This window comes from Dreissena polymorpha, chromosome 14 (assembly GCF_020536995.1).
Source record: "Dreissena polymorpha isolate Duluth1 chromosome 14, UMN_Dpol_1.0, whole genome shotgun sequence".
In the NCBI taxonomy this organism is placed as follows: Eukaryota; Metazoa; Mollusca; class Bivalvia; order Myida; family Dreissenidae; genus Dreissena; species Dreissena polymorpha.
The window spans coordinates 28,527,414-28,766,733 of NC_068368.1; the positions used below are offsets into that span (position 1 = coordinate 28,527,414).

Here is a 239,320-nt window from a genome sequence, read left to right on the forward strand (position 1 = left end):
GAACAAATCTTCTGAGCAATTTTCATGACGATTGGAAAATAATGTAGCCTCTAGAGTGTTAACAAATCCCTATATATAGAAGGATAAGAAACTCGTTTTGCCTATCACGTTTTCTATACTGCTCCCAGCAGACGTGATTCCGCGAGAGTCAGGTGCGCGTAGTTTGGAGATGCCGGAAAGGAATTAAATCCGCCGTTATCGCCATTTTGTTAATCGAGTGCATCATTCTCCATCGTATTTTTCTTACATTAGCTAGATAACGTAAAAAGTTGGTATAAGGCGCACTTTTTTACCCCAAAATTTCATTTTAAAAACTTGATGCGCGTTATGCACAACTACAGCCATGCAAGGAATTTTTTCCCTGTCAGTTACCCAGTAGCGGTAATTCGCATCATCTGGTTTCCGGTGTTTAAACTGGTAACTATGTTAATAATAGTGTTATTGACAATCTGAATAAGATGGACAAACATTATAAAGTTAACATAACATTTTCTATCTTTTTCAGGTACGTACAGAGCATTGAAATCAAATAAATTTGAAGAAGAAAATGAAAAATAAGGAAGCCATTTTTATTTAAATGTTATTGTTTTCGCACAATATTATACCCTACTGTACTAGGGTTACACAATTTATTTGGGGGCACTTGTTGATTTACAATAGTATGTCGGCAAGGTATTTCCCGATATATTTATGATTATTTTTCTTGCTTTTCAAATGTGTAATAAAATTGATGCTGTGTTGTTTGCACGTTTTCATACGTCTTGTCAGATTGAGATGTGATTATCGAGCCAATTTGCGTCACCTGTCAAGTTTTGTGTAGCTGGGCTATTATCAAAACATGCAAACCGGCAAACGGCTTCACACCTCCATTGTTTGTTTATCGCCGGTAATGTCGTAATGGTGTTGAGAAGTTTGAGTCGTTAAAGTCTCCTGTCAATTATAGACACTCGAAAAGAACGCATGATATCGGCATTGAAAATAAAACGCGCGGTTGTGAATTAGTCATGCACGAATAAGCACGTGACAATACCAATCAATAATGTCAGTTTCTTAGTTATAACTAATCCATCCGTTATGTGTACTCCACGATAAAATCGTGGACAGTGACTTCGGAGACATATGATGAAAACCTTGATGGTATCCTCGTGGAAAGTGTGCATTTCATGCAAAATTCATTTAAATCCAAACATTTATTATTACGCATAATATGATTTAAAAAAAACACAAACTAGTTGTATTGTTATCGTCTTTAAAAAAATTGAAGCAATAAAAGAACACGTAAGATCGGCAATGTAAATATAACGATTTTCAGTTAGGCTGCGGTACGGAATTTTCCCCCCCGATTTTTTGCTTCAAAAACTTTTTTTTCCCGATGTTTTAGCTTAAAAAAGTAGATGCGCGTTATACATAAATGCGCGTTATACACAACGTTTTACGGTATATATTCTCCTGACTTGAATTGGTAAGTATTTGACACATTCTTGTTGATATTTATAATTTCAATGTCTTATTTGCTATTTTTCGCGACCGATTAGACTAACTCTGAGCTGATTTAGAATTAGTTCAATTGCAGTTAAGTTTTCCATTGTTTTGATTTCAATTTTTGTCGGTTTCTGGTAAGTCGCCTGTTATGTAAGAATACAAAGGAAGCAAGAAAGGACATTATTTAGGGTTTTTGCGACATAAATACTAAAGTGTACGATTTGCAAACGCTTTCAATCACGGATGTTTTAAGTCGACGATGTTGTTGTTTTTTTTTAGGAATAATTTCGTCATTCGAAAAATTTGTAAGCAAAGGTATTTTTTGTTAGGAGCAGTTTATTTATTGCTCTGATAGTATTATCCATTTAGCTTACCGATATGGTTCATTTCAATACTGTGCACTTTGACAATTGGCAACAAACCTTATAAATTATTTTTTTTCTGTGTCATCTGACATTGTGAGTTTTTTTTTAAGAGTTACTTGTATCAAATGATGAGGTTTCAGAGGTGAGTCGTTTCTGCTATGTGAAAATTTTAACCACTGTTATAAGCTCAATACATGTCTGGTACAGACCGCATTAATGATAAATTTAATCACATTAAATGAATTTAGCAGATATATTGCATGGTGAAAACATATCGTCCAGCAGATGAATTTCTATTTTATTTTAAAGCCGTCATTATCTGCGTTTTTTTTATAACTTTTTTGTTTCATATATAAAGTATATGAAGCTACATTTTTTCTACTAAGGCAGCTGATAAGTTAGTGCTACAACAGAATTAAGTTTGAAAAAACTTATTTCTTGTTAAGTTCTCAGGCCTTCATGACATAGCAAAGGTTCTTTTTGTAAACAAAACTTTTTTGTTAGTCATGCATATTGAATGAAGTATAAATTATCTTCTAGTAGAGATGGCAAAGTAGTGTTAAAAAAGAAAAATAATAGAAAAAAAATGCATTTTTAAGGATTTGAGCTTGATCCAAGATGTTGCACGTCGAAAATTTCAACTGATGAATTTTTCTCTAAATTTTAAGGCCACTATTACATGGCTTTGGTTCTTTTTGTAAAGCTTTTTTGTTTGTCATGCAAATTGTATGAAGTAAAGTTTTTCTGCTAGGAGAGATGTTAGGCTAGTGTTATAACAGAAAAAAATGTTTGAAAAAATGCATTTTTAAGGATTTCAAGCTAAATATATTATATGCATGTTGAACATATTCAACGGATGAATTTCTTTCTAAATTCTAAGGCCGTCATGACATGGCATTGGCTTTTTTTGTAAAACATTTTTGTTTCTCATGTAAATTGCATAAAGTAAAGTTTTTCTGCTAGGAGAGATGTTACACTATTGCTATAACAGAAAAAGTGTTGAAAAAATTGCATTTTTTAAGGATTTTAAGCTTAATATATTATATGCATGTTGAGCATATTCAACGGATGAATTTCTTTCTAAATTCAAAGGCCGTCATGACATGGCATTGGCTTTTTTTGTAAAACTTTTTTGTTTCTCATGCAAATTGCATTAAGTAACGTTTTTCTGCTAGGGGAGATGTTAGGCTAGTGTTATAACAGAAAAAATGTTTAAAAATGCATTTTTAAGGATTTTAAGCTTAATATATTATATGCATGTTGAGCATATTCAACGGATGAATTTCTTTCTAAATTCAAAGGCCGTCATGACATGGCATTGGCTTTTTTTTGTAAAACTTTTTTGTTTCTCAAGCAAATTGCATTAAGTAAAGTTTTTCTGCTAGGGGAGATGTAAGGCTAGTGTTATAACAGAAAAAATGTTTGAAAAAATGCATTTTTTAAGGATTTCAAGCTAATTATATTACATGCATGTTGAACATATTCAACGGATGAATTTCTTTCTAAATTCTAAGGCTGTCATGACATGGCGTTGGCTTTTTTTGTAAAACTTTTTTGTTTCTTATGCAACTTGCATAAAGTAAAGTTTTTCTGCAAGGGGAGATGTTAGGCTAGTGTTATAACAGAAAAAATGTTTTAAAAAATGCATTTTTAAGGATTTCAAGCTAAATATATTATATGCATGTTGAACATAAAAAATGTTTGAAAAAATGCATTTTTAAGGATTTCAAGCTAATTATATTATATGCATGTAGTGAACATATTCAACGGATGAATTTCTTTCTAAATTCTAAGGCTGTCATGCCATGGCGTTGGCTTTTTTTGTAAAACTTTTTTGTTTCTTATGCAACTTGCATGAAGTAAAGTTTTTCTGCTAGGGGAGATGTTAAGCTAGTGTTATAACATAAAAAATGCATTTTTAAAGATTTTTAGCATAATAAAATAAATGGTGCATGTTGAATATTTTACACTGATGAATTTCTTTTTAAATTTGAAGGCTGTCATTACATGGCCTTGTTTCTTTATATGTAAAACTTTTTTGTTTGTCATGCAAATTGTATGAAATAAAGTTTTTTCTGCTAGGGGATATGAAAAGCTAGTGTTATAACTTATAACAGAAAAATGTTTAAAAAAAACATGCATTTAAAGTATTTTTGCTTTATGCATAATGTTGCATGTCAAAAACTTCAATGGATGAATTTCTTTCTAAATTTTGAGGCTGTCATGACATGGCATAGTCACCAGAAAGAAAACAAATCTTTTAGGCCAAAGAAAACAACATAACAATTTAAATGTACATTTTTATTTTGTATTAATTCACTTATGAAGCTTGTAACATTTGTACGAAAATCATTATGGTAATTAAACAGCACTGTAAATGACTGTAAAAAGTCACAAGTTCAAACAAAGAACTAAATGGATGCAATTTTGTTCAACTCTTACTTTCATTTTCCATCTCTAATGACTCAGCTTTATGCTTTACTCATATATACAATGCATGCTTGTTTGATTAAGCCTCTCTTCACACATGCAGACACAGTATGGTTCATGAAAATGTTTTATTTATTTTTCAGGGAAGGAGACTATGGAGCTGTGACATCTGAGGGTACACGTTATTCGTCAACTATCAGGTCATCATCGTGTGAATTGTTAACACCAAGAAAACTAAATTGCATCAAATGCAAAAATTACAGTTATGCACTTGCGAAAAGGAAAAAGCGCTTGGATGATAGAATAATTCATCCTAGGAAATTCAGCCATTCCAGCTTTAAACACTCAGATATGACCCGGGATGAATTGTGCCTTAAACTAAAGGAGCAAAAAGGAGAAATTAGTGACTTAACAAATACTGTATGGAAATTAAAAAGACAATGTGAGAATTCGATAAGGAAGGAGGGTGTTTCCGTTAAGGAGCATGAAAGTTTGGAATTAAGCTCGTTAATGGATTCCTGTAGTGAACAATTTAAGTGTGGCTTCCCAGATAGTAACAAACGCAGCAAATGCCAAAAACGTCCGTACTCTAAAACAACGTAATGCAAAATTTTTATTACATTAGTGAAATGTGAAAAATATGTAATGACTTTATGCGAGTCAAACATGTGATAAGTAGAATTATTATGTTGTAATCTGATTTTATAAAATATTATGTATAGAATTACTATGTTTTTCTCTAAATGTTGATTTTATGTATATAGTATTCTATATGTAGTTTGCATTGCATGTAGAATAGTATCTATAGTTTATATGTGTCACGTTCTGAGAAAACTGTGCATAATACCTGTGTGTAAAGCGTTATCCCAGATTAGCATGTGCAGTCCTCACAGGCTAATCAGGGACGACACTGTACGCCTTGTTAAGATTTTTGGTAAGAAGGGACTTTTTTTAACAAAAAATACCATAAAAGCTGAAGTGTCGTCCCTGATTAGCCTGTGCGGACTGCAAAGGCTAATCTGGGATGACACTTTACGCACATGCATTAAGCCCAGTTTTCTCAGAACAAGGCTCATTTCTATCTCGTACAAATTTATTACTGTTCATACTCATGATAATATGAAAGAAAATTAAAATTATGTTCTCCTGACTACTGTGTTGTTCACTTTAAAGTATTATACTGAAGACAGCACTAATACTTAATAGCTAAATGGACCTTTTGAAACTAGCAAAGTTTTCTTATTACTATTGTAGGCGAAAGACATACATCCATTATTTAAATTAAACACAGCAAAGAACATATATTTCAAGAAATTATTTTTCATTACATACCTTTCAAGTTTTTATCATGTTTCTTTGTAACATGACCACAGAACCCTGCGACAGTCTTGTATTCACGTGAACACTCTGGACAAACATAAATGTCAGAACATTTCTCAACACTTGAACTAGACTTAGAGACACTAGATATATTAACATTCTCTTCATCGTTTGTATAATCACCTAAAAGATTGTCAAGATCAATATCACTCTCCCATGATAAAAAGTTCGGATCTTTTTTTACGTGACATAATTACAGCTCACAAAATTTAATTTAATTTAAATCCAAACAACAACTTTTATAACTGATTTCAGTTAGACAAGAACAACAAATGGAAGGCGTATGTAAAATATCATACTAAATATAATGTTATGATTTACGAATGTAGAGTTGTACCTATTGAGACCAATTACAAACAGCGGTGATTAATTGCGCGAGAATCTTTAATATGTATTAATTGAAATTTAAATAATTAAAATGTAATCTGCTTGATGTTGCAGTTATGAAAAACAACACAACAAAACATGCGTGAATTGTTTGTAACAAGTAAAAAGTCTCATCAAAGACATAATATGAGCGGCTGAATCGGCAAATTTTAGCCGATAAATAACACTTGTTTACACACACACACACAACAAATACACAAAGCATCTTAAACATTTTATTTGTAACAAACAATCTCAACTTCAAACAATTAACAACACAACATGATAATCGCCTGAAAATAATTCTTTAAGTAATTTATTTAACCAACATCGGCGAAGCGAGATCGGTTTCCATACACGCGCGGCCATTTTGAAAGGTACGCGCTTGTAGCTAACCACGTGACCCCGCCGCAAGATTATTGCGAGAAAGCGCATGGTTTCCTATCCTGAGTATTATAGGTCTTTGGTGTTAACAAGGTTTTACTATAGCCATATAAGGAAAAATGCCACACCCCCTGGCTGCCATGTTTTTTAACCAACCAGCATCATTTTCGAAATTATCCAAGATATTAAAATGATGGTTCTTCTGACCAAGTTTCATGAAGATCAGAAAATAAATGTGGCCTCTAGAGTGTTAACAAGATTTTACTTTAGCCGTATATAGCCATATAAGGAAAAATGCCACGCCCCTTTGCAGCCATGTTTTTCAAGGAAATGTTACCATTTTCGAACTCATCCAAGATATCATTGAGACCAATCTTCTGACCAAATTTCATGAAGATTGGAAATAAATGTGGCCTCTAGAGAGTTAACAAGGCAAATGTTGACGCCGCACAACGCATGACGGACAAAAAGTGATCACAAAAGCTCACCATGAGCACGTTGTGCTAAGGTGAGCTAAAAATGTATACATGTAATTGGATAACATCAATAATTAAAATTCTGTCCTGGATCAGTGTTTCAGATTGGATCGACCCATAAAATTTGAAATTGACAGAAGAAATTAATGAAAGTGCGCCGATCAGGCTGTCAAATAAACCGTTTGTCAGACAATTCCACCAGTACATTTTTGTAGCAATAAGTCAAGTCTTTGGACGATCAAATCTCAGAGTATTATGTTTTTTGTCTACAATACAGGCCCTTTAATAACAAACCATGCTTCCAATTCATAAAAAAGGCTTGGGAAATAATGTTCTGAATACTTTGCCTTTTATGGAATACAGTCATTCATGTCATGTGGTTGCTTGCCTAAGAAATAGTTTTCATTCATTTGGCTATTGGAAGCTAAATTTTTAAGGGATTTCAAAGGGATTACAGTAATACGGACATATACACTATGCGACCCGTGATTTTTGCCGCGATTCTCGCATCACCGCAATCGATGCAACGGGACAAATTGCGATGATTCCGAGCGACAAGAAAATTTGGGTGATGTCTCGGCATCCGTCGCGCGATGTATCTCGCTGTTACGCAATCAGCACGAATCACCGCAAATTACCGCGAACCGCCGTGGTTCACCTTTTTAAGAGATTTACAATCTACATTAAGGGTTACACTACATTACATGTACATGTAACATATATGTATACACTTACATTATACATTGCAATAATAAAGCTTTTGTTGTTGTTGTATGCAATGGGCGTATTAGCTAAAATACTCCCGTTCCGACATGAACGTGATGAAGTAATGTCGGAAGCTTTAACGGCTCCAAATTAATATAACAGCGCAGAAGAATGATCATGCAATAATTATTTAACATAACATGTAAACATTATTTAACTAATTGCATTAGAAGAATGTTTATTAAAACTTACAATCAATTATATTCCAGGCCCGAATACACTACCACTGTTCAAATTCCATATTGTTGCAATATACATGTAGCGTAGCACTGTGTAAATTGAAAGTGGCATAGTGTTTCGTCATTGGTCGGTTATAAATACCTTGTTTTTCTACAAGGTATTTGATTTCTACGAATATAATAATTTGGTAATTTACGAGAAATATGATACAAGTTTTCCATTTAAACTTTGATCTTACCGTGTGTGTTTATTGACGTTATTAATTATGTTAATACTTATTTTTGCATTTCATTAAGAATTATAACGTGTACCCTTTTGTTAACAGTGTTTAGCAAAATATTTGCGCCTTAAGACACGGAAAATTGTTTAAGTAACACTTTCATTTAAAGGTTAAATGTAATCGGTAGATTACATCTAATTATTTGGACTAAAATATGCTTTACTTATTTATTTTCTATTTCAGGCTCCAATGCGGATAACTCGTGTTACTCGCGTTACTTTCCGAGCGTTGTACATACATTCACAATGCTTAATAAGCCGGAAATCGGAATTACATTACTGTTCTATTTTTAAGTACATGTTATTATGACATCGTGGTATATAATTTGTTGTTATTACATCATTGCCTATATATTAAAGCCGTTAAACATTGTGTTTGTTTTGCTGAAAAAAAAACACGAGTATATCAACGTAGCACTTAGCGTTCGCAGAGTTCAATAAATTTATGATGATGTATAATGTACATGCATTTCTCGGGGTTTTCACGCCAAAAACAAAAAACCCTCAACATTTGATTATTTAGTGTGTACTGTCCAGCGGGTGATAGTGTTTGTTTAAGTGTCTAATTGACACTCTTTGTACATGTTCAAACTGTGAAAAGATGTGACAATCACAGAAACAACAGGATGGCGCTGCCAATTAAGTGCGATAATGAATCAAAGGGAATTGACAAAAAATAACAGTTTGGATATATTTTTCGGCGTTTACTCAGATGGTCTCTCACAACAAAAAAACTATACAAGTCAAGGTATTATGTTTTACTTCTATCAGTAACGATACGGATACGGCGTGTTTGATTTGAATTGACTTTAAAAGAAATATCAAATTGTTGGCGATATAACTGTTTAAAAAATACCAAAGAAACATTTAACCGAAATCAACAGAATTCAATGTTCTCTGCGCTACGCAGTTTGTATAAAAAAATCAAAACTTGCACACTCGTATACCTTGACCTTGTACATTGCCGCATAATTTTCGCGCTCTTTTGTCGGGAAATATACATGATGACTATATTGAAAGCATTTGTAAACGTCGTGTTAACATTAAAACATCGGAAGTGTGTTGCGGATTATAAATTTTAATTCTCATTTGGGAATTTAACGAAACATTTATACTTAAGGTATATTTGTTTTGAATTGTATATTAATTTGTTACAACGCTTTACGTGAGAAAAAAATGTTTTGATAATATTATGCATTATTAGCACAATTTCCAGGAGGAAAACGTTTTTTACATGAAGGCGTATGACGCAATAAAACGTTTTTTTGTAAGATCGTATTGTATCAATCTAAGTTTAAATACGCTCGTCCAATGAAAGCTGTGTCCCACATTATGCGCTGTACTCTTTACACTTCTGAAAAATGGCGTAGTCATATGGTTGTTTTAATGAAATTCTTAAACATATTTACCGACATAAATGTTCAAGATTATATTTTTGATGTTGGATTATCGGATAATTGTGAACATTAGAAGCGTTATGTACATGTATAAAGTTATCGATACGATTCGGTTTCTATGCATGAATTGGCAAGTCATCGTTGTCACTGCAATCACGGCGAATTGCGGCAAATCGCAGCGAATCACCACAACATTGAGGGGATTTAGCGCGAAGATAATTTTGCTCTCGCGCGACGTCGGAGTGACGAGTCACGTGAAATCGCGGTGATTTTCCACCCAAAAAGCAAAATGCCCGCCTTGACTTCGCAAATTAGGCAAAAATCACGGGTCGCGTAGTGTATGACTTTACGTTGCAATGTGTCACTTAAATCATTTTAACAAGATGGCAGACAATATAGAAAAGAAATTTTGACTCTCAGAAATTATGACAAATAACAATCAAATTAATGATGGACATGAGGGCTCCCGCTGCCGTTCGCCAGATTCGCCAATGGCGAAAATTTAGCAAATTCGGCAAATATAATAATTGTTTGGCGAAAACGTCCGGCGAACGATTTTTGTCAGGAAAAAATCGTTCGCCGGACGTTTTCGCCAAACGATTATTTTCTTGACAAATGCCATCCCAGATAGTAAATACTTTCAGCTGTAGACTGTGCTTTAATACATCGCCATGTTATTGACCCGCAAAATTGCTACGCAGTCTGCATTAACACCTGTCAGAACCGGATATAGAGACAAAGGAAACTAACTGGTGTGAAAACAAAACATTTGTGTAACCGTTGATCTTATCGGCTTAAATAAACAATTACATCTGATTAAAGATTGCTGCCGATTGCAATCAATTTGAGTAAAAGCCGTTAGCGAATTATCAACCTAGTCACACAATGAACGTTCGTAAAGAAGTTGATAATTGATTTTATTTCGAGAAGTTCGTAATGTTTGTAATGATTAAAGGCTAATTGCGTTACAATTGTGAATGACAATAGATAAAGGGGTATAAAATCCTTGACATTTACGGCGAAAGTGTCGGAAATTGTGATTGCCATAATGGTGACCATAGGCAATAAGCGTCCTTTGGACTCTGACCCGGTCTAAAAAAAAATTCAAATCTGATAATAGATCATTCAAAGATGTTTGGCTTTCGGAATTCATGTGGTTAGATTATAATGCAAAATCAAAAACGATGTATTGCAAAATATGCATACAGTTTCAAAAATCTAATTCATTCCCATCTGGGTGTAGTATGTTGAAAAAAGACAACATTTCAAAACACAAAAAATCAAAAGTTAATACAAAAGAATGACAATCATTAATATTAAAATGTATACACATGAACATTTTTTATATTATTAATAATATATTTAAAATAACAATAATAATTTATGTTCATAATAAATATATATTGACATTTCAAAATGAGCTTTTTGTTTTGAAATTTAGCATATTTGATTTTGTTTATTTCAGGTCACAAAGAGGCCTCACAAGCCTCGATCTAGTCTGAAAACATCCATGACAAATGCGCAGGCTGCAGCAATATCCAAAAGTGAAGCAGTTGTAGTGTCGGCTATGTCTTCTTTCGGCCATGAGGGAACAAAACAGGAATTGAAAACTTTCAAAATTCTGCAGGGCCAGTTTTTTTTAGTGGCAACAAGTCTGTAAAGGACATTACAACTGCATGCAATTTGGCCATCAGAAACAAAGAAACCTATCCAGGCAGTGCTGAATTAGCCTGCAGACTACTGTTAGCTCCTGTGGCAACAGCTGACTGTGAGAGGGGGTTAAGTAAACAAAATCTAATAAAAACATCTCTCAGAAATTCTATTAAAATTGAAAACCTGGAGAACTTGTTGATTTTGTCCATAGACAGCCCACCAATGGAAAAGTTTGATTTCAAAGATTTGGGCTGGATTGAAGTCGAGGCGGATTATGGCCTTTTGCTAAAATGTATGTTCAGGATATCATGTGCTCATGTAATGTGAATTTATCATGTGCTTATTTTATGAACATGTGCTTGAGTTATGTGTGTATATCTATAAATGGTTTGTTGTAAACTGTTGATTTATTGTTATGCACACATGATGATTATAGTAATAAACATATTAAAGCTTCTTTTTTTAGTTTCTTCTTTTACACTACTGTAGCCTAAACTTACAACAGGCAGTTCCGAATGCTTTGCTAAAACTTTGGCTACAGTTTCTAAAATTTGGCTACAAAAAAATCCATTTGGCTAAAATGTTGGCTACAGAAATTTTTTGGCCAGGGGGAGCCCTGGACATTATGAAGTTAATAGGGATTAATCAAATGCCAGTGATAATTTACAATGCATAAATCGTTTAAGATACAAACAACATATTTATTAATAATCTACACAGTTGATATATGTCGCGGAAACGAGTATTTGCAAATAGGCTTCATCACTCGCAAAGTTATAACATCTAACAAGATTATCATTAGAAAATGAGATAAGACGATGCATAAATCGTTTTAGATACAAACATATTTATTAATAATCTACACAGTTGATGTATGTCGCGGAAACGAGTGTTTGCAAATAGGCTTCATCACTCGCAAAGTTATAACATCTAACAAGATTATCATTAGAAAATGAGATAAGACAAACATGGTTTCATTTATATGTTAGTGGATCGATGTATAATCAGATTCATATGCATATATTGCTTTATTATGTTTGTCATGCTGTACAGTTTACTGGCACAGCATGGAACTTGAATGGAAGACATTGGTAAATATATTTATATAAATTAAAGTAAGTCAAATAAATTAGAAACAAGAGATGTGTTTGTCAGAAACACAATGCCCCCTAATGCGCCGCTTTGAAGCCATATATTTAACCTTTGACCTTGAAGGATGACCTTGACCTTTCACCACTCAATGTGCAGCTCCATGAGATACACATGCATGCCAAGTATCAAGTTGCTATCTTCAATATTGCAAAAGTTATCGCAAAACTTTAACCAAGGTTATAGTTTTAGGTTAAGTTTTGGGACAGAATGACAGACAGACAGGCCAAAAACAATATACCCCTGATCATTGGATCCTGGGGCATAACAAGTTTATTTATATATTTTTATACTTGAATCATTTCTTTATGAATTGAGAGCATAAATACTTATGACTAAGTGATGATTCAACAGAAAAAAAATTCACGACTACATCTAGTCCCTTCCAGTTCTGCAGTTCCCAGTGGACCGGCCATAACTAACTTCCCAGTGGACCGGCCATAACTAAGTTCCCAGTGGACCGGCCATAACTGAAGTTCCCAGTGGACCGGCCATAACTGAAGTTCCCAGTGGACCGGCCATAACTGAAGTTCCCAGTGGACCGGCCATAACTGAAGTTCCCAGTGGATCTGCCATAACTGCAGTTCCCAGTGTATCGAAGAAACGCTATAAATCTTCATATGGTAATACAAGTGTTTTTTGTTTAAATTGCCATTTCACTTGCGCCTTTCTTATTTCATTGAATTCCATTACCTTTTGAAATAAAACATGCGCTCATTTGTTCAATAACGAAATATGCATCATTACTAGAAGGTTGGGCTCACCGGCTGGAGATTGCTGCAGAGTTTTTTTCAGAGCAATAAATAAAGATTGGGTCAGTGGTTTTATAAATAAGTAATTAATTGATTATGAATTACCTGACCATTACGGCCATTTGATTGTAAGAAAAAAATCTTCAAACTAATGCTAATTTAACAAAAGCAAACCCAGTTCTCTAAAGAAGCATATACAAACAAGAGATGTGTTTGTCGGAAACACAATGCCCCCTACTGTGACGCTTTGAAATATTTATTTTTTTAAATAATATCCCTTTAAAAAATATTACTTCTCTTGTGAAAATGATCTGTACCTGCCAAATGATATAAAATAGAAATTATCTCCATTAAAAGCTTGTTACTACCCTTTGATTTAGTTTTTTGACCTGTGACCTTGAAGGATGACCTTGATATTGAAAATAGATACTGATACCACCACACACAGTGTTCTTTTTTGACCCGACCTGGTTAGCAATCTGTTACCAGAACAGAATAAATAACGTATTCTGATGAAAATATATCCCTCTCTCATGATGCCTTAAAGGTTGTGTGTTATCTTTTTAGTTTGGCATATTTGCGTGTAGCAAAGTCTGGTTGTATTACTATTTGATTGTTTACATTGTCATATATAAACTGAGTGACGATATTAAAATCGAGTAAGTTTCCTATTAAAATTTAATTATGTACAATAAAGCATCTTATCCCTTTCCAGCAAACAAGTCAGGACGGAAGGAGTTGAAAGAAATTCTAGACGGACCAGGGTTTCGACCACTTGTGCAGCAAATTATGCTTGAAAGACAGAGTACGCATGTGTCAAACGCAACTACTATAACTCCTGCTGTGTTGGGTCCACCTGTGGAAGAAGACAATTCCTCCAACATTCCAACATCCAGAAAGAAAAAAAGTAATGCGGCTGCCATAAAGTACGTGATCCGAGTCCAGGCAGAAAGAGAAAAACTGGTCAGGTTAGAACACTTGAGATTCATAATGTCTATTTATTTATTATATACCAGCACTGCTTTATTTATTTTTTTATCCCTGTAGTAAGAACATTCAAGTAATACAATTCTGATATATCTGTATCTAATATAAACTGGAAAAGTGGCTCCTTTTCACCAGACCCATTGAAATTTCACCAGACATTTCAAACCGCTTTCGGGACCGCTGTTGAATTGTATTCCTGATCCCCGTATTTTCTTACATATCTTAGGTTAGTTAAGCTATTGTGGATTGGTTTACGGTATTGTTTACTGTATTAAAGTTACTCGTGATGTCTTTCATTACAAGTCTCTATAAAAAGGGAAAGCACCTATTTATTAAGTTTTATACTGTATGAAATTTGATTATATATTTCATTTAGGCGAAAAATGACAGGAATGTAAGAAAGATAAACAAGAGTTGGAGCGTGCAGCAAATGAGTTAGAGCTGACAGAGCTCCAGGCAACTTTGATCCAGTCTGAGCCCCACAGCCCAGAATCGGGAAATCGGCCTGACGAACATGAAAATGTGGATTTTTCAACTAAATCTCAGGACAGGTTAGAATAGTCTTCATAGCTGATACATCATGCATTATTTCCATCATTATATCACTTATTAAAAGGTAGGTCAATGCCATTTGATTTACTGGGAGTCAATCAGGTCATATAATATATGACTTTGCCTAATGACAGAATACGTAAAAAATACTACATTGGATTATTCTATAGAACCCTTAAATTTATAAATGTTGTGTAATATTGTTTTAAGTAAACTTTGGCATAAAATGGATTTTAGTGTACTTGGAAATTCTCTGCATGCTGATTGCTAAGATTGGTCCATCATACTCTCTGTAGGTTGAACAATGAACAAGTACTGATACTTGTTTGCATAGATCTACCAGTTTCATACATGTACCCTTATTTTTGTTTTAGTGGATTACTACCTTTAGAGTCGACTGTAAGGCAGTCGTTAGATGTACTACATTGCAATGAATCAGTCGAGAAGGGTATGAACTTAAAATACTTAAAAAAAAATTAATTAATAATATAAGCCATTATATAAATAGTCAAACTGTGACAAAATATTAAATCAGGTTGCCAGTGTGAGATTATCACTTGGCTAACACTTCTAAGTTTGAGCATCACACCGTCTTTCAAGTGAGGAAGCTTTCTGACTGGATTATGGAAGGTCGATAGTTTCTACTAAGGTTAAATAATGCTTATTAGGTAGCAATCGATGGTCACAATTTTCAGTCACGCCAAATCCTTTAAAGTAAAAGGTTTGCAGCTTCATTATTAACTTGTTCTTTTGATGATTCTTCTGACTTGTTCATGTATCGAACAAACTATTGATGAGAGCTCATATATGCATGCTAGTTATGATAATTAAATCACCAGTGCTTGCATAATTAAGTGAGTTATAGAGAATACTAGGTTAGCGTTGAATACAGAGAAGTTTATGTTGCGAGGCTAAGAACGCCGGAAGCGCGAGCCTTGGCGAGCGCTTTCGGTGTTCGAGCCGAGCAACATAAACTTCTCTGTATTCAACGCTAATCCTAGTATTCTATTTATCCCATTTGATTTTTTCAACGTGACATTTAACATAAATAGATCTAATAACCTTAACAATAATTTTAATTCAGTCATAAAAGCGCTTAAAATCTAACAAATGTAACCATGCGTAGTGATATACATGTATTTGCTCTGGTACGCAAAATAGTCTTTAAAAAATTCACACAAACTGTAAAACAAATAAAAATATCACCGTATGCCTACATTCAATTTTACGCAGTATGCGAATTTTAACACATTACGACCGCGAAAAGAAGATTTTACTTTACTATAATTCATTTTATTTTCGAAAGAAAATGATCAAAATCCAATATGGCGGCGATTGCTCCTGACAAAATGCTGTCGATGTCAACATACATGTACACCATCGACGACCTAGTTCTGGCTACCATAACTTTAAATGTTGCTTTCAATGATTTTTGACTGGCGCGACTTTGTACAGGTCTGTCAATACTAAATAAACTGTACGCTGAAGTTTCTTTAGCTATCGAAGACCTTGACAATTTTGAAGAGTAAACAGACAATTGCAGCGACTGACACTTTATTTGACAAAATAGGCTATAATACAGGGCAATACATTTTCCGACTTCGGACGACGAATTTAAGGACGCGCAGAACGTGTTTTTTATATAATGTTATGGGTATGCCGTGTGTGATCCGATGCATCAATGGCGCCCATGTTAAAATCATTTCCCCGAGAACAGGGAACGACAAAAGATGAAAAGTACAAACAAAAATCAAAACACGTAAGAACTAGTATCTTACCTTTAATTATCCTTTAAAATCCATTTAATAATCCATTTAACTCAATAATTGACGATTTTGCATCTAGGGTCTTTAATAATTATTTTAGCTTAGCTAAATAAAGACCCTTATGCCATTCTATCACTTTATTCAAATGAGTTTCTGAACCCGATAAACTTTCTTCTTCGTCACACGCTACGTCATGTACTCTACATTACTACTGTTCAAATGAACCGGAGCAGTTTATCTAATAATAGCCGTTGGTAAACTCGGTTGCATTTGCAGATTTCTGCATACAAACATAATTATGTTTAAACTTGCACAATGTTTTATTTATCTATGGTAAATGCCCGTATTGTACGAGAAAATAATTTAATATATAAATACACAAAGAATGGAAAACATTCCAGTACACAACAGATAAATGAGTAGAAAATACCTGTGTACAAAATGGGACGTTCCCAATTCCAGTGTGGTGCTATTTTTACCATCTTATACTTTACACAGCTCTATGCCTAACGTGAATTAAATAGGAAAGCAAACATAGCAGAGTATTCATGAACTGTGCGATATGTGTATGGCTTGTTGTACATTCTTAATATTTAAGTTAAATGTCAAAAGTATATGCTTTGGTTATAAACAATGCACATTACACGAAATATGGAAAATGTGATCAATTGACAATTCAGATATGTCGACATACAGTACATGTAGAAAACATGTGAAATAAGTCTCGTTTATAATAAATCGTCCAAAAAATGGGGAAAATGAAGCAATAAGTATGTCATTTTATGACGCCATCAATCAGCTGATTCATTATACGGATGGCGAAAAATTATGTCATATGACTAGATTTAAAGGTTGAAGGTCGTATAATTTTGAAGCTTAAGTTTTATCGACTTTGTTTCTTATGAAAAATCTTTCAGTGGTAAAGTAAATATAAATAAAAAAATAACAAAACAAAAATCGTGTAATTTTATATTTTATTTCAACATTTCTTTTGGTGAATATGTCATATATATATTTTTCTGCAAAATATGCACATTTTCTTCTAATGGATGACCTTATAATTCGATCAATGAACCAAACAATATCGACATAATTTTAGCGCATATCGCATGACGTCATTTAAAAAGTAGTCCGTGCACGCGACAGGTATATTCCACAGTGTTGAATACAAGCAAGTATATTTCACAACTTGTTATACCGTCAATGTCGCGGTGAAAATGTCCCCTCATCCAAGCTTTAGTGAGGGATGAAGGGGCATTATTGGAGTATAGCCGGAGGCTGAGCATGTATAAATTAGCATATCGTTCTAGCGACTCGCTCTTTACAGAACCGGTTTAACCGATTGAAAATCATTTAATTGAGCGAACCCTATGACGTCAACAACCACATTTCTCATAAGTTTAAAGCTAGGCGTTTTTTGTGAATACCCGTATCATGGGAGGGAATCCAATACATATGGGATTAAAAAACAATCTTCATAAAATATGTAAAAGGGTTGGGTTTATACATGCTCAGCCTCCGGCTATACTCCAATAATGCCCCTTCATCCCTCACTAAAGCTTGGATGAGGGGACATTATTTTCGTATAGCCTTCAGCTTCACATGTATAAATTAGCATCTTTAAAGACAAAAAACGCCTGCATAAATAACAATTAGAACATATACTCAGTTTAAAAAAGAACAAATCAAAACCAACACTGAGCAATACCATATGCAAGAAAAATACATTTATTTTCCCAAATTTCATTGAATATCAAATTTGTAGGATACATGTAAATATCAACAAATTCAATAAGAAAATGAACATATGTAGCCTAACAACCACAATTATTGACATTACTGTAACAATGTCATAATGATGAAGTATTCATAAACAGAGAAAAATCCCGTCCTAATATTTAATTAAACGTTACTTTGAAAACACGCTGTTTACAAAACTTTTTGAATCAACAGACTCCCTCAAATAGAACTTTTTAAAATTCTTATCTGATGTCCAATCAGCTGTACTTAAGATGTCTTTAAGTCTACAACCTTTTGCATATGCAGCTGATGTAGAGGCACTTCGAAATGAATGTGCTTTAAAATAATCAGTGTTTATACCTGAAAGGTCCAACACACTCTTTAGCCATCTAGCAATAGTACTTGATGTAACTGCTTTATAAGTCACATAAGAAATGAACAATTTTGAAGATTTCCTAAGTGGTTTCGTAACTCTAATATAAAACAACAAAGAATGCAAAATGCATAATTTTTCATCCTTAAAATGTTCAATCTTCATAACATAAGGTCTACCTAACTTGGTAGTTTTCAATAAATTAGGAAACACACAAATAAGCACAGCCCCTTCTTTTTTCATACAAGACAAATCCATAGAAATCAAAGTTTGAGCTCTAGGTGCATTTCCTAATGCCAAAAGTGCAACCACTTTAAATGTTAACATTTTTAATGATAAATTACACAATGGATTCAAAGACTTTAAAAAATTCAATACAAGAGTAACATCCCACACAAACTGGTATCTAGGTACTGGAGGACGAGAATGAAAAACTCCCTTCATAAATTTCTGAATTAAAAAACAGTCTTTACACCACTTATTTCCAAAAAAGGGTAATGTTTGCATTAACATTGATTTATGAGTGTTCAACACAGAGTATGACTTGTTAATAGACCTTAAATGCTCCAAGTATTGAAGTACAGTTACTTCAGATGAGTTAAAGGGAGAAGTTTCCCTGCACATACACCAAGACATCCACTTCCGCCATGCAGAATCATACTGTTTGAGAGTTCCTCTTCTCCAGGCAGCCAAGATGATGGTTGTAGTCTCTGATGAAAGTCCTCTACAACGGAGGGCCTCCCCGATACAACTGCCGCGACCAAGTCGAGTCTCTTTGACAACGGGTGAACTTGTCCATTGTGTGGTAATGTCAGGATGTCTCGATGTCTTGGAAGTCTGACCGGAAAATCAGAAATAATTTCCATTAAACAAGGAAACCAAGGTTGTGTCCGCCATAAAGGAAATATAACAATTGCTCTGTCCACAGCATCTTCTTTAATTTTGCAGATTACCTTCCCTACTAATGAAAACGGTGGAAAAATATATGGTTTAGTATCATGCCATGACATATGAAAAGCATTAGCAAATATTGCACCTGGCTCTTGAAACCATGACACAAATAGCTCGGTTTGCTTGTTTAACCTTGATGCAAATAGATCAATCAACGGTGTAAAAAACTGACAGCAAATTCTTTCAAAAACCTGTTTCTTTAACATCCATTCTGATGAATCAGAAAAATTTCTGGAATAAAAATCAGCTTCAACATTTTTGACACCTGGTATGTGAACGGCTGTAATAAATATGTCCCTTTTAATACACCAATACCATACATCCCTGGCTATAGAGTCCATAACACTGCATGTCATTCCACCCATATCATTAATATACTTGATGGCGGTTACATTATCTGATTGGATTTCAATATGTTCATTACAATAGTCTGAATAAAGGGATTGCAAGACATTAAAAATTGCCATCAGTTCCAAAATATTTATGGATAATTGCATTTCATTTGTCGTCCATCTGCCATTAGCATATTTATTATTTTGGGTATTCACACCACCCCATCCTTGAAGAGAAGCATCAGTCTTGCAATGACAAGAAATGAGTTTTGGTTTTATGCTTTTACCATTTTTGTCTCGCACATTGTTAAGCCACCAGATAATGTCATTTCTGGATGATATTGACAACTGAATACTATTGTCAAAGTTTGAGTCTGAACACAAGCCAGTAAGCTTGTCTCTTTCTAAAGATCTATAATGTAAAGGCGCTTCTAACACTGCATTAAATGCATTAACTAACAACCCAATAAAAGACGCTAAATGTCTTACAACAACTAATTTTGTTTTTAACAACTTTTCAGCTTGTTTACGTATTTTCTCCAACTTTTCTTCTGTTAAAAATACTCTGAAAAGTACAGTGTCAATTACAAACCCAAAAAACACTATTCTTTGTGTGGGAACTAAAACAGATTTCTTGTCATTGATAGAAAATCCCAGTGATGTAAGAATATGGACAACTGTATCAGTATTGTTTTTGCAAGTCTCTTTGTCTTTATTCATTGTTAAAGAGTCATCAATATAGTACGAACAGCGTATCCCAATCTGACGAAAATATGAAAAGACTGGTTTCAACACTTTAGTAAACACATATGGTGCCGATGCTAAACCAAAACACAAACACACAAATTTATATAAATGGCCATTCCAATAAAATTTCAAAAACTTTTGACTTTCCGCATGTATTGGTATATGAAAATAAGCTTGCTCCATATCAACAGAAGTCAAAAAAATCATCTTTTTGCAATAAATCAAGAACCACCTTAAAGGTTTCTTGTTTAAAATGATTGTATTGAACAAACTCATTTAAAAACTTTAAATTTATAACAGGTCGATATTTCCCGTTCGGTTTTGGAACAATAAACAGTGTTGAAATAAACTCGTTTGGTTCGTGTATAGTTTCAACAATGGCACCTATGTCTATCAAGGTCTTAATTTCTTCCTCCACAATCTTACCCTGTTCACTTATAAAGGGAATTTCCAAAGGCACTCTTTTTTGAATAGGTTGTTTATCAAAAACAATCCTGTAACCACTGACAGTATCTAAAACCCATTTATCTGAGGTTAATCTTCTCCATGAATCAATAAAGAACTGTGTCTTACCTACCATCGATCTATTTTCCACTTGGGGATTGGCCGTATCCACCTCGTCCTCGAAAACTGCCACCTGAGAGACCCCTTCGAAAAGGTCGCCCGCCTCTCTGTGGGTATGGTTGGAAACGGCCTACACCAGCGCCACCATAATTTGAATAATTGGAACTGCCTCTGTATGGCCTGTGAGTTGGACGTAGAGTCTTTGACTTCCACCATGGTTTTCCTGATCCTATATTAAACATTGAGTCACAGGCTTTCAGGTCTTTTGTAACATCATCTCCAAACAACTTGGTAGTGATTGGCATACTAACATTGCATAGTGATGCATACTTTTTATTCAGGTGTGGCCTAATACCATATCTGCGTTTAACAGAAATATTGTATTGCACTTGACCCATTAGAGTAAGGGCATCTGCAATATATTCCTTGCATTGAACTTTAACATTTGACTTTTTAACTGTTTCTGCCAGCTTGATAATGGGAACCATAGCAGCAGTCAAAATTGCCTGCACATCTTGCAGCCCCTTATCTGAGGCATGGCCTTTTCTATCCATTATACGCCACACCTCGGCATTAACAATAGGAGGGCAGGCTTTGTCAAGGTTCCCAGGAATTTTATATTTAGAAACAATTCCCTCAATGTCACAAGGTGTACTACAAGCTAAATTAATCATATTAGCAAGGGAATCAGCAATATGTTGACCCTTCTCCATTGCTTTGGTTTTGGGAGGCGACCATTCCTCGTCAGAATCACTATTGGAAAAAAGTTCATTACAAATTTTCCTTGCCACACTAGAGCCATGTTCATTGTCCGAAATGTGTTCATTATCCGAAATATGTTCATTGTCCGAAATGTCATCTCTATCAATTGAGACTTGAATATTGGGTCTGTCATAAAATGGTCTTCTGTCAGATTGCTCGGCAACTAAACCAAGCTTTTGTTTCAATACCAAAAGGTCTTCAGAAGACAAATTATTTAAGTCCATAGTTTGTTTTTTACTTTTCGAACATGAAGGCTTTTGCGAATCCGGTTTAGGTTTCTTTTTACTTTCAGGTTTGGATTTTTTAGAGGATTTTACAATCTTTTTCCCTTTCACCGGACTTTTATGTCGTTTTTCGGTACAGACATCGTCTGTACAAACATCAATTGTTTGAGCAACGTATGGCGTGTCGACAATGTCGAAACCAGAAAATTCAGTATCCGACGAGTCGGATAGTCTGAGGACATCGTCCCCACGAGTGCTGGTCATTTCAATTCCCAAAACCAAAGCTCTGGACAGCGTCCTAAAGCGCACTCAATATAAAATAAAAATCACCAAGTAAGACTTACCAACCGAACACGTGGTCCAAAAGAAGAATAGAATTAACGTGCACGATGTTGTCGCTTCGAGCGCTAAAACGATTATGAGAAATGTGGTTGTTGACGTCATAGGGTTCGCTCAATTAAATGATTTTCAATCGGTTAAACCGGTTCTGTAAAGAGCGAGTCGCTAGAACGATATGCTAATTTATACATGTGAAGCTGAAGGCTATATGAAAATAATGGGATAAAATAGTAACACATTTATATTATCAATATACATATTATTGTTTTATTACTTGTTCTCCATCTGCAGCATATAAAGATCCTATCAGACCCCACCCTGTTCATGTAACAGCAGTGAACTATGAGCACCAAATAGGCATTCTACGAATCAAGCCAACAGTAGGATAGCACACCTGGAATCTAGTTACACTTGGTTGTGGAATTATGTCCAGCAGGTATTTAATAAGTACATGTGATTGAGAGCTTTTTAAAAGTTTTAGGCATATTAAATAGCTGTAAAAATTTTCTGTAAAACATTCCAGTCATGTCTGTGAAGTTTTGATTTACAAACACGAAACTTCATGCAAACAAATATGTACAGATTAAAATGATTTTAATACAGACTAAAAGTTATAGTAAAACAAATCAGTAAGTTAGAATTGATACAGTTTAGTTAGGATGTACTAATTGATACAGTTTAGTTAGGATGTACTAATTGATACAGTTTAGTTAGGATGTACTAATTGATACAGTTTAGTTAGGATGTACTAATTGATACAGTTTAGTTAGGATGTACTAATTGATACAGTTTAGTTAGGATGTACTAATTGATACAGTTTAGTTAGGATGTACTAATTGATACAGTTTAGTTAGGATGTACTAATTGATACAGTTTAGTTAGGATGTACTAATTGATACAGTTTAGTTAGGATGTACTAATTGATACAGTTTAGTTAGGATGTACTATAGGATGTACTAATTGATACAGTTTAGTTAGGATGTACTAATTGATACAGTTTAGTTAGGATGTACTAATTGATACAGTTTAGTTAGGATGTACTAATTGATACAGTTTAGTTAGGATGTACTAATTGATACAGTTTAGTTAGGATGTACTAATTGATACAGTTTAGTTAGGATGTACTAATTGATACAGTTTAGTTAGGATGTACTAATTGATACAGTTTAGTTAGGATGTACTAATTGATACAGTTTAGTTAGGATGTACTAATTGATACAGTTTAGTTAGGATGTACTAATTGTTTGGAAAGATTCTCATGACCATTCATAATTGAAAATAACATGGTCCTCTAAAGCCAGGGCTTATCATAATTAAAATAAAGTTTTTAAGCCAGGGCTAATTGTACTTAAAATAGAGTTTCAATTCATTTAATTTCAGATTCCGTATAATGCTAAATCAGAGTCACAGTCACAGTTTGGTCTACAAAGCACAGGACATGACGAGATGTCAGCTGGTTGTAGGAGGCAGCCTGAAGTCAATTTCAGCAGCCAGGCGGTCCAAGTGAGTACTACTTAATTGTTCTGTTATGATAATGGTACATTCCTGAATTAAATGTGTGAAATTTTTCATAAGCCCCAAAGGTCATTCTGCAGCCTTACAACGGTGAACCCGTCATTTGAATATCTTAAGATGCAAGCTACTTAATCAACAGTATGGACAGGAGTAGTTTTCTACGAGCGTCATGTCGCGTTCTTTGAAATAGCCTGTACATACTGTGCAAGTTTTTAAAACTAAAGTAATTTTCAACATTTCTTGAAGTGATCGTTTGAAACAGCTAGTATGGTTACACTATGCCACATTTTTCTTGCTGCCAATTGTAACAGTGCTCTGTGGTTTCACCACCTATATATGAAACTGTTGTGATACAAGACGTTGAAGCTACTTTTATCACATATATGTTAAAAATGTGTGTGCATGATCACAGAAAGTGTTATAATTTGCATAATGATTTCAATATTTCCAGAAATCCTCACAGATTCCAGACACTTCTGCAAACTCTGATTCAACTGTTGCTGAACCTATGATTGGAGGTTTTACCATGGTATGTTTATCCTTAATATTCATAATTGAAGGTATTTTTAGCTTGACTGTTTTCTGTGATAACCTAATGGTATTATCATAGCTAGCTCGCTGTCCGCCATATGATGGTCTAAAATATAAAATTGGCTCTAAAATCAAAGTGCTTCCCCTACAATTTTGAAACTTCATATGTACAACACAAAAGGCAAAGGTCTGACTGTGACCTCTTGGGCTCTAATAGAAAACTTTAATACCATGGTTTTAAAATCAAAGTGCTTCCATCTACAATTTTACACTTTTATGTAGATGCAGCTTGATTGATGCAGGTCACCAGGTTGAAGGTCAACTATGCCTGTAATATTTTTTTTCACATTGGCTCTTAAATGAAAGTACTTACACTTGTAACCATCAAAATTAATATGTAGATTTATCTCTGATGACATTAATTTTATACATCTCGCTTACTTTTGGGTTACTAGGTCAGAGGTCAAGGTCTCCTGATTGCATTGGCACATGCTAGGCAGTGCTCTTGTTAGCACTTTTTAATACCTAAGAGACTTGGACTACAATTAAAAGGCAAAAAAATTACTCCATTCTGTTACTATACATATATAGTAACATAAATAATGAATTGATAGGAAGTATTGCTTTAGTTATAAATTGCACATCTCAAAACAACATCTTTTGTAGAGTTTTTCCATTGTGAATTTCCCTTGTAAGTTACTATTAAAATAATGATGATAACCATATTTACAGGACCAGCTTGAGAGCAAGGTCGGTGGTATAACCAGTTTCAGCAAGATGGCAATCCTTCTCTTCAGATTCCTCTTCAAAGAAGAGGAATATGCTGGAAAGTCCCTAACTGGAGGGGTCTCTAAATCTGGAGAAAAACGTAGACCAGGAAAAACTGAGAGGAATATACCGTAAGTTAAATTACAGTGTTTTTGAATTTAAACAAATTTACTTAGTTGCTAAACCATCTTAAAAAAACACACTGTTGTAACATTTAGCTGTCCGTCATTGCAATTTGCGAGCTTTTTGTTTGTCTTTGCCCATGTCAGCTGTCTTTGAAGAAAGCCTAAGGTCTTTTCATAGCCTGTTTGTCATGTGCCATTGTGAAAACTTCTACATTTATGTTTACTCCAAAATGCATATGTTACAACTGTTAAAATTCATGTGTAGTCTATTTATATACCTCAAGAAGTTTTACACTCTTTTGGATCACAGCACCAGGTCTTATGGCCGAGTAGTTAACAATGTCACTGACGTGAGGTCACTTTACTCTCACTACTATGGATTCAATCATCGCTCTCGGTGATGAATCTTTAAAGTGAGAAGTCATGCAGCTGTTATGTAACAGTTATACTACTGTTCTACCAAGGTGCTTGCTTAAAATTCAAGTTACTTGCAAACACAAGTTGCAAGTAATTTGAATTTTGACCTGTAATTGACGGGTTACTTTTTTGGTACAATGAAACTGCACTGGAATTGCAAGTCTGTTCCATGATTATTTATGGAGACCATATGGGGTTCTGAAAAAAACTCACTAATTATAAAAAAACAAAAACATGTCTGTATCCTTACATTTAAAACAATGTATATTTAAGTTTGATATTTTCCTTAACAGGTGTTGTCGCCAAAGCTTTCCTGCATGTAACACCGGTAATGATCCGGGAAAAACTAAGGGATGTGGTAAAGCCGTCCAGAGCCAACAAAAAAACTTGAATTTACGCGTAACTGAAATGTATACATTAAATATTTAGGATGAATTTATATATAGTCTTTTTATATATATATATATATTTTTTATCTTATTTTTAGAGTAGAGTTACTTTTGTCATGATATTGTCAGTTGCGAATAATTGCCATTCTTTTTTTAGTCAGTCTATTTTGAGAAGGACGGGGTCAAGGGCGGGCAGAATTAATAAACAACATTTTTCGAGAATCAAGACGCCCACACCCAGACAGTTCCCGATGATGTCCATGGACAGCATGGACTTTGTCCATCGGCAGGGTGGACATTGTCCATGGACATCATGGACAATGACCATAGACAGCATGGACAATGACCATGGACAGCATGGACAATGTCCATTGACAGCATGGACCATGACCATGGACAGCATGGACAATGACCATGGACAGCATGGGCAATGACCATGGACAGCATGGACAATTGCTATCAGTTTGCATCATGGACATTGTCCATGGATATAATATTCCATCCATGGACAAGTGTTTCAATACTCCATGGACAATGTCCATGCTAAAATCCATGGAAATCCGTGGACAATCTGTAGCCGGGTGGGTTCAGAAGAAATAATGTTGTCAAAACTGATCTGAGAAATAGCATGAATGTGAACATTTGAAAAGTCTAATGACAATCTAAATTTAAGGAAAGTACTGTAAAGATGTGGACTTTATTTGCAATGTATGTGGTGATTAACATATGCTCATATTAAACATATGTTGGTAAAATGTGTTCTTTGAAAATTGTTGAAGTGCTAGAAAATGTTGTGTTTCCATGTAAATGATGTTTTGTAAATTTACAAAATCCATTGTAATTATTTAATATATTGAAACAGTATTATGATATGTGCTTGTTTTTATTAAATGAAATATAAAACACTTAATAGTTAATATTATTTGATTTCCAGTTTTTTGGAAACATACAAGCGAAAACTGGTTTGACACAAGAAGTTTTGGTCAAGCACAAGCCCTGAACAAGGTCCCTTCTGTTCTCTCATACAACCTGTAGATGGACTCTCATAAACAACAAGAGATGTGTTTGTCAGAAACACAATGACCCCTACTGCACCGCTTTGAAGCCATATATTTGCCCTTTGACCTTGAAGGATGACCTTGACCTTTCCCCCCTCAAAAAGTGCAGCTCCATGAGATACACATGCATGCCAAATATCAATCTGCTATCTTTAATATTGCAAAAGTTATGACCAAGGTTAAAGTTTAATGACAGACACAACTAAAGCTTTGTCACTAGAGCTGCAACGATTCACCAACAGCTCGATTTTTCGATTCAATTCATCTTCAAACCTAGTTTTATCATATATTCACTCTTATGCCTCAAAATTAATATTTCTGTTCAAATGTGATTTCAATAAAACACATAAAAAATAATAGCAAATTAGGACTTCATTTTAATATAAAAACTTCTGACTATACTTTTATACTTTTATCCAAAACCGCTATAAGCATGTCTACCATTGTGCCATGACAGCATCACCTGTTACTTGTAGGACAAATCACATTCTCTAATAAACTTAACAAAACTCCAACAGAAATATAACTTCTTTTCTGGCTGGCGACTTGAGTAGTTGCACTTGTGCAACCTCTTAGTCTTAGTCTTGCTAAATCTACGTTACGTTTGCTTTTGACATATTGCATTAGATTAGCGGTTGAGCCGGACTTAGCGTACGCCACATCCGTGAAGCACAGTTTACACTTTGCTTTATCGGTAGGGCTTCCATCCCGAAACCCAAAATACTGCCACACTTTTGATTTTAGCTTCTTAGGCGCATCTGATAATTTCAATTTGTCGGCAACAACTTGTTCAGCCATTTTGACGCTTTTTCCGAAAGTAGACCGTAACGGGCTTATTGATTGGATGACTAAAGTAATAAGCAACCAATCGCGCGCGTCATAATTACAGGTAAAGATAAAACCTACACCTTCCTGTATCAATATGCAGAATACAGCGCGCTGTATATATATGTATATATGTTAAAGAATCGAATTTGGTAGGTTTGGATCGAATCGTTGCAGCTCTATTTGTCACAGACATGAAGAATACCCCCACATGCCGCATTGACACAGAATATTTTGCATGTTGTCTTCACAAAAAATAGCGCACACCATGCTCAATGTTTAAAACGCACTAAGTGAACCCGTGACCTGGTTTTTGACCCTGCATGGCCCATGTTCGAAATTGATCTACATATCATCTAGATACAACTTCTGACAAAGTGTGGTGAAGATCGGATGAAAACTACTTGAATTGGAGAGCAGACACCATGCTGAATGTGTAAAACGTACTAAGTGACCCAGTGACCTAGTTTTTGAACCGGCATGACCCATATTCGAACTTTACCTAGACATCATCTAGATACAACTTCTGACCAAGTTTGGTGAAGATCGGATGAAAACTACTTGAATAAGAGAGCGGACACCATGCTCAATGTTTAAAACGCACTAAGTGACCCCGTGACCTAGTTTTAGACCTGCCATGATCCATGTTTGAACTTGGCCTCGACATCGTCTAGATATAACTTCTGACCAAGTTTGGTGAAGCTCTGAAGAAAACTACTTGAATTAGAGAGCGGACAACATGCTGAATGTTTAAAACGCACTAAGTGACCCTGTGACCTAGTTTTTGACCCGGCAAGGCCAATGTTCGAACTTGGCCTAGACATCATCTAGATACAACTTCTGACCAAGTTTGGTAAAGATCAGATGAAAACTACTTGAATAAGAGAGCGGACACGGACCGACCGACAGACAAGCTCACTCCTATATACCCCCCTAAACTTTGTTTAGTGGGGGTATAATGACAAACAGGCCAAAAATAATAAACCCCCGATCATTCAATCTGGGGGCATAAAAGGTAAACTCTTACCTGCTTTCAAGATGAGGTGAAGACATGCTACATTACCAGGGTACATGTACCTTCATTCACAGAGTACAATAATCAAGTATCACGATGACGAATGGCTCCAAATCTCATTTCAACCTGATGTGAACATAAAGGACCCCACAACCTGATCTGAAAATAAAACAATGTTACCAATCAAACATACTAGATGTACTTATGGCCTTTTTTTTCCTTCTTTGAGACTGGCATTGGACAGACATTTCACAGTTTTGACAGTGACAATTCACAAACCTATCATGGCTGCATTTTTTTTTATACAAAAATGGCTGTTTTAAACTGTAGAAAACTGACTTTTTGTGCTCAAAACTGTCAAAAACCGCCAGTTTTAACATGTTTCGTTCCTCAACCTGTACGAAATAATGGGGCGGATTACGGACGTAATCGGGGCGGAATTGGCACGTAATGTTGGAATTACACCGTACAACTGGCGTAATTCAACTCTTTTTTACAAGCGTAACACAAATCAGAATTTCATACTTGAATATTTTAGAAGCCGCAAGATGGAATTTTGAACTTAGTGGGTTTTACAGAGCCTTATACATGTATGTGTTGGACAAATTTCCATGAAGCTTAATAATATATAACTACATTTAATTCAACAGATAGTACAGTATACAGTATATTACATGGCTGACAGGGTGACAGCAAATTTGTCAACTTTAGGAAATACTGTCAACCAAGGCGAAGCCGAGGTTGACAATATTTTTCCAAAAGTTGACAAATTTACTGTCACCCTGTCAGACATGTAATATTTATTTTATTATACAGAAAAAACTATTCAATCATTAACAGTTTATATGCAGTGAAGTAACGTCATTCCGCACAGGCTAAGGTAGCGTGCGACAGTATTTTTTGGACAGTAAATTTTTTCCCTCTTGGTCTGACAGTATTTCTATGTCACGATGGCCTATGCGACTATTTAGTCACAGTATAATTTATTCAGCACAAAGCTTTGATCTAATTATGTTTATGTCCAGATTCTAAAACATATTCGAGAGTATTTTTATACTCAATTTGTGATAAACTGAAAGGAGATAGTGAACTTATCATTACCATGAATTAGTCTCTAAGGTTTTGCATTTTTTGTCTTTGCTGTTAAAAAAATCAAAATTAAGGAGATAACAAAAACATATTTTAATTTTAAATATATTTTATCTATTGCTGTCTTTCACACTTTCCACTTACTTATAACCTTTGTCTGACAGCTCTTTTGTATGAAAAATGGTGGCATACGTTTATTTTTATATACATGTAGTAGGAAATTAACATTTAACATAATTTTAAGTCTGAGGGATGTCAATGCTTTGCAAATCTTTTTGCAGTTATTTTTTTAATTCAGTCCTTGAATTATTATTATAATTTGCAAATGTTGCTCCTTTTTCATCATTATATAATTCATAATTACATTAATGACTGTAAGGTTTGATAAATAACAATATCTCTGATTGTTTTCATCATTTTGAAGGTTTCCTTTAATAATACACACATCACTATTTTAATACAATATATATTTATTTTATGCTTTCCGGTGGTTTATAGAGAAATATCAGTTAAGTAAAACTGATAATTTCACTGTTTCAAACAATGAAAATTATCAGTGAAAATTCACTGTTTACTGTGAAATGACGTCATTTTTTCACGAAATGATGTCATTATCCCAGCGAAATTCTTTAGTTTACTCTTTAACAATGTATATAAACTGTGAAAAAAAGCATAAAATAAAAAGAAAATTTGTTGGATTCAGTGGATTATCAATTTTGATTCACTCGTGATCATAGAAAAAATATATTTTCTATGATCACTTGTGAATTAAAATCGATAATCCACCGAATCCAACAAATATCTTCTATATAATATAATCAAGTTTCTCTGCATGCTTAACTTAAACAGAAATGTATAGCAATTGAAATTTCTGAAACACATTTCCCTTGAGTCTTCATCTTCATGAAATTGAACATCTGATAAACCCTGATTGACAACCAGCTGACCTGGTCTTGAGGTAGTGAACATTTGCACGGCTTTTCCTTTGAGTCAATAATGCAGCAAATTCTGAATCAACAAAGGCTGTTTGTAAAACATGCATGTCCCCCATATAGGCTGTCAGTTGTAGTGGCAGCCATTGTGTGAATACATTTTTTGTCACTGTGACCTTGACCTTTGACCTAGTAACCTGAAAATCAAAAGGGGTCATCTGCCAGTCATGATCAATGTACCTATGAAGTTTCATGATCCTAGGCCTAATTATTCTTGAATTATCATCAGGAAACCATTTTACAGTTTCGAGTCACTGTGACCTTTATCTTTGACCTAGTGTCCTGAAAATCAATAGGGGTCATCTGCCCGTCATGATCAATGTACCTATGAAGTTTCATGATCCTAGGCTTAAGCGTTCTTGAGTTATCATCCTGAAACAATTTTACTGTTTCGAGTCACTGTGACCTTGACCTAGTGACCTGAAAATCAATAGGGGTCATTTGCCAGTCATGATCAATGTACCTATGAAGTTTCATGATCCTAGGCTTAAGCATTCTTGAGTTATCATCCGGAAGCTATTTTATTACATTTGGAAACCATTTTACTATTTCAAGTCATTGTGACCTTGACCCCTGACCTGAAAATCAATAGGGGTCATCTGCCAGTCATGATCAATGTACCTATGAAGTTTCATGATCCTAGGAGTAATCATTCTTGAGTTATCATCCGGAAACCATTTTACTATTTCAGGGGTTCCACTGGCCCAAAAAAAGTTGTCGCCACTTTTTCGCGGTGTGAATACTGTCGGTTATTCCACCTTATTAATAATAACAATCATTTTAAGAAACCTTACTACATTAATGTCATTGACTATATTATCACTTTAAAAAGTATGTTATTTCATTAAAAAAAACAATAAGTACCGTCATAAGTCATACCTTCATAAGTCTTAATAAGCTTCATTTGTATATAAATAAATTTTTTTTCAACTTGATAAACAACACAGATAACCAAAATAATATAATAATGTTAACATCAATGTATTAAACAGTATTCTGCATAAATATTTCGAAATTAATTATTTAAACATAAAATCACACCAATATTCATCATTTGAAAGGGAATCAGAAAATAAAGCATCTCACTTCAAATTGTTTAACAGTTATATTTGGTCATTTGGACATGATATACATCAGCTTCTGTTGTTGACAAGTTTTCTGTTAGTGGTGGATGATTTCCAGGTTCAATTAAAGGACTGTTGTTCACGCCTTTTTCCTGACAGAAAGGCCCAGATAATTGCCACAATCCATTCTAGTTGCCTGAAATAACATAAAACATATTTTTACAAACTATCAACATCAAACCAACACATAAATGTCCCTATCTTTAAATGTCCGAATTTAACATATCCGAAATATAGTACATCGAGTGAATGTTTTATATTTAATTCAGAAATTGTTTTTATCTTAATCAATTTATATCCTTCCCAGAACATTACAATAATGAATCTGTTAAACAGAAATGCTCACAAATACCTGTTGAAACAAGTTTTTATTTGTTGATGTGGAGAAATTAAATGCTTTTGCCAGCCCCATGGTTTTGTTTTTAACAAAGAAATATCGGCCCTAATAATCATTATAATTATTGATCGTCGTGACAATTTGTCCCCGTGTTACTTAACTTATTGCTCAATATCATAAAGGGTTTACTCCCGATTGTCCCACATTTTTATTTTAAGAGTAAAATATGGATAACGGAAAATACAGGTAAGTCGCATATCTGGGGCTCGAAAAGGGGTATTTATTTCGTGTATTTATTTGATTAAATTAACAAAACATAAACACAAAAGTGTTTCTCGATAAATATTTTATTTTTATTTTCTTCCAATAGAGGGAATATAGACACACTTTATTAACATTTTATATTTAATCACCAATCGATTTAATACCTATAAAAATGAAATATGAATGTATTAAAAAATCAAACAATCTCAGATAATTTGTTTATTTAACAATCTCCATTTAATCTTAATATTTCGATTCAAAGCATCAATCATTCAATCCGTTATTTAATCTCCCCTCTGAATAAAGATTCTGTATACTTTAATTCGAATGGCATACTAACACTACTTAGTTATAAGTAACACTGTTATAAGATCAATGAGTATACAAGTATACATATTAAAATACAAATCTGAATCCGTCAAGCAAAATGCTCATCCCTTCGTGTTTATTAGTAAATAAATAACGTGGAATTTTGAAAAAAGTGAAGTTAGGTTAATTTATTGATAACGCATGGATATATATTAATGCATGTTTGAGATGTTCAACTGTTATTTAATTATATAAAATAACAGTTTTTATTTATCTTATTTTTTTTAAATTTAAATTGTATTTATGTTACAGCAGACAAACAATAGATAATTATCGTTTTATACTTTGATCGTAGTTAATCATAATAAATCCTAGACATGATATTTTTTACACTTGTATTACCCATCTTACGCCTCTTCACACCTATTTGTACGGTGTATTGAATTTCTAAATGTGGGACAATCGGGACGACACCAAATGGAGCCGTTAATCCGATAATAACCCCCATAAAACTTGACAATAGCAGTAAAAACACAGTTGGTAACACTTACACGCTTCGGTGATTTCTAATGCACTCTGCACTGTAGGTCGCTTACATCGTCGTAAATCAATATTTACAACTGACAGACGCTGGCCGCTTATGCTCGGTCGCGTGCTTTCGACTCGCAGTACATTTTCGGATAAGATTTTACCGATTTTTTGAAATTTGCCACTTTTAAAAAATTGGAGCCACATTTAAAAATTTAGCGCCATTTGGCGCCAATGGCGATCGACAGCGGAACCCCTTTATTTCCAGTCACTGTGACCTTGACCTTTGACCTAGTGACCTGAAAATCAATAGGGGTCATCTGCCAGTCATGATCAATGTACCTATGAAGTTTCATGATCCGTGGCCTAAGTGTTCTTGAGTTATCATCCGGAAACCATCTGGCGGACGGACCGACAAACCGACATGTGCAAAACAATATACCCCCTCTTCTTCGAAGGGGGGCATAACAATTTTAATCATTTTATCAGGATGACACACATTTTAAGGTAAATTTACTGATTTCGGGTCGCGTTTTGCGTAATGGAAATTGGATGACAAACTCCATTCGCTTTCACCACATGAGGCATTTTTAATCCCTAACAAGTCATTTCCTTGTTGATATACAAAATTTTATATAAAACAATTTCTTCTATATACTGTTATTATATATTCTACAAGTCGTTTAAGTTTTGCAGTTAAACTCTTAACTACATTATTTTTTAGGCCTGAATATGAATTGTAAATTCCTAGTGGTTTTAATATCCATCAACCCGCATTTTTCTTAATTGGTTCCAATAGATTTTGATCAAAATACGTAACAAATGATTCACTCCATTGCTGCTTGATACTAAAATACTTTTGTTCAAATGTTTCGACCGATTCGGAATGTAGTAATTCATGAATTTGCATATCGTTAACACGTTTGTCATCGGTTTTACCGTCATGCTTATTAACCCAAAATGTTATGTCGTTCAAAATATGGTTCCAACAAATAAGTATATTGCAATTCTTGATTTGCTGTTTGAAGGTATTAATTTTTCCTGTTTCGCAGTCAGTTATGACAGTTACAGCCCGTTGTCCTAGTTGAGGAATTTTCTCATGCAAAATGGAACTAAATTGCTAATGAAATGTTTGCAATTTTCTATCATGAAGCATGAACGCTATAGGCAATGTTGGTTTATTTGTAAACATTGGATGCTGAATCTCTAAGGTCGAAACATAAAAATCTCCTAGATTAAAGGTAGTATTGTAGAAGAATTCTTCATTAATGTCTCGCAAGTTAAGTAATCGGTTAAGTTCGTCAAATGTTTCAGCGTTGCCTATTACGACTTCTAAATTTGGAGTAGTTTTTATGCTTAGAGTGTAATTTTCTAGCTGCAAGGTCAACAAACAAAATATAAAGAGAATCATGAAATAATTTAGCTTCTTTGCGAAGTTTAGATTGTATGTTATGAATTTGCTTGTCAATTCTCAGGATGCTTACACCTATTAAATTAGATTCTAGTGAGTTTTTATCATGTTATTTAAATGCTTTGGTTTGTCAGTTAAACCACATTATCGCATTTCCTTCAAAACGGAGGGTCTTGTATGTTTGTGTTGGCAGTTATTTTGTTTCTGGTTTCTGTGCGGTAGTCCCAAATAAGCTTCGCTCTGGCCGTTAAACATAATTACCGTCTTATTATAATAGTCATTGCTTGCCAACCTATAACATATTTAATAAATCTGTAATAAATAGGGATTAATAGAATATTCGAATATTTGATAGAATGGTCAGTATTCGAATAACAGAATTGATATTCGCATATTCAATTTTTTATCCCAAATTTTATTTATTTATTTTTTCTCTTTAAGTCTCTTCCAATATAATACAATTTTCACAATGTTCAATGTAAATTAAAATCATAATCAAACGTTATTTCCCTAATATTTAATGATCTGCGAGTCGCTTACTAATTGGCACCTGAAATCACTTGTGATTAACATGTTTGATGTGACATTCTTTGTGTCAAACTGATAATGCGGCCCGCCTCAGCATTGATTGCGCAATGCAATATACACACTCTAAGAAAGGCCCCGAACTGATGTTTGTCAATGGGGTGCCAATTAAAGGCTTCAATTGACTGGCGAATAATAATTAAGTTTCTGTGATCACAGTATAAACAACCATTAAAATGTGTGAATTACTCAAATTGCGAAATGCAATAATACACACTCTAAGAAAGGGCCAGACCTGTTGTTTGTCATTTAGGTGCCAAGGACATAATTTTGTATCTGACTTACTTTGCATGCCTAATTGATACGTTTCTTTTTATAAATTTACATGAAATAGTAATTTTAAATTTCAAATAAAAATAAAATTCTATGACATGATGTTTTTCCTTCTATGTGTGCCCGATTACAGTATTGGTCATAGTATTAGCTGAAAGCGATACAATTATTCGATAGCAACATTAATAAACAGCCTCGTGTTCAGCAAACGGATATAACTTACAAAACAATGAAAGTTAACACAACAAGTTTCACTCTTTTCTGATATATTTCACCTAAATGGGCTTTTTCAAGTTTGTTTTTACAATTAAGCTACATTTTCTTCCTATTTCTCAACACAAGAATTGTATATTCAATAGTATTTCTGTGTCAATTTATATTTAATATCCCTAATGGATACGAACTTGAGTAATAGAAGATAAATCAATCCAGCCATTGTAAGCAAATATTCAATTGAATGGATTTGCAAATATTCGAATACCGATATAGGTATTCGATGCCATCCCTAGTAATAAACAATAATAAATCATATTTAATAAACGTTCTTGTTGGATATTTAAACAAGAGGGCCATGGTGGCCCTGGTTCGCTCACCTGTGTAGTACTAACGTTATGCAAGGGTTGTTAACTTTGTTTTGTGAAAAGAAAAGGTTTGCTGTTTCGGCAAATACACATATATGCGTTATAAGTAGTTTTGTGTGTGTGTGTTTAAGTTTTTTTAAAATAGACAAGTGTTACCTGTTGCGACAAAGCTATATTTTGAATAAAAGTAATATGAGGACAGTAATTTAATAATGAGCATCAGCAAAAGAAAATGGAAGATCATTTTTCCACAAATTGTTGTCCAGCTTTGAGATCACGAGATAAGCATCTCAGCATCTTATAGCGGATGACTGTTACAACCTGTTAAGCAAGAACACTTTTAGATACCAAAAACAACTGTATTTGTTCAAGAGATTGTGTGTTTATAAAATATTTGTAATTTAAAGGTGCCTTTTCACGTTTGGATAAATTGACAAAATTGAAAAAAATTGTTTCAGATTCGCAAATTTTCGTTTTAGTTATGATATTTGTGAGGAAACAGTAATACTGAACATATACCATGCTCTAAAAAAGCCATTATATGCATCTTTTGCCAATTTAAAAACCCGAAAATTATAAAGCGTTGCAACGCGAAACGAATTAATAATTTAGAGAGTTCTGTTGTTGTCGTAACATTTTGGGCAACTATGAAGATTGCTATATTAAGTATAAAATAAGTCTGTAATTGCATCCGGAAGGATGATCGAGTGGTCTAAGTAGTAGACCTTTTACTCCAAGACACCAGGGGTCAGTGGTTCGAGTCCTGCTGAGGGTTACCTTTTTTTAAATTGTATTCTTGATTTTTTACTGGAGCTTTTTATATCAAATGTTTCTATTTATCAATATAAAGCATTTAATGGCACACTTCTAAACATGCCAAAATCTGTGAAAAGGCCCCTTTAAATGCACAAAAAAATCTGTATTTACAATATAATAATATAATACATTATTTTTGCAAAAACAACTGCAAATCGACTTTTCTTTTTAACCAAACAGTTGTTTGTGCTTCTTAAAAGATGTGAGAAGTTGTTGTTTTTTTACTTCCTAATTGTTCACATTTTCGACAAAGTGTTTTTAAACAACTGGAACAATTTTAGGACTCACCTTGCATTGATATTTCCAATTGAAACAACAATAAAACCTGCTAAAATCACAACTATTTCATATTCAAACAAGAGCACCGCCTTGCGGGTGCAGACCGCTCATCTATTTTCTTTTTAAAGGTGAAGGGACTCTCATTTTCAATCACAAAGGAGGGAGGGTTGGAGTGAAGAGGGGTGTATAGTGTGGGGGTGTGGACATTTTTAACATTATTTTCCAAGAATGCGAAAAAAAATGCAAAAAAAAAAAGAAAAAAAAATTGGGAGGGGATTCTTGGGTACGATGGTTGGACGGTATTTCAAACATAAAATAATAAAAATAAATATTTGTGTTTTTTAACCGTTTCAAAAAAAAAAAAATGGGGGGGGTGGTGTGGGGTGGGGTGGGTATAGTGTGAGGGTGTGGTGGTCATTTGTGAGATGATCTTAAAAAAAAAAAAAAAAAATAAAATAAAAATTAGGGGGGGGGTTCGGGTGGGGGGAGGGGGGGTGGGGGGGATTCTTGGGTGCGATGGTTGGACGGTATTTCTAACATAAAATAATAAAAATAAATATTTGTGGGTTTTTTTACAGTTTAAAAAAAAAATTGGGGGGTGGGGAGGGGGGGGGTAAAGTGTGAGGGTGTGGTGGTCATTTGTGAGATGATCTTAAAAAAAAAAAAAAAAAAAAAAATTAGGGGGGGGGTGGAGATTTTCGGGGGGGGGGGGGGGGGGGAATCCGGGGGGGGGGGGGGGGGGGGGGGGGAGGGCACGGGGGATGGTTTGGGTGGAGTCTATTGTGGTATGTCAGGTAAGAGTAGTTTTGTCAAAGTATCAATCAAATCTAATCATAAATAAAGAAGTTATGGCAATTTTAGCCAAATTTAATAATTTGACCTTGAGAGTCAAGGTCATTCAAAGGTCAAGGTAACATTCAACTTGCCAGGTACAGTAACCTCATGATAGCATGAAAGTATTTGAAGTTTGAAAGCAATAGCCTTGATACTTAAGAAGTAAAGTGGATCGAAACACAAAATTTAACCATATATTCAAAGTTACTAAGTCAAAAATAGGCCATAATTCCGTAAAAATGACAACCAGAGTTATGCAACTTGTCCTCTTACTGTACCCTTATGATAGTTTGCGAGTGTTCCAAGTATGAAAGCAATATCTATGATACTTTAGGGGTAAAGTGGACCAAAACACAAAACTAAACCAAATTTTCAATTTCTTAGGAAAAAAAGGGCGCATAATTCCGTCCAAATGCCAGTCAGAGTTACATAACTTTGCCTGCACAGTCCCCTTATGATAGTTAATAAGTGTTGCAAGTATGAAAGCAATAGCTTTGATACTGTAGGAATAAAGTGGACCTAAACACAAAACTTAACCAAATTTTCAATTTTCTAAGTATGAAAAGGGCACATAATTCTGTCAAAATGCCAGTCAGAGTTACATTACTTTGCCTGCACAGTCCCCTTATGATAGTTAGTAAGTGTTGCAAGTATGAAAGCAATAGCTTTGATACTTATGGAATAAAATGGACCTAAACGCAAAACTTAACCAAAACTTTCAATTTTCTAAGTATAAAAAGGGCACATAATTCTGTCAAAATGCACGCCAGAATTATCTTACTTTGCCTGCCCAGTCCCCTCATGATAGTAAGTAAGTGTACCAAGTTTGAATGCAATAGCATTGATACTTTCTGAGAAAAGTGGACCTAAACGCAAAACTTAACCAAAATTTTCAATTTTCTAAGTATAAAAAGGGCACATAATTCTGTCAAATTGCACACCAGAGTTATCTAACTTTGCCTGCCCAGTCCTCTCATGATAGTAAGTAAGTGTACCAAGTTTGAATGCAATAGCATTGATACTTTCTGAGAAAAGTGGACCTAAACGCAAAACTTAACCGGACGCCGACGCCGACGCTGACGCCGACGCCAAGGTGATGACAATAGCTCATAATTTTTTTTCAAAAAATAGATGAGCTAATAATCAAACTACTGACTAACCAGTCTTCGAATTAGCCTATAAGCCCGTAGTCCGAGTCGATTCTTGGGACGGTCGGTCGATCATAAATGCATATTAAATAGCCCGACCGGTCGATTGAATATATTAGCGTAAAATAATAAACAAAGTGAACAAAATACATGAACACCGGTCAGCCACTTTGGGTTAAAGACATAATCAATGGAAGTAGTCGGTACAAGTCATTAGCCAATCAACACGTCTGAGTTCCACTCTTACGGAGACTCCGGAGATGGACTATTTTATTATTGATTTTGATTGGTTAGCGGATAGAAAAACAATTGACGAAAAATCTTCGCTACTTTCCGAAAATCGTACAAGTCAGCAAACGTTGCAAATGAAAATGTTTGAGTGATCGATTAGCAAAATAAAGCACTGCAATAGCATATATTTAAGCAACATGTTAACAAAATTATATATTTATTACGTATTTGCTAGGTAACTGGTTTTAATTTTTCTTGAATCATACGATATGCCCATTTGATTTCATGTGCAAAACACTTTCATATTCTCGGACTGCTATTTTCGGATACAGTTTTGTTTTTGTCGATTTAAATTTATTTTCGACATTCTTTATGAAAATGTCTATAGAATGATGAATACGCATGCAGTGATACGGATGTTATGATTTATAATATTTCGCATTGTTTTCACCAGAAATTGCAACTAGAAAGACTAAAAAAGTACAATAGGTTAGTGCTCAGGGCGCTAACAAAACTGTATGAAAATTGTTTCATGATTTAGGACAATGTCCTGCAAAAAACTGACCATTTAGCCATTTGAGGAAACCTGTCCTGAGGAAATTGGGGCCAATCTGAAACACTGAGATATGGAGATGTCCGGAGAGCATGCCTTTGCTGTTGTTATCAAAAATAAATAAAACAGTCTGTTGAAAATGGGACAGGATAATGTTTTTACTCATTAGAAGTTATTTCTGATTGGAAATGAATATTTTTGTTGCTCCGGGCCAAAAAAGTCATAAAATGTATGTTAACCTTTTCGGGCTATTGAAACTGTCTTCGGGCTATTAAAAATTCGATCTGATTAGCCCAAAGGGCTATTGGTCTAAAATATTTAGCGTGAAGACTGTGACTAACTGAAAATTGTAGGGGTAAAAGATTTCAAGTTGTAATGACTAATCTATCTTATGAATGGTTTCCAGCTGACATCAACACAAAGGTCTTTGATGAAAGTGCCTAGTTAATTGGGGTCAATTTCCAGGAATGTTACACAATCACCACCTGGCAACAATGCAAACACAGGTATAAATTAGTTTTATAGAGAGTAGCCTTCATGTAAGATAAGTGAATGAAAAGTCAAATAAGATTAATATGTAACACTTCTTGTTGTTTTATTGGTTTTACCACTATGTTGAATTTCTGCAAAGATATAGATAACAATCCAGCGATTTTTTTTGTCCAATTGGGAAAAGTACCCGTACCGGTCCAATTGGGAAAAATTGAGTCATGAAAGCCTGAAAATTGGGAAAATCGAGTTGTGAAACCCTCAAATTGGGAAAATGGTGTATTTGATTTTATGCTCCCAATTTAAAATTGATAACTAAGTGTTTTCAAGCTGTCAATATTATATTTACCTAGGTTCAAACCATAGAGCTGCATAGGTAAACTAACAAAATGTTGCATTTTTTTTACCTTAAATTGGGAATTTTTTGGACAGCAATTGGGAAATTTTTAGTTTTTTCGTAATTGGGAAAGTGCCGTTTACCGGTACTTTATAAAGAAGGAAAACAATCGCTGCAATCTGAAGTAATGGCAATAATTAATTTGAGTAATGCAATAGACCGTTCCAGAATCGATAAATTGACCGCTGCCATATTGTCAGTCACATGACTGTCCGCCATTACACTACTGCCAACTTCTTCTAGTCAGCGATTCCAAAAGCCAAAGACGTAGCGAATACCCGCTTCGCCGATGTCGGATAAATTAATTACTTAGTGGATTAATTTCAGACGATTATCACATTTTTTGTTGTTAAATTGATTGTTTGAAGTTGAGATTGATTGTTACAAAATAAAAAAATTAAAATGCTCTTGTGTGTTTGTTTTTTGTGTGTGTGTAAACAAGTGGTAATCATCGGCGAAAATTTGCCGGTTCAGTCGCTCATATTATTTTGATTAGACATTTTACTTATTGTAACTTGTTACAAACAATTCACGCATGTATTGTTGTGTTGATTTTAAGAGCCGCAACATCAAGCAGATTATACTTATTAAAGATTCTCGCGCAATTAATTAACGTTAATTGTTTGAAATCGGTAAAACTCTATACTCTAAAATCATAACATATTGTATTAAGTATGGTATTTTTGATACGCCTTCCATTATTTCTTTTGTTCTAACTGAAATCAGATATAAACAAAATGTTGTTAGGATTTAAATTAAATTTTGTGAGCTGGAATTATGTCTCGTACAAAAACCTGAACTTTTGGAAGAGTGATATTGATCTTGACGATCTTTTAGGAGATTATATGGAAGATGAAGAGAAAGTGAATATATCTAGTTGAGTAGATTTTCATCTTTGGAATCATTTAACAGCTATAAAGCTAAAATCTTAAAAAATGTATTTTATAGGTTTTTGCAGTAACGCAAAACATATGGATAACGACGCTTGTTTAGTCAATTAATCGAAACGAAACTCCGAAAAAAACACCTAAATAATATTTCAAAAATATATTATTAAGTGCCAAAAGAATTTATTAATACATTTATTGGCATCTTAAAAAAACGCGTCATTAGCAACAAAGTAAAGATTATTTGAAGACTGAAAGGCCAACAATTTGACACAACAAAGAGCTCTATGCATAAGCCGTATTATTTTTTGCAGAAAAGCTTCAATAAATTACAATAGTAATACATCAAATTATAAAAATATAATTATGAATGGCATGAGTACGTTAGAGTGATAAACACGTGAGTGATAGAAAGTGTAAGAGGTGCATTGAAAATAAACGTACAACAAAGCCCTATTAAAGGCGAAGTGCATGACAGTATTTACATGTAATTTTAATTTGATGGGTTTTGTACGGAGAATGACGCTATTGAGGAATATTAACATACAACTGAAAAACACAACTTTACATGATGCAAATTGAACTGTGTATTCATGTATATTGAAAACTCGTTACTAGTGAGTATGAGTGGCAAATATCTAACATTTTAACACACATATATCTATATACATATTTTTTTTTTAAACATTATTTACCCCCGTTGGTGTCAAATGTAATTTCTTGTTTTTATGATGTCGTTCGTGCATTGTCTTAACATTAAATCTTCATACGAAATGACGTAGTTTTAATTAACCGATACCCGCTAAATACGTTAAATGTTATGTTTTTAGGTAAATTTTATAATTATCAAATACAATTTTTCATAAATTAAACCAGGGATTAAACGGGCTAGTATCTTAACGGTGTACAATTTCTGATATTCTATATTGGACATAACTTTTTATTTGTACAATATGTAACATATCTAATGTACGCAACTGTTAAGTATGTCGGAGGTAAAATATTAAACCAAAATGACTGCTTAATACTACCAGAAAGAGAAGACATGGTGGCATCATCAATTGTGTTTAATGACCAGACTGTCATCTGCAGTGGTTTATGACACCCCGGGATGACACCATGTTGTTAGTTAAGTCTGGATAATATCTGATCAAAACGAGATAATCGGATTATGCAGAACAAACGGGCAATTCAACACTGGAATGCAAAGGATTACGCGATTTTAAGATTGATGCATATAATCAAATGATAAATATTGCATTTAATTTAATTAAATGGTTTTTTTAATGTGTCAACGTGTTTATTTTCCTAGACAAATACCTAAAAAATGCACGTTTTTCAAACATTTTTCTGTTATAACACTAGCTTAACATCTCCTCTAGCAGAAAAACTTTATTTCATACAATTTGCATGACAAACAAAAAAGTTTTACATGAAGAAAGAAATTCACCCGTTGAATAATCGGCGCTCTCTTATATATGTTACCGGTTGTTAGGCAGGAGTGTAATGGCGGACGCGGAGAGTCTTCAGGGGAGATAATTGGGTAATTACTAAATTCTGGAACGGTCTATAATTATAATTTGATATTTGGGTGGTGGTTAATGTTTCTCAATCCATTACCAGTATCATCATCATCATCATCATCATCATCATCATCATCATCATCATCATCATTGTGCACCAACATCAGCATTACAACTAGAGTGTTAACATGGTTTTAATATAGTCATATTATGAAAACTGCCGCTACCCTGGCGGCCATGTTTTTAAACGAACTGTAACCATTTTTGAACTCAGCCAAGCTATCATTAGAACAAATCTTCGGACCAAGTTCCATGAAGATTGGACTATAAATGTTACTTCTAGAGTGTTAACAAGGTTTCACTATAGCCATATAAGCAAAGCTGCCCCGCCCCCTGGCGGCCATATTTTTCAACAAACCGGAACCATTTTCAAACTCAGCCTAGCTATCATAAGAACACATGTTCTGACCAATTTTCATGAAGATTGGACTAAAAATGTGACTCCTAGAGTGTTAACAAAGTTAAACTATAGCCATATAAGCAAAACTGCTCCCCCCCTGGTGGCCATGTTTTTTTACCGAGCCAAACCATCTTTAAACTCAACCGTCATATCCCACGGCCCTCAATCTATCAAATCTGCCGCCCTTATTTCGGCGGCAGTCCCCCACCTGAAAAGTATACTTTTTTCCCCTTTTGGGGGGAAAAATGCCCCCTAAATGTTTTTTTTGTTTTTTTTTTGTTTTTTTTTAATAGGAAGATGTGTCTCATGATTATTATATCTCAATTCTATTTCATTTTAATCTTTTCAAACATACTAAATGATGAAAAATGCAATGAATATAGTGCAAACATCATAATACAAATGAAATCATGAGTAAGTAAGTAAAAAAATCCCTCAAAATGGGAAACGCCGCGAAAATTTCCCCTTCCTAAGGGCTGCGGACCCCTTCCCCCAAAGTAGTGTGAGGGCCCTGTATCCAGGAAACAAAAGTTCTGACCAAATTTCATGAAGATTAAACCAAAAATGTGACTTCTAGAGTGTTCACATGTTTTCACTATACACATATAGATAAAACTGCCCCGCCCCCTGGCGGCCATGTTTTTTCACTGATCTGGACCATTTTCGAACTCGTCAGAGATATCAATAAAACCAACATTTTGACCAAGTTTCATGATGATTGGGCAAAAATTGTGACTTCTAGAGTGTTCACAAGGTTTCTCTATAGCTATATTAGGAATACTGCCCTGCCTCCTGGCAGCCATGTTTTTAAACGGACCAAAACCATTTTTGAATTCCACCAACATATTATTAAGACAAACATTTTGACAAAGTGACATGACGATTGGGCATCAAATGTGACTTAAGAGTGTTCACATGTTTTCACTATATACATATACTGTAGAGAAAACTGCCCTGCCCCCTGGCGGCCATGTTTTTTCACCGATCTGGACCATTTTCGAACTCGTCCGAGATATCAATAAAACCAACGTTTTGACCAAGTTTCATGATGATTGGGCAAAAATTGTGACTTCTAGAGTATTCACAGGGTTTCTCTATAGCCATATAATGAATACTGCCCCGCCCACTGGCGGCCATGTTTTTAAACGGACCAGAACCATTTTTGAATTCAACCAACATATCATTAAGACAAACATTTTGACAAAGTAACATGACGATTGGGCATCAAATGTGACTTCTACAGTGTTCACAAGGTTTTTCTTTTTTTTAACCTTGTGACCTAGTTTTTGACCCAACATGACCCAGTTTCAAAATCAGTCGAGGTATCAATGGGACAAATGTTCTGACCAAGTTTCATGAAGATCAGACAATAAATGTTGCCTCTAGAGTGGTAACAAGGCAAAATGTTGAAGACGGACGACGCACGACGGACAAAAAGCGATCACAAAAGCTCACCTGTGCTCAGGTGAGCTAAAAACACTGACTTAAATAATGATGTCGGTGGCAGTTATCTCTTATATATTTCTTATGGCTTGCTGATACTATATAGTGGCAAGTGCAAGACCATATGATTCACTGAAATAATGATGTAATTGTCTGAAAATATGATGTTTGTGATGGTTGCAGCAATTTTTTTAGAGGGAAAAGTACCGGTTCCAGTCCATTTGGGAAAATTGAGCACGAAAAAAACATGAAATTGGGAAAATTCATGTTGTGAAGTCTTCATATTGGGAACTTGGTGTATTTGTTTTTTTGCTCCCAAATATAATTTATTGTGTCAAGTTATCAATATTATTTTTAGAGCTGCATTATAGGGAAACTAACAAAATATTTTTTTTTTTTTTTTTTTTTAGAAACCTTCAATTGGGATTTTTTAACAGCAATTTTGAAATACCGTAAAACGCTGTGTATAACACGCATTTATGTATAACGCGCATCTACTTTTTTAAGCTAAAAAATCGGGAAAAAAAGTTTTTGAAGGAAAAAAAAACGGGGGAAAAATTCCGTACATCAGGCTAACTGAAAATCGTTATATTTACATTGCTGATCTTCCGTGTTCTTTCATTGCTTCAATTATTAATTATTTTAAAGACAATAACGATACAACTAGTTTGTGTGTTTTTTTTAAATCATATTATGCGTAAAAATAAATGTTTGGATTTAAATGAATTATGCATGAAATGCACACTTTCCATGAGGATACCATCAAAGTTTTCATCATATGTCTCAGAAGTAACTGTCCATAATTTTATTGTGGAGGAGTACACATAACGGATGGATTAGTTATAACTAAGAAACTGACATTATCGATTGGTATTGTCACGTGGTTATTCATGCATGACTTATTCACAACCGCGCGTTTATTTACATTCCTGATATCATGCGTTCTTTTCGAGTGTCTATAATTGACAGGAGACTTTAACGACTCAAACTTCTCAACACCATTACGACATTACCGGCGATAAACAAACAATGGAGGTGTGAAGCCGTTTTCCGGTTCACATGTTTTGATAATAGCCCAGCTACACAAAACTTGACAGGTGACGCAAATTGCTCGATAACCACATCCTCAATCTTGACAAGACGTATGAAAACGTGTAAACAAACACAACATCAATTTTATTAACACATTTGAAAAGCAAGAAAAATAATCATAAATATATCGGGAAAGACCTTGCCGACATACTATTGTAAATCCACAAGTGCCTCCAAATAAATTGTGCAACCAGTGCCCCAGATAAGCTGCGTATCTGCGTCTTTCACCCTATTAAAATGTTTAAAAAGGCAAAGAAATACAATATCATGCGTATTGAAAACGCAACCAATTTGACTTTTACGCAAATTCGTCAAATTTGATGCGTACGATGCAATAGCTTCGATCGAAAATGCTTTGCTCGTTTCGGAATTTTCTCTTAACTTTGGAATTATTATCATAACACGGCGACGCTTTCATTCAGCAAGCGCACGGATAACGGAGCAGTCAAAATTATTAAAACGCTCTGCGGACTAGATTTCACAGTAAAATAAAGCGTCTGACCAAATAATTGACGAAGACATACATGCGTTATCAATCTGACATAATTCGTCGCTCATTTTGCATGTATTTGTAAAGCGTCTGTACGTTCAGTTTCTATTAGGATGCGAAATCAAAATATTTAAGATAGGTTGAAAGACGTCCGCGATTGTTGCGCCAAAATATCAGTCGATTGCAAACTTTTTCGAACCAGGAAAGCAAGAGCCAATAAGTGCAGAATAATTCGTGTTATCGATTTTTTTTAAGTTTAAAGTTTATATGAAGGACAGTTTCAAGGATTAAAGATGCTATGAAACTTCAGTTTATTAAAGTTAATTATGATAGTTTACAGTTTTATTGAATCAATACAAGTGTGCAGCTTCAACAAAAGTAAAGCAGCAATGGTTTTAAGGTATGCATTTTTATAAATCATTTCACCCTATTTCAAGTATGAAATCACCCTATTTTTCAAAATCGATGGGTGAAAACCCTATTTCCCAAATAATTTTCTGGGGCATTGTGCAACCCTAGTACAGTAGGGTATAATATTTTCGGAAAACAATAACATTTAAATAAAAATGGCTTCCTTGTTTTTTATTCTCTTCTTCAAATTTTTTTATTTCAATGCTCTGTACATACCTGAAAAAGATAAAAAATATTTATGTTAACTTTATAATGTTTGTCCATCTTATTCAGGGATCTTTACAAGGGAGAATATTCTTGTTATCTTGCAGTGTTCTCCTGAAGCACCGGCGGCCGGCGTTTCGCCGGCTACTGACAGTCTAGGCGCCGGCTACTTTCCCAAAAAATATCAATTGGAAACGGCGCAAAAAACGCCCGTTTTAATTCCAGTTGTGACGCAATTTTTCAATTTCGTCTTTCTATTAACTAACCGGATGTTTCTATTCTAATGCGCGTTAATTTTGCGCCGAACAGGAAGAAGCACGGATAAAACTGATCGATACAGTACACTCCATGCGTTTTCCCCAATTTCTCTCGCTTCTCCGCGGGCAGTGACCTGGAGGGAGATTAAGAAAATCCCGCATTACGCGGCGTTTGCATGATTTTGGACGCGGCGGTTAACGATCGGCAAAATTGATAAGCTGACGCGGCGGCCCTCGGCGTTGGCAACGCGGGGGAAACTCCGCGTTTAACGAGATAACGATCAATTTAACGTTGTTTGACTTCCTGATTTTCAAATAAAATAACATTTATTACAAGTACATACATGTAGTATAATATATACAATTAAAAAAAAAACAACCAAGATAGATCGATCCCGACGTGGTTGTAGAAGTAGTTGTTGTTGTATAGAAAACTCGTTGATTTACGACAAACAAAGCGTCGTCTTTTAACTGATACTTACCAATTAATATAATCACAGTTTGCAACATTGTTTTTATTTTGATAATTTAATCCAAAGTTTTCATGTTAGCAGGTGTTTTTTCTATACTGAACATGTAGACAAATGACCGAGGACCCTATTAAAAGTCTCGCAAAAATTCCCAATATGTGTGAATTGACAGTTTGACGTCATGAAAGAAAAACCGCTTCCTGTCTGAAGGCATGAAAACACACTGTTCTCGCCGACAAAATTGGCTTCCTTTGTTTGGCAATCAACACGCTAAACCAATGGGGTGTTTATAACTCAATACACGCCGGGTATGCGAATACTTCGTTGACGGATGGCACTTCACTAACAGAGAACAACAAACGCCACGCGCGAGAGGTAAGTTCCTCTGTTTTATTTAAGTGAGTTTTATCTTCTACCTTTAATGCATTTATTTATATTACGGCTATTCATACGAAACATTTTGAAAATATAATTTTCAAAAATCACATTACTATTAATTTATACTATGTTTATTATAATTGCAATTTTCAAATAAGATAATATTTATTATTAAATAAATGTGTACATAATGAACTTGTTTTTTATTGGTAACTTGAGATTCAGAGAAATAAAAATACAACGGATAATGCGGACCAACACAATCGTGTTTAATTTTACTTAAAGCAGGGCTCTAGATAACGGTAGTGAAGGGGTCTTGATGAGGCAAATACACATTTGTTCTTCATAAAATCCTTTGTCGGTTGTGCTTATTTGAATCGCATCATCAAGACGATACCTATGCGTAGCAACAAAATTAAAAAGAGAATGGTAAAACTCCATTCATTTTGAGCCCTGCTTATAGGGAGCACTTCCCTTTACGCAACGCTAACGTTTGCTCGAAGTGCGATTCACCCGACCCTAAATCACTGTATTGGTTGAGTTTAAAGAAACACGGGTAAAATTAAATCGTAAAAAACAACTGATTTTGGAAAAAAGGAATGCGTACATAAAATGTTTAAATGTCATATTATGGAGTCAGTACTTAGTATACCCCCACAAACGAAGTTTAGGGTGCTATATAGGATAGAACTTGTCTGCCTGTCGGTCTGTCTGTCGGTCCGTATTGGTCATGACGGGTCAAAAACTAGGTCACGGGGTCACTTAGTGCGTTTTAAACATTCAGCATGGTGTCCGCTCTCTAATTCAAGTAGTGTTCATCCAATATTTGCCAAACTTGGTAAGAAGTTGTATTAAGATGGTGTCTAGGCCAAGTTTGAACATGGGCCATGCCGGGCCAGCTCCGATTCACTCATCCTGTAATAAATAATTGTGTCACTAATATGCAACTTCATATGCAGCATGTGTTGTGTTTATATTAAAAACAAAGACGGGTATGCATAACTTTTTACAACACTGTCGTGTGATTAAATCGACCCCGCCCGTTCTTTTATTGCTATTTTCGTTTACTGGCATTGAGCCAAAAAGTTCCAATAGAATTTTGGACCTCCATCGCTGCTGATATTAATCTCTGAGAGGCAGTTTAAGCAGAGTGATTATTCATGACATGCTATCTAATATATAAGTAAATCGCCTTAGTACCTTCATTTGGACATAAAGATAAATGCTTTAAATCAACCGTTTAGAACGTAATTTAAAATATATGGTCATATAGATTTTACTCATTAGACATATCCAATTTGTTTAACATGTATCTTTCACATTTGTACCAAATCATAATCATATTTTAAAGGGATAAGAACATGCTTCGGTAATTCGTTTTTTATTTGCGTACTAAGTACATATATTTTTATTTATTGCCTGCTTACTTTAACAGTATTCCACAGCGAATTCTGCATTTTTGATTCACAAAAAACGAGTGTGTTATATCTGTAAAAAAGTGTCTAGATGTCGGGAAACGAAGTGCCATTGTTTTTTAGATGATCGGTAAACGAAGTGCAGATGAAAAATGTCCATGCGACTCTTAAAACATTTGAATTTTCTCAAATACATTAGTAAACTAAAATGTAACATGTTGTAACATTACTGGATATATTGATCTTTTATTTCGAATAGTAAGCACGTTCTTGATTTATTTGCAAGTATGTTTATTTTGTTAAAATATGTACTGATTATTCAATTCATGCTGATTATCGATGGAATTTTATCGTTTTTTTTAATAATTCACCGTTTTTCCGCGAATTTCTTTCTTCGCAATACGAAGTGCTAAACCATTAATCACCCAAACAATGTTCTGTGTCTAAAAACCAAATAAACAGAACATAAATACAAAAAAGCTCACCTCTCGCGCGTGGCTTTTGTTGTTCTCTGTTAGTGAAGTGCCATCCGTCACGAAGGATTCGCATACCCGGCGTGCAATAGCAACTGTCGAAATATGTAACTGCACGTGCTTAGCTCCGCCTTTCGAATCTTTTACAGGAAACAAAGGGTGGAGTTTAACAGTTAATTGAACACGTGTTTTACGAAAAGTTGAGTCCTGAATGGCCGAAATTACTTGGTCTAAGCTTTGACACAACAAATAAATCTATCTCAGATTTTCCGACAAAGGCCATTTTCCCAACTTTTTGTACAGTTACTAATAATGGCGTCCGCGTGTTTACGAAATTCGAAACACATTCATCTTAAATAACGGTGTCTTGTTGGATAATTACTGGATTTTATTATATTTTTTGGTATGCCCAGTAGCACACTGCTAACGCGGTGTTGCGCGGCGGTCACTGATAAGAACGGAAATCGTCTGCATTTACCGACTTGGCTAAAGTAATACACGCCGCGGGAATTAGCGAACGCGGCGTAACGCAGAGCGTTTTATCGAGTTCACCTCGCTTTCCAACGCCCCGTGAACACTCGCTAGCAGAAAAAAACCCGCGAAGGGAGCGCTTTTTTTTGGGAAAACGCGTGGAGTGTACTGTAGTTCGTACAGAGATGCCACCACTGGGACAATCCCTGGAAGAGGAGGACCTGAAAAAGCTACAGAACGACCTTAACCAGTTTGTCCAAGTGCAGCCTGAGCCAGCCCCACAGTTTGGAGAAGCAGAATACCAAGATGCCCTCCACGCCCTTGGCATGGATGACCAAGGATCTGGGCTAGATTCTGACTATGGATCTTCAGATTCAGATTATTAAAAAACAGTTGTTGCAATTTCATGTTTCTTTTTTCAAAGTTTGTGAGAGAGTTAATCAATAAATTTCAAATAAATATTTTATTTTCTATGAAAAATGCTAGGTCACTTCAATCTAAGAAAAACTCCCTAGAATGCACCAGATTGCACCATTTCACTCATGTACTTTTAAAAAAATCCTGGGGGAGACCCCCCATACCCCCCTGAGAGGAGGGGACACCCCTCCCGCACCTACCCCACTCGCCACTTCGCCGCTTGTGCACGCGACAAGCCGCGTACTTAGTCACTGGCTACTTTAAAAATATTTCTGGCTACTTTAGCTTTTAAGGAGAACACTGATCTTGGCGAAGAAAAATGTTAAGGGTTGCTTCCCTTGTGAACAGTACGGTGTAGTGTCACATGGAACTATCGGAATATCTCGCGCTTTGTCATTTAAACATAAACAAAATATAATCGAAAAAGTTTTGTGGTAACTCCACAGTAATAACTGATTTAAGGGCATTTTTTCTAAGTTATTTAATAATAATGACCACTTGTCCCGTCGGACTAGCAGATTTTTTATTTACTTGTCCGGACTGACAATTTGGTTGTCCCGGACAGTCGGACTACTGTAAATGTCGAGCCCTGAATTGGGAAAAATGGTTGCATCGGGAATGGTGCCGATTTACGGTACTAATTTAGAGGAAAAACACTGTGAAATAATAGTGGTGGTGGTTGTGTTTGATACTTATTGGCGGTGAGAAGTGCATGAACAATCATTTATCTGCAGAGCTCCAGATTAGGGCCATACGGCCGTAAATACGCTTTTTAGTGAAGGTTTACGCAATTATTTTTATAAACTGAACGTACCATTACCACGTTAACTTTTTCTTTTAAGCATTTACAAAAATATATCTGGCCGCACCACTACGTCCGCGTCAGCGCAGCGTGATTTGTTAGTCTCTAACCTAACGGCGATTATTGTTAATTTATATTACCGAAAAGTTGTAGACTGGGTTCTGGTATTATTGTCTATTCTGTCGTCTTATTTCCGATTACTCGTAAACCCGTCAAAAACAATATGTCTGTGCGCATGAGAGGCCAGCTAAACCCAAAATCGGTTAAAAAAACACACACTTTTTTGTCTTATAATGGCTACATACAGTCGTCTTAACCATCCTGACATTCAATCTGTAAACCCAGAACAAGACATTGTCGCGCCGATATTAAATGATTTGATTGCATCGGTTGCTAAAAACGTAAGAAAACAAAACAGGAAACACAGGAAACGGATCCAAACAAAAACTGTGGAAGATTGGAAAACAAAATATGATTTGACAGTTAACTGCTAAAGCAATTATTCTTTTGAGACGAAACAGTGACATTAGTATTCATTTACTTAGCTTACTAGTTGGCTGGTATTTTTTGTCAAGAAAATAAAAGAAAATGTATTAAGTCATGAGCTTTAATGATCATAATTCAGAATGGAAAACCTTATAAAGTAATTTTTTAAGAAGCTAAATATAGTTATTAAAATTGATGCAAATGTTTCTGTAAAGTCAGTTATACACCTTTCAATATCCAAGAACACGGGTAGTACAGTACTACCTCTATTTTGGATATGGTAGTACAGGTACTAATTGATTTCCAGCATTACTCCTTTTCTTTCTGTCAGTGGCAGTACCGTTACTAGTTTCACAAATCCTTATCTGGAGCTCTGATCTGAAATAAAGATATTGATGGTGGTTGTGTCCAAGATATGGCATAACCAGCTGATACTAACAAAATGTTTAAATGCATTTTAAGGGTTAAATTCTGAATGACTTTTGCAAATCCTTGTCTACTGACAGTTGCAAACCTTGTTCTATATTCCATCCAAATACAAATTCCATTCCCCTTACATTCAATGTAGTTCTTCTTGAATGCTCTGAGCTTTTATGGGTACATACATCGTTCTTCTTGATTAGACCAAATTCAATGTCAAAGTAGTAAGTATCAAGTTGGTCTATAAATTCAATTTCAATCAACCTAAAACAGCGTTACGAACACAATACCTGTTACCATCCATATAAATTTGCGTGTTGTTTGTGGATAAATGCTCAAAACTATTTTTTTTATAAAAACTGTTATCAAACCGAAAGTTGAAGTTTTGAATTGATGATTTGATCTATCTTGTGGAAATTTCCGTAGAAAGTCAGTTTATAACGATTGGTTGGTTAGACACGACAGGGGTGGCAAAATCTCAAAAAACTATACTAGTCCACGAACAACCATTTAGGAAATGTAACTTGTCCGTTGCTGAACTACACTTGTCCGTTAATGTTTATATAAATTATAAATGCATTTATTGATTAATGTAAAACAATGTGGAATATACCAAAATGAGTATGATTTGCTAGTTTTGTTTATAGTTGTATTTCAATAGTACATTCATTATAGCAGTATATTATTAACAATATAAAGACTTTCTAAAACTTTTAATCTTGCAAAGCTAGTGTTAAAACATGTGTTGAACATAAGTACATCGTAATCTTAACAAATTAAACTAGTCCAATATGTCGACCTCATCAGACTGAGGCCCTGCGCCGCTACTGGTAGCAATTTGATTATCATCAACTGGTAACCATTGAAAATCTGTGAGCCAAGTTTCTTGAAAAGTTCTGGTGCGTTTATTTAGACCATATTTTTTATCATAATCTTTCTTAGTTTTTTTGGGAGGTGGATTGCTCAAAGCTTCGGGTTTCTGCTCCGTTGTTGAAGATTTAAAAAAGCTAAATGTTCCATTTTTACCATTAAAGTTGTCTAAAATAACAAGGTAGACCGTTTTTTGATTATCTTACTGTGATACTTTTTCTTTCCGTCTGATTGTAAAATAAAGAAACCAGTCTGTACAATGTCTAACAGTCGGGCCGAATGTTTAAAATGCGGCATGCTACCTGGTCTCTTATAGAATAAGGGAGATCACTGCGCAGGAGAGTGCCCGTATTTTAGCTTGATTGCTCCGCAAATAGCACTGACAATGTAATCGCATGTCAACATCCGGTTTTGTAAAACTTAATTACGGCTTTAATACAATGTATTTTTTTGTATACCTGGACCCGACTTTTAAAAAACGTGTTGTCCACGGACAACTTAATTGAAAAAAATCAGTTGCCCAGACAAGCAAATTTACGACTCGGGTAACTCGGACATTTGATTTCGCCACCCCTGCACGAGATCTCTCTGGCGGAGGATTCCGGAGATAATTGATAGCATATTTTCGAATTTGGAATTTTCAGAATACTCGACTTGTTCCATTTCAAAAACTTACACATTTTCATGAACCATCATTTACATGTTTGAAACTTTGGATTAATATCATTATTATTTGAGCACACCACATCACATATCGTGTAAGTACCTGTTATCGAACAGCACCTATTATTTGACGTTTTGTTTTGGTTCTGTATGCACATGCGCAAAAGTGCGCATGACGTCACATTGATAAACAAATTGTCGTACATGAAGTCCATGACCTACTTGCCTAGGTAGCTTGAAACAAATGCGCCGAAAACTGGTTAAAGGAATGCATTTATTGTTATTTACACAGTTTTGTTTGTTTTTTTGCTATTACTTTTTGAATGCATTTATCAAAATGTGCATTTACACACCAAAAAGCATATTTCCGTTTGCAATTTTGATTGCAGCAGACGCAGATTTTTTCGCCAAGTCCGGGTCACGTGATAGTCATGTGACTTTGTATATACTGGAGTAGTATTTATAAAGTGTCGGGTAATAGGTCATGTTTACATCCGCCGCCATTTTGTTTTGTCTGCTAGAGGTGACAATAATCAGGGAATCATTGTTATGAATTCTTGAAGGTTTGCTGGAAAACTTTACAGATAAATCATTCAATGTATGAACTGTTAGTCATTTGTTTAAACAATATGTTTTTGTCATTTCATGTGTTTCAATTTTAAGGTAATTCAACTGAATTTCTTAGGTGTTCGATAACTGGTTCGTCTACCATAAGTTGTTTTAATTTGTACATTAGGGATATATATGAATGATCTGTTTGTGTTTATTTAAGCTAGAAAATAGATTATTTTGCTAATATTACCGATTAAACTACCGCACAGATTTCGGGCGGGAGACTTGACATGGAATATTCAATAATCAATTGCAACTCCCAGCGACCTGGAGGGTCAATAGCTGGGAGTTGGATTATTGCAACTCACAATCAATGTAGCGTTATACTCAAACCCAGTTAACTCGCGGGTCGGGTTGACTCTCGGTATTTTATTTGCGCCGTCTAGATTTTGTTTATAAACAAACCTGCTTGACCTACTGTCAAATCTGAAAGAAAATATCTCTCGATACAGGTTGGAATCGAATTTCGGTAATTGAATGTCGTAAAACTCAGACTTTAACTATATTTGACTTTGTATAGTTCAGTTAATTGTCGTAACGAAAAAATATGACAGTGCATGAAAATAACTGAGCTATTTATTTTATTTGATGTCTGAAATTCCATATATTTAAATTGTTATAGACGTTATTGATTGTTACTTTGAATGATATGTGATTGTCATACGGGCAAAAGCCCGCGAAGCGAGCGTTGACCGTTCATACATATGGGAATTTAGACATAAAATTACATAAGAATACCACATATGGATACGTCTCAAAAAAATTTGCCACGCGACATGTATTTTCGCGATGCTATTTATGACCTTGAACAAATCAAAAACACTTTGACATATGCTAAATCACATGTAAATACATACCTCAGGAAAAGTTATATCAATGACATCATAATTGTGTAGCGAATCGCACTAAATATTCTCGCATTATTTGTTTTTCTTCGCAACCGTTCCAGAATTAAGTCATTACTCAATTATCTCCCCTAAATGCTCTTCTTCAGTGGGTATAAGCCGAAGACTGGTTCACTACATATAGTGACAGTCTTTACCAAACACAATTTAGGTGAACATAACCGGTCTTTAATATATTGCCGAATATATTCTCAGATTTCTGTCGAATTTATTTGCTTTGATCTTTTCGATATCTTATTGTTATTATTATCCTGACAAATCACAAACGCTTGTTAAAAAAATTATTTGTTTTAAACATTATAGTTGGCATCTCTATTCTTCCAGTATTCTCGCGGTATTTCAATAACGACACCCTACTGTTTATTTGTCAGAATATGTGACGCATTTTCCATTCGCTCTCAGAAAGCATTCTATACATTGATGGTGACGTCATTTCGTAATTGTCAGTAAGACCGGTGTGTACACAATGTCTCAGAAAGAAGTTTTACGTGTGATCATGAGCAATATTCTGGTAAGTTGTCGTTGTTATCCACCAGGAACACATTTATTCACAAAATTTAAAGATATTCCGATCTAACTTTTTAGTCTTTTAGCTTTTACTTTAACGTATTTACACTTCGTCTGCTCGCACTTTACCGATATCATGAAAGGTTACATATCACTATAATTAGTTTAGGCCTAAAACCACAAAATCCGAAAGTTGGATTTTTGTATACTGTTCATCTGTTGAGTCGCGGTACTTAATCTTATTCTCGGAAATAAAACATCAAAACACAACTTACCAAACAAATGAAATAGTTTTCATTTAAACCAATCATGGTGTTTATCAGAAATGATAAAAATAGTATAAAATTAACAAAGAAAACGAAACAACGCTGAAAAATACGAATGCCTATCGGCCATTTTAGTCCTAGTTTATAACATCACTTGAGTCACGGTAATTAGGTCAAACATGTTTACCATCATCATAATTGAGGTTATTTTACACTAAATTTTCAAATTCATTACCATATTCATTGCAAAGGGATCTCAATGTTTAAATGTTATTGTTTTTCAAGTTTATTCATACATTTTATTTTTTTATTTGATTAAACAGTGTTTGTCATTCATTCTTCAGCAGAACAACAGTGAATGCACAACAATGTGCTGTCTCTTCTCAGGACCCTTCATCACAGTGTCTGCCCTTTGCAGATTATTTCTGTCATATGGCTTCTTTTCTCTGAATTGTTTCATTTTCTGAAAATAATCAAAAAGATCTGGTTAATTATCTTTCATTGATTGTCATTGTTAACATTGTCAATACTTTTGTATTCACAAGTTTAAATGAAAGTGTTGAGCCTGACCTATTAACAAAACTGATAGAATTACTTTTTGTTAACCGTTTTATAAAGTGTGTTGTCTGACCTAATTGATAGGCGGACGAACTTGTAAACATAGATGAAAAGGTTGACAAATACCGAATTTTTTCTTTTTTTTTTACTAGATTTCATTTAAAAACATATACATAACGAAGAAAATGAACAAACTTACCAGTATTCCACTCATTTTCACCCAGAAAATAGTATTTCAATGAAAAACGAAAGTAAGTCTGCTTGTTGACAATGTAAACATCGGCTAGGTGGCGCACAACGAAATACCGCGAGATAAGTGATACCGCGAGTCAAGTGATGTTGAGTATACCACAATCTTACGTAAAAAATCTTCCAGATTCGAAATCAACAAAAAACAAGACATTTATAAATTGTCTGCATTATTGATCAAATTTTAAGATATTTGTTGGTTTTCCGTTTTTAGAAGCTGTTCTGCGAAGGCAAGAGCTGGGCATCATACAAGCCATTCTATCCAGCAAAACTGACAGTTTTGGTTTACAGAAATCAACAAAGGAGGGATTCATGAACTATCAAATTTCCAAGCTATACACACAGTTATTATCTGTGGTGATCTTTATTGGTTCTGTTTGTTTACTTGGATGGAACATGTGTGAACTTTTATAGAACTTTGAAAAGTCTATATATGTTTATCTATAAACAAAAATCAGCTATTGTATAATAAGATCAGATGTGCAAACAATGTCAAAGGGTTGTTAAATTAACAATTTGAAGGCAATTATGCTGAAAAAATATGAAAGTTCCCATGCAAATTTTGTCTGTATATCGAAAAGTGTCTGCCGATAATTGTCAAACTAGTAATACAAAACTTACCACAAGTATGTCAAAGCACTAAGTACCTGTGATCATTTTTAGTAAGATAGTGTAATTCTAAACAGTAGCAAATAGCTTGTTTAGTAAATGCATAATGCAATTAATATGATTTCCGTTCTATTGTGTAATTAATAAATTGGTTGTTACTTGTTAATCCATGATAAATGTTTTATGGCTAGTACAAAACCAGCAATGTTAATTTTGTAAAAGGTAATACAATAACACCACTTTGTAATTTCATATACGTAAATATTCTTGAAATGTAGGTTGATGACAGTGTTTTAGTTTTACTTATTTTGTAACTATTATTTTATGTGCAAATAAATGATGTGAAGTGTTTTGTATCTCCACACAATACCACATACCGGTTTATATATGTTCTGTGTTATGTGTTATTTGAATGTTTAAATAAAAAAATATGGATGATATAACATGATGCATTCTAATATTTGTATTCAAATTGTAACTATAGAGTTAAGTGTATGCAGTTTAGACTGTGATTTTAGAATTGCTAAAAAATGGCTAGTTTTTTAGTGGCGACAAAATTTAAACTATTCAACAATAGTTTGCGAAAGAAAATTAGAAACCTGCAAGCAGTGATTTTTTTTGCTTTTTTTTCTTACAGCCTGTGCCTTTTGGATTGGGAAAATTAGCGCGATAAACCATGAAATTGGGAAAAATAGCGCGATAAACCATGAAATTGGGAAACATTATAAATAAGATGATAAGAACAGAATTAAAATTATTAAAGTATGTTTGACAGCATTTTTATATTATAAAGTACTAATTTAATGTGTTCTTACAATGAAGACAATGTTAAGTTAATATCCTTCCAAATTCATATTGAACTTGCAATAATCTATATAGATTCTTAAATATACCATTTAATCATAACCTCTTTAACAGTAAGAATTTAATTCAGTATTCTTTTAAATTAAATATCATATGGTGAAAACATTAACAAATATTTATAAAAGAAAAACGCTTTAGTGGTCTTGCTATGTAAATGATGTATTATATGGAGTTAAAATAATTTATGTCATTTCTTTACCTTTCAACATCTTGCACTTCAATGCTAATTGCTATTTCAGTAAACTGTAAAGCGTGACAAACATAATAAAGCAGAATATGCATATGAATCTGATTTTACACAGATCCACTAACATATAAATCATATCATGTTTGTCTCTTTCCATTTCCGAACGATACTCATCTTAAATGCATTAACTTTGTGAGTAACGGTAGACTAACTCCAATTTCCCAACACTGATTTCCGTGATGCACATTCACTGTGAAGATTTGTAATAAATATTTGTTGTTTTTATCTCAAAGTTATATTTTGCGTTAATTGACACACGCATTAAATTATTCCGTAATAACCATATGATATCCGTTGTTAATTTGAATGTTATTTATCATTTTTGCCGCGCATCGCAAATTTCTCGTCTGCTTGCCGCCATCTTGGGCGTGTGTTAAAACAGGCGTTTACAATCGGGATACATCGACTATCATCGGTATCCTCCGCAATATAGAGAGAGATGTGGGTAGCAACGTAAAATCGTATTCGGCTAAATTCGCGAAAAATACTTAAGTCAGTTGTTGTTCGGCGATGACTCGGCAACTCGATCGGCACTCGTTCGAAATTATTGCTAAATTACATTGTAATCTTATTGACTTTATTGGGAAAATTTTGTCTTTTTTGGGAAATTTTAATCAAATTTTTGGGAAAAAACGTCATTTTTTGCAATTGGGAAGCAGCTGAATATCGGCTGTAATTTCTGGCAAAAAAAATCACTGGCAAGATACCTGTATTTATTAAATATTTTAATTGCGAATCAAGTATGTTGTTATGCTGTTACACATAATTATACATTGATAATAAATAAGAAGACAATTAGTGGTGTTAACGTTTCCCAACAGTAGAAATCATTCTTCTGATGAAGTCAGTGATATACAGACGAAAGCTCCAGGTATGGCTTTCAATGCGTAGTGTGTGTTATTTGACAGTCTAAAACTTATTGGATTAAAAAAAAATCCTGTCAAATTTGTCAATCAAAATTGATTTGACACATCACATGATTTTGATTATGTTAAATCAGTGTACTGTATGCTAAATGCAACTGCTTTAGCAAGCTGTCAAGTTGAATTGAGACATTTGATGAAGCAAACTGTTTCCTGGGTAGGACCAGTACTTAGTGTCTATATGACGTACCATGACGTCGAAAGTCTACAAGACCTACTAAGTAGCACGAGAAATGTACTTCGACGTACAATTTTCACCGACCCTTAAGTGTTAGCCAATCAGAAGACACCTTACGTCTGTTGCTTTTAGAGATTTTTGATATTGAACATTATTATTATTATTATTTATACCGAATTATGCGACTATCGACCGCTTTCTCATAGATATTGTGCGTATTTATTAAACATTATTATTATAATAATTTATACCAAATTATGCAACTATCGACCGCTAACTCATAGATATTGTGCGTATTTATTGACCTGGCGTAGCGGAATTAACCTCTGACTTATGCAAGTTATGGTTATCACAAAATACGACCAACGGGGAGTTTATAATACATTATTTATCCCATTAATGCTTGGTAACTGGTTACCATTGGGAATTTCCTACACAGTAATGCGCTGGACGGTCGTGATACTCCGCCCCACAAGATCATTTCATACACACAATATGCTGAATAATTTTAATTTTAAAAAGGTAACAATTGAATCTTCTTTAAATTTGTATATAATCTATTTCAAAGCATTAAATACTTGAAACTTCTATGTGTTTTTTTTTTTGCCATTCTGATATTTTTATTCATTTTGTCCTCAACTAAAGAGATTTTAAACATTTATTATGAATAAATCTGAAGGAAAAGCGGCTCAAGAGACTAGTGTTTTGATTGGCTGTTCAGAAAATGTGTAGGTAGAAGTACAAACATGTATGTCAAAGTACAAATTGTACTTTGACGTACAAATATATACTTCAAAGTGTATTTTATATTCATGTCGACGTACAATTATTGTACTTCGACGTACATTTCACTTTTTAACGTGTAGGTCTTCTTGACTTTCAACCCAAATGGTACGCCATAGTATGTCTTTAGGGTTTTCTAAAGAATGCTTCCACTTTAACGATCAATACAGAGACCTCCCAGTGACTAAGCCAGTTAGCAGACACCCCATCCACTATACCACAGACACCGAACCAGCTATAAATTCCTGTGGCTAGAAAACAAAAAAAAATAAGATGCTTGATCTTTAAGCTTGGAACATGTAACTCATTTTAAGATTGATTTTTTTGGATGTGTTACTTAATTATTGCAACAATTATCATATTTTGAACACAATCATATATCCATATATTTATTAAAAATACATGGTTATAAAAAAACCTGAAAAGCTTTTGCCCGTAAATTAGGTAGCACCTATAATCATATTAGCTTTGATTAATCATGTTAAATTTGATATTGGTGCTGTTTAACCTATTTACCGCGAATCTACCTGGAAAAGAAATAAACAACAATCGCCGACAGTGGTGTTATATTTGTTTCTACGGCAGATAGCCTTCTTTCCTATCTATTCGTTCAGCCCTATCTATTCGTGAACAATCTTCACGCGAAATTTGCCGCAATCCGAACGGTCGCGCGTGCCCGGTTTCTATACAAGTTTTGACAGGAGATATTTTGCTCCCCAGATATGTGAAAAATGCGAACTAAAAACGTAAGTAATCTATTCAATTTAACTATTTTTCAAAATATAAACCAACCTTTCGCCCAAAACAGTCATCCTTTAAATGAAATATGCATATAATTCACATTTTTTCTCCGTGTTTACATTTGTCTTTCCGTCTGCAAGGCTGTTAGGATTGCCCGGATCAAATGACGTAATTTTATCAAGTCACACAGATGCTTTAGCTCAAAAATTAAGGCCCGCAATGGGGTTACTGCGATGTCCGTAGTCAATTAATTTTCAATTAACGTTATGGCGTTTATCTTTTTGCAAATTCTACAATTGTTGAGCCCAATAATTCCTAATAATTTCTTTCGTTCAAAAGCCCACTCCATCCAGATATCATGGCAAGTATAGAAACTATACAAAAGATAACATTCTAAAGGCTTACTATGAAGTAAAGAATCATAGATCGTCTCTGCGCAAGGCGGCGAGGGAATATGGTGTCCCCTACCAGACATTGAGGGACAGAGTCTCTGGCAAGGTTGATCCTGAAGATTTTGCGAGGGAAACCGTACTTGAGACAGAAGAGGAACTGGGGCTGGTAGAACATGCGGAACAATGTGCAAGATTGGGATACGGGTATTCAAATATGGAAATGAAAAAACTTGCCGGCGAACTGGCGTTCAAGCTTGGAAGAAGGAAAAGAGACAAACCCCTAAGTAACTGTTGGCTTTATGGTTTCTTGGGACGTTGGAGAGAAAGGCTTTCAACACTAAAGCCATCTGCTCTGGATTCCAACAGAGCGAAAAATACAACCCCAGAGGCCGTTCAGACATACTTTCACAATCTTAAGAATACCATTGACACCCTACATCTTGAAAACAGGCCAGACCTGATATTTAATATGGACGAGACTGGCATAAGTCCAGAGCACAGACCGCCAAATATTATTGCCCCTTCCAATGAAAAACCACATTCAGTAACGTCCCCACGATCAGCAACGACGACCCTCATAGCATGTGCCAACGCAGCTGGAAGCAACATACCTCCCTACTTTGTTTTTAAAGGTGAGGTATAAAAACGAATATCGAATATCTTTGCCATTAACCATAGTTTATACAATTTTACGTCAAACTATTTTTATTACGAACATGACTTTATAAGTAAAAAAACACTGTGAAAGAAAGAGAAACTCAATATGTAATCTCATTTAAAACGATAAATTGATAGTGACCAAATGATATTACGTCTTTTTCGATCAATACTACCGATATGTTTCGGACTTAAATCTAAATAATATGTTATAATTTAACAGGTAAAAGATTCAACGAAGACTTAATGCAAGGTGCATCTGCTGGGGCCGGTTATGCTATGTCCGATTCCGGGTGGTCAACGACAACAGTTTTTCAGGATTACCTAAAAATCCATTTTCTAAAACATGTAAAACGGGACCACGAGAACCAACCCGTCCTACTTATACTTGATGGGCATACAACTCATACATCATCCGAGTTGATCCAATGGGCGCTTACCAACAACATACACATATTTGTATTGCCGGCGCACACTTCACATGTTTTACAACCTCTTGATGTCGCAGTGTTCGGGCCATTCAAGCGGTTTTATTACAGCGAATGTTCCGCGTACATGAAAACAAACATGGGTAAAATCGTAACTAAGTACGATATAGCTGCCATCGCCTGTCAAGCGTATCTAAAGGCTATGAGTCCGTGGAACATTGTGTCTGCCTTTAAGAAAACAGGAATATACCCACTTGACAAGACAGCAATTTCACAGAACCAATTATACCCGTGTGAAGCATTTAGAGACGAGACACCGCTTCAAAAGATAAATGCACTTTGTTCAGGAAAAGAGGCAATCGATGCTTATCTACAAAAAAAGGCAGACGCAGAAAAAAATAAAACAACTGTGCAAACAAATAAGAAATGTAACTGCATGAATAAGAGAAAAAAACTTTCTAAACCAAACCCTGGTGGTAAAGAAATCACGAGCGAGCAGTACATTGAAGAAGTAGACTTGTATTCCTCCCAAAAGGTTGACGTGACCCCAGCGTTTCCGCAGCTCACAAAAAGTCCACAGCCCTCTACAAGTGGGTTAAATGTCATTCACGTAAATGACATTCACATAAATGACAGCGACAACTCAACTGATTCAGAAGGGGAAAGCGAGGTCTGCTGCGTATGTGGACTTTTTTATCCTCGCAGAGCTGACGAAAATTCGTTTATTAAAATAGTAAACTGGGCACAGTGTGATGAGTGCGGACATTGGGTTCACCTTGCTTTCTGTGACAAGAAAAGAGTCTTGAGGAGGGGAGATGCTTTTCGGTGCATGCACTGCATAATTTAAACTTCGAAAGACAAACTTTATCTTTTTGTTGTTGTTAATATTACAAAGTTTATTGTTGTTTAGATGTGTATCTTATTTCTACAGTTGTTATTTGTGTTTATTTTATGATTAATGACAGGAAATATAATTTCGGACGGCATATGTAATATATTCTCGTGGCGAAAGGGCTCATCTTTTATGTCTCAGTCATAGTGCAATTCACCGATCTGTGTTTCCCCTTCCGAGGCCTCAAATTGTGTGCGCGTGACGTCATCGAATGATGTGAACGAATACATAGGAAACGTTTGGATGATTCTGATTTGTCGACAGCAACCTTTTCGTAAGTAAATAAGTTGTGTTACCGAAGTTATCGACAAGTTTTTGTTGTTTAAACTTATAGATAAGATATTGCTTGAACTTTGTGTAATAGTTTCATTCATCCATATCGACATGTAAGGCGCATGCGCGCGTTCAACCTCTTAGGTGGACGAATAGACAGGAAAACAGGCTAATTTTGAAGGATTTTTGTCATAAAAAGGCATTTGTGCACTTAAGTTAAGTTAAATATAATTGTCCTTTGAATCATTTATCTGATATATGAAGATGGTTTCTAAACGAAAGTGAATATTGCTGAAGTACCGTGAGTCAGCCGTGTTGCAGTATACTATTTACAAATACTTCTCTCTATTTCGGAGAAAACTTTCGGATAGAAACACGAAATGATGTTAGTTTGTTACCTTTAATAAGCATGACTGTATCTTCCATTCACGGAATACCTTGCTCTGAATTCTTCGCAAAACAAATGAGTGAGTATTCTGATATCAAAGCATTAATTTGTAAATTTAAGTCCTCCGCCGTCTTTACTTTTCGTGTACTAAAACCCGCCACAACTCAATACGCAAATCAACCCGGTCACAGAACCGATCGGTAATTAAAAGGTCCACCTAATAAAATTTGATCGATATGCTTTCCAATGCCATATATTGAACCCCGAAAATTATATTTAAAAAAATATTTATATTCAAATAATGTGAAAACGCCGCGATGTCGCTTCGAATTTCGTATTATTAGTTTACTTTAAACTCTAAAAAAATCATTTCGTCTTAAGTTTATTGAGATGCCACGAGTATGCTTTATTGAGATGCCACGAGTATCTGGATCTGGATCTGGATGTGTACGTCGAAGAAACCAATTCTGGCTTTAATGTATGCTTAATGGGTGTAACAAATTTGTTGGTGTCTTTATGACAGATCTTATTAAACGTCGTACGGTAAACCAGGGACCTATACAAACTAGGTCCCTGGGTAAACTAAGATTAGATCTACGATGTTTCTGTTGAAGAAGTCATTTTGGCTCAATTGGTCGTTTTCGGCTCGGGTACTACTAAAAAGTAAACGGATACTCTTTATGTTACCCGGGGAACGTAACAAGCTTAATTACACCCGGTCAATATTAGACTCTATCTGAGTTTTACTTGCGCCTTTAATCCGATGTCGTAAAACGCGCATAACATATTACGAAACAAAATTTTCTTTGAAAAAAAACTTCCCAAAAGATGCTTTTTCGAGTATGAGTTTCGATAATAGAGGCAATTTTACATAATATTGGCAACGACCAATTTAGCGTTTGCATTCCCGGGTACGCTTTAGCAAAATTTCCGTACCGGGGGTACTTAAAGGCACCAGCTTCATTATCACCCACTTTGTTCCAGCCGACACAACCATCATCATTATCAATCGAGGTCAATAAACTCATAAACTGCTTATTCATATATATGTATTCGTGACTTTATCGCAGATTCGATGCAACAGAACATCACATATAATGCAATAAGTTTTGGGTGTACTATAAAAATGTACACATGTATGCAACAGGTACATGCGGTTTATATATGTATGATTTTTAAAGTGACAAACAAATAACGCAGTCAATATTATATACCTTTGATTTTGTTTGTAAAGATAGACTGAACTTAATGTATTATTAAGTATTAACATGTTTTAATTGTGCTATATACATCAAAACGATTTAACATATGTTACAGTATTTCATTAAATATGTATATAAACTTATGTTTATTCAGAAGAATTACCAATTAGTTACTTGGTTGGACACTAAGTTAAACTACGGATGCGTTCAAGTCGGAAGTAAAATCCCGCCTTAATAATCAATATTTATTATTAATGAATTATTAATGAATTTTCCCTGATTTTCCGTGTAGTCTTAATCTTCATATAATGCCTCTTTCTTCTGATTAAATTAAAAATTATAATATTGTTATAATATAATACTTATATGATTAACAAAAGCGTCAACGCGAGATGAACGAACGATTATCTTTCTGGTCGAGTGCTATTTCAATAATAGGAGTGTAAATATTAGATATGCTCATAAACTATTATCTAGAATGCGCCCATGCTTTCAACCTGTTTTTTTATCATTACAGAGACAAAATTTTAAAAGATATCCCAATTGGACTTTTTTAATGCACACACCCTGATAACAGATTATTTACAATTACACCAATTAAAAGACCTTTATATTATGTACAACAGTTAATACGTCGATTGCCTGTCATTCAGTACGCATTTAATCGAAACTGTTAATTCATGAATTTGGCATTGCACATATCGTTTAACATCATTGGTATTTTAACTTCTTTCATAGGAATAACAGTTTCACTGCGGCTTATTTTGCACGATCATAAAATCATATTTAAATCAAAGTACTGAAAGTACTGGTGGGGCGATTTTGCTCAAATTTTGTGGTCGTAAAAACACTATACACCGTGATGTCAACCAATTACCTTTGTTGAATAAAACAGATGGAATTAAGGAAGGATGACAGGCTGTCAACACAATATATGATTTAGCTATTGGGGTTAAAAGTAAATGCTGCTTTTTAAAACAAGTCATCGTCATACGTGCCAATTCATAACTGCGAAACGTTTGTGAATATAATGTTGATTATTATCATTTGAACTGGTGGCCTAGGTTTTTACTCTGACTTAGTGTTATATGTATCTGAGAATTCGTGAAGACAAACTTTGTCATAAGGTTTCTATACAGATTGTAGATTTAATTATTATTCATACATATATATATATATATATATATATATATATATATATTTATATATATATATATATATATTATATATATATATATTCAATTAATTTATTTGCTGGAATTTAAGTCACACCGACAGTGTAAGTAATATGGCGACTTCATGGGAACAAAAAATAAATGTTGATAATGTTCTTCTGTTAGGACGGACATATACGAGATTGTTTTGATTACTTAGAAAACATTAACGCAAATTAATTAGCTGCTGATAAAGTGACAACCACGAGATGTATTTCGTGTGTAAGGAAAAGTTCAAAACTGGCATGAAAAGCACCCGTGGGCGAATTGTCATAAAAACTATGTAGCGCACAGAACATTGAGATGTTTACTTTGACAGTAAAAAATGTAGCGCGTGCTTATTAAATTGTGTCGCCCATATCGCGAACGCAGTTGATTTCTTAAAACGAAAGAACATAAATGCATTGTATCGGTTAAGTGTAGATAGTTCAATATTGAACCGATATTTCGTCGCTGTATACACCTTCCATGAGAACTGCGTGTTACTCGGGTGCTAATGCCACAGTGAAAAGACGTTGCCATGGATTGAACGCGCTAATCGGAGCTATTTTGTTTGCGAATGCAGAGTCTGTATGCAAAGTGGTTAAATGCAGTAACGGACTACATTCTTCGGTAAACGTATATAATGTTAGATATGGGGCGAATTGCACAAGGCAATCGCCCCAAAAATGTTTATTGACAGACCAATAACGTTATGTTTTTGTTCTGAAATGACGTTGCAATATTACGTGACGTCCCGTTCTGTTAATAACTTTTACAATGTTTACATGAATATTATTTTTCTTTGCAAATTTGAAATTATGTGATAAAAAAAACATCCTGACATATTTTGTCATTTCATACCATGATATGTCGAGGAAATATTTTAGTAAACCCGCAAAAGTCGTAAATTATATAAAAATGCACAACTTTATGATGGCGTATAATTAAATGCTTGTTTCCACATTTAAAACGTTTAAGTTGGGTGTATTATTTTGTAATTGGGAAATAACGCATATTTCGTAAAAAAAATCGTAAAATATTTTTTTAGGTAAAAATATATAAACAATGTTTTCTGGACTATTACAATAGTTATTGTATACTGAATATTATAAACATTACATGTTTAATTACAAAATAAAACTATGTTATAACACGCAAACACATTATCCTAAATTAGAAGAAAGTTAAATAAATAACAGTAGGAACAGTTGTATTCAGTCAAGAAGCATTCATTTTCAGTATACTTACAGATACTTACAGATGTCGTTCTAGCAGTAGATTGGTGTCACCATCCTTTAATGCTAGCTCCTCGTTTTCATCACTAGAATTGTCCCTTATACCTCCAGTAAATTTGAGACACTCCGTGAATTGATATTTAATGGGTTGATCGCTTAGGAATTTATCTAATCGTCTTTCAAAAGAGTGTACCGTCTTGGCGGATATCACCTGTTCGGGTAATTTGTTCCATGTGTCCACAATACGACAACAAAACGAATATTTCCTAACATCCAGTCTTGATCGTAGTTTAAACAGTTTATGCTCATGCCCCCTTGTTGATTGACTAGAATTTTTCTCGAATAAGTTTGAGACTGCTGGGTCATATTTCGTAGTAATTATTTTGTATGCTTCAATGAGGTCTCCTCGAAGTCTTCTATAGGCAAGAGTAGGTAATTTCAATTCATTTAATCTCTCCTCATATGACATTTCGGATAAACCAGGCACTTGTTTGGTGGCACGCCTTTGGACATTCTCTAACATTTCTATGTCTTTTTTTAGATGTGAATTCCAGACTGGATTAGCATATTCTAGGTGTGGTCTTACTAACGATGTGAACAGAGTTTTAAAAACTTCTTTATTTATATATTCAAACGTTCGCCTTATTACTCCAACTATTGAATTTGCTTTATTAACTTTTTCATTTATATGTTTATCAAATTTCAATTTGTTGTCAATAACAACCCCTATATCTTTCTCTTCAATACTTTTTGCCATAGGTTTCAAGTTCCTGTCTAACTTGTATTCAAAGTCACTAGTTTTATTTTTACCAATTCTCATCACTTTACATTTGTCCGGGTGAAATTTTAATTTCCATTTATCTGACCATTTTTTCATTTTACATATATATCTTCTTGAAGGAATTCACAATCATTTAGATTCATTATTTTTCTACAAAATTTAGTATCATCTGCAAAAAGAAATATTTCACTTTCATTTGATAGACTCAGGGGTAAGTCATTTATATATAGTACAAAACATATCGGCCCGAGCACAGATCCTTGCGGTATTCCACTCACAACACTTTTCCATTCTGAACTATCTCCGTTTACTAAAACACGTTGTTTTCGGTTGCTCAAAAAAGCCTGTATCCAGTCTATATATTTTTGACCAAAATTATACATTTTCAGTTTGTGAATTAACTTTACATGACTTACTTTATCGAATGCCTTCATGAAATCACAATAGGCCACATCTACAGCTCCCCCTTTATCTAAAATTTCAGTCCACCTATCTATAACTGTTAAGAGTTGCAAAACTGTCGAGCGACCAGAGATAAAACCATATTGCTTGTCACTAAATAACCTGTTTACTTTCATATGATTCACCATTTCCTCCCTGACAATGGTCTCCATAACTTTACATAAAATACAAGTTAGACTAACTGGTCTATAATTTCCCGCATCTTTGCGATCACCCTTCTTAAACAACGCAGTTATATTCGCACATTTCCACTCATCTGGTAATTCACCTTTAGTCCAAGAACTATTAAAGATAATCGATAGTGGCTTAGCTAAAACTGTACGTAAATCATGAAGTAATCTTTGGTGTAATTTATCCGGCTCCGGGGATTTACTAATATTTAAATTTTTCAACCTTGTCTCAACAATTTGAGGAGTAATTGTTAATAAATCCAAAAATGGTACATCTTGAGGAGCACTAATATCTGGTTGTGTAATATCCTCATCTAAAGTAAAAACTGATGTAAAAAAGTCCGCCAAAACCCCTGCTTTTTCACTATCGTTTGTTGTCATGTCTATTTTATATTCATCTTTATATAAGTCTGTAACTGATACTTTAGTTTTAGTTTTCCTGTTTACATAGTTCCTAAAAGCCTTCGGATTACTTTTAGAATTGTCAGCTATTTTCTTCTCTCTTTGTTTAATCATTTTCCTTGTCAAATTCCTAATTTGATTTCTTGTGCGTTTATAATCCTCATAAGCCCTTAAGTCACCTTCTTTTACATATCTGTTCAATAGTCTTTGCGTTTGTCTAATTTTAGATTTAAACTTCTTGCTTTCAAGGTTAACCTTGTTTTTCCTATTTCTATTGACTGATATTTTTGGTATGCATTGGTCAACAGCACTGCCTAAGGTTTCCTTAAATACTTGCCATTGCTCATTTGTACTTAAATTATTACATTTACTGTCCCAGTCTATATTTAGTATTTCCTTCATTCTATCCCAGTCCGCCTTATCACATTTATACACTATTTTTTCACAATAAGGTCCATACCTGTGGACATTAAAACAGTAACTGATAAATGCATGATCACTTTTTCCTAGAGGCGCCTCAATATTCAAATCTGAGATCATACCTTCTTCATTACTGAATACTAGATCAATTAATGAAGGTTTGTCTTTACCTCTACCACGGGTACTCTCTTGAACATGCTGGTAGAGAAAACAGTCCCTCACGGATTCCAAAAATTCATACTCCATTTCACCTGGTCCCTGCGATGTGCTTGTGTTCACCCAGTCTATTCCTGGATAATTCAGGTCTCCGTTAATCAGCACATGACTGTAATTTCTAGAATATATTTCCTTCAAAAGAACATTTTAATTTAAATTATTTTCATTTTCGCTACTGGGACTATTGTTAATGGTAGTATACATTAATTGTTCATGCTTATTAAGTTCTATTTCAATACAAACATGTTCAACAAATGCCACCTTCAATTCAACCTGGTTAAATTTCAAACTTTCGTGTACATATATAAGTATTCCTCTCCCTTTATCATGTTTGCCCAAGTTTAATGGTAAAATTTCATATCCCTCTATAATATACTCGGATAACTGTCTTTCAAACTTGAAATTCTTAGGTTGAACCTCTGAAACTGAAATAATGGCAGGTTTCTCCTGCATGTGGTCCAATCTGGCCGTGATTTCGTGAAGTTTATCTACAGAGAACGTATCTGCGTTCGTGAAAATAACAAAAAACTTTTCAAACATATTTACATTGTCCTTTTTTGTCCCTTTTTCATCTAACCTGGATGGATCTGGGCCAACACGCCTCCACCTTTCCTTACTTTGACGATTCTTCTCTCCCACGGCATTCCGCGCACTACGTGCACGAAATTTTCAGTCTCCTTTCCTGTGCGGTCTTTTGCTTCTTTCTTCAGGTCCTTATCACGCTGACGTTCCTCCTATGTCATATCGTGCTTAATACCAATCGTCCTGAAATGATCTGATTTAGAAGAAGAAAGTTTATGAGCATTTTTCATGATTCTAATTTTAGCTTCCTCCGTGAAAGTTCCAATTATAACCCGTGGTACCTCGACCTCTTCCTTATTTCCGTCCTTATTCTCAATAACCCTAGTCAAGCCTTTCTTGCCAAATCTTTTCAAGTTTTTAATTTCTTCACTATGTACATGGATCCCTTTTTCTGTGATTATATCATGTATACAGTCATTGTCTAACTTTTCACACTCTTCTTTCAAATTACTCTTAATTTCCTTGATACCATAAAATGCTATATTGTTACGTCTATCAAACCTTGACTGGATTTCAGTTGTGGCCTGTTTCACAATGTTCTCGGATGCGACTGCCTCTCCCTTCCTATCAGTTCCGTCCTTTACTTGCTTCAGCCCGGCAAGCTCCTGTTTTACCTCTTTCACGTCATTTTCAATATCGACTAACCTGGTCTCCACTTTTTCCTGAAACTTGGACAAGAAGTCATGACACTGATCTTCAAAAGATTTACTAGTCTTTACGCTTCCAATAGCCTTGCCTACACAAATATCGCAGAACCATGGGAAGTTTGCTCGACCACTGACTTGCTTGTAGAATGCCTTTGATAGACCGAGACATGTGATACATTTAGGTTTTTCACAATACTGACAGAGAAGGAGCATGTCACCGTCCTTTATAAATGATTGATCACAATCCATACATGTCCATGCAACTTTGTTAACACTACCCTTTCTCTGGGAGCTTTTCAAAAAATCAACCTTTTCGTTGGACGTTTTTGGGGGCATGTGCTTACCTTCCAAATCCACCAAATCTAGCGTAACACTCATACTATCCATCACTAATCCTACACTAGAGACAAATATAAATGTTATTAGCCACAAAACCTGTCGCATTTCACGCAAATACTTGTACCAGACAACAATTTTCTTAATTTTATTTCTCCAAATTTTCTTTTCGACCATCACCGGAAGTCGTCAACCGGAAATCCACAGGCGGCTCGAGAAGCTCGCATTACGTTAACACGTGTATTTGACTGTTGATCTACAGGTTATTGTTTTGAAAATTTGAAAAGTTTGGTATCTGCGCGCGCAATATCCGAACCGGATATCCGCAATATCCGAAACCGGAACTGGACATGTCCGAAGTAAATAACCGGCGTCTCCTGATTGATCATAATGATACAATAGATAAAAATGATCAAATTAACAGATTTAAATATTCTAAAATTCTTGTCAATATTTATTGTGACTATATTTCGAACAACGCATCAGAATTTTTCGTGTTTAAGATTTGTCTTCATTCCGGGAGTTGCCTGTTCGATGACGTCATCACCAGATTTATCCAAGTAACGAATGACGTCACCGTTTTGTGTGTACATAGCAAATGTCCAACAATACTCGCATTTTTTATTTAAAATGATGACAAAACAAGTAAGTGCTTTTATTTATTGGACGATTGCCATTGAGGAACAAACACACGATTGGTTCGGCATGTACTCATACAGGTACCAAACTTTTCAAAACAACAACCTGCACCGTCAAATACTTGATTTCATAATCATTTCATATAGTGTATTTATTTTTCTTTCAGTGTCTAAGTCATGCATTACATTAAAATTTAAAGATGCTAAATCACATTTGAGTATTATTTCAACATTACCAAACTTTATTATCTCATACTTTAAACATATTTTATTTCCAAATAATGACATTGTACAAATATATAAATTGATCCATACATACATTATGGAAAAAGGGTTAGACCTGAAGTTCTTCAACATTATCGGAGGGGTTTCCCTTGCAATAGTTTTAACATGTTGTAATGGTTACAGACTCACATAAAATATTAATAATGTCATTTACACAGTATACAATTGAGAACATAAATCTCAATAATTATATTTATAATATGATGACAACAATACTACTAATAACAGTAGTCACAACGAATAGAAATACTACTACTTATAATAATAATAAAACAAAAAATAATAATGATTTTATAGAAAATATACAAATATCTTATGCAAAAAAGGATAGTAATAAAGATGGTAATAAGTCCTGTCCAGCAAAATGTAAAAAAGAAGAGTTAGTTAAGTAATGAATCTTTTTGTCGTAATAATATATTTTTTAACTTCATAAACAATGATGGTGTTGTTTTCATTATTTAGTGAAGGCTTACCATTCAGGAGCATCTCACAATTTAGGGGATGAAACGATCGTAGCGCAGTAAATAGAGCTATTCGCTGCAAATGGTATGTATGGCAATGAAAGAAGTAATGCTCAACATGTTCAGCATCATTTCCGCACGCACATAGGGGAGTATTTTTTAAATGATTAATGAAAAAGTCCAAGTTTAAGGTTGCTGCAATTAGTTCTTAAACGGGCATGTAGAATTGATGAGGGTCTATCCCCAGTGTAAAAGTATTGGGGATTATCTTCGCATAAATTAAATAATTGTCTCAATGAAGTTTTAAAATTCGAAATGGTGTCTATGTTTCTTATATCAATAGGTAACGAGTTCTTTAAATAAATGGCAGATGGTAAAAACGAGCGCGAATAAAGTAAAGTTCTCCTTGATAAAATAGTATAGTCTTCTGCGTTTCTAAGATTACGAGAGGACTGTTCATGAACTGTTGGTGGGAGAAGGTTGGTAAGGTAATTGGGACACTGGCCGTTATGCATTTTGTAGATAGTAATAAGTTTTTGATAACTTCGTCGTTTTTCTAGACTTGGCCATTTAATTTCAGTGTAAAGGTTTCTAAGTGAGATTGATCTTGTAAATGTACAACCGTCCCATACAACAATTGACTATTCTAATAATGGCCGCAAGTGTGTGAAATATATTTTATTTAGACATTTTCTTGACAGTTTGTACTTATCTCATCAAAAATTATATATCAGTGGTTATACTCTAGATATCTTTTCTCTTCTATTGAACAAAATACAAGAATTTAGCTTAATTTTTATGCCTCAGTAAGGCTCACAAAATGGCATGACTCAAACAAATATTGCTACCTTTGACAATATCTCATAGTGAGGGAGATAGTGCTCTTATTGACATCTGAGCTAACCTTTCTGGTAAAGAAAATTCTTAATTAATTATTTGATAATTACTACAAATAGTGCAATGTTTATACATACTATAAAATGTGATTGATTCTAGCAATTAAAAGATGTGATCAAGTGTGATTAACCATATTTAAAACATAAATTCAAATCAGATATAAGTAACTTTGAGGTGGGTAACGTGACAGTCGCTACCTTTAGTACGGTGGCTGTTTTTTGTGGGTGACATAATTATCGCTGACCTACCTTGCATTTATTCCTCAGTTATGGTAATTTGAAATAACTTTGACTTTAAATGCTCAAAAAGGAAAATAAAACAAATATGCTGTCTAGCCCTTGTGAAATCTAAGTACTGTATGCAACATGGAGAAATCATTGCTGATGCCAGTGACGATGACCTGAAAATTATAATTGAGAAGGTAGCAACAGTTGGCTGTTCTAAATTTGTACAGTGTATGTTCTAGTTGATTGTTTAGTGTTTTAAGGAGGTAATGCCAAGGACATTCATACTAGATTAATATACATGTCCTTGGTATATACCAATCTTTGTTTGCTTCACAATTTGTTTATAGTTTCATGTGTTACGCAACTTTCACCTTCGATATATCTTCTCTTCAGGTATACAATATTATCGAAGTATAGGTCACTTTATGGTTTAGATAATTACTGATAAAAATATTAGAGTAATTTAGTTACAATGACTGTTCTATTGCTCTTATCCGCAGTTGGTATTCGAACCATATATATTTTAACAGATTTGTGAAAAATATGTGATTTTATCTCAACTATACACAGTCGGCAAATTAGCACCATTTTTACCAACAGAAGCGTTTGTGACCTTTTGAAACATTACCTCATGTGAGCTTTTGAACTGACAATATACTGTTCTAAATCATAACAAAATATCAATTAAATGTAATTCTTTGTAAAATTTTCTTAAGCAAGGTAATCATGCTATTATACAGCATTGCAGTTTACCTATATATTTTTCAAAAGGTCAGATAGCTTAATTGGTAGAGCATCCCAGGCCAAAATCATATGATCGATATCATCAGATGGCTCATCGGTGGATTCGGGTTCGATTCTCCCGATCTGACCTTCGTAGGTAAGCCTGTGGTTGTAAGGCTGGCAACTGATAGTGTGACAATCTGTTTTTGGCGGGGTTTGGGCTAAAAGTTCTGTTCATCAAGTCACATGAAACCCTTTAATATGCCCCTTTGTTGTTTAATTGCTGATTAACATTATAATTAAAAGTTCATTTCCTTATTTTTTTATACCGGTGCCTATATTATTACCAGTTTTTTTTACGAAATCCACGTTCTTCAGTTAGGAAGCGCATATAATAATTTTATTTAAATATCATCTTTATTAAAGTTTTTTGTTATTTTTTCTATTAAACATTAATCGAGCTCGCTTTTAGGCTTTGTCTTATTTCATATTACATGATCAGCCTTGTAAACAATTGAATTCACATGTGTGGCTAACCTAACAGTAATATAAAACATTCTAATTATTTTTTATTATAAATAATTGATCAGAACATTGTATCAAATAAAAAGGTTACAATACACTAAATGATCGCTTCATGTAGGGCTGTACTCTCTTAAAAAATATCATAGTTGACAGGAAGGCACGTTTTACACTTTTTACCATTATTCGGGTGTTATCTTGCGGAGATAATGGTAGGGCATGAATAGGTGTTCACTACTGAAACCCTGAAATACGATACACTTGAAGACTATAGTAAACCATTGCACTAGAAAAGGTTACATTCCACTAAGAAACGGCCGAAAAAAAAAGTTGCAAAAACAGTCGATTTTGATTTGTGTCAAGTTCTTTCTTGCATTGTACATGACATATCTTTTTTATTGCATAAATCGATTCCGCTTAGAATGGCCTTTAAGAAAAGGTATGGTTATGGGGGTCTCTATGTGCAAAATGTTGCATTTATTTTCGCTCAAAGTTGTCGCTTTTACATTGAATTATATAGGAAAACTATTTAGTGTATTATGACCTAAACGCAAAACCAGGCCTAGTCACAAAGGAGCTGTATTTACAGAAAATCATCATTTTTTTAGTGGGATATGACGCGTTTTGGCAAATTTCACGGAATAAATGCGTTTGTTTCACGAATTTAAGGAGCATCGTGAGTTTTTAAGAAAAAAAACGTTTTCAGAGGAAAATAAGAAAAAAAAACGTACAAAAACTCGTCTTGAGCATCTCAAATCGCAACAATTTGTGCTGAAAGAGCTCATGAACACGTTTTAATAGTTGTTCACTTCCTTTTCTACATAGCTTGTAACAATATTCCAGTATTTTGACCGATTGTAATTATTTAGGGTTTTACGCCTGAACGCCCGTTATAAATCAAAGCTCCGAACGCGAAAGCCACATGGCTTATCAGGCGTTATAATAAAATGCATTTTCAAGCATTTCTAAGTGAAAGATCGGTCTGAAAATTGGCATGCACATAGAAAATAGGTTTATAAGTATCGAGAAGTGCTTATTTTCCGCGATGTTAACAGCAAACGTTGTCTTATAGGTTACAATACACTAAATGATCGCTTCATGTAGGGCTGTACTCTCTTAAAAAATATCATAGTTGACAGGAAGGCATGTTTTACACTTTTTACCATTATTCGGGTGTTATCTTGCGGAGATAATGGTAGGGCATGAATAGGTGTTCACTACTGAAACCCTGAAATATGATACACTTGAAGACTATAGTAAACCATTGCACTAGAAAAGGTTACATTCCACTAAGAAACGGCCGAAAAAAAAGTTGCAAAAACAGTCGATTTTGATTTGTGTCAAGTTCTTTCTTGCATTGTACATGACATATCTTTTTTATTGCATAAATCGATTCCGCTTAGAATGGCCTTTAAGAAAAGGTATGGTTATGGGGGTCTCTATGTGCAAAATGTTGCATTTATTTTCGCTCAAAGTTGTCGCTTTTACATTGAATTATATAGGAAAACTATTTAGTGTATTATGACCAAAACAAAACTTTTAGAATACAATTTTCTTTGGATTGTTGTGTTTACCGTTTTGTGATGGACCGTTATGACCAAACAGTATCAATCGTTTACTTACCGGAAGCAAAACATTTCACAAAGCCTTTCCGTGACTGGATCATATGATTATCACTTCTACTTCCGGGAAAAACAACTTCTGAGGTTGTCAACTGTAACTGCAACTTTCAGCATGGGAACACGCGCAGAAACAACATTCATCGTCGTGTCTATTTTCTGGGCATTTATTGGAATTGTGTGCCCAATTCTCCTGCAATTCTGCATGGGGAAATCACCAAATAAAGGGTAAGCTCGGTAGAGTCGGAGTGACGTATTGTATTAACTTTAATATCACGAAGCCATGACTTCTTTGACAGATGACATTTTATAAATGGATTACTTTATATCTGTTTTAACAGTATGTGGTGATTTACGTTTTTAATTACCATAATATCGGCATTTAATTGTCAAATACTTTAAAAGTAAGCATCACGACTGGGCTGAACACACAACCACACACTGACACAGTGCTTTAGATAGGATTTGAAAAGGGCAGGGGGGGAGGGGCTATTGTGTCAAAAGGGCACTTTGCACGTGCAGAATTTTGTCAAAAGGACACGGTTTTATCTGGAATGATCCCTGTTGCATATTTATTTTTATGTTATTAATAAATATTATTCCAATTTTTATTAAACAATGCAAAAAAATGTCTTCAATTTGGAAAAAAAATAATTACAATGTAATAAGAGATTTATAAAAAAATATAAATATATAAAAGGGCAGGGTGTGGCTTCGGGAGGGCAGGGCGCGGCGCCCTTCCATTTAGGCCTAGCTGGAAAACTGACAACAAATTCACCAACTGAGCTACCTAAGTTGTTCTTTTATATAAATCAGGGCTTTCACTGGCTCAAAAAAAGTTGTTGCCACTTTTTCTCGATGTCGATAATCTGACATTATTAATGTCAATTATTTAAGAAACCTTACTACTAAATGTATGCCATTGACTTTATTATTACTTGTATTACTTTGTTTTCCTATAATTACACAGTGCTCACGCTGCTGCCAGACATTGTCGCCAATGGCGATTATTTTAACCAACTGGCTATTATTTCTTAAACATGTCTAGAAAAATGGCGATTATTTTATCCGCCTTCATCAAAAAATAATTGCCTCTAAAAGTTGTCCGGCGAGTGCGAAACGCCTTTAAATCGGGCCATTAAGCAGGAAAAATCGATAACGAGATTACCCGTGTACACACTCGACCTAGTCCAAATTTTTGACGCTCTTAAATATTAAGCTACTTTTTATATGGGTAATATTTGGAGCGTACAAAGGGTGAAAGACCAATTATGTGGTGGGAATTTTTTGTTCTTTGTCTATATTGTTGCGCAAGGATTTTGTGCGCAACATTCAAGCCCCGATATAAGACACTTAATAACAACGGATTGCAATAATATTTACATACCTGTGTAGATAATTTATTTCTCGATAATGTTCCGTAAAAATTATGTCATGACACTTTGAATTTTGCACGCCTGAGCAATTTAAATCCAACCACTATTCAATTTTTCAATATCTCTCGATTCGCTCGCTGTGTAGATATAATTCTAACACCGCACGTGACTTGTTTTCTATAGACAAAGAAGGAAATCAAGCGTTGGTTATTCTGCAATAACTTATGGGCGGAGCTTATACACTGAAAGCACGCGCTGTAGCTAAACAAAACATGCCGATACATTTTCCACCAGCGTAATAATCCGGTATTTTATGAATGAAAGTCACGTGACAAAATACTACGCTATGAACAGAAATGCGTTAACTTGACCCAATTTCCCACGGTGTTCGTCTGCTGCTTCGATACTGAAATGGCTGAAGTTCGAATCGGAGTTGTTGTCTTGTAGATTCAACACTCTTGCGTTAATTTAAAGAGTACAATGAAAACATGTTAGTTTACGCAAGTTGTTGTTCTTAGTTAACCAAACGTGAGAAATGAAATGGGTTTTTTCCATCCAGTTTGGCTGTTATTGAGGGCGGAGATCTGATCGACAGAACAGCCGAAAGCAATTTTATGGGCGGAGCTTCACATAAAATAGTATGCAAGAAAAATAAGATACATTCTATAAATCTTTAGTAAAAATCGTGTTAGAATCGAAATAATTCGTGTACGTTATAGTTTGTGGTCGAATAACCCACGGCCGGAAGTTTAGATGCGTGGTTTCAAATCACTCGTGCTTCGCACTCGTGATTTAATCCCTTCGCATCTAAACTTCCGGCCGTGGGTTATTCGACAACAAACTATAACGTACACGAATTATTTCTTAAATCGATAATACGACCTCGATGTAAAGCATCTGGTTTAAAGTGGAAGAATAAACAGCGTAAAATACAGTTTGCGTTCGTCTGTTGTGGTGCAGCGCGTTACATAGTAAACCGATGTTATACTTTTCTGGATTAATTTAGCATTGTTTTTTTTTCTAAATTGACAATTAAAAAGTTCTGAAATAAATTACATCTTTTATTTTTATACTGTACATAAATAATATTGAAAAAGATCGTACAGTATACCGTCCTTTGTAACGTAGAATTTACATAAATCAACACAGACAGAGGTGCGAAAAAGACATGCATAAACACTTCCTGAAACTTAGAACAGTGAATAGAAACTGCACCATATCTGTTTTGAACATATGCTTATTAAATCGACAAAGATTAGCATACTAGATCTAGTTAGGTAAAAGTCGGTGTTAAAAGCTCATGTTAAATAAAATTTACACGTACACGTTACACCGTAATGCCTTCTTCTGATTGGTTCATATTTAAATCAGTTTCATGACATGGCTACAGGTCAGTGATTGTTTTGCGATTTAAGCAAAAGTTTAACTGAAGAATTTATGCCTTTCTAACTTCGAATCGACGATATTTGATGTAAAAATGAACTTCTGAATTAAAACTGAATGAGTTGGTAATGGTATTTTGCAATTTTACGCAAATTGATGAAAATTTAAACTTTCTGGTTTCCACCACAAAAAAGGTCCTTCAACGATGAGACGTTCCAAAGAATTTAGCCCATATAAAAAGTATCTCTAAATTCTTTGCGCGTCTTATAAATGAGACTAACACTCGACCCTGTGTATTGTCATAAACGCGTCAATAACTTCTGCGAAATCGTGGCCTAGAGCGTTTTTCTCAGTGTCCGACAGAAGTGATATATTTCGGGAAAAAAACGTCTTTAATCTTCCTGTGCTTTACCAATTATCGGTAACTGTTAGATCTATTAATTTTTCGCCATTTATAATTTGTCATTATTGAAAATCGCCGCGAATATTTTCGGCTGGTTTTGTTTTTCACGCCGTTAAAAATTGCTTGATGAAATAATTATTAAATCGCCATCAACGAATTATCCTCGTAATTACCGCTGTTTGTCGTCTGCTTTAACATTTCTTGATGTGTGATAAATTGATAATGATTTCAATTTTTAGCCAGGTAACCTGGTTAAAAATAATACTGAAAAACACTTCTTTTCTCCATTTGAAGCATTTTTAGCAAAACAGCAACAACACAAATCCCCCAATTTTAGTCAAAACGCTGCGAATTTATCCGAATTCAAAGGGACCCGGCATATGCCATGGCCAGCTAATTTTAACGAAACACGTGTTTGGAATTACACTGAGGTGGTGTATTTTAAATCACGCGCTGTGACGTTATTTGATGTAAACATGATCGTCATTGCGAATGTGTTCTTGTTGGAATAAATAATTTGCATTTGATATTGGCCTCTGCCTTCAATATCAGAGACGTCTCTGAATATAGCGGCCGATGGCAAACGTCGTATTAAGAGATAAAGCAGTCGAACGATATGCACCTTTTATTTAATTACAATTTTTCGGATACAATTTTTCGGATTGCCGTTTTCGGATACTGTATTTTTGTCATCGATTATGATTTATTTTCGAATTTCATAATAGAAAAAAATAGAATGACGAATACACATGCGGTGATACGGAAGGTGTGGTTTATAATATTTCGAATTGTATTCACCAGAAATTGCAATTGGAAAAGCTATAATAAAACAGTATAATTAGTAAGGGCTGTGGGTGGGTAGGGGGCTCTGCCCTTTATTCTCATGTGTATGTAACTGTAGCTGATATCTGGTTTGTTAAGTGACACACAAACCTTGATTGTATTCTTTATTGTAAAGCCATGATAATATTTTATAAGAAAATGACACGCTGATATTATGCTTGTTATATATATATATATATATTATAACTTAAATTCAATAGATATACATTTAATAAAAAAAGATATATATATATATATATATATATATATATATATATATATATATATATATTATAACTTAAATTCAATAGATATACATTTAATAAAACATAGATAAAATGAGATAGATTGTATCTTTCTTTTTGCCTTCAGTACCGATTTGCTGAAAAAGTCCGCATCTGTTTTGGCTATTATTTTTTTAAGGAAAAAAATTATGGCTATTATTTTCTGAAGGCCAGTGTGAGCACTGTTACACAAATTACAAGAAGTAACTTCATTAGTCTTAATACGTTTAATTTTAATATAAATAACTTTGGTCCATATAATAGAAAACACAGGTGACCAAAACAATCAAGTAATGTTAACATTACTGTTACAATAGGCTGCATAAATAATTCAGATGTATTAATTCAAATATAAAACCACAAAACTTAAGAAAAAGGATTTTAATTGTTTAAGGAGACATATATTTTATAATACTTTATTTTAACTCATTAACCAATGTTGGCATTGTTGACAATTTCATATGGTCGCGAAAATATATGACAATAACATTTACTTGCAAGGTGCTAAATCCTCCTTCCAAACAAGATCTGTATTTGTTGAAATAACAACTGTCTGTCCTAATTCATGTTAAATTTCATCATGACTGAGGACATAAAATGTTTAAAAGTTCAGAAATTAAATCCAAAAAAGGAGTACGTTTTTCCATGCTGTAGATTAACATCGGTTTGAAATAAAAGGAAACCGCATTTCTGCATTAAAATAAAATCCTTTTTTTAATTTTCGTAGTTATTTTGATTTAAAAATGACTACATTACACAAATTTCATTCCCAAAGAATTCAGAAGATTAAAAATAAATAATGCTGATTTTGATTTCAACTGACAGTGTTTGTGTCCAACCAAGCGTGAAACATGCTGTTACGTTTAAGATAATCTTTCACAAGATTTCATTCTCATCTGGAACCAGTGGCGTAGTCAGACCCAAAATTTAGCCGAGGTAGTATCAAAGCCAAATTTTAGCCGAGGCAGTATCTAAGGTCATTCTAGGGAGTTCGGGTGTATGCCCCCCTTGAACTTATTTATGCCCCCGATAGGGTGGCATATAGCAGTTGAACTGTCCGTCAGTCAGTATGTCAGTGTGTATGTCAGTCTGTCTGTCCGTCCGAAAAAACACTAACGTTGGCCATAACTTTTGCATTATTGAAGATAGAAACTTGATATTGGGCATGCATGTGTATCTCATGAAGCTGCACATTTTAAGTGGTGGAAGTTCAAGATCAAGGTCATCTTTCAAGGTCAAAGGTAAAAAAAAGCAAAGCGGCGTTCTCATGAAGCTGCACATTTTGCGTGGTGGAAGTTCAAGGTTTTCCTTCAATGTCAAAGGTCAAAAAAAAAATATTTTTTTTTAATTTCAAAGCGGCGCAATAGGGGGCATTTTGTTTCTGACCAACACACGTCTTGTTTATACCTATAACGTCTCTTGTGTGTTTTAAAGGCCATTTAAACCACATTTTATACCTAAATTATCGGAATCATGGATGCTACATATGACCGTTTAGTATCAATAAAGTTAACAAAAAAGTCTGCTATAAGTTTATTGTCAATTTTAGATTATGTTACCATAAACAGTGTTTGGAAATTGGAGTGACAATGATGTAACAACCTTAACTACAGAAAAATAGTCATATAATTCACATATAATTCACTTGAAGTCAGATAGAAAAACGCTGAAAAAAGTGACGCAGCTCTCTCATACAAGCCATAATATGTATATGGATAATAGAATGTGCTTTATATATTTATTATTGAAATACTAAAATAGTATAGGTCTACCTTATAATATGAAGAAAACAGATCTATCAAACATTTTTGCAAATAATGTTTTAAGAATTGTGAAACCTTTTTTACTGTCTTAACATGTTTTATTATTCTTCAACTTTTAAATATCAATCTTATTAAATGCTAATTGAACTCTCCTGTCTCCATCTTCACTGATTGAATACCTCAGTCAACAAATTGAAATAATTATCTGCCGCAACATTAACCAATTGTACTCAATGATAATATTTGTTTGTTAATATCATAGTGTCAAAATTCATTAAATTGCCTCAATTTCTTATATAGATTTTTTTTGGACATATATTTTCATTTTTTTTTCATTGTAATCTCAATTTTAGCCAAGGCAACTGCCTCGGTGTGCCTCAGCGTGGCTACGACGCTGCTGTAACAAATGGGCAATTAGCGTCATAGTGTTTTATCCAGGCCGTTTTAGCGTGGCGCGGCGCCACGCCGCTTTTTTGAAGCGCCTCGCTGCCCCTTTCAAAGCAAATCAGCGCCACGCTGCCCTTTTCAAAGGCCACCGCCCTGTTTTCCGCCGTGCGCTACCTTATTGATAACATCTTAATTGCCTCTTAACCAAGCTTCTAAGCCGACTATTATCAGCGAAGATTCGCGCGGTTGTGAATACGTCATGCGTGAATAACCATGTGTCAATATCAATCGATAATTTCAGTGGCTTTGTAACACTAATCGGTCCGGATACAATCGTGCACAGTTACTTAGGAGACTTGATGAAAACCTCGATGTTATTCACGTGAAAATTGTGCATTTCATGCATAATTCAGTTATATCAAAACATTTATTTTTACGCGTAATTAAATTTAAAAAACACCAGTTGTATCTGTACAATATTGATTTGATTTCAATTTAATGCAAAACAGTTTTAAGTTAATAAAAATTAATTTACAGGGCTTGCACTAAGCGGCGTACGGCCGTATATTACGCCCGATAATTGTTTCCATACGCCGATTACAAAACCCCATGACGTACACTGTACTTCCTGAAAATTGGCCATTCGCCGAAAATAGCAACCCGTGACATTATTAAAGCTGTCGATTAAAATAACGCTCCGCCTCCTATCCAATACAATTGGCGCAGGCTCATATTAAAGCTGTCGATTAAAATAACGCTCCGCCTCCTATCCAATACAATTGGCGCAGGCTCACAGTAGATGTGTGTTGATGAATTGTAGCAGAGGACAATCTTAACACGTTTGCTGTTCACGGTTAGGCAGACCGCGCTTAATTGGAGCACGTGCTTGTTTATTGTCACGATGTTTTGATTACAATAACGTGTGAATGTCGGCAAAGAAGTTGATACCCCGTCTTGGACCCTGTTTGGCCAAAAGTTGTTAATTGTTGTAACAGTAGTAGGCCTGCACCATTGGTTCAATTTGTCACGTAATCGTTCATAGTTCATGGACGACACATAGTTACTGGCAATGTTTATTACTCTTAAATTACCGGTGTGTAGCCTATCATTCGATATCTCGTCATGCGCGAATTGCCAAGATGACGAGATTTGCATTAACTACCATTTTCTCGTGTCACGCATGGGACAAGTCTATTCTATCTATTTATGTTAATTTCTCTGCATAATACAGAATAAAATATTCAACAACACCATGTATCAGTTTCTAGTCCAATTTAATGTCTAACATACTTAATATTTTCAGTTATACAAATACGTTGTGATTGCTACATGATCGTATCTTTCTCGATCCGTACGTCTCCAAGTCTAAACGCTAACTCAACCGCGGAGTCCCGCTCTCCTTCCAAACATCCCCATTTTGTCCCCAAATTAATTTGCATATTTTTCTTTTAAACTTTTGATTGGTCCTCAGCTAGTATGGTTATTATTCATTGGTTGATTCGTCAGAATATTCTAGAAGGAACACTTTTTCATGTATTCACTTGCTTGGCGGATATACTAAAATTTAATCAATATATATTGGTACTAATCAATTTTTATTGATATAGAGTAATTCTGTTACTTTCGTCAGTACCATAACTTTTGTACCCCAGACAATAGGTGACCTTTTCATCTGTGCTGTTTATTGACCATGAGTGTTACTTATAATCTCGTATCTATATGCCGACTCTGGACTCAATGTGTTCTTATTTGGATTTAATCAGGTCTGACTTTCCATGTTATTGATTCCAATCATATCCCACCCTGAGTGTGTTTGCTTTCTTACTTTAAATAAATCTTAACCAGGTCTTAGTTTTGTAAATACCTCCCAATATTAATTGTTCAGACTTTATCTTAACATTGCATATATACATTATTTGAATATACATATTATCCTTTTTAATTTCTATCGTAAGAATAAAGTCGTAAGAATAAACGATAAACGATATGTTTGCATACTCGCTACTGATATACTTGTCAATATTTCGTACATAAAGAAAACCCAAATATTTCACCCAATTTCTCCTCATTATTTGACAAATTAAGAACATTATGACCCGTTTGTAACTTGTCAAAATATGTTAATTGGCAAACACAGATATGAAATTTACAAAAATTTGAACTTGTACCACTTATCATTCGTGTTTAGAATGTCGCAACGTACGCTTTCCGATTTTGGCATTCCACTTTCGACGAAACGTAAATTAGAAATTGATGCAAATTGCTTTGTAAGCAAAACAAGTTTATATCGGAGACCAATTAACGTATATTGAATTAATTGACAATGAACAAAAGACAGTACGGCGCCGTTCCTAGTTACACTTTTTGCGAAATAAAATGTACACAATACAACACGTGGTCATGAAAACAATGTCATTACGCAGAACTTTCTGACTATTCAACAAAGTGTTAGTGTTTGTGAATCTCCATTTAAGATGCATATAAAGGACTTGTTTGTGCAATGTGTGTAACGTTTTAAATATAAATAATTGTTTAAGAGGGTAACTCATTTAACAGTATTCTAAGACTTCTTTGAAAAGCTATAGTTTGTATAAGATATATATCCTATGGTGTTTAATCTTGTTTTTTGTTACTACATGAAAATACAAAACACACAATAAAATATACATTCTGGATTTTGTTGGTTTAATTATTCAACAATAAATCTCAAAACTATACATACAATGTTTGTGTGTAACAAAGCTTGTTATTAAGTCACTATACAAATATATTTGTGCCCTTTTTATGGATGTCGCGCGCTAAAGTGCCCTTTTTTGAAATTTTGCACCACGCCCTTTTTCCTTCCTGTATAATACACTAAGCGATCTGATAACAATCAATGACCCTAGGGCTTGTTTGTACGCAATCTGATGACTTAATATGCTCCAATAATGTACCAAACCAGATTTCATGCTATAAAGATAAGAACAGAATACAACTATAGTATAGTGTCAGTAATGAAATATTGTCGCCACTTTTGAAAATTTGTCACAATTTGCGACAGTGGCGATCGGCAGCAAAACCCCTGTAAATGTTCTGTACATGAATACTTTTCCTACATGAAGAGAAATGTTTTAATTTTTCAAATGTCCTATTTTGATGATTTTCTGATATCAGTTATGTTGTGTTTTTTTTCCTTCTGTTGAATATGGTAATTATAATAATATTTGATTATTGCATGTGTTCATTGGTTTATTTGTTTGTTTATTTACAGAATTGTGCAGATAATGTTTATCATGACTGCAGTCTGCTGTTATCTATTGTAAGTAAGATTTTTTTAAGTTAACATAGTTAATTAATAAGTGTTCAAAATAACCCACTTGCTTTTAACTTTGGGCAAGTGGAAATTTGAACTCACATGCCTGATATGTGTTAGCAGAAAGACATCATATCAACATTACACTTATTAAAACAGAAAGACGCTAGTAAAAAACATTAAGGTAATTCAGTCTACCATATTTCATTCAGATAAATAACAATTTGGCTAGTTCAAGTTTTTCCTACCAGCCAGCTCAGCCTCATTCTTGATGAAAGTGAATAGAGTTAATACTTATTATTTCTCAACTTTTTATTATATGATGTTTCTATTAATAATAATCTAACGTTTTATGGTTTATTCCCAAAACATTAACCAATGGCATGATCATTTATCATGTACCCAGAAACTTGCAGACCCCTTAATCAAATTAGTCTTTTAAAATGATTGAAACATTTTGTAAAATGTAAACAGCATTGAAACAATGGTTTTGCTTGTGTTTAAACAACGCTTTTGTTCCAGTTGGTTGTGTGCGTTCCTGTTCCAATTAAATCCGCTAGTGGGGCCACAGTTGGAAAGTAACTTGATACGTGTGATGCAGTATGAATGGTTTGGAATTGATCCCACGGGTCATCATCATGTATGTATTCAACCTTCCATCTGTATACAATTATTCTATAATATATTCCTATATATGAGAGTATTGTCCATCATTTGAAAACGTTTTTTAATTGCACCTTATTAGTTTGTGTGCCAATCTTGCAAACTGAAAAGCATATATTTGACGTTCAGAATGTGTCAATAAACTAAGTGCCTGGCTTCTTTAATAAAAATAAGTGATAATCAAGATGATAGGGAAAAACTAAAATTAAGTAAGGTGCCACTAAACAAAGGCAGGGTTGAATGAGGAACATTATTGGTTACTTTATCTTGTAAAAAAATAAAATAATATCTTAAACTATCTGAGTATACCACTATTGTCTGTATGTTAGTTTTAAAACAACATAAATGTATTTATCATTGAATATTTGACGATTTATACTGCATTTCAGTAGATGTTCCTATGTTTATGTTGATCAATCTAGTGAGGCAGGGGGGGGGAGGGGGGTAAATACAAAGCATCTTGCTACTTTACTCCCTAAGATGTTGACTTTTAACAAATGCTATAGAAAATGGTCTAAGAATGCAGATACAAATGTTTAACCTTAAAGGGACCGTCAACAGTGATTAACGAAAAAATAAAAGTTCTAAAGTACCGTATTATTTTACAATTATTAGTTTATATTGATAAAAATTAAACGACTGGTATAATACATTACTTGAAATAACTTGTTAACTTTTCATATTTTCAGTATATTCAGTAATAAATTTTACTGGGTACATGAACAAGGTAACTACCAGTTAACTATAAATAACGCAAGTAGATTGATCATCATTGTCACATGGTAAACACAGGAATGCAAATTGTGCATGCATAGTGAATTCAGGGCCCTCTCTTGCAGCCAGGGGAAGCCACCCACATCCCTCATGAGGGGGAATTTCGCGTAGTTTTGGGCAAAAAGGGGAATTTCAGAAGATCTTTTCACCAACCATTCAACACCTAAAATTGCTATATTTTAATGTGATTTAAATAAATAAACATTTAATCAAAGGTTTGTAGAAATATACCAGCTGGCAACATAGGTATAAAATAAAAAATAAAAATATTTTTTTTGGAGGGAGAATTTTTAGCTGAAAAGGGGGAAAAAAGTACTTTTTTGATGGGGGAAGCCACCGATATTTGACGGTAAAAAGTGCAAAACAAGGGCTCTGGAATTGTATATATTTTATATGTAAAATTATCAATCTACATGCGTTATTTATAGTGTGTATATCGTTATGTTATTTTATTACCGAATATACTGGAAATATGAACTTTTTCAAGTAATGTAATATACCAGTTGTGATATTTTTATCAATATACACTAGTAATTGGAACAAAAATACGGTATTTTAGAACTTTTCTTTTTTTGTCAATCTCGGTTGACAATCCCTTAAAATAACAACATCAAAAGTAAATCATGTACAACTGTTGTTTATTTTGCAGGTGAAAACAACGTAAGTGGCAAGTCATCGTGTATATAAACAAGTCCAGAACAAGTGTAACCAAGAGACCAATGTGAATTTTAACCTGCTGCAACAAGTCAAGTGGCAATCAACAAGATACTTGAACAACCTTACAACCTTTTGAATAAAAATTTAAGTTCTTTTTTTTATTAGAGAATAAGTCATCACTAAAAATACAGATGCTTTTGTGCGCTGTAAGATTCTATAAAAAAAAAGGCTTACACACTAACTATGGATTGTGACATGACACTCTTAATTGTTCTAAAGCAAGTAATCAATGAAACATGAAAAGCATTTTTTTGTCATTACACCAGACAGCTGTAAAGTGTACATAATTAAATGTTTTTGTTGTAGAAAAATTGCGCATTCTTTAACTTCTTGCTTATACAGGATGATCATTGAGCTGTAAGAATTGTAAAAAAGAACTTTATTCATCAGTTTTGACAGATACAGGATGGCAGCAGTGCTATTCAGTTTATTGAACCATCTGGTCCCCGAGTTTGAAAATTCTTGTCAGTTTTAATATTTACTGGCTTTAGTTGATTATTTAATGGGGTCACATAATTATTTTAAATTTATTTGAGCCTCATTTGGGAAAACTTGGCTGACTTTGTACTTTTCAGATTGTGAAACATCCAAATTATTTTTTTTAAACAAGATATAGCAACAAAATTTGGCAAATATACAAACTTAGCATCTTAGTTACCAGAAATATTTAGATTTAAAATGGAAAACAGTGCAACAAATTAACAAACTGGCATGTTTTTGTTTAATTCAACAATATAACGTATTTTAATAATTCTATACTTCCACACATAAAATTTAGTGTTTTAGGTTTTGATTGATTAGACTCCTTGTGTATGTTTTAGATTAAACAGGTCATTAATCATAATCACAGAAGGAAATACTGCATGTTTTTGCTTTTAAAGTTTATAAAGTGATCCTTGTACAAAACATTCCTTTATTAACAATTTATGCCAGAAAAATAATCCTATCGTCACCTTTGACCTTAAGATGTTTTTGTGTTTACAATACCTGTTGATTTTTGTTGTTAAGTTATTAAATATCTAATTAAACATGTATGTACAAAAAAAATTGTTGTAAATAAATAATGTATCAATGATAACTTGTTTGTTTTCAAGAATTGTTTTTTTTTAAATAAGACGTTCACAATTGCAGAAACTACTCTAATTGTCAGCCATGATTTACAAAAGACTTCATGATTTTTGGATCACCACAGAGATATTATTAGAATAAATGGTATGCGAAAGTTTCATATTGATTGGACCAAAAATGTGATTCTGGAGTGTTAACAAGGTTTCTCACAAGCTATTTTTGGAACACTGCCCTTCCATGTGGCGGCCAAACTTTCATACGACAGAAACCTTTGCCAACCCTGATATCATTAGAACAAGTTTTTAAGCGTTTTCATTGGCTTTGTTTTTGTTCGATTGACCAATCGCATTTTGTTATTTTGCTGAAATGACGTTGCAATGTCAAATGACGTCACAAAATGTACACAACATTCGGGATTTATCACCATGTTTGCGTAAATATTTACTTAAATTGCTCAGTTAAAAGCATGTGATAAAAAAGATCCTACACTCGTCATTTCATACCATATTTTATCAAACTCTTCCAGGAAATTCGTTAGTAAGCTCACCAAAGGCGCGCTTACTAACAAAATTCCTGAACTGGTTTAATAAAATATGGTATGATATGACAACTTGTGCCAGATCCTATATTTCTTGAGTGTTCACATACTTTTGTGTGTGGTGCTCCAATTAGCAAAAAGTATAAATTTGTTTTGCTAAATTTCCAGTGTTTCCACTGTAATAACAATTGCATAATCATAAATATACTTTGGCGGATTCTACACTGCCTATGTAAACTGATGTTGTAAATTTGTTGCATTGTATTTGTGGTTAAGTCTAAAGTCCAACAAAGACACACGTCCCCACATACAATTTAATATTGTTATACAAGCAAAATTTTCCAGTTTTCAAAAAGGTATGTACACTGTGTTAAAAAACACAATGATAAATGAGACTATTTATTCTATGCTCTATAGATATTATAAGTTTGGCATTTCCATTCCATTCAGACCGGTCACAACAACACTGTCTGTCTTCAGTGCAATTTTTGTTAAGTTCAAAGCCCAATGATGCATGTCCATCCTCCTACTCAGGCTTTGTATTTGACAAGAGGCGCAGGCTGGTAGACTGACCCATGTCAGTAGACAGTCCCTGAGTTCCCGAGCTATCAGCACACTTGCCACACCCATTTCATCATCTGTACTGATCAGTATCTCACCTTTGTCTGTAAGAACAAATGAAGAATGAGATTAAAGACACATAGGGTAATATGTTATGAACAAAAAAAATGAGCCAAGACAAATAGGGAAATTATTAAATGAATGAAAAAAAGAATTGTTAGTTGTTGAAAACAACAAAAACTAATAGTCACTCCATTTTTAGTGAAAATTGGCCTTAATTTTACAAAAAAAAGAACTTCTACTTTAAGCTTTGACCTCCTTTCAACGACCTCTGTAATAATTGTTGCCACGAATAATTATGAATTTACAGTATATGATCCATTGCCTGGTCTTCCCCATAACAGGCTGGGTCCACATTATGAACATTTTGGAAAGTTATTGTTTGATGAGGATAGAATAATTTTTCAGACAAGCTGTATGCCGATATTTGACCTTAACCTATAAATATGAGTGTGTCATTGACCTTTGAGATAAAATTGCACGTATTGAAGGTCTTGCATGTGATCTAAGTTATAGGTACCTTATCACCCCTGAGATGTCACTTTCTCCACATGCATTAGTCCTATTTTCTCACAGCAAAGCTTATTTTCATGGTGAATGATAAAGTTACAGTGTAGATAAATTCATACAGACTATCCACTTATAGAGCCTGCAAAAGTGGACTTGACATAACACTGTATTGCAATGAGCCTGGTGGACTTGACATAACACTGTATTGCAATGAGCCTGGTGGACTTGACATAACACTATTGCAATGAGCCTGGTGGACTTGACATAACACTGTATTACAATGAGCCTGGTGGACTTGACATAACACTGTATTGCAATGAGCCTGGTGGACTTGACATAACACTAGTGTTTTTCCCAGGCCATTTTAGCCTGGCGAAAAGCCACGCCGCCCTCCCGGATCGCCACGCTTCCCTTTTCAAAGGCAAATTTCGCCACGCGCCCTTCTTTTCAAAGGCAAATTTCGCCACGCGCCCTTATCGATAACATCTTTATTGCCTTACAATCTAACTTGGTCCGCAAAATCAGCGTCCTTGATTGTCTGTGACGCTCCGACTGTGCTTGATTTACTCGAGAGACATCAACGTCTTATCAACTATATTATTTGAGCAGATTTAATCTATCACAGTGCTCGATTTAAAGGTAGACTGCTCCAAAGCTGTGAATTATTCATGCTTGAATAACCCCGTGTCAGTATCAATCGATAATGCCAGAGGCTATGTTATACCAAGCGCACTTACTTCGAAGACTTTTGATGAAAAACTCGATGTTATGCTCGTGGCAATTGTGTATTGCATGCATTATTCAGTTATATCAAAACATATATTTTTACACATAATTACATTTAAAAACACAAACAAATATATTCTTTATCGCTTTCGTCTTTAAGATAATTAGATCTAATTATTGAAATAATTACTGAGACGTATACTAATTTAACAAAATGCGAATCGCGTATACGATTTAACGTTGCCATGCGCACCTGTCGCTTACATCATTTGACATTTGAACAACATGGCGGACTATTCAGAATTAAATTGCGACTCGGCAAAAATGGCAAATAACGTCGTAAACAATCGAATTAACGATGGAGATTATACATTAAGAAGGAATTAATGAAATGTCTGTGATAATCAACGATGCATAAAAATGTTTTAGATAGCAACAACATTATTTATTTATTAGTAATCTACTTGGTGGATGTATGTCACGGAAACGAGTGTTTGCATATTGTTAGCGATCAATTTACTCGCAATGTTATTTTAAACATCTGGCAAGATTATTGTTAGAAAATGGGATAAAACAACATGGTTTCATTTATATGTTAGTGGATCTGTGTATAATCAGATTCATATGCATATATTGCTTTATTATGTTTGTCGTGCTGTACAGTTTATTAAAACAGCATGGAACTTAAATGTACATTGCAAGGTAAATATATTAATATAAATCATAGTAAGTTAAATACATCAATTACCATTTAATGTGCTTGTTTATATGTTATTTTTTTCCACAACTGCTACAGATGCGATTACATGTTGCCCCGTAACTCAGGTATTCAGGGAATGTTTTTGCCCTTTTTTGCCTAAACTGCTCGCTAAAATGCCCTTTTTGAAAGTAATGCGCCATGCCCCTTTGCCCTCCTGGGAAAAACACTAAACACTGTATTACAATGAGCCTGGTGGACTTGACATAACACTGTATTGCAATGAGCCTGGTGGACTTGACATAACACTGTATTGCAATGAGCCTGGTGGACTTGACATAACACTGTATTGCAATGAGCCTGGTGGACTTGACATAACACTGTATTGCAATGAGCCTGGTGAACTTGACAAAACACTGTATTGCAAAGAGCCTGGTGGACTTGACATAACACTGTATTGCAATGAGCCTGGTGGACTTGACATAACACTGTATTGCAATGAGCCTGGCTCTGGGGAAAAAGGGCCCCAATTCATGTGCAGAATGTCAACCCAGATTAGCATGTGCTTATCTTAGAAGAGACTTCCTTTGTATAATAAATTCAACAAAAGCAGAAAGTTTCATCTCTAATAAGTCCGTGCAGTCTCTTCTAAACAAAAGTCCATTGAAGGCGGAAAGTAACCTTCCTGATTCGCATCTGCCCAATGCACAGGCTAATCTGGGATGACACTTTACACACATGCATTAAACCAGTTTTCCCAGATATTGGCTCTCATATAATATCTACATAGTTTCACCTATTTTCCATTCACAAGTCTCGATACATGTCATCTCAAAGCTGCCCTCCCCAATCAGAAGGTCACTGCTGTTCAACACAGAGGTCACCTGGTGCAGACAGTTCAACACTTCCTGTTTGCGGAGGTTACAAAACACTGATGAGACACCAGCTACAACAACTGTCTGGAAGAGATAATTTAAAGTATTTAAGTGGCAAGTTATGGTGTTAAGATAAAATACAAATTAAAACATAATATTTAAAACTTAATTGAAACACAGTGGTAATGCCACAGCTTTGACTTCAAGAGTGTTAACAAGGTTTTACCATGGCCATGTAAGAAAACTGACCCACTTCCTAACTGCCATGTTTTTCAAGGAACCTGAACCACTTTCAAACTTAGCCAATCATTTTAACCAATGCTCTTAATTTTAAATACACTGAACTAAATTTGACTTCTGGAGTGTTTACCATTTTGTTATAACAGTCATACATGTATAATGAAAACTGCCCGCACACTGGTGACCTTGTTTTTCAACAGACTGGAACCATTTTGACTTGGCGGAAATACCATTAGAACAATTATTCTGAGCAAGTGTCATGATAGTTGGAAGAAAAATGAGAATAAAAGGTAAACAGGTTTTCATTATAGACATCTAAAAAGAATACTGCCATGGTGGTCATGTTTTTAATTGACCAGAACCATTTTACAAACTTGGCTGATATATCATTAGAACAAAAATTCTGACCAAGTGCAATGAAGATTGGACTAAGCATGTTACTGTTGTAGTGTTACCAAGGTTTTACTATAACCATATAAGGAGAACTGTTCAATGGACAGGACCCATTTTCAAACAAGGCCCTGATATCAATAGAACACATTTCTGAGCAAGTTTCGTTGAGTTTTGGCCAAAAATGTGACTTCAAGAGTGTTCACAGGCTTTTTTCTTTAATCCGACCTTGTGATTTTTACCTTTCTTTGACCCCCTTTCAATCTCAGCCGAGATATTATTGGGACAAATGATCTGACCAAATTTCTTAACAATTGACAATAAATATGGCCTATAGAGTGTTAGCAAGGTGAATATTGAGGCTTACGTCAGGCAACTAACAACCAACAAAAGGTAATAACAAAACCATGACCATAACCATGTTGTACTCAGGTGAGCTAAAAAAAATCAAACTTATATATCTTAAATGCCTTTGTACAAGTACATGATATTATCAAGAATAAAGGTAACCAAGAACAAATGTGTTGCTTTCTTCTATACAAATTATTCTAGCGCTTACAAAAATGCAAAAGGCTCGCTTACTAACAAAATTCCTGAACCCGTTTAATAAAATATGTTAGGATATGAAAACTCGTGTCAGATCCTATATATATCAATATTATCTCTTCTATTACCAGTACTACGGTTACTTCTACCTTATTTTGTTTCCACAACCACAACTATGACAGTGGTGTTGAATTAATATAATTTGTTTGTCAACTTTTCAAAGGAACATTTGTATCCTTTTAACCCTCTCCCTCTCAGAGGCAAAGTAAAAATGGCTATGTGCAAACAGCATAAAACCAAAATAGTCTGCAAGTAACTCGCAGTCGGTTCAGGTTTTATGCTGTTTGCACATAGCCATTTTCACTTTGCTTCTAAGTTGGAAAGGGTTAACACAACACATCAGAAAATGACAGACACAAATTCCTCTATCTTTTTTAATCCAGGAATATGTGTCCACAAAAGTCTTTTTTTTTTTAAATCACACAACATTTAATGCTGATGTATATCAATGATTTTACCATATCAACATACTCATTACTAAGTCAAAATTAAAACAAGAGCACTGCCTAGCGGTTGCAGACCGCTCATCTATTTTTCTTTTTATAGGTGAAGGGACCTATCTAAATACTTCAATCAAAAAAGGGGGAGGGGTGGGGGTGGAGAGGGATGTATAGTGTGGGTGTGTGGTAATTTATTACATTGTCTTTCTAAAAAAAGGGGGGGGGGGTCTGGGGGTGTGTCGGGGATGGTTTGGCTTGTGTCTATTGTGGTATGTCAGGTAAGTGTTGTTTTGTCAAAGTATGAATACAAAAATGATAAATAAAGAAGTAATGGCAATTTAAGCAAAATTTAACACTTTGACCTTGAGAGTCAAGGTCATTCAAAGGTCAAGGTCAAAATCAACTTGCCAGGTACAGTATTCTCATAATAGTAAGAAAGTATTTGAAGTTTGAAAGCAATAGCCTTGATACTTTAGAAGTAAAGTGGATCTAAACACAAAATTTAACCAAATATTCAAAGTTACTAAGTAAAAAAAGGGCCATAATTCTGTTAAAATGCCAGTCAGAGTTACATAACTTTGCCCGCATAGTCCTCTTATGATAGTTAGTAAGTGTTGCAAGAATGAAAGAAATAGCTTTGATACTTTAGGAATAAAGTGGATTTAAACACAAAACTTAACCAAATTTTCAATTTTCTAAGTATAAAAAGGGCACATAATTCTGTCGAAATGCCAGCCAGAGTTATCTAACTGTGCCTGCCCAGTCCCCTCATGATAGTAAGTAAGCGTGCCATGTTTGAATGCAAAAGCTTTGTATCTTAATGAGAAAAGTGGACCTTAACACAAAACTTAACCAGACGCTCAAGTGATGACCATAGCTCTTTTTTTATCCAAAAAATAGATGAGCTTATTATGGCTGACAAAGCGCTTATTATGTTTCCCCATTTGAGGAAATATGAAAGATTAGATCAAAACTGCAATGTAAATAACGTGGCTGCTGGGTAATAATGAAATCACTACCAACCCACCTGAAATAGTGCATCCAGTGTATTTAACACAACTTCCCACTGAGACTGGCCGTTCATTTGTACACTGCCTGACCTGTGGGAGGCCAATGTGGAAAGTGTGAGGTTACAGCAAACATGGGTCTGTAAAAAAAGTCAATCTTGTTTATCATGGTCTAGTCAAGATTCATACTTTTGGGCAGTTTTTTATCTTCAACAGATCATTCCCATATCCTGTTCTATTTAAGAAACAATTATCAAATTTATTATTGTTAAATGATAAATAAACATGAACAACTGTGAAGCATAGGAATAAAAGGTAAAGGGTGAGGTTTATAGTCTGATATGGGTTAGGATAACAAACCACTGGGTTAAAAGTCATCGTAACTTTTTTCTGATTTGTTTGTAAGTAGTTTTAAGCAACAGTTCAACAGGTATTGTGTTACAATATATATTTTACAAAAGAATACTATATTATACATGTACTTTAAATGAACTATCAAACATGTTTTTGTAAACAAACCAGTAATATAAACAATTAATGCGCAAATATTTGTCAAAGTCTTAATTCTTTTTCAATGCCTACCTGTAAAATTGTTCCTTAAATAAATGTAATAAGCATGCAATCACACAGCTTTTTTGTAACATGCACATTTTTACATCAATGTGTAAATGTTGCTAAAATAATTAATATTGTATCTTTTTGTAGACAAAAATATTTTGATTTCTTGTAGAAAACATCATCAGTACATTTCCTTTAAGTACAGCAAGAGAAATGAAGGTGCCTAGGTGCCTCGTGAAAATTAGACAACAATATTTATCTGAGGTAAAATGTAAGTCAAGAATTGAGCCGCATACTGAAGAAATGGAGCTTTATGCATTTGCGTAGCGTTGTCACAGATTAGCTTGTGGCATCTGAAGAAACTAATTAGGGACCACACTTTCTGCTTTCATGTTATCTTTTGTTTAAAGGAAGTCTCTACCGTACTTCCAGTTTAAGCAGAGAGTGTTGTCCCAAAATAGCCTGTGAGGACTGTACAGGCTAATTTGGGGTGACAGTTTATGAACATGAATTTATCCCCATTTTTCAAAGAACTGTTAATTTCAATTTCTTAATACAAGTCAAGAGCCGGTGCTAACAAAGCACCACATGGAAATCTTACCCATAGGTGTACTTAAAAAGATTTCATTTAGATGCAAGTGGCGTTAAGGATATGGTGTCCACATAGAGACAGGGAGGTCACAGGTTCCAATCCACTGTCTGATATGGCGTCCACATAGAGACAGGGAGGTCACAGGTTCCAATCCACTGTCTGATATGGTGTCCACATAGAGACAGGGAGGTCACAGGTTCCAATGGTGTCCACATAGAGACAGGGAGGTCACATGTTCCAATCCACTGTCTGATATGGCGTCCACATAGAGACAGGGAGGTCACAGGTTCCAATCCACTGTCTGATATGGTGTCCACATAGAGACAGGGAGGTCACAGGTTCCAATGGTGTCCACATAGAGACAGGGAGGTCACATGTTCCAATCCACTGTCTGAACCTTCTTTAGATCTCCCCATAGACACCAAGTACCAAGGAAACAAACTCGAGAGTGTTTAAATAAGCCTTGGGCTTTCAAAGCAATCAAGCTTTAATAAATAGATTTAAACTACTGACAAACACAAGCACCCACCTGAGTTGCTAGAGGTACATATGTCAACAGGTCCACTTGTGCTGAGGAAGATATTTGCTCCAGGAGTTGGTATGGGACCCTGCTGATGATGAGAATGCCAGAAGCTTCACAGGCGTGCTGTACAGCAGGTGACACTCCACCCTTCACTAGCAGCAGGTTTATGTTCAACTAAAAATGAGTATGATAAATTTCTCTAAATTTATGTTTAATTATGATTAATATTATGAGTATACTCAGTGCCCCAGATAAGCTGCGTATCTGCGTCTTTCACCCTATTAAAATGTCTAAAAACGCAAAGAAATTCAATAACATGCGTACTGAAAACGCAACCATTTTGATTTGTACGCAAATTCGTCAAATTCGATGCGTACGGCACAATAGCTTCAGTCGAAAATGCTTTGCTTATTTTCGGTATTTTCTCTTTGAAATAATTATCGTCACGCGTCTTTATTAAGCAAGCGCCTAAATGACGGAGCATGAAAACAGTCAAGCTTTATTCAAACTCTCTGCGTTCTGGATTTCATAGTTAAAGCGTCTGATCAAATTATTTTCCTCGCCATACATTCGTTTTTAATCTGACTTTATCCGTCGCTCATTGTACATGTATTTATATAGCGCCTGTACTTTCAATTTCCATAACGATGCGAAATAAAAATATCTAAGAGAGGTCGAAAGACATCCGCTATTGTTGCGCAAAAATATCAGTTGATCGCAAACTGTTTCGAACCAAGAAAGCAAGAGCCAAATGATCATTCGTGTTATCGATTTTTTTTTGTTTTAAGTTTATATTAAGGACAGTTTCAATGATTAAAAATGTTATGAAACATCAGTTTATTAAAGTTAATTATGATAGTTTAAAGTTTTATTGAATCAATACAAGTGAGCATCTTCCACAAAGGTAAAACATCAGTGATATAAAGGTATGCATTTTTATTAATCATTTCACCCTATTTCAAGAAGGAAATCACCCTATTTTTCAAAATCAATGGGTGAAAACCCTATTTCTCAAATAATTATCTGGGGCACTGGTATACTGTATTTCAATCTTGTGCAAGCATATTATAGATATTCAACATGAGCCTTATTCTGTAAAAATGTCTCACAGGCTAAACAGATAGGACACCTTAAACCTGGACTCGAGTTTTGTTGAGAAGATACTTCCTTAGAATATAAATTCCATAAAAGTGAAAAATGTCATCCCTGATTAGCCAGTAAGGATTGTACAGGCTAAACTGGGAAAACACTTCATCACCCAAATGCATTAAGTCCCCTTTTCCCAGATCAAGGCTCAAACATACATGTCGTCTACTGAATGTAATAAGTCATGTAACTGACATTTTTAAACATTTTTACTTTTTTTCCATTTTTGTGTTTATTAAGGTGACATACAACAACTGTTAAAATATTAAGTCAACCTTTTTGGTAAAAATAGTGTTTTTACCAAATTTTGGAAATTAACATTACGAACAAATGTGATTTTCTGAATGTAAAAAGTAGCGTAACTGACATTTTGTTCAATTTTCAGGAGAAGCAAAAAACTGTTTTATTCAAATAATAAACATGTTTTCGTACTCAAATTTTCTGATTAGTATTATAATAACACTTGAAAAACAAAACAAAACTCCAAAATTGATATGCCTTTTTTAAAACAATAAAAAATTAAGAAAGGGCCAGTTACCATAATTTCAACACTAAAATATTTTGAATGCAAAAAACCACGTAAGTGCTCTTACTGTATTTTAGAACATTTCAGAAAATATGCATTCCTGAACAATTCACAAAATGTCAGTTACCCTAGTTATTACATTCAGTAGACGATGTAATATTTTAGTGTAACCTATGGATTCCAATAATCAGCTCAATTGGCAGATTGGCTAAAATTCCATAATGAGATAACAGGTTTGTTTTTAAAACATGTCTTTTCATACCTACTTCACCATGCATTATTTTCTCATCAGAGGATTTTTTATGAATATTACATAACTAAATTACTTGTCCTGTTTAATGTAAACACATTTAACTATCCAAATATAACATGAGTTGAAAAAGCCATCATTTAAATATCTATCTGCAATATTCTCAAGTGCTAAATTTGATGATGCAAAAAGCCAATTTACAGCAATAAGTATTGGACCCATTTCTTAATCTGCAAAATACTGTATAGTCAATTATATTTGTTGACTTGAAATTATGTGGTTTTTCATGGACTTTTTAATTGTGGGAAAAAAATAATTTGTGTTGGTCATTTTCCTATGAGTTTGTGTTAAATTGGTGGATTGGTCGACCCATGAAATCAATGAAAATTAAAGACCCACAAATAATACTGATTTTCAAGTACACAGTTCACTCAGAGAGTGGATTATTTAGCTTTGCTTGCTAAAACAAGATACAATGTATGTCAATTCTTCTTTTACAAGGAACATATTTGTTCACCTCGAATCTAACACCCACACAAAATTATAAATGCCATTTGCTAGTGGAATAAACCCTGCTTATTTCCATCACCACAAACAAGCTACCTGTTTCAGCAAATGAAGCACACTGTCAAGCCATGCATCAGACGCATTGCAGCCCTCCATATACTGTTGAGAGGTCATGGTCTGTTTGACTTTCAGTGGATTGTAGCCTTTGTGTCTGTATGACATGGTGATGTCTGCATTGACAAGCTGAAATATACATGCATTCCATGTGTTAATCGTTTGGGTGGATAAGTGGGTTTGCAAACTTATTTTTGACATAAAGAGTCTATCAAGACATAGATCAATTTTTAAAACTTCATTTATAGGAAGAACTAGATTGAATGAAAATGTAATAAAACAAGAGTTGTCTCCATCAGAAGACATATGCCCCCGAAAAACGCTTTTTTTTAAACCTAAACGCAGATTTCGAAACTTAAACGCAGACCCTAAGTTCAAGGTCAAGGTCAAAGGGGTCAAAATTTTTGTGTGTATGGAAAGGCCTTGTCCAAATAAACATGCATACCAAATATGAACTTAATGAAGGTTACATCTGAAGCGACATATAAGTTATGAGCATTTTTTGAAACCTAAACGCAAAAATGTGATGGAAACACAGACAAACGGACAGACAGGCAGACAGTGCGATCACTATATGCCCTCCTTTGGGGGCATAAAAATTAAAGGGATCATATTCACATCTTAATTTTTGTAGGTCTTTTGTACAATATAATGTAAAATAAATTTAAGATCAAATTTTCTATGCATTTTTTTTTTGTTTCTACATAATACACAAGATACCATTTTACAAATGTAATCTTTCTACATGCATTTCAGTTTATAAAGACATTAAACTGAATTAAGGGTTAAGGAAATTCATGAATAATAATGAACAATACTTCACTTGATATATCATTATGTTGTCTGAGCTTAGCTTAATACTTAAAAAAACCTCTTTATTTTCTATGGATGTTTCAAAAGGTCTGTACAATCCTAGCTTTAACAATTATTCAACAAATTGTTATGAGCAAACTGGGTTAAATGCATGTCTGTAAAGTGAAGTCTCAGATTAGCCTGTGCAGTCAATTGACATGACGCCACCTGTCAATCAAATCCTTATCTAAGAATTGACCTACCAATCAGCGATCGATTAATCAGGCGCGCGAGTTAGCAACGAACTGTCGGCCATTTTCCTAGACAAGCTATGTCTAGGTTCACTTTTATTTCAACGAGTTTCTTTTGTTTTCCTCTTTAAAAAACGTAGATTAAAAATGGTAAAACAGTGTCAATGGGGATTATGTAACTCGGACAATCAATATCCTGACAGATTAGTTGGTGGCATTGAATTCATATCGTTTCAAAAGCCGAACAGAGATCTTGAGAAGTGTAAGAGATGGATAAATGCAAGCCGTTGTTCCCACGAACAACTGAACGTCAACACTGTCAAAGACAATTACAATATCTTATTATCGAATATACTAGCAGATTTAAATAGTTTATGTTATCGATCTGCTAATCACATAATAGTTCATGTTTTTAATAGTTTTGCCAGTTACTAGGTGATTAATAGAATCAATGTTCATCTTCATTACTTTAAGAGAGGTAAAACCCAGCATGAAGCCTAATTCATGCTGTGTTTTATTACTATGATAGTAATGCACTTTATTGTCATTATACATGTTATTAGAAGGTGACACGTGATATCTTATCTTAATAACGGTATCTACACATGTGCAGACATGTGGTGTCACCAATGAACGCTTTTAATCCACACTTGGAGATCGAATGCCTAGTTCTCATTTTTTCAATGAGTTTCGTTTATTTTGTTCGAAAAAAAACAACAGGAATGAAATATGGCAAAACGGTGTAAATAGGGATTATGTAACTCTGACATTAGGTATCCAGAAAGATTTCCAACGCGGAAATGCGGTCTTGACGAGAGCGAGTGGAAGCTTCAACATGTAGAATTACCGAGATCCCCCATATAGAACATTTATTCATTTCAAAAACTGGAAATGTCATATAAGCAATAACTAAGCATTATTAAGTATGAATTATATCACGTGTGCATGTAAAATAATAGAGAATAGTGGTACCCACTTTGTGTAACTTAACGAAATCCCCGTTATAAATCGAGTTAGTGTGTGTATCAAAAACAATTGAAAACCATTTTATGTTACTATTTTAATAAAATAGCCCCGCCCCTGTGGTGGCCATGTTTTTCAACCAACCGTAGAGCCGCAACAATTCGATGCGATGCATCAAAAATCGGTTCGAAATGCGTCGATTCGATAACGATATCAAACCTACCAAATTCGTTTCAATTCTTTAACATATAGACATATATATACATAGATACGTAAAGCTCGCTGTATTCTGACTATTTAATAGGGGAAGGTGTAGGTTTTATCTTTACCTGTAATTACAACGCGCTGGATTGGCTGCTTATTACTTTAGTCATCCAATCAATAAGCGCGTTACGGTCTACTTTCGGAAAAAGCGTCAAAATGGCTGAACAAGTTGTGGCCGACAAATTGAAATTATCAGATGCGCCTAAGAAGCTAAAATCAAAAGTGTGGCAGTATTTTGGGTTTCAGGATGGTAGCCCTCCCGATAAAGCAAAGTGTAAACTGTGCTTCACAGATGCAAACATAACGTTGATTTAGCAAGACTAAAAGGTAGCACAAGTGAAACTACTCAAGTCGCCAGCCAGAAAAGTAGTTCTGTTTCTGTTGGGAATTTGTTAAGTTTATTAGAAAATGTGCTTTGTCCTACAGGTAACAGGTGATGCTGTCACGGCTAAATGGTAGACATGCTTGTAGCGGTTTTGGATATAAGTATAATAGTGATAGTACTATCACTCCACTGATTCCAGATGTTCTTATCATTATTTATTTAATTTTATATTATTGTGTATTCAACACAATCTTCTAGTCAGAACATTTTTTATATTAAAATTGAGTCCTAATTTGCCATTCTTTTTTATGTTTTTTATTAAAATATTGACATAGTTTGAAAGACAATTGGCAGTTTCTTGCAAAATATTCCTTACAAATGTTAATTTTACACACTTTCAACAGTTTTTAAAACACTGTTGAACCAACCAAACTATATCAAACAAACACACAATTTGACAAATGCCCAAGATATCTAGGTATGCGACACTTTTGAACAGAAATGTTTATTTTGAGGCAGAAGAGTGAATATATGATAAAACTAGGTTTGAAGATGAATCAAATCGAAAAAATCGGTATCTGAGTGTCTGAAATCGAAATCGAATCGAGCTGTTGGTGAATCGTTGCAGCTCTAACCAACCGGCATCATTTAAAAAACTTTCCAAGATATTATTTAGATGAATCTTCTGACCGAGTTTCATGAAGATCGGACTATAAATGTGGCCTCTAGAGTGTTAACAAGATTTTACTATAGCCTTATATAGCCATATAAAGAAAAATGCCCCGCCATTTGGCGGCCATGTTATTCAAGAAAACGTAACCATTTTCGAACTCATCCAAGATTTCATTAAGACAAATCTTCTTACTATATTTCATCAAGATTGGACAAGTAATGTGGCCTCTGGAGCGTTAACAAGGTTTTACTATAGCCATATAAGGAAAATTGCCCTGCCCCCTGGTAGCCATGTTTTTCAACCAACTGGCATCATTTTCGAACTCGTCCAAGATATTATTGGGATGAATCTTATGACCAAGTTTCATTAAGATTGGACAATAAATGTGGCCTCTAGAGTGTTAACAAGATTTTACTAAAGCCATATATAGCCATATAAGGAAAAATGCCCCGCCCCTTTGAGGCTATGTTTTTCAAGCAAAGGTTACCATTTTTGAACTCATCAAAAATATCAGTGGGACAAATCTTATGAGCAAGTTTCATGAAGATTGGAAAATAAATGTGGCCTTTAGAGTGTTAACAAGGTTTTACTAAAGCCATATAAGCAAAAATGCCCCGCCCCCTGGCAACCATGTTTTTCAAGAAAACGTAACCATTTTCAACTCATACAAGATATCATTGAAACCAATCTCCTGACCAAATTTCATGGAGATTGGACAATAAATGTGGCCTCTAGAGAGTGAACAAGACAAATGTTGACGTTGCACAACGGACAATGCACAACGCACGACGGACAAAAGGTGATCACAAAAGCTCACCATGAGCACGTTGTGCTCAGGTGAGCTAAAAAACGTATTGATAAATACCATTGTATAAGAGTTATTATAACTGATCTAACCAATAAATGCCGTAAATTGGGGGAAGTCGGTACCTACGCGTGCGTATGATACTGGTAGCTTCATTAAGTAGCCTGACTGAATTTTCTTTCATACAACGCTAATTTATATCAGACAATAACCAAACTGATGGTGTTGTTTTGCACTTTCAATTACAGTGATTCACAAATGTCCAATAAGCAATGTTTAATATTATTAATATCACTTTTACACGTAATAACATGTGGGATTTAGGTACCCACTCGGCGTCAGAAAGCGCGTGAAACTTCACCGAAATCCCAGTTATAAAGCGATATTTCGTGTCAAATACACGAGAGAAAAAGTTTCGTTAATATTTTCGTAAATAACATGGATAAATACTGGTGTATAAGTGTTAATTTATTGCTAATACCACCATTACAAGTACTTACAGGTTTGATTTCGGTAAGCGCACAAGCGTTTGAGAGCGTGTTTAATGTACCAAAAAAACGTTATAAATAGCTGATGTTCTCTATAAACGTATATTTTTGCATTTGCATAATAACTAAATGACACAAACCCCTTTTACAAGTGTTATATGGTGTGAAAAAGTCCATAAAAATCATCCGGAATATCGCGTAAATCTATATGCAATCTATAGTCAAAGAAGCTATTTTGGTGTTAGCTTGTCTAGGTTTGCTAACCGCTAATGCCGCAGTCACAAATAAACCGGTCGCCGGCCCATGTGTCCGATCTCCAGGCATCGGGAAGACTTGACACCTCGGAGCCGGTCGCCGCCCGATGAGTGATACGAACTCAGTCTTTTATGGGCGCCGGACGAGAATCGGCCGATGATCGAACGGCAATCGGACAGTTTGAGAAAAGCTTTTTGGGTGAGCGTCAAATTGTAAATCGGACGACAACCGGCGGATGTTCGGACGGCTATCGTTGCAATATCGACGTAGCGCCGCAAGAAAGTCGGAAAGTTTTAATAAATCGGACGTCAATCTGGCGGACTTCGGCCGGGCTCCTTGCGGACTCCGAAAGGTAAGCGTGTCGCGCCGTCTGGAAAATGGTATATATATATATATAATGCGTGCATTCCATAAACTTTCATTTGCAGGCTGTTTTATGGTCATGAACAGAGATCAGCGAGTCACGAGGCTGAGGGAGAGGCACGCAATAGCCAGACATTGCCTCAACTCTGTAGTTGCTGCTATGGTAATAATTGAGGAGTTCGAAGAACCACAGCGACGTATAAGACGATGGTGGGTCAAGCCTTGGATTCAGAGACGATCCCTCTACGGGCAATACGAGACCCTTTTGCATGAATTGTGTCTCGAGAACCCGGCCGATTTCGAAGCTTATTTGCGTCTCAAGCCAGAGTTGTTTCAAGTACTATGTACAAGAGTCGGGCCTCGCATTCAAATTAATCAAGAGTGAGTATAAATTGTCTGACATACTTATTGATGTACTTATATACTTATAGTAACTCTAGAGACCGATCCCGACTGCCATTCAAATTAAAATTCGAAGAGCTTTCGGGATAATGTGAAATGCATTTGTAATAGTTCTAGGCATTCTGCGAGCATTTGTATCAATTTTGTACTTTTATCAATGACCTGTTATTTTTGTCAAATAAGGTAATCTATCTAGGCACTACCAAATTAGGTTTGTTTGTTTACAAATACAGCGCCAAGAACCTAAACTAAAAAAAATTAATGCTGTGAAAATGCGGAATCACAAAGCGCGGATTTAAAGAGTGACTTTGAAAACATTTTAGAGATTATTTCAAACGACTTATACATGTTTGTGTTTTCAGTAGACGGCCTCCTCTGAGCATTGGCATAAAGCTGGCCATTACCTTGCGCTTGTTGGCAACAGGCAACTCTTACCATTCACTGGCGTTTGACTTTTTTTTTGACTGGGCGATTGCTTCAGCTTGCTCAGGATTTATATGTGGCTGCGATGGCTCTTCTTTCTCCTTGTCATGCTGTCCATCATCGGGCTCTGTTTGAGGAGGTGGCATCTGCCTTGCTGCGACCTTTCTCTTCGGCATCTTGACTTTAAAATGGAGGTGTTTGGCGCTGAATCTACCCACGTGATCTGTCCATATGCATTTACCGGAATCCTTCGGTCTCCTTACGATCTCCGTCCGATGTCTGTCAGTCATCGTGCGGAGGCCCTCCGGCAATCGGACGGTCGCCGGCTGATGTATATGTCTCTGTGAAATATCTTGATTTTTGCCGAAACGCGTACGATGAATCCGATGTCTGGCGATCACCGGGCGATAACCGTGCGTTGATCGTCCGATCTCAATACGATTCTTTCCCGGGCCCGACGTCGGGTAAAATTTTAAGTGAGACTTAAAATTAATCCGGACGCTGCCCGATGCCACAAAATGACCCGATGCCCGTGCGATCATCGCCCGGTCGCCAGCCCGATGAGCGGAAAAAGCCACGTGATTAAGCGATCATTGTCAAGGCGTCACGTCAATTTAGACTTACATGTATCAAGGACAATACTAATTGCTTAGACTGGATGTTCATTTAGAAGAGACTTACTTTAAACACAAAATTCGAAAAGCGGAAAGTGTCCTCCCTGATAAGCTTGCAAAGACTGCACAGGCTTATATGAGACGACACTTTACTCACATGCATTAAGCAAAGTGTCATAATTTCAATAGTAGAAACCAATGTGCTGTAGTGTTTTCCTGGGTAATGCAACACCGAGTCCACCACATCTGATGTAGTTTTAATTACAAGGCCATTGACTAACATGGGTTTCTGACCTACTCCATTCACACAGTACAACTGCACCTGGGCTATGTCAAACCTGAAAGTTAAAGATTTGAGCCCTGGGAAAATGGGGCTTAATGCATGTGCGTAAAGTGTCACCCCAGATTAGCTAATTTAGCCAGTGCAGTCCGCATACACTAATCAGGGATGACACTTTACGCTTTATGGCGTTTTTGTTTAAAGGAAGTCTCTTCTAAATGACAATCTAATGTAGGCAGAAAGTGACGTCCTTGATTAACCTGTGCAAACTGCGCAGGCTATTTTAGGACAACATTTTACAGACATGTATTAAGGCCCCTTTTCCCAGAGCTAGGCGTCTTTGTACAGACACAGTGTAATATGACAAATAAAGCATGTAATAATTAGGAGCATTAATGATTAATAATTAATTTTTGGACATATTTTTTTCTATTTACATACCGGTATAACAAAAAGTATTATTGTAAAACTCACCCAATAAACAACACAAACAAGAGTTCAGAACTTGTGTAACGCAAAGCAAAACTTAATGGCCATGCAATATGCAAACTAAATGGTCAAAAGTATATTAAAAACTGAAATAACTAACATTCACCATCAAAAGAATGCCGATTTAATGTTAATTGCTCATAAATAAAAATTGAGCATGAATAACCATTTAATAAACTGGCATAGATCAGGCCTAAGTTACCTTAAAGTTGTGTTGCCTTCATGTGTGTCTTGAACATTTTGCACTTCAACTATGTCAGTCACTACATTAACAAAATCTTCCCGTTCACTTCCAAGTATCCCTCTCACTAACAACAAGATACTTTCTCTATCGGTTAACCATTTTGTCCTTCCTCTGTCTGTCAACGATTTTCTTCCGCAATCCGTTTTTGCATCATTTATATTTCCTTCACTTATGTTTTGTTTTGCATCATTCATCTTTCCTTTTCCAGTCTTTTTATTGGCATCATTTATCTTTATTTCTCCAAACTTTTGTTTTGCATCAATTGTCTTTCCTTGTTCAAAATGTTGTTTCGCACCATCTATCTTTCCTTCTTCTAACTTTTGTTTTGCATCATTTATCTTTCCTCCTTCAGACACAGCTTTGCCTTTATTGCTATTTGTTCTAACATTTGAAATGCTCTCATATTTTGAATTTTCACATCCAATAACATGAACACCATAAGCACCATCATTATTGTTTACAGATTGGTTATAAAAAGTGTTGATCCTTCTATCTGCAGTTATATTACTTGTACCAGATTTGGCTTTATCATTTGCATCATCAGTAACGTCGTTTTTTTCACTGACACTTATAGCTTCATTTGTATTGATGTGCCTGCTTAAAATAGACAGTTTTGATGAAAACTTGGTCTGTTTCTCTGAAACACTTTGCAACAGCTCATTAACTTGAGCCAAATCCATTTCATGAACACTTCTGAATAAACCTGTTGTTTCACAGGCCTTGCTTTCACATTTTCTTCCTAGGTTTTCACATTTTCCTCCTAGGTTTTCACATTTTCCAACAAGGTTTGTTACATTTTTAGAAATATTCTCGCCATAGGAACTTCTTGCAAATTTGATATTGACTTCTATCCACTCATCCGCTTCTTCCTTATCACTCAATGCATTCTTCACAGTTTCAGACAGTGTATTTAACTTGGATACTTCTGTTACATCTGAATCACTGTTTATTTTATTTATTTGGTAAAAACAGTCTTCAAACTCACTATCATCATCTTGTGTTCTCAATGCATTATCATATGGTAGCCTTCTTTGTGACAAACTCTGAAATAGTTTCACTCTTTCTAAATCATTCGCAATATCTGTCTGTAACTGTTCAAGTTCTTTGATCAAATCATCCTCATTCCCATCCTCAAACTCATCCGTATATCCTTTATCATTATTACTGGATTCACCATAATGATTGTCCACTGATATATTACTTTCTGCTGCCTTAACCTCCATGTTACAAGTTGAACTCGTGGCAAGCTCAACCATGTTCCATTTACTTTCTTTTCTGTCCTCAACTGCAGGAACAAAATAATTTGATTTTAAATTGTCACAATTTTTTGTTAAAGCATTCTCTCCATACAGAGCATCTGAATCTCTTGTTTTCACAACTTTTGAAACACTGTCAAAATTCTTATCTTTATCTGTCAAATGAGCACTTGTGTTCAGTTCTTGCAACAACAGTACTGCTTCCTGTACTGTTACAGTCTTCATCTGAGAGTTTGCTTGGACATTTTGGAAAATGCGCTGGATTTCAGAAATGGTGATATCCACTGGAATACCCTGTAAAAAAAGATTGTCAATCTCAATAATTGTCTGAAAATGACAGATTGAGGCTTGCCCTGGTGAAATGGGACTTTATGTGTTCAGTGTTATCCCAGATTAGGTTGGACAGTCCCCAAAGGTCATTCAGGGATGACACTTTCCCCCTACACTTTTACAGGAGACCAATTGTCAACAAAAATTCCATACAAGAGTTCCGCGGTCGGAGATGACCGCATTGAAGCCGGATTTTTGATTTAAATGACAGGAAAGTACCTTTCGTGTTTTTGTCAATGCAATACTTAAATTACTGAAATATTGTTCAAAGGTCAAAATGAAATGTAAGTACTTTTCAAGGCATGAGCAAACCTTGTGTTATGTTTTGAATGCATGCATATACATGAACAACAATAACATTTAAGGTCACAAATATGAACTTGAATTGACAATTAGGAAAGTTTGATCTCAATTTTTTTATTAGCAAATTAGTAACATATTGTTTGAAGTTTCCATCAATTTCATTATCAAATGTAAGAAAATAAACTTAGATGAAATAATACTATTTATTGTTTTGCTTTCACATACCTACACAGAAATCCAGACAGCCTTATGATCACTCCAAAAGGTTTCTATCACACCAGTTCTAGCAGATAGATTGGACACATAAATATGTCAAGTTTGAGATTCTAGGTCCAAGCATACCAAAGTTATAACAATTTTAACATTTTAACATTGAAGGTCACAGTGACCTTGACCTTCAAATGAATGACATTGAAATGAGCAGTGGTGATCTTCTAGTACTGGCCAACCTTTATGTCAAGTTTGAAGACTCTAGGTACAAGCATACCAAAGTTATAACATGGAATAAGAACTTTAACATTTTTACCTACCAAAGTTATAAGAACTTTAACATTTTTACATTCAAGGTCACAGTGACCTTGACCTTAGAATGAATGACCTTGAAATGACCAGTGGTCATCTAAGTGTGCTTGCAAACCTTCATGTCAAGTTTGAAGACTCTATGTCCAAGCATACCAAAGTTATAACAATTTTAACATTTTAACATTTAAGGTCACAGTGACCTTGACCTTCAAATGAATGACATTGAAATGACCAGTGGTCATCTTCTAGTACTGGCCAATCTTTATTTCAAGTTTGAAGACTCTAGGTACAAGCATACCAAAGTTATAACATGAAATAAGAACTTTAACATTTTTACATTCAAGGTCACAGTGACCTTGACCTTCAAATGAATGACCTTGAAATGTCCAGTGGTTACTTACTAGTTCTGGCCAACCTTCATGTCAAGTTTCAAGACTCTAGGTCCAAGCATACCAAAGTTATAACAACTTTAACATTTTTACATTCAAGGTCACAGTGACCTTGACCTTCAAATGAATGACCTTGAAATGTCCAGTGGTTACTTACTAGTTCTGGCCAACCTTCATGTCAAGTTTGAAGACTCTAGGTCCAAGCATACCAAAGTTATAACAACTTTAACATTTTTATATTGAAGGTCACAGTGACCTTCACCTTCAAATGAATGACCTTGAAATGACCAGTGGTCAGCTGTCAATCCTGGCCAACCTTCATGTCAAGTTTGAAGACTCTAGGTCCAAGCATACCAAAGTTATACCATGAAATAAGAACTTTAACATTTTTACATTCAAGGTCACAGTGACCTTGACCTTCAAATGAATGACCTTGAAATGACCAGTGGTTACTAACTAGTTATGGCCAACCTTCATGTCAAGTTTCAAGACTCTAGGTCCAAGCATACCAAAGTTATAACAACTTTAACATTTTTTATATTGAAGGTCACAGTGACCTTGACCTTCAAATGAATGACCTTGAAATGACCAGTGGTCATCTGTTAATCCTGGCCAACCTTCATGTCAAGTTTGAAGACTCTAGGTCCAAGCATACCAAAGTTATACCATGAAATAAGAACTTTAACATTTTCGAGCACGCCGCCACCCCGCCCCGCCCGCCCGCCCCCCTGCCCGCCCGACAACATCAATCTATAAGCCGAGATTTTTTCGAAAAAAATCCGGCTAAAAAGCAAAAAGTGCTGTCCTTGATTAGCCCCTGGTGTACTGAAATTGTCCTAATGAAATCCAATAGGATTGTTTCCATTCAATTATTGGGTGTAAATTCGACACAATCCTCACAAAAGGGTTCCCAAAATAAGTACGTTGTTCTGTTTGAGGTGATAAATTACCCTATGTTTATCAAGAATTAATGCGCTCCTTAAAAATACCATACAACAATGATTGCAATATCTTCCACAATTTAATTGATTGTCATCATGCTAAGATCCACAATTGGACCAGTATGAAATAAATACTGCCCAAATGACTATCAGCTTATTTAGTCTAAAATGTTTAACAAATGGTACAAGTCATGTTTTCATTGCATACATGTACTATCAGCTTTGATCATCATAATGTGGAAGTTCAAATAGATCAGATTTGTTGCACTTTGTTAAGTAACAATATGATTTATACCTTGTCCCAAGTTACCAATTGATTGCAGTTTATTGTGTAAATCGTAGAATTGTTTAACCGTGCAAATCATTTCTATAATTAACACGATAAACTTCAAAATCTAATAATACCTCATGCCATCTGACAAGATTACCACAATAAGTCCACAGTTAGAGCCTTGTTCTAAGAAAATTGGACTTAATGCAAGCTCGTAAAGTGTTGTCATAGATAAGCTTGTCATTTTATGGTTTTTTCATTTAAATGTCCGCACAGAAGTATCTGGGACGACACTTTACGCACATGCATAAAGTCCAGTTTTCCCAGAACCAGACTCAGTTTAGACCACAATTTCAAGATTGCATCAATCATGATAGTGGTAATGCAGCATTAACAAGAGATGTGTTTGTCAGAAACACAACGCCCCCTATTGCGCCGCTTTGAAATAAAATTTCAATATATCATTTGGCAGGTTTAGAAATTATCTCCCTTTTAAAGCTTATTACTTCCCTTGGATTGTATTTTTTGACTTTTGACCTTGAAGGATGACCTTGACCTTTCACCACTCAAAATGTGCAGCTTCATCAGATACACATGCATGCCAAATATCAAGTTGCTATCTTCAATATTGCAAAAGTGACGGCCTATGTTAAAGTTTTCGGATGGACGCACTGACTGACGGACAGTTCAACTGCTATATGCCACCCTACTGGGGACGTAATTAAACTAGCCCTAAACAGATTTTAAAAGTACCTGTTGTTGAAGTTTCTTGCAGATATGGACAAACATGCAGACAAAGTACAGGCCGGTATCAGAGGAACAGAACCCATGTTGCTTTCCATACCTGTGGGCTGCACTTACAATGTATTCAGCTAAAGGATCCTAAAAAGAGGGAAAACAAAAACCTCTTTGGCAAATTGCATGCAGAACACCTGTGAAAACCCCTTTCATAAAAAGAGTGTACATTACCTTTATATTACCTCAACTCATAGTACTTAAAGATACATGTAGTACATGACTTTATATTGACCTTAAACTGCATACATGAATGTTAATTGTTTCCAGCTTTTTTCTTCACCACTTGGGAATGGTACCGGTACTTGTCAAATTGGGAAAATTAGAGTTGTTTCCATCCAAATTGGGAAATGTTTATTTTATGTTAAAAACTTCTTACAGTGTTAACAAATAATAATAAATTGCATTTAACAAACTCAAACAAAGAAACAGTTTACCATCTATATTTTTATTTTATACATGCCATTTTATACATGGCACAACAATAAATTGTATACAAATGTATGTTAACGTCTGATCTGCTACTGTAATTCAACATATCAAAGTGTAGCTCATACTTCGTATCAATCTTTTTTTTTTGGTACTTGGTTCAACTTTATAGTCTAAATTGGCACCAGGTTCCATGGGGAAAATTCCACAAGGTTATATTACACTGAATCATTGTGTATCCCTCCTTATTCCCTTCGAAAGTAGTGCCTATTTCTAAAGAGTTCCTTTTCTCTTCTTAAATAAAAGCCATTTAACAATGTGAGACATGTGTTTTGTAGTTATTTCTAATAACCTGTATGTGTCTGGAGTACTTTGATGCCTTGGATAAGAAGAAAGAGGAACTTTTGAGGGTGTGTTTTCTATTGTGTGGGGCTTTTGTTGAAATAAGTCTTCCAAAAAACTGTTTTCTACTGTGGGTGCATTCAACAGCGATTTACTTTCTTAGAAATTAGGAGACGGTATGTTTTTGATTGCAATATTGGAAGAGGACAGATCATCTTTGAAATGATACCAGGCTCGGAAAAATTGATACCTCAAAAAGGCACGAAAAATGCGAGATAACAATAAAAAAATCCATTATACTGTTTCATAATTTCATGACATTTATTAAAACGTTTGAACATATTTTATAACATAACCTTCTCTTTTTTTGCAAGGTACTTATTCCCCAAAAGGCCTCTTTTTTATAAATTCCCAGAAAATGTTGCCTGCTTACCTTAAACTCAAGCTCATGAAGAAGAGACGTAGCATCTCTAAAAAATGAACTGCCTTCGTCACTGTGTACACATTTGATCCTGTAAATGTTCATTGCATTTCATAGAAATGGGTTGGTATTCACACAAATGATGTAAGGAAATTCACAAGTTTTCCCTAAGGAGCTTTGTAAACAAGCAAATTCGTTAAATTGATATCCCCCGCCAATATGCTTCTGGACACAAGTGTTATATTTGACACTCAAAAAACATTTTTTCAAGATACAAATGGCCATAACTCCGTTATTAACCGATGGTGTACAATGCCATTTGGCGTGCATCATCCTCTTATCCATATATATACTCATACCAAGTTTCAATGAAATTCGCCAAAGCCAAGATATGGCTACGGACGGACGGAAAGACGGACGGACTGACAACGCCAAAACAATCTCCCCCTGCCTATGGTGGGAGATAATAAAGGCGCTGCTTTATTATATACACAAATAAATCAAAAGATCAACCTTCTGTTTAAAAAATCTGCTATTATGATTTGAAAACTAACCATGAATCAATTTACAAGCTCACCCTATACATGGGCAAATTTTGTCGGGTAAGTAAAAATGTTTACTTATCTGTCTGAATAGACAGAGTCACATAAAAGAACGTTCCAAAATAAATTAATACATTACAGCATCCATATATTACAAATACAAACATGCCCTGTATATTTTCTCTAAAGGGCTTACTCCTCAATTCACAAAATTAACCAATGGCTACAAAGTAACGAATTTGGCTATAGAAAATTTCCAGATAGCTACATGTTTTTTCTTCATAAACCATTAAACAGCTAAAATGTTATGACTTTCTATGTTAAACAGTAAATTTGTCTAAAAAAAGTTTTTAACCAGTGGTAACCCTGAAATATATTATAACTTTTTTTTCCAGACAAATTATGGTGCCATTGAGCAGGAAGTACTTGTAATAAGCCTGAATGACATCACATAAGTTTAATTGTGAAATGAATACTGACATTAAACACTAACCACTTCAAGAACTGTATAACTTACATCTCTGGGTTGGTCAAATAATCTGTAACCACTCTTTCTGAAATAAAAAGCAAACAAGAAATCATTTCATTCAAAATTTATCAAATTAAATATTTAAATAAATTTACTGACTTATTTAAGTGTTATTCAGTTAACAAATTGCTAAAATCCAAATAACTAACAGCAAAAGACCTAAGCATGTATATACCTGAATCCATATTGACTATGCATTAAAATAACATAAAAGCATGTTCTTTTGGTAGTTTAATAAACTAAAAATAATCATTGAACATTTACCACTGCATGTAATAATTTAAGCCTTGTTGTGGAAAACCTTGGATTAATGCATATAAGTAGAGTCGTCCCAGTTTAGCCATACATGCCAGAATCCAGATCTTGGCGGGACAGTCGCGCTTTTGGGGTGTTAATCCAGGCGTCCCGATATGAGACACCTTGTCCTGGCATTCGTGAAAAACAACTATATGCTATAAGTTCACAACAAAATTCGCTACTCAATCTCTTTCTGGCTTATACCTACCATCTCTTATCCATTTATTGCCCCCTTTCAACCATCCAATTCTACTTCTTGAGTGCACCTGTGTTGTCTTTGACACCCTATCAGTGATTGATCGGCAAATAATTTACTTTATCAAGCATTTACACCATGGTGTTTTTTATGATACAGGTCGCTGATTGCTGTCGATAGTTGAAACACTCTGAATTAAAAGCCAACTGCAATTGTATTTCATGCCCCAATCAAGTCCAAAAGTACAATAGCCCCGTGTTACAGTGTATTATAATACCAACTGGCTAAAAAAAAACACTGTCAACACCAACACCAATTTTGTATATCAATCAAATTGAATGCAAACCAATGCATTACTGTTTCAAATACATTTATTTTCGTTTTTGACTGATTTTCACAAAATAGTTTTTAAAATATTGCATCTTTATAAATTAATAGTAAATTGGCCACTGGTTTAATTAGAACAGTGCTCAATGTACGCACATTGCCACTTTAGATAAATGTGCATATTGCACATGTGTTTACTTCCAAAAATTGGAGAACGTTTGTGTTTTTGAAATTCTTAAACACATTTATCGTCAATATTTGCCAGAAATTTAGTGTTTTTGTAGGGTACATGTATATACAGACTTCTGACAAAAGTAAAGGTGGAAGGGTTGCTTATTTTAGGTGTCCAAGCCGGAAAGTCCCGCTTTTTGGTCAACTGTCCCAGCAATTTTTATGAATTATTCTGATTCGGACCTGCAAACAATTCTGGCATGTGTTGTTTAGCCTGTGTAGTTTGAATAGTTTAATCAGGCACAACTCTTTATGCTTTATGGTATTTTTCATTCAAATTAAAAGAAGTCTCTTTTAGGAAAATTAAGTTTAGGAAGATAGTGTTGTCCCTGATTAGCACATGTTTCGAAAACATGAAGAAGGCCCTGTTTTCCCAGAGATAAGCTTCTCACTCATTAATTTTTTTACAAATAGTCACACGTAGTAGAAGTACCTGGAATAAAATGCATGCTCTATCCCTAGTAGCTAAAGAAACTTCAGCGTACAGTTTATATAGTATTGACATACCTGTACGCTGAAGCCAACCCCATATCAAAAGTCAACCAGAGTCGTAACATATTTATGTCAGGCTATAAATCAAAGAAAGCTCATTTTCTTGGATATATTTCTACATATATTGGTGAATGAATATAAATTACTGCATCGGTGTATATTTGAAGGTTCAAATGTTTCAAATGCATCTTACAATAGATGAAAATAACTCTCATCAGTCTGAAATTCACAATTTTGACGCCATTGTCGCTTTGTCACGTGACGAGTTTTCATTTGGAAACATTCGGATCGACCTCGACATTTTATGCTGAAATTGTAAACATTACTTTCGTTTTCTGAAATCTATTATTTGTGATTAACAACTTACATCTGGTGGATTATAAGACTGATTTCAGTGTGAATCAGGTAATTTTAAATAATATTAACTTTGAGTTTGTATTTACACTACAATTTGTTTACAAAACAAGCAAGAATAATCTAAAATACCGGGAAATGTCATTCTGAATTTGAAAACACTTGAGCACATGGTATGTTACTAAAAATAGAAATAACGTCATAAGACCGTGAAATCTCGGGAGATTCGCATTTCAAGAAAGTCTGTCACATTGCTGTTTTTTCTCGATATGTAAGAGCAGAATAAATAAAATTTAAATGTTTAAGATAGTATTTTGTGAAAGAATATATCAGTTAAATGCAAAAATGTCAATCTTTCCAATCAAGTGGTTGATTTGGGCCAATAACTGCATTTAAAAGCTGTTTTGGACCGGTCTTTGTTAACTGTCAACTTTTCGGTAATTTCTGGTTGACTTAATGGGGTTGGTCCATAACTATAAAGTCGCGCCAGTCAAAAATCATGAAAAGCGACTTTAAAAGTTATGGTAGCCAGAACTATATCCCAACTGATGGTTAAAGGAACCAAACATGTCATTTCACATAATTATGATATGTAGTTTACTGAGCTTATCCACACACACTGTGAATGAATCTGCAAAATCTGTGTAAATCCATCACAGTTACACTGGTCAGGGCTCCCCCTGGCTCCAAATATTCTGAAGCCAAATTTACCTTTTTATGTCTTAATGCTTATTATTTTGGATATTTTATGGGTGATAATGTAGAAAACCTTGTTGCCAAATGAAATTTTTTGTAGCCAAATTTCCTTTTTTGTAGCCATTGGCTAATTTGGCGAATGGCAGAGTAAGCCTTGTTGGTACATTAAAACAATACAAATAAAAATGAATCTTGTGTATATTACCCTGATATCATCATGCTTGGTGACAAACTTTATTACTCAAATCAATGCATTCCAAAGTTGCTGTAAGTGTGATGGGTGCAGCTGGATACCTCAACAGGTCTTAGTATCAGCTCAAACCTGTGTAGTTAGTGTTGACAATTTTGTGTTGCAAAACTATGTGAAAGAAAAGTTTCAAAATCAAGTTTTTTGTAAAAACAGGCCACTACTAGCATACCAGACAATCACATTACTTATAAACTCAAATGACATCCATATGAACCCCGGCCCAGTCGAATAAGAATGATGAAAGTGTTTATCACTGTGGTACATGTGATAAACCTGTAACTTGGGATGATCGTGCTATCATGTGCGAAACGTGTGACCAGTGGTATCACATCAACTGTCAAGAAGTACATACGCATACATATAACGAACTGAATAATTCTGCAATAGTATGGGACTGTATTGTGTGTGACAATCCAAACTACAGCTCGGTATGCTTTGACCTGGTACTGAGCACTCAAAATCAGTTTAGTGTTTTATCCAATACTTCGCTTGATAGCCCCATTGCAAATCAGAAACATGAAACTGTTACATTCATCTACACCGAATAGAAGTAAAAAAGCTAAACCAAAGAAAGGTACCCCTCTGAAAGTATTAAATGTAAATTTCCAGTCTATCAAAGCCAAACAGTGTCAACTACATAACCTTATTGATAGCACTAAACCAGATGTAGTGATAGCCTAGGGACTGAAACTTGGCTTGATCCTTCAATTCCAAATAACCAAATATTCCCACCGGACTTTAAAATATATACATGTAGGACAGATAGACCCTCAAAAGGGGGTGGAGTGATAATCGCTATACGACATGAGTTCTTTAGCTCTCCAGTACCAGAGCTTGAACCAAAGTGTGAAATTATTTCCGCCAAACTACAGCTAGTAGGTCAAAAGTGTCTTTACATTTGCTCCGATTATAATCCGAAAACATCTAACGCAAGCAGCTTAAAAGAACTGGAAACAAGTTAAACCTAGTTTCTCGAATTCAAAACGCTTTTATTCTGGTTGGAGGTGACTTCAATCTTCCTGGATGGGACTGGAAAAGCAAATGCTTATAACCAAAGATCTCGTATGCAGAAATTTGGGGATATTTTGGATAACAACAGTCTTACACAACTTGTTGAGGAACCAACCAGAGACAAAAACACATTAGACCTTATCGTCACTTATTACCCAAACAACTTCCCTCGCTTGGATTAATCCCTAGTGTGTCTGACCACGACATTGTTTATACAGAGATAGATATAACGCCGTCGAAATACAAGCAGATACCTAGAAAAATTCCTCTTTATCAGGGATGGAAACTAACGTTTTACAATTGGTTGCCCACACGGGCAACCATCTTTAGTATTTTGGTTGCCCAGGTAAGGACTAACGAGCCCAGTACGATGTACATGTAGGGCAGTGATTTTTTTTGCTCAAATTTACAGCCGAATTTCGGCTGCTTCCCAATCGCAAAAATACACGTTTTTTCCCAAAATTCTGACCAAAATTTCCCAAAAAAAGCCCAACTTAAAAAAAAAAAAAAAATTTTTTTTTTTTTTTTTTTTAAAAGTCTCATATAACTTAATTATGATTTCTTAAATCTAGGTCTCAACTTTATTTTTTAAACATCTTACAAAATATATAACTTGAATTTAGTCATTTTTGTCCATAAATCATTCCCAAACTTGCCACCTATATTGATTTAAAAAAAACAATTTGACCAGACTCCTTTTCTAGAAAACTCCCTGAACACGCACTTAAAAACAATATCACTTCTGTTACTTATAATCCTATTTATAATGCTTAATTTTTCCCAATTTCATGGTTTATCGCGCTATTTTTCCCAATTTCACGGTTTATCGCGCTAATTTTCCCAATTCAAAAGGCACAGGCTGTAACAAATTAAAGCAAAAAAAATCACTGTAGGGTTGTGTGTATATAAGAATTTCTTTAAATAAAACAAAAGATAAGTAAACAACAACATTGCTTAATTAACAAACTTTATGTGTATTATGTCCTCATATAAGTCTGAGTTAAATAATTTTATTGGCTTTAATAAATGAATTTTATTAAACTAATTATTAACTCACAGTCGCCAATTTCATTAAATGTTTAAATGCACTTAGTCCAAATAATTAGTCGTAATCTGTCGATGTAAATCAACCTCATATTTGTAGGAGTAAAATGCACTGAATTGTTTCAAGCTTAAAAAGCAAGTTGCCCAGCCGGACTACTAACTTTTGATTTTCAGGTGGCCCAGGCCAAAATATACTGGCCCCGGGCTCACGGGCAACCACTAATTTCCATCCCTGTTTATAAAAAGGGTGACTGGGAAAAAATCCATTTAGATCTTGAAGACATTCTATCAGAAATAACTGACCTGGATTCAAAGGAAGCGAATATCGATGATTTTTGGAACAAATTCAAATATGATCTGGAAAAATCTATCGAAAAGTATATTTCTCACAAAATGGCAAGAACAATGTACAAACTTCCATGGATTACTTTGAAATTAAGAAGCTGATTGAGTAGCGAGACCGTTACTATAAACTGAAAGAGAAATTAGCGGATGACCAAATTGTGAAAAAATACAAAGAACTTAAACGGCTTTTGCAAAGGATGTTAAGACGTGCATATTGGGGTTACATTGAAGATATAGTTACTCCGGATGACAACAATCAATTTTTAGGACTGAAACAATTTTGGACATACATCAAACATAAAAGAAGTGACAGCGGTAAAGTTTCGTCCTTGAAGAGTGAGTGAGGTACACCGACCCAAAGGAAAGAGCAAACATCTTGAACTCTCAGTTTTAGTCAGCATTCAGTGAAAGTGAGGGCATTTCCGATACTGAATTCAAACAACAGTGTAAAATGGAAGGATCATACCCCCCTATTGAACCATTAAATATCACATTGAAGGGCATCGAAAAAACTTCTAAAAAATCTAAATCCTTTTAAAGCGGCAGGACCCGATAATATAAAGCCAAAAGTTTTGAAAGAACTTGCTGATCATATAGCCCCAATTCTACTTGTCATATTCAAAAGGTCAATTGAAACTGGATCTGTGCCAAAAGACTGGAAACTAGCAACCCTATTTAAAAAGGGTCAAAGATATAAAGCTGAGAACTATCGACCGGTCAGCCTCACATGCATTTGTTGTAAAATAATGGAGCACATTGTGACCAGCCATATAATGAAACTCTCTGACCAAAACCAGGGTTTTTTTGGCCCGATTTTATAGCCGAAATTCGGCTATGTTCCCAATCCCAAAAAGTATACTTTTGTCCCAAAATGTGGCAAAAAATTCCCAATTTAAAAAAAAAAATTTTTTTTTTTTTTTTTTTTTTAGAAAGAAGTCTAATGCGTATTTTATCTCAATTTCAATTCAATTACATCTAACAAAGTATTATATGATTTTGTTCTTTTAATTTGAATAATTATAGAGTTATATCAACTTTAGTATTTCCCTAATCAGTGGACTTTTCATGTGGAAAAAAAGGCAAATGAATTTATTTTCCCGATTTCATGAAAATGCCGAAAAATTCCCAATTCCAAAGCCATGGGCTATCTTCCCAAAAAGTGGAAAAAAAACCTGCCAAAACATTATCCTACACCCCCTACAACACGGATTAGAAAAGGTCGTTCATGTGAAACGCAACTCATAGAGTTTATAGACGCTATCACTTCAAACATGGAGGATGGTAAACAAACGGATGTGTTAGTGATGGACTTTTCTAAAGCGTTCGATAAGGAAGATCATTGTCTCTTACTGAAAAATCTTGTACAGTGTAACAGTTGATTCCAGAACTCCCCAAGGCTCAGCAATCTCCCCGTCACTATTTCTGTTTTACATAGAAAATCTAGAAAGTCTACTAGAAAATCTCACGTCAAAAATTAGGCTCTTCGCGGATGACACAATAGTATACTTAACAATAACTTGTACAGCTGATGCCGAAACACTACAAAGAGACTTGAACTAACTTGCTGACTGGGAAAAACGTTGAAAGATGGTTTTCCATCCAGAAAAATGCAATGTTATATCTACAACGAGGAAACATCAACTGATTAAATACAATTACACCCTCCATGGACATATACTAGAATCTGTTGAAAGTGCTAAATATCTAGGTGTCACCATCACATCAGAGCTCCGATGGACTCGCCACATGGCTAACATCTGAGCGAAAGTGAAAAGCCAAATTGGATTCTTAAAAAGAAACCTAAACATAGCCTCAACATTGCTGAAAGAAAAGGCATTCAAATCAAAAGTTAGACCATGTTTGAGTATTCAGGAACTGTCTGGGACCCATACAGAAAGTGGACATAGAGAAAATTGAGATTGTGCAAAGGAGGGGCGCCAGATAATATGTATTAAATAGACATAGTAATAGATCAAGTGGTACAGATATGTTGGAACAATTAAATTGGAAATCCTTGGAGACAAGAAAGAAGGAAGCTATACAAAATCGAAAACGAAAAAGTTGCCAGCAATAAAGAACATCGTTTAATACCACCTAGAAGACACACCCATGGCATGCATGAAAAAACCTTCCATCATGTAAAAATGACTACAGACTCAACTCATATTTCCCAAGGACCATCAGAGATTGGAACAAGCTGCCGCCTGACATAGTATCTGCGTGGTCAATTGAGTGCTTCCAAGCTCAATTGGCCAAACACTTTATATAAACTGTAAAGAACTCTGATTTTAACCTGTAAATGTACATTCTGGACTTTTAATCGTTTATTCTGCAACTTTTCTTCAACACCAACACTCCGACATAATAATCAACGAGTTGATTGTGGTCGTCAACCGGTAGAAGTATAAGTAATCGTTGGCAGTTTATCCGGAAGTACGGTATCCGAAACTATTAGCCTTGCAAAGATTGACGAAATACATATTTCAAGAAACAATATTGGACTCCTGGACGCGCAAATATAATAAGATAACTTACTACGTTTAACAAGACGCTGTTTTGTTGATTTGGCTTACCTATAAGTCTTAAAGAACTGTCCATTGTTATTGTTATTACTTGAAGAGTCGTCGTTGTTCATTCGGTGCGCTTCGTAGTCATGAAAAGTCAAACCGGTCACAAGTGTAAACGGCCATGCGATCAAACTCAGAATTAAGAACGATCACCACACTAATGAAATTTATGGACTTCGCAGGGGCTATATCCTTTATATGTTAATAGTAACATCAAGCATCACAGCAATATCGTTCCTAATATAAAACACTTTTTAAAACTGTTGTCTTACATTTGCTTTTATTTATGAAAATCGATGCAATTTTCTACAAAATGGGCGTTTTAAGAAAAGTTTGATGATTTTCATTCATAATAACAAGAGAAAGCAAAGTTTCACATTCACACCATGTATAAAAAAAATAAATATTTGATGAAATCAAATCGATATTCATAAGGTTACTTGTTTTGATGACAGGATGTGATATCTGTCTTCGCACTATAACATTTGTAACATTTTTTAACAACGACATTGCACACCTAGGTCCAGATGAGGGCAATCTCATTCTCAAATTCGCGGACATATTATTCGAGCAAATTTACCCAAGTTTCAAGAAGATTTGACCAACATTGTGTTGGCTCTAGCGATAATTTTGTTCGATGAACCAAAACCATTTCCAACGCGTCCGCGCTTTTCATTAGAATAAATGTTCTGACTAAATTTCATGAACGTAACTTCAAGAGTGGAAGTAAGGTGTCACAAAATCCATTTAAGAAAACTGTCCCGATCCATCGCAGATATGATTTTCGACCAATAAAACTACTATTTAAATCGGCCAATCTATCATAAGAAAACAAATATTCAGACCAAGTGTAATGAAGATTGGACTGATAATGTGGCCTCTAGAGTGTTCATGGGGTTTCCTTAAAGCCATATAAGGACAATCGCGACACGCCCGGGCGGCGATGTTTTTCGACGAATATCAACCACTTTTGAACTCGACCGAACACATTTTCAGACCTGGTTTCGTGAAGATGTAACACAAAATGTGACTTCTAGAGTATTCACAAGGTGGCACTTAAAGGGGCCTTTTCGCAGATTTTGACATGTATTGACGTTTGTCATTCAATGCTTTATCTTGATAAATGTAAACATTGGATCTAAAAAGCTCCAATAAAAACAAGAATATAAATAAATAAAGAAAAAAAAACCTCAACTGGGCTCAAACCACTGACCCCTCTTGTAAAAGTCTATCGCTTAGACCACTCAGCCATAATACATATAAGCAATCCTCGTATTATCCCAAAATATAACGACAACAGCAGAACTATCAAAATTATTCAATCGTTTCGCGTTGCAACGCTTTATAATTTTCAGGTTTTAAATCGTCAAAAGATGCATATAATGGATATTTTAGAGCATCATAAATGTAATTGTACTGTTTCCTCACAAATATCATAACTAAAACGAAAATTTGCGAATTTGAAACCTTTTTTAAAATTTTGTGTTACACACGGACTGGACAGAATATAAACACACCGTTAAGCACTATATTTTTGCGAATATCTCAAGTTATTGAAATACATTTGCGACAATCTTTAGCGCATAAAAGACAGTTTTTCTTGCAATTTGTGCCGATATCGTGTGTTTGAAATCGGTGACAAAATTTCACGTTGCACGAAGCATTAAAGCATTAAATAAATTAATTTTGATGTATTTCAAATTTCCATCCGCAGCATAAAAATCTCTCTTCTATGCACTAGTTCAAATTCTTAAGAACATTGTTCTAAAAAGTTGTTTGAAAAAAGCATTTTTTACCAGTGTGTTTACATCCATTAACGTTTAATTGGGAACCCCGCAAAATCACGTGATCATGCACCCTGTAATGTATATGAACATTTTTTTTTTAAACCTGAATTGCTTAAAGCTTACAAAGGACTGACTGCATCCGCAATCAAAACACTTAAAATCGACACAGAAGTCAAAGTTCACAGTGAAGTTACCAGAAGACCTTGCATAAAGTTGCTTATCATTTTTATGATAATACAAAGGGATACAAATAAACAACTTGGTTTATGTCATAAAGTTACGAGATGCTTTTGTCATTTGTAGTTACACATCGTCTGATTTACCTTCAATTATGTGCTCATGTTTACAACAGTTGTAAATTGTTGTTGTTTTTTAAATATTTTTTTTCTAAAATGCATCACCAAATTTTCAAACATTGTTTATTTCAGAACCATGCACTGAATTGAATGCGCGATAAAATTTCAACTTCCATAGTTAAACCTATCTTAGGATAAACATGCACACTATTGATGTAAATCTACCAGAAGCCGCCTGTTTTAACACCCCACTCTAGTTATTGACTTCACAAATTGTATGTATGTTTAGTATTAAATATTTTTACTTTGGCCTAGCTGGCCTTTTTGATTACCAATGTTAGGTCTAAATGCCAGTTAAAGATATGAGTTGTTTCAGCAATCATTTACCTGAGTACAATAGAGATTATAATACTGTTAAATTAAAGGTAAGAGTTGTGAGCCCAGGTCGAAGACCTCACAAGATGATCGCAAAGGAGTGTGAAGTTTCAAATATCTGTCGACGCTACAGATAAATGTACGCGTTACAACCAAACCTTAAACTTAATTTGTAGTGGATACAATCCTCACTTGAACACAACTTTGCATAATTCTGATTAAAGGCTCGTCACAATAACACGTTTTGACTATTGACTCGGTCCACGTGTGTACAGTGTTAATTCTTTTCTTTAGTAGAAATAATGATATTAAGTTTTGCGCACAAACGTTGAATTGAGCCATACAATTGCGCGCAACAAACCTTTAACGCCTAACGCTTGCGGTTTTAGAACATATGATTTATCATGTGTTATGCTATACAAGTCTAAATTAATAATGTGATCCCTTGGGCGTGGATTTTTTCTACTACATGGCATGATTTGAATAAAATAAGTAGAGATAAACTATTTAATATTACTCGCCAAACTAAGAACACCCAAACCTTGGGATTAAACATTATTTTTTGACGATGCTGGAACAGCATCGTCCAAGGTTTGAGAACCAGTAAAAAAATTCTTAACAATGGCGACCTATGTAAAAGACCGAGCCAGTCCGATTGAGATAACTCGATTTTTCAGTTACTTCCCTTGGCATTCGCCACTGCGTAGGAGATTGCTCGTTGATTTTCATTGATAACATTCTCCTAGCAGAGTTGTCGTTCGTGTTGATAAAGGTAAATATTAATAGAACAGCATATCCTGGGGAAACAGATTCAATAAGTGTATCAGAACGTTAATTTCAAATTAGTAATTTTACATCCATTTTATTTTTATGGACCAATGAAACAACTATATATTTTCTCTATTTAGTTTGATATTTGTTCTCGATTTAGTAAATTAATTGCGAATAAAAACATGTAAAATTAACTTTTTACGTGATCAAAAAACTAAAGAATGCGAACAATTTCGAACCTGCAAATTGTAAACGCTGCACTGCTATGATATATATAGATAAAATAACCATTTTTTGAGTAATTGTCCGTCCCGCTAGCGCAGTGGTAAGGACGTTCTCTTTTTCACCTTTACGACACCGGTTCGATTCCCGCTCCCGGCGCAATGTTATATTTTGTCTGTTTTGTGGTCACCATTCCGGACAGGTGTTTTTTTCCGGATAATCTCATCCCCCCCGCAGCATTTGACCATATAAAAAATTAAAAAGTATTTCAGTACAAAACAAATAGCTGGAAATTGCAGCTATCATTCAAAATTCGTCCCAACTGTCGTTAATCTAATTTTATTAGGTAGGAGTGCTGGACACACTCCGGGTCCCAACATTATGCAGCCTTAGCGCGGAGGTAACTCATTACCTTGGAAAAACACAAATACACACACTGGGTGCAGCCTAGGCGCGTATAGACTCAAACACGACAACAAACTCAAGTGCGGGCACAATCATTTAAAATTTACATATTGAATACGATATTCTAACAGAAATTACACAACCACCTAAGTGTACATACCATGTTTGATATTTCGTTCGATTGTTAGATTTCAGCATATACATGTATAAGGTCATTTCGCTATTAGTTAAATTATCCATATGTTCGTGGGCGAACTCGGATAGTCAAGTGCTCATACGAATGAGCTCACATGGTCCGGCTATGTGCTCATACCTACTTTCGAGAATCATCATGAAGGTATTGCCATACGTAATGAACAAGAATGTGACCCGCCTCCCAGTTTCGCTCAATGGGTCAAGTTACCCACGTACCCCTAAACTTTTTTTCGTACCAAAAATGTTTCGTAAGCAAGTTTTTTTCGCACCAAATTTTTTTTCGTACCCAAATTGTTTTATCGTACCCAAATGTTCGTATCAACATACACAATTGTGGTGATATAGATAAACTTAAATTGATGTTTTATATCCATCCTCTTCAAAAGCATCGTCACACCAGTACTGCCAGTACTTTGATTTTTGATATAGTCTATATACATAATTTGACCAATTGGGCGTGGTAATAATTGACTCGACAGTCATACTTTGAACAAACAGAGATGAAAGCCCCGATAAGATATTTTACGTCAAATAACAAACCGCAGGGCCTTGCTGGTTTCAGAGATTTATAATATACATGTATACATATTAAGAAAACATTTCCATCCTAGGACGGAACCAAATTTTACCTCAGTGTCATGATTTAAAGTCACCTTGGAGGAAGACAACCGGATAATGTTACATACAAAATATTAAATGCCTGATCATTGAGACAGAAAAAAATAAAAATATTTTTAAGTTATGTACTATGAAAGTGTACATGCATTTTGTGACCCATGGACAAGGTCAGTTTTAACCCTAGGGCATGATTTTAACAATTTTGTCAAAGAAACACCATGCCATGTTAAATGACAAATACCTAACCCTCTCGGTCTTTGAATTTTAGAGAAGATTTATAATTTATAAAGTTTTAATTATATACATGTAAGGAAAACAAGTTATCCCCAAGGCATGGCCAATTTTGACTACAGATGCATTATTTGAACGAATATTGTACAGGACCACACCAAATATTTAACCTCTGACCTGCATGGCTCAATGGAAATATTTGTCAGTTATCGACTATATTAGTCTATATAAATCAGGTGTCCCCTGGGACGTGGTCAGTGTTGAAACAAGGGGCATCCTTTAAGAAAACTAAGTATAGGACAATTAGAAGATGTTACCCACAGAAAGTATGGCCTTGTCACTTGCTGTGATCGAATAAGACGATTTTTGAAGTGTGCAGTTGTGAAATATATATTGTTTGCTCTGATTACATACATATGCAAAGACCCAGAAAGATTTGAACAAATTTAAAAAAAGGTCAACAAAGGATCATTCCTGTGTAGTTTGGTTAAAATCTGTAATTGGGCTGAGAAGGCGAAGGCATTGTAAGAAACAGTTCACTCAAGCACCACGCGCGGTACGTAGGAAGAATATCTGGGAACAAAAAATGTTACCCTTGAGCAGCATGTGTCCAGGTGAGCTAAAATGAAAAAGTATTTGAAAGGACAAAGTTTTATCCAAGATGGCTACCAGTTATCAGTTACTTAGGATGTTATCGAAAGAAAAAAGGATCGCACTACTACTTCTTTGGTCACCTTTATCTAAGATGGAAGCCATTTATATGTTTTGAGTGAAACATATTCACACACTATTATTACCTATGAACATGCAAACAACCCAGTACATTTGAATCGAAACAAGAAAGCAAATATTAATCACAACAATCTAGTACTTGTAAAATCAAACAAGAAAGCGCATATACATCTTTACCACTGATATGACCGCCTAACAAGCACTTTCATATTAGTACATTCCCCTTGTTTCATATTTTCATTTTTCATCGCAAAAAAACAACACTTCTTGTTGTTTTTTAAATAAGTTCGTCCTTCTTTCTGTCCGTGGACAAAAGCTTGTCGGACGATGTCTGCATTTTCAACGTACAGAAATCAAATTTGAATGCATTGGTTCTTGTTATGAAGACACTACACTACGTTAAAAATTGCAGTAGTTAGGACCCGTTTTTCAACTTATCATTTGCCTGTTTATTGCATTTTGATACATATTACGACATGCCGCGTCAGGGTATTCGTAAAGTATGTTAAAAAGCTTCTGTTAGTTTTCATTTAATATAAACTAAGGTAAGAACATCAAGATAAAATACTTTAACATACGCGTTTATATTATTATGAAGATCACACAAAGTGACTAATATTGAATTGCGTGCGCAAAACTTTTAGAAAATTGGTCGCTGATATCTCTCAGCAGATTCTGCATTTAGTACGTGAACTATTTTTTTCTGTTTCGAATTAGTTTTTCGCGTATGTCAACATTCAGTCATCGAATCAACAAGCAAGGAAATGCAGTCACGATACAACAACAGATAAAAGTAAATAAATCAACTTAAAACAAACGCATTTAATGTGCATACATTGTAAATTGACAAGAAAATTAAGTCTGTTTTTTCATAGAATTTATTGAAAGCAAGATAAAGCAACTTAAGTAGAATTCAATTATGCTTTAACAATACATATATATCACGCCGGGTATGCGAATACTTCGTAGACGGATGGCACTTCACTAACAGAGAACAACAAACGCCACGCGCGAGAGGTAAGTTCCTCTGTTTTATTTAAAGTTATACCCTAAAGATTAGTTTTTAAGGCAAGACAGATGGTCGAGTTGATAAATGGTGTATCCTTTTGTATTGGGAATACACAATTTCACGGAAGAATGGTACAGTGTTGCCCAAAAAATAGATAATTCGATCGGAAAACAGCATAAACTGGATAAACAGTAAACATTTTAACAAAATAAAATTACTTAGAATTATTGCAAAAAATTGTTTGCTATTCCAGCATGTAGAGTAATCACTGTGCTTCAAATACTGAAATTTTGATAGTATTCACTAAAATATAAACAAAGATAGTGCATGTTGTAATAGGTGGCATACATAAAGTTGCAGGCACTTTGTTTACCGATAAAGGACATTTCAGATTACGGAGACTTTAAAAAAAGCGGGCACTCTAATAACTGAGTTTTATCTTTTACCTTAAATGCATTTATTTATATTATGGCTATTCATACGAAACAGTTTGAAAATATATTTTTCAAAAGTCACATTACTATTAATTTATACTATGTTTATTATAATTGCAATTTTCAAATAAGATAATATTTATTATTAAATAATTGTGTACATAATGAACTTGTTTTTTATTGGTAACTTGAGATTCAGAGAAATGAAAATACAACGGATAATGCGGATCAACACAATCGTGTTTAATTTTTACTTGTAGCAGGGCTCTAGATAACGGTAGTGAAGGGGTCTTTATGAGGCAAATACACATTTGTTTTTCATAAAATCCTATGTCGGTTGTGCTTATTTGAATCGCATCATCAAGACGATACTTATGCGTAGCAACAAAACTAAAAAGAGAATGGTAAAACTCCCATAATTTTGAGCCCTGCTTATAGGGAGCACTTCCCTTTACGCAACGCTAACGTTTGCTCGAAGTGCGATTTACCTGACCCTAAATCAATGTATTGGTTGAGTTTAAAGACACACGGGTAAAATGAAATCGCTGGTACACAATTCTTCTTCTAAACTAATGTCCAACAACGAACCGTCGGCGGCATTCATAAGCTCCGTCTCACTCATCCTGTAATAAATAATTGTGTCACTTATATGCAACTTCATATGCAGCATGTGTTGTGTTTATATTAAAAACAAAGACGGATATGCATAACTTTTTACACCACTGTCGTGTGATTAAATCGACCCCGCCCGTTCTTTTTTTTGCTATTTTCGTTTTCTGGCATTGAGCCAAAAAGTTCCTATAGAATTTCGGACCTGCATCGCTGCTGATCTTAATCTCTGAGAGGCAGTTTAAGCAGAGTGATTATTCATGACATGCTATCTAATATATAAGTGAATAACCTTAGTACCTTCATTTGGACATAAAGATAAATGCTTTAGATCAACCGTTTAGAACGTAATTTAAAATATATGGTAATATAGATTTTACTCATTAGACTTATCCAATTTGTTTAACATTTATCTTTCACATTTATACCAAATCATAATCATAGTTCAAAGGGATAAGAACATGCTTCGGTAATTCGTTTTTTTTGCGTACTAAGTACATACATTTTTATTTATTGCCTGCTTACTTTAACAGTATTCCACAGCGAATTCTGCATTTTTGATTCACAAAAAACGAGTGTGTTATATCTGGAAAAAAGTGTCTAGATGTCGGGAAACGAAGTGCCATTGTTTTTTAGATGATCGGTAAACGAAGTGCAGATGAAAAATGTGCATGCGACTCTTAAAACATTTGAATTTTCTCAAATACATTAGTAAACTAAAATGTGACATGTTGTAACATTACTGGATATATTGATCTTTTAATTTCGAATAGTAAGCACGTTCTTAATTATTTCCAAGTATCTTTATTTTGTTAAAATATGTACTGATCATTCAATTCATGCTGATTATCGATGGAATTTTATCGTTTTTTTAATAATTCACCGTTTTTTCGCGAATTTCTTTCTTCGCAATACGAAGTGCTATACCATTAATCACCCAAACATTGTTCTGTGTCTAAAAACCAAATAAACAGAACATACATACAAAAAAGCTGAAGAAGTCTACTCTCGCGCGTGGCTTTTGTTGTTCTCTGTTAGTGAAGTGCCATCCGTCAACGAAGTATTCGCATACCCGGCGTGTATATTATCATATGAATTATTTATTCATTATTAATTTCAACACAGGTGCATAATGAATAAAATGCAAAGAATATTGTTGGCGCACTTGAATCGAAAATTATAAAGTTTTATAAATAAAAGGAAAATTTACATAATTAAATTTCAATATTATATATTCCACAATTTTCTTTATTCGAAAAACTGTCATTTATTTTGCAAAAACGTCGAATAAAAAATTAGCATAATTATAAAAAGTTGTTTTAAACAATTGATGCTGTATGTCTGGTATAAAGAATTACAAATAGCATTAGAAAAGAAAGGAAGTTTAAATACATATTTAGTAAGATGCATACACACGCAGATGGAATTGCACTAGTAAAAGCCTAAAAGAAACACATGCGTCACACAAGATTTTATCCAAAACTTATTATGACGTTTAGATGTACGATGGATTAACAGTAAACTTCGAACATTACTTTTTGCTAAAATTGGAATACACAAACATATTTACTACTCAAATAAACTCTTTGTCTCCAATTCTGTTTCCGAAAATGAAAATCAACGCATTTCACCAAGAGAAAAAAATGACAGCATTTGCATTTGAAAGGTTTACATTTTTTTAACAAAAGTATTACTCTAACAATACAAAAGCTAATTCGGCTACTGTTGGGTAATAATATTCACAATAACATCCATAACAAATAACTTCCATAAATTGCTGTAACCGATCCAGTTATAATGGTGTTATTGCGGAACTCTTTAGTTTTCGGTGTCATTTTAATGTGCATTTATCTCATTGAAAAACTCGCTTTTATTGCTTACAAACATAAAAAGCTAAAAACAATTTAAAAGCACTTGGTTAATATAAAACATTTATTTCTCATACTGTTAGTGTGTGTAATAACACAACACACACAAACACATTTAATGTATAAAATAATTTGACATTAGTCAACGGTTTGTTGTCTGATCTATGTCTATCAGCTAAATAAATTATTAAAATTTAATATAAATTAAATCATTTTTATTACACATGTTTGATTGTACAACTTTACACTTATGTTAACAATCAATGACCAAACATTCTTAAATAAATCATGTGTAAAATTATTGTTAATTTACAATTTTGTTTATTCATGCCAATAGCCATAAACCGCCCATGCTTATGCAAATTTCGTTAATATTATATTTCATATTACATCTTAAAAAAATATTTTAAAGTTCATCTTTCGCTTTCACGCCACAATTCAGAAACTGCCTAGATGCTTGTTCCAGTTACGTCTGCACATCCGTCAGGCCTGCGTTTTTCTTCATCTGTTCAATCATGTTGTCAAACTCGTCAGGCCGGTGCAGAGGGATGGTCACTTTGGGGCCCGGCTTAGGGATCTGCCCCACAGAGGTGACGCTTGAGGGTCGTGACGTCGACACTGACGTCTCAGATGGCTCCGCTAGCATCGTGACGTCAAACCTGCGGTTGGGAACGTCACTTTGACGTGGCTGAATCGGCCTCATTCGTTCAACGTTAAAATCATTCAGCTCCATCTGCGAGAACGGTTTCGGCTTCTCCTGTACGCCTGGGGAAGGTGGACGATACATGTGAATGTTTGAGAAACAATATTAAGTAGATTCATCATTTGAATCAGTCATTAAGCAAGATGTGCTTGTTAAACACTATGTCCCCCATATATTTGACCATTGACCTTGAAGGATGACCTTGACCTTAACCTTTTACCACTCAAAATGTGCAGCTCCATGAGATACACATGCGTGCCAAATATCAAGTTGCTATCTTCAATATTGCAAACGATATGGCCAATGTTAAAGTTTGACACAAACCAACAAACACACAGACAGGTAAAAACAATATGTCCCCCAGTATAGACTGGGAGAAATAAAAACAACTCCATGTTCAGGCGTAGATTTCAAATAATCCTCGCACGTTAGTTACGGCTCAATTAACCCGACGTTATTTTTGTGTTAAAATGCACAATGATAACTTGTGAAAATCGTACTAAGTAGCTTATAAGGGTTTACTGAAACGGTTCCCCGGTTTGTATTAATTAAACAACGATCACGTCAGCCCGGGGTGTTTTAAATCTCCGCATTTGAGCAGCAAAGGATCGTTTATTGATATATTATATCGATAATGAAAACAATATTTATGGACTTTTACATGATCAATATTTTTGTACATAAAAAATATTATGCAGTGACCAGGCATGGGATTTCTTTTTTGTTTGGTTAATGGTAGATTTATACGAAGTACTTGTTTTTTTATAGGGAGATATGCGTAGATTATTTTACTGTGTATAATAAATGTATAACATGAGCCGCGTTCTGGATAAACTGTCCTTTCTGCATGTGCGTAGAGTGTCATCCAAGATAAAAATGTGCAGACATAATATAATCTTAACGTAAATACAGTTTGTTCAGACAGTTTTGCCCCTGATTAGCCAGTGCGAAGGGCACAGGCTAATCTGGGAGGAAACTTTAAGCAAATGCATTAAACCCATTTTTCCACAAACGCGGTTCAAATTTATAATAACATAGTAATGATTGCGACGATGAACTATCTGCTACCTTTGAAGGTGGCGAAGTTAGCATGGTGTGGCGGTGGAGCTTTGCCAGCAGGTAAAAACAATGGGTTTGCTGTAAATGGCGACATGTCATCATAGGTGGGATTGTGTTGCCAGAACTTGACATCATCGTCCTCCGAGCTGACGTCATCTTTGTCGTCCACATGGATGCCGGACGAGGTGGCCGGGCGGTTGTCGCCGATTTGCCGCCCGCTGTCCTCCATTAAACCGACCCTGGATATGGACAAGGAAAATCATAGGACTCAAGAAGAACGTTTGCCAAGACGTTCATAAAAGCGATTGGTAAGAACACTAAGTTGTAATCAATTCATAAAACAATAATTGAACAGCGTGACGCTCTATTTAATAACCAATTTAATAACCGTATATAAAGAATCTCACACTACCCTTAAAAACGAAACGAATTATTAAACCTCAAAAACATGATCGGAAATTCTCTGAAATATATTAGTAACCGCCGCTAAACATACGTTTCTAAATCTGTTAACAATATATGAAAAAATAACAATAATCAAGGTTTTCATTATTGTAAATTGTGAGTGAAATAAAATGAGCCGTGCTCTGTGAAAAGTGGATTTAATGCATGTGCGTAAAGTGTCGCCCCAGATAAGCCTGTGCAGTCCGCACAGGCTAATCAGGGACGACACTTTCCGCTTAAACTGGATTTTTGATAAGAGGTTTTCTTTAAACGAAGAATGTCATCAACGCGGAAAGTGTCGTCCCTGATAAGCCTGTACGGACTGCACTGGCTAATCTTAGACGACACTTTACGAACATGCATTAAACCCCCTTTTTCACAGAGCACGGCCCATTTATAACATATATCTAAAAGAGTCTAAATAATAGAGAGAAATATTGACACCACCACTGACACCTCTTTGAGAGCGAAACTGTGTTTACAGCGCTAAAGTTGATGAAAATAAGCCGCAATAAAAAAAAAGAAAAAAAGGAAGCAACTGGAGTTTGAAAATAACTGGTGTCATGTACTCTATCTACCCTTATTTACACTTTTGCTAAATATTTAAATATAGAATCATACGCCAACATCCGATTTTTATAAGTAAGGTCCCTGATGTTATTCGGCATGTGCATTATTATACCCGTTTATATCATTGCAGTTACTAGGCATATGCGGTGGCATATGGCACAACTTCACACGGATTTTATTTTAAGACACGGCTGTAGTTTTAAAAATTATATATCATTGATTTTATTAATATTACAACTTTAAGATAAGTGCGACATTGAATATACATAATAGGGCAATAAATACGGAGACAGACACAACCCAACATAAAACATAAAACAACATGATGTTGCGTTGAATCAACACAAATGCCGCCCCCTTGTCAGTACTGATTGATGAATCCATTTGAGCCGTGCTCTGAGAAAAACGGGTTTAATGCATGTGCGTAAAGTGCCGTTTCAGATTAGACTGTGCAGTCCGCACAGGCTAATAAGGGACGACCCTTTCCGCTTTTATGATATTTTCTGTTTAAAGGAAGTCTCTTCTTCGCAACAATACAGTTTATGCGGAAAGTTTCTTCCCTGATTAGATTTTGTGTGGACTGCACTGACTAATCTGGAACGGCACTAAATTTACGCACAGCACAACATGGATCCATTTGAATAAACTTTAATCCAAAACAAGGTCAAGGTAAATGTCAGAACGAGGTCAGGTGATATGGAGGTGGTGAGTGTTCATGGACAGCATTCACGCATGTATCAAATTTAGTAGTATGCATCATCGTTGTTCAAAGAAACGCGTCTTTTTGAGTAAACCAAGAATGTGAACCTTCTTAATTCGTCTGAAACCAAATGCAGGTAAACGTCAAGGTTAACATGAGTTGGTTGTTGTGCCTATGCTGAATGTGTTTGAAAGCATCATCCATACAAGTATTGACGCTCTGTTACAAGCAGTATCGATGTTAGAAGAAACGCGTCATAAGGTTTAACCAAGATTTTGGACATTCTGAATAACATGTGTATTATATCATCAAAATAGGTCAATATCAAGGTCAAAATGAGGCCAAGTGAACAGGGTGTGAACAATTCTCCTTATCCATTCAATAGTAAAATTGCGCCTCGGCGATTAGAGTAGTTTGTTCATAATTTTATTCGAAATGTCAAGCTGAAGATTAATTTAAACTTGGGTCGGCAACTGGAAACGGTCAATTCAAACTACCGGAATTTGGGGTTCAAACTAGTTTAACAGCATGCCAAAGCTCCCACAGAAGCTCATAAGTAATCACTGAAACGGGTTAATAAACAATTATCCCAAATATGACAACCAGGCTCATAACACTTAAATGAATAAAATTCACCGGTTCACCCGCCTTGGATCAGCTGATTCAAAACACATCTGGTTTATATCAGAATACAGTACCTCACACTTAGCCCAGAATAAATAACGACATATAAGTGTAAATAAACATTAACATTATAGAACATAATTGTGTTAAAGAATATCCAGTATACCTCAATGAACATACACAAGTGATTTCTTACACGTATTTTTGTCTGGCTCCACGGACGAAAATTCGACGAATGCTTAAGCAACAAGATTTAAACATTTATTGTGTAATGTGCATCATGAAATTAAGCTTGCAAAGAATATTGATACCTTCAAATACAAAGGTTTGTCAATTGAATGCATACATAATATAAAACACTTGCCATCAACCTCTAGCCTTTACTTCAACATCGGCATTTAGGCCAAAAATGATTGCTATGTTTTACTTTAATTGTTGCTTCAATAAAGGCCATTAGTTACTGCCAATGCTCAACCTTGCTTCAATATAAGTTATAGACAGCTTCAAATGGTGCTAAAAATGGTGGATACATCCCATGGTTATTTTTGCTTCAAAAATCGATTGCTAAATCTCACGCTAACATTTGCTTTAATATGGGCTATAGATGATTGCAAAATTTTGAACCGAACGTAGCTTCAATATGAGCTTATAGGTTTAGTTAAATCCAATGTTAAACGTCGCTTCAACATTTGTTTAAAGTTATAGCTAAATTTCGCTGCGAACTTTGCTTCAAAATAATTTTTAAATCTCAAAGGCGGTATTCGGCTCTATAACGACTAAAAGTGACTGTTAAATCTCACGCAGAAGCAAAGTGAAAATGAATATGTGCAAACAGCATAAAACCAGAACAGCCTGCGAGTAACTCACAGTCTGCTCAGGTTATATGCTGTTTGCTGCTCATCAGTATCTTAGGTTTGCAGATTAAGCCTAAAAACAAGAATCCAGTGAGAAAGGTCTTCAAGTAAATATATTTTTCTGGGGGTCTACAAATGCGTGAAAATACATATCTTGGTGGTAAAGTGTTAAAGCAAAATAGCACTTAAACGCATACCTGCTTCTAGACAACTTGATGTATCGCAGCTTCACAATAACTCTCCTGAGAACGTACACGAGGACAATGAGGGCAATGAGAGGACAGACGATGACAGCCAGCAGTTTGGGGATGTTGATGTTGCACTGGTAGCCATTGACCAGGTCCTCGCAGTCGTACATACTGGAACATGGGCTCGACTGACACTCGTCGATTTCTATCTGACACCAGTCGCCGATATAGCCTGTTTGTCGGTTAATAAAACATGATAAAGAGAATAACAGGTTACTGTCCCATCGTTTTGTAATATATCAGGCGAGGCTTAGAATAATAAAACGGCGAGGCTTGCCGAGCCGTTATTTTATTCGTGCCGAGCCTGATATATAACACAACGATGGGACAGTAACCTGTTTTTTCTGTTTATCATACCACATTTTCCTAAAAATCTGCAAAATAATCCATTTCTTTATATTTAATATGTACGGATCCCCGCTGATTTTGCTGATCCGGCTTTTACACGTTGACATACATGTACAAACGGCGCTCGAAAAGACAACACGAATAATCGCTTATTTTAAACATCGTATAGAGAAAAAAAGTTGTTTGCACTACGAATGGGAAGAGTACAACCGCTTTAATTATAAACGTCTTGAATTGGAGATCAGGAATGGACTGCAGCGACAAATTTAATCTAAGAACACACTTCACCGAATAGTTTGGAGACGCCATTTTGGAGATGTGTATTGAAATTGACATTTTGATGATTGTGTCAATAATGACATAAGCGTGTTAAATCGTTTGTTTAAATAGTCAAGGATAAGCATACAGTTATCATTTGTCTTGACTTTCTGTGCAAATTTTGCGAGTGCAAAGACTATATCGATATTTAAGATTCATTACCGCATTGATGACGTCATTTAACTTATGCAGTGCGGGCTGTTGTGATTTTTTTTAAAATAAACGTTTTTGTGATTTATTACTTTAAACTAGAATACATTTTGTACGTTCTTGGTATCAAATTGTTTGTTTTGTTGAACCTGATTCATGTTGATAGAAATTGTTGACTTTATTGAAAATCCCACGTAACTCCAAACATTGACTGATACAAGAACTTCCTGTTGACCATGTATAAAAATATATCAGGCAACGATATATCAGGCAGATATCAATGCGGTGGAATGATAAAATGAGCCATGAAAACATAACATAGTCATTCATATTATGTAACGTATTTTCAGTAAAAGTTTGTCAACGCTTCTAGTATATTACACACGATGGAAGTCGTTAGTATTAGCATTGTAATATCGTTTTGTATGGACATATATATGAGTCGCAATCTGGAAAAAAGGGGTTAATGCATACGCGTAAAGTATTGTCACAGATAAGACTGTGCAGTCAGTACAGGCTATTCAGGGACGACACTTTCCGCCTAGACTGGATGTTTGCTAAAAAGAATTAAACACATACAATACAAGCGGAAAGGCATGTCCCTTATTAGCAAATGTATACTGCACAGGCTAATATTGGACGATGCTATGTACATGCATTAAGCCCTGTTTTACCAGAGCAAGGCTCAGATGCGTGATTACCAGGTTCACAGACGCACTCAAAGCCACTGAATGACCGCGATCTGGCCGGATCTTCACATGCGTCATATCCCAGAATGGGATGGTGGCATTGACCATGAATGCAGGGGTTCTCCATCACATATACATCGATAGTGACACCAGGCGTGTAGCTGTCATCAGCGTTCCGGGCGATGAAATCCAGCGTCATGTTACCCTGTAGGTCTGGAGAGTATTCAAACTCAACGTCATAAGCTTCGACGCTTCTATAGCGCCTAGTCGTGTAATTGACCAGCGGGATATCCGATGTGTTAGTTAACCTCTTCAGAGAGAAAACGGCGTCCCCGAGAGCACTAAATCTTGGAAATGGGGAAAATATCTCGCCCCCGTCGACATCTGCGAGAACAATTCGTCCGGCGTAGTGGGTGGAAGACCTGTTAGCGTTCACTAAAATGGTGTGCCGAAAAGAGGGCCGTTTCTCGGCGTAAAAGGTATCATTGGAATCAAAAAAGAATCGCTCAGTTTTATCAGGAGTTCCGTGAATGACAAGTTTTAATTGTTTTGTATTCGACATTGGTTGTTCAAACGCTGGCAAATCTGTCTCAGTGACCTCAACAGTGACGTCATCTTCGCCGTAGAAATCGTCTTCAATCGCCTTACACCGGAGATTACCGTCGGAGGTGATGTTACACTGGAGGTTTTCTGGCTCATCAACGATATTGTAAACCAAGGTGTCATCCTCTGGATCCTCAGTTTCTATAGTAAGGTCAGCAATAACGTCTTCCGTAATATCCAAGGTCTTCGAAACAATTTTCGGGGGGTAATTGATAAACGTTTTTCCGATTTTCACCAAACTGTAATGCATGGGTGATTCTAGTTCGATTGAGGCGTCTCTCTTTTTTCTCACTGCGCTGTTGAACTCTGGGCATATCTTTTGAAATAAAGAAATGCATACATAAAGCTGAAGTATATTTTAGAATAAATACATTAAATAACTATTAAATGCTTACATTATTTCTTTCTAAATTGAATTGTATTTTAAATGATTCCCAAACAGCCGCATTTTCTATATTCATACACACGATAATAAGGCTTAATACGTATAGTAAAACCATAGGACTTGAATACGTATTTAATATTTATTACATTCCAATTCTATTTATCATTAGTACAATTAATTCATTAGAAATTGTTCATTAAACATTTTTGACATTTATCTCATACTACCATTGATGAATAGACTGCACTGGAGAAATTTGCAGACAATATTTCATTACACCCTTCGTCAATGTGCACCCAGACCTCTTTCTCTGAAACAATATACAATAAAATATGATACACTTTGTGTAACAAATATGTATCTGTTAAATGACTGATTGTCAATAGCACGACGCTTAAACAATATTTTCGAAGAAATACTGTTTGTAAAACAACTTGCCATTAAATGATAAAATATTAAGAACATTTGTTGAGTTCAACTTCCACTTTGAATCTAAGAAACTAGCAAATATATTTTTAGTAGATTTTGATTTTAATATAATGCAAGATGTATAACCCGTTCTCTGGTGAATTAGAAATAAGAGCTTATTGAAGCATACTATAAAACTCCTCAAAATCAGGAAGGCAATTCCAAATATAATGTTACGTAGTGGTTAACTTAAAAGAAATTTCCACTATTAGTTATTGATAGTCGTTGCAACAGCACCATTGATGGGACATTCCCAGTTTAGAAATCTGTAAGAGTAATCAAACACTTCAAATCACAATTATTTTTTCTTATTCTCACTTGTTTAACTCCGAACTGAACGGTACATAGTGCATGTACGTCCCGAACTTAAAGGTGCTTAGTGCGTATACTTACCGAACTTTACGATACATAGTGCCTGTACGTTCCGAATTTTATGTTATATAGTGCGTGTTTGTACCGAAATTACGGTTCATTGTGCATCTATGCACCGAACTTAACGGTACAAAGTGCATGCATGTTCCGATTTTTAAGATAGGTAGTTAGTGTATGTACCGAACTTAACGGTTCATAGTGTTTTATGTACCAAACTGTACGGTGCATTGTGTGTGTATGTACCAAACTTTTAGGTTCATAACGCGTGTATTTACCGAACTCTACGGCACATAGTGCGTGTACACTTGGAGACTTTTCTAACGCAACACGTATTCAAATCAATATAGCTCTCTTACTTTAGCACGAATTTTGTTGAAATTTTGATTCAGACTTATTCAACACATATCTTTTACTTCACGTAAATTTAGTAGAAAGTGATCAACCTTAAAATATCAAACATAACAAATTTTGTTATCAAACATAACTAATTACAAAAATCACTGAAAAAGTAAAATTCTTAAAATCGTACATCGTAAAATAAAAAATGTAAACAGTAAAACGCACTAACATTCACGTCTTAATGACCGACCGGTTTGCAACATCGCACTCAATAATATTCATACGAGCCATATTGTGTTTCAAATTAATGTTAAGTTTTCCTGGTGTAAAAACCATGAATGATGAAATTGAAATCAAATTGGAATTTTATAGCGTTGTGCAACACTTGTTGACTTTTCGAACACAGCATTTTTTCAAACTTAAATATCTCATTTAAGAAGTAAATATTTTGATTTAAAATTGTACATATGATTATTTGACTACATTATGTGCAGCAAACGATAAAATCATTCATCCGTGACGATCGGATGCTTTAGCAAGTGGGGAAGGTAGCCTGCAACAAGCCGATTGCGCTGTTGCGCTCCTGAAATTTTATACGAGATATATTGATTTTTAAATGAATTTAATGTTTTTCTGGTGTATCAAACCACCTAAAATGGAGAAGTTGAAATAAAATTAGTATCATATCGCGTTTCACAATTTTCACGTGCAATAAGAGGAAACCACACCTACCCGGACCCCACGTGCAAAGCGCCCTAATGTCACGAATGAATGATTTTATCGTGTTCATGCACATAATATAGTCAAATGATCACATGTGCAATTTAAAAACAAAATCTAACTTATTACTGAGATATTCAAGTTTGAAAAGTGTAGCGTAAGAGAAGTCTCCAAGTGTATGTAACGAACTTTTAGGTTCATAACGCGTGTATTTACCGAACACTACGGCACATAGTGCGTGTATGTACCGAACTTTTAGGTTCAAAACGCGTGTACGTACCGGTGTCCCAGAAGACTAAAGCGGGTTGATACACAGGATCCTTCTCACATCCAGGCCTAACTGTCACGTGGATGGTGACACGTGAGGCTTCAGCACGTGGTGCCGGGGAGAGGAAGAAATTGACGTCACAGAGGTGATGTATCCTGCAACACACAATGTGGTTATTTTTCAATTATTAAACATTTAGTGATCAAATGTTTAAGCAAAATATTTGGAACTTTTACACAGTCAAGAGGGTAAAAAGCAATAAATCGCTCACCCGATTTAAATGCACTTAATTGTTCTGAGCAGCTTTTTTTTGGTTGCCTCATAGATATTTTTAAACTCAGTCGAGTTATCATTAGAACAAATGTTCTTAGCATGTTTCATTCGAACATCGGACAAAGATGGTCACAATAATTCACCATGAGCACTTTTTACGCTAATACGAATTGCACAAAAAAATCAAGTAAGCACATGGAAAATTTAAAGTTTTATAGTTATGTAACGTAGTTACTAAATCGTTCGCCAAAAGTTAATTCGTATATAATTGGTACAAGCGATTTTAATTTTGCGTACCATCGAGCCATCAGTTGTAGATAACGGCTTATAGTTAGAGGTTCGTTGTTTAAATGAAACCTCACTTTCGGCAAACGGCGCTCAATGCAAGTTCGTAACGTGTCGTCTCAGATTAGCCTTTGCAGTGCACGCACTCTAATCTGGGACGACACTTTCAACCTGGATTTTCGCTAAAAAGAGACTTCCAAACCATAAAACGTAAAGTTTCGTTCCAGACAAGCCTATGCGGACTACACAGGCTAATATGTGGCCAAACTTTACGCACATGCATTAAACCCAGTTTTCCCGGAACGAGGCTCATATAATAACGTTTTTTCAACGTGCACAACATTGAAAAGGATGTATGCTATTTACCTATTTCGCAATAGCCTGGATGTTTTTCTCTGCGTTGTTTCAACGTTGGAAATGAACGGCTTATACTCGGCCGTGGCGGCGCTGCCGTATGTTTCCTGTATGTCCTGCTTCGTCAGTGTTCCCAACGTTATGCCGCCCGTGGTCACTAACAGATTTAACAAAAATATAGTCAATAAGTAGGCACTCTATAGACTACATGTACTTAGTTTTCAACATGTTTCAATATCCATCTTTTTATTCGCGTCAGTAAAAATAAAAACGTAACAACGAAAAAAATTAAAGAAAGATTACAGATATATCAACTTTAAGATTCGATACAATGTAAAAAATTCTTTCTAACAATTATATAAAGAGGAAGAACTAACGTACAGATTTGCAAGCTATATAAAGCGGAAAAACTAATGGTCATTTTGGACAACTATATAAACAGAAACATCAATTTCGATAAATTTATAAAACGAAAAAACTCTTTTTCATATGCGAAAACCATATAAATCAAAATATTTACAATGAAAATAAACAACTATATAAAGCGGACGCAATTACGATCAAATTTGTCAATTACACAAAGCGGATGTACTCACATTCAGATTCGACGACTATGTCTGCGGCGACTGCGTCATTTGTTTCCATCCAGTTGACCGATCCGACAGGTCGCACAGCCCGCAGCGTGGAGGAACCCACTTTCGTCTTAAGATTTACATCTCCCGCACCTTTGTAAGCATTAAAATACAATGTTACCACATTTGGTCTGGTTAAACAATGGAAATAAAAACAAACATAAAACAATTAAAATAGTAATGTACAACTTCTCGGTGAATGCCATTTCGGAATCAAACAAAATGCATTTATATGTTTAATAAAACAACTATTAAATAAAGAATAATAAAGTAATACATAGGTGATCGGCATGACAATATATATGAAGTAGATACACTGATAAAAGCTGATTTTGTAGTACACACAATTATGCCGAACATTAAACACTGCTCTTCTTCAATAATTCGTGTTTGAAACTTATTACTGCATGCCAAATGCTTTAACGTTATTTATTGTAGTATGTTTGGTGAACAAGAAATCGGTCGTTTGTCTTATAAAGTACTTTTTATATAGTACCCTATATGCTTGTTGAGTCGTGGGTAATTTGCACAAAGTTGTAACATCACAAATATTTTATAAATATATGACTTAATATCATTTTAAACATAATTATTATTTTTTGGTCTTTATATTTGTTGCTTTTTTCATATGTTTATTGTCTGAAATAATAATAAATAATCGGTTGCGTTGATAAGTGTCAAACCGCTATTTTGAAAATTTGATTCGCGTTGAGCCGTGTATTATAATTAGCCAATTTCAAGATTTGCATACTATAAATAGCCTTAGAGCTGACGTTGCAGAGGGGGTTAATTGCGGATTTTTTTAAACACATGATGTAGTATGGAAAATACTCATAAAATACGGATTTTATGTTACTTAGGAATATATGTATACACAATTTATAAAGGAGGAAATATTTGATAAGAGTTCTAATGAATAACAATATTGACCTGTTTTTGTCGCATTTTTTATCAGCAAAATGATGATGACCCGGTCAAATATTTTTACCGTAACGAATGCATCACTTTGGAACGTTATATCACGTGATTTTAATCGATCTCTATAACCGAGACTCAAAAAGAACCCACGACTCAACCAGAACCTACGATTTCTTCTTGGGTTTCGTCATTATTCAAATAATTGACTATTTAAAGTATATCTTCACATATCACTGGTACATCAATACCTTGATATTTGAATACTCACGCTTGATACACACTGTCTCCTTTTTTATGTTACTTTTCAAATGCGACAAGCCTATCGCGTACAGAGACTGGTGCACGCAACGACCTGGTTCTATCTGATAGAACGATTTCTCCGCCTCGCTTGCAGACGTTAAGTTATTGCGTTCTTCAGTCGACATGTTCAGTATATCTCTGTATTCAGATACTGTTCGGTTGATATATTTATCGTTATAGTGAACCTTTCCATGGACGATAGCGGAGGACCCTGTTGTGTTGACCCCCACTTTCGATGGCGGGAAAAGATCGTCCCCGTCAGATTGAGTGCCGACACGCCATTCTGAAAATCAAAACGCTCATTAAAAACGTGTATGCCTTACTTGACTTTAAATAAATATTTGCATCGATAATCACGTTCTATTTAGAATATTCTTATTATAAATTTTATTGTGGAAAGTAATACAAGTTTTACTCACTTTGATATGATTAATGAAGAAGTTGAAGAAATAATAATAATAATATAAAAATTGTAGCAGTAGAAGTAGTAATAGTAGTAGTAGTAGTAGTAGTAGTAGTAGTAGTAGTAGTAGTAGTAGTAGTAGTAGTAGGAGTAGTAGTAGTAGTAGTAGTAGTAGCTGTAGTAGTAGTAGTAGTTGTTGTAGTAGTAGTAGTAGTAGTAGAAGTAGCAGTAGTAGTAGTAGTAGTAGTAGTAGTAGTAGTAGTAGTAGTAGTAGTAGTAGTAGTAGTAGTAGTAGTAGTAGTAGAAGTAGTAGTAGCAGCAGCAGCAGTAGTAGTAGTAGTAGTAGTAGTAGTAGTAGTAGTAGTAGTAGTAGTAGTAGTAGTAGTAGTAGTAGTAGTAGTAGTAGTAGTAGTAGTAGAAGTGTTAGTAGTAGTAGTAGTAGTAGTAGTAGTAGTAGTAGTAGTAGTGGTAGTAGTAGTAGTAGTAGTAGTAGTAGTAGTAGTAGTAGTAGTAGTAGTGGTAGTAGAAGTAGTAGAAGTAGTAGTAGTAGTAGTAGTAGTAGTAGTAGTAGTAGTAGTAGTAGTAGTAGTAGAAGTAGTAGAAGTGATAGTTGACGTAGTATTAGTTGTAGTAGTAGTAGTGATATTAGTAGTTCTTGAAGAAGTAGTAGTGTAAGTAGTCATAGTAGTAGTAGTATTTATAGTAGTAGAATTAGTAGAAGTAGTAGGAATAGTAGTGAAGAGGAATAATATGTAGTAGTAGTAGTAGTAGTAGTAGTAGTAGTAGTAGTAGTAGTAGTAGTAGTAGTAATAGTAGTAGTAGAAGAAGTAGTAGTAGTATTTTTAGTACTAGTAGTAGTAGCAGTAGTAGTAGAAGTAGTCGTAGTCATCGTCGTCGTCATCGTCGGCGTCGTCGTCGTCGTAGTAGTAGTAGAAGTAGTAGTAGTAGTAGTAGTAGTAGTAGTAGTAGTAGTAGCAGTAATAGTAGTAGTAGTAGTAGTAGTAATAGTAGTAGTAGTAGTAGTAGTAGTAGTAGTAGTTGTAGAAGTAGTAGTAGTAAAAGTGTTAGTAGTAGTAGTAGTAGTAGTAGAAGTAGAAATAGTAGTAGTAGTAGTAGTAGTAGTAGTAGTAGTAGTAGTAGTAGTAGAAGTAGTAGTAGTAGTAGTAGTAGTAGAATTAGTAGTAGCAGCAGCAGTAGTTGTAGTAGTAGTTGTAGTAGAAGTGGTAGTAGTAATGGTAGTAGTAGTAGTAGTAGTAGTTGTTGTTGTAGTAGTGTAGTAGTAGTTGTAGTAGTAGTAGTAGTAGTAGTAGTAGTAGTAGTAGTAGTAGTAGTAGTAGTAGTAGTAGTAGTAGTAGTAGAAGTAATAGTAGTAGAAGTAGTAGTAGTATGTTTTTACTTTACATACCATAGAATTCAATATCAGAGGTTCCACCTTGCCACTGAATACCGATCTGTGACTGCGATTCGGTCCAGTAAGGTTCCTGGTCATCTGCTGTATTTGTTCGATTGGTATACAAAGGACCAGAAATGACCTTGGAAACGTCTGGCGGGAAAAGTATCACTTGCACTGAACAAGAAGCAATAGACGTCAACCCTGCGCTGTTCAAAGCATATACTCTCACGTCGTAATGTTTCTCGTGTTGAAAGGTACCATTATTCAGATTGAATGTCGCCTTGCTCTTTAATCCGACGTCCACATTATCCATAACGACTGCGCCGCTCTCCTTGTTTATGATCTGGACAGTAAATTTAACGATCTGGCTTGTCCTTTCCGTGCAGTTCCAGTAAGCACCAATAGTAGAGCTGGAGCCCGTAAAATTGGTTGGCTGATCTTCACTGTATTCCGGAGATGTGCATTTTACATATTCACAATAAGGTGGCGATATATCGATTTGGATTCCATTTGAAAATACAAGTGTTTCTTCACCTGCGAAATTAACTAGTTTTGCGTTTAGGTAATACGCAGTACTGTTACATTTTTTATCACTTGTGATATTGGCACATTCTGTCGAGTTTTCAGATGATTCAAGGTGGACATTTGTAAGATCAATGTTAATCATGTTGAATCCATCCAGCAATTTTTCCGCAGTACACGTCTCGTTGCACAGAGTGTCACATGGTTTTAAGCAAGGAAAGCAGAAGGTTTTATACAATTCCAATGCACGGATATTGCCTGGCAAGACATTGTTATCAGAAGCTCCAATCCATAATTCCTTGATGCCGCTTTCACCATCAAAGAAACCGCGTCCGTGCCGACAAAGTTTATCCTGCATATCAGGGACATATATTGAGCTCAATACTGCGTCTGCGTAAAATGGCTTGTAGATGTCTTCTAACGGAGGTTTATAGTTTTCTTCGTTCCATGTTAACGCAGCAAGCTTAACGGCCCCCGAAAACTTGAAACCAGAAATAGACACCACTTCTTCTCCTCCAACAATTAAGGTGACATCAACTGTGTCATCAAGATATTCAGATTTCTTTGCGACCTTTAATATGAAGCTTTGTTCTGAATTTAGATCTTTGTCAGTCTTAAACCACCTCAGAGAGGAAGTGTATTTGCTCTTGGCCCAAAATACGTGATGATAATACTTATTATTTCCAATCTTATACCCCAATAAATGAACTCCTATTCCGTACTCTTGGTTTTCTAGATCAGATTTTGAACCGTTAGTAGAATTGTTTGGCATTGAAGATACGTTTGGCACAGCAGTCGTAGTTGTTATGTTTGTATAATCATCTTGCGTTGAGTTGCCTGCTTCTAAACCAGTGACATTTTCAAATTTACTGTAGTCAAATTCCGCCTCTTCTGGTTTTTTATCGATGACAAACGGGATAACAATTTGGTCTGTTACTATAGCCACGGTTGTGATAGTTTGGTATCCTTTCGCTACTCGTACATTAAAAGAATAATTACCATTTTGTAGATTCATTGATTCTGATATCACCCCTGACTTCGTGATGTCTGTTAAATCGGAATTATAGCCGATTCCAAGATATGCACCCGTGTTATTAACAACAAGAAACTCGTCGTCAAACTTATCCATAATTTGTTTCATTCTACTAATGTCGCTACTTACAGGGAAATACAGTATATGGCTTGGGCACAGATAGTCTGTTGCTGTTAAAGCGATTGGCAGCATCCCTGAAAGCCTGTTTGTCGAATGTTGAAATGTTTCAACATCATGCCAGTCATCCGATATTTTTAACTCGCCGATCAAAGGTGGTGTTGTATCGACTAAAATTGACAGACTTTGTACTCGAGTCACTAGATTCGCCTCGTTTGTTACCTCCACTGTGACGTAATATGCTTTTTGTGGGTTCATTTGAAGCTCATAAAACGCCGTCTTTGTATCATTCTTCACACTATTTTTATCAATCAAGTAACATTTTTCACTTGTAACTCCCTTAGACATGCAAGAACTACATTCAAATAGTTGAACAAGAACATTATTTATTCCTGATTCATGGTCATGCATTTCCCACTCTATTTGCATCTCAGATGGCTTTCGCACATATATTACAGTCGAACTTTCTATGTCGTTGATGTAAAGCTTACCGAACTCTGGAGGTGTTGTATCGACCAGGACCCAATCACTCGTGATCCCTGTGCACATACCAGCTTCGTCTTCAGCCACAACCGTCACATAGTATTTACTGTTGTGAAAAAGTGTAAGTCCCAATAGCTTACTATACTCGTCCAGGCCAACGCTTCGCAATGGGGAAATATCGTACATGGTTTTGTTGGCTGTAATTATGTTGCAAACAACAGTGTCGTTGGTAATGATATCTTCATGACTGCTAATGGCAACCTTGTAATCAATAATGTCGATATCCGATTGAAAACCGTTCCATGATATTGCCATCGAATCAACAGAGAACTGATACTTATTTACGGAAACGGATCCTGGAATTATGTCATCGTTAAATCCAACTCGAATACCATTCGAATAGCCTTCTGTAAAGCCACCAGCCATGCTGTATGCCCTAACAGTTACATAATACCGAACCAGCTTCGATGTCAGATTTAAATGTGAAAATGTGTACGAATTGTTGAGTCCAACATCTACAAAGTAATGCACGTTTGATCTCGTTTTCTCGTATCTTCGGTCGTTTCCAATTGCGACTTCATAGTGATGAATTGACTGGGTCGGATCGCTAGACTTATCTCCGAAGTTATCCCAGTTGGCCGAAAGTTCAGTTGTACTGAACTGATACGTGAGGTCCTTATCAATCCCATCTCTTACTAAACCCGGGAAAGGCGGCTGGATACGAACCGTTACACCATCTGATCTGGCTGTTTTAACGCGACCGAGGAAGTCAATGGTTTGAACCGTTACAATATATTTCATTCCGTTTTCAAGTTGAACCTCATCGTTATAAAACGTTTGTCCGGCATTCGGAATGGGCTGGTAATCAAACAATATGTTTCCGGCAAGACTTTCTATTTTCCATTTCGCCTCTCCAATAGGACATGCGTCCGAATATTTCCAAGAGCCTTGAATGAGGTTGGGAGTCGACTGAAAGTCTATATCTTGTTCGCCGGTTCCGTCTTTGACTTCTAAGAACGGTGTCTGACTGACAACGACGCTATCCGAAGAAAATTCACTACTTAAGCCGGCTTTGTTGTAAATTCTCATTGTGACATAAAACAAATCACCTTGATTCAGTCTAAAGCCATTCACAAAGAATATTCCATCGCTTTTAGCAATGACTGGGTGATATTCTAAATAGTCAGTTCCCAAAGGTTTGCTTCCAAGAGCGATCTCATACCTGTAACAAGATAACAGCGAAGGTTAGTAACTACATGGCGTTTAATCTTAAACAAATCTTCTTAAGTAAGTGCCTGTACAACTTAACCAATCAATACACTTGAAAAGGTAAAATAAAGTGCATACCTATTTACGTCAATGGGTGCCTCCTCATCAACAACGTTTATCAACTTCACTTCAACATATCCTCTTGGTAATTGACATTTCTGATGGCGTTCAACTGGTGTTCCTTGTGAAGTACTTGTCAAAACATCAAGACGATCGGCTAATGGGGCTGTTCTGTCTACAATGACTTCTCTTCCATAAATAGTTTTATGTCCGACAACATTCGAAACGGTTACGGTAATAAACATGACTGTGGTGTTTCTAAACTGACTGATATGGTTATATAGGTCTCGGGTGAAGCTGTAGGTGTCTCTGTGAACATCAAAACTGTCTAAAATGTCGAAATCAGTTTGTGTGGATCCCATTGATATTGTGGTTGCTTTTAAAATGCTTTCGTTTTCAACAATTGTCGACCAGCTGCAGGTAACGATACTTTTTCGCACGGATATAAATTGCGTACATTCAAGATCAATCATTTCAGGGGCAGTTGTATCTGCAATCACAGCGAATGATGACTCAAGTTCGTGGTTACCGGCCTTATCAACTGCGTTTAATGTCACGAAGACCGCTTCACCGGGAACTAAGGATGCGACGCTAGTCAACGATGTCAAATCATGAGTGAATTGTTTAATATTCGCTAAACTAGGAAGCGACCCAAGTCCCCATTCTAAAGATTGAATTTCATGATTATCAGAAACATTGCCTACGATAGCTATGGAATCTGTTACTGACTGATATATAACATTATCCTGAATGTAAACAGTCGTATCATTCGAGGCTTCAACTTTGAATATAGCTTTCGGAGCAACTCTGTCAAGTGTGATTCCATCTGATGAGGAGACGATATATTCCTCGTGGCACCCTGTCACTGCGCGAACTGTTATGTAATAAGTGACGTCCTCAAACAACTCTGTATGGATTTGACATTGTCCGTGTGTATCATTCAACATGACAAGACCATAGTTCGTGTATGTAAGAATGTCGGTTCCAAACTCTGTCGTTCCGATTGCCCAGTCATAGTTAATTATGTCACAACTTTCACTCTCAAACCCGTAGAACGAGGCTGCGATTGAAGTGTGATCTGTTGTAAAAGATTCATCTTCAAAAAGGCTCCTGCCGTCAAAGACAACACCTGGGATATTCGCCTTTTGTACGTATATATCTTTAGAAAAACCCATATCTGAAATCAGTTCTGCCCCATTAGATGCCTTTACGGTAACGACATACAATGTGCTAGCGGTAGTGTATGGTTCCAGGAAAATATTAGAAATATACGCGGTAGTGTCCGTGCCGTAATCCGTGAACGGAAGAATCTTCTCTTGGTTGTCCCATGTGCCTATGGCGACCTCATATTTTGAGATTCCACTCTCAGAATCCCTAGAAGACCAACTGAGTCGAATACCATACTGATCATTGTGTAGCACTTTGTTGTCTTGATCCACTTCCTCGTCTTCTGTTGGCAGTCCAACCTTTACCTTAAACATAAATAACATCTTAAGTCTGTTTGTGTAGATATGCATTTGTTTTAAATCGAATCTTAATAAGCAAATATTTGTCACTTACAAATTAAACGAGTATCTGCTTTAAATCATTTTTAGCTCATCTATTTTTTGAAAAAAAATTATGAGCTATTGTCATCACCTTGGCGACGGCGTCGGCGTCGGCGTTGACGTCGGCGTCGGCGTCCGTTTAAGTTTTGCGTTTAGGTCCACTTTTCTCAGAAAGTATCAATGCTTTTGCATTCAAACTTGGTACACTTACTATCATAAGGGGACTGGGCAGGCAAAGTTAGATAACTCTGGCGTGCATTTTGACAGAATTATGTGCCCTTTTTATACTTAGAAAATTGAAAATTTTGGTTAAGTTTTGTGTTTAGGTCCATTTTGTTCCTTAAGTATCAAAGCTATTGCTTTCATACTTGCAACACTTACTAACTATCATAAGGGGACTGTGCAGGCAAAGTAATGTAACTCTGACTGGCATTTTTACAGAATTATGTGCCCTTTTTATACTTAGAAAATTGAAAATTTGGTTAAGTTTTGTGTTTAGGTCCACTTTATTCCTACAGTATCAAAGCTATTGCTTTCATACTTGCAACACTTATTAACTATCATAAAGGGACTGTGCAGGCAAAGTTATGTAACTCTGACTGGCATTTGGACGGAATTATGGGCCCTTTATACTTAGAAAATTGAAAATTTTGTTAAGTTTTGTGTTTTGGTCCACTTTATCCCTAAACTATCATAGATATTGCTTGCATACTTAGAAAACTCGCAAACTACCATAAGGGTACAGTAAAAGGACAAGTTGCATAACTCTGGTTGTCATTTTTACGGAATTATGGCCCTTTTTTGACTTAGTAACTTTGAATATATGGTTAAATTTTGTGTTTCGATCCACTTTACTTCTAAAGTATCAAGGCTATTGCTTTCAAACTTCAAATACTTTCATGCTATCATGAGGTTACTGTACATGGCAAGTTGAATTTTACCTTGACCTTTGAATGACCTTGACTCTCAAGGTCAAATTATTAAATTTTGCTAAAAATGCCATAACTTCTTTATTTATGATTAGATTTGATTGATACTTTGACAAAAAAACTCTTACCTGACATACCACAATAGACTCCACCCAAACCATCCCCCGTGCCCTCCCCCCTCCCCCCCCCCACAAATCCCCCCCCCCGAATCTCCCCCCCAATATTTTTTTTAAGATCATCTCACAAATTACCACCACACTCTCACACTATACTATACCCCCACCCCACCCACCCCCGAATCACTATACTATACCCCCCACCCCACCCACCCCCCGAATCCCCTCCCTAATTTTTTTAAGATCATCTCACAACTGACCACCACACCCTCACACTATACTATACCCTCCCCCCCGAATCCCTCCCCACCCCGAATCCCCCCCACTGATTATTTTTTTAAGATCATCTCACAAATGACCACCACACCCTCACACTATACTATACCCCCCGAATCCCCCCCGAATCCCCCCCCCTAATTTTTTTTTAAGATCATCTCACAAATGACCACCACACTCTCACACTATACTATACCCCCCCCCCAAATCCCCCACTAATTTTTTTTTCTTTTTTTTTAAGATCATCTCACAAATGACCACCACACCCTCACACTATACTATACCCCCCACCCACCCACCCCCAAATTATTTTTTTAAACGGTTAAAAAACAAATATTTATTTGTATTATTTTATGTTTGAAAAACCGTCCAACCATCGCACCATTTTTTTTGTTTGTTTGTTTAAGATCATTTCACAAATGACCACCACAACCCTCACACTATACAATACCCCCCCCCCCACCCCACTCCCCATTTTTTTGTGAAACGGTTAAAAAACACAAATATTTATTTTTATTATTTTATGTTTGAAATACCGTCCAACCATCGCACCCAAGAATGCCCCATCACTCCCCCCCTCCCCACCCCCCGAATTCCCACCCCCCTAAAAAATTTTTAAGATCATCTCACAAATGACCACCACACCCTCACACTAAACCCCCTCCCCCACCCCACCCCCCCCACCCCGCATTTTTTTTTGAAACGGTTAAAATCACAAATATTTATTTTTATTATTTTATGTTTGAAATACCGTCCAACCATCGCACCCAAGAATCCCCCCACCCCTCTTCACTCCACCCTCCCTCCTTTTTGATTGAAAATGAGAGTCCCTTCACCTTTAATAAAAAAATAGATGAGCGGTCTGCATCCGCAAGGCGGTGCTCTTGTTATTTATATTTACTACATTACATTTCAACAAACCTAGCGATATGAATTTATTTTGATAAAAGAGAACGGATAATTGAATAGTCTGCGGTATGTTTACCTTAGGTATACTCGGTGGTGTTGTATCAATCATAATTCCTGTGCTTTCATGCGCTGTGGATAACAGAGCTCCATCGAATGCTGTCACGTGCAGAGAATATGTCACTCCATCCTCCATATTTAAATTACCGAGTGTGCTGTCCATTTTACCATTGAACGAATTCATAGGTTTCGTTTCATTATATCGTTCACTCGCAGGCCAGTGTTTCTGCTTGATACCGTGGCGGCTTTCGTATATCACCGTTCTATACTTTCCTATGCCGGATTCGCTGTCAAAGAAATTCCACTTAAGGCTTAAGTTCGATTTGTCCGCTTGGTATCTGTTTCCATCCGTATTGTCAGATATTTCAGTCATAATTGGAGGAGTATGGTCCACTATAAAGCCATCGGATCTGGCTGCTGCTTCTAATTCAGCACCATTTACTCCGTGAACCTCGAAGTAAACCTCGTCTTTATGCTCCATAGAAATTGTGTGATCTTCGAACTCACTCAACGTCCCGGTTTCAAAAGTCTTTTTCTTTTCGTTGTTTATATAGACATCAACTTTGTAGTTCGCTATTCCACTCTCGGGGTCGTAATAATCCCGCCAGTTTGCGTGCTTGGACACGGTTTCTGATGTGTATTTCAATTCAGTTGCATTCCGTATTCCGTCAAGCACAATCCCAACTATAGGAGGTGTAGTGTCGACAAGAACTGGAAAAAAACAAACATTTTATATAACAGTAATACACATGAAAGATGAATGCATTTTTTTAAGACTAAGACTGCAACATTTCTATCCGAATGTTTATATGCTGGAGGAAATGGTGTAAGCAAATTAAAAATTTGTAGCATAAGTATGCTTATATACTGAACATTAATTACACATAATACTGCATGATGCTACCTCCATCCGAAGAGCTGTTGCATGGCTTGGAATTCAACGCGCTGTTGAAGGCAAGAACAGTCGAGAAGTAAGTGCTGTTGTGCTTCAAAGTTGCTGGGACGCAGCTGGATTTCTCATAGCGGGTCAGGTTGTGGAATTTGACAATATCGTCCAGTTGAGGCGCAGTCCCGACACCCCACAAAAATCTGAATGAACACCCCACAAAAATCTGAATGAACGATGGTGGTAATTAAGTGCAAAAGATCCATTGTTTAAAATTGAATTTAAACATTTTCAAAATAGTATGTATTAATAATATTAGTACAATTCCCCCTTTATTTGATCCATCAATCCTCCGATAATGTATCATTTTACCTGTCGATGCCAGATTCAGGGTCAAAGAAATCTATCCACTGCGCGCATATCTTATGGTCGTCCGCCTGGAACTGCCTGTCTCTTCGTAGCCTGTTTCCGTCCATAACGGCCCCCGGTATCGGCGGAGATCTGTCGATTAGTATCGGCTCATCCCCGTGACCCGCAGTAAACAGATCCACTGAAATGTAACGTCATAATTGAAGTATTTGACACAATATACATTCATTTTAAAGTATTATAAATTCTTCATGAACAGCATTTTTACTAAGATTTTTTTTTGTCTAAATAATCTGTCTTTCTTACATGTCCCTAGCTTTCGTCAAAGAAACGTACACATTTCTTAACATAGTCCAAGATTACCATTACTGAAAGTTAGAAATATTTACATCGGTCAAAAACCAATAGAGTACTGTTGAATAACAAGAGATATATAGTTACCGTTATATTAGATTTATATCGGACGGCATAAGGAACACGGGACTTATGAATTGGGCAGGTAGTGTACACGCTATGTCGGTAATGCACGTTTTTGCTAAATTGTCGATGCAATCGTTACACGCGATGCATTTTTTGAGGCATTGGATTCTTGATACCCATATTCATTTTCTTAGAAATGAGTGTTATTTGCTTGTTCGAATACATTTCCCTTAATCTTTTTTTCTAAATGTGTAATTTTGTCATACTGTGAACAAGTCTCTTAAACAAACGCAGACAGCAGGCTACATGTACAGGTAGGTTCAAATGTATGTAATGTAAACACTCAACATTAACACGCATTATTCAATCATACGGAATTTAAAGTACAGCAACCAGTGACATTCTTCAACAGTGAGTATTAAAAAAACAAACACATTAAATAACGCTATGAAATGGTGTATTAACTTTTGAAATACTGACGATTGCTCTTAAGAAAATTGGAATTATTAACTTATAAGTGTTATCAATCAGTGTCATGATAGCACTATCTATTTATACACACTATCAGACATGTTTAATCGGGTCGTCGTCATGAGAGTTGCACAGAAATGTCGGCCAGTGTAGTTGATTTAAAAACGCAAACCTTACATATCACACAATCAACCCAGCAGAACTACAGTATGATTGAGACAACAATACTAGTATTCTTTATACCATTGTTTGTGACGCGGATACGAATCCACGCCGGAATTCCTTCTTGAAGACCCAGATCTTTCACAGCTACAAACGGATCCTCGCGTTCCATAGGCGCGTGTAATCCATACGCCTTCAGTTGTACATCATACTTAGTTTTGCCCAAGCCGAATTCTGCATGGGCAATTTTACTCAAGTCGTCGGTAGCATTGTAATATATCGCGATGAGGTCAAAGTCTTCATCATAAATGATGTCCGTTACTTTGTGAAACACCGGCGGCGAAGTGTCTACGATGAACGGAGTGGAATGACAAACCGTAGTCACCAATGAACCGCCTAATTCTGCTCCATTTAATGCCTGCACCGTGACAAAATACGGACCGTCAGGCAGGTGGATGCCTTTTTGAAAAGCGGAGTCGGTCCAGAATTTCGGATTCGTCAAATGGGCGTACGGATTTGTAAAAGGGACAACATCCGAGCTGCAGACACCCTTTCCGACAGCCCAAGTGTACGCATATATACCGCTCTCGTCGTCGTGAAAACCTTTCCAGTTGGCTGAAATAATAACATACAAGTACGTATAATACAAACACACACATCAGCTTTCGTCACTTTTGCCACGTTACACACAATATCATTCCGTTTTTGACACATGTTCGTCTAATATACTTCATATTAAACAATCCGAGATTAAACGAAATTGGCATTGGCAAAGTAAACTTGAAAAGTATCCCCGTACACAGCATATCTACTCCCATTGGACAAGCCAGTCGGCTCCTAAAATATGGCATAATTATGTCAGCTATGTACTCGTCCAAGTATATAACCGTACTGTACACAACAATGTTATAGAACTAATATAATTGCACCAATATTTCTCAAATAAAATATGTTTGATACATAAATATACACATATAGTTTAAATCAAAAATGCTTACAGGTGATAAACACATAGTGGATTATGTCATGCATTCCAAAAATCACTACTAAAGGTAATGTAAATACTGCATTTATTGTGAATGGGACATTACCCGACACGTTGTTTGAACACACCTTGACGAGAAACTTCAATTTAATTAGTTTATATAAACACAATATTACCGGAAACATAGTGGTTCGTTAACGTGTACAGCTCGTCTTGAACTGGCTGGTGACCATTGAAGACGGTTCCAGAGCCTGGACCATCGATGATTATCCTGGTGTGATATTACATTTAGATGCGTAAATAAACTGAGTTTTACCAACATGCATTTATGACGAAAATAATGTCTAAACGACCAAAGTAGATTGTAAACATAATATTGTTTCTTCCGATTATATCTAAATTATCGAAAATATGGAATAAAAATTGCAATATTTACCTATGGTTTTCTTGACCTGTTACTTCAATGCATCTTTGTGAAACAGAAGCATTGCATTGGTCAGCACGAAGGAAGTCAGCCTGATTGTTTATTATCAATCCTGGTTCTGGAGGTGTGAAGTCCACCATTGTGCCTTCGCCTGTTAAATGCTCAACGTACCCCAGGACGTTAGTTACTTTTGCGTTGATGAAATACTGAGTACCTTGAGTAAGTGGTAAATTGTCATATTCCACAGAGGTGTGATAACCGATACCCAATCGTTCATAGTTTTTGTATGTTCCGCTAATGCGCAAATATGCATTTGCACCGGCCACCTGATCGTGCAAATCACATGTCTCCGAGTGATATTCATAGCTAAATGACACGCAGTTGGACCCGTGATTCATGCATTCTTCTGCGCATAGATCCGGGGATCTTAATGGCTTCGCTGTTTTTAGGACGTTGGCTATCAGCTTGCCATCCATCGGGGTCGTGAAGTGCTGCAATGCTCCGGTTACACCTTGTCTAAGTGGAGAGTGGTCAAGTCGTGTTTCTTCCCATCCAACAAACTGGTTGCCGTATTGACCTGGGCTGAATCCAACAGCCTTGTAATGCATCTCTTTCAGGGGACTGTCTTCAGCGACGATGATAAACGCAACTAGTTTTGAAGGATGTGATGAAAACTTATATGGGTGCTCCACTCTGCCGTCTGGCAATGTGCTGTCGTATGTATTCAGAGAGCACTGCACAGTGGACGACAGTCCTTGCGTATTAGTTGCGCTTACAGTCCAATGCAGAGGTATACCACCTGGTAATTTGGCGGGAACTAGAAGGGTATTGCCACCCATTTCTGTCCAGGCTTGAACGTTGGTTCCTCCTTTATGTGTTCCAATTGCGTAGGTGAGTTTCACCTCCGATACTTCGTCTTGGGCGAACATTTCCAGTGTAAAGGCGCAGTCATAGTAGGGACGGTTATACACTTGGTTAACAATACAGCCTTCGGGACCTGAACGGCGACGTCTCTCGTTGATCGTGGTTGGCAATACGTTAGGTGGCGATGGATCGTCGTCTCTCTTTGTAATCGTGAAAATGTTCTTGTGAATGGTGGGCACTTGGTATTTCCATATTGTTCCTTCGAAGACTGTGACAGTTGTAAACAATAGGAACAGTTCTGCAAACGCCTTCAGTTCAAGTCGCAACGGTGTAAGGATTAGGTCCATCTTAGCCCTTTAATTTTTGAAAGCATATTGTACTATAATAAATCTACAGCAACACACTTATATGTATATACTCTGATCAATTATCAAAGGGACTTGTTTACAGACTTTGGCATGTATTGAAATGTGTCGTTATATGCTTAAATTTTTTAATTGTAAACATCGGAACAAATAGGCTCAAGTATACAACAAAAAGAAAATTAAAGCAAAAAAAGTTATTCAAAACCGGGCTCGAATCACTGATCCTTAAAGTAAAGTACAACGCTTAAACCACTCTGCCATCGGTACCGTTATAGCTCATACTGTAGTTTTATACATAATCAATCCAGGTAGTGTAAACATATAATGGTAACAACATAACTCGCCAAATTATTAAATCATTTCATGTTTATAACACTTTATACATTTCAGGTTTAATATCGTCAAAACGGCCCATAATAGAAAATGTTATGTTTTATTGTTATCAAGCAAATACACCACTACAGAGAAAATTAGCCAATTTGAAACAATATTTTTCAATTTACCAAAACGTCCCTTTAAATGTACCATTTGTCATTGGGCAACATTTAAATAATGATAAATACATGTATACTGTAGCTCGCAGTATACTAAATACTTTGGTGTGCAATGATATACCATCTAAAACATGAACATCATTGATTTGAAGACATGATTCTCTGTAGGGTCACTTGCCATGACTTTATTCTAGAATATTTATTTGTGCATGTGGTAGGGAAAACATTGTTGTTTGCTAGAAATTCACTCTTTTGTTTGAATGTTGGGGAGTATATGAGACTTTGACAGATGGCGGAAAACCCTCATCAACTGCAGAGTAGCCGGGAAATAGATGGCCGTAAAACAGTGACCTTTGATTCGTGTCGAGGGTCTCTATACGTAAATGTTTAACTTTATTATTTGTTAAAGTTATCGCTTTTACATTGAATGTGTTGAGGAAATCTTTTAGTATAGTGTGACCTGTATACAATATTATGTTTAGTTTTAATAAATTATTACATTTCATCATATGGAAAAAAGTATATATATATACTAACTTAACAGCGTTATAAATATTGGTTTACACGTAAAAAAAATATTTAAAATTTTAACGATAAAATGACTTACAATGAAATGTGTATTGATAAACATATTTTAGTGGGAACAATGCTTTTATCGAGCGATAAACGATTTCCCCAGAGCTCAACATCCATGGTATATTGTCAATTATCTGCTCGTGGAAAAATATTCATAATCAACTAAAATGTTCGTTGTTTCTTTGTACAAACGCCTTTTTAGGGTTTCAAGAATATGCATATTACCATCACATTTCACTTCATAAGTATTTTGGGTTCTATAATCATGTTCAGATATGCATATCGGTTATTGCAGTATTTAATGTTATTCTGTTTGTAGTTACATTAATGTGACCTTTGAATATTTGCATGGACAGACAGAAGGAAGGCAAAAATAGAGGGAGACATAAGCTCAAACCAACATTTAATTCTATCAAATAATGAAGTTAATTTGTGTTATGTTTTCATTATCATTGAAATACAATCTGATTTATAATCGACAATCTATAACACCGTTTATAAGTAAAACACGTGTCATTTAAGAACTAAAACTTGTTAAGTAATCGCACAAAGCTTTCTTTTGCGGGCGGGCGGACAAACTGACGACACATTGCGGACATGTTTACTATTCCTAATTTTAAAAATTTATACAACTGCATATAAATGCCAAATGTATACATACCCCACATCTATAGGATATTTAGAGAACACCAGTTCAGTTGTCATAGGAAATCTGGTTTCCAGTAGATAGCCAACCAATTTAATTCCGCCTCTTGCGAAGCCTATATCGATAGCGGCATCACCCCACACCTTGCCTCCAACCCAGGGGGTTAGTGTTAGCTGTGGGAAAACGTTCAGTGCTGTTAATTGAGATGCATTATATAAACTTGTCTAATTTTTACATAGCTGAATGAATAACCCAAAAAACTGAGATTTTAAAACAAGATTTAAACACAAATCACCAAATAAGTTAAAACACGATTTGCCGGCTCGTGCTAAAAAAGCATATTAAATAAGGTCTTTGTTGTTCTTATTTGCTGTTTTGATAAATTTGAGTACTTCAGAAACATGACTGAACATAGATGCACAACATCTTCCCGCTGACCTGTGTGGTCATGCTCACTACGCACAGTCCTACTTTCACGCTAAGACCAACGGAACCACCAGCACCGAACCCTGAAATACAATTAAGTCTCTGCCTTGGAAATCAGTCTTAATGCATGTGCTTAAAGTGTCGTCCCAGATACGCCTGTGTAGTCCAAACAGGCTTATATGGGACGAAATGTTAGCGCTTGTTTGGCATTTTTCGTTTACAGGATGTCTTTTCTTCGAGAAAATCTAGTTTAGACGCAAAGGGTCGTCTTTGATTAGCCTGTGTGGACTGCATATGTAATATGGAGCAACACTTTGCGCACATGCATTTTGCCCCTTTTCCAGAACGAAGTTTAATTTAATCTTAAACATCACAAGACATCAAAAACAAAACTTGCTTCAGTTTTTGAAGAACCTGTATATAATGTTTAATCTATATGTTTCTGTCGATTGAGTTCCTTTTACAACTATATGGTATAAGGTATTGCTAGCCTTTATCAACAACTTTGTCGTAAACACGATTTGTTTTTATAAAGTTTCATGTTTCCTTTATTAAATATAAATATAAATCTCACTTATACGTGGGGCAGTTTCCAAAGAACGAGGTTTTACACCAAAGCAAAACGAATAAAACAACTGTACTTACCGATAACCTAAAAGAGGTTCTACTTCAAAAATGTAATAGTTTAGAAAAAACAATGCTACAATATTTATGTAAAAATACTACAACTGATGAATAGTTATTAATCCGCTCAACGTATCAGAAACCCTGATATAATACAATTAACGAGATGCTGCGTTAAATAAACGCTGATGCCCCCGGTCGAAGCAATGTCAGTATCGAATGATTGGCCTATTTAAGTAAATCTTAGTGCAAATTAAGGTAAATGAAAAGGTCAGGTGATATGAATGTTTTCAGAGTTGGAGTGAAATATGAAAACTTTTAAGTATGAAGCATGAGTTTTAATGGTCGATGTTATGGTAGAAAGAAGGATGTGGATGAGCGGAGAGTGTTCATAGATAACATCCATGCACGTATCGAAGATTTGTTGCATGCGGTATTGATATTATAGGAAACGCGTAATTTTGGGTTAATCAAAAAAATGGATATAATTAACTTCATAAGTAGGCTGATGTCAAGGTCAACATCACGTCAGATGATGTTGCGGTGTAGAGTTGTTAAACACGTCGTCCATGCAAGAATCAATTCTTCAATTATACAATATCAATTGTATAAAGCATTATTGTTGTTATATAGAACGTGTCATTTTTTAAACGAACGGATGAACGGACTAACAAGTTAATAAACAATCGTTAGACAAATATCGACTGTTATTTATCCTACCTAGTGACAAAGGTACTGGCCCAACCATAAAGTGTTGGCGGATGTCGAAGAATTCGATATCAACCGGGGGAACGGGAAGATTGGCACTAACACAGAAGTCAACCTTATTTGGAAACTCCGTCAATGCTTCCATGAACTTGTCAATCATTTCTTTCAGCAGCTGTAATTCAACATCAAGTTATTCCATTTCTGAATTTAGCACATATATCGTTGAATATAAGTAATACAAATTCGAAATGTTATCTGCAACAAGTATTATATAACCGGAAATTTTAGTTGACATTTTATTAAATATAATTAATGTATCGTAATTACTGTAATCACCTGCAACATCTATGTTTGACCATTAAGCATAAAATAAAATCATTATATTTGTTACATAATATATTACATATTGAAGCTTAAAAGGTCGACATATATCAGTATCAGTATATCGGCCGAACTATTTAATGCAACTTCATATCATTACATTAAATGCAAGTGTTGAACAAATAATTATGGTGCTAAACTAATTGATGCGATTTTAGAACTGCGGGAGCTGCAACAAATATGTCACACACCTGATCAACAACTAGTTGTCGCACATTTTCCAGTGTCGCTGTCACATCTTTGTTCAGCAAGTAGAATTCGCTCAGTTGCATCATGAACGTCGTAATCGGTGTCTGTCGGATACTGACGTCTGTGCACGAACCTGTCGCTAAATAAACAAATGCAGACTTTATCAATCAGTTAAATATTTGTAGAAATAACAAATCCGTATTATACTGTTGGCTTTATTTCTGATCCTGTGTTTCACTTGGGGCAACTCCATTTGTACCAAATTAATTATTATAAAAGGAATACGGTTTATATTTATCTATATCAAATCCTAATGGAAGAGAAAATAAATTACAAACCATACCGCGTTTATGTCGAACGGCGTTTGGTATCAATTTGATGTTGTGGAACAATTCAATCGGAGGCGAACATGACATGAATAAATCATTGCACACTTGTAACTCAGCTGTAAGTGTTACAGATGTCCCTTCAACTTTTGCGTTTACAATGAAAAGTACTTTAAAAAGTAATAAATTCGCCACCTCCATATGCTGATCTTCACCTGTAAGACAAAACACGCTTGTTTACAATATTTTATTTTGCTATTTATTTAACCTTTAGCTGCAAGGTACTTATATGTAAATAAGGCGTAATAAAGCTGGTGCATTATCCCCAATTTTTCATCATTTGCCTTACAAAGATTTTTGTCAACAGTATGTAAATGAATACAATAAAAATCGGTAATTTCCTTCATAATACTTGACAATGCAATCGAGAAAATATGTCCATAACTTAAAGCGAGATTATACGATTTTGTATATGTGCTAAATTGTAATATATTGATAAAATATGTTACAATAACACAAGATAGGCAAGAAAAATTATACATGCAAGACGGATTTCATGAAATGCAGCAAAGACAAATTAGCGCTCCGAGCCGATTGTGACGAAGATATTTCGTACATATTTTTCTACAATACCCGAAGCATTTTGAGGTAGTGTTCATGTGTCGTATGAATAGATATTGTTGCAGGAATTTAAAATGAACCGTTAAACTAAATTTAGATTCACCTCGTATAAGCATGATTTACATGCTGGCGAATTCGACTGTACAGCCTTTTTCGATTTCAGAATTAAATATCTGGCTTATTTTGCATTTTTCGACACATGTTCTTCTTAACTTTTATTTTAATTTATATTAAAATATATGTTTAATACGTTTTTTACACATTTTATATAAATTAATAAATATTTGACAAATTCGTATAATCTCGCTTTAATATGTTTAAAATTTATCACACGTTTATTTACATATCCGATGCTAATCAATTCATCATAAATCTCCCGGTCAGAAACTGCATCGAGGGATGTTTTGCATCACGTGCACTTTTAAATATAATGTCAAAATATCAACAAATGTACATTATCCAAGTAAATAGAATTTATTCCAAGATTACCATGCAGCTTTAAATAAAGAATCATATCATAAATATACCGTTCGGTTGGATTGTGTAATTCTTGCCAATGTCTTGCCCAAATCTGACGCTTATTTCTATCTTCAGCTCAGACGGCACTAGTGCTACAGAGGCGTGCAAAACTTTTGACGTTGGTCCAAGAGGGACTGGAATGTTGCACGACAATCCAAGGCAGTTCTCGTGCACGTAGCAAATGTGACCGAACCCTTTGGCTATTGCATCTTTAAACATGGGACAAACTGCAAAATATAACATTACAAGCGTTTCAGTGAAACTTCTATATGAGCCCCGATTATGCGAAGTGTCAATCTAATCAATCTAGGCAAATTAAAGGCACGGGGAACAAGAAATTGCGACAAGAACTTTTTGAAATATCCACAGACCGGAACAATTACATTAACCTGGTATTGAAGCGACACGATGTCCATGTCTAGCGAGTGCTAAATATGTGTACACATCCACCCTATAAAATACCGTATTTTCGTTGTCAACTAATTTGCACAAATAGTTTCCCATGTCGTTGAAACGTAAAATTTAGTTACAAAAGTGTTTTTATTAATGAAAAAGCGATTACTTGATTTAAATTTGTTGGCGCAAAACGACTTTACAATGTGTGATTACCCTATGTGGAAACTGCAAATAAAGTTTCATCGTAAGTCCCAGTGAACAGAGATACAAACGCAACATTCATTTAAAATGTCATTGATCAAATGGCAATTTCATTCCGAAAAATTATTATAAAATTTAAAAGGAGCAACCTGAGCATGTAATCCAGAGAGTCATGCTGCAATTGGAGTGTCATAAAATTCGGATTATCAAAGTATGCGGGATCAAACGCGAAAAGGAATTAGTATTCCAAGTGCAATAACTCTATTAAATATCATCGAAGCGGAACAATCTGAACGATCTTAAAAATCTACGCACTTCTCCCAGAATGGAAAGCGCATAAACTATTAAATCAAATTTGGATCGTCAGTTACTAAACAATCCTATAGAAAAAAGACGTATGCACAATGAACGAGAAATAACGCCGCGAAAAATGATTGCACCGGAACGACCCGGCAATAATATGCATCTACACACTTAGGTATACTCCATATTTTCATCAAGTTCGGGTTTTTAGAGGCGGCGATTTCACGAGGAAACGACACGTGTGACGGACAGAAGGACAGACTTAGAGAAGAACGGAAACGTCTGTCAGGAAAATAAGTTTCAGAACTATGAAAACTGATTTCCAACAAAATAAGTATTTAAACGGAATAGCTTAGCGGCACCCGCTTTCGAAGGGCACACAAATGGCATATGCGATGGCTACTGCATCTAGCAAGTTACAGTGGCGTTAATACGAACTTTTGCTGGGTAGTTCCGCCATGGAGAGAGACAGCTGACCGGGATCGCCGAATTTCAAGGGGCCGAACTTAAATCCGCCGCTGTTGTCATCATCCCCACTTCCGCCAAAGTTTAATCCGCCGGAAAAGTCGAATCCACCAAAGTTGAATTTCAAATTGTGCAGTTTGAGAAAGTTAATAGCCAAATTTGGTGTTAAGGTCGCAGGTGAGTCTGAAGGTTCCGCTTTCATCGTACACGCTAATTTCGTTAAAATATCGATAAATTTCTTTCCAATTTCAGATGTTGAGTTGAGCTTTTCTATGATCCAATCCACCGTTTTGCTGTTTACATCGACTATTTCTAAGATATTTGGGATCTTTGGACTGAAACAGTTCAGAAATGTCATAACAAAACAGTTTTATATGCAAATATACATAGAACTATATATTTTAATATTACATAAAAAATAAGCTACGTCATTACCAAGCATTGTTTATTTATCTTTTTCTTTACAACTCAACACAAACAAACAAAGTCGTCAACATGTGCATTTGTTTGGAATGAGATTTGTCTATTGTTATATGCATACTTAAACAATGGCGCAAATAACAGTTGAAAACGTTAAAAGATTAGAGCTTAATTGACATCATTCGAAGCGTTTAGTGCTGAGAGTATCTTAATATATCCAATAACTATTGACTATATTTTCAAATGTTCGTCTGAAATAATATGAAGCTATCAAGTTTAACGTTCAGGTGACAACGGTCTTGTGTATATAGTTGTACTTAATCAACATTAAATTACAGGTTACTCTTTGTGATTGTGATATTCTTTTATTCACTCACTTGTTGCCAAAGAGAGCTTGTTTGAACATCTCCGCAAACAGTTTGGCTTGCTCTTTCAAACTCTCCTTGAGACTTTCTCCAAACGATGTAGAGTCATACAGCGAGGGGTCGTCAGGCCTGTATGTTGTGTCCTCGTCACCAAGCATATTATCGATATTTTCAGCGTCAGGTTTACGACCACTGGATTCTTCCTTTTTTTCTGGATCTTCGTCTTCGTCCGTTTCACCGGATTCGGATGTTTGTCCTATGTACCTGTATTAAAAGTTCATATGGTTGGTACTGCTCTAAAAGAGAATAACTGTATACTATATGTCATAGTTATGATGCTTAAACGTGCACAAGTCACTTGTAAGTAAACTCATCAAGATCATCTTCCAAAAAGCCGATTCTATTAATGTCCCGTTTTACAATTACGGGTTGTATAGATGAGTTGCAGTACACCTTAATGTGATCGTCCACATTTAAGAAGCTAGTAATATATTTTAAAGTCCGAGTGGGTAGCATTTTAAGATCTCTTGTGAACGTCAACTACCTAAAAAGGGATCTTTTTTACCAAAATATGTTAGATTTTCCATTAATTAAGACCAATAACGGACTCGGTCAAAGTAGCCAGGTTGCTTTTATTACAAAACAAAGCGACTCAAACGATTCAAATGAATACCAACGCTCGTTATATGTGGCATCACAATTTTTTTAACTAAATGAAGGGATCAGACTTTATTTTTTATCATTATAAAAGGCATAGATAAATTCCAAAAAAACTCATGTTACAAGACGTTTTGATGTTTACCTAAACTCGTAATCATTACAGTCCTGAATCCATTTTGGAATCGGCACCAAGCGATCAAGGAAAGGGGACGGATCAGTGTAGTCATAATCCGCATCAGGCAGCTCATCCGCTTGAGCTTTTCTCACTGAAACGTGGATGGAATTCTTTCCTCTTGATGCTACAGTAGACATCCACTCATTTCGTTCATTTTTCTTAGCTTCTCCGATGGTTATTTCAAGAAGTTTATCAGTATTGGGGTCCTGTGGATTACCACCGGCTTCGTTTACATTTATACTCAGTTTTCTTTCTTTACATACCCTAGCCGTGGTGGCTTTGCCAATTTTTTCGCCAGCTTTAACGGTCTTGTCGTGTAAAGTTTGATCTGCGGCAATGTTTTCAACAACTATTTCAAAAGGAGCAAATTCTGGGTCGCTAGGTTTTACAACTACTTTTTTGTCATTTGGGTAACTTTTTAATATTCCGTTTACAGGCATGTGGACCTGAAAATTAAATATATTCATATTAATAAACTGTTAACCCACTTTAAACGGGCACACATATATACTCTAAAATGAACATTACGGCTGACTGAAGCCTTATGGTTTTTTTAATAATGTTTTCACCGCAAATCACTTGATATTTGTTAAGGACTTTAATTAACTAACAAAATATAATGCAGTTTAACAATATCATCATACGAATTGCTAACTTTGCAGACATATTGCTTAAACGACAAATATGATCTGGAAATAAATTAACTTAAACCAAAACAAACAATGCCAAACTACTAACATATTTTTTTCGAACACAAAAACACTTCAGTAATATCTTAGCAGTCTTAGTGGTCTTTAAATAATGTTAATAAATAGTTACATTATGAATAGTGTGCAACCATGATGCCGTTGACTTACCGTTTGTCCCTCTCCAAGAATGATATCCACCCCCGTTGTTCCGTACGCCCCGTTAGCTGTGGATGGCCACACGCCCGCGGGACATTCTCCAAACGCATCGCGGCGCTTGGTGGGAAAGTTGCGGTCGAATTTCGGTCCAAAAACTTTTTGCACCAATGATCTACTCGTGTCGATGCTTGAAACAAAAACAACAAGATTGTACTTCCAGTCTACGTATATAAAATCAAACTGATAAGTGTGAAACCGATGTCTTCATCAATTTAGTACAACATAACGATATACTTACATGGAGTATATTGACGTAAAGGGAATCAAGTGTTCATGTTTAAAATGTATTGATACGTTCATTATACCGAAGAAAATTCGGGATAAAAAGTGAATAATAGTTATGAATACTAAGGTAAAATCTATTCATAACACAAGTGATGACTATTGTGGTCGTGTTTGTTTCGCGCGTTTCTTGATTGTTTATCGCCATAATTTTTTGTATATATATATATATATATATATATATATATATATATATATATATATATATATATATATATATATATATATATATATATATATATATATATATATATATATATATATTTATATATATATACATATATATATATATATATATATAGTGTGTTACATTTTTTCTCATTTCCCTTTAAAACAAGCATAGCGAAGCAATTTTTTTTGTGTTAGGTATTTCGTTCGATAATAGTTATCTTATCTAAATATAAAACAATTGCTTCGTTGTTATCCTCCATGGAAAACCTAATGTGATATTCAATGCCTACCAATATTTATGAAATAAATACTGATCTGGATTGCTCGCAGATTTCAAATGCCTTTTAATACATTAATACATACGCTTTTTTGATTTCTTGATAACCCCATTTGACGCCTTTTATTGCTTCCATGATAGACTTGAAGATTTCAACAAATGGTGTTACAAATTCGATCAGAGGTTGCAGCGGCTCAAACACGTGGTCCCATTTACCTTTTAGGTTATTTACAACATCGTGCATCGTGTCTTTCTGCAACATGAACATAAACTAGAATTTAGCAAGTCCGCAAAAAGGACTCAATTTAACAAAGTCGGTCAAACGCTAAATTATAATACAAGATCAGTCGTGTATCACGTTCATTAAATATCACGGAGATACGCATCGTTGTCTGATCGTTGAGACATAAAAGAAGTACTTTATATAGCTACGTAAATGAAATATATCATTTTGAGAAGCTTGTATATTTTGTCACACTTGCCACAGCTGAAATGCCGTCACTTATAGCCGACTTTGCCTCATTCTTTATGGCCTGTACACCATCTTTTATCGAGTCGGTGAGTTTCTTGAATACGTCTTTAATTCTTCCTAGAATTGCTGGTATTTTCTTTGCAGCGTTGATCCATTCAACCACGCGCCCTAAAAGTGTGTTTTGTTTATTTTATCAATCGGAAAGAAGGCACACAAAGCGGGTCACAAAAACCATTGCTTAGCCCCAAAAATGAAATAATAAAGTACATGAAACATCACGAATGGAAACCAAGTCATCATTAAATACAAGTATTTAAATAATGATAAAAAAAGCGTTTGCATAAGGAAATGTCGAAGTAACACATACCTTTAATGAAAAGACATGCCTCCACCACTTTATTTTTCACATCTATAGCCATCGTAACAGCAACTTTGATGCTAAATAAGATAAACGTTTGATAAGAGATAAAATACACTTTTTGGCTAATCTGTTCACTTAATCAAAAATATTTAAATCAAGCTTATTATCAATTGCTGCGGAAATTGCGCAAGTTTGCCTTCGTTGAGTTGACATAAATCTGTCCGACTATGTATCGGATGAACCATGTTTTGGTTTGTCAAATTTTGCAAAAACGTTTTAACAAAAGTAAATAAGCAGGCTCAAAATATATTTCTTTTATATTCTTCGCGAACGCAATAAAAACATCCTAACAAAGTATACATTATGCCTGTGATTAAAGAGATGCATTGCCCAATTGCGCTCACCTGAGAAGCGAAATAAATTAACTGTTACCAGCAATCATTTTAACTTTAGGCATAAGCCATTTTTAAAGCGAGATTATACGATTTTGTAAAATATTTATGAATTTATATAAAATGTGTATAATCTTATATATATACATATATATATATATATATATTATATATATATATATTAATAAATAAATAAATAAATAAATAAATATATATATATATATATATATATATATATATATATATATATATATATATATATATATATATATATATATATTTATTTATTTATTTATTTATTTTATTAATATAAATTAAAATAAAAGTTAAGAAGAACTTGTGTCGCCAAATGCAAAAAATGCCAGATATTTAATTCTGAAATCGAAAAATGTCTGTACAGTCGAATTTGCCAGCATGCATATCATGCATGTACGATGTGAATCTTAATTTAGTTTAACGGTTCATTTTAAATTTCTGCAATGCTATATATTCAAACGACACACGAACACTTACTCTGATCTTAATAAAAAGACGAATGCTTTGGTTATTGTAGGAGAATATGAACGAAATATCTAAGTCACAATCGGCTCGGGCGCTAATTTGTCTTTGCTGCATTTTATGAAATTTGTCTTCAATGTATAATTTGTCTTGCCTATTTTGTGTAACTGTTACATATTTTATCAATATATTACAATTTAACATGTACACCAAATTGTATAATCTCGCTTTAAGAACACATGACCTCCTTACCACTTCCAGCAGGCATGTTTTCAACGGACAAGACTCTTTTTGAACTCGGCAAAGATATCATTTGAGAAAATTTTCTGAGCAAGTTTCACACAGAGCGGACAAAAGCATATGCCTTCTAAAGAGTTCACTTGGTTTCACATAGCCATATAGCGAAAACTGCAACGCTCCTTAGCGATCTTGTTTATCAACATATATGAACCATTTCCGTAATCAGGCAATATTTTTATAAACATATGTTTGAGCAAGATTAGTAACGATTGGGCGAAACCGTTACTATGAATTGTGCACACAGTTGTATTATGGCACTATAAAGAAAACTGCTCAATACATTGGCTGTTATATTTTAAATGGACCAGAACCTATTTAATCAGCCAAGATATCAACAGAGCATATGTTCTCGGCCAGTTTTATGGCGATTGTGCGAAATATTTCACTTCAAGGGATTTCTAAAATGTGTCATTTAGCCATATAAGTAAAAGGGTTCACCCGTATGACGTCGATATTTTTAAGTGCTAGCAAGGTTTCACAAAAGCCGAATGAAGAAAACTGCAACACCCCCGTGCAATCATATTCTTTAAAGACCTGAATGTTTCTCAAACACAATCGAACCTAAAAAGTATATAGTGTGCACAAGCTTCCCATTTAATTTGTTCTAGTAAAAATGACTCCACGTGACCTATTTTCAAAAGCGGCCCGGATATAATATCGATACATCTGTCAACCAAGTTTGCAAAAGATTGGGCAGCACAGGTTTTCTTCAGAGTGTTCAAAATGTTTATGTTGACAGGCAATTAAAGACGGACAAAATGCAATTTCACAAGTTCACCACTAACACGTTATGCTCAGGTGGGGCGAAAAACTTTACAAAAAACTTGGCCACAAAAAATTCTTCCATGTGACATTCCAATTTCATATGTTATTTTTTCTTCAATATTTAAATTGTATTGATTTTCAACATTTTATTACAATCAATTTTCCTATTACAAATATGGCTTACTCTATTATCGCCCTTGACATGGATGTCATTGCCTGCATTGGATTATTGAAGATTTTCCTAACAGCCTCAACAATTGACTTGAAGGCATCCATAATCTTCTTAGCTGTGTAGGGCAAGGCCATCGTAACAACATCAACAACGTCCTTCAAACAGGGAATGAGACAACAGTTACGTAAACACAATAAATGCTTATGTTTTTAAGTGGTTGTTATAAACGACTATAAACTTTATCTGAAAATCACTTGTCTGGAGTGTTACATCATTTAATTTAAACAATAATTTAAATGGATTTTTTCGTTTTCTGCCAAAAACAGCCTTCAATAATTGACCTTCAATAATTGGACCAGACTGATTGCTTTCGATATTCAAACCGATACATTATATTGATAATATGTAACTTTTTAAAGCATATTACAAAACAAAAATTAGTTAATTTATTACAGAAAAAACTAAAATATACATTGTAGAATTTGAGAGCATCTTTTTTTATCCCGTCGATGAAGTCGCTAACTTCTTTGACAATGCTCTTGATCTCTTCAATAACAGTGTTGGCGCTTATGCTGAAAAGTTCTTTGACAAAATCTCGCATTCGGTTAGCCACCTCACCAAGTCGGGTTGGGAGATTTTTCACGATGTCTACGATTTCATTGACAACATTTGTCAGCGTCTTACCATCTATGAAAGAACGATTATCATTGTAAGCAGAAGATGTATAGCTTTTCAATTTAAAAACTTAAAGTAAGTTATGTGTTTTTATGTGGTGATCATAAATTACCATGGATTAAAATACATATCATTTTCTGAATAAGTGCACACAGTACCAAACCATTTTCCAAATAAGTGCTCACAGTTCAAGTTAAAAATCATTTAGGTGATTGTTTGTATCAGCTTACTAAGAACATAAACGTATATTTACTTTTATTCAATACTTACCCCTAACCATTGTCAGTATTTTGTTGAATGCTTGTATCCCATTTATGATTGGGTTGACAATTTTGTCCATAATTTTATCAAAGATTTTGACCAGATCTGAAAGACTGTTGATTCCAAAGTCCTGTAAGATAACAATTCACCAGCTGTATGATGTTATCGCTTTCTGCGAATGTGTCACTAGATGTTTATACACTGGCATTTACATTTTCTAATAAAAATAATTCAAATTAAACCCCATCAATACAAAAAATAAGACTCATTATATTGTTAATAGTATATTAACAATATGATTAATTCAAAGCGCCGTGCTGCACTATCAAATTGCAACAATTGATACTGCATAATTATACAGTTCGCAACGTCTCAGTATTTTGTATTTAGGAATAGTTTAAAAATATCCTTCACATATCCAATTTGAAATTCCTCGTTAAGTAAATTTATATCGTAGCTCGAAGATACTTAATGGCATTCAGGTCATAGCTTATGTGTCCCTTGTAACGGTACTTACTTTAAGAAAATTTAAGGCACGGCATATGTGGCCTTTGAAGAACATATAGGCTATGACAACACTTACCTTAAGAACACACAGGCCATAGCTGTTGTGCCCCTTGCAACAGATATAAACAATCTCTCATTGACGTCACTTACCTTAGAGGGCGTTAAAGTAATTGTTTATGTGACCTTTGATACAGATATAGACCTTGACGACACTTACCTGAATGACATTCAAGTCATACTCGAGTAAAGAAGATATATGCGTTGACGATGCTTATCTTAAGGGTATTCAGATTGTTAAAAATATAACTCCTGCAGCAGATATTGACAATAGACCAGTTCATTGTTATTGTTTTGATTCCCGATTTTCGAGCATGCGCAAGGCACTGGTAGGCAAAAGCATTGGTTACAGCTAACGAAAAACATATGGATTACGAGACTTGTTTAGTCAATAAATCGAAAAGAAACTAAAAAAAAACACCTAAATTATATTTCAAAAATATAAAATTTAGTACCAAAAGAATGTATTAACATATTTATTTGCATCTTAAAAGAACGCGTCATTAGAATCAAAGTAAAGTTTGTCTGAAGACTGAAAGACAAACAGTTTGACACAACAAAGAGCTCTATGCATTAGGCGTATTATTATTTGCAGAAAAGCTTCAATAAATTACAATAATTATACATCTAATTATAAAATAATAATTATCAATTGCATGCGTACACTAGAGTAATAAAAAATTAGTGATAGAATGTGTCAGTGGTTCATTGAAAATAAACGTACATGTACTACAAAGCCCTATTAAAAGCGAAGTGCATGACGGTATTTACATGTAATTTTAATTTGGATGGGTTTTGTACAGAGAATGACACTATTGAGGAATATTAACATAAAAAAACAGAAAAACACAACGTCACATGATGCAAATTGAACTGTGTATTCATGTATATTGTAAACTCGTTACTAGTGAGCATGTGTGACAACTGTCTAACATTTTACACACACACACACACACACACACACACACACACACACACACACCACACACACACACACACACCACACACACACACACACACACACACACACACACACACACACACACACACACACACACACACACACACACACACACACACACACACACACACACACACACACACACACACACACACACACACACACACACACACACACACACACACACACACACACACACACACACACACACACACACACACACACACACACACACACACACACACACACACACACACACACACACACACACACATATATATATATATACACATATATATATATATATATACATATATTTAATATAATATATACATATTGTTTCATTATTATTTACCCCCATTGATGTCAACGTAATTTCTTGTTTTTATTATGTATTTCTTGCATTGCCGTAACATTACATCTTCATACGGAATTGCGTATTTATAATTAACTGATACCCGCTAAATACGTTAAATGTTTTTTACGTACATTTTATAATTTATAAATACTTAATTTTTATAAATAAAACGGGCTTGATATTTACCGATTTCCGATAATCTATAGACTTCAATTTTGTACAATATGTAACATATCTAATTTAAGCAACTGTTAAGTATGTCGGCGGTAAATTTATTCAATCAAATGACTAGTTACTTAATACTACCAGAAAGTGAAGACATGGTTGCATCATCAATTGTGTTTAATGACCAGACTGTCATCTGCCACCCAGTGTGGTTTATGACACCATGTTGTTAGTTAGGTCTGGACAATATCTGATCAAAACGAGATAATCGGATTATGCAGAACAAAGGAGCAATTAAACACCGGAATACAAAGGCTTACACGATTTTAAGATTGACACAAACAATCAAATGAAAACGATTGCATTTAATTTAATTAAATGTTTATTTAATGTGTAAACATGTTAGTTTTCCCAGACCAGGTCCCTGCCCAGACAAATACCATTATGGTTAATTTGTAAATGTTTTTTATTTGGAATTGATATATTTATTGATTGTGTTCAATCTTATTTGTTTCAGTAAAGTAGAAAAACTTGTTGGCATGTTGAAAAATAAAATCTAAATATAATCGTATAAATATAACCGATCACGCTCTATTTCTCCCCATTGATTGTATCTTTCTTTTGCCTACCAATTTAGTCCGGATGTAAACACGCAGGTGCGCGTGACGTCACGCGTGAACTGGTCTATACTTGTCTCCGGGGCCGTAAGAAGATTTAGACCCTATTTGACATGACGCTTGAAACAGCTGTAGATAAGAGCAACACTTGTCTTAAGATCATAAAGCTGTACTTGTAGCTGATAAGGCGATCGAAGCGAAGCTGATATACAACACGGATTCTAGATTACACGGATAAGAAACGGGACCGTTACGCCAAATATCTTGTCGTGTCTAAGTCACGTGACCGTGTCGTAACTATCGATCTTTTATCGAAGCGCCGAGGTTATAAATTTGATGTACTCACTCACGTATTTTGTTAAATTATAGTTTCATTTCTAGGCCGATTTTGACAAATTATATATCATTAGAAAGCTAACGTAACGTAGTTTTCAGATATATCATTATATATTGAGTTTTTCTTCTGATTTCGGCAGCCCGGCGAGTTATAACTTTAACTTTTGCAAATAACATACCGTTTTGGAGTTTTAGAATCTAGATTTACGGTTGACATGTTCGTACTTAATACCAATTTGTAGCGTTTATATTTGGAGTTCAGTTTTAAAAATAACATCTTGCTTAGGAGAATAGAATTCTGTATACGATAGAAAAAAAAATTGTTTAAAAACTAAAGTAATTAAGGAATGAAGGCGGGAAAATGTAGCGCGCGTTCCTAACGCTCTGAACTGATGCTACGGTCTTGGCGATTATGCTTTTGTTTAGATACCGGCCATTGAATTTCCTTTGCCATGATTATTATATTTTTTATGAAATATATTGAAATATTTTGTTCTAGAGACATATCCACAAAGCTAAGTATTACTGAAGCTTAATAAATTTACGATTTCAGCTCTTGATTATAACACAGAAAGGGTGTTAATTTTATGATGAAACAGCGTATACAAATGTATAGCGGACCCTCTTGATATTTTTCGGCTTTGCATACTTCAAATATAATGGGTGTCAAAACATTCATCGTTTGTTGTTTATTATCAAAAAGGTAATTATGTAAAATTATATGAAAGGTTATTAACCATAAATTATAAATTAATTAAAATTATTTAAAGATTCTTGAAAATCACGGTCAACTGTCTATGCATGTATATTGAAATATCTTTATAAGTTAACAGAGTTATAAATATATAGAATTCTAAATTAAAACACTGTATTATTTGTATTTTTCGGAAAGATTATTCATACACTCTTTATAGGACTACGAAATGACGGAGTTTTTTTACCGGTATCCGCTAAATACGTTAAATGTTAAGTATTAGATTTTTTAAATGTTTAAAATGTACATGTATAGGTATTAAGCACTTATAATTATTGTGATTTAGCTGGCTGACATCTATACAGTATTTAGTTTATGGCAATCTGTATGGGCAGATGACTATAAATGTTTTCAATACGCTACATATCTCATAAACGCAAAATTGAGTATTGGGCGTTACATTACTTCAAGAAATGACCACTAATACCACGAGAAGACATGGAGGTATCATAAAAAGTGTAATCTGACCAGACATTGCCACCTGTGGTTAGGGACCAATATACAAGTATAGGTCCCTGCTGTGGCGTATGACACCATAGTGTTATTTAGTATTGGTCGGCACAGTATCTGATCATAACGAGATAATTGGTTTGTGCTGAACACAGGGGCAATAAAACCACAGATCTATCAATAAACAAGATTATTGAGATATCTTTTTTTGAACACCGCGATAAAAATGCTCAAACCATGGACTCTAGAATACACGGATAAGAAACATGGCAACATTCTCAGAATCATCACTGCTATATGTGTAATCACCTAACAATTCGTCTAAAAATAATTTATATATTTGAGTTGAAGACGATGTACTGTTGTTTAAGTCTGAATAAACTATCTGTCTGCCTGTCTAAATCCAAGCCGTCATCGTCCCGGTGAAAAAATCTGATTTTCAATAGTTGGACATGATGCCCTGATGTCAAAATACGAAATGACCCGCGTAACACGGACAATGATTTTCAAGAATCTTTAATAAATTGATAATTTAAGGTAAATAACATTTCAAATAATTATACATAATTACCTTGTTGATAATAAACAGCAAACGATGAATGTTTTTGCCACCCATTTTATTTCAAGTATGCATGCAAAGCCGAATAATATCGAGAGGGTCCGCTATATACGCTGTTTCATCATAAATTTTACAACCTTTCTGTGTTATAAACAAGAGCTGAAATCGTTAATTTATTAAGATTCATTTATAATAAGCTTTATTGATATGTTTCGTGAACAAAATACTACAATATATTCCATAAAAAATATAATAAGATGGCAAAAGAAATTCAATGGCCGATTTCTAAACAAAAGCATAATCGCCAAGACCGTAGCATCAGTTCAGTGCGTTAGGAACGCGCGCTACATTTTCCCGCCTTCATTCCTTAATTACTTTGGTTTTTAAACAAAAATTTTTTCTATCGTATACAGAATTCTTTTCTCCTAAGCAAGATGTAATTTTTAAAACTGAACTCCAAATATAAACGCTACAAATTGGTATTAAGTACGAACATGTCAACCGTAAATCTAGATTCTAAAACTCCAAAACGGTATGATATTTGCAAAAGTTAAAGTTATAACTCGCCGGGCTGTCGAAATCAGAAGAAAAACTTAATATATATTGATATATCTGTTTACTGCGTAACGTAAGCTTTCTAATGATATATAATTTGTCAAAATCGGCCGAGAAATGAAACTATAATTTAACAAAAGACGTGAGTGGGTACATCAAAATGTATAACCTCGGCGCTTCGCTGTACGCTAATCGTAAAAGATCGATAGCCACGACACGTTAAAACGCGCGGTGGTAAAACATAAAATTTGTATTTCTTGTGTTTAACTCGCTATAAATCCATTAATAACAACAGGAATATACTAAAAGTTATATTTTTTTGAAAGAGGAATTAATAAGCAACAAGATAACGTGTAAACCAATAAAATCGGATGAATAGTTTTTGCATAAGATTGAATTTACTAAAGTAAGGGTCAAATACTCGATTCATCTCCTGTCAATATACACTCCGTGTATACAACAATAAATACATTATAGACATTCATGTCGGACCTTATGTGACCATAAACGCTGACCTTGGAAACACTTACCTTAAAAACATTCACGTCATAATTGATGTGGCTTTTAAAGAAGATATAGAACTTGACAAACTTACCTTTTGGTCATTCCGATTAAAGGTGATGCTGCCCTTGTAGCATTTATAGACCTTGACGATTTAATAACCTTAATAACATTCAGACAATAGATAATTTGCATTTCGACACAGATAAATACATTTACGATATAAACCTTAGTATACAGCGCAAACGTGGTGCTGTCCTTGACAGAGATATAAGCATTGATGCATTACCTTAAGGTCATTTAGACAAAAGGTTATATGGCTTACGAAGCAAATATGGGCCTTGGCAATACTTACCTCGTTGCCAATATAACCCTTGAAGCAGATGAACATCTTGACGTCACTTGCCTTAAGAACACTCATATAAAAAATAATATAACCCTTAAAACAGATTAAGACCATGAAAACACGTACCTTAAGGACATTCAAATCATATTCGATGTGACCCTTAAAGCAGATTAACGCCTTGACGATGTCGACCTTGAAATTTATCATACCGACATGGGCCTCTGCATACGCTTCGTCATGAACATCTACCATGAAATAACCGCTGAGTAGAGCTGGAATTACAGCAAATGAATTTTGCCAGCTAAAATATTTCGTTAGGTCAACAAAAAATTATCTAAACAACCATTTTGTTACTGACCCATGTCTCCGGCACTAACCTGCAATTCGCCCGGTGTTTTTTATATGCGCATAATGGATTATGCTTGATCCATAATTAGTGAACGCCTCAATATTTCCAAAAAATTAAAACGGATTAATGCTCACCGACATGTTTTCATACAGATTGGATATAAATATTATTGAGTTGTACAAAAAATACATTAGGCCCTGCTTTCCTGTCACACGCGCTGGACATACACCTAAAAAAAAACGCTATACAAGTTCCAGTACTTATCCACTCGATTGATTGTAAACAGTGACGGTTAAAATCCGTGCGTGGAAATTTTTATGGTAACCATGAGCGACGTCAACGTTCATGAAGCGTTTCATTCATAAATGTGTATATGTCATGTGTGAAAAACAAACAGCATCACCGGATGTAACATGTATGTTTAACCTGGCATATTATCTGCTGTTGTGTGTACCCGCCAATTAGTTTTAAATGGATTCCACACCGATAAGTCGATAACATTATTGAACGAATGATTTTAATTGACTAATTAAAGTATTATACAGTTTGGTGCGCAATTTTAGTGTGCATGCACATAAGTGTTATAATGAATTATTATTTAGTAACAGCTGTAAAATCAGCGTATATTATTCATTATTAATGCATAGGATAGGAAACGCCCAAACGCACGTGGTCATGTTTATTTTTCGGGGCTTTTTCTTTCCCTCGAATTAATTGCTGACCAAACTTAACAATTACGTTAATCAATCTATGTTAAAATTCTATAGATTATAGTCTAGTCTTCATCGGAGGAGGAAGAGCCAGTTCAGGAACTTCAAGATCCATGCCCATGACCCGTTCGGAGCATTTTAGTCAACGGCCAAGTACCTCAGGCACACGGAATATCTGAGTTTAAGCTGATCCATTTAGTTTATTTATTCTTATTGTATTTATTATTTTACCTAGATTGCATAGAAAGCCTATGTGGGAAATATAAAGAACGTATTGGGGATCGAACCTGTAATAACCTATGGTTTACATAGTAATTATAAATTATAAAGGGATACTGCACAGGCTAATCTGACACGACTCTTATTAGCCTGTGTGGACTGCACAGGGTGATCATATATACATATATATATATATATATATATGATTAGCACCATACCATGATGAAATTATTAGTTTTACTGCATGTATGTATGTTTATGCATAATATATATTATAGCCTGTCCTGACTGCACAGGCTAATCATACATATATTACAAACGGACCATTACATGTTGAAATTATTAGTTTTACTGCATGTATGTATGTTTATGCATACTATTTTGATGTTTAGCCTGTGCGGACTGCATTCACTTATAATAATTATTGTTTTTATATTCCTAGTCCCGCGCCCGAGATGTGTCGGCGTGGCCACCATCCCCACCGTTATGGTCGACGTGGCAACGCAGACAAACTTTACGTTTCCGCCGGAGTACACGAGGACGAGCAAGAAGTAAGCTATTAAAAACACCACTATCGCGTTGTCGCATTGTCGCCATCGTACTATCGCATTGTCACCATCGGACTATCGCATTGTCGCCATTGTACTATCGCACTATCGCATTGTCGCCCTCTGGATTTTAATGTGTAACCATGATGGCCCTAACGGTATTTCGTACCTTATACAATCAGGGTTAACATGGTGATCATGTCGATAAATTACCTATACTCAATAATTGATTTAAGGTGTCATGATATATGACAAATAGCACCGGATTCGGGTTCAGCGAGCAAACATGTTCTAGGATTGACTATCTTATATTATGTATATTCATTTCGAGGTAATTTAAGTTCTCCGCCGCTAGTTTGCTTTAAGCCCGGTTATCCCAGGAGTTGCATAACATCGTGTCGGACACCTTAAATTACCTCGAAATTAAACAATCAGATAGTCATTTATATATGAAAACATCTTCCTGAGCACGAATTTGATGTTCATGTATATGATGCTGTTGTTTTGTGTCCGTTTTTGCCACTCTACCACCAAAATTAAAATACTTATTTATATATAATTTAATAAAACCATGATTTTTTTCAGTCAATCATACAATTTTAACTCACTGACTAATAAAACAATGTGTCAACAAGTAAATGATTATCATTTGAAATGCTATTGACACAGTATGTTTTGGTTCCTAGAAATGAATTTACGTTTAACGACATCCGAATAGACTGACACGTCATCTTACTAAATGAGCTGATCTTAACTTTTGAAAATTAAATCATCGAAATTATGTACTTGTGTCTGTGTACATGTATATCATCTAGAGATTTGTCACTAAAAGAGCTCATACCCCTGCACTGCTTTGCCAGCTATGTACGAGGATAAATAGCTCATGCAGTGCGTTGATCACTGATTTGCACACCTTACTTCGTTGTGATGATTTATGCCAAATTTAATCGCTTCATAAATAAGGAAGACGGTTGCTTTATACTCAATAACAAGTTTGTGGTCAAACCGACCGATCCATAAATCCATGGACACCATTTTAATCCCTTCTTGCGGAGGTATAATATCTGATGTGCGTACCTAATTTCAGATCCAGGATATTTCGGATGATTAGACCGAAGCTCGCCCCGATGTTACTGGTTCCGATAGTCTTCTGCCAGTCAATACCAGGAGACTGGATCGTCACTTGAATTCCTTCTTCAAGCGCCTGAAGTAGGCTTCTCCGAACACGACTCACGATCGGATAGGTGTAATTCTTGCTGCAAAGGAAGCAGAAACAATTACAACGACAGAAAGAAAATATAATTGTCGTATATATTTCTATATAATTAAATACTTGTGTGATAAGCCAAGTTAGTTCACTTATTGAAATTACATTTATCGTATAAAGTAAGTAAGAAATGGTTTGATGAGAGGACATTGCAACGCAAAATATGCTATATCCATACGGAATAATCGACGCCAATTAGAAAATAGCATCCAGATTTGTTTAACGGAATGACTTGTTTCAGGTGCAATAAATGAGGTCCGGGGACATCACCAGAGAAAAATCATTCTTATCATTCATAGGTCTGTTCATTAAGGCATGTGATAAGCAGATCACACGCCTGTGTAATAAAAGTCAATAAACAAGGAAACATAATTATGCAAAATGTAAAGCCACATGACACTGCACGATAGTAACATTGTGTTAATTTAAATTACACATTGGCAGAATAAAATTTGTTTATAATAATAAGAGTTTTCAATTTAACAAATGTATATAATTGTACTTATTTAAAATCACGAGTATCTTTATTTCAAACATAAGTGTGCAAATCAACCCCATGTCAATGTTATGAGAGATTAGAGCTATCAGTTTAACAGATACGCTATTGTGTCTTAAAAATACACGAAAATACTAGCTGCAATACCAGTCTAATCATGTATACATTTAACCATTTTAGAGCTTAACATTGAGTTGAACGCTCATCTACAATCAAATATTGATCTCGAGAGACTGCGTGTTCATGTGTCGCAATTCCAATGCATTTGGGCTAACAGTTGTTATGCTTACCTGATCACTTCTGTCTCGTGTTCAATAGTGAAGTTTCTATCGTCAGATTTCGGGTGATTCTTGAACACAGTGTGGGCAGTTTTCCTTACTACCTCGTCATGGTCGTGTATTATGCTAGTGAGCAAAGCATCTGCGCTCTGAAAAGAAGATCATTTTGGTTCATGGGCGACTTTTGATCTTATAATAAATATACAAAGAATGTCAAAGTGCTTGTATAATATTGCGTTCCAATACAATACAGTTTTTGAACATTTGTTTTTTAAATAGTATTTTCTGTCATAATTAGTTTAAACTTAACAGATCGAATAATTTTGTTTTTCGATCGATTCTTCGTCAATAGTGATTATACCTCGTTTAACTCGTCATCAAACCATCTGCGCGATTACAAGTAGTAAGTGTGGCGTTCTTATAAATATAAAAAATGCATTTGTGCGCTAGTGAAACAATTTAATAACACCAATTTAACAAAACAAGAGGGAAAAAGGTCCTAGGTCGCTCCCCTGAGACCCGAAGGATCTGAATTGTGGCCGAGCTTTTGTGATATTTGAAGAACCTATTTAAAACTTGTCTAAGAAATCATTAGGACAAATAAACAGGTGATCAAAATAGATAGATACATGTGTACACTTATACCATATTGCAAGAGAAGTGTCTAAGTCCGTTAATTGCCGCACGACGCCATGCTGTGACGCCCACATTCGGCTCCATATACGACATGATATGGCGCAATGATCGTTGTTTCCCGGCATTACCAAGACTTTGTAGGAGAACCATCTTTGTTTCGATGTGCTTCCGGGCTGGCGTATCGTGTTGTATGATGGACCGACGACGGCGGGGTTTTATTATGTCGCTGGACTTGGCTGTTAAAGTATCAAATTTCGCAATTTTTTAAAATGGGCACTTCCTTTGCCGTTTGAAGTTGGCATGAAGAAAGAATGTGTTGGACTTTTATGGATGATCAAAGATGACTTCATACATTTCTAAGCCAATTATTGCGATTCCGACTTAATATAAGCCTATTCAATGTAATAAAAAGCGACAGTTGTTTCAGATGATGTACCGTGTAGAAAAGTTGTGTGATTTGTGGACTTAAAACTATATTTTACAATTAAGTAATCAACAACAAACAACAATGATGTGTCACATTACAACAGCTTTCCGTGTTGCGACCCCAGGTTGCTAAACTATCCTTCTCATTGTCCGTGCGGAATATCAAGCATAAACATTCTTTATGACAATAAATGTGTTCCTTACATTCCTGAATGTCCGTGTGGTTCCCAAAACAATTATCTTTCTTGTCCTCGGACGACTCTTCAAATGTTTAGATTGCAATTGCTGACTTTCGTTAGGATGGTCGAGACAGTTCTGTATGCGCCAAACAAGCCTGTCCGACTCTAAAATAAGTTACTTACTTTCGTTGTGATGGTCGAGCCAGTTCTCAATCCTCTCAACAATCCTGTCCGACTCCGTGGTGTTGCGGTTATGTAGAGACTTGGCCATTGCCCCCAGGGACAGACACGCTCGCTTCCGGGTCTTCGTCAGAGCAGGAGTTTCTTTATATTAAAAAACTAATTTATAAAATGTTTCAGTAAAGTTTGATCACAGACTTAATTACAAAATACAGCAATACTTGTATTCATGTATTCTAGATATGGGTTAATACAATCAATTGTACATAAAATAATATGAATGTGACTACATAAAATAATATGAATATGACTAGTTTCATGACAGTTTACAAAAACAAAAATTAAAGGATCTAGTACTTTTAAATTTAGCTTCATTTTTAGGAAGTGTCGTTCCAGATTAGCCTGTGCGTTTTCTCATTGACAAGCGAACCGCACATGCTAATCAGAGACAGAGAGGATATATATTTTCTATGATCACGAGTGAATTAAAATCGACATTCCACCGAATCCAACAAATTTTCTTTTAATTGTATGCCTTTTTCACCGTTTATTTACATTGTGAAAGAGTTTAACCGGAGAATTTCGCTGGTATTATAACGTCATTTCGTAAAAAAATGACGTCATTTCACAGTAAAACAGTGAACAATATCGATACTTTGATTATTTATATATGGAGAAAGTGTGTCTTAAGTGTTAATTGGCACACTTGGTGAGTTATAAACACCAAGTGTGCCAATAACCACTAAAGGCACACTTGCTCCATATAATGACCTCTTTATTGCATATGTCAATTATGTGTATACATATGTCGTGTACATCGAAATTAATAATTAATATCGTGTATATCAAAATGAATAATTAATATCGTAACAAAAACATAATCTAATATAAACGACACGCTTAACTCAATGACAACTTTAATTCAATATTTATAACAATGAAATTGAAACGAGGTGCACTTACATTTTTTATTATTCCATCTCTTTATTAAACCACACTATTTTATTTTATTCCTATCGAAGTTTACAATTATGCACTATAAACATGCAATCCGAAATACGTTTTGCATTTGTTCGATGCTTTAAACAAATATTTTACTGTTAAGAAACAACACGTCCTTTTTTAATTCCAGATAGTTTAACTCAAACTAGTGTGTTTCGTCAGAGAAATTACGTCATGCAACATACGTCATAATTGCGAAATCAGTTGCATGAAACATAAAAGTACGGAAAGCCGGTTTCGAGAAAAAAGGCGATTCCAAAACCCGTTCAGACGCCATTTTGTTTTAAAGCTCCGGTCGCCAATTACGTAACGTCAAGGCGTGCCGACGATCCGCCGTTACTGGACAACAGGTGCGAGATAACCGGAAGTTTGCAAATAACCTATTTTGGCAAAGTGTGCCAATAACCGGCTATTTGCACACTTGCTCAATACCGGGGTTTTTAACGAGTTATTCGCGAAAAAAAACCGGCCAATTTTGTTACTAAATATAGTAACACATGCAATAATCACTGTTATTGCATATGTTACTATATTTAGAAACAAAATTGGCCCTTTTTCGCGAATAACTCGTGAAAATCTCGGTATTGAGTAAGTGTGCAAATAACCGGTTATTGGCACACTGTGCCAAAATCGGTTATTTTCAAACTTCCGGTTATCTCGCAGCAATGGCGGATCGTCGGCACGCGTTGACGAACTACGACATTGGCGACCGAAGCGTTAAAACAAAATGGCGTCTGAACGGGTTTTGATACAGCTTTTTTTCTCAAAACCAGCTTTCCATACTTTTATTTTTCATGCAACTGATAGCGCAATAAATGACGTATGTTGTATGACGTAATTTCTCTGACGAAACACACTAGTTTGAGTTAAACTATCTGGATTTTAAGGACATGTTGGGCGTGTTGTTTTTTAGCAGTAAAATATTTGTTTAAATCGTCGAACAAATGCAAAACGTATTTCGCATTGCGTGTTTATCGTGCATAATTGGAAACTTCGATAGGAATACAATAAAATAGTGTGGTTTAAAATAAATTTCGATAAAGAGATAGAATAATTAAAAATGTAAGTGCAACTCGTTTCATTGTTATAAATATTGATTAAAAGTTGTCATTGAGGTAAGCGTGTCGTTCATATTAAATTATGTTTTTATTTCGATATTAATTATTAATTTCGATATACACGACATATGTATACACATGATGAACATATGCAATAAACAGGTCATTATATGGAGAAAGTGTGCCTTTAGTGGTTATTGGCACACTTGGTGTTTATTTGCATTCGGGCTAAGCCCGAATGCAAATAACTCACCAAGTGTGCCAATAACCACTAAAGGCACACTTTTTCCATATAATAATCTATACGTATTTTTCACTGTTTGAAACAGTGAAATCTCAGTTTTATTTCAATGATATTTCTTTATAAACCACCGAAAAGCATGAAATAAAACACTTTACGCACATGCATTAAGCCCAGTTTTCCAAGAACGAGGCCTAAATTTGATTAAAACTTTTCACTTACCGCCTGGTTCATGGCCGTTTTCGAAACACATTTTTTCCACAAGGCTCACCAGTTCCTAAAAAAGAAAAAAAATAGGATTGATTATAGTTAAATGTAAAATTCTACATCATAATTGACTGCATTCGTAATGTTTTGTATGTATGATTTTCTTAAATCAGTAAACTAACACAAATCGGCGAACTAAAGATCACATGGAAGCTAAATGAGCCACAGTAACTCATTTATTTATGGGTATAGAAGAGAGTTTATTCATAAAGGAAAACATATAAATTAACATATTAAATAGCAATTGTATTTCAATGAACGGCTAAGTAAGCTTCTTAAAAAGCTTTTGAGTTCCTCATTTTCCTGGGTAGAACCAAACTTGAATGATTTTGTGAGTGCTCCTAGAATTGGGTAGGTACCGAAACAACTCAATCGCCTGGTGGAAACAATATAGATCTACTACAAACGCGCGACAGTAGGGCTAACCTGTTATGAAATATATTTTTAAATTATTTTAAACCAGTGATGGCTAACGTGTTTTCTTTTCTTAAATGAAGAAATTAATGGGATTTATAACTGTGTTTCTTTTTAAACTAACTGACCGTCTAGAAATAGCGTGAGTTTCCAAACAAACCAAAACACCGTGAAAAATAGCGTGTAATTCTATGTATATTAACGTACCGTCACCGGGTTCTGTAGAGCAATTGCGTGAAAAAGACATCTCCTTAGGTCCTCCTCGGTCACATTTGGCTGTGACATCACGTGCTCCAGAACCAGCAGTTGGGCTTCGGCGCTGCCTTCACGTGCAATCAGGTCGATAAACAGATTCCTCTCGTCTACACACACCGTGTCGTTGACGTCACACGTACGTGTTAACGCTTCTTCGCCTAAAATGCAGACAATCAATTACAATTATGTCAATGGTCAGAATCCTTCTGTCTACGCACCGTATCATCGACATCATGCGGACGTGTGAAAGCTTCATGACCTAAAAGGATGTTCTCATTGCAATGGACATATTAATCTCGTCTACGGTAGGATTTACGTCACAAGTATGCTCACATTAACGGCAAATACACCAAAGTTTAGTGCAGTTGAACGGTATGTGGAATTCACGTCAAAGGCATGCTCGCTACAAACTACAGCTTTTATTTAATCAAAAGATTAGTTCAATACGTTGAATATATAGGTTTGTACTATAGCTTGAAGATAAATCAATAACAAGAATTAGCAACACAACTCAACAACTTCTTTAAATGAACTTGATAAATTCCGTTTTCCATATTTTAACAGAGAATACTTTAAATGACTTTACATGGTTTTAACGGAGTATTCGTAATATTATTGGTGAACACATATGCTCCAAATTACTCTTACAAACATTTATTCTAAATGCATGGTTCGGTTAAACATAATGCCGATCATAGTAGATATTATAGTAAAATCTTTACCGAGAGTTAGGAAATCCTTTCTTTCAAGGGACGTAATCAATTCACGCAGCTGATGCACGCACTCAGTTCGGTTACGTTCGTCTGAAAGAATAGTACTCAATATAATAATTTGTATGTCGTAGTATTATTACGTCATAGGTTACGCACAGAAATTAAAAAAAATAATATAAAGTACCAGTATTGTTTGTTCTAACGGTTAGTTGGATATTACTGTTTCATGCAGTCATGTGTTAATTTTTACTCTATCGATATAATTCGGAGTTTAATTTAACATATGTGAGCCTCTCTATGCGAAAATCGGGCTTAACGATTGTTGGTAAAGTGTCGTCCCAAATTGGCCTGCGCCGTCCACACAGGCTTAACGCTTGTTGGTAAAGTGACGTCCCAGATTTGCCTGCGCCGTCCACACAGTCTAATGAGGGACCACACTGGTCGGATACATTCGATAAAAAGAGACCTCTTTTTATCGAAGCATTCAATGATAGAGGAAAGTGTCGCCCATGATTAGCCTGTGCACACGACATCTTACGCAATCAGCCCAGTTTTCCCATAACAAGGCCCAAGTACTCAACCTTTCAGTTGATAATATAGAAGCGTCAGAATGGTGATTATTTGTTTTATACTGATATTTTAATTTAATAAAATAAAATTGAGAAAGTAAGAATCTAGTAAATGTTGAATGCATTTTAGCTACTTACATTTGTTGGTGTAGGAATGGACGCACGCAATATACTTTTGAATCTCCGCCTCAACTTGTATCAATGGTACCTTTTTCAAGGGTTTCTGAAATGCATGTATATCACCATACATATACCGGTATACTAGTATACGAAATTTTAAATGTGAACTAAGCAATTGATATTTTAAACGAATAATCGCGCACGCATGCACAAACATTTTGTGATCACAAAAGCCTTGTCAGAGACTAATCATCGTATCACTACGTGCATTTTTACGTACATTTGTAGAGGCCTGATAGAACAACTGTGTGAAATAACGTGCATATTCGCCTTATGTCCTTTTGTGCAAACAATGAGTTTCTTTAACCTTGCTTGAGTACGTTTGTCAAAAGCTCATGGTACAGAATTCAGTTTTCCATGATTTCCGTTTCAATTTTAACTACATAATGTGTCCACCATAAGAACATAACAATGTACATTTGCATCATACAACCTCATATTTCTAGTTTGAAAAAAAACACTACATAAAGAACTGTTTGAGTCATCGCAGAATCAATATGTTTTTGACGTACAGACGGATGAGCGTACAGGGGTTAAACATAGCGTCCATTCCTTTGAAGCCGGTACAACATGAATATAAACCCTCATATAAAATGTACATCACATAAGTCACCGACAGTATTTTAATGACCACCATGACATTCATTTACATCATTCATTTAAGATAACCAGATTTTAAATGAAAATGTACAAAACATTTTGCAGTTTAAAAGCATTTCATTGGATGTACATATTTTTTTTCAAAACGATAATAGCAGTTGGGCGGTGCAACACGTATACTATGTTAAAATAACGCAAAAAGCACATTATAAAAAAAGTTTCTGAAACATTCGTATATGCACATGTTCGTGTTCACTCCATATGCCCAAAGAAGAAAACCGATCAGCAGAAACGAAAGATTTATTCTTCGGACGACCAGCTAATGTGAACTGTTTTGTGCTGATTTTAGAACGTAACGGCGTTTGTGATGCGGTTTTGATGAGATTGACCGTATCGACTTACCGGTTTGACACTGATGGAATCCCGATGCATCTCGTGCAGAGCGTGGTCTCGAGCAGGGTCGCTGTGCTTGCTGGAATTGAAGAATTGAGCCTCGCTTTGTGAAAACAGGGCTTAATGCATGTGCTTAATGGGTCGTCTTATATAATGCTGTTAAGTCCGCAGAGGCTAATCAGGAATGACACTTTCCGCTCTTATGAATTTTTTTAGTTTAAAGAAAGTATATTCTACCCGAAAATTAAGTCTAGACGGAAATGTTCGTCTCTGATTAGCCCAAGCGGACAGCACAGGTTTATCTGGTACGACACTTTACGAACATGCTTTAAATCTCGCTTTCACAGAGAGAGGTTTATTTACTAAAAAAATGAAACATGGCAATTCAACAAAATCGGATTTGCATAATTTTCTTATTTATTTCTTTAATTAAACAAAGAATTTTACACACAAAAACATGCACGGCCCTCTTCCATCAATTGTTAATTATCTCATTTCGATCCCCTACAGATAGAAATAGACCAGCAATAAAAACACAGCATATGTGTACAGTAGCGGACACGTTAAAAGTAATATACTACCCGTTCTAGGAAGGAATGCATAATAAAATGTTTTGCATATATTACAGACCAAAATAAAAAAATATCGATTGAAATCTGTAGACCAATAATGTTTCGGTATAAGTATAACGCTCACATTATCCTGCTATGTCTGGCACAGACTTTTGAGAAGACTGCATGCAAATTTACTTCACACCGAATACCTGTATATTTAATTCGTTCTACTCGTTTTCGAACATAGTATTTTAAAATGCCAGTCGTTGATATAAAACATTTGTATCAAAAAAGAAACATTAAAGTCCATAATAACCCGTGCTATTTTCTGTGATGTTGTTTTTATGAATGTGTTCATGGTCGCCTTGGATTGGTTTAAACTAACGATGCTTTTCTTTTAAAGTGCGATGGCGGTGGTAGCCATTTGTGTTTGTTGCGTCGCTTGACAAATGTACAAGCACCCGTGCTTATAATTATTTTTCTGATCTGCTCATGCAATAAATCTTGAACTTTAAATCTACTTGTGTATGCTCATAATACCATGTCTTACCTCTTCAACATGAGTTTCAGTTTGCTTCGTGATACTGAAGACACCTTCGGAAACTCTGAAAGGAACGTGGTGACAGTATTAACCCATTTATGCCCAGTGGACTCTCCCATCCTTCTAAAGTGGATCCATTTATGTTCAAAATTAGGGATGTCTAGTATATTTATTTCTATATTTAGAATATTTCTTACAGAAATTCCTTTAAGCAAACAGCGCAGACCCATGATGCGGCGTCTCATCTGGGTCTACGCTGCTTGCCGAGGCCTTTTTTTCTGGACGCTAGGCATAAATGGGTTAAATAATCCATAGTCCTGGAAACATTTAATTGACTAAATATTGCAAAGAAGGTATGGGGTTTCTAAAGAAATGGTCTATGCTCTGTGAAAAAGGGCTTTAATGCATGTGCGTAGTGTAGTCCCAAGTTCGCATGTGCACACAGGCTAATCAGGGACGACACTTTCATATTTTATGATATGTTTCATTTCAAGGAAGTCTCTTGTTAGGAAAAATCAAGTTTAGGCAGACATAGTCGTCCCTGATAAGCATGTGCGGACTGCACAGGCTAATCTGCGACGGTATTTCACGCATATGCATTAGATTCCCTTTTCACAGAGCGCGGCTCAAATGTTTTGTAAAAACACGGCTTCAAGAGCAGTTACCTCCGGAATGTTCTTCCTCGATCACCGCAGCACCTTCAACTGTGTGTCTGAAATATACGAAACGTCGCGGAAATAAAACAAACGTGGCGGAAATATACGAAACCTATATTAAATATACGAAACGTGGCGGAGATATACCAAACGTGGCGGAAATATACGAAACGTGGTGAAAATATACGAAACCTATCTGAAATATACGAAACCTATCTGAAATATACGAAACGTATCTTAAATATACGAAACGTGCCGGAAATATACGAATCCTATTTGAAGAATACGAAACGTGCCGGCATTATGCGAAACGTATCTAAATTACATTTACAGTGTCTGTTGTATAAGAATTGTTCACGAATGAAACATATTAAGCGTGTCTGAAATATACTACTACATGAATATGGCTAAAATAAATTTGGTCACCGCATTGAAACATTGAAACACGATATCACGTGATCAGGTGATCATGGCGATCACGACAAGGACGATCATACGAACTGACACCACAGGTTAATGATACGACATCACTTACGAGCAAACAAAAACACGACAGGGACTTAGTAACGTGCATGTATGACACGTTATCATGACACGAAGACACTTACGAGTTGATCGTGTTCGGGCTGTGCTGCAGCGTGATGTTGTCGATGGCTTCGACCAGCTGCGGAGTCAGACGATCGTCCAAATGGGTTGTCTGAAATGTCAAGGGTGATTTGTTACAACCGGGCCCGGATGCATACACTTACAGGTAGTCTTTGAAGAAAAGCAACAATCCAAATAATTAAAAGAAATGGTTTATAAAATTGTGGTTTTCAAATGTACTTGCAACATCCTAAACTGCTATTTGTTCAAATCTGCTCTGCACTGTACGTAGTAATTTTCAAAAATATCGAAATACTCTAACAAATAGTATATATTCTTAATAATAAACCAGTACAAAGAGCATTAGGGTAAGTGTAAGAAACGCTTGTTTAAATTGATAATTTTGTCAGGAAATAACAGTTGTTAAAACTGTCGAAGTGTAAATAACAAAAAACAAGTTAATACACACCCCATTATACATATCGAGGTAGATTTATACTAAATCTTATTCCCATAGAATCCCATTATTAAAAGACCAACGTGTAAGGTATTTATCCTGCATTTCATAATTTGCAGAGTGCACAAGCCTCGTATCATAATACAGATAAACATGTGTTCTTTTGATAATTGAAATATGTCGTGCAACTTCTAAAAAAAAATCCATGTGCACCCGTGGAAAACAGAAATCCGCTGTGAGTTTCGGTCAAAACCACATTACTTAAGTAAACGCAAACCAAACGTTCGTCTTTCAACGTAGTTTCCAGTGACATGCTCCAAAATGCACACATAGAATATACAAAATAATCTCAAAAGGCATGGGTTGTATTTCTAAATGGGTATTAACGAGAAGGTGAAAGACTCTATATGAAATTGGCTCTACTTTCGAGGGAAGAAGACAACGGATGGATAAACAACATATTACATTGGACTCTAACATGAAGATTCACGTCATACCTTGTAGTGCATTCTATGGACGTCGGTCAGACTCCGGTGTGACCTCAACAACCTCATCCCTTCGCTCGTCCTGCTCGCTTCGTAAGTGTGGTCCAAGTGACCTGGGAAAGCAGTCACGTAGTGAAGTCACATGTACGCATAATATTTTTTTCGGCATTTCATAAGCGTACGGATAGATTGTTTAACAGTTTTTAACAGTTTACTGTTACACGAAAATATACATTGTATGCGTAAACGGTCGTGAAAATTACGCCTCATTTGCATTTACGATAACGGTTTGTCCTGAATAATTACGTCACATGGTAACATTAAGTAGTTCGGTCCTGAATATAAGAGAACTAATGTACTCAGGCAGAGCGTCGAATTCGGATGTTTAATAGGTTTATATCGTACGAACTCTTCGAAACATACATGTATACACCTTTAAGTTGACTATTAGTTTCAATATAAGCTTATTTGCCATCAAGAGTACTTTATACATTTTCTTGTGAAGATCTCTTTTTAATTAGCCCATATACATTTGTTTTTCTTAGCTGTCAATTAATTCACTGGTCCCGACGCAGGTAAACATATTACTTTACTGTACTGACGTCGGAAAATGAATAGAAACTTAAGATTCACTTACTATTTTTGCGTAAAATTTCCCCATGTAATACATGTCATAATTACAAAATTCTCGCGATGTATTTTTACCTGTGTGGTCTTCCTCCATAGAGTCGTACATCCAGAATTGGCCGTCTTCAATCTAGGAACAAACAACTATTGAAAAGCTGGTTTTATGAACGTGCGTAAAGTGTCGTCCCAGACTAGACTTGCAGTTCGCACAGGCTAAAGTGTCGTCCCAGACTAGACTTGCAGTTCGCGCAGGCTAAGAAGTTACTACACTTTCCGCTTTTATGGAATTTTTCCTTTGAATGAAGTCTTTTTAAACAAAACTTCAGTCTAAACGTAAAATGTCGTCCCAGATTGGTGTGGACAGACTGCACAGGCCAATCTGAGACGATACTTTACGAATGTGCATTTAGCCCGGATTTACCAGAGCGCTTCTCATTTATTATTATATAAACAATATGTAATTGCTGGTCACCTATCCGACACAATGCAGTACGGATCATCATCGAATCATAGTACAAATACGTTATTAGCGTTGTGTATCACCCAATATACACTTATTTGTAGTCTTCATGCATGGCTGCTCAACGATATGAGTAATCACCCTCTTGATTTAGGGTATACGCGCCAGCACTAAACATTGTTGTCTATTGACCGACTAACATCAACTAAAATAATGTTTGTTTTGTCAGACACTGAAGTAAGATTCTAAACTAGACCGGCCATTTGATTGTAATGCACGTAGGAATTATGCACTTGAAAGGTCAACTAATACCCTACTAACCTGCACTCGAGTGGTCAACTGATAGGATACTTACCTGCTCAACTTATACCAAACTGACCTGCACCCGAGCGGTTAACTTCAAGTGGTAAACTGATACCAAACTCACCTGCACTCGAGTGCTCAACTGATACCAAACTGACCTGCACTCGAGTGCTCAACTTTTAACGAACTGACCTGCACCCGAGTGGCCAAGGTCGACGCCAATACTTTTTTCAGCGTGATAAGCTCGTGGATTTCCTCCGGGTGAAAATGCACGAAATGCACGAGACCTTCAGGGCTAATGGTGAAGTAAAACCTACAACAATACAAGGAAATAGCATAGTCCTCGTCATAATTGTCATTATCTCCTAATTTATCATGATAATCTGTTTCACAATCACCGTCATCATCCACAGCAGCAGTGGTATTAGTATTAGCAGCAGAAGTAGTGATTATGGCGGCTGCGGAGGCAGTTGTGGTAGCAGTAGAAATGGTGGTGGTGGTGGTGGTGGTGGTGGTGGTAGCAGTAGAAGTGGTGGTGGTAGTGGTGGTGTGGTGGTGGTGGTGGCGGCGGCGGCGGCAGCGGCGGTGGCAGTGGCGGTGGCGGCGGCGGTGGCGGTGGCGGTGGTGGTGGCGGCGGCGGCGGCGGTGGCGGTGGCGGTGGCGGTGGTGGTGGCGGTGGTGGTGGTGGCGATGGTGGTGGTGGTGGTGGTGGTGGTGGTGGTGGTGGTGGTGGTGTGGTGGTGGTGGTGGTGGTGGTGGTGGTGGTGGTGGTGGTGGTGGTGGTGGTGGTGGTGGTGGTGGTGGTGGTGGTGGTGGTGGTGGTGGTGGTGGTGGTGGTGGTGGTGGTGGTGGTGGTGGTGGTGGTGGTGGTGGTGGTGGTGGTGGTGGTGGTGGTGGTGGTGGTGGTGGTGGTGGTGGTGGTGGTGGTGGTGGTGGTGGTGGTGGTGGTGGTGGTGGTGGTGGTGGTGGTGGTGGGTAATATTACACGTAGTGTAAGTACCTCTGGAACTCAAGAAAAAATCAGTTTAGGGGAAATATGTAAAGTAGAAGGTCTGACTAAAATCTAAATAAGGGAAGTAACTTTACCTGTTATTAAGATCCCACTTCAACGGGTTGTCTGCCACTAAAACACAAAACACTAAGCAATTTCATCGTTTAAGATACTATGTAACGCAAATAACATGGTTTCACATTTCTTTCTAATATCAACGTGGGGTGCAAAACAAAAAGCATTTCTTGACTAAATCTAAAGTATTTAATACTCAAATATTGTTTAATATAAACATACATGCAATCCCCCCCCCCCCCCTCCACCCCAAATAATTTAAATTTGGACAAGTCCTCAATTTAGACCTCGCCTGGAAAAACTGGACAAAATGCTTTTACATAACGTGTCGTCCAAGAAAATCACGTGCAGGCAGAGCAGGCTAATCAGGGAAATCGCATTTCACTTTATTTGTATTTTTCGTTGAAAGGAAGTCTCTTCTTGGCGAAAATCCATTTTATGCGGAAAGTGTCGTCCCTGATTAGCCTGAACCGACTTAATAAGGTAATCAGGGACGACGTTTGACCTTATTTTGCATTACATGACACCGCCAAATATTTTGTAAAATTTATGAGCTTGAGGAAATCTTGTGGAAAACTTCAGTTGAGTTTTCATTGTAAGCTTTCTAAAATATGGGCCCAGGTTTTGTTGCACACGGTAAATGATCTGATTGCGCATGACATATCCGATATGTTAAAACATGTACCGATAAAACACTAAGACAAGCGCCCATCTTGAAGTATTTATCTACTCTGCTCTGATTATAAAGTACAGGGTATGTATTAAATAAACGGTTGTTTTGATTTTAAAAGATGTCATTTTGATTACTCTTGAAACAAACACGCTGATAAATATTAGACGCTTTTAAGAGTTCCTCTGAACGACGTCTGCGATAGATGTATCTCATAAATAACTCTAAAGTACCCTGTATCGCCAACAAACGCGGCCTTTTTAATCCACATGTCAATGCCTATCTATAACTATCGACCTAAACAAGTAGATAAATGCATTCGATTGGAAATGTTATCAATACCCAATCGGATCGTGCATAGGTACTTCCCGGTTTGCAATCGATAATACGATATTTTAAAGGACTTATCAGTCATAAATTTTCAATAATATTTACATTGTCATGCGTTTCACAAAGTATTAAGATATATTTCTTTAAAGTTTACTTACACTGATAAAGCGGGACAAAATGGTCTTCCTTGAAAGCCATTATGTATACAAATTACTTATCAAGTAAAAAACAATAAATCGTTGTGGCGACACGTTATTTGCTTTCTAAATTGGCAGCAAATCAAGTGTTGCGAGTTCAAATATCAAACTTCCCTATACGAACATTGAACAAAAAATGTAACTCGGTTTAGGTACCGTATTCATATTTCGTTGCTGCAAAGTACTTAACATTTTATCTTCCAATGAATATCCTTTGTTGCACCGCCCGCATTGAAAACAATACATAACATTGAGTATTCATTACTAGAAATGAGTCGAAAACAAAAGCTAGATATCTCTAATCTTTCTTGAAATCATTTAAAAAGAAAATTGGTCAAACATCTTTTGTACTCAGTATGTTTCTATTCAACGAACATTGAAAACGACTTTCTTTACCGATTCACTCTAAGCAGTTTAAATGCATCCGACTTTATTCGATTTCTTCAAATATATGAATCTAAGAAAGGCCGTGACGTTTTATAAAGTCTTTACCAAACTATGTTTATGAATTAATAACATGGGACTTTAAAAAAGTCAAAATGGCATTAACGCGTAAGTCACTCATGGCCTTTAACCTGTGTGCGTTTTTCCACGAAAATAATTTAAAGCTTACATTTGCATCAGCTATAATGGAAGAAAAGTACGTTCATAGGAAATACATCAATTTATATTTATGTTTGAAAATGCTTGTTACAAATTGAGCCGTGCTCTGTAAAAAAGGGGTTAAATGCATGTGCGTAAAGTGTCGTCCCATATTAGCCTGTGCAGTTCGCACAGGCCAATCAAGGACGACACTTTCCGTCTAAACTAGATTTTTGCCATGAATAGACTTTCTTGAATGGTAAAATATCATAAAAGTGGAAAGTGTCGTCCCTGATTAGCCTGTTCGGACTGCACATGCTTATCTGGGATGACACTTAACGCACATGCATGAAACCCCAATGTCACAAAGCACGGCCCAATTACTGTTCGCGTGATACAAACGTAGTGTTATTACTCGGTTACCTCAAAGGAATCAAAGGTTATTATTATTTATTATCATTAATGAGTCGTGTTCTTAGAAAACTGGGCATAATGCATGTGCGTAAAGTGTCGCCACTGATTAGCCTGTGCGGACTGCACAGGCTAATCTGGGACGACACTTTACGCACATGAATTAATCCCAATTTTCTCAGCACAAGACACATTTGATCGATTTCAATACATTTTATTATTTGAGTCGGTAAGATATCTATAAGAAACGACAAACGTTGTGAATAGTATTCGGGGAGTGGGGTTGACGAATCCATGCTTCGTGGTACATGGGAAAACGCATCAGGGTGAAACGGACAAGGGTGTATTTTTTATTTATTCGAATCAATTCTTATGTGTTAACAGATAAAACATATTTCTTACAAATCTGTAGTACTCGGTTATTGCATACTGATTTTACTTGTGGGCTGTAAAAACAAATATTAGTTACGCAAAACAAAACAAAATATTAAATTAAGTCTGCCCTCATGTAATGCGAGCGCTGTTAATGGAATGGTTATAGCTTTTGGACTCAAATAACTCAGGAATGTTTGGATCAACTTGGGCTCAAAAAGTGATTTGCACATCTACACTTCATGGTGACAACATATTTTAAGGACAAATTTCATCGCTGTAGAAATGTTTCAGTAGTTCGTTCCACAAAAATAAGCAGAGGAAGCGCCCGCCTGTCCAACCGATAGAGCGATTCATATATGAGCCTCGTTTTGGGAAAACTGGGTTTAATGCATGAACGTTTAGTGTCGCCCAGATTAGCCTGTGCAGTACGCACAGGGACGAAATTTTCCGTTTGTATTAACTTTAACGTTCAAAGGATATCTTCTTAGCGATATGAAATTAAGAAGGAAATTTTCGTTTCTGATTAGCCTGTGAGGACAGCAGAGGCTAATCTGAACTGACACTTTAAGCAAAAGCAATAAACCCCGTTATCCCCGAACGAGGCTTATATTCTCCCTCCTTACGGGTGTATACAAAGGTCCCTGGAACTGGGGTTCGAACATCTGACCTCTAGACCATACAGCTGTCGCCCTAATCATTCGGTCATTCTCTTTTATGTCTTTGAAATATGTGATAAACTTTTGTTAAATAGGTTTACATAATTTATTCATAAGAAAAATGCAAAAAACTTTGTTGTTTACGCAAAATAATCATGAACCATTATTAAATCGGCTGTTGGGAATTTCCGCTGTTGGCGACTCGACTTTACCGAAATCCCCAATGTTTTTACATATCAACATGATATAATTCATATTTATATTTGCTTATATGACACTTTGAGTTTTTGTCATGAAAATTGCTACACGGATATGTGATGTACTAGAAAAATGATCACGTTCTGTTTCGGGGATTTCGTACACGGATATGTTATGCTCTGAAATTTATATTCACGGAATTCGGTAACTCTAGAGATTGAAGCTTCTACTCGCACTTGTCACGATCACGTTTCCCCTTTTGAAATGGATTCAACACCTCCAACTTATCATTCTTGAAACCGACTGTCTAAGTTGCAAAAGACCCGATTGACACCCTTAAACAAATGTTCATCTTCGAAAAAAAACAACATCGAAATTCGTTAAAAAACAATATGAACATTGACATTCATCTTGTCGAAAAATTGCGGACAAACCGGTAGCAACCGGCTCTCAGATGGTTAATGTGTCGATATATATTTAGAGTTTACTCAAGAGTGCATGTTAGTTATTCATTATCAACGACCATTTTCCTTCCCCAACGCAGCGTGAAAAATTGAACAATTGATGCGTGCCAAAACTGATAATCATGTCACATTGTTCCGCCTAAGTTTGCACTCATTCGCACAATATTGAATGCAAATGACATGTGTCTCACGCCGTGTGTTATATCCTGCTTTAGGCCGCGCTCTTGGGAGACGGGGTTTAATGCATGTTCGTAAAGAGCAGTCCCAACTGTGCATGTGCAGTACCCCAGGCTATTTAGGGACGACACTTACCGCATTTACTGGATTTTCGCTAAGAAGAGACTTCATTTAAACGTAAAATTCCATAAAAGTGGAATGCATCGTCTCTGATAAGCCTGTGCGGACTGCACAGGCTCATCTTGGACGACACTTTACGCTCACACATTAAACAACGTTTTCCCAGAGCGAGGCTAATTTTTAATAGCTCTTTTTTTCTTTGCGATGTCAGGGAGCAGACTATTTGATCATGTACATAATACTATGTGTCTTTTCCGGTTTCATCCGGTTGCATATATTTTTTCGAAATGCATGACAGATCTTTATCTTCTATCCGGGACTTTGATGTTATCACCAACTGAAGGACAACCTAGTGTTTCAGTGTTGACAAAGAATTCATCAACGCCAAAGATCTTACGATAAACATGTGTATTAATAAAAAATTGAGCAGCACTGTGGGAAAACAGGGCTTATTGCATTGCCTGTCGTCCCAGATTAGTCTTTGAAGTCCGGACAGACTAGTCAGGGACGACACTTTCCGTTTTATGGCATGTCTCTGTCAAATGCTGTCTTTTACTGGCGACAATCCAGTTTAGGCGGAGTGTCGTCACTGAATAACCTGTGCGGACTGCACAGCCTAATCTGGGCAGACACTTTATGCACATGCATTAAGTCCTGTTATCCCAGATCGAGGCTAATAATTAACCTTAAGAAATTAGACAGCTTTAACGTTTTAAAAAATGTTCTTAATAAAACACCATCATGTTGTAGCATATACTTCGATAACGTTTATTTATTCATTTTTTAACGACGCATATAATCGTATTATAAACATCAAAGCTTAATTCCGGCTTTCAAATTGCGCTTGTTTCGGTGAAGAAAAAAAGGAAAGCACACGAAAAGTATGATATTGGGTAAAAAAACACACGTATAAACATGTTCCTGATAACGCAAGATTTATATGAAAGCAATATGCAGACTTCTTAGTGATGTAAAACTTTGTAATAAAATAAGTTTTCTTAATATGCAATCTTGCATCCTAAACGGACAGTTTTATTCGTTTCCAAATATCTTCATACATACTCTCTGCATGAATTATTTTTTAAAAATCCACTTTAAATGCGCAAGTATTCCCACAATTCGATCAGGCTGAAGATAAACCAATCCTGATATACATAGCGCAGTACAGGAAGTTTACATAATATGTGGGTTCATATTCGTCAACAATGAAAATGTTGATGATTCTTTAACATGAAATGTATCGTATATATACGACAGTCTTGTTAACTGTGGTTAATTTATTACTATACATGTTTCCGTCATCATCTGAAGCACTTGACGATTCTTATACAAGATAAATAAAATGTTTTTCTAAAACAAAGGGTGATTGTTGGAATCCAAGATTTTTTTCGTTGCAAATTAAATCAGGAACGTTCACCCGAAGCCGACATAAATAAAAGGGATGCAAGACTTTGTTACATGATCAATAACAGAATTCAGCCGAAGTTGTTTTCGATTTTTAAAATACAATATTATTTTACAACATAAAACATAGAAATTTATGTAAGCCTACATAGATATGAGTCTCACACTTGAAAAACTGGACTAAATGTATGTACGTTAAGTGATTAGCCTGTGCAATTTGCACAAGAATTGTTGCTGAAAGAAAGTCTCTTCTGAACGAACATCAATTGTAGGCAGAGAGGGTCGTCACTTAGTAGCCGGCGGGGACTGCACAGGCTAAGTTGAGACGATACTTTAAGCACATACAATAAGGTCCGTTTTAAGATTTTTTCAACGAGGTTAATAATAAGACGTTTTACCATATCCGTGCTCGGAGTGCTGGACGAAGCTGTCGATTATTAACTGATGCAGGACACCGCCTCCCGAAGTCGCGTTCACGGACCGGATCCGGAACTGAAAGTATCGACGCGTTTGCATAGTATATATCCAATAATGAAAGTATTTACACATGCTTTAATATATTTTATGTGCGTAGTAATACCGATGTTTGCATATATCTGAGCCTTGATCTGGGAAAAAGGGGCATACTGCATAAGCGTAAATTATCGTTAGAGGTAAGCCTGTCAGTAACATGCTTATCAGGGACGACTCGTTTCGCCTTGATTGGATTTTTGTTGAGAAGAGACTTCCTTTGAATGAACAATATCATTAAAGCGGAAACTGTCGTCCCCTAACCTGGGACGATACTTGAAACTGTCGTCCCCTAACCTGGGACGATAATTTAGCCCCATTTTCCAGAGCACGGCTCATTTTTTATATGACAAAACATATGCAAGTAATGGATCTTGTACTGATAGTACTGTTGTTGCTGCTGAAATTAATGCTGATGATGTTGACATTGCTGTTGATTCTTATGTCAAAGCTGTTGCTAAAAGTCAGGGTGATATGTCGATGGTTTTATCTGCTGTGGACATGATGTTGATAACAAAAGACTTCATGCGGTGGTAGTTGCATTGAACTCTTCTTAACAAATACATACCAACGATTTCCCCGTACCATATCTACCAACCTGGGTATCTCCCGTACAACATCTGCCCCGACAAGGGGCATTGCACATTCGTATGTACCAAATAATCTCAATTCAGTAACCAACAAGCTGTTTAATATACAAAGTTGACATTTGGCCTCTTATCGTGACGTTCACCTTTGGGGTAGGGAGGGGGGGGGGGCGGTGAAATACCTTATTGTGGTCATGTGCGGTTTTTATTATTAAGTTACTAAGTATTTTAAGATTGCATGATAAATCACAAAGTTACATTCCGGACAAGCTGTTTCATGTTCAAATTTGACCTTTAACCTCTACATGTGACCTTGACCTTTTAGGCAGAGAAAATGTGCTACGTGGGACACGTCGTCTTATGATCAGTAATGCTTGGGTCGAGCTACTTTAAGTTATTTCAAAATCAATCAATGATTGGCAAAGTTGTGGCTAGACAGAAATTTTCTGACGGACAAGCGAACGGACGGACGGACGTACAGACGGACAGTGCGACTTCTATATGCCGTCATATAGAAATGCATTAACATATTAACACTTGGGCATGGACAGGTTTGACAAGGTTGTAAAACACTTCGTTAAGGAGTACTATACCATATTAATGAACCAAGTATCACAATTCTTCTGTTAAGTTTAACACGGAAAACAAATAGCAAAATAATCATAAACATACACGAAGAAACATAATATAAGAAAACAGATTATAAAACCGAATAAACCATTAAACGAAGATGAAAGCATTACAACGGCGATGATAACAAAAACAAAAACGCGATCAACGACAAAAATCAAAAATAACAATATATATGTAATATTTATCAATAATTGCACACTCAGCACTAATGATCGAAATGACATCCCATGACGTTAGAATGAAAACCAATTTTGGTACTTACTTTGATCACTGTTGTGACGTTATGCATCCCCAGGACGTCAGACTCAGACGAATATGTATAGTGATGATCGTAACCGTCTTCGAAATATACCCCTGACGTCATCAGAGACGTAAATGACGTCATACCGAACGTCAAAAGTAGACATCTCGTTAATGTGGTAAAGCCCATCGTTCTTAGATCAAGCTCTGCAATAGCATGTCGTAGTTTAATTCATAACATGTAATGAACGGTACCATTAGAATTATTGAAGCCAAAATCAAATTGTGTAATACACTGCGCTGCGATCAAAATGTTCTGTCAACTCAAACAGTGCAGTCTGAGCGATATTAAGTTTTAAATCTACGGATAAACTGTGGGTAGGTATTAACCCATGACCCCGTCTGCAATCGTCCAATAACAGACGCTCGAGTGCAAACTATTCTTGTTCCGTGTCGGTAGAATGGAGTACTTAGTAGAATTTTAAACGTAGACTTTGTTATAATCAGATAACGTTCGATAGCTTTAGGGAAAAAATATGCTTTTTTTAAGGTGTAGCTATATTCCATAACTCTTCGTTGAGGATACTAGATGATTTAAATCTAACATCAACGTAATGAGATGTTCGGGTATTAAATAATTAAGGAAAACGCGCTTCTACTTTTTCGAAGGTACTTAGTAACTATGAGGCATACGTTGTTGCTCGTCGCGGCGGTTCTGGCTGCCATTTGTGCCGCTTACGAGGACGCGTCGTTAGTGAGGTCATCGGAAGCGTTAACGTTTGACGACGACATTCATCTCGAGGAGCGAGAGACCGGCGGGCGGCTGAGGCTGCAGAGTAGAGGGACGCTAGCAGATATCATTGACCTGGACAGAATTGCAAGCGTCAAGGTGAGCGCGATCTTTAGCAACTTTTATTGTTAACATATTAGAATCGCTCTGTAAAAACGAGGTTTAATGCATGTGCGCGAAGTGTCGTACTAGATTAGCCTGTGTAATCCGCACAGGCTAGTCAGGGACGATACTTTCCTCTTTCATTATATCGTTTTGTTTAAATAAGTCTCTTTTTTGCGAAAATCCAGTTCGGGCGGAAAGTGTCGTCTTTGATTAGCATGTACGGACCGCACAGGCTATTCTTTGACGACACTTTACAAACATGCATTAAGCTTCATTTTCCCAGAGCGAGGCTTAATTGTTATATACGATGATAATCCCAATCATAGTAAACCCGCGTATATAATGTAAAATGTGATTTCGCTATAAAACTATGATATGGATTAGGAAGCAAAACGTTTTTGGACGAGCGGAATTTTCGACGACAATTAATAATATACCGGTACGTATATAATTATCAACATATTATGCATCGGGTCTGGGGCTGTTAAGTGACCTTTGGGTGTTTAATAGATATCAATTTAAAAAAAACACGGTATATATTCCAATAACATTATGTCGATAAAGATACAAACCCTTGGGGTGAGTTTACACAGGTTGGGTTTAGCAAAGGTGTTAGCAAAGACAGCCCCCTGTACTTCGTGGCGTGCGGGAAAGGGATGGGGGTAGGTGGGGAGGGATGGGGGTAGGTGGGGAGGGATGGGGTAGGTGGGGAGGGATGGGGGTAGGTGGGGAGGGATGGGGGTAGGTGGGGAGGGATGGGGGTAGGTGGGGAGGGATGGGGGTAGGTGGGGAGGGATGGGGGTAGGTGGGGAGGGATGGGGTAGGTGGGGAGGGATGGGGGTAGGTGGGGAGGGATGGGGGTAGGTGGGGAGGGATGGGGGTAGGTGGGGAGGGATGGGGGTAGGTGGGGAGGGGTCATATAATTATTTGTCAATTAATTATCTTGAGGTATTTTTGATATTTTTGAAACATTAACTAAAATCTATATACCCTTCGTCAAATGTGAAGAAAAAACGCGTTCATCTTAAAAAAATAATAAAATGATGATTTGAGGACTTTCATAAACAGGACAACATATTGCACTATTTTTGCACTATTTAAAAGCCTTTCGTGCAAACAATAAATGATCGGGTTTTCATGTTCGTACGATTAAATCTCAAGATGGTCAAATATTTTGAAAACTGTATACGTGCCTATAGTTTCATGTATAGTTTATGATAACGATATAGGTACGTTTGAAGCCTTTTTAAAATCCATTAATATTTTAAATCGCGCCGAGTTATTATTTACGAATTTTAGATATCTCAATTTTACACAAAAACAGTTAAAAGGCATATTTGAAAGGCAAAATTATGGTAACGAATATTCCATCTACATAAACCCGGCTGTTTATTAGAATAATGCAAACCGAACATTAATTATTGAGATTACACGACATGGGGGATTTAATCAACAAGTTAGAAAACAATTTCAACTATTTCTCTTAAACGCAAACCCCATATGGAGTACATAAGTTGTAGTATTATTTCATTTAAATATCACTCGTTATGAAGCAGGTAAGAAGGTCCAAATCAATCAATATGCCGGAGTTTAATCACTCTCATTGATTTCTGGAACAGGAAGTAAATTTCTATGACGCGAAAAGCTATTTAAGCACATGTTGTAATTTTTCCAATGTTCAATATACATGTATGTGTATGAAGTAAATGAAGCGTGATTTTGTATACACTGCTTTACAATGTCGCAGTGGCGTAGGCTAATATACTGCTTGTATCTGAAGCGGATTTTGAGATAGGATCCAGTTTTTCGGACGAACTGACGGGCGGATAGACATCACTCAGATATACCATTACATATTTCTGAAACACTTATCCAACCGGTTCAAGCGATTAAAAAGACAAACTATTTGAGCCACACCCAGTAACACGTAAAGTATCGCCCATGATTAGCCTGTGCAGTTCTCAAAGTTTAATCAGGCATGATGCTTTCCGCTTTTACGGAATTTCACGTTTAAAACTGTCTCTTCTAAACGAATACCCTATCCAGGCGGAAAGAATCGCCCTTGATTAGCCTGTGCTAGGACGACACTTTACGCACATGTATTTCGCACGGTTTTCTCAGAGCGTGGCTACAAATTAAATTCTTAAGTTCACTTCAGAGGGTGCTATGCAAAGACAACAAGATACTTGTTCGTCTTGACGACGACAAACCGGATGTTACGTGGACAAAAGGGCAGATTCTGATTGGTGGACCGCAGTGGAACTGCTCGCACAATGTCTACAAGCCGGAGTCTCACACGATCTACGCCAAAATCGGGACTTTGCTGCGACCGAAGGAGAGAGTCGTTGAAATACACACGACAGAGGCGGGGTACGATTTACAAACATGTTTTTATTCAGACTGAATATTTCGACCCGTAATTGAGCTTCGCTCTTGTAGAACGGGGCTTAATGCGTGTGCGTGACATGTCTTCTCATATAAGCCTGTGTAGTCCGCAAAGGGTAATCAGGGACGACACTTTCCGCCTAAACTGGATTATCGATTAGAAGAGACTGCCTTTTAACCAAAAAGTTCATAAAGGCAGAGTGTCGTCCCCAATCACAGGCTCATCTTGGACGACACTTTACGCACATGCATTAAGCCCCGTTTTCCCAAAACGAGGCTCAATTTTACATGCCGATGACCGGTTGCGTATTCAGGCATCAAGTCTTGTAAGAGATTGTTTCCTTACCAAGATATGCTTAAAACCTTTAGGATTCACAAAAAACGAATTTGTGATCATGTTGTGCTAATTAAAAAAAGGTATTAAGTAATATTAATATGAGTATCAGTATGATTATTATGACAAATGTGTTTCTATATATTTAGTGTCCGCTTGAATTATTGAAACTGCCAACCAGGCACGAGAAAAGAAACGAGTCAATCAAATTACTTTTAGTTGTTCATGGTATTGGTATAGTGTATAACTGTAAAACTATCAAAACGTATCATCACCATTATTTATCAGCTACTTAAAGCACTGCTGATTTAAATAGGTCTTGCTGTGAAATTGTCTCAGATTAACCTATGCAGTTCGCGGGACGACACTTTCTGCTTTATTGTATTTTCGTTAAAAGAATGTATATTTTATGCGCGAATCTACCTTACGCGGAAAGTGATGCCCTGATAAGCCTGTTCGTACTACACACGCTAATCTGAGACGACACTTTATTTGCATGCATTAAACCCCTTTTTCCCAGAGCAAGACTCAAATGTTATGTGCCTTTGTTCCTCACTCAAATGTTATGTGCCTTTGTTCCTCAGTCCACTCGAAGTATTCGATAACGCAGTCATCAAGGTCCATTACCAGCAAGGGGAGCTCATCCCGTCACGACACAAACGCTACCTATCCAACCCGCTGAGGACCGTTCTAAACCGTGTCGACTACAACGCGTCGTTCACAAGAAACATACCATTCAACAACATGGGGGACGACGAGGTAATTTCATGATTTATTACATGTCTTCGTCATTGAAAACAACAACATTAATTGCCTCTTTCATTGAAAAGGGGGAAATTACAAGGCTGTCGGTCAATTGTTTCTCCTAAAGTAAAGTTTGGACAAAGTCTCAATTCTCTGTAGAGCATTGCCGGTATTTCTTATGTTTGATATATGACCAAAAATTGTCACGTTTACCTGTTTCTATCTCAGCTTGCATTAAACTTCTAACAAAAATTTGACAATCCTATTTATGCCCATACTAATGTTTTAAACTTTGACCTCAAACTGAAACCTTGACATATGGTTCTTGGGTTTGTTCGCGACACACTCAAATCTTCCTATTTAAAAATTCCATCCATGCTTGGCAAAGTTATGCTGAGTAGGAATTGTTACGGTTTAATTACGTATGTTTGGCATTTCACAGTGAAGTGTGGCCATGATCTTAGAAATAGAGATCTGGTTCTTGTTTGTATTCTTGTTAATGCAATACAATGTCTGTCAATTGTGTTGTCATGGTTTTTACATCCATCATGCTCTAACTAAGTGAGCCTCGTTCTGGAAAAACGACGTTTAATGCATTTGCGTTAAGTGTCTCCCAGATTAACCTGTGCAGTCTGACCTTAACGCACATGACTTAAAATTAAACTCCGTTTCCCAAGAGCAAGGCTGAAGTGTAAGGGTTGATTTCTGATATTTGGATTACCGTGACTTTTTTACTTTGACGGTCAAGCGAGGAGCCTTGTTTTTTTTGCGGGCAACACTACCTCAGACAATTGAGGCCCGAACCTAACGCGTAAGACTCGTTTTTTTTTTAATTTTCTTTCTGCTATTTTTTTTTTTAATTTAAACTACCGCCCGCCTGCTTGGGCTCTCCCACTTACTGTCGTGTCAATATATATATATTTTTAAACTTGTGCATTAAAAAACATTCTACATGCAGGCGCATAAAACGGTGAACCTGTATAAACGCACCGGAAAATATGAACCGGATGTTGACACAGACAGCAACGCCACCTATGATGGAAAGGACTTCCTGTTCCGGTGCCACAATTGCCATGGTTATAGCCAGATTTCATATTACATGTAAGGAACCTTGTTTATACGTCACCCAAATGGTTAACACTTGTTCATGCATTTAATCTATTGTTAGTCCATTAACACTGATGGGTTGACTCGTAAAAGCTACCTTATGTCTGCTGATTTCAATGTTCTTAAAAATGAAATGCACTGATAAAACGGGGCTTAATGCATGTACGTTAAGTGTAGTCCCATATAAGCTTATACAATCCGCACAGGCTTATCAGGGACGACACATTTCGTTGTATTGTATTGTTCGTTTCAACGAAGTCTCTTCTAAAAGAAAACCACTTAAAGCGGAAAATGTCGCTTAAACAGTCCGCACAGGTTAATAAAGAACGGCACTTTTCGCCATTTTCAGATTTTTTGTTTAGAAGAGACTGCTTTTGAACGCAAACTACCATTAAAGTCCGCACATGCATTAAGCCCCGCTTACCAAAATGTCTAACGAGGATCTTACGATGCTTGTAGGGAGCTGGTGATTTACAAAGTGGACAACAAACCCGTCATCAAGAAATACATGATGGAGATGGATGTCAATACGAAGATCACCCATGAGTACACGTAGGTCATGAGGGCATTAGGGATCTAACATTGTCGAACATACTTGAGTCGATAGATATGCTTTAATCAGGAAAAAAGGCAATATGCCCATCATTCCACATATTACACATGACAAATAATATATGAGCGGCGTTCTGTAAACACTGCGCTTAATGCATGTGCGTAAAGTGTCGTCCCAGATTAGTCTGTGCAGTCCTCACAGGCATATAAGGACGACAGTTTCCGCATACACTGAATTTTCGTTTAAACGCAAAATTCCATAAAAGCGGAAAGTGTTGTCCCTGAATGCACATGTTAACCTGCAATGCCACTTTACGCTCATTCATTACCCCCCGTGTTCCCAGAATGCGGCTCAAATGTTGAGAATGTAAACATACTGATTGTATCAATTCGACGATAAGTATGATGCTTTGCTGTTGTTGATGATGATTGTGGTGATAAAAATGCTGACACGGCATTGTCGTAGACCGTTATTTAGAATTTTACGATAATGATGTACGATTCATAAAGATGACGATGATTGCGTCATGGTAATGGAGTGACGATAATGATGATACTGGTTATTTTAATACTTAGCAAAAGGATGGTGAATATTACGACGACGATGATGATGATGACATTGATGATGACAATGATGATAATGATAACATTGATGATGATGCCATTGATGATGATGATAATGATGATGATGATGATGATGATGATGATGGTGATAATGATGATGATGATGATGATGATGATGATGATGATGATGATGATGATGATGATGATGATGATGATGATGATGATGATGATGATGATGATGATGATGATGATGATGATGGTGATGATGATGATGATGATGATGATGGTGATGATGATGATGATGATGATGACGATGCTGTTGCTGCTGCTGCTGATGATGATGCTGATTCTGTTTATGGTAATGACGTCATAATGATGATGTTGATGGTGGTGAAATCGTAGCCATTGTTGTTCCGTCGTGGTGGCACATAATTACATGCCTCAAAATACAGTTTTTCTTTAGCATCACAACTGACCAAGAAATTTCCCTGACAAAGACCGGCGTTTTACTTGTGAACCATTCTACGCCGATATTCGAAGTTCCGCTAGCGACGTTCCAGACGTTTTCGCCCATAATGCTTACCGTGAACGCGTCGACCCAGGCTAATATCGCGCTCAAGGCTGTAACTAAACACGCCACAAACTACAAGGGAAATGTGGAGTTGCAAGGAAGGACAGTTATCTGTAAGAATTCGTGTTTTGTTTTGTATTATATTTTAGCGCCGAACGATATAAAGTTTTTGCATCACGAGAGTTTGTTTGTGTTTTCACAATGTTTAAGTGAACCTCATACCAAGGAAATGAGTAACTAATGTGAAATTAGTCGAAAAACGTTTCATATACTGTGTTTGTGTATATGAACTTTTCTCGAGCTAATCTTTTCGAATATATACGACTGTTGCTTAATACTGAAATACGTAGAAGAGTCTTCCGCCTTATCGAGTTATCGCATGTGCGTCAAGTGCCGTCATAGATTAGTATGTGCAGTCCGCACAGGCTAATAAGCAAGACACTTTCCGCTTTTATTGTATTTTTCTATTAAAGTAAGTCTTTTCGTAGCAAACTTTCCAGTTAAGGCTGAAAGTGTTGCCCCAGATTGGCCTGTGTTTGGACGACATTTTAAGCACATGTATTAAGCCCAGTTTTCCCATAACGAGGCTTTTTTACAATCGCGTTTCCAGCTCAAAGTTTCGTGGAGGGCAAGCCGACCAAGAATGACGTAACGGTGTACAACTGGACAGTGACCACTACTGACCAGAGCGTGGACGCCAACCGGACATTCAACGCCACGTTCGCCTTCTACCAGAACATGACTATCACGCCGTACATCTCCTGGGCGCAGAAGGATATCGACATGAAACTGGGGCCACCAGTACAAATAAGGTTGTATATGTTGTTGTTAACTTTTTATCCCTATGAAAGTTGTCCTGATTATTGTGTGAAAGTGAAGAATGTTCCATCATGTCGTTTCTTGAATTTCTTTATATTTGAGCCGTGCTCTGTGAAAAGGGTTTTAATGCGTGCGTAAAGTTTCGTCCCAGATTGATCAAGGACCACACTTTCCGCCTTTATTTTAGTTTTCGTTTAAAGGGGTAATCATGGACGACACTTTACGCACATGCATTAAACCCCCTTTTCGCAGAGCACGGCCCATTTTTAATTAACAGTTTACAATGATTTTTTCCCTAGACGTAAGCGCATTAATTTCTTCCCTTTACTCTCTATGCATATTGTTTAAAGAAAAAGCGATACATTTGGTATATGATAAGTGATACAATATCTCAACCTCCTTTAGGCCGAAGTGTTCTTTGATTTCAACAAGCACTTTTTGCACGATATAAAATAAACACCAATTTTGAAATTAGTATTATTTTCATTGTTATTTTATTAATAAAAACTTTTATGTTATGCTTTCCGATGGTTTATAGAGAAATATCAGTGAATTAAAACTGATATTTTACTGTTTCAAACAGTGAAAAATAACAGTGAAAATTATCGATAAATGTCATTGTTTTATCGGAACTATGTTTAGATATTTTTGGTTTCCCCATTGTGACCCCCAATTAAATGCAGTTTTACCAAGGGCGATTTCTCTGAATAGATGTTTATAAAAACATATGTATTAGCCTCCTTTAAAAATACATGTAATAAGATAGCGGGGGCTTCCAACGGAGAATTATATTGTCCAGAATGGCAAACATACAAAAATAATCATTTGTAAGCATCAAATGAAAAGAAAATTTATTGGATTTGGTGGAATATAGATTTTAATTTGTTTTCAGTACACGCCCTACGATCAACGCCTTCTCTACGGGCGATACGATTAAACGCTGCAACCGCGTTCACGTTTACGTCGATACCAACGTCACTGTAGCGGAGACAGATTTCTCCGTGGATGCCTTCGGGATTCATATTTGGTACGCAAAAATATCAGTCTCGCTCTCGGAAAACATTTGGTTAATGCATGTGCGTAAAGTGTTGTCGCAGATATGACTGTGCAGCTCGCACAGGCAAATCAGGGATGGCACTTTACATTGTTTTTAAAAAGTATCTTCTTACCGAAAATCCAGGCTAGGCGTAGTGTCGTACCTAATTAGCATGTGCGCACTGCAGAAGCTACTCTTGGACGACACTTTACGCACATACATTAACCCCCGTTTTTTTCAGGTCACGGCTTACTAGTATATGTATTGATGGTATGGTCTTATTTTTGTTTTACAAATTTCATCCGGTCTTACTACCTCGCCCTACCGTTTTGAGGAACTAAAGTTTATTTTTTCAAACATAATGCCTACACAAATATAACAGGATTATACGGGAAAAAATTTCTCTTTGTATTTTTCAGTTAGATATGAACCATTTAGTTGGTGCCCTTGTCATAAACCTTTTATTATAAGAACTGTCGGAATATTAACGTGTATGTTTTTGTTATAGTTTTAATCACATAGGCATAATATCGTAATGCCGTCAATCATTCTAATTAAATTAATCATAGTTTTTCATGCCAGTTGTAACAAATACATAAAATGAACCTCATTCTTTCAAAACTGGGAATCACTTTCCGCCTTAACTGAAATTTGCTCAGACGAGAGTTCCTTTAAACTCAAAATAAAAATAAAAGCGCAAATTGTCGTCCCTGATAAGCTTTTGCGGATTGTACAGGCTAATATAGGATGACACTTTAAACACACGAATTAAGCCCAGTTTTCCGAGAACGAGGCTCAACTATTCGGAAGCATTTCCGTATGAGATCGGGTATTGTCCCTTTAAACAGCTAATTCGATGCTTTCAATGATTTGATGTTGTTTCAAGGAACGTCAAAGTGATGGACAGTCTGTCACGCAAGATAAACGTTATGGAGGCGGAGTTATCCTACAAGTGCCACGCTGATTGTCACGCGGAGAACTACACAAAGAACAATGACGTCAGTATGAATACCGCTTGTGGGTACCCGAGCAAGAAACTGACTCGAAACGACATCGAGTTCTCAAGGTAATGCCCTTGATTAACCGATAAGACGTTCTCATTAAGACGTTTACACTGAATATTGACTTTATTTCGAGATTTATTAATGTAATGCAATCACGTAACAATAGTTACAGACAACGAATATCTAAGCAAGATGCCTCACACGGAGCTCCATTACGTGACCTTTCAGTACAATTACTAAAGGCATTAATCACTCTTCCTGGTCGTATCAAACACACATGTTTGTCTTTGTTCATATTTTTTCTTAACGATTTTGTTTTCAATATTCCCATGTTACAAAATAAATTTGCATGCGTCATAGAAGGGAATATTGTATGTTCTAGAACGAGTCTAAACCGAGAAGAAACAGTGTCGAAATGCTCATTGTAGATTACTATTGTATATTTCAAAGTTTATTTTCGCCTGTATTTTTTATTTCAAAGTATTGCGCTTTTTGTTTGCAGTCTCTATCAACTCTGGGGCAACTACGTTCTATTTTCCGCCGAGGAAAGAAACGCAACGTGGTGCGGACACCCCGGTCGCGCCTGCGTGGACTGCAGGGATCACGTGGTTTCCGATACTGTCAATGACGCATGCGCGGATCGTATTGTCTCAACGGAATTAGCAGCGTCTGTGTCGCGACTTGCGAAATTTATAGAGGCAGAATGGCCAGACAGTGAGTGCGATTTGAAGTAACATAAATACTGTAAAAATATTTCGCAAGACTGGCTTCGTGAAAACTACGTCGTGCTTCTGACGCTGCCATAAGACAATATCGCATTCGCTAATAAATGTTCTAATATCGTAGCCGGAAATTCACATGGAACATATTGTAAAACAAAACTATAAAACAGCAAAAAATAAAAAGGAGCATTTTGTAATCTAAATTAAATATATTTTACCAGACAACACCTGGCATTAAAAAATTGACTAATGCTATAAGGAACATTTTTAAGTGTTTACTTGATTTTTGAAATATTGTACGAAACATTCGTTGATTTTGAGTGTTAATGTGCTTTTAAAAACTGTGAATTTGTCATTATTCGTGATGCATGAATTTTCGTTGAATTATTGGGTTGGTCGATCAATGAATTTAACACAAACGCATCGGAAATGACGGACGCAAATTCCTTTCTGTTTTCCAAAATCAGAGATCCACGAATATACATGTCCATGAAATAAACTTTTTTTTCAGCCTCGAACTTTAATTGCCGACGAAAGAAAATGATTTTGCAGTATGCGGCGAATTGAGCTTTTATTTAGTTTTCTCAGTTGTTTTGCCATAATGCTGACGTGAAAATATTTATCGTCGCGATGTTGACAACATTACTGACAAAGATTGGTAAAATGTGCATTATAATCTATAGTTGAGATGAGTACTGACTTGTAGTCAATATGCACGTTACATATTGAACTTATTAAATTTATTCCAGGGGTCTTCAGTAAACGAGAACTGACTTAAGATGTAATATAAAGAAACTGTATCATTCTTTGAAAGTCTTATAACAACTAGTTTCATGTCCATAGAAAGAGGGCTTCCACGCAATACGTAGTTACAACATGGTAACACTTGCTAAGTCATTTTTACAATTTGTCCGATGAAATATTAAGATAATGTCTGAGAATTTGAAATACATCTCACATTTTACTAGCCTTATCCACATGGTGAACGATTATAGAAATATACTTTAATTTTCATGACGAATTATGAAGTAACAGCCCGAACAGAATCGGACAAACGGACTCAAGCACGTACATGCACTTTACCATGGTTAGAGCTATATGGAGCTTCCCGAATGCAGGACTGAAACAGGTGAACATTGTTTCTTGTATACAGACCCTCAAGAATATTCATCAACCGATATTGTGTTGCTGTTTTTTCACAGGAAAGCTTGTAATACAAGAGGCATTCGATGAAGACACGTCCGATTTCCCGAACGGTCGTCATGAAAACGAATCAGTGTTCTATGAAGGTCGGGGGGCAGAAATGTCCATCACAAAGGCCAACGCATTCTCCCCGGTGGCCCTGGAAACCGATGACTATGTACAGAGGCGACTCAGCGAGCTTGCCGTGTGCGCGAATTTTGCGTACGTTGCGAAAGAAGACGCGAAGGTTAGCGCATGCGTAGAGAGGAAACCAAAAAGTGATCGCCGTAAGCGGTCGCTGCTTTCGCGCACGCGCAGATCGGGACACGTGGAGCATACAATGGTGAAAGAGCTGCTAGAAAAACTAGGTAAAACTATATTAAGCAAAATAAAAATGCAAAAAGGGCCTTCTAGTGAGGTCAATCCGCTAGGTTACTGTATTTTTCACTTTAGGAACGTTCAAGAAAATCAATCGTTCGAAACATTGTTTTTGTACACCTTATCGTATACTAGTATATTTGCCATTTGCATAGTTGAAAGGGTAAAATGCAATGCATATAGTTCAAAAGATAATGTAATCAATGTGCATATTTTTTTTACTGATTCTGTGTTCTTATGCACATAGGGGACGCGGTTTCGAAATCGCCGTCTGTAAACCTGACCTCGGTGTTACCACTTCCGGTTGGCGGTCAGTACCCACAGGGGTCGACCATGGACGTCGCGTGTGGGGCGTTCACCGGAAGTGTGTCCCAGGATGACACCGAAAGATTTAGACGGTAAGCGCCTGATTTGCTCATTAAAAAATAATTCATACTGCGTTCAAAGGCGTTTATTATTATATTTTATTTTATATTTTTGTTTATTCCGAATTGAGATCACGATGATATTAGCTCAATTTGATAGTATTTTCTTTAAAAGCTGTTACATGTAAAGAATATTAGAGAAATCAATCCCTTCTGTCAATGAATACTTACTAAATCGGGAAATAATGCTGACTTCCTTAAGTTACAAGAAATTAATGGGAAACGTTTAGCAGACCCTCCGAACCAATTTCTGGAGATAGTAAAAGGAAACAAACATTTTTGCGTGATATGTTTCGTTATCAAATATGGGTTTGTACCGACAGAGTTATGGAAATCTCCATTAAGTGCAAATGCAAGTCTGTTACGATCATTATGAAATTTCTTGAAGACGATGAGCACATTTATAGTTGTTAAATCACCTAATTAACCAAGCAAAAATTATTTCAGAATGTGTATGCTTATATAGAAACATTTAGTCGAATGTTGCCATAACAACTGCATATTTTGCAGATCTTTAAAGCATATGAATAATATTCAATTGTTTAACTGCCAATGTATGAGCATTTTAATTCTGACTGTGCCAATAACTTATCAGCACCTTGTATCTTTTTAGACCCTCAATATTTCCCTAACCCTTACCTAGCTTGTTAAAGTGAGCGACGCTCTTGGAAAACGGGGCTAAATGAATGTGCGTAAATTGTCGTCCCTGAGTAGTCTGTGCAGTCTGCACGGCTTAATCAGGGACGAAACGTTTCGCAATTTCTGTATGTTTTTGTATGTTTGCTTATATGTACTCGATTTTCGTTGAGATGAGACTTCCTTCAGACAAAGTCTTTCATAAAAGCGGAAAGTGTCGTCCCTGATAGCCTTTGCGAACTGCACAGACTTATCTGGAACCTGTATCTGGAACATGCGTTAAACCCGATTTTTTTTAAGCGAGGCTAAAATGTGACATTTCATACCAGACTCATCGAGTATCCACTGAGCGACGTCGACTTCGAGCCAGAGGGCGACACGGGAGCGTGGTGCGGCGTGGAAACGAGGCGTTGTCATGGGGATTGCACCCTGCACTCGGGCGACATTGACGACCACTGGAACTGGTGTGGTACCCGCACTATGCACATGCGTCTCGCGGCCAGGCTCCAGCGACTGACCAAGATTCTTCCGTCGTCTGAAAGAGGTGTGTGCAACACGTTATTCTATTCTGATTTGATATTGTGTATTGGCAATGCACGTGAGAACTACCCGTGTACTTTATTATGCAGCGTTGTAAAAATTATAAACTTATTTTTGTGTTGTTTAATTGTTTATTTAACAGCCATAATTTTGATTAAAACATTTCGGCGTTTATTGTGTTAAAACATGATACATATTGCAGTGAGGCTTTGTTTTTTACAAATTGTTTAGTTGTGAGATACTTAATCGTTTACATTTCTTTAGCGTCTTTACAAAAAAAAACACAGACAAAATAATTTTATTCAAAATTAAAATGTAGTTTAACTCACAGTTCGTAAGACATGCACATTTATTCGAATATTACTTTATATATTTTTCAGTTGTCGTCAAGAAGGCATTAACGATGAATATTACAAATGTAAAAGATAAGCAGTTTATGGAAGGGAGGTAATGCGCGATCTAATTATTCTATTAGTGCTGTTGAAGTTGTGTCCCTTTCTATTAACACAAACTGAAAGATTGAACGGTCGGCGGCTCTCTTAAAACTAGTTTATTAACCGTACCAAACATAAAATAAAAGAAGTGCCGGTTAAGAGATTTAAGAGCAATAAGTATAACAAATGAAAAACAGGTTTCTCCCATAATAATGAAAACATTGATGAATTAATTGACGGCTACAATTAATTACAGGGCTGCCCAAATCACGCTGAAAGCAGGCGGGAGTCTCTCTTCGCAAGTGTTCACTCAATACGCAATCCTGGCCGGATTCGATTACGTCATGCACGTTTCGAATGACGTCATAAACGTGTGCGTCAAGGTACAGGATGGAATTCAGACAAATCTGGCCCAGTTTCCGACCGCAAACTTGATTTCCGTTCCCCTCCCACTCGGTGAAGAGGACGAATACGATTATCCCGAAAGTTTAAGAAATGAATCGAGAAAACCTCTGCTATTCGATGTATCGACCTCAAGCGGCGATGTGTCAGAACATTTCAAACTGAACGCGTTCGTCAGTCCCGGTAAAAGATACATTCGTCTCGACACGATGTTGGTGTATCTTCTAGACCTCAGTTACGATGACTTTAAGGGCGGTTTCTACGGCATTACCGGCTCCGGTTACAGGCCAAGATCTGTCAATCTCGACAACATAGCTACTCGTCACGAAAAGGAGCAGATGCGGTGAGGTTGAATTAGTTGCTTAAATAATTTCTTACAATACAACTCAAGCAGTAAAATGTAAATGCATGGCATTTGAAAGTGTCGATGATGAACATGGCGCATGGAAATGTCTGATATGTAAGATGCACACGTCTTTATACAAACTATTAATAGCGGCGAGGATTTTAATATTCCATGAAACAAATTGCTATGTTTTGTGGCACATTGCTAGCAGTTAAGCATCTCTTTAAGCCCGGTTATTGGGTTAACTTGATATGATACATATATGTCTGAAATAAACAAGATAAATATTTTGTCTTCGACAACAAAGCGTCCATCACGCTAACGTTTCCAAATAACTCATATCACATTTATGTGGAGGTCACAATCAACAGGCGGGATAGATCAATGCTATTTATCTAACGACATTCCCAGTTCGCACTATGATCAGATTTTTATCGTATTATGTTTTTGTCTATGCAAATCAAATAAACATTTGACGGTTTCAGATTCGAAATGGGACAGGCCGTAGAGTTAAAGCCCAATGACGTAGCCTCCGAGGATAACCTGTTCCGGTTGGCCATTTCCCTCATCCGGATCGCGAAGAGCGTGCGCACGCAGCAGATTGGAATCGGGATCGGTTGCAAGGCCGATAGACTCTACTTCGACGTCCGACCGATTGCCGATGAGAACGCTTTGGTTGTGGAGGTTTGGGACAGCGGCAACACTCCACTCTTTAATCGATTAAAACTCATACAGGACATGATTGCACAGGGTTTGTGGTACAATGTCTTATTTAATAAATTTAAATGGTTTGTAATGTCAATGCCAATAACCGCGCGCATTATATTGGCGGTCAGGAATACCAACCGGCAACCCTCAAGTTTGAAGTCAATAATTCTAATACGTGATCCTTCCGGTCCGACATTTCATAAAATTGACGCTTTAGTAATCCTTTATTAAGTATATTTAATTTATCAGCGCTCTGGAAAAACCAGACTTAATGCATTTGTGCAAATAATCGTCACAGATTATCTTGTGTTGTTTGCACAGGCAAATCATGGACGACAATTTCCGTTGCTATGGTATTTAACTACCCAATGAAGTCACTTTTTAGCGAAAATCCATGTCAGGCGTAAAGTGTCGTCCCAGATTATCCTGTAGGGACTGTACATGATAATCTGGGACGACAATTTACGCACATGCATTATGCCCTGTTTCAAAGGAAGAGGCTTAAATTAAAAATCGTCATTTTTCTTGAATACTAGGCGGATCTGTGGTCACTGCCCGACCCGACCCCGTCATCTGTAACACCCCAGCTCTGGGGCGCGAATATTTCTACTTCAACTTTGACCTCGATCAAGAAGGGTAAGTGTTTGGTCCAAAATGGTGTGATAATTTAAATGTGGATGGCTTCATTTGTAAATTCCACAAGACTTATGTTGTTGGAGTTTAATAAGAGTTCCAGTACACATTAATTGACAGCAAATATCATAATTGCAATATTTTGTATTGAAACTTAAGACGCTGTTATTTCATATTGCCTTAAAACTGAGAATCTAACTCTCTAATGTCTTACATAAATATCATCAACGTCAGACACTGCTGGAAAACCGACAATTCATTCTGCGTGGAAACGCACGAGTCACGTTATAACGTTAGCGTCATTCTCCAACGACGTCTGACGTCAGCCGCGGGCACCGGGAAACTACCGCGTCCTGACATAATGCCGGAAATCGAGGCGTGCGTCGTCGACACCTGCGGAGGATGCCCGAGCGCTGGTAGGGATTCTGTAGGGGTTCTGTTTGTGCGAGCGTGCGCGTGCGAATTATTGCGAAGGTGGTATAATGAAATTCGTGATTTTGCAGCTTAAAAATATGTATATATAGATTAATTTAATGCATTCTTGTTGCCAATTATTAACATTTTCTCAGCGGCGGAATGTAAATTTATATTATCATGAACGTATGTGAACAGTTAAAATCTATTTGTACTTGAAATGGTCATGTTCGCAAAATAACAAAACAAAATAAAGTGACTATAACAAAATAATTATTTATTAAATACTTAGTAAATATATATTGCATATGCAACATTTAACATTGTCTGAATGGTTCCGCGCTATTTTTGCTGGACAGAAAATACAATTTGTTAGAACATACACATGGTGGTTATACGTATTTGTTGTTGTTACTTTTGTTGTTCAAAATTCGCGAAACTTGTTTACGCCATATCAAGCACAGTAATGCACGTAAATGTGTCCGGCATTAACTCAATAAGCCACATAAATTATACAGGATTGTATCTGTTGTCTTGATGTTGTCATGTCAGAGATTGTGTTTTAACTTGCCAAAATGTTTGTCATAATTTTAAGTTATGTCAGATTTGCAAGTGTCTAACAGGTTTTGCGGTGTCATTTACCAGACAAATGTATAACATTGCATTAAAGTTGCTGTCTCTGCTTAACGTTTTAAATAATTTTTAGGATACTTACAGTTATGAGTTTCTTTCCACGATTTCCAGGAAGCGTTTGGAAGGAGAAGGTTGTAAAGTGCACGAAGATGATCCTGAAGTACCTGGCCCGTGCGAGTGTCCCGTTCCAGCCGCTACTGGACAAGGTGTCCATCTTCAATACGGACAACCACCAGTCCAGTGTCCACTCGCTCGCCTGTCATGACGGCAGGGTGTGCATCGAGAACACCCAGATCTACGCCTTGCTGTGTAAGAACGCTCCCACTGTTGAGTTGTTGGTGCATGCCGACTGGATTTGAGTCTCGCTCTGGAAAACGTGGTTTAATACACTTGGAGACTTTTCTAACGCAACTCTTTTCAAACTTAAATATCTCAGTAATGAGTAAAGATTTAGATATAAAATCGCATATGTGAACATTTGACTATATTCTGTGCAAGACAACGACAAATCATTCATCCGGGACAAGCGGGCGCTTTTGCATAAACGTAGCTATATAATTCAAATTTAATTTCAATGTCATCATTCTCGGTGGGTTTTACACCAGGGAAACATAGCATTAATAAGAAACACAACATGGCTCGTATGAATATTCATCAGCGCAATGTTGTAAGCCGGTCGGTCATTAAGACGTGTAACTTAAAGCGTTTTTTTTTGCACGTTATAATTTTACGATGTACGATTTTGAGAATTTTACTTTTACAGCGATTTTTTTTTTATTTGTTATGTTTTATATTTTAAATGAATTTCAATTAAACTTACATGAAGTATTAGATATGTGTAGAATAAGTATGAGTTCAAATTTCTACAAAATCCGTTCTAAAATAAGGGAGCTATATTGATTTGAATACATGTTGCGTATTAAAAGTCTCCAAGAGTACATGTTTGTGAAGGACTGCGCATGCTTATCTGGGATGACACTTGACGCACATGCATTAAGCCCATTTTCCCAAAAGGATTCTCAAATAATCTCACTGTATTCAATGCTTTTCACACTCTGGATCAGCAGACGATGTATTGCATCTATCTTACGGAGGATTCCGGAAACAGTCGATGTACCACGATTTTGTTTTTTCAGTACCACTCACGACCGCCACGTACAAGCACGAAAATGCGGACGAACTGATCTTCGGAGGGGCGGACAATCCGAGCCCGCTTCTCGAGATCGTGGAACAGGAGTTGGCCTGGAGAGCCGTGGGCAATGTGGATGTCTATCTGGAGTCAGCCAAGGACGTTAACTCGCTTAGAAATACCATACAGGTAAGCATGGAGTCAGCCAAGGACGCTAACTCGCTTAGAAATACCATACAGGTAAGCATGGAGTCAGCCAAGTACGTTAACTCGCTTAGCAATACCATACAGGTAAGCGCGAAGTTGCCACCCAGTTGTAGACTCGATTTGGGAATTATGGAGAACTTATTTTTGATTGGGCTAATTAAGTCCACGAAAACAACCCGCAGATACTATACATACAATAGTAAGGATTTTAAGTAGAGCTTCTGGTTTACTTTTTTGTTAGTCAGCATAGATTTATTAAAATTCTTGAATTGTCTACACGTGTAACCCAACATTGCCCTATTTAAAAACAAACTCAATATTGTCCTACTACTAAGTGCTAGTTTGTGACCTTAATGGTAATTGAGTAGTGCAGGTATTGAAGAAGCGCAGTTAATTAACTTTATGTGTGTTGTTTGTTTTGACAAATGATAAGGTTTCCTGCATTTAAAACGCCTTATAGACTGTTATATTATTGTAGATTCTATTGATGTACAACAAAAACGTGTCACTCGTGACGTTTCACATCGATTCGGAAACTGACGAAGATGACGTCATCATCACATTACAACGGAAGGTGGAGCAGTGGGTCTCGGGGGTGTGTCCCACGTGGAGTCGACTCGTGACCACGCCCTACACAATGACCAAGATCCCGATGGACCGTAAAAAGCGAAGCATAGAACGCAGCAAGGACCGGAACGAGATGAATATGCAAATGAGGAACTGGGAGGTGGAGTGGATGCTAAAGTCGTAGACACACGCTAATATAGGACGATAACTTACGTTTATGAATTAAGCCTCATTTTCGCATATGCTTCTTATAGTAATACAACTTTTTAATGTATCTCTTGTAAATGTATAAATGCTTATAAATATGAACATTTTATCATAAAAAAAGGAATTTAAAGACAGAAATAATGAAACTCTAAAGGAATGTTCAGTGGAGAAATCCATGTTATCATCAGCATGTGTTTTATTAAATGCAAGTAATTTTTTGTGTGAGCTGGAATGTTGAGAATAATGGTAATAATCGTGTTATGTTTTGTGTATAGCAATAACAATACACACATAGCTTTGAGACTCGCTCTGGGAAAACGTGGCTAAATGCATGTGCTTAAATTGCCATCCCAGAATAGCCTGTTCAGTTTGCACAGGCTCATCATTGAAGACACTTGCCGCTTAAAGGTATTTTTCGTTTAAGGAAGTCTCTATTGAACAAAAAACAGTGTATGTGTAAAAGTGTATTTCTTGATCCACCCTCAGCGGAATGTACAGGCTGATCTGGGACGAATATGTAAGCACATGCATCAAGCCTTATTTGTTCCAGAGCGCGGCTCAAATAGACTTTACTATTATGTTAATTATTTTTTTATTGTAATCTTGCTGAAAATGTGCACACATGTGTGTTGTTTGTTGTTGTTGTTTTAATATTTTATACTTAGCGTATTTGATTTTTTATCTCCCATACACAATATAATCTCAGTTTATTCATTTGATGACAATTAAGTTTTAATCACATAACTTATGGCCGAACAATTAGGCACAGAGTCATGACAGATTTTATACATTATTGTTCACTGTTTAGTATGTTGAAAATGTATTTTTCAAGAAGAGTGAATGCTTTATGGCCTTCAGTTGTGATTGTATTGTATCAAATTTATCAACTTTAAAAAAGTCAAATGTATTATTAGTTAAATCCATAAAACACATCATTTATTTTGACAGCCTTGCTCATAAATTAGTTAAAGGGAACAATAATGCGGAATAAATAAATCAATTCATGAGGTAAGTTTATGGATGATGACATATTTCAAGTTTAAATTCATCGTTTTTGAACTGTAGAACAGTTTGCTCATCAAACAGTATATATTTCAGCCTGAGTTCAGTAGCTCATTACTATGAAATTAGTGGAAAATTTTCATTAAAACATCTATAGTGTTCAAGGTGATGATACATGCCACATTTTAATAAATATCTTTCAAAATGTAGAAGCTGTTCACTCAACAAATGTATAACTTTTTATGCGGTCAAGCAGACCTATATACTGACAAAGTGACTCCAATATACCCTTCTGAAACTTCGTTTGTGAGGGTATACCAATAAATCAACACGTATATATTGATACTAAAATTGTGAAAGGGTCACCAAAGAAACATTTTTGTGAATGTTTTTGTCTGTCATCCAACAAACCGTAAATAAAGCCCTTCTTTTCATTCGGCGGCGTAAAGTGTCTTGTGTAACCACATACCTGCTTTGAAAGTATATGTTACTTTTAAGGAGACAGCAAGCTGCATCAAGTGTGTTCCGGATGCAGTCCATAGCCGGGAATTGAAACACAAGTGACTTACAAATGAATATAAATATTTATCCTTAGCACCGGGATTCCCCTAAAAATCATAACCAACAGAAGAGTTTATTGATTGATTACAGAGGATACATGGGTGGGGGGTTTAAAAATGACGTCCCGTTCCAGATACATTGGCTCTTTAGTTGCCCGGTCTAGAATCTTGTATAATGAACCTCAGCTTATTGCCTCACGTGAAATACCCGTGAGTACGTTATGATTGTGGTGTGAATCAAAATTCAAACCAATTAAAACCGTCTCTAAACATACTACACTATCTCACCCCCCCTGACTTTCAAGTTAATATCATCAAAGCTCACCATCTACGCCGTTGACATTTTTAAGTTGGCTGACAGTGGGCATATTATCGTGCGTTTATTGCACTATCTAGAGAAAGTATCATGCAGCAATATTGTGTATTTTTCCGATCATAGGCTAGTTACAACTACTATGTGAAATGCATATTTGAATAAAACCCAAACTGTTGCAAACTTGACTCAGTGACAGAGTTTTGAAAACTACTGAACCCAAGATTTAAATTCATATTTAACAGATAAATATCCATTTACTCTGAGTTTAAAATGTATCTCCTTGAGTGTTATCAAGGTTTATCTAACATATATGATTTAGAGTGACCCAGCATGTGATTGGTCCGTGTATATACCGTCTTTTCCTTTTTCGTTTTGCATTCGACACAACGAAAAACAAGAATCAACGAATATTAGTTCATATTCCGATTTTCTTATAACCGGAACAAAAACAAAAAACAAAAACATAATTTAGTTATTTGTATCGTTATTCGGTGTACTAATAACAAAACAAAACACAAATATAATTTCCCTATTCATATTTCGTTTCCATTTTAATTATACAAAAATCAATACATGAAAATTGAAACACAGTGCCTGTTTACATTTACCGTTCTTGAATTGATAAAACGGTATACGGAAAACGAGGGGCGCTGCGCTGTTTTGGAGAGATAAGTCGTGAGTGATCTTTTTGCGCAGTTTTCTCCCCTAGAACTTATTATTTTTGAATACATAAATGTAGACAATTATAGAAGAAGAATAGTCGAGTCTTGGTACAGCTATTGTTGGCTACTCTAATGGGAAAATAAAAAGATCTTGTAACATTAAATTCCGATACAAGTGTACATGTCTGCTTTTGTTTAAAATCATTGAATTTTAGTACATGCATAACATGCATTTCGATAATCATGGCACAATATATATCTTTTTTAAGCATAGCTTTTATCTGAAAGTAATTAAAACAATTGAATTATTTAATACATTGTATTAATATCTGTTAAAAATTGAAAAAAGCCCCACATTATTGCTAAACATATAAATTAAATACGTATGGTGAACAATTCCCCTGAGAGCATAGATTGCCTCGTGAAGTCTTGTCACGGCACGTCGTGTGCCGTCCTGGTGGACTCTCGTACCACGCAGGTCTTGCATTCAACCAGTGATTTGCAACAAGTATAGGGTGCGACGCTGGTTCTGAATTTGACACTAAATAGTGTTATAAAGTTCAAAGCATAGGTTTTAATGAATTATTTGAAACTCTTTACAAGACAATTACATTATAATTATAAAAAAAATCAACGCTAATTAAATTCCATTTTTTAAATACCATATAAGTTACAACTATGACATTGTTACAAATAAATAATTTTCTTAATTACGTTTTTTTTTGGTACGTTTTTTTTTACTTTTCGAGTGTTTGTTTAAATGAACTGGATGTGTATAAAAGGAATTAAATAATACCTGTTTCGACAATTGTATGTACTTAAACAGATCACGCAAGCCAACGCTTGCTTGAAGGCGCGTTCCGCTTCCCTGCTCACGGCCACAACCACCTTGAAGAACTAATCAATAAAATAAGCTCTGAAACTCACATATATCCTTGACTCAAAAAATAATACAAGAATAGTTACAAATATACAAGCTTTTCTATAATAATATTCGAGTATCATTTTAGGAGACAATCAGGGTATAAAACGGAACGTTTCAGCGCGTGAAAGTAGTTTCTATATGCGTGACGCATGCTATTCGCCATTTTTATGAAACGTAACGTTTAAAGTCGTTTTTAACGGCGTAATAATATCATTGGAAAGTAAATATTTTGTTAGCATTAACTCAATCTTGAGCGCTCTTTCCGGAACATTAAATATGTTGTTTAATTAGTTAATAAAGAGGCACATATATTAATATTTATAATATATATAACTTAACAATTTCATAAGATTCAAACATTTTTTTATTTATTCTCATTTTGTCTTGTTCTTTCTTTAAATATTTGCAGTATTAATACGTACGACTTTAACATCATATTATGCAGGGTGATGTTAAAAGTAAAACATATGGGACATTTTAGCAGCCGCCGCCGATTATTGAGCTTCTTAAAACATCATTCGGGTCTAAGAGGTAATAATAATTGGAATACGGGGCTCAGGGGAAGGGGTATTACAGCTCTTAAATTGTAAGGAACTCCCCATGATTATAGGACTAAAACGAGTGTTTTGTACAATTAGTACTGAAGTTGCATAGTATAGGGGCAAAGAACAAGAAGTGTCATAAGATGCTAATTGTAGCTCTATCAATTCGGTTGGATCGACATGAAATACCGGTACGTTGGGCAACATTAAGATGTCAGATTATGATCATTTCAATTTGGAAAAATACATTATTTAGAAAAACAACTGAAAATATCTACGTCTTCTTCCTTTACGGCGTGTCTTTTCCTCCCCCCAAAATGAACGTAAAATGCCATGCTGATCGAAATAAGTGATTTATTCTTATGTAAGGGAAAAGGTACGCGCAAAAGCCACAAGTAAGTTACCCCCCCAAATCAGCACCACACAGCAAAAATCAACATGTATAAATAAACAAGTTTATTTATAGATCTTTGAACAGCGCCACTCGTTTTTCGTTTTTTGTAAACCGTTATATCAAACCAAGAACGGTAAACGGAACCAAGTTTTAATAATTGATTTTCGTTATATGAAGATTTAAACGAAGTTTGAAGAGGGAAATGCATTTCGTATTTTGTTTTATAATTAGTACAACGAAAAACGATATAAAGAAGTAAATTTGTTTTCGTACTTTGTTTTCCTTTCGGTTATTAGAAAATCGGAATATGAACTAATATGCGTTAATTTTCATGTTTCGTTGTGTCGAATTCGAAACGAAAAAGGAAAAGACGGTATATACACGGACCGTGATTTTGATAAACGTTCAGGTATCTTTTTTAAAATATTAATTTCGTGATAAAACACGCATTTAAGTATATTTCACAAGTGTCCTCTAATTTTATGAATCTAAAAATTCCTATCACGAGTTATAATGGTTCACATGGTTAAATGAGCAAATTAAGTAATACAAATTTTCTGGCAAATTCAGTGACTGAATTTGCCAGACAATAAATTGCTGGTTTATTAAAATATTATTCATACGTGAATTGTTGTTGTTAGTTTTGTTTTAGAAAAACATGTCAACTTATTTAGTGAATGGATGACTTCATTTAATGAGGTTCATATAATTGTATAAGTTTTTACTCCTGGTGATTATGGTTTATAGTAGTTGTAATATAACGGGAATCATGCTATTTACCTCTTTTTTTACAACGACCGATAACACCATTAATGGTGACCTGTACACTTTGCAATTAATCGAATAATCTTAATTGTCAAACGCCAGTTTGCGAATTGCTGTCGACTATCTGACAACTTAATCAGCAAGGCAGTCAATATTTCATTAGCTCGCATACGCAACACAATTGCATATTGCAGTTGGATTTCTAAAAACTGGTCGCAAATTTTATGAATCTATTGTTTGTTTCTTCCCAATCATAACAGTTGTGAAATGGCCCTTGGCGTATTTTCCGTTACCATAAAAAGTCCGATGGTTTTATCGAATTTATCGAACCCGTAACTGTATCCATTAACTACATGAAAAACATGATAGTCAAATTTGATTATTGTACATGCTTTGGCAATTTATGACAACTAAACTTGATTAAGATTAATATGTAAAAAAATCATGTGAAGTTATTTTTTTATTTATATCTTGTTTACAAAAGTATAGTTGTATATGTTACAACATGTTCTTATTTAGTGGCAATCCTTTCATCTGAACAACAAGTATTGTGTTCTCACGCCTGAGGCATTTGTTGAGATATCAAATGGGTAATATTAAAAACTTTAAATTGTGATTACACATGTTTCAATAAAAGTGACACTTACGGTTTTTATCAATAGAACACACCACATACCCGGCTCATATAGAAATAGAAATAAGGAGTTTCAAAACTATCAAATTGAAGTCACAAATTGATAAGCAAGAATCATGATATCACCATATTAGAGCTGTTTTTCTTACATTTTTTCCTACAGGATTATGTCATTATTATTTGTACACATTTTGCTCAATTTAAACTACTTAGTTGAAAAATCAACATTCATGCAGGCCTTTATATACTGACGGAAAAAAAGTTTAGCTACTTGTGTTCACATGCATATAAATATGGACACATTAAAATTGTTTCCAATTTATTTTTTAATATTGAAAGATTAACCATGAAGCCACATTTCTGTATCAAAACAAATTCATTTCTTCAAGTTCATCTGGTCAAAAATGTTACGTGAATTTCGGCATATCATAATCCAATGTCACATACTGTCAATGTCTGTTATGGCCTCTCGCTTTAGCAATAACTGCCATGCATCTTCGTCTCATGCTGCCAATAAGTTCACGTATGACTCCTAGAGGGATCCTAGCCCACCCTACCTGAAGGGCCCGCTCAAGGTCGTTTACGTTGTCGACGTCATGACGTTTACGTACTCTTCGGCCTAACACGTCCCCCATGTGTTCAATTGGAGAAAGGTCTGGGGATCTGGCAGGCCAATCCAGTGTTACAATATGGTTTTGTTGTAAAACAGCCCGTGTATGACGTGCAGTGTGAGGACGGGCATTATCCTGTTGAAATATGCGGGCGTGTCCTTGGTGTATGAAAGGTACGACAACAGGTCTGATGATCTCGTCGCAATATCGAACGGATGTGAGTGTACCGGGGATGTGAACAAGATCTGTTCTTGACTGGTGACTGAAGCCACCCCACATCATAACACTGCCACCTCCGTATCTGTCGTGTTCCTTAACGTTGGCGTCATGAAACCGTTCGCCACGACGCCGCCAAACCCTCAATTTTCCATCGGCTTAATCAACGGTGAATCTCGATTCGTCCGTGAATAAAACAGCGTTCCAGTCGGCACGTGTCCATCGCTGATGAAGTATCGTCCAGTTGAGCCTTTCCTGGCGGTGGCGTTGTGACAACGGCACCCCAACGTAGGGTCTGTAGGCACGTAATCCTGACGCTCGCAATCGGTTGCGCACAGTCCTATTGCAAACGAGCGTCCCCGTAGTGTTGTACAGCCTAGCGGCAATCTTACCACTCGTCCAAAATCGATGACGCCTCGATGACGTCACGATGTAATTGTTTTCACTTTGGGTGGTCTTTTTAGGCCAACCGGAGCGAGGTTGGTCTTTAGCGCTTCCAGTTTGCTGATACCGTGTCCTTAGGCGACTTACAGTACATCTATGGACACCAAAGTGATTGGCGACGTCATTTACGGGCATGCCAGCAACAAGCATTCCAAGCGCTTGTTAACGTCTTTCCAACGTCAGTCCTGGAACACGTCCCATTTGGAATATCGAATTTTTTATCCGGCTTTCTTTATGTCACTCCTCTACCAATCTACACATTCAAATCGTTTTTGTTTTTACAAAGCATAAATTGCTGTGCACTTGCACGACGTGGTTTTGTGTTTTTCCGCCCGTATGCTTTCAAGGAACAGTATTACACACGAAAACATATTGAACCTATTTAAGGATAAATACCCCAACGAAATGCAAAGATAAACAAAGCCCAAGGTCATTTGATGTTTATTATACCGTAACATTAACCATGTAGCTTAACTTTTTTCCGTCAGAATATATAGTTATTAATTAGAAAATTACAAAACTATTTCCTTAGCTGCAAAAGCACTGTTGATTTCTTTGACAACACATTCGGCACACCTTGGACGGGCGATTATAACGGGTCGCTTCCGATACAATGGAATAGATACATACATGAACTTTTATTGTTAGTTAGAATTTACTTTTGGGCACTGTCATTTAGACAGCTGAGTATCCTTCAGTATGCCCAAATTCCAGCGTAAATTTGTGACATTTTAGATTATTGTATGTGGACCGTGGTGACGATCATGCCGATGTCTGTTTGCAATATTTTTTTTTACCGACAAATGTGTTATTTACAAAATAACACATCCAATATAGTCATTTATATTGAAATCAATTTTTCGTGACAAAACATATGTCCATAAATGTTTAAAGTTTAATACAATTTCTAGAACATAGTCGTAAATCACAGAAGCATCATCAGGAAATTGATTCGTATAACACGTATAATATGAATGTTTAATTGAACGTTTATTCAAATCAAAGCATCATGTAATGACTTAATTATTGGAAAACAAATCTTCATATTTCATAGATAAAAACAATAATGAAACAGTTTAAGAGCGTCAGCTCAACATTAAAACGTATTATGGCGCAACGGTTGTTTATTTATGCCCGTTGCATAAGTCAAACAATTTGAAACGGCACAGGGGTACACAAAAATCACACACGAGGTCTATCATCATTTTTTGTCAATCTTTTGACATCGTGAAGATATTCATTGTGCTTTTGGTGAAAGAAACAATCAAGATCACAACATCTATCTGATAGCAAAACTCTTAAGGAAGAAATAAAATGGCCAAAACTAATATTTAACTATAGAAAAGGAAACTGAGACCAATTAGTATAATTCAAGACAACCGGATATTCTGTAGGTCAATTAACAACTGTGTTATAGAACTTGACGAACACATTTTTATCTCAGTAACACAAGGTGCGTCTTGTTATTTTGATGGATGTACACTTACTTATAGTGTAAAACCGCGTTAAATCGTAGACGACAATTTAATCATAATTGCATATGTTGATGAAAAACACATAACCATATGTACCAACAATAAGTTATACACGGGACTGAAATTGTACTGCTAAAAGACATTAAGGACTATCCCAGCACCAAAGATATTGCAATAAACGATACCTCACCATAATTGATTCACTACAAGACACCAATATTGATATGATCGGTGCATAGGCAAGCCGCTGGTATTGTAATGATGCATTTGGAACAAATGAATTATGCCAATGAAGATCAGCACTTAATAGAGGATTATACATCAACACAATCATCTGCATCTAATTGATATTCGATATACTCTTCAGGATTAAGACTGTACCTACTTGTAAGAGTTTCCAAACTATGTACGTGAATTTGTTAATATTTGTGCAGTGATACTACCAAGCACTTAGTCTTTCTGTAGACACATTGCCTTTTAGGTTTAATAATATTTGGTGACATGCATGGTATTAAGTGAAATGGGTACTCCTAACTTATAAACATACGTGTTTTAACAGCTATTAATCACTTACACATCTGATATTAATACGATTTTTGTATGAAATAATCGTGTAATTAAGTTCCATATCAAGAAGCATACATATATGCCTAACCGCTGTTTAATGCATTGGCAAAATCCAGCAACTGTGAAGCCGACCAAGGCACATGAAACACATGGTGTCCAGGCACGGAAGAAGCTTCGGCATCTGGAAGGTTCCAAGCAAAACATAGCGGACACCGGTCCATGCTCGCAACGGTAGTTTAAGGCTTTAGCTTGTGAAATCTTTATAGACTGTTTAAACACTCGTGAATATACAAAACGTTTGATATTAAGCGCTGGTTCTTATTTATTGCACACATGATTTAAAAACACCATACACATGCTTTGCAGTGTCTATTTTAAGGAAACGGTGTAAGAAATCTAGACTTTCATCACATGCACAATTATGTCCCTCAATAGCGTGTACATGATATGGATCGTAAATGATTATTTAAATTAATTATAATTTATCTGAACTTCGCCATTCTCAAACTACACTAACTAGATCATTGCAATAACTTACGAAACCGGTTTACTATCAGCATTTTGTCATTTGTAGTGAAATACCAAATGACATAAAACGTATTCAATTACACGATATGTAGTTAATAATCGCTTTTCATTGATTAGATTAAACGTGCAAAATTGCCTCTATTCCATTACACTATGGTTTATTAGTTTCGATCACAGAATACCGTTTTGAACGTTACAACGTTTCAGAATTTATTACGTTCTATGAAACGAGAGATTTAATATGATACATGAACATGATTCTTGTTGTATAACATTATGTTTGCTTAGTCTTCTTTATAGTTAGGGCCTCGTTCTGGAGAAATGTCGCCAGCGTAATAGTTTCGTACAGACTACACTTGCGATTTTTTCACAATTTTGTCATAAATGATACGTTTTCTGTTCAAAACGCTATTATGACAATTTCTTTTAGTTTATAACCGTTCATCTTAATTTTACCTGTTTCTTAAGACGTTTTACCTTCCATTGCAGGTGTCCCTTTTTAGTGCAAATTGGGCTCCAGTCCCTGTGATGACTGAACATCCATAGCGATGTCGTTTCAGGTACCTGTCAACAGTAGCGATGATGCCACGGAGGGAGCTCGGTTCAAATCTGTGTCATTTGACTTTGTAATGGACAACAGGAAAGTGGCCAATACTCATCAAGTAGAGTTGGTTCTATGTGGTGGATTTCTTTTTGTTTCAGCTTTTGACATGAGACACCTTTTAAATTTGTTTATGTCAGACAAGATCTTCGCTACAGTCTTTTTATTCTCATGTTGGACATTGACGATGAAATCACCGACATAAGTGAGGATAACATCTAAGAACTCTTTATTGTTAGGCATTTCCGGAATATGATTTACAGTTGGGGGAATGACATTGCTACTGGATGGTGCATCAGAACCAAAGTTAGTACTGGGGCTGGTTTCATTCTCAGTTGTCAATTCAATCTCATGTGTAAATATATTAAATTGATCAATCCATATTGTTTCTGGAACTGGCTTAGTGTTAATCCGATTGTTTCATCTGCTTGTTGCTCATTTCATCATATAATTCATCCCAAATGAATGTGTAATTGGCTTTGTTAAATTCATCAGACATTTGAGGTGTTACAATTTCACAGACGATTGTATTATACGGTCAAAGGGGAGCAACTCGAACTGACTAATTTACCTATACTAGAGGTTTAATGATAATAGATGGCAACAAATACGTTTTTTTACTACTTTAATTTGTTTTAGGAGTCATAAAATTGACAGACATTAAAATGTATGTATTATTGATGCACTTGGTATATACAGGTAACACCTACGTGGGAAAAAAGTAGTCCCGAGTAGTAGCAGTTGATGACGTCATTTCGTGCCGTTGATTATAGCAGAAATTTAATCAACCGAATTCGCTGTAAAGTGGGATAAAACCCGGTTAGACTTGACACAAGTTTAAATTTATTTTTGCCCCACACAAAGTATGGGTTTGTGGCTCAATAATTGCATTTGTCCGTCCGTCTGCACGTATGTAAGTACTTTCATACGTAAGTTCGTCAGAAATTGTGTGTGTACGAAACTCCCCTTAAAAAGCTGTGTGGATTTCGTTGAAACCTTAATTACTGAATTATCTACATGTGCAGGTGAATGTGAAGGGAGAAATGTTGGCTTCAATCAGTTTTGACAGAATTATGGTCGTTCGTCTTTTTTGTTTTGTCAAGTATAGAATATAATCACGGTTTCCGCAGGCTTGTGTACTCAACTTCTCTTTTAAAATTTGATGATTTCGCTTAAAAAAACTGTCAAACCTAAACGATCTTAAGTTTTAGATTATCGTTAAGAAAAGAGTTTTGGCTGCTACCAATTTTGGGGGACTATTTGGCCCCTTTGTCGATAGTTTTCCAATATTAGTACTCACTAAATATACATAGCTTTATGCTGTCATTTTGTATCACTAGCCTTTAAACGAGAAATAAACAATTGACTACTTTTATGTATTCAACGGTTTAAGGAGCGGTAAATCCTACTTATCTTTTATCAATGTGTTGTGACCTAAGAGGAGAACTGTTTCTGAGATGATTTATCTATTCATTATTTGCAAATTTTCCACACCACGACGTTTAATACCTAAACATGATGACCGCAAATATTCGTTTAAAAGTCTCGTTGGCAATACATTTTATTGCGAATACAAGATCACTACAAGATCACTACAAGGCCACTACAAGATCACTACAAGATCAATACAAGATAAATACAAAATCAATAAATGATCAATACAAGATCAAAACAAGATCAATATATGATCAATACAGATCAAAACAAGATCACTACAAAATCACTACAAGATCAGAACAATACCAATACAATACCAATACAAGATCAATACAAGATCAATAAAAGATCAATACAATATCAAAACAAGATCAATACATGAGCAATACAAGATCACTACATGATCAATATATGATCAATACAAGATCAAAACAAGGTCAATAAGAGATCAATACAAGATCAATAAAAGATCAATAGGTTATCACTATAAGATCAATACAAGCTAAATACATGATCACTACAAGATCAATACAAGATATGATCTATACAATACCAATACAAGATCAAAACAAGATCAATACATGATCAATACTAGATCAAAACAAGATCACTACAAAATCACTACAAGATCAGAACAATACCAATACAATACCAATACAAGATCAATACAAGATTAATAAAAGATCAATACAATATCAAAACAAGATCAATACATGAGCAATACAAGATCAATACAATATCAATACACGATCAATACATGATCAATACAAGATCAATACAAGATCAATAAAAGATCAATACAATATCAAAACAAGATCAATACATGAGCAATACAAGATCACTACAATATCAATACACGATCAATACAAGATCAATACATGATCAATACATGATTAATACAAGATCAGCTGTTTTTTAATTTCAATTTATATGCAGCGACGCGTAATAGCTCACATCACGGTGTTATTGGCAATTAAACCAATAGTGAATTATTAATGTGTTGAAACTCATTTTGACATTAAGCCGAATCCAATGATTGCGAGAGAATTCGCTGACATGCCAAATGTTTTATTCATAGACAGAAGCAAGCAATAGTTACACGATTACTTATTGCCAACCGATAACAATAACATCAGTACCAATAAACGATGTAGTTTAAAATTACATAAGTTGCAAGAAGTTATCAAACTTATTAAGGTAACTGATTTTTCAACAAGATAATTTCTCATTTTCGATGTGTACTAAAAACAACAATAACAGAATCATCCAGGATTGTTACAGGGCCCAATAAACAGCGTCTAAAAAAGAAGTCAGTTGAGATGATTGCATTAATTTTAGCCAAAATAATTCATTAAATTAATTAAAGTTGGCAAGTATAAAATGGGTACGTTCATCGGCATACTCATGAAATGGACATTTAATATTATTCCCCTTATCACAGTTTGTTTGCGGTACAAAATGATTCTTGATATAAATTGCCCATAAAGCGCAAATCGAAAGTGTGCTGTCGGTAAAATTGATTGAATTTTTAATAATTTAATAATTTAGATGATGTCTAACAACTATGTTTTATTACACTGCTCAAATATTACCCAGATCAGATATATGACCATTCAGGGTTGGTAACTACATCAGTTATTGCCTTTTGGCATTGATTGATGAATAATTATTTTATTAAACGCTCTCTAGTCTCTACCCGTCTCTGAACACCGACACGGTCGCAACATATTATTAGGTGGTTCCCATTAATATTAGCATGCGTGCAAAATAAAAATGTTTAATTCTTCGATATTATGAAAGGCGAGCGAAAAGCGCAGAATCAGAATAAAAAAGAAAATGCTGTCCATATAAATTAAAAATTTCTGCCAAGCATATTCTGTGGAATATATTCAGTGTATTCATTGCATTTCTGCAAAAGGGATAAATGTAACAAGAAATAGGGTTATGTTAACGGCATCCACGCTGAATTGGACAAAGCAGCCAGTTAGCCACATTTAAGTATAGCTACTTTTGCACAAACATGTCAAACGCATGTTTTGATTTAGGTGTAAAGTTAATTCATATAAGTATTTTATACACAACGACCAAGAACACGAATCAAATGCTTTTGCAACGTTAATTAGAAGTTGCAGACCAGAAATATTACGTTATTATGTGATGGCAATGTGCGTGATAAATAAGCTAGTCGATAAGTATCTCCAATGCAACATCCTTTGATGAAACTCTTATGTTAATCTTATACCATTATTTTTTATAAGTTTATTCCTACAAATTCATAATGTTTTCACAACGCCCGAACTTTATAAACCGTGTTAATAGTAGGATTGGTCCCCAGTTTATGGGGTGTGTAATGTAAAGTCATGATTTATCGCGCTTTGTGATACATGGTTTCGAGTTATAGTTCAATTCCCAAGGAAGATTCATTAGAGATCGAAGAACCAAGTCCCCATTCTATTCCAGAAAAAAAAACAACACGGCAGTCAAACAAGGGTTTTTACTGTTTGTCATACCCCATCTGACCCAACGCAGACCACCAAACTCTCATTCAGGGTCCGGTTGATAATAATTTAATTGACCTGCAACTGTTACGTACAGGTTGGGACATAGATTAAGGCAAATATTAACGCAACTTGTTTTTTCAACTTCAATTAATATC

General features: G+C 35.6%; 6 protein-coding genes across 8 annotated transcripts; 3 read left to right on the plus strand and 3 right to left on the minus strand.

Moving 5' to 3' along the window:
• Positions 1-18,068: 18,068 nt before the first annotated feature.
• On the minus strand, positions 18,069-22,573 carry LOC127858777 (uncharacterized). 3 transcript variants are annotated; one of them, XM_052396055.1, is made up of 3 exons: positions 22,401-22,573; positions 21,084-21,299; positions 18,069-19,313 (listed from the first exon to the last, which is right to left on the minus strand). In XM_052396055.1, the coding sequence occupies exons 2-3, from the start codon at positions 21,084-21,086 to the stop codon at positions 18,273-18,275; spliced, it is 1,044 nt and encodes a 347-aa protein (XP_052252015.1). In that variant the 5' UTR covers positions 21,087-21,299; positions 22,401-22,573; the 3' UTR covers positions 18,069-18,272. The 3 variants fall into 3 exon arrangements, with proteins under 3 accessions (XP_052252015.1, XP_052252013.1, XP_052252014.1); XM_052396053.1 differs by lacking the exon at positions 22,401-22,573 and having other exon boundaries at positions 21,084-22,394; XM_052396054.1 differs by lacking the exon at positions 22,401-22,573 and having other exon boundaries at positions 21,080-22,394.
• Positions 22,574-62,211: 39,638 nt separating this feature from the next.
• LOC127858780 (uncharacterized) lies at positions 62,212-65,079 on the plus strand. Its single transcript, XM_052396057.1, has 3 exons — positions 62,212-62,357; positions 62,692-63,376; positions 63,625-65,079. Exons 1-3 carry the CDS (start codon positions 62,343-62,345, stop codon positions 64,674-64,676), a joined length of 1,752 nt encoding a protein of 583 aa, XP_052252017.1. The 5' UTR covers positions 62,212-62,342; the 3' UTR covers positions 64,677-65,079.
• A 13,350-nt stretch (positions 65,080-78,429) lies between these two features.
• Positions 78,430-91,348, plus strand: LOC127857840 (V-type proton ATPase subunit e 1-like). Its single transcript, XM_052394527.1, has 4 exons — positions 78,430-78,631; positions 88,075-88,122; positions 88,639-88,756; positions 90,203-91,348. The coding sequence occupies exons 1-4, from the start codon at positions 78,519-78,521 to the stop codon at positions 90,215-90,217; spliced, it is 294 nt and encodes a 97-aa protein (XP_052250487.1). The 5' UTR covers positions 78,430-78,518; the 3' UTR covers positions 90,218-91,348.
• Positions 91,349-92,176: 828 nt separating this feature from the next.
• LOC127857839 (uncharacterized) lies at positions 92,177-124,794 on the minus strand. The gene is made up of 11 exons (XM_052394526.1): positions 124,722-124,794; positions 116,894-116,930; positions 115,847-115,925; positions 114,601-114,729; positions 109,794-111,385; positions 109,019-109,160; positions 102,187-102,333; positions 99,668-99,835; positions 98,009-98,128; positions 95,227-95,389; positions 92,177-92,541 (listed from the first exon to the last, which is right to left on the minus strand). Exons 1-11 carry the CDS (start codon positions 124,744-124,746, stop codon positions 92,297-92,299), a joined length of 2,847 nt encoding a protein of 948 aa, XP_052250486.1. The 5' UTR covers positions 124,747-124,794; the 3' UTR covers positions 92,177-92,296.
• A 6,415-nt stretch (positions 124,795-131,209) lies between these two features.
• Positions 131,210-205,771, minus strand: LOC127859083 (uncharacterized). The gene is made up of 52 exons (XM_052396506.1): positions 205,434-205,771; positions 203,840-203,933; positions 197,878-197,914; positions 196,984-197,104; positions 196,107-196,158; positions 195,414-195,514; positions 194,483-194,571; positions 193,884-193,930; positions 193,228-193,282; positions 192,133-192,202; positions 191,089-191,173; positions 190,391-190,471; positions 189,621-189,826; positions 188,955-189,009; positions 186,435-186,575; positions 185,656-185,882; positions 185,023-185,159; positions 184,047-184,225; positions 181,270-181,415; positions 174,987-175,107; positions 174,514-174,728; positions 174,054-174,196; positions 171,921-171,991; positions 171,564-171,721; positions 171,168-171,334; positions 170,304-170,478; positions 169,414-169,892; positions 168,624-168,875; positions 167,800-168,161; positions 166,470-166,688; positions 165,339-165,536; positions 164,998-165,134; positions 164,438-164,597; positions 163,106-163,176; positions 162,683-162,840; positions 159,735-160,940; positions 159,475-159,569; positions 158,395-158,928; positions 157,264-157,441; positions 156,910-157,094; positions 156,025-156,716; positions 152,190-153,643; positions 148,700-152,064; positions 146,860-147,174; positions 145,638-145,766; positions 145,054-145,198; positions 144,142-144,284; positions 142,190-142,272; positions 140,987-141,893; positions 139,419-139,641; positions 136,039-136,268; positions 131,210-135,032 (listed from the first exon to the last, which is right to left on the minus strand). The coding sequence occupies exons 1-52, from the start codon at positions 205,599-205,601 to the stop codon at positions 134,734-134,736; spliced, it is 15,360 nt and encodes a 5,119-aa protein (XP_052252466.1). The 5' UTR covers positions 205,602-205,771; the 3' UTR covers positions 131,210-134,733.
• Positions 205,772-205,850: 79 nt separating this feature from the next.
• Positions 205,851-227,048, plus strand: LOC127859084 (uncharacterized). The gene is made up of 21 exons (XM_052396507.1): positions 205,851-206,300; positions 208,465-208,676; positions 209,610-209,784; positions 210,728-210,870; positions 211,336-211,428; positions 212,456-212,676; positions 213,174-213,375; positions 214,275-214,409; positions 215,305-215,484; positions 215,925-216,136; positions 217,347-217,694; positions 217,952-218,102; positions 219,095-219,309; positions 219,686-219,752; positions 219,996-220,484; positions 220,973-221,238; positions 221,732-221,831; positions 222,063-222,244; positions 222,987-223,184; positions 224,012-224,193; positions 224,690-227,048. Exons 1-21 carry the CDS (start codon positions 206,094-206,096, stop codon positions 224,960-224,962), a joined length of 4,251 nt encoding a protein of 1,416 aa, XP_052252467.1. The 5' UTR covers positions 205,851-206,093; the 3' UTR covers positions 224,963-227,048.
• Positions 227,049-239,320: the final 12,272 nt, after the last annotated feature.

What these genes read in the sequence shown, in the direction of transcription:
- LOC127859083 (XM_052396506.1), bottom strand. Translation starts at nt 205,601, where the DNA reads ATGGGCTTTACCACATTAACGAGATGTCTACTTTTGACGTTCGGTATG. An exon ending in TTCTTGGAGAGGGACAAACG is followed by an intron (nt 169,893 to 170,303) that starts GTAAGTCAACGG and finishes TTTAATTTTCAG; the next exon opens with GTCCACATGCCTGTAAACGG. An exon ending in CAACAGCTCTTCGGATGGAG is followed by an intron (nt 156,717 to 156,909) that starts GTAGCATCATGC and finishes GTTTTTTTCCAG; the next exon opens with TTCTTGTCGACACTACACCT.
- LOC127857840 (XM_052394527.1), top strand. Translation starts at nt 78,519, where the DNA reads ATGGGAACACGCGCAGAAACAACATTCATCGTCGTGTCTATTTTCTGG. An exon ending in GGGAAATCACCAAATAAAGG is followed by an intron (nt 78,632 to 88,074) that starts GTAAGCTCGGTA and finishes GTTTATTTACAG; the next exon opens with AATTGTGCAGATAATGTTTA. An exon ending in GCAGTCTGCTGTTATCTATT is followed by an intron (nt 88,123 to 88,638) that starts GTAAGTAAGATT and finishes CTTTTGTTCCAG; the next exon opens with TTGGTTGTGTGCGTTCCTGT.
- LOC127859084 (XM_052396507.1), top strand. Translation starts at nt 206,094, where the DNA reads ATGAGGCATACGTTGTTGCTCGTCGCGGCGGTTCTGGCTGCCATTTGT. An exon ending in ACAACATGGGGGACGACGAG is followed by an intron (nt 209,785 to 210,727) that starts GTAATTTCATGA and finishes TTCTACATGCAG; the next exon opens with GCGCATAAAACGGTGAACCT. An exon ending in GACACCGAAAGATTTAGACG is followed by an intron (nt 218,103 to 219,094) that starts GTAAGCGCCTGA and finishes ATTTCATACCAG; the next exon opens with ACTCATCGAGTATCCACTGA.
- LOC127858777 (XM_052396053.1), bottom strand. Translation starts at nt 22,320, where the DNA reads ATGACCAGCACTCGTGGGGACGATGTCCTCAGACTATCCGACTCGTCG.
- LOC127858780 (XM_052396057.1), top strand. An exon ending in TCCCTACTTTGTTTTTAAAG is followed by an intron (nt 63,377 to 63,624) that starts GTGAGGTATAAA and finishes ATAATTTAACAG; the next exon opens with GTAAAAGATTCAACGAAGAC.
- LOC127857839 (XM_052394526.1), bottom strand. Translation starts at nt 124,746, where the DNA reads ATGGACAGTTCTTTAAGACTTATAG. An exon ending in TTCATGAGCTTGAGTTTAAG is followed by an intron (nt 114,730 to 115,846) that starts GTAAGCAGGCAA and finishes CCCTCTTTTTAG; the next exon opens with GATCCTTTAGCTGAATACAT. An exon ending in TGCTTCATTTGCTGAAACAG is followed by an intron (nt 99,836 to 102,186) that starts GTAGCTTGTTTG and finishes ACTCATTTTTAG; the next exon opens with TTGAACATAAACCTGCTGCT.